The following is a 247,360-nucleotide window of genomic DNA, read 5'->3' as shown; positions in this document are numbered from 1 at the left end:
CTGTGGCCTGACCAGTGTCGCGTAGAGGGGGAGGATCACCTCCTTGGCCTTGCTCGAGATGCATCTGTGGATGCACAACAAGGTGCGGTTGGCCTTCCTGACCGCGTCCCCACACTGTCGGCCCGTGTTCATCTTGAAGTATATAATGACTCCCAGATCCTTTTCTGCCTCTGCGCTGACGAGAAGGGAGTTCCCCAGCCTGTAGGTCTGCTGCTGGGTCTTCCCCCCCAGGTGCAGCACCTTGCACTTGTCAGTATTGAACCCCATCCTGTTCTCATCCGCCCACCCCTGTAACTTGTCTAGGTCCAATTGCAGTCTATTCCTCCCTTCTGGCATGCCCACTTCTCCCCATATCTTAGTGTCATTAGCAAATTTGAACAAGGTGCTTTTCACCCCCTTGTCCAAGTCACTGATGAAGACGTTGAACAGCGTGGGCCCGAGGACCGAGCCCTGGGGGACCCCACTGCCCACATCCCCCCAGGTCGAATAGGACCCGTCCACCACCACCCTCTGGGTGCGGCCCTCCAGCCAGTTAGTGACCCATCTGACTGTGTAGGTGTCGACGCCACAGTGCCCTAGGTTTTTAATGAGAATGGGGTGAGAGACAGTGTCAAAGGCCTTCCTGAAGTCCAGAAAGACTACGTCCACCGCAACACCTGCGTCCAAGGATTGTGTGACCTGGTCGTAGAAGGCCGCCAGGTTGGTCTGACAGGACCTGCCTCGAACGAACCCATGTTGGTTGCCCCTGAGCATCACCTCCTCTGCCGGCCCCTCGCAGATGTGCTCCTGGATAACTCTCTCAAAAAGCTTACCCACGACCAAGGTAAGACTGACTGCTCTGTAGTTTCCTGGGTCCTCCTTCCTCCCTTTTTTGAAAATGGGGACCACACTGGCCCTTTTCCAGTCCTCCGGCACCTCGCCAGAGCACCACGAGTGCTCGTAAAGCCGTGCCAGAGGTCCCGCCATGACCTCTGCTCATTCCCTCAGCACCCTGGGGTGGAGATCGGCAGGACCGGCTGATTTGAACACATCCAGCCCCTCCAGACTGTCCCTGTCCAGATCCTCGCTGACCCTGGGCCTGGCTGCGCCTCCCCCGGGGCCTAAGGGGGGTCCCGGCGGACGGGCTGGTCCGGTCCCTGCTCAGGAAAACGGAGGCAAAGAAATCATTAAATAGGTTAGCCTTGTCATCTAGAGCAAAGACCAGATTTCCTAGAGCGTCTTGCAGAGGCCCCACGTTACCCCGTACCTTCTTTTTGCCCCCTCTGTATTTAAAAAAGGACTTCTTGTCGTCCTTGATGTGGGTCGCTAGTCCCAGTCCCATCTCTGCCTTGGCCCTCCTGACCGCCCCCCGGAAGCCCTGAGCACCCGCGGTGTAGTCCTCCCCGGGGATGGCCCTCCCTGCCATCGGGTGTACACCTCCCTTTTAGCCAGGAGACGTTCCCAGATGCTTTTGGTGAGCCATGGGGGCTTTTGCACCCTCTTGCCCCCTTTGACCCTTGTTGGGATTACCTCCCTTTGGGCTTGGAGGATCGTCTCCTTAAGGAACGACAGCTCTTCTTGGACCCCCGACTCCCCTTCTCTCCAGGACCTCGGTGCCTCCCCGACTATTCTCCTAATCTCATTGAAATCCGCCCTCCTGAAGTCCAGGGCCGCTGCCTTGCTGCAGGCCTTCACCACCTTGCGCTGGCTTCGACTCCCTTTGTCACCTCTCTCGCTGGCGCCCGCGTGCACGTGCCTGATGCCGCGAGGGTGAAATGGGCAACCACCCCGGGGCATTGGGTGCTTGGAAAGGCGAGGATCCTTGCGGCTGCCCTTTGTAGCCCCATGGCGCGGGGGGTGAAGAAGGGTGAGAGGCGTGTTGCCTGTCCCAGGTGGGGCTGCTTGGAAAGGAGCTGCTGTGCAGGAGACCTGGGCTCTGCCTCTGCCCACACTGGTTGCCGGTAGGTCGCTGAACCTTTGCTCCGTCTCTCGAGCAGGGGCGTATCTGCGCAGCGCCGTGGGCTGTGCTGCAAAGCTGCCTTGGGAGCAGCAGCATCATCAGCATGTCCGTTCAGCTGCAGCTCCGCATGAGCCCCGTGCAGCACCGAGCACCCCTGGCTCCGGCGGAGCTCGCTCAGCACCAGTCCCTGCGCTGACCCGCTCGGGGGGGCCCAAAATTCACCCTGCCCTGCTCTTCCTGCAAGCAAGGACTCCTCCCCACCCAGCCCCTTCCCCGCTGGCCTGGCCTCGGGAGACACCGCAGACGGGGTCAGGGCACGCTGCAAAGGGGCTGGAAGCTTTAGGGTCCCTGCCTTCGGCAGCCTGAAACTCAAGCTGAACCAAGTGTCCGCAGGGCCAGGCCTGGCCTGGAGGGGATTCGCAGCGGGCCACGGCCGTAATTCCCCGGCAGCTCGAGCTCCGCTTGCTCTAAGCCCCTCTGGCAGCAGCCATAAACCTGCCAGGCCGTAAATCAGCGCGGAGGATGCTCGGCTTTGTCGGCAATCTCGTTCTCATCAGACCCGGGGTGGCCAGATGCTGCCGGGGCGCGAGCAGAGATCTGGGCCGAGGGCAGCTCTGCTCGAGAGTGGCTCCAGCAGCTGCCGTCCCCAGGGGAGCTGGCCCGCAGCGTGCCCGCGGCCGGCTCGGCTCTCACCACCTGTGCTCAGGGGCAGCTGATGAACCGCGAGTGAGCCCCGCAGCCGGGGGCACCGGCCCCCCCAGGGCTGCCTGGCTGGGTGCCTTGCAGACGCATTCGGACGCCGGCAGAGGGGCAGGTTGCCCCAGGCCACGCACGGGGCAGTGGCACTGCCAGGCAGGGAGGCCTGTGGCCTGTGGCAGTGGCTCCTGCACTTCCTTGGGCGTCGGGCAGGACTCCCCTTCGCACTGCGTCTGCCCCCGCGAGGGCTGGGGATGGAGCCCCGGCCCGTGGCCCTCCCACGGCTGCTCCCGGGCGCCCCGCGCTCCCCCTCCAGCGCCGGGCGTCTATTCTTCTCCTCCTGACGCAGGAGCCTGTTCTTGACTCCGAGCGCAGCAGCGCCAGGAGCCAGATGTGCCGCGCGCCGGTCTCGCAGAAACCGTTCCCTCGGCAACCAGCCACGGGAAAGGCTTTGCCGTGGCAACAGCCCCACCTCGCTCCTCTTCTGGTCCCCGTGTGCCCAGGTGCTTGGGCGGCATCGCCCCGGGCCCGTCCGGCCTGGGGATGGAGAGCGGTGCCGGCTCCTGGGCCGGGCGCCTCGCCCGGGCGCTCTGCTGCAACGCTGGCGGGGTTCCCCCCACCCCACGCCCGTCTCTGGGGCCCGGCATGCACTGCTCTCGTGCCCTGGCAGCCCAGCGGCCCCCGGGCAAGGGCAGTCTTGCAGTGACGGCGCCAGAAGGGGCCTGGCGAGGTCCCTTAGACACATGCAGCACAGAACAGCCTTCGTTGGGCCCAGAGGCTCAAGGGTCCTTCGAGGACGGGGGTATCTGGCACCGGCCAGGCCTCAGGCAAGCTCCACAGCCCCCCGGGAGCCGGCCCGCTCTGCCCAGTACCGCGGCCCGGCTGGCAGGGAGCCGGGGCTGCAGAGCAGGGTGCGGGGAAAGGGTTGTCCAGTCGCTGCCGGTGCCCGAGACGTGCGGGGCCGCGAGCTCCTGCCTGCCGGGGCAGGGCCAAGAAGGGAGACCCCAAATGAGGGCCCGCACCTCCGCTTGCCTGCAGAGCGGCCGCGTTTCTCTGGCTGTTTCTACCGTGTCGATTCCTCTCGTTTGCACGCAGCGTCCTCCTCCATGATGCCTCCCGACCGTCGGCTGGCTGGCACAGGTTTGCTCGAGCCCGCGTGGCTCCGTGGTCAGCGCTTTGGTTGCGCCGCGTGGCCGGCCCTTGCCGTGCCGGGCGGAGGCGCGAGGTGGCCCCGCGGCATCGTTCTGCCGCGCGGGCAGTTTGGAGCGGGGAAAAGTACCGCACGGTTTAATTTCCAGCCCCGGCCCTGCTGCCCGCTGCATTTTGATGCGAGCTCCGCTTCCTTTTCATCTCCCGGCGCTGGCCGGTGACAAGTGCCATTGCCTCGTGTGCGCGGTGCAATAGTTTATCACCGAAGGCCGGCGGTTCTATGAATCCAGAGCCGGCGCAGAACAAATCACGCTGTCACCAACGTCAGACTTGTTAACCTGATCTTTGGTGGATCACCAGTGTCAACATTGCCTGGAACATACATTATCAGGCCCAAGGACTTTGCGAGCTGCGTTTGTCAGGCTGTTCTATCACAGTCCTGCTCTCCTGACCTCTCCGGAGTCGCTTTCAAGGCTGGACTGCCTTCCTCTCTCCAGGGAGAGTCGCCGTCGGGGGCCGGTGTCGTCCCACCGATGCCACCGGCGGGGCTGGGCAGCGAACGGATGCCGGTGGCACAACGTGGCGCCCCGAGAAGACCCAGAGTCTGCCCCGGCGGCGCGGCACCCGGTGTCTGTGCACAGACCTGCTGGGATGGGAGTTTCTCCCGGGTGGTGGATCTCAGGGAAGCGCGGGGTCAGGGGTTTCACGAGCAATTGTCTGAGGGATGCCGGGTGCACCGTGCACCCCTGGGATGGATTCGTGGCACGGACGAGCAGACACGCAGCTCCACTTTGCTTGGACCCGAGGGAAGGACCATGCCCTGCCGGGATGGGATGGGATGGGTGCAGAGGAGCCCTGCGTGGCCGCCGAAGCCCCGGGGCAGGGACGGGCGGTGGAGACCCCGGCACATTGCTGCAGGAGGAGGGCGCTCCAGTTGGGGCCCCGTGGATGTGGCGGGTGACTCCGGGAGGTCCTGCCGCTGTGGGAGCTGGAAAGAGATGCAAACTCGGACCAGCCCGGGCCTGGCACCAGCGGCCCACGAAGACCCAGGGCAGCGTTGACCTCTGCGGGGCGAAGGGGCTGCCCCGTCGGCACCTGCTTGCACGTCTGTGCCCAGAGCACGCGGCTGCTGCTGCCGCCGCCTCTCCCTGGCACTCCTGGTCCCTGAGCGTGCCCAGGATGGAGCCTGCAGCCTCGGTCGCTACCTCCCCACCCGCCCTCTGCCTCCTGACCCCGCTCCTCGGCTGTGAAAGAGGGAAGGAGCGCTGGAGAGACGTGCGGTCCCCCCCTCACCTCCTCACAATGCCGACTCCCATAAAGTGCTCTTATCCTTGAAGAAAATGAGGCACGAAAGCCGGAGCAGGAAACAAAAGGCTGTCATCCTGACCCAGGAGCACGCGCTGTTGGCAGCTGCCAAGAGGATGCAGCACGGGAGGCGGCATCCGAGTCCCAGTTATGCACAACCGCGCGGTGATGTCAACCAGGTCCCCGGGGAGGAGACCACCGGTGCTGCCCCTCTCCGCGTGTGGGGACGCCGCGGGCCCGCTGGGCCCCGGGGGGCGGGAGGCGTGCGCGGCGTCGGAGGAATGCAGGTGCAAGGCCGTGTCAGCTGGAAGGCTCTCGCCGCCGCGATTGCAGCCCGTGCTATCGGCACCGAGCCCCGGAGTCAGGGACTCGGGGGCCTGGCAGCCGCGGCAGAGATAACCGGCAAACAGTAGTGCCGGCCGCACCTGCCGCAGGCACGCTCCGGGCACATGGCGGGGGCCGGATAAGCCGGTGGAGGGAGATAGATAGCGTTCCAGAAGAAGATAGGCTCTGCTTTGCATCAAGGCTCCCGGCCTCTCCCCGCTCGGCCTCCAGCTGCTCGGGCGGGCACGCCGGCCCCATGCCCCCTGCGCTGACCACTGGCTTGCTATGGCCCCGGGACGGGCTGGACCTGGGGGGTCGGAGGTGCTGGCCGGGGTTTCGTGGGACGCTGCGGGACCCGGTCAGGGGTGCAGGGAGGCCGTCAGCCTGGGCATCGCAGCACGGCCAGCCCTGCGGCCCGGGTGGCCAGGCCGTGCCACTGCCCGCTCCATGGAGGGCAGGGCTGGGCTAGTGGCCGCGGCTCCCGAGCACGGGTCATGGTGGTGGGAGGGCAAAGCCAGAACCCCGGCCCGGTCACACGCGGGCATCAATGGGGAGGCGAGTCTGTGTCCAGCCCCTTCCCGCGGGGCTCCGGGTGCAGCTGGCTCATCCCCCACGGGCGAGCGCCCGCGTCTCCGGGCCGAGCTCTCGTACGTCTGCATCCCGGGGGCTGGCGCTGCCCTGGGCCGAGCCCTGCGTGCAGCGGCCAGGCCCGGTTCTCACGGCTCACCGCAGGCCGGGAACTTTTGGTGAGAAAAGAGCCTGTTTGTTGCAGCGGGCATGCTCGGCAAGACCGCGCCATCCGGCAGGGAGCTTCTGTCTCTGGATACGAGAGCCGGTGCCGAGCGCCTTCCCGGAGCAACCCCGTGACTAGTGCCCCAAGGCTGACCCTGGACCCTTTGGGGCATCTCTGGCAGCTTCCCCGGGGAGACGAGTGGGCAGGCGGGACCGGCGGAGGCCCGGTCTCCGCACCGTTGCCTGCGGCCCGTGCTCTGGGGCCGGCGTGCTGCCTTAGCCCGTCTCCTCCGGCGCCCGTGAGAGCGGCACGCGGCTCCCCGTGGCCCGGCGTGGAGGCCTCCCGCTTTTGCAAGACCCGCCCGAGAGTCGGCGCTGACCCTAGGGCTGCTCACCAGCTCCAGAGCTGGGCCAAGGCCTCAGGAAGAAGCCTGCTCGCAGGGAAAGTGCCCAAGGCCAGCGAGGACACGCTTACCCCTGCAAACACCTAGCTGCAAAAATAGCCAGGCAGGGGCGGGGGCTTCCCGGGGGAACAATGCTGGCAGGAGGAAGTGGACACTGCAGAGGATCCTTCCCCGCCGGCCTCTTGGGCCGCGCAGCTGAGCTGCTGCGTCTACCCAGCTCTGCCGAGACCTTGAACCTGCCAGAGATTTATTTGCTATGACATTGGCATCGTATCGGAACATCTGGCATTCGGCTGATAGCGGCTTGGGATCGGGGCGGAAGCTGCCTCTGCAGAGCCTGGCTCCCGGGACACAGCCGTGTTTTCGTGCGCTCGCTCGCTCGCTCTCCTCTTCAGCTGCGCCGCAAGGAAAAAACAACCCGGGGCCGGTCGCTGCCTCTGCCCTTCCCGCCCTGCCGCGGGGCCCGGATGGCCCTGCCGGGGAGCCCCCGGTGCCAGCCGGCACGGGCTGTGCCGGAGGCACCTCGAGAGCCGTCGTGCTCCTTGAGAAAAGCACGTGTGGCAGGGAGCGGCCCTTGCCCTGTCCCCCTGCCCCGCACAGGTCTGTCTGGGCCTCGCTGCTGGGGCTCGGGCCCTGCTCCCCAAGGTCTGATGCTGCGGCAGGTGTTTCCACCCGCTTGGTCTCATCCTTCACCCACTTCCTCCCTCCTGCCCAGACGAGGGACACGATGATGACGGCACCAGCACGGGAAGGTGCGGTGAGCAGCGTGCCGGGCTGCTCGGCCCCGGCGAGGCTCCCTGCAGCCTCCTCGTGGCCAGCGCATCCCTGTCTGCAGCCCTGGCCCCTCGGGGTCCGCGTGGCCCGCCGTGTGCAGCCCTGCTGACTCGGAGGGGCCTGCCTGCGGCACGTCTGCAGGATCGGGGCCTCCCTCAGCTTCGCCGCGTGTCCACCGGTGGCTCCGTGGTGCGATCCTGCGTCAGCCCCTGGAGAAGCCCTTTGCTCCTGCATGTCTGCTCTGGGGTGGTGCGTGTGCACGCGGGTCTGTGCTGGGGGGGCTCTGGCTCCAGTCTTTTTCTCCACCGTGACCTTCCCTGGGGGTGTCGAGCCCGTTCCCCTTTCTGGCTCCCCTGCCGTGTGGGCTCTGGGTGCAGGATCCTGCCATCGGAGTTGGACGCAAACTCCTTCCACTCAGATGCCGTCTGAGCAGACGTGCTACGCGCGTGCTTTGTGCATTACCCCGGGCAGGCGCCGGGGCCTGCACCGCCTGCAACAGGGAACGTGGGGAAAGCACAGACTGGCACTGCTGGGGCATGGGGGGCCGCTGGCTCCTTCCTGGCCCGGTGCTTGCTTGGCCCCCATAGGGCTCCTGGGGCAGCTGCTTTGTGCCGATGGCCCCGCGTGGCTCGGCTGTCTTGCTTTCCTGTTCAGGTCCCCCCACATCCTGCTGCCCAGCGGGGACGCCGCCCCCCGGGGGTACAGCCTCTGGCACCCCAGTCCCCAGCCCAGTCCCGGGGCGCTGCTCTCAGGTCCCCGAGCTGGCCCGCCTTGAACCTCGGTGCAGGGGGGGGCCAGGAACCCCCCAGCCCTGCATGCACGGGACTATAAATCAGCCGTGTCTTGCTCTCTAATGAGCTCCTGCTCCCTTCCTGGGCAAGCCCGTGTCCATCCCATCCCTCCCCTTGGAAGCTCCTGTTGCCCTGTTGCTTTATCTATAGCAAAGGTCCTGCTTATCTCCGCTCTGCCCCGTTCTAAGGCTGGTTTATGAGCAGCGCTTTGTATCTTAATCATTTCTTCCTTTCTTTTTTTAGCGTGGTCACGTGGCCTCGGAAGCCAATGAGGCAACTAACGTGGGCCCATCTTCCCCAAGACTAGCCCCCCGTTGGGAGGAGATTGGCCGGGCATCCGGCACAGGGCTCAGCGCGAGTGTGCATGTGTGTGCATTTCTATAGCAAATACCCATACGCTAGAAAGAGCGCCTATAAATCACCCCCCCCATCCCTTTCCGGGTGGGACGGGGCCGTGAGCGCGGCCGAAGCGAGTTCGTTGGGAGTTTTGCTTTGGAGGCGCTAACGAGAGGTCCCGGGTGCCGCCTGCGTGGCGTGGAGCGAGCGCCTGTTGAGTGAGTACATCCCAGGGGCCATCAAGGTCATGGCCAACCCATCCGGTAAAAGGCCTCCCATGCTGGCCATGCCCCAGGCTGGGTGACAGGCCGGCTGGGACTCTGCCGCACCACGAGACCCTTCTCCCCGGGCCCCGTGTGGGGTCTGCTTGGGGGCACTGGGGTCCCGTGGCAGCCGCCGTGGCGTGCGTGTGCCCTCGGTCAGCGCCCAGGGCTCGTCCTGCACGAGCTGCCGGTGCGAGGCCCGCTCTCCAGCCCTCGCCTCGGCCAGCCCGTGGGAGGGCTGGGGTCCGGGGCCGAGCAGGGCGGCTGGGCTGTGCTGTCGCAGCTCCGCCCTGCTGACGGAGCCGGCTCCCTCCCCGGGGAGCGTCGGGACCCTGACCCGCGCGGCACCGCGGCTCCAGCTGCTTCCCAGCCTCTCGCGGCCGAGGGAGGGACGTGGGGCCAGGCCCACCCGCACTCCTGGCTGCCGCGCGCTGCTGGGAGCCGGCTCTGGGCCTGCGCCCGGGTACCCATGATGGGACGGCTTCCTGGGGCCAAGGGGGTGCTGGCTTGGTGGCAACGCTGGGGCCAACAGGCATGATGGAAAGGCCCCTGGCTCGCCGGGCCCTGCCGTCCCGGGCATTGGCTGCACAAGCAAAACCCTCCGGGTTCACACTCCCGGTTCTCAGTCCTCGTTGGGCTCTTCCCCCATCAGGGCCTAACGGCCGGCCGGTCCCTCGTCTAGTGTTTCATCCCTTCCCCGGGCCCTGGGCCGGACGTGATGGCCCACCGCGGAGCGGCTGCATGGTGAAGGGGAGTTTTCCTTCCTCCAGCAAAAGCCAACGGCTGCTGCCCGCGCCCGGCTATAATTAGAGCCCCGGTGGCGGTGGCGGCGGTGGAGCGGTCCCCCGCACCGGGCTCCGCTTCCTGTTTGCTGCATGTCTCCCGAGCCTGCGGCTTCTGCAGCGATGGCGGCCACGCTGCCCCTTCCCGGCGGGCGCGGGCCCGGGCGCTGCCCACGTGCCAGTGCAAGAGGCCTGGGCCCCGGGGCTGCGCTGGGCCACGAGGCTTTGGGAGGAGCCGTGGGACGTGGCTGGCACAGGGGATGGTTGCAGTTGAGGCTGAGGACGGGCTGAAGCGCAACCCCAGCCTCAGCTCGCTCAGCACCAGGCTGATGTCAGAATGAGGCCTCAGCCCCTTCGCTGCCCTGGGCACCCGAGAGCAGGGTGCTGCCGTCTCCCCGGGGTGCTGTGTTGGAGAACCCGGCACGGCGCCGTCACTTCTGCAGTGGGCTGGGGTCTCTCCTGGGCAAGCTCTTCTGCTTTCGCAGCGGGTCGGGTGTGGGTGCAGGCTGGGTGCTCGGCCCGATGGCACCGGCTGTTCCACCGACGGCTGCGTTGCAGCGTGGCGGGCACGTGCCCAGGGGAAGGAAAGTGCTGAGCTGCCGATGGAGGCGCACGAAGACGCCCCGGGCAGGATTCTCCGCGTGCACCGGGATCGGGTCCCGGCGTTTGCTCCGGGCCCATCGGATGCGCCGTCTCTGCAGGCACCAGAGACGGTGCCCCCATCACGGCTGGTTCAGCTCTAAGGTTACAGTGCTGCCTCTTTTGTGCGCAGGGAGAAGGGGATCTTCGGGGATTGCGCGCAGAGCCTCGTTTCCCATCTTGGCTCCAATAGAACTGGACGAGGTAATTGTGGAGCGAGCTTCCTATTTGCTTTTGCAAGCAGCAAACTCCCATTAACGGAACAAAACCCACTTGATCAGTAAAAAATGTACAGTGCCCATTAGCGTTTCGGTAGCAAACTGTTGCGATCACGAAAGGTTTCATGAAGTGTCTCTAAAAGTGAAGCAATGAATTAAATACTGGCATTGAATAACGGCCATTAATCCGGGGGGTCGAGACTCGATTTGCATTAGTTATGGCACGTGAAGCAAGGTGCCACAGGTAAGTGCCTGTCATTACTTCTGTTGTTAATCGTCCCTGGCTGGAGGTTTCACACGTTACAATGCACGTAGCACTTCCCTGGCCGCTTTCATGGGAGGATCTCAAAGCACGGTGCTGCCAAGGGCTGGCTGCTGGGCCAGGAGCTCAACACCAGTCTCTCCCCCCTGGTATTGATGGGCTAACTGGCCTGCCCCAGGCACCTCACGCGCCGGGCAGCAGCAGAGCTACTGGAGAGCCCAGGGGTCCTGGTGCTCGGCCCCCATCCCCAGCTGCAGTCCTACCCCCTGGTGCAGGGGCTCTACACCTGGAGAGTGAGTTATCCCTCGTGTTTCCAGTTCCTGGTCTCAGAGCGAGCACAGAAGCGGCAGGGAAAGTGCAAAGCACGGGGCATGGGGTGATGTGCATTGGCTCCTGGCAAGTCAGGGGAGGTGGCCAGGGGCAGCTGCATGGCAGTGCCAGGGCCTGGGGAGCCGGTGTGGAGCTGACCGCCGCGGCTGAGCTGGGCAGCGGTGCCGACGGGTTCCCTCTAGGGCCGACGGGCTGCACTGCAGCTCCCAGCCGTGCTCCCCGGCTCCGCTCCTCCAGCGCTGGGGCAGCGGGGTCCTGCTCTTTTCGGTCCCATGCAGCCCCTGAAGCAATGTAGAAACACCGTCCACATGTGACGGCGCGTGTGACCCCGTTCTGCCTGGTCTGCAGGTACCTGGAGGTCCCACTGTGCAAGAGAGAGCGGCGCCATCCAGGTACGTCTCCCCCCGTCTTTTTGCTCCATCCCTCCGAGCTGGGCCCTACCCTGGTCCAGCCCGGGCCCGGGCCCAGGGGGAATCCCAGGTCTCAGCCTCAGTAAGAGGGAGGCCAAGTCTGGGAGTGCGGCTGCTGAGCGGGACCCGCAGGTGAGCCTCTGGCCTGCTCCAGCCGCCCTCTGCCCCCTCCAGGGGGATGCCAGATGTTAGCATCTGCTCCCCCTTGTCCAAAGGGCCCGCCTGGATGCCCTCGGGGCTTGCCCAGCTGTGACCTGCGGCAGCCTGACCCGGGCAGGGCTGAGGGCAGGGAGGCCTGCTCCTTGGCAGGCAGGCAGGCGGTGAAGCTGGGTGCGCGCAGCTTGCCGTAGGGCCGTGAGGGCACACGGCTCCCTGGCACAAGGGCATTCGTGGAGTCGGAGCTGGGGGGGGAAGAGGTTGCGGGCTGAGAACCAGCCCCGGCTCAGGACCCAGTGGCCGCACACGGGAGGTTGGTGGCTAGCGGAGAGGGTGCGATTTGGCAGGCTCCGTTGCTCAGGCTGGGGGCCTGGACCCTGCACGAGCAAACGGGGAGCGTTTGTGCAAGGGACTGAGTTTATGCAAGACGGAGGCAGCCGGGCTGGGTCTGCGGTGTCCGTGTCCGGGGGGCGCGCACAGGCACCTGCCTGGGGGGACGGCGCGTGGCAGGCCCAGAAATGCAGCGGTGCCTGCGTGCGTGCGGGGCTCCCCACCTGGCTCCGAGGTCCTGGGGCGGAGGGGGGCCGCGCTGCCGGGACTTAGACAACCCAGCTCGCAGGGGCAGACGGTGCCAGGCGAGGCTCAAGTCCGGGTGCCCCTGTAGTGTCCTTCCCCTCCATCGTCACCGCGTCTCGTGGCCCTGCCAGGACAGGGCACGGCGGGTCCTGGCCCCTGGCAGCCCTGGGCAGGGCTGTGCGCTCCCCACGGGCCGCCGGGGCAGGGCTGCGGTGTGCCCGGGTCCTGTCCTGTCCTGGTCCTGCCCCTCCTGCGCTCATCGCTGCTCCTGTGCCAGGGCATCGCCCTGCGCTGCGCTGCGCTGCCGGCCGGCGCGCGGAGCCCCGACGGGCGGGCCGGGCCGGGCCGGGCCGGGCCGCCCTCCCTCCCCTCGCTCGGCTCGGCTCGGCTCAGCTCGGCTCCCTCCTCCTCCTCCCCCGGGCGGGGGCCGGGCCGGGCCGGGCGCGGGGCTATAAAGGCCCCTCCGCCACCGGCGTGTGCGGGCGCAGCGCCGGGCTCGCGGCGCGGGGATGGACTACGCCTACGACGACGACCTGGACGAGCTGTGCCCCGTGTGCGGCGACAAGGTGTCGGGCTACCACTATGGGCTGCTCACCTGCGAGAGCTGCAAGGTAACGGTGCGGGGCGGGGAGCGGCGGCGCGGGCGCGGGGCGCGGGCCGGCCGGGCTGACGGTGCCGTGCCCGGCAGGGCTTCTTCAAGCGCACGGTGCAGAACAACAAGCACTACACGTGCACCGAGAGCCAGAGCTGCAAGATCGACAAGACCCAGCGCAAGCGCTGCCCCTACTGCCGCTTCCAGAAGTGCCTCAGCGTGGGCATGCGGCTGGAAGGTAAGAGCCGCCCGGCCCGGCCCGCGCCCCGCGCCCCCCGGCTTCTCCTGCCGCAGCGCTCAGTGTCTCCAGGTCTCCAGCAGCGCAGAGCGCAGCAGCCCCCCAGGTCTGCGCCGCAGGGGAGCGGAGCAGCCCCACGTTTCTCTCACCACGGGGTTGAACAGCCCAAGGGTCTCCCTTGCCGCAGCGCTGAGCGGTCCCTGGGTCTCCCTTGCAGCAGCCCCCGGGGTCTCCACCGCAGCCGTGCGGAGCAGCCCCGGGTTTCTCTCACCACGGGGTTGAACAGCCCAAGGGTCTCCCTTGCCGCAGCGTTGAGCGGTCCTTGGGTCTCCACCAGCACAGCGCTGAGCGGTCCCTGGGTCTCCCTTGCCGCAGCCCCCGGGGTCTCCACCACAGCCGAGCAGCCCCGCGTTTCTCTCACCACGGGTTTCAGCAGCCCAAGGGTCTCCCTTGCCGCAGCGCTGAGCAGTCCCAAGGTCTCCACTGTAGCAGAGCAGCCCCGCGTTTCTCTCACCACGGGGTTGAACCGCCCCAGGTCTCCCTTGCAGCAGGGGGGAGCAGCCCCCGGGGTCTCCACGGGAGCGGAGCAGCCCCACGTTTCTCTCACCACGGGGAGGAACAGCCCAAGGGTCTCCCTTGCCGCAGCACGGAGCAGCCCTCGGGTCTCCCTTGTAGCAGAGCAGAGCAGAGCAGCCCCCGGGTCTCCCCCGGCGCGAGGCTGAGCAGCCCCTTGATTTCACTCCCATTTTTGGAGCAACCGGGGCCTGAGCCGGCTGCAGCCTGCCTGCCAGCGGGGCCGTACCCCGGGCTCCTTCTTGCCCCACCGGTGCCGGGGGAGCAGCTGGGGGACTTGCTGCCTGCCTGTCTCAGCCGGGTGGGCTCGTGCTCTTGCCGCGAGCGGCGGGATGGAGGAAGCCAGCGGTGCTCACCCGCCAGGGATCCCCTGGGGGGACGGTGACATCCCAGCTCGACTGCCTGAAAACGGGAGCTTGCGTCTCCTTAGTTATTAGTATTTACCGGGCAGAAAAATCTGAACCGACGCTTCTAAAAAGCTCCTTCAGCTAGACAGGACAAAAGCAAGCCGGGGATGATTGATTTGGGGGACAAGTGGGATGTTGACATCGGCCTCTCCAAGCTGAAGAAAGAGAAGCGGTAGAGGAGCTGGGACTGCGTGAGCAGCATCGGCTCGGCGCCTCCCTGGCAAATCGGGAGCTCGCGGGGTGCCCTGCGGCGCGGTGACGAGAGAGCCGGGGGCCGGCGCTGCCGCAGCACGGCATGCACTGAGCATGGGGCGATCGCAGTGCGGCTGGCGAGAGCCGCCGGCTTCTCTGGGGGTCCTCCCTTCCCTCCGGATAGTGAACGCGGCACGAAGGGGACCCCAGGCATGTGGCAGGGCTGGCCCCGTAGGCAGCGGGGCCTGGCGGAGGGGAAAGCCGTCTGGCGGGGGAGCACGGCCTGCCACTGCGGCGGGAGGGGAGGAGGACGGTGCTGGGGCAGGGGGAGAGGGCAGAGGTGGTCCAGGGAGACTGGAGGAGGAGGACGAGGAGGGTGATTTTAAAGTAGGTTTGGAGATGCCTGGCGAGCTCGAGGGGGCGACCCGCGGTAGCACAAGTCGCATCCTCCTAGCAGAGATGGCCCTTCCCGCAGCATGGGGACGGGCAAGTGCATTTGTCTTGCCCGGGCGCAGCTCGCTGGGAAGCGTGCGTGCACGCTCGGGCACGCAGGCTGCGCTCCCCGCTCAGCCCAGACCAGAGGAGCAGAGCTGAGAGACGGGGAGAGGGCAGGTATCGGCCCTGCCGCCCCCGCCCCGATCCACCAGCCCCGGGTTAAAACCAAGACTTTCTTGTAGCTGGAAAATGGCTCTGTGGGTTTGTGCGTGTGGGGTGTGATTGTGTGCGTGTCCGTCCCAGGAAGAGCGGATGGGTGGAGCACATTACGTCAAACATGTTTCACCCGCTCGGACTATGTTTGGGAATCCAAGAAACCTCTGGCCCGCCGAGCTTCGCCAGCCCTGTGCGGGCGGCGTCGGCGCTTCCGGCCTCTCGCGTCCCCTTCCCTTCCCTCGCTTTGCTCTGGGGACGCCGGCAGGATCGGGCCCTGCCTCTTCCAGCCGTCTGCACCCACCCTCTGTGAGACCCGAGGCCAGGCCCGGTGACCGTGCACCGGACTCAGCCTCCGGGCCTTGTTTTGGCTGTAATAGCTTTGGCAGAGGTCCCGGCAGTGCCGATTGCTCTGAGGAGGGGGGAAAGGAGACGCGACCCGCTGTGAGCATGCAGAAGTGCCCGAGCACGCCCTCAGCACTGGGCTGCCCGTCCCTGGCCTGTCCTCCCGGGCGCCCGGTGCGGAGGGCTCGGCTCTTGGCGGCTCCTGCAAGCGCGGCGTCTGAAGCAGCCGTCCCCTTGGGGTGGTGGCGGAGGCAAGGAGCTGTCTCATGCTGCAGAGAAGCACCTGCTTCCTCGGCCCGTGACACATTCTTGTGTCCGCTCCGGGCTCGCGGGGAGCCTCTGCCGCTTGCAAGGGAGCGGGGCCGAGCCGAGCAGGCTTCTCAGGCAGAGGATGTAAACCCTGAGCAACCACGGGCCTGCCGTGGGTCCGGGCAGTGCCTCCTGCAGAGCCCGGTCGTGTCTCACCGTGAGGCTGGCCGGGCTTGGCAGGGATGTGCGGACGTGCCGGGTCCCGTTCAGACGGGGCTTCCTTGAGATGCTCGTGCTAGCCCGGGCCAGTCGGGCCCCCGAAAACCCTGCATGTGGGTTAAAACGCATGAGACGCAATTGGGGCTCTTTTTTGGGGGGGTTATTTGCCTTCTGGCTGCACATCCTCCAGCTTTTTCTCTGTAGTCACGAGGTAAAAACCTAATTTCCTTCCTTTCTGGTGGCGTGGGGGTGCAGGGAGTGGGGAGCTGCAGGTCCCCCCAGGTCTCCTAGGGCTGCTGGAGAGCAGCCTGCCTCTTCATCACGGCTGGGGCAAGGGGCTTCTCAGCTGGGGGGATGGGACGTGGACGGGCCCTGGAGCCCCCGCTCTGAGCTGCCTCGCTAGTTTGGACCAGCTGGTTCGAGGCTGCCTATTGCCCCAGGCCCCCGCCCCCGTGTCCAGCAAAAGCCCCTCGCTGCCCCGGCCCCCGCTGACCTGGCAGCAGCCCGGGGAGGGGGGTGTTGTTCCCGGAGACTTCAGGAACCGGGCGGTGGCTTTGCGTGCAGCCCGGTCCGACGACCGTCCTTTCCCTCTGCCCCTCACAGCTGTGCGTGCCGACCGGATGCGAGGAGGAAGAAACAAGTTCGGGCCCATGTACAAGCGAGACCGTGCCTTAAAGCAGCAGAAGAAGGCTCTGATCCGCGCCAACGGCTTCAAGCTGGAGACTGTGCCTCAGATCGTGTCCCCCGTGCAAAGTGACTACAACCTGTCCTCCACCATCCACAGCCTCCACGCCGCGGCCAAGACCTTGCCCCCCAACCCGGCCGCCCTCACGCCCGTCGACTACGACCGCAGCCCCTACGGGACCCCGGCCCTGGGCGTGACTGTGCCGAGCCACGGGGCGCTGTCCGGCTACCACTACCCCTCCTTCCCCAACCGCACCATCAAGTCCGAGTACCCGGACCCCTACACAAATTCCCACGAGTCTGTGGCCGGCTACGTGTACCCTGATGCCTACCCCAACAGCTCCCCGCCCGACATCCCCGAGGTCATCCTCAAGCTGCTGCAGCTGGAGCCCGACGAGCCCCAGGTGAAGGCTCGGATACTAGCCTGCTTGCAGCAGGAGCAGGGCAAGGGCCGGCACGAGAAGCTCAGCACCTTCGGCCTCATGTGCAAGATGGCAGACCAGACCCTCTTCTCCATCGTGGAGTGGGCGCGGAGCTGCATCTTCTTCAAGGAGCTGGAGGTAGGTGGCTTGCTCGGCCCGGGTCCGTGCGGGGCTGCTGGGTGGCAAGGGGGGTCCCGTGCGGCCACGTCCCCGGAGGGTGGGCGGGCAGGCGTGCGGAGTGACTCCTGCCCGCCTGGCCCCCTGCCTGGAGCAGGACCCGCAGGAAACGGGACAGCCGTTCAGCGGCTGAGCTCAGGCCATGGCCGGCCGGGGTGGGGAGCTTGGGGCACAAGAGTCCAACGGCTGTGTGCATCGCCGTTCCTTCGGCACGGTGCAGTCCAGCTCACGAGCTGGCTCTGCTTTGGACGCGGGCAGGCGAGCTGTCATGAGTTTGGAGGGCCTCAGGCCACTCCTGCTATTGGCATCCAGGAACAACAGTCCCGGTGAGCGCCGGGCTTGTGGAGGCACGAGGCAGGTGTTTCTGGCAGGGCGGGCTCCCGGGCTCTCCGGCCACGTCCAGCTCCGCCGGGGCTCGTCCCGGAGCAAGGCCGGAGATGCTGCCGCGCAGCAGAGATGACAAAACAATCCAGCCCGTCTCCCGGGGCTAATGGTTTCAGATTCATCACTGTCAGGGGCCAGGTGTCGAGGCAATAACTAGCAGAGCAAGCGCCGCGTCGGGCCCTAGATATAATTGAAAACTGGAACGTTGAGGAATTATAGCGGAGACAATTCTCTCCTCGGCCTTTGGGAGGAAAATCGATGCCGTCGGGTGGGTTCCTATTAGCGCCCGGCAGCGTGGCCGGGGTCACTGCGGCCACCGAGCCTGGCTGGGGCTGCAACCAGCTGCAGCCGAGGTCCGGAGCGGGCTGGCAGAGCAGGGCTGAGCTGTCCCGGGAGCCTGGGGCCATGCCAAGGGCTTCGGTTAGCTGCCCGCTTGCCGTGCTCAGGATATGTCGGTGTTGTGTGTGTGGTCAAATGAACTCAGAAACGCCCACGGTTGCACCGGGGCTGGGTTTGCTCTTCCCCCTGAAAGTTTTTGGGGTCTCCAGTGGTCTCCTCTGGCATGTCAGGTGGGACCCAAGCCCTTCTGGAGAGAAGGGTGCGAGTCCTGCCCGGGATTTGGCGCTGGTGTGGTTAGAGGCACTGGGCTACACTGCAGAAGCCACCCCGATGACGTCTCCTCAAGCCTTTGTTAGCGCCGCGAGGCCTTGGTTTTAATGTTTCCCCACAAAAAGCCAGGGGTTTGCAATGCTGGACGGTCTGGGGGGTCGTGCCCTCCTGCACTGGGCGCTGCAGGCTGATACTGGGAAAGGGAGGTGGTGACCACTACATAATCCAGCTGTGCTGTGGTGCCAGCGGTGCCCGTGGCTATGGGGCCTCCCCCGGGCCCAGCGTGGCATGCGGCTCGGCTCTTCTCGATGCCGTCTCGGGAGGCGGCACGTTCCTCGCGCCCGCCTTCTCCTCGCCCAGCCCGAAGCGGGGCATGCCCTTCACCACTTAAAATAGCTTCTCCCGGCACAGAACAGTGCCAGGAAGCGGCATTGTGGAGCCAGGTCTTGTGCTTTTCAATCGTATCAGTTTCCCGCGTGAATTTTGGGAACAGGGCGATTGTTGTTTGTCAGGAGATATTGTAAACCGTGGCTGCGTGGCCGGGTAGCCTTGTAGCTCTATTGTCAGCCTGAGTGCGCCATTACAATATGGCTTTCCTCCCCGCGAGAGCAGATCCGCTCTTCCTCCTGGGGCGGTGTGCATGACACAATGGCAGCGAAAGGGCTTCACTTAGCCCGAAGCACGGGCATTGTACTGGGCGCGTAAACAGGAGCCGTGCCCCGTAACAATGCATTCAGGAATGCGGCCCCAGCCTCCCGGAAACCCCAGCCCTGGCGGCACGCGGCCAGCCGCGCCAGCTGTGAGGACGAGGCATGGCTAGGGACACACGTGGTGGGCATCTGCCAGCTTTGCACACGTTTGGGGGTCTGACCAGACCTGCTGGAAGCAATTTGCTCTGCAGAGATGACGGGTAGCGCTTTGCAGTGCCCCAGCCCAGGCGGTAGCCGCGCTGGTGTGGCTCCTGGGGTCGATGTTCACCCCCTTCCTCGAGGAGCTGCAGGAGTTTGGAGACTCCCCGCATTTCCTCGCTGTGCTGGGAACCAAGCCGGAGGCCGGCTGCGAGTCTGCCCGATGGCGTGTGTCTTCCCACGGGCACATCTCCTGTCTGCCGGGGAGGGTCCTACAGCAAACTGGGGATCCAGGGTGACGGGAAAGGATGCTAGGGAGAGGTTGGTAGGTAGCTGCCCACAGCAGTAGCTCGTGGCTGCTTTTCCCCCGCCGCGGGGGGACACGGCCGCGTACGGAGATGCGGCGTGCCCAGAGCGCTTGCTCCGCAGGGCTCGTGACGGTCAGTGGGGCAGCTCTCTCCTCCCCGCCGCACCCGGCACATAAAAGCAAACGGCTCTCCTGTGCGGTAAATGAACTCCTGCCGGCGCTGGCTTTATGGTGTTCCACTAAAGCCGCTCGCAGGGCGTAAAACCGTGGCCTCGGAGATCAATGGCCGTAGTGCAGCCGGCTCCAGCTGTGCGGTGAGAGCTGCCTGGAGCGCGGCTGCCTCCGCCCGGCCTCTCCAGGGCCTGTCCTGGGTCCCGCCGGCCAGCGGCCAGCCTCCTTGCAAGTCCCAACTGGGATGGGTGTCAGGCACAGCTCCCTGGCCAGTCCGGCTGGGTCCCAACCCGGAGAGGAGCTGGGGGGCAGCTGCTGGCCCCACCACTCGCCAGCTGCCTCAGTTGGGATGATGCAGGGGAGATGACCATGGATCCTTTCGACACCTCCCCTCTGCTCCTAGCCGCTTGCCCTGGTGTCGGGCATTGCCCTTCTCCGCTCCCTCGCTGCAAGGCAGAGCGTGCCCGGCTCCACCTTTGCTGAGAGCCCCTCAGGGTGCACACCTGGCCAGCGTGTTGCACGGGGGATGAGCCCTCGCACCACCGCCCGGTGCCCAAGCACCTTCCTCAGGGCCCCGGTGGTAGGAGCGGTCCCAGGGCCTGGGGGTAGGGGCAGGAAGGATGCTGGATGCTGCCGTGGGCTGGACCGGGGACCGTGCACGGCGCTGCATGCAGGGATGGAGCCTGGCGCTGCTCCTGCTCCGCTTTTTGGGGAACAGAGAGTGCTGCAAAGCCTGAGACGGGGCAGCAAGAGAGAGTCGGTGGGTCCAGCGCCTGCTGCCCTCCCCGGCGAGCGTGACATGGCGGGCGGCTTGCTCGCCGGCGGGCTGAGCTCTCCCAGCTGCCGGCTGTCTGGCCAGCTGCGCCGGGAGCAGGATCCTCGCGGGAGCAGCACGGGGAGGGGGCGAGATGCCTGCGTGGCCTCGCAGCTCGGCGAGGCGGGCGGTTCTGGCGCGTCCTCGGGGGCTCGGGGCGGGGCAAGCCGCCATCTTCCCCCTTCGTTAGTAGCTCAAAGGTAGCTCTCGACCGGGGAGCGTGCCCGCAGGTGCTGCTGTGGGTGCAGGCTGGGACCTGCCTCGCCCGGGGGGTGCACAGCGCCGGTGCTCCCCCTTGTTGCACGTCCCCGGGCGAGCGAGAGCAGAGGCAGACCCCGTGCCGCCCATGGACCAGTTATCCCCCGAGCCGTGGGCTGCTCCGGGCATCCGTAGGCATCTTCGCTCCCAGCGCCACGCCGTTCGGGATGGGATGGGGGAGATGGGCAACGCCGGGGGGCTGCCCGGTGTCCCCCAGGCGGTGTTACGGTGAAGGACGTGGGCGGGGGAGCACCAGGGCTAATGGCCTCTTGACATCAGTTCACACGCCACGTCCGCCCGGCGGCCCGGGGCAGTCGGATTGAAAACAGATTTAACCTCCCAGATATATCGTTTCATTTAAGGGCCAGTAATTCTGTCAGTCGGCCACTGACAAACGAGGGCCCGCCTGCCAATCTGCCGGGGAGAGTGATGCCGCCGTGTTCATCTCGTGTCATCAGACGGAGAATTACGGACCGCGCTGGCCTTCGGAGGCCAGACTAATAACGCCGCTCGCCAAGAGGGGATTTGGGGGCCTGCTTGTTTATAGAGGGCCTGCGAGGGAGCCGGCCACGGGGGCGCGGGCGCCGGGGGGAGAGGTCAGCGCTGACGCCCATAAATACCAACTTTAACTGAGGCGAGATGAGATGTGTCAAGACTCGAGAGAAGATTTGCAGCATCTCCCCGGCGGAAGAAAAATATGGGCCGGGGGTGAAATATATTGCGTGGGGTCAGGAGGCTCCGGCAACTCTGTCCTTTCAGATGTGATCTGTATCTCTGCCTCTCTCCCCGCAGCCGGGCGTCCCTTCGTCGGGGAGGAGAGGCTGGCAGGGTCGGCTCGTTGTGCCCGAGGTGCTGTCTCTAGCCCCTGGCCCGCAGGAGAAGGGGGGACCCCGAGAGACGGCGGCACCGCACCCCGCCGATCCCTGCCCCGCGTTATGTCTCGGGCCGTAGGCAGGAGGGGCAGAGTCCGGGTGGGGGTCCGCACCGGACCCCCCATGCAGCCCCGCGCCGGGTGGGGGTCTCGTCCAGATCGGGCTTCGCAGCAGCCCGGGGCAAGCCCAGGGCCGGGGTCTCCGGTCTCCGGAGAGCAGGGGGTCACTATGCCGGTGCCCGGCGCGTCTGCCGGTGCACCGAACTCCCTTCTCCCTTGGTGATTTTTTTGTTTGAAGCCACTAATAAACCCGTTTGTAGCTGGTTACTGCTTTGGCTTTAGCGCGCGCGGGTCAGCTTGACCCCATCTCCTGACGATCCGCCAGAGCATTTTTGGCGGATCTGAACTCTCCTCCTGCTCGGGATGCCCTAGAAATGGCCGGTCTCGTGCGTAAATCCCGTCCCTTTGCATGTTCGCTCCCTGGTCGCCGGCCAGCTCTGCCCTCCCCCTCTGCATGCGTGCCCGTTAGCCGGGTAGGAGCGCGCCAGGGCACCGGGGTCTTGCCAGCAGGGAGATGGCATCTCTGCCCCGCTGACCGGTCTGAGATCTCGGCATTGCAAACATACTGGGATGGAGGTGCTGTCACCTCGTCCGGGAGGCCTACAGAGTGGCGGGGCTGCATGGGTGCAGGGGGCTGGAGACCAAGACCGTGCGGCTGGGACGGGACCTGCTCACTTTGCTGACCCAGTCGTCCTTGTCGGCGTCCCGCTGCTGTTCCGGCCCTGGCAGCTGCCCGAGGAGGCGCGTTCGGTGGTGCGACGGGCATGCTAGCGTTTCATTTGCGGTGCCCGTCATTGTGGTCTCTGACCGGAGGGGGCTGGGAGCTGCCTCTGGCCATTAACACCTTGCACTTGTGCAGGGCTCTGATTGTCAGGCAGGGGCAGACAGCAATCTCCTTTCTCACTTCTCACTTGTCAAGGTGACATGTCCTGCTTTCACCCAATAATTGCCCCTTGTAATGGTTTCCTCTCCCCGACTTCCCAAACGGTCGCTTCTGCAACTTCTCTCCCAGCGGCCGCAGCCTGGGGACCCTGCCGGGCTGCGGTGCTTCCACCCCGGAGGACCGGGGACGTCTTCCCTCCAGGCTGCGCGGGGAGCAGGGATTCGTACCGTGCAGAGAGGCTTACGGGAGTGGAGACTTGGGGCTGGGTTTTGTGGGGAAACTCCTGCCATGCAAGCCGGGGTGTCGGATGCCCCCGTCCCGTCCTGCCCTGGGAGCTTTGGTCGGCTGCGCCCCGTGCAAACAAGCTGCGAGGTTCACAGCAAGTGCCAACGTAGCCCCGCTGGCTAATTCGGCCTGGGCTCATGCCCTGAGTGCTGCCAGCTTCCTGAGAAGCCCTCCTTGAACCTGGGGTTTTGTTTTGCTCAGAAATAACATTTGCTTTAAAAAAGGAAAATCTGAGAACAGGACAAAAACGACGACTTCAGTGTGATAGTTTCATTTTGGGAAGAAAATTTTAATTTGGTGCCAGACAAATATCCATTTTTTCCCCATTTTCTTTTCTTTCCCCCCGTTATATGGTCTGCCCCTAGAAAAGAGAGAACAGGAGAAGAAAGCCAAGGACAAGTATTTTTGTACGACATTTGGAAAGGAGGCCTTGCCATGAGGCACCTGCCATTCTCGTCCTTCGCTGGGCCCATCCGCTACCTGCGCTGCCAGCACTAATTCAGTCCAACGCCCCTTCAGAGTAGACCGTTGTAGCTCAGCTTTGCTGGTGCTGAGGCAGAGGTTAAATGAGCTGCCCAGGGCCGTGCACCGTGGCAGTGGCAGTGCCCTGCAGCAACCCGCTGAGTGCGGGGGCGCAGGGGCTCTCCTTGCCGCGGCCGATGGGTTCGTGCAGGCCCTGCAGTGATCGAGTCCCCTCCCTGCCCCGCTGCTGCAGCTGCTGGCTCCGACCTGCCGCCTGGTCCCCCGGCCCGTGCCTCGGGCCAGCGGGGAGCTGCAGGGATCGGGGGGCACATGAGGGAAGCTGTCTGACGGCCCCGCGTCCCTTGCCAAGGGCGAGCAGTTTCTCCCTCGACGCCCAGGATGAGTTTGGTCCAAGCTGGCTGGGCAAAGGCCCAGGAGATGCAACCTGTACGACTATCTGTGCCGGCTTCGGTGCGTCGAAAGGCGCTGGTATCGTCACCCCCACCCCAGGCAGGCTTGGTGGGCACAGGGACTGTTTCCCACAGGCAGGGGGGAGTTAATGTTTTTGGCCCTTATTCATCCCTTGGCCTGCCCCCAGCAGCAAGAGTGGGTTTGGTGGTGCGGTCATTCGCCCGTGGGAGCCTGGCCTGAGTCCCAGCAGGTCGGACCCGGGTCGCCGTCACCCCACGGCCGTCGCGTTCCCATGGTCAGAACAACGAAAACCGGACAGGGGTTGCCAAGAGCTGGGTCCTGCCCCTGCCTCTCTCCAGCTGTGGGCAAACCGCCTCCCCCCTGCGCCTCGGTCTGCACATCTGGGGGTGGGAGCTGCCCGTTCCTCCCTCCCAGGTGCTTGGCAATGCACAGCGGGGCTGCGCGTGCGCGGGGCCGCGCTGCTCTTTATTTCCTCCCTCGCCGGCATCGCGTCTCTCTCCAACATGGCTTCCCGGCTGCAAGGCACAGCGACGGCCAGCCCCGTGCACCAGCCGGCAAACGCCCTCCAGCCAGAAATGTTGGAAGAGGGTTAGGGTTAGAGACTTCTGCTGCTAGCACGTGCGGCCAGACTCGCCCGCGTCGCTGGCTTTGAACTCAGCTGCCCAATAAGTGACAGCAAAGTTCCCTTGCACTGCCGCACGAGCCAGCTCCACACCCAGCGCCTAGATTTGGGGCTCAGAGCCCCCTTCCTGCTACCCTGCATTGCTGGGAGGGGGGTGAACGTGAGCTTACGAGCTCCTGCTTTCCCGGGGGGTGTCCTCGGTGCTTTTGGCAACGTGCATGGTAGTTGTGCAACAAGGTTGTTTGTGCAGATTTGCATCGTGCGACTAATACCCGTCTAGGGCAGACTCGATGGGGATGGTCCTGCCTTGCTGGTGGGCTAGGTGACCTCTCCAGCCCTCCTTTCCAATGCTCCTATGGTTGCAGCAGTCACAGCTCCCCGGCGCCCAGCTCTCTTGGCAGCACAGGCTGGTCCAGGGACTTCGGGTCCCGTCCCCTGGGCTGGGCTTGCCGGTGCGCGTGCTGCAGTGAGCACCTGCAAAGCGCCGGCTGCTTCAGCGCTGCCGGGAAGGGGGAGCTTGGTCAGGTCTCGCAGCCTGCGCTGAGGATGCCATTGTCTCCTCCGCGTTTTGTGCTGGCTGCAGAGCTTTTCACAGAGACCTTGAGCTCCTGGGAGAAATCAAAAGCGGGGTCAGGGGGCGGCAGGCTGCTGGGGCTGAAATTTAGAGCCGGCGAGTGTCGTTCTTAGACCGGCAGACGGCTCTAATGGTCGAGTGTCTTGTCCGACGTGACCCACGTGCTGCCCACGTGCGAGCGCAGCTGGCAGAGCAGCCCCCACGCGGCCGGATCGGGGCCGGCTGGTGTTCGGGGCAGGGCGGGTGGGTGCCGGGAGCAGTTGCCTCTGCACTTCCAGCTGCAAAGCCCGGCTCTACCAGCACTTGGTGCTTCGGCCCCCACGGCCTCGGTGGAGTGAGGATGGCTGTGAGGAAAGGGCATCCAAGATGAGGCTTCTGGCAGAGGCTCACGGCAAAGCCCCTGCGTGCCCGACCCCGTGGCTAGATCAGTGTTGTCACACAGACCAAGACTGGGCTTGCCCTGGGTCATGCAACACGTCTGCACCGGAGCGAGGGTCAAACCCAGGTGTCCCAACCTCGAGGCTAACCCCGAGTGCTGGACACCTCTTCGGTGTGTCCCCATGCTCTGCAAAGCAAAGTGCGTCCCCAGCGTCAGGTTTTGCTGAGGTTGAAAGTCTCCCCCTGCCTTAACTTCCAAGCCTCGGGGCTTCCCAGCTCTGGGAGGGATTTTGGAAAGGTCAGCCGGCCGCACCGGGAGAGGTGGCCAGACCTGAGCGCGAGGGTCCAGAAGGGCATGAGAGTCCTGGGGGAGGTGTTACCGAGCGAGACGTCTGTGGGAGCCAGGAGAAAGGAATTGGGAGAACAGGAGCATGGCCGGGCTGGGCCGGGAAGGAGGAAGACGGGGCTGCCTGAACGTGAGGGGGGTTATCTGGTGACAGCATTTCTGGATGATGAGTAAGTGAGCAGCAGCCCGTGGCTCGAGCTCCTGGGCCGTGCAGCTCCCGCGGAAAGCAGTGGTTTGTGCAGCTAACACCCGTGACAAGGCTGGGCCGGGCCTTTTGGTGGCACACGTGGGACGTGCGAGGCATCCGAGTCCTGCTCAGTGCCCGCGGGGTGTGCGCGGGCAGCCCTTGCCAGGGCCGATCTGAGGATGGGAGCTGGCGGGGCTGAGCCGTGGAGCCCGGTCTGCTCCGCGGTCATTCAGCGAGTCACGGGGAACAGCAACGAGGCGCAATCCCGCGGTGCCGCAGCTGCTCTCTAATGCATCTTCACTTCAGATTTGTGTGGAAGAAAGCATCTTGCTCGCGACACAAAACTCAGGAATGCACAGATTGCTGATCTCTGCACTTCCCAGGCAACTCTATCCGGCTTTAAGGGAAAGCAAGCAATTGTCAAGCATTGTCATTAAAAACAAACAGCTGAATACTTTTCAAGGTTTTGAAATCCCACCTTGTTTTCTGGAAGGAAGGAGAATTGCAAGGGACTTCCCATTGCCGGGGGGCTTCTTCTTGCCGGGGATGGGAGCTTTGTATGCTTTGAACCCGGGCCTTCGGAGACGAGCGCATTAAGCGGTCACATTACCGAGACCCTTAAAGCATGCGGACTCGGTCCTCGCCGCACCCTGTCCCCTGTCATTTGTTCTGTGGTACCTGCTGAAGGAGCTTCTGCCCTTTCTCCACAGCCCTTTATCTTCCAAACACCATTTATCGCAGGTAAATGGATTTTTCTCTAGAGCTCGCAGCTTGTCAAGGAAAAAAAAACCCTTTATTTAATCATAAAAGCATGTTCTTGTTGATGAACAACAGGCGGGATGATCACCATGCCGTGGAATATCGGTTGTCACTGGGTTTTGTGAACAGGTTACATGTAGCCTTTTAAACTAAAAATATGCCATCCATTAAAAGTCCTCTTCTTGTGAGCAGGCTTCGGTCTACCACAGGCAGGATACTGCCTGGCATGAAGGACTGCGGTGCTCTCCTACCAACAAGTCTTTGAACTAAATCATGCAGAGGAGAGCGCCCGAGCCCAGTTCAGACCCACTCTGCTCCGTTTACACGGCCTGGTGTTTCCGTGCCCACCCCCACACATCGGGGCTGCCAGTCCCGTCCTCGCTTTGCACAGGTGCATTCCCCTCGAGCCGGGCAGAGATGCTTGGGGAAGGAGGGAGTTAACCCCTGGGCTAAGCGACCTGGAGAGGAGCATTGTGTTGTGATCAAGCGAAGGGTTTCTGGTCGATCTGAAAGGGAACGCCGTGTTTGTGCACTCGTCCAACCCCCGGCTCACATCTCTGGGTTTGGTCTGACCAGACCCCGGCTCTTCCGCTGGGGTTTCAGTTCAGTGTCTGAACCGAGCAGCCCATTTTCCTCCAAGCTGGAGTCAGAAACACCGCCCGGCCTGTTGTACAGCATAGATGCAGGTAGGAGCATCCGGGCATGGTCCCACCTTGCCAAGGCCTCTGCAGGTATTTGCAGCCACGCCGGGGACTGCATCGTTTGGAGCGGGTTCCAGGTGCATTGGCGGGGCTGGAAGATGCACGGGTGCAGCCGGGTGCTGTAGGCTGAGTCGGGTGCTGTGGCCAAGCTGAGGATGTGAGAAGCTTGCAGAGACTCAGCCTGCCCCTGTTTCTTCCTCTCTCCGGAGACCTAAATCCGAGCGCAGCCCCCCAGAAGCAAACCCAGGCCATTCCCCCAGCACGCTGGGCCCGGAGACCATAAAGCTCTTTCTCATCTGACTTCTGTTCCCTCCGCGATCGGCAGCTGCTGGTTTATTGCAGCCCTTTCAGCGGAACGACGATATTATCCAGCTCCGTGGCACGGCATTTGTCTTCCCTCTATTAAAAGCGGCAAGCGCAATGGCCTTGCACGTCGCTCCCTGCAACCCGAATATGTTCTCTGTGGAGGTGCTCAGGGTGCACCCTGCCCGCTCCTCGTACCCCGGTGCACGCGTGGTGCTGAGTCCGGTGCACACTGCACATGGTTGCACGGGCTTCGTGTGCTCAAGGTGACTTCTCCAGAGGGGCGGAGAGCCATTCGCTGAGCAGGAGTCGGAGCCCTTCCTGAAAACACGCTGGGGGCCAGCCAGGCAGGTGGTAGGAGCCGGCTCTGCCCAAGACACGGCTGGCCGGAGGCCTGCTGCATGGCTCTGCGGGAGCCGTGGCATGCTCCTGGACCCCCTTTCTGCCAGCCTCAGAGCTTCAACCGCTGTGAGTCAGGCCTGGCTTAAATCAAGTGCACTTGTGGCTCCTTCTTACTTGCCGTCCTGCTCGGAGCCAGTTTGAGTTGCATTTGCCAGCCCGTCTCTGCCGCCCCCAGGGCCAGGGACTTCCTTTTAACCACTGCAAAAGGGACTTGGATCCCAGGAGATCCCAGGAAACTCCATCCTCTCCTGCAGCCCGAGCTGCAAGGTTGCAAGATCTGGCAGCGCTGGCATGGCCATGCAGGAGCTAGGCAATGCTCCCCGATGCCCCCAGGCAGAAGGGGGCTGCCCCCAAATCCTACCCCCTGGCCCACGCTGCTGGAGCCGTCACGGGGAGAACAAAGAAACTGCAAAACCTCGTCTGCTTCTTGCTAACGCTGCTGCTGACTTCCTGGCCCGAGCAGGCCCGTCTGCTTTGCTGCCCTTTCCAGTTGCTTTCACTCCTTGGCTAGAGTGGCTGCAAGCCTTGAATTCAACCCCCGGGGGTGGCCGATGGGGGACCCTTAAATACAAAGAGCTGGTCCGAGTACCGCTGCAGGTCTCTGCCTCTGTATCTGGTGGGAAAGCTTGAGCCAAGCCATCCCCAGGATGTCTGTGGTGCCCCTACCCCCCGACGAGGGAGCATCTGCCCCCTCCACTGCCACCGTGCACCTCCGCTACCGCGCTGCGCTCGTGGCTGGGGTGGCCGCAGCAGCTGGGCCGTGCGACCGGAGCCAGGGAAAGAGGCCGTGGGAGGAAGAGGCCGCTTGGCCAGGAATGGGGAGGCTCTTTGTTCTGCATTGCACGCAGCCGGAAGGAGGGCTGCACGCGTTCCCTCCCGAGCGCCCATCCCCACCTGAGCTCCCCGCTGGGCGCCGGGGGGTTAAAAGGCGCTGGTGCAATGCCCATCTCCAAAGCGGGCTGTCCGCACCCGCATTCCTGCACAGGGGATGGATGGACACTGTCTTCTTCACTGGAAAAAGTATCCAAAGTGCTGCCCCGGGAAACACAGGCCCTTTGTGTGCAACAACAACGCCCCATTCTTCGGGGCATCGTTTTGTTAAACTTTTGTGCCCGGGCTGGGCGAGAGTCTCGCCTGGCGGAGGAAAACCGGCACTGATAAGAAGAACAGAGAGCTTGTGAAAGGAGCTGTCTTGTCTGGGAGCCAGCCCAGGGGCGAGCGTGAAAACGGAGGCTCCCGGCACCACAGTGACTCGCGAGGTTGCCTGTCACGGGTTGGGAACGGAGGCAGGTCTCGTGTTATCAGGCCGGTTGCAGGTTTTCGTGTCAGCGGCTTGTGTTAGCCGTCGGCACTTTCCACCAGTGCATCTCAGTGTTTGCCTGGGCGGTGGACCCGGCTCAGGGTGGGCTGCGTCAAGGCCAGGGGTCGCAGGTTGTACGAGCTGAGCTGTTTGTCTGGGGGGCTGGGGTCAGGGGCTGGTGCCTGTTCCCTGGCCGGAGGAGCGGTGTTACAGGCACCGCGCCGAGAGCCAGCATCTGCACATCCGGGAGCGCCAGGGTGGGCGAGACCCCGTGCGGGCGATCAGCAATAGCGCGCGGCTCTGCCCCTGGCAGCAGTCTGACGGCGCTGAACTAACTCCTATTACAGTCATTCCTAATCCCTGTTCCTATTACACCATTTCCAGCTGGCCATCTGACCAGTCACCCCGCGCTGGGCTGGAACGGGGCAGACAAGGGGGGGTCCCGAGAGATCACGGGCACGTGCGAGTGCAGCAGCATTGAGCTCGGGCCCCGTCACACTCAGGTGCTCTGCCTGTCCTGCACACTTGCTGTCCATGCCAGGGTAGTGAGCCATGGAAATGCAGGAATGGGGGGGAAGCTGGACAGGACAGGGGAGAGGCCTCCAGGACCCAGTTTGGCCCCTCGGCACAGCGTGCGGGCCCGGGGCTCTGACGGCTGCATTGTGCATTGCTCCAGGTGGGCGACCAGATGAAGCTGCTGCAGAACTGCTGGAGCGAGCTGCTGGTGTTCGACCACATCTACAGGCAGGTGCAGCACGGCAAGGAGCACAGCCTGCTGCTCGTCACCGGCCAGGAGGTAACAGCGTGCCGGGAAATGCCCCCTGCCCTGCTCCCCACAGCCCCTGGGCGGCTAGTCCTGTCGTGCTGGGGACTGCCCAGACCTGGGGGACGTGGGGCCAGCCCCATCCCAGCGTGTCTCGCAGTCATCTGACTGCCAGCTTGCTGCCAGGTTTGCAAATGCTCTTTTGCTCTGATTTTTTTTTTATTGCTTTCATATTTTTGGAAGCTGATGGAGATCAGGGCTGCCACTTCCTGCCATGCTAGAGGGATCCGGTCCCCTGCTTTCCCTGTATAGCACCCACTTCTGCCACAGTCAGACCCTGGTCTAGATGGACCGCTGGTCTGACCCGGCTCAGCACTGCTCCTGCCCTCCTGTTCTGCTCCCCTGGCTAGAAAGCCCCGTCTTGGATCACAGGAGGCTAGGTTTGCCCGCAGGCTACCGGCCTGCAATGAAACGTTTCCCATCCCCGGCGTCTCTGAGCACCGGTGTCAGGACGACGGTAGCACAGCCCTGCCTTGCATTTTACAGGCGGGAGCAGGGGTCCGGAGGCTGAGGGGCTGGTGTCCACACTGGGAACCGAACCCGGGGCTGGTAGGCGAGTCCAAGCCCCAGACCTGTCCCACACCTGGCTCTCTGCGAGGGCACTGGGGGCACGGGCAGCCCCTTGGCTTCTCGGGGTGCCAGTCCAGGCACGTCTGAGCTGAGCTCTGCGGGGCAGGAGCCTTTATGGACCCAGCTGCAGCCCCCGGTCCCAGACAAATCCCCGCTCCCAGCTGCGAGCCTGCCTCGCTCGGGGGAAACGGGTGACTTTTGTCTTACTTCTGCCGAGAGCCCCTCCCTCCCGCTGCCCCTCCTTCCCGCCTCCTCCGGATCGGGGCTGACCCGGGCAGGGGACCGCGGCGTTGTTTTTGCTGGGCCCGGGATTGTTTATGCAGCGAGGGAGAAACAACGGCTTGCAGATAGACCCAAACTGGCCGCAAGGCCCCGGCAGCCGGCTCCGTCTCGGCTCCCAGCCGGCAGCCGGGGAGGGTTCCTGGGTTTGCAGCGAGATGTTTCTCAGCAGAAACATCAACAGCCGTGTCTGTATTTACAGAAGCTGGGTGTGAGAACCAGCCAGGCCTGCCCGGGGCGGAGATGCCACGGGCAGCGCCAGCGCACTGCCGCCTGCCCCCACCGCGGCACCTCCTGTTTGCAGCAACGATCGAAGCGTAGCAGGGGGTACCTCCTGTTTGCAGCAACGATCGAAGCATAGCGGGGGGTGGCTCCCGGGGTCCCCACGGCGGGTGGAGGGGGCCGCTTGGGCTGGTGCACCTAGCTCCTCCGTTGTGCACCCCACGTTCGCCCAGCCCTCTGAGCAGACACCCCCGGGGCTGACCGGGGCTGCAATTGAAACCCCCTGAGAATCCAGCCGTAGCAATGGCAGGATCCGGCCCCCGTTCCTCCGGTGTCTGAGGGATGTGGGGAGCACGCCCCGAGCCTGGAGCAGGCCCACTCGTTTGGGTGCCCTGCGTTGGCCCATGGGTGCTGCTGCACCCACTGAGCCCCGCTGCCTCCCTGTGCTCCCAGGTGGACATGTCGACCGTGGCGGTGCAAGCGGGCTCCATCCTGAACAACCTGGTCCTGCGCGCCCAGGAGCTCGTCCTGCATATGCACTCCCTCCAGGTCGACCGGCAGGAGTTCGTCTGCCTCAAGTTCCTGATACTCTTCAGTCTCGGTGAGTGTCTCGGTGCGCGGGGCCGGATGGCGGGTGGGGGGCTGGACGGCACGGGCTTGGGTGGAGAGCCAGGGACCTTCCTCTCTCCAGCCACACTCGCTAGGGCTGCCAGGAGCCAAAGCACCACCAGTCACCGGGCAAAATGCTTTGTAAAGGGAAAAAAAGATTTGTCACTTTGTAAGGAACAAGGAGTAATATGGGCTCCTCTCTCCGGCGGGGCAGCACCTCTGCTTTGGGGGGCTCCAGGTAGGGTTCGGGCCCCCAGGTCCCAAGGGGCTTGATGGTGCGAGACCCTGTGGCTATGGATGACCCGTGTCCTGAAACATGGGACGCCCGGCTCTGGCTCGTGGGTGGGGGCAGCAGCAAGACCCCACGGGGGAGCAGGACTGCGGCGTGGGAGTAGCCGTGTCCATGCACGCCGCGGGGGGATGCCTCGTGCCCCCGAGCTGGCACCGGCACCGGCAGGGGAGCATCGGCATGGGGCGATGGCGTCACCGGGGAAGTGCCACGTGGCCGAGGGAGCGGGCGAGATCCCACCTGGTGCCGAGCGGCCGGAGGGCTATTTTGGTAACGAGGCTGTTGCCCAGGGCAGCAGAACGAGCCGGCTGATAGGGCTCTGCAAAACACCCGTGTTGACAATCCCCGAGGAGGCGCGGGCCCTATCTGGCTGCATTTGCGTCAGAGCCAGGACGGGCAGCCCGGGCATCCGTCTCATGCCCGGTGCCCGCCCCGCGGTCTGCGGTCCGGCAGCGCGGCCCGACCCGCGCAGTCGCTCCTCGCCTAGACACAATATCCGTGGCGGCGGGGAGGGGGGCTGTCCCCACGAGTCCCGGGCTCGCTCGTGCAGCCCGGGTGGTTACCATAGCAATGCGCGTGGACGGGAGCCGGCGCGGGCGGCCGGCGCCGTGGCGGCCCGGCTGAGCAGCTGCTATTGATCTGGGAAGTTTCTTTTTGCAGGTGTCTAATTATCGCCTTGCCACGGGCCCATCACGAGGCGCAGGGAGCGGGCAGGGGCCGGGGCCGCGCTGCCTTCCCCCCGCCAGGACCCGCGCGGTTGGGGGGGTCGAGGCTTTTATGTTCCCGAAGCCACGTTGGGGTCGGCGAGAGGGGGCCGGTCTGGACCTCCGCGTGGCTGGTGCTGCTTTGTGCGTGGGGCACCATTGGGCACCATCAAGGGCTCTTGCAGAGCCAGCATCGTCTGCGTGGCTTGGGGCTCCTTGCCTTCTTCCTCCCCATCATTCCCTCCAGCCCAGGACTTCTCCCCACTCCTTTCTCATCCCCTCCATCCCTTTCTCCTTCCTCCTTGCACCCTGCCCTGTCTTCCCCCTTCCTTGAGCAGCCCGCACCTGGCCGTGTCCGTGCCTCGGGGCCTCCACGTCACGTCCTCTTTGCTGCATGGGCCCCGCGCGTGATGTTGGACGGCTCCGGCGGGCCCCTGGGTGCCCGCCGGAGGGTCTCATGGTGCTCGCTTACGCTGGGACCTCCTGTTGTCACCTGCCCCATCAGGTAAATCAGCATCTTAATGCAAGAGCTGCTGATGGAGAGAGAGCGCACAGGTCTCACGTTGGCCCACGAGGCTGTAGTCCTTCTCCTCTAGGCCTCCGGTGCCTCGTGTGGCCTCCCAGGATATGCGAGGGCCTTCGGGGACAGGTGTGTTTGGGGGGAAAGAAAGGAATGAGTGAAAACTAAGATTTGTAAGAGTCTTGCAGTTTCATGTCCCAAGGGGCTGATTTTCTAGGGAACTGGGGCTTGCACTTTGTGGACATCCAGCCCCTCTGTGGGTCCCAGATTGTCACCCCGGACTTGACCGGCCATTGCGTCCATCAAAGCCTCTTCTCTTTGCAGAGGTCGACCTGGGCCCCTGCCCTCAGGGCACTCTTGGTGTCCAGCCAGAGGCAGCTTTATAGTGCAGTCGGACCCCGGGTGTATTCATCATATCCTAATTGTCTTCCAGCAGCGTCGAGGGCCCTGGCCGTGCGCCAGGATCCCAGGGATGGTTAGGAGCTGCCCACCTGAGCAGGCCACTCGCCTGCCGGAGACGGCAAAGGCAGAGCCCTCCGGTCTGGAGGGAGGGGACGGCTCTTAGAAACGCTCTGCAGGTTTGGCTCGCTTGGCCCCAAACGGCCCGCAGCGCTCCGAGGGGGTGTCCGCGTCCTCCCTCGAACGACGGGGAACCAGCCAGGGCCTGAACACACACCTGGGGGCACCTTGCATCACGTGTGATGTCCAGGGCTTGCCGGCCTCCCTGGCTCTTCCTGGCAGCTCACGCACACGCTTCCCCACGGCTTGCACCGTGCGAGCGCTGGGGCTTGCAGGGCCCATCCTCGGGGCCTGCCGGGCTGCATCTAGGCAGAGGTGTTCGGCGGTACGACTGTTTATAGCGTCTTGTCGTGCCCTGACAGATTCTTCAAATCACTCGTGAAACCTTTAACGTCCCTGTGTGAAGCTGTCTGACCACAGCGGAGCTGGGGACCGGGCTGAGTGTTTTCAGAGAAACCCAAGAGACTTAGACACTCGACTCCAGGGATGTTTTCTAGCTCTCTGAGGCCCCTTGCACAGCCACAGTCACAGCCACAGCCGGTGGACTAATAATTAGTTGTTTTCCGTGGGATATTTTTTACAGAGGTGAGCTTGGCCGGGCTGTTTGGCAGGCCAAGGCTTTTCCAGCGCGGCTGATGAGCATTTGCTCTCTTCTCTCCTCTCTCTGCACACATGAAGCGCCGACGGTCAGGTACACTGCGTACGTACCGCGTGCCTTCACCGGGTGGACGTGGCAGCCCCTGCAAGGCGGTGAGAAGGAGCTGGCCCTGGCACGGAGAGCCCATACCAAACTTTCCCCAGCCGTTGTTTCCTCTTTCAAAAAAAGCTGCTTTAAAGTCCAAGGAAATTAAATAAGATAATCTGCCGGTTAAACAGCGATAAGGCTGAGGCACAAACAGTGCCCGGCTTGCAAAATAGGAGGGCGGGTGGCTGGGGGTGGTAGAGCCACTGCCAGTTTGGGGGAAGAGAGGCGGGAGGTGGTGGCATTTTGGCTCTGCTATTCATAGCCCCTCTGCGGCGAGGTCCCCGCGGCGCGTGGATGCCCTTCGCTGCACGGGCATTCCCACTGAAACCCCTGTCGGCAAAGCGCGGGAGCCGCCCGGAGCTGGCCGCACGTTCAAATCTTGCCTCCGCGGCATGTTTGGAGCGGCAGGGAGGGGCAGAAGATGGGCTGCACGTCCCCGCCTGTCACTCTTCCCCAGCCCGCCCGAGCCTCTCTGTAATGCAGAGCCCCTTGGAATAATTTGCCCTTCGCAGGCTCAGCTGTAGAGGACGGGACTGCGTATTATGTGTGGGATGTAATTGCCTTTAACAAGAGAATTTCCACATTTACCACTCTGCCACAGTACAATCAAAGCCAAGCCATGCACACAAGAGCCTGCCATTTGAGTTCTAAATAGATTTCTCTCCTGAGCAGGTAAAGAGGTTTAATTAAAATTAGGACTTCTCAAAATAGCAATATTTATGAGGATGGCACAGGTTAGCTTTGTTCTACAGAAGGGCTTAATAGAGCCTTAATGGATTGACCTATCATTCGATTTCATGACTTACATTCATGAAGCAGCTACTCTTGGGGAGGGGAGGAAGAGAGGCTTTTATAGCCCACATTCCCTTAAGCGTTTGCAATTTATCAGCAGCTTCTCCCAAACAAAAGGAGCTGTGAATAGGAAGAACACTTGAGGGCATAGAAATAATCCCAGGCATATCTGTATGTGTGATGGGCTGCTTTGTCACAGGACAGAGTCTTTGCAACTGCTGCAGTGTCTCTAAATGAAGTGAGTCAATGTTATTTGGACAACATTCTTTATTCTTTGCAGGAATGAAAAGATTATTCAAATATTCAATTAAACCATGAATAGGGTCTTTCTGAGAACCAGGTGAGTTCATCAAGTAGAACTAGCTATTGTTGAGCCAACTCAGGGTGTAGGTTTGACATTTATCAATATAACTTCATTTTTTTATGACATTCACAATAACCTTATGCAGATAAAGAGATGTCATAACAACGAGCTCGCGCAGAGCAGAGACAGCCACGCTCAGAGCAGATGTGCTGCAGGAGGGGAAGGGCAGGTTGGATCGGGTACGGCGCGTGCACCTCAACTGCTGTGAGCCGTCCAGCTCGGAGGTGGGAAAAGGCCCGGCGGGTCGTGCTGTTGCCCAGCCCTGCGCCGGCCCATCGGTGCTCCCTGTGCCAAGCTCTCCCGGGCTTTGTGCAGAGGCGTTGGGTGATGGGGCTCGCACCGCTCCCTGGCAGGGTTTTTGCAAACGTCTAGTTGGTCTGATAAAAGAGATCACCTCTGCCCCTAGTTCGGATTCCCTCGCAGGGACCCAGCGGGCACCAGGCTTCCCTGCTCGCGCTCGTGCCTGTGCTAAGCAGGCAGCAACGTGAATGGCGTGGCAACACCTGCTTCGCCGAGCCGGGACTCGGTCTGATTGGCGCGCCAGTCCGGTTCCCCCTCTTAGACGGGGAGTAGGTGCCGGTTGAAGCCAAGTCCGTCTGAGCAGGCCCTGGGCGCCCGGCTGGAGCGAGGCAGGGCGGTTGTGGGCAGTCCCTCACCTGGTTTTCCTCCCAGGTGACAGCCCCATGGCGGGTGCTTTGCTACGGTCCAGGGGCACTGTCTGCTGCCCTCCACCTTTCCTCCGCAGACCGTCCAGGCCACGCGCCTGACTCAAATAGCATTGACACAGAGCCCCGCGGACACGCTCTGCCTGATTCAGCCCGGCCCCGGAGTCACGCCGTCCGGTGACTCAGGCCCGCGGCTCCGGGAACGTGCTCATCCCCCGCGCAGGCTGCCGGGTGTCTGTTTGGGTTGGTCAAGTACTCTCTGACCTGCCTCTTATCATCCGGGCTCCACCGCCTCTTCCAAACCTCGCTTTGTTCGGCTTGCTCGAGGGTCCGGGAAGGAGTTTGGCGGGTTGTGCGTTTCACCCCCGCCTCCTTGCTGTCTCTGCTCGAGGCCTCGTCACCGCTGCTTTTCTTTCTGACCTGTGCTTAGCAAGCTGTAATGCATCTGGATGGAGCAAAAACTCTGCTCTTCCATCGTTGTAAGGTCATCTGTAGTCTTTGGGGCAACTCTACCCCCTCCCTGCCCCACTGCAGTGAGCACAGTTATCCTCGGGTGGGATTTGTGCCCGTCTTGCATGGTGTCTCCTTGCTCGGTTTCTTGCCCCGGATGATTTCCGTGAGCAATCCCCTTTCGCACGGAGGTGTGAGCTCTGCAGAGGAGCCTGTCCTCTTCCAGGGACCCCTCAAGCCTTTATGTTTTATCACGAGCAGAGCTATCACCTGTTGGCCCATGCCCTTCAAACCACTGCGCTCAAAGCTCAGGCCCAACCCCAACTCTTCCCAGGGCTCAGATTTGATGACTTTGAGCTGAAATCTCTGACCTGAACTGGGACCCAGAGGGAGGGGTTTGGTGCAGCCGGCAGCTACGTGCACACACAGACAACGGCTTTGTTATCAGGCAAAATGGCGATTGTTGCTGCAACCCTATCTAGTACAGTAAATCTGCTAAAGCCGGTAGCCCCAAATGTTTTCGGCGAGGATGTTTAGAGCAAGGTCTCTTGGAAGTGGGGTCTGAGATACAATCCTTGCGGTGTTTACGTGGTATCCAAAAACAAGCAGGCATATATATATAGTGTCGCTTTACCAAAGCCACGGGAGCAAGGGGCTGGTTTGACCGTGTTACACGGCTCGAAAAGCTGGGATTTATTTAGCCAAAGGAAAATGGAAAATGTGAGCGTTGCTGGCTGGAAGGCACGGCGAGAGCATCCTGCCACCTACTGGGAACTGCAAAGGCGTTCAAGAGCAGCGTGTAAAGGGCAGCAAGCAGGAGGTTGCATGGACACGCGCGTGAACTAAACCGTCCTGCACGCTGGCTCGGGAGCTCAGTGCAGTCACGGCAATAAAGTGCCCCGTGTTGCCCTGGGCTCCTTCAGGGCTCTGACTTGGGATAACCCCCCGAGGGACCGGTGATACTGGGTGGTGGCCGTGCCCCTGGGTCTGCATCTTACCTGGAAGGTGGCTCTCCCACCGGGCACCCTGCACTGGCCCATCAGGCTTCTCAGGGGTGGAGATGGGAAGGAGAGGTCAGCACAGCTCGGCTTTTCAGGTCACAGCCCGGCGGGAGAGTGCAGGGCAGGGAAGCCTGTGGCGGCTGAGACGTCCCTGCCCACTTGGCAATGGCTTGCTCCGCAGACGGGGCTGCCTGTGGCGTGCCCACTGCACCAAAGGGCTGGCTCTGATGGGGGTGAAGCAGAGCCGGTGGGTTGCTTTGTGCTCTCTGCTCTTGCATGCAGGGGATGCTTTGCTGGAGTCTTCCCTCGGTGGCTGCAGCGTGGCCACGTCCATTCAAATCCTTGGGCAGAGTTTAGGGCTAGACTCAGTGCTCCTGCTGCAGGATGCATCCCTCCTGGGAGCAGGGGGCTCTGCCAGGTCCAGGCAATGGCAGGACACAGGGGCATTGTTTAGACCCTGGCACTGTGCGGAGGATTGGGGTTGCCACATCTGCTGAGCTCTGTTCCTACATCAGGAACCCGCGGTGCATGGGGCAGTTAAGCCCTCCTAGATGTCCGGACGTCGGTGGGATCTGGCGTGTCTGAGCTGTTAGAAGCGTGCCAGTTCTCAGCTCTGCAAGCGTCCCGACGAGGCAGCTGCTCTGCTCTGCTTCCCCGACTCTGGCTGTACCCAGACGACCCCCGTGCCCTGCGCGGCTCTGCTCAGAGCGCGCTAGTGGAAATCCCCACCACCCAGGCTCAAAACCCATTATTTCCATTGTAATGGCATCTCGGGGAAGTACAGGGAGGTCCTTCTATCCTGGGCACGAAGCCAGGTCATAAGTCAGGGCTGCCTGTAGGAGGGAACAGGGATTTCCTTGCTGGGGGCACGCTGAGGCCGTTTGGCCAGGCAGGGTCAGGCGTGCGCGCGTCCCGCAGCCGCTGCTCAGTACCTGCGAGCAAAGTCCCCAGGCAGGCCGCGCAGGGACGTCTCTGGGTTTGTCCGGGTATGTCGCTGCTCGGGCTCCCTCCAGCAGTGACCGGGCCCTGTGTTCCCGTTGCAGATGTGAAATACCTGGAGAACCACAGCCTGGCCAAGGACGCGCAGGAGAAGGCCAACGCGGCGCTGCTGGAGTACACGGTGTGCCACTACCCGCACGCCACGGACAAGTTCCGGCAGCTCCTGCTGCGGCTGGCCGAGATCCGGGCCCTGAGCATGCAGGCCGAGGAGTACCTGTACCACAAGCACCTGAGCGGGGAGGTGCCCTGCAACAACCTCCTCATCGAAATGCTCCACGCCAAGCGGACTTGAGCGCAGCCTCCAGGCGACAGACTGCAGCGGTGGCGCCCGCTGCGGGCACCGAGGGCTGGCCGGCCCCGTGCCCCAGCTTTGCTATTGAAACTGGACTCTTGGGAAGTTTCAGAGGATTTATTTTAATATACAGGAACTCTGGTTTCACAGCTCTGCCACCGCCCTGTCCTGTCCTGTGCGGGCTGACCCGCCAAAGACCAGCCTCTCACCCGGCAGCAAGCTCCCCTCCCAGCCACTGGCTTCGCCCGCAGCGGGGAAGGGCTGGGGGCGCCCTTAGCTATGGCTTGTCTCTTATTTATGTTCCTTTCGAGCTGCCTTTTCTTAGGAGGGACCTGCCCCCAGCCCCTCTGCCTGCTAATGTGGAGCGTCTTGGGGATGCCTCCTCCCGTGGCAAGGGAAAGAGGGGAAGGGCTCCATGGCCAGCTTGCCTCCTCGGAGACGGCACCCGGCTCTGCTCGGTGGGGTGGAGCATTTGGGGAGCAAAAAGTCAGGGCTGGGGGTCGGCAGCAGGAGGGCGATGGAGGCAAAGGGTGCTATGCGGGGAGCTGGCCACCCAGCACGAGCATCCTGCTCCTGCCCTGTGTTTGGGAGGGAGCAGACAGCCAGGCTCGCCTCCGCCGGGGGGGTCTGCACTGCAGCTGCCCCCCTCCGCCGGGGCGACCCTGCCCTGCCACCACGGTGCCACGGCAGTGTGGCTGTGCAAGCCTGCCAGCCCACGGGTGCAGCTGGGGGGTGGGCAGGTCTTGCCCCAAAGTAAAGGGGAAAAGGCTGGGGGTGAGGAGGGGTGAGCGAGCAACGGGACGACAGATGGGGCAGTGCCAGCAGTCAGCCAACAGCCAGCGTTAGATAACACACGGGCTCTGCCTCCGGGCATGCTTGGCCTGGTGTGCCAGAGTGGGGGTGCTCTCCTCCCCAAGGAGCTGATCCTGCTTGGGTAGCGCGCCGTGATGCCAGGGTGGCACCTCGGAGCCGCTACCACCCCCAGCGCCGATCCCCGTGGGTCTGTGTGGGCCCCAGGGAGCGAAGCCTTTGGGGAGGGGATGCTCCAGCAGCACGGGTCTCCCCTTAACCCATGCCTTGAATTTCCGTGCAGGGTGCCCGGCTCCTGGGAGGGAGAAGCACTAGGAACCAGACCGGGAGCAGGAGGTACCCTGCAGAGGCCATCTGTCCTCGCCACGTGTCCCGACAGGCTGGCAGCCTGCTGGCACTGCCCCGGGGACGGAGCGGCGATTACCCTCGGCGGCACTGTCCTACCTGACCCGCTGCGGGACCGGGTTGAGCAGCCCCCGGTCCAGCCTCTCCCCGTGCGCCGAGCTCTGCAGAGCACACGGAAACTCCCCGAGGCACAAGCGAAGAAGGCGCTCGCTCTCCCCGTGATGTCCGCGCGGGCGCCGGAACTGGGGGTCCAGACCTCCCTGGCAGACATGCCCCGGGGCTGCTGGAGGGCTGGCTGGCCAGTGCATCCCTGCTCCCCCTGGCCAAGATGGAGCAGTTGGCAGCTGTTAGCACCTCTGGACCGAGCGTGCACCCCTTTGGGGCCAGGCCGCAGGAAGCCCGGATGCTTTTGGCCCCTGGTGCACGAGCCGCCTCTGTGCTCACCAGCACAGCCCTCCCACGCGGCGAGCGAGGCCGGCCGCGGACATCAGACAGCAGAACCCCTCTGACCCGAGCACGGCTCCCTCCCTCCCACCCGTGGCAGCCGCCCAAAGTGCTGCCTTCGGCCCGTCTCCCTTCCAGCACAGGTCCGTCTTCACGGCCGCCGCCACATGCTAGCGCGCCCGCAGCCCTTTCTCAATGCCTTCATGTTAGTGGTGAGTGATGGTCCCTTGTAACCGTTGGTTCCAGTATATCTCCCATCCCAGGCGCTCGCTTCTGGTCTAGGGAGGGCCGGCGGCGCGGTGCGCTCAGGAGCTGGCGCGGCCAGCACGCGCCTCCCTGCAGACCCGGCGGCTAGAAGCAGCTCCTGTCCCGGCCGCTTGTTAGATGCAGAAGAGCATGTTTGTTTCTGCCTTTCAGCCTGTTAGTGCGTGTCCCGCTCCCGGTCCGTGGTTCGGTTTCACTTCGTACTTTGTGCAGTTCAAGAGCTGGGATCTGGTTCGGGCGTGAAAAGCTGTTTTATTTTTCAGACAATGAGAAGTGTCCTTAAGTGTCTCTCTCCCTCCTGCGCTCCGGCCGCTGACCCTCTCTGCCCCTGGCAGGAGCTGGCTGTTCCCTTCCTTGTCAGGATCAAACCACTGTAATAAATTTTGCAGTTCACTTCAGCCGAGCGGCTCGTCTGGCTTCTTTGCAAATACCCGATGAGCTGCCCGCAAGCGGGCGCCTGCGGCTCGCACCCCCTCGGGCAGCACGGCCGCCCCCCAGGCAGGGGAGGGCACGGGCTGGCACAGAGCTGGGACCTGCCGTGGGGCAGGGCTGGCCGCCGCGCATCCTTACAGGCCGCCCAAAGGCATCGTCCAGCCCCGGTGACACGCAGCAGCCCTCTGGCCTGGATGGAGCCTCCCCAGCCCTGTGGCCGGATCCATTCCCGTGCTTAATCCTCCTTGGCTGCGAGCCAGTTTTGTCACAGCCTCGCGTGCACTGGGGACTTGTGCTCAAATACACGCTCCCTTTGCTCTTCTCCAGCCTCGGCAGCCCCCGGGCTTTCGCCCTCCGGGTTGGACTCTCCAGCATCTTTCCTAACGTCATGCACCGGGCGCTGGGGAGGTCTCGCCAGTCATGCCAGGCTCCAGCTCGCCCAGGGGGGAGGCGGGGTGCTAGCAAGGAAATCCCTCTTCCTCCCAAGTCGTAGAAAATGAGGGTGGGAAGGGAGCTCAGGAGGTCGCATCCCTGCTCGGAGCAAAACCAGCCCCAACTACATCCTCCCAGCCAAGGCTTTGTGCAAAGATGGAGTCCTCTGAGCCTGCTCAGCTGAAACCCTGCAGAGGGCACGGGTTGGAAAGCCAGCCCATGGACCAGTCTGGTCTGTGGGGGGATGCTGGGGCACAGCCTGACCCTGGCAATGGGGAGCAGGGGAGGCAGGCACGCAGACAAACCGCAACAGAGACCGGGGGCTTTAAAATCCACATTTATTCTGCCAGGAGACGCAGCAGTCCGGTACATACAGGCTGCGGGCACTACGCCTAGGAGGACAACAGGAGACACGGTCTGGGGCAGAGAGGACAGGCCAGCACGACCCGTTTGTCAGAGCGACGCCATGCGAGGCGGCCGGCGGCACCAAGCCAGCAGCCGTGTGCCCAGCCCGCAGCGCCCTGGGCCCTGTTCTGCAAGGGGGGACGCGGCACAGGTGCAACCTCCTCTGTCCATGCCAGGGAGCTGGCCTGCTGCCCCATGCCGACACCAGGCTGGGGCATCACCGTGGCCGGGGACTGTTGGGGGGTGGCAGGGACCACGGGTCCTTTCCCAGGCAGGGCTTCTGCTGGCTGCCCCCTGCTCCTCTTGCCTTCGCTCGGCGGTCCCCTGCGCATGGCCAGCCCCGAAGGGCGCAGCAAGGCAGGACCGCAGAGGATGGTCTTCCTCTGGGAGCCAGCACGTTGCAGCGGGGTGGCCACTCGGGAGAAGGCAAGGAGGCTTTGCTGCCTCGGGGAAGCTAGGGGAGGAAGCTGGGGGCTCGGGGGCGCTCACAGGGCCCAGGACTAAAATGTCCTGTCAGCGAGAGGTGCTGGGAAGGGCAGGGGAGCAGCTGGGCACCAAGTGAGGAATGGGCTAAAAAGCCCTCCCTTTGCACCTGGGAAAACAGCAGGGTCCTCCCCCAGGGTGTGAGGGGCTGAAGACGTGCCTCCCCCACTGCCCAGGGGCCGCAGCACAGCGTGGAGACCGCTGAAAGCGGGGTGGGGGTGCTTGTCCTGGGGCCAGGCTGTCTCCCTGTGCCTCGCCCCGGTGCTGCCTGGAGGAGAAGCCCCTGCCCTTTACCTGAGGGACACCCCCGGGTGCCAGGAAAGCTTGGGGCATGTGACCCACCAGCACGGGACTGCCCCCCACCCCCTCGCAGTGCCAGACCAGCCCCCACCCCCAGGCCTGCTGCCTGTCCGCTGCACACACTGGAAGGAAGTGGCGCACGTTCGTCAGCGTTGCACGGCATCCGCAGGGCACGGCGTGGAGCCAGGAGCCCCGTGGCCACGGCCCGCTGTCCTGCCTTCTGCCTGCAGAGCGCTGGGGTCCGGGGCAGGGGTGGGGAGGGGTGGGGGGGGGGTCCCCTGTGTGCACGCCTCAGAAACCTGTCACAGGAGAGAGAAAGACATGCCTTAGCCAGGCTCCGGGCAATGGGGGAGTGCACCCTGTGTGTGCACCCCATGCACACGCCTCCCTTTGCCCGGTCTGGAGCGGGGTGTGGGCAGCCCGCGTGCAGGGGACAGGCTGCTGCGCACCGGGGAGTGGGGCATGAGGTTAAAGCATTAGGGTGAAAGCACTGTTAAGGTTAAGGGCGGAGGGGCTGGCTGGCTCAAGGGGGTGGGTGGCCAAGACCACTTGGTTCTTCTACCCTGCAGCAAACAACAAGCCTATGGCTGGGAGTGCAGCAGGGGCCAAGGAGAATTAGGCACTTGATGCACATCGTCATGCTCTAGCACAGAGCCGGCTGCACAAGCTGCTCCCCCCATGGCCAGGGCCCCGGCGCGAGGGTCCTTGCTGGCCTTGCTAAAGCCGGTGCCAAGGAGAGCAGGGACCGGGTAGCCGAGCCCCCCGACAGCCGTGATGCTGCAGCCACGGCTCCGTCCGCGCACAGCCGTCCCGGGCAGCAAAGCGGGGCCCCGTGAGCTCCTGCTACTGCAGATTATTAAATTACGATTTAAAAAAGTGGCCATTTGACGCCTCGTGGTGATCTTCTGGAGTGGCTTAATATTGATCACAGAAGGACCGGGCCCTGGAGACGAGAAGATCCATGTTGCTATGTGCGGCTTAGCAACATATGAAATGTATTCAAAGGGAATAATGAAATTATCATGGGGAAACAATGCAGCCATCACTTGACGAGATGGAGGCTGCGGAGCCCTCTTGTTCGCCAAGACAAGAAAGCCCGTGCTCATTGTCTGCACAAACATGCGCACCCCTGGCCGTGCCCTCCTCCATAGAGGGGTGTTATGAAGCTGTGCCGCACGTTCTGCGTCATGTGCCGCTTTGTACAGCTGGGCAGGAGCTCATTACGGGGGAAGCGCGAGGCCTCTCAGCGTAAATTGAGTCCTTAGCAGGGGAAAGTCTGTTGTGAGGACCCTCAATCTTGTGGGGGTGGAAGCATGGGGGAGGGAAAGCACCTGGCCGCTCCGGCACATCAGGAGATATCGCCTGAGCCCGGCGCAGGGTGGGACCCGGCCTGGGTTAAGGGTGCGAACGCTTGTCTTCGAGACCTGCAATGCACTGGAAAGACAGCCCCAGTGCCAGCAGGAGCCGGCGCGGGAGATGCAGCTGTCACTAGGCCCCTATACCCATCGCTGCCATCCGAGCCGTGCTGCGAGCAAAGACTGCGGCAAAGGTTTCCAACCCCGCAGGGTTAGTTTTTCTCATGGGACCAGCTCCCACAGCAAGCCCCAGGGCTGGGGCGGTGCATAGGGGTCATTTGTGACCATCTTTCGGGTGTGCCAGAGCAGGAGCCGGCCCTGGGAAAGAGCTACGAGGCCGAGGGTGGCAGGGCTGGGTGCTCCCGCGGGGGGGCTTTGCTACACGAGCGTGTGCACACTGGGCCCTGCACGGTGCCAGTGCGACTCCACGCAGCGAGACCACCACAACCCAGCCCAAACAGGAAAGAAAAGGCTGTAGCGAGAGAGTTACCTGAGCATTTGAACGCTGTCAGCTCTACCGCCTGCAAAAGGGGAGAACATGGGTTAACTACCGTGAAGGCACAGCCCCGTCCCCCCGGCCCTGCAGCTTGCTGTGGTCTCTCCCCTCGGGACCCGGCAGCAGACGGTGCTAGACCATCCCCAGCACCCTCCCGGGGCTGCCTAGCACCCGGCACTACGGGACATCCCCCACCCGCCCTTCCACAAAGGCTTGATCTCACCAACAGAGACCAAAAAGCCTTGAGCAGTGGCCGGAGGGACCAACCAGCCCAGAGGAGACACCAAAAGCAGCTCGGCACAGCCGCCGAGGGTCTCCGAAGGGCTTGGCTGCCTGTGCGCACGTTCCTCGGAGGGCAACCCCATCGGCTCTAGATTGCATTGCTCTGACAGCTTAGCACGAGGGACCGTTCGGAAAAATTGGGCTCCCCCCACTCGCCGTCGTGCCTCGTGCCGGAGAGTGGTGACAACCACTGTTCAACAGCACCGGGGAAGTTCAGGGCTTGGAAACCCCGGGGAAGAGGGGCTCGGAGCCAGGGCGGAGGCGGCCGGCAGGGCTGACAGCGCTTTCTTGACCACAATAAACTGCTGAACAGAGCTTGAAAGCAAGATGATGTGCAACGGGCACTGGTGCTGTGCCCCTGTCCCGGCACGGTGCGGCGCTTGGCCACTTTGAGTGTTTTCAGCCTTTTCTAACCGGTGTCTTCTCTTAACCAGCGCGGCGGTACGTTTGCATCTCATTCGTGGTACCGTTTGCAAACGTCTCATGCGCGGCTTGCGAGTCACGCAGCCAGAGAGCGGAGACAATGCCGCTGGCTTATGTAACCAGTCAGCCCGGCACCGTCTACTCAATGGCGAGCCATGCTAGCGCACCCAGCCCGAGCTGCAGCGCCGGCGAGCGTGAACCTAACATGCAGAACAAGCTGTTTCCAACATTTGACCTTTCTAAATTCAGTCATTCGCTCCTGGCGAGCACCGGATCTCGCAGCACTGAACCGCTCGTGACGAGAGAACATGACCGGGCTTGTGCAAAAAGTCCCTTCTGAAGGCAAATGAATATCTGCAGGAGAAAGCCTCCGCTGTCCTTCCTCCCCCACAGAGACGCATTCGCACGGGCAGGCAACGCTCCTATTTTGAATTTATATTACTTAGAAAAGGGAATGAAAACACATTAATGCAGGTGCTTAAGTAACCAAGAAAAGAAGTGCTGGGTCACCGTAGCACAGCATCCAGCTAATTCTGTCTTTGCCTTTAGTCCACCAGCTAGGAAATGCTGTGGCCTTGGCATTTAAGAGATCTACAGTCTCCTGTACTAATGCGCCATGCATTAGACAACTCAAGCCTCCTGGTTAATCTCTTTAGCCCATGTCTCATATTTTGTGCCAAGTAGCTTAGCAATGGGCCTAATTTACACAGCCAACACCTGGCCCATTCAGAAAAGCACCTATTGGAAATCCTGGTGGGTACTTATCACCAGGGAGAGCAGGAACATTAAACAAAAAATAGACCATGAGAGCTTTGCTCCAAAACAATATGCAATATCTAAATGCTCCTCTGTAGTGCTTCACATCGATGTAGGGAGGGCGTGAGAGTAAGGTGAAACTAGTCGCACACAAATGAGTCTCCCTTTCAAGGTGCGAGCTGCTGAGGTTTGCACAAGAGGAGCCGCCACTTGGGGAATGAGCCAGGCCCGGAGCCAGAGCGTGGCCGGCCCGTACCTGACAGAGCTCACCGGACTTAGCCGAGGACTAAGGCAGGCTGGCCACGGCCGAGCGGTGGGTAAAACCGAAGCACAGCACAGTTTCTAGTGCACGCAGGCCAGCCTTGCTCTGCTAGTCCCCATCACGGCTGCGTCGTAGCCTAGCAGACTAAGAGCAAGGCTGCCTTTCCCCTACGGTAAGGTCTGTCACTGCATGTCCTGACCTCATGGGATCATCCGAAAGTCAGGCTGGAAGGGTTTCACAAGGTCATCCCAGCCAGCCCCCTGGTCAAGGCAAGATCACCCCTGCCTAAATCGTCCCGGCCAAGGGTCTGTCCAACCTGCCCCTGACAGTTGCCACGGATGAAGATCCCACAGCTTCTCTAGGTGCTTGCTCCTGTGCCCGACCGCCCTAAGTCCCACCGCTCCTCCTCATCTCCAACCTCAGTTTCCCTTGTTGCAGCCTGAGGCCTTTGCCTTGTCCCCTGCGATTAGCAGCCTCTGTTATCAAATCCCCCTCAGCCTTCTCTTCTCCAGAGGAAATAACCCTTCCCTCCGAAGTCTTGTCTCTCAGGCCCCCGATCATTCTTGTTGCTCTGCGCTGGACTCTTTCCAACCTGTCCACGTCCTTCTTGCAGCAGGGCCCAGACCTGCACGCAGGACCCCAGGTGTGGCCTAGGTGTTCACAGCCTGCAGGTACGTGAGGACCACCCTTCTTCCTCGCAGGGCTGAGTTTACCGGGGTAAATTCACATCTGCTTTTGTTTTCCAGCAGCGGGTCTCCTGCCACGTGCATCACACGGGTTGAACAAGACACAGGCACGTGGCTGCACCTGGCATGGGGCTGCAAGCACCACCCCCCACTGCCGGGGCGGCCGCTCGTTAGTGTAATGGCAATGTAAAGAGCTACGGCACACTAAATTGGCCGGGTGCTGCTGATCAGCACGCACCGACACACTCAAACTCTTCTGCATGCCTGGGTCTTTTAGGCTGTACCACATTCTCCCACATTTTAACCCAAAGAATATTTTCACGGAGGCCTTGAAGGGCAGTGACTCTCCTTCAGGAAAGCCCTGAGAAGAAGGTAACTGCCCCCGTTTTGCACGTGGAATAACTGAAGCACAGACAGATTCAATGACTCCCTCGAGGTAAAAAACAATCCTGTGGCACCGCGGAGTCCCGAGTGCGAGCCTTTTGCTCGCCCCACGTGCGCCCGTGCAAAGAGGAGAAGCACTCGAGGCATTACGTACCGGTTTGTCTGGTGACATGATGGATGAGATCCCCATAGGGATTTTGGCACCGAAGTTTCCTGAAGCGGGAAGGGATACAATGAATGTGGGTGCACGGAGAACAGAAGCGTGCAGTCCTTCCCCAGGAGCCTCCGGTTTCCCCCCGGCCGCGCTGTCTGAGGAGTGGCAAGGGAGCTCGAACCAGAGAGGAAGGTTTAGTTGGAAGATCCAAAACCCCATTTCCCAGGCCAGGACATCAACTGCAAAATGCAACCCTGCTGCTGTGCCTCCGGGGAAGGCCCCGCCGGCGTCATGGGTGGAGGAACCCCTCTCCTGCAATACGTGCAGCCTGGCAGACCCATGCATGGACTGAAGGAAGCCAGCTTCCCCGGGAACACAGCCATGTATTTGGCCACTGGAGAGCCTCTCCCCCTGGGTGGAGCGTGACCCCAACAGCATTGCTGTTACGCTCCGTGGCCGTGGTGTCGGGCTGGGTTCAAACCTTTGCCAGACGAACGTGCATTGAAATCCAAGCCTCTGCAACAGGCGGGTTTGCCGCCACCCCTGCAGTCCTGCGCTCACCCCGTGATGCCCGAGGAGGCTCCTTACCTTTGTGGGTGATGTTCTTCAGCGGCGGGTCTTTCTGCACAGGGGTTGATGCGACGCTCTCGGGTGCAGAGGGGTTCAGCCTGCCCGTCTCCCAGGACGCCGTGTTTCTGGGACTCGACAGATAGTTGATGGGATGGGAGCAATTCTACGACAACAAAGCAGCAACACTGGTGACGCGCTCCGGACCAGCGACACGCGGCCGAATTGCCGTGATGCTGTGGGCCGGCTGCTCCCCGAGCCCTCCGATCCCTGAAGAGCAGGGGGATGCCCCATGCCCCTCCGTGTCCTCTGCTGAAGCGGTGGTTGCCACCCTCCCCGTGCCACGCAGGACAGATGTGAGCAGCCCCGTCCCCCTGACGAGCACCGCACCGCGTACACCCTCCAGGCCAGGCTGCACACAGAAGACCCCGGGCGCTCAGTGTGACCGGCACATGTACAGCTGAAGGGGAATCAGGGCCCACACCTGGATTTAAAGGGAGTCGGAGGAGCAATAGCCAAAGGGGTTAAGCATGAGAGTCTCAGACAAACAAGAGCTGAAACCCAGGCCTTTTGCATGGCCCGGAGGTCAGCCCTGCGATGGAGCCTGTCTATCATAGGAGCGTGGTCCCGCTGGGTCTCCCCAGAGCCCCTCATCTGCTCCATCGGTCCTGCCGCCAAAGCAGGGCCCCCCCCGAGGTCACTCACTGTGAACGAGAGCGCTTTCTTCTTGTCCTTCATCCTCTGTATGGCGTTCCTCACCTGCAAGTGGAGCAGGGCATGAGACAAAGCCAGGGGCAGAGGGCTGCATCCACACCTGCCCCAGCAGCAAAGGCCTGGGTGGTGCGTGCTAAGTCTCCAGTTACTCTTTTTATGGCTAATGCACAACTTTTCCAACCACGGATTCCTCTTACCTCGCTGTTATAGAGGGCATAGACCAGGAATATATACAGGCCCTGGAAGAGAGGGAGACAGCACAAACGGTTACAGGAGCACGTTTCCGCTCTGCAAGGGAAGACATCGGTACAGGTCTGTCTTTGGCTCTGCGTGATGGGAGGAAACGGGTTCAGACTCAGACGCTGAAAACCACATATTACTCTGAAGCTAAAATCCAGGACCCGCTTGGCTCTGCTGGGGCCAGACTTGTAGAAGGAAAGGATAACCCCAGACATGAGGGCCCGTGGGAAATGGGGCAAGATGGGTTTTGCCAATGGTGGATCGTACCAGGCTAGTCTGATACGACCGCTGGTTTTCTAGACCAAGGAGATGTGTTGGAGCTAATCTCTCTGGAGGTGGAAAAAATGACTCAATATGGGGCAGTTGTTGCTTACAGGGGAGAAGACATCTGGGGCTGGCCGAGGGAGGCCCGCGGGCTCCCCGCCGTCCCTGCGCCCAGGTCCAGTACTTCATTCACGGGCGAAGCAGAAATGCCTCAAAGAACACGTCTGATACAGCTGCCTCCCTCCAACCCCAGATGTTTCAGCGCTGGGCGAGGGATTGGGGTGGGAAGGGCTGACATCCAGGAAACTCCCTTTTTGTCGACTGAAGTCGGTACAAGGAGAGCGGAGCAGGGCAGGCGGAGGAGAGCGAGCCTCTTTGGTGAGCGGCGCCCGCCTGCGACACATCCAGCCCTGCCCGCTCCTGGGGCAGTGCAGACATGCAGATAAAGCCGGGCACAGCTGGACGCTGCTGCCTCTGCCAACCGCACGCCCTGACCGCTGAGGCTTTCTGAAGCCCACGTCCACCACCCTGCCCTTCTCCCCCCATCCCAGAGCCGAGGGCCGGTCGCATGCTGTCTGCTCCACCACCTGGAATCACGGCCTGGGCAGAGGGGCAGGAGCTCCATCCCCCCGGTCACCTGTGCAATAGGTCATTTAATTGCAATCAGTAATTGAATGATCTGTGAGAAGACAGAGTGAGATGCTGAGCTGGGGGCCAAAACCAGGCCACGCACCGGGGACCAATTACAGCCTTAAACCCCAGCTTTTGCCCTTAGAAGCAGGCCTATCAGCCCGGCAGATTTATGTTATAGCTGTGGGGTGTTTGTTATCGCAGCGAGATAAAGCGCCTGGACTAAGAACAGTGATACGTCTTGCCTTCAATGAGCTTTGCTCTTGGCAAGCCTTGTAGTAGCAAGAGCTTGGCACGGTGCCGTGACCTGTCCTTCAAACAGCAAAGCCGGTCACTCCTACGGACCAGATTTCTGGTGAGGCTGCCAAGGCAGGTCTTCCTTGAAATAATCACTGTGCAGGGAACCGGGGGGGAGAGGGAGCCGTGGGGTTGGCTCGGGGGAGGGCCGGGGAGAAAGGAGGCCCAGCTGCAGAGAGATGGGAAGGGGCTGAACTCCAGAGCGGAGCTCACCCAGCTCGAAGCACCCCCTGGTCTGTGCTCAGCCCCCGCCGGCTCGCCGCACGCTTCGCCAGCACAGCGGTCATCGCAGGCTCAGGATGTGCACAAAGCAGCAGGGACCCCTGTGACCGCTTCCAGTTGCTCCCGCGATGCAAACCTCCCACAGCAAGGACACGGTCATGTACTTAGCCGCAGGACTCCAGCGGTAGCTTGGCCCCTTGGCAGGGCACCGTGGTGAGGGTCAAAAGCACCAGACTCTATGCCCCTGACTTCATCACTCTGTGCCTAGGTCTCTCCATCTGTAAAATGGGGTGATGCTTCTCCACCTTTACAAGCACTGGGGTTAAATTCTGGCTCCGTGGAAATCAATGGCAAAACTCCCACTGCCTTCAGGGGAGCCAGGCTCTCCTCCAAATGCACTGTAGGGGGGATTTTCAAGGGTTCAGGAGCAGCCAAAGTTTCAGGCGGAAGCTGCTGTGTGCTCTGTCAATGGGCGCCTCAGTGCAGCCTCCAGGGGTGAGTTTAGGAGGAACAATTGCACCAGGATGGGCATAGCTGCAGCTGGCCACGGTGGTAGTAAGTACCATGCTGCCCCAGTGCTGGGTATCAGTGCATTTAGCCCCATCCCTGAGAGAGGGAGGCGGTGGGTAGCACCCCATTGTCGGGATCGAGGAGCTCCATTGCACAACTGGGAGACTTCAGCTGGCAGAGAGAGGAGGAGACAGAGCGGGGAGCGCCGGAGGCCCAGCACGCAGCGCAGGGGAGCTCACACAGCTGACCAGCTCTTCATATGCACCATCGTCACCAAACAGAAGGGACACACGCTGGCATCGCAAAGGGAGCGTGGGACAGAAGGGAAACAACGTCCTGCAGCAGCCTCCAAGCTGTCCTCCCAGCTCGCAGGGCCCAGTAACACCTAGCGAGGCTCCGATGGCATCTCTGAAACCACGAGGAGGGCATGCATCCCTGTCGACGGCCACCCCATCTTCTGAGCAGCAAGGAGTGGGGCACTGATGGGCAGACCCGACCCAGCGCCATGTGAGCACAGGCTGGTGAGAACGATGCAGCCATGTGCGCTGTCGACGCAGGGACTAACCTTGAAGGCCGGCTTCAGTTTCCATAGATAAATGGTGCAGAAAGCGACAAAGCAGCCAACAAGGGTGCAAAGTTTTCTGCCAGCGCATTGTGCCGGGAATCAATGCACTCGCTGCACAGGGGCATCAAAGGTGAGCCGGAGAAGGAAGCGCTTTGAAGAGGCAAAAGGGCCAGAGAGTCATGCTTTTATCTCTGCTTTCTCTTTGCTCTGTGGCATCCATCAGCCTCCCAGCTTCTGCCCTCAGGTCATCTAATTGAAATGACCCCCCCTTGGCAAGGGGGCAAAGACAAAGAGCTCAGCATATGCATGGGCAAACCCCCAGTCTGCTGCACCATACAGCACAGCTCCTTGCCACAGTGTACAGCAAAAGCACCACAAAACCCTGTCTTTAGAAAAAGAGTGGGGTGGGAGGTTGAAGAAATGAAGGAGAAAAGAAAGCAGCGGCTGCTCTGAACATCAGTGAGAGTGACCACACCAGGGCTGAAGAGTCCAGCCCAGGTTCAGGGGCGCACCAGGACTCAGCATGGCACCATAGCATGCGTGGAAAGCCAAGCACCTGCTCACAGGCATTGTTCACGGTGGGGTCTGAACAAACAGAAGGCAGGGTGGATTTGCACCTTATAGACTAAATAAATCAGAGATAGATATAGATGTATAATAGAGATAGATATATAGATATAGCTATATAAAGAATCTCTGAGATATATATATATATATATATACACACTCATATATATATATAGCTGTATATATAGCTATATAATGAATCTCTGATATCTATACACACACACACACACACACTTATCTATCTATCTATCTATCTATCTATCTATCTATCTATCTATCTATCTATCTATAGATATACCTATATATAGATAGGTATATCTATCTATCTATATATCTATCTATCTATCTATAGATAGATATATACACACACACACACACCCCTCTCTATCTATAGATATAGACAGAGAGAGGGATAGGGGGGTGTGTGTGTATATATCTATCTATAGATAGATAGATAGATAGGGGTGTGTGTGTGTGTCTATATATATATCAGAGATTCATTATATATCTATATATATAGATATATAGATATTTAGGTGTGTGTATATATATCTATATCAGAGACCATATATATATGGTCTGATAGATATATGTGTGTATGTGAGTATATATAGCTTCTCTCTCTCTCTCTCTCTCTCTCATATATATAACCTCTCTCTATATATATAGCCTCTCTCTCTCTCTATATATATATATATGTATAGCCTCTATATCTATATCAATATTGATATCGAAATCAAAATAGATATACGTTTCCAACATAGTTAGTCTACCGTGCCTTCTACCTAACTCCAGACTAGCAGAGTGAACTCCTCTGTCTGAACGAACTCCGTGAAGGTCAAGGGGAAGCTTTCCGGTGCCTTCGGCGGGGTTTGGCTCAGGCCGTCCAGCTGCGAGCCCTTCCAGCCAGAGCCCCCGTGCTCCGTCCCGGCAGGAGAGGCATCTCCCCTCCGCTCGCAGCAGTTAGCGGCTGCAGTGCCTTCGTGCAGAATCCTGCTCTTGGCTTTCCCCCACGTCTCAGCAGGGGATTTTGGTGCTTCTCTAGCTCCATCTACAGCTGCTCCCTCTCACCAACGAGACAGCCTTGTGCAAACCAGTGGGCTGAGACTCCGATGAAGCACGTGCGGGGACAGCGAGGTCTGCTCCGCTGCTGGGGTTGTGCAAAACACTGCTCCTCGGGCATCCAGCACCCAGCAGAGAGCTGCTGGCGGTTTTATTTAAGCGGGCTTGGTACCGCTCTCTTCCCCTGGGCTCCAGGCAAGCCTTTACATCCTCTTTAGACAACCGATGCATTGTGTAGCAAAGAGAAAATATTGCTTTAAAATGCACCATTAGAGTCTTTCTCGGGGGATGCAGCGATCATCATTGCTGTTGTTCGCTGAGCATGTTCTGGCAGCGCCTAGGTACTCGAGTCCCACTGCGCCAGGCACTGTGTAGAAAGGAGGACAGACCATGCAGGGGGAGGCCTGCCACGTCCACTGGACCCGAAGGAGATGGCAGCTGCCCTCTGGTCGTTCTCCTTTCGAGGTGGTAGAAGCAGGAGATGCCAGCAAAGACATGGGCCACGACGGGCAGGCCCTGCCCCAGTGCCCCCCTGCCCTGAGGAGCCAACAAAGGGCACAGGGGCACACAGAAGTGACCAGGGGTACCCCGAATTGCAAATTCAGCCAGTGGCAGGGCTGCAATGAGAGCCCAGATCCCCAGGTCAGAGCCCTACCCACTAGTCCACACTGCCTCTTTTTTGCTCCACGTTTTGTGGGAGGGGGAACCACCCCGGTGTTACGGTGTTGCCGGCCGTACCGTGAGTCCCGTGCAGGCTGGCAGCAAGGCTTCATGGGGGCTCTGCTCAGTCCTGAAGGCGCAACACTCAAGCCTGGTTTGGGGGCCTCTGGACCCGGCGGGGTTCGCATCGCCGGCCCCGAGCAGCCCTAGCCTCGGGGGGGCTGGAGCACCGGGCTCCTCCGAGCTCGCGGAGGAGTCAGCTCGTTCCACAATGCAAACTGCAATTAGAGCGTCTGCCTCGGCACTTCGTTAAGACGGGACGCTACCCGGTAGTAAATTCTCTGCTAAACGACCAAAACACAGCCCAGATAAAAGATTTTATGAGCACATAAATTCAAAAGCGTCCTTCCAGAGCTGTGATTAATGCCAGGAAATCTAATTATGAGAGACAAGATTTAAGCGGCAAAACTGCGACAGCGGTGAGACAGCGCGGGGCGCGGGGGCTGCAGGAGCGCTAGATAAACACTGCCCATCAGGACGCATCTCAACCCTCGCTATTATTGATTTAGGCTCCTCATGTCCTAAATGACACTTCTGCAGAGCCGAGCCTGGCTTCAGGCACCAGAAACACTCCTGAGCCTAAGGCCAGCACCATCCTGCAAAGGAGACGGACCGTCCCTGCCCAGGGCAGCTCCCCTGGCCTTTCCCTGAGGATGTCCCAGTCTGGAGGATCAAGCGTGTCCGTGCCCTGGGCACGGCCGTAGCAGGGTGTGGTATGGTACCACGACCGGGGGCTGGCAGGGGTCTACCCACATCTGCTCGTTCTGGGTCCGTCCTGCATGCGACTCTGGGCAAGTCCCTTCGGCTAGGTGCCTGCGCTCCCAGCCGGGAACAGGGGCTACAGCTTGTCCTTCCTAACCGGAGAGCATTCATAGATTCATAGATTCATAGATGTTAGGGTCGGAAGGGACCTCAATAGATCATCGAGTCCGACCCCCTGCATAGGCAGGAAAGAGTGCTGGGTCTAGATGACCCCAGCTAGATACTCGTCTAACCTCCTCTTGAAGACCCCCAGGGTAGGGGAGAGCACCACCTCCCTTGGGAGCCCGTTCCAGACCTTGGCCACTCGGACTGGGAAGAAGTTCTTCCTAATGTCCAGTCTAAATCTGCTCTCTGCTAGCTTGTGGCCATTGTTTCTTGTAACCCCCGGGGGCGCCTTGGTGAATAAATCCTCACCAATTCCCTTCTGTGCCCCCGTGATGAACTTATAGGCAGCCACAAGGTCGCCTCTCAACCTTCTCTTGCGGAGGCTGAAAAGGTCCAGTTTCTCTAGTCTCTCCTCGCAGGGCTTGGTCTGCAGGCCCTTGACCATACGAGTGGCCCTTCTCTGGACCCTCTCCAGGTTATCCGCATCCCTCTTGAAATGCGGCGCCCAGAATTGCATGCAGTACTCCAACTACGGTCTGACCAGCACCCGATAGAGGGGAAGTATCACCTCCCTGGACCTATTCGTCATGCATCTGCTGATGCACGATAAAGTGCCATTGGCTTTTCTGATGGCTTCGTCACACTGCCGGCTCATGTTCATCTTGGAGTCCACTAGGACTCCAAGATCCCTTTCCACCTCTGTGCCACCCAGCAGGTCATTCCCTAGGCTGTAGGTGTGCTGGACATTTTTCCTCCCTAGGTGCAGCACTTTGCATTTCTCCTTGTTGAACTGCATCCTGTTGTTTTCTGCCCACTTGTCCAACCTATCCAGGTCTGCCTGCAGCTGTTCCCTGCCCTCCGGTGTGTCCACTTCTCCCCATAGCTTTGTGTCATCTGCAAACTTGGACAGAGTACACTTCACTCCCTCGTCCAAGTCGCTGATGAGGACATTAAAGAGTATCGGTCCAAGGACCGAGCCCTGCGGGACCCCACTGCCCACACCCTTCCAGGTCGATACCGACCCATCCACCACGACTCTCTGGGTGCGACCCTCCAGCCAATTCGCCACCCACCGGACCGTGTAGTCATCCAAGTCACAGCCTCTTAACTTGTTCACCAGTATGGGGTGGGATACCGTATCGAAGGCCTTCCTGAAGTCTAAGTATACGACATCCACCCCTCCTCCTGTGTCCAGGCATTTCGTAACCTGGTCATAGAAGGAGACTAGATTGGTCAGGCATGATCTGCCCGCCACAAACCCGTTCAGGTTTCCCCTCAGCATAATCTGCCCTGCCGGGCTCTCACAAATGTGAGCCTTGATAATTTTTTCAAATACTTTACCAAGGATGGAGGTGAGACTGACCGGCCTATAGTTGCCCGGGTCCTCCTTCCTCCCCTTTTTGAAAATGGGGACCACGTTAGCCCTTTTCCAGTCCTCCGGGACTTGGCCCATGCGCCACGAGCATTCGAATATTCCCGCCAGTGGCTCTGCAATGATGTCGGCCAGTGCCTTCAGCACCCTCGGATGGAGCCCATCCGGGCCTGCCGACTTAAAGGCATCCAGTTCTTCCAAGTGACTCTGTACCATCTCAGGGTCTACGCATGGCAGTCTGGTGCCTTGCTGCTGCCTCTCTACAACCCCAGTGAGAGACTTGTCGTGCCCCTCGCTTAGGAACACTGAGGCAAAGAACTCGTTGAGGAGTTCAGCCTTGTCCCCCCTATCTGTCACCAATTGTTTCTGCCCATTTAGCAGGGGTCCTATTCCTCCCTGGGCCTTCCTTTTACTCCCAATATATCTAAAAAACAATTTCTTGTTGTCCTTTACTTGGGTTGCCATCCTCAGCTCCATGGTAGCTTTGGCCCGTCTAACTGCCTCCCTACAAGCACGAGCAGAGGAGGTATATTCATCTTTAGTGATCTCACCCTGTTTCCACTTTTTATGTGCTCCCCTTTTGGCCCTTAGGTTGCCCTGGATTTCTCTGGTCAGCCATGGAAGCCTTCTGGCCCCTTTCCCTTTTTTGCCTCGCTCGGGGATCGTCTTGCTTTGTGCCCGAAGGATCGTTTCCTTTAGGCACAGCCACCCTTCTTGGGCTCCCATCCCATCAAAACTCCTACTCTGCAATGCGTCCTTGACTAATCATCTGAGTGCATTGAGATCAGCTTTCCTAAAGTCCTAAAGCTTTCCTAAAGTCTAGCACTTTCACCCTACTAGTTCCCCAAGTAGGCTTTGCCAGGCCACATTATCCAGCGCCTGGCATGGCCAAGCCCGGGGGTTTCTGCCTGTTGTGAGCCCGGGAGGCGACTTACCTGCAGGGAGTTCAGCCCGATGAAGACGTAAGCCCAGATGATGCTGAGGTGGACGAGGACCCCGCACACCCACGTCAGCCCCAGCACGGGGAGGAGCACCAGGACGGGCTTGGCCGTGGCCCTGTTAGGAAAGGAGGCGCAGACATTGGGGTCTGCAGAGAAGGAGGGAGGGCCCTGCCCGGCGTCCCAGCAAGGCTCTTCTCCCACTCCTGCTTTCGACCCATGAGATCCTGGCACCCTGCCGAGCCCTCTCTTGCCTCCCTCTCTGCCCTCAGCCTGCAAAACCCACCGGTTCCCCCCCTTGGCTTGGCCCTGTGCCTCTCCTAGGTTATAGGGAACGTGCAGGAGTGCCACCTGGGAGGAGATGCCTCCGTTTAAGAGGACATGGCCTGTGTTTTGCAACCTAGGCAGAGCTTTAGATGCCTCTGGGCACTCCCCTGGGATGTCAGGCCACCGCTGAGAGCCGGTACCGGGGGTCCATCCCTCCAAGACAGGGCCAGTGGTGCCCTGCCTGGCCGGGGTGAGAGCCCGGGATGATTCAGAAACACATTCCTCTGGAAACAAAGCATAACCCCTGCCCCTAGAGCCAGAGAAATACCGCAGGCGTTATCTCCCGGCCCCCACTCCACCAGTCCCGCTCCTTATTTATGATTGCGAGAGCCATAAGGGAACTCTTTGACATCACTAGGCATGAGAAAGCTGCCAGCCTCCCCCCGCCGCGGCTGCTCGGGGGGCTCCAGGACTGGCTGGATGGGCCTATGCGTGTCATCCTGCCCTCCAACACCACCCTATCTTGGTGGTTCTGTAAATTGAATTAAATTTATTTATGCAACTGGGAGAACAATGTGTGTCTATCAGGGGGCACTGGCGCCAGCTAGCAACAATAATGATTCCCAGGCAGTGATAAAGAAAGGGCTAGGACAGCAGTTTTCGGAAGGTCTCTCGATGGCCTGTTTGCAGAAGCCGTGGAGTATGTCCTTCCTCACATGCATGGGCAAGAAACCTAGCGGCATGTAGCCAACAGCCTCTCACCCTTATAATCCCAGTGGAAGGATCGTCCCGGCACCGCAGCTGTGGAAACTGAGGTGCGGAGAAATGACCGCAGGAAACCTGGGAGCAAGCCTGGATACACCGAATGGCATCCAGCCCCTGACACACAGCACCTCCCCGCCGCGACTGGAGATGCTGGATTTGCACTGGGGTCATGCAGGATTTAACTCCCCCGAAGGACGTGGCGATGCGGCGGTCCAGTCCGTCATTCCCCGGACCGTGCTGCTATCCTTGCTAGCGCTCCCTGAGGTGTGTTTAAATGAATCCCACCTTCAGTGCAAACTGCAGGTGAGCCCCACCTCTCAGGCCTTTGATTGATGACCCTAATTGTGGGCTCAGGAGCCTGATTTGAGACACCCAGGTTTGAAAGGGGGCCATCTCACCTCCTACCTGCCTGCCCATCACAGCATATCCAGCCTCCTAAATGCCTCTTGGGTGAAATTCTCTGGAGATGGAAAATGTGGATGGCGTTTCTGCCTCTAAAAGCGGCTCGCGGCGTATAGTCTTATGCCAGAGGCCACAAGGCCACGATTCTGACCAAGCTACGTGCTGCACAGCTGGACGTCCAAGCCCATTCACATGCAGCCCTTAAGAGCCAAAGGAGCTTCTCCCTGCAAGCCTGGGCGATACTCATCAAAGCAAACCTAAACGTCACCCTCTCCAACACCTCGAGTCCCACAGCCAGCACACACGGTGCAAGAAGCTCCCTGCCACGTGCCCCAGGTAAAAGGCAGACAAGGGCCTGCTACCGCCGGGACAGGTAAGCACGTGGCTAATGCCGTCTCCTGGCTCCAGAAGGCAGTGGCCTCCGTGACGCACCATATTTGGATGCCGATCTGCTTCTCCAGGGTGCTGTTGGGCGTCAGCATCTTGGACCTCCTGCGAGCGGTCGACACAGTCACCATCACCACGCGGAAAAGCACGACGGTGTTTACCTGCAAGCCAGAAAAGAGCCATCAGCCGTCCTGGAACTGAACAGGCTTTTGCATTTGCCCGGGGGTGAGGCAAGGGGAATTCAGCCTGCTAGCAACTCGAAGGCAGCTTAGTCGGCATCCTGCCAAGCGAGTCTTGGTGCCAAATGTCTCCGCCGGTATGACACCCACACCGTACCTCCATTCGGATCTTGTCTGACCGCTCCATCGTTAAGGGCCTGCTAGCTTTGGTGCCTTCGAACAGCTCTGCCTCCCTCCAACACCGCCTTGGACTCCGCTGACAAACTCACCAGCACCCGCCTTAACATCAAACCCAGAAAACCGGCCCCATCAGGAATTAGCAGTGAGGGTCGGTACGCACTATGAGGACGAAGAGCACTGGCCCGACGAAGGCCCAGATGATGTCGGTTTGGACGTTCAGCCAGCAGTGGTCGTCCGCCACGTACTTGCTAAAGGAAGTCGCTAGAGTCACGCCCACGATAAGAACGGGGAGGCCTGAGAAGACAGGACGGGCAAGGACGTGAGATGCACAACGTACCCTTTCCTGGTGGGTTGTGTTCAGTACCTGGGGCCAGATCCCTTGCTGGCATAGGGCAGCATACCCCACACCCAGTGGCACTATGCTGCTGCTCTGTGCTAGCCAGGCATCTGGTCCAGACCCTTTTCCCTTCCCAAAATCAGCGGAAACTATCCCAAACCAGCTCTCTCCCAGCATTGGTTTTAACCACAAACAACCTCACCAGCAAAGGACAACACTATTGCTACCGACTGTCCGGGATCCAGCCCCACTACTGAGCTTGATATGGCCAGTCCAGAACAACCCCCCATAGCAGAACGCATCCCCTGCCCCGGTCCTTTCGTGCAGACCAGCAGGTCTCTCCCAACCCAGAGGCTTCGTTCCCACCGCTCCCCTGCATGTTATCCAGTGGCACTGACTCCCCAGAGCCTTCCTCTGCACACACTTTGCATTTGTAAAACAAAGGGTTCAAAAGAAAAAACAAATAGTTGCAACTAGAACTCCAGCCTCTGCTCTTCCACACGTAAAGGTGAGCAAGTATGCGAGGATACTTCCCAATATGCACCCTGGGTCAAGACCACCTCTAGCACGATTCGGTATTGGTCACAGGGAGGGCCTTTCTATGAGAGACATGGGTCACTTTGTGCCTTCGGCGCCGCGAGGGGGCCGGTTTGTACCCACCCCAGCCAGTTGCGTAGTAGAACTTCATCCTCCTGTCCTCGCTCATGTTGACGGCAACTACCTTGCTCCACAGGAGAAGCCCTTCCACCAGCATCCACGAAAAGGCCGCCATGAAGAAGAGGTGGAGGAGAGCCGTGACAACAAAGCACATAACCTGGGCGGGACGGGAATTACAGGCAGCTTCAGAAGGCAGCAGAGATCTTCTCGGAGGCTCAGCCTGTGGATCTGGGCAGGTGGGACACAGCCCGTACATGCAGCACAGAGTATTTGCATGTTCGTGCACTGCAGACAGGCGCCACGGGATGCCAACAAGGTCAGGACCAGGACCGGAGAATGGGAAGTGCTGGCCATGTTGGTGGCAGCAAAGGACCAAGCCGAGCCCTGGAAGCACAGCCCAGCTCACTGTACCTGCACACCGTGTTCATGTGCTTTTTCACCCTCTCTCACCCAGCGCAGCCCTGCTCAGCTGACGAGGGCACGGCGTGGGGTGCAAGGTAGCAGGGTGCAATTGCAGGCCACTGCCCTTTCCTACAGGCCTCTCTGGGGTAAAACCCACCATCAGACCCAGGGCAGTGCAACACCTTTTATCCCTAATGCCGGGCACCGTGTGATTGTTCAGAAAGGGGCTGCTCTGGCAGCGGCACCAGGCCTGACAGCCTCTGCTCTCTTCCTTTTGGCTTGCTCACCTGGTTGCTCTTGGCCAATTCACTAAACATAAGCAGCGCCTCTGCCGCAGCCAAGGCGAAGATGAGGTTCTTGTGCACCGTCGTGCGCTCGCTCTTGGGAACGCTGCAGGGGACAAGGGAGCAGACCGCGGTCACCCCAGGGCAGGGCCGGAGTCCAAGGAAACCACGTGCAGTTTGGTTGCTGGTGTTCATCAGGACAGGCTCGTCCCCCCCCATGCCACCGCTGACCCCTGGGCTACCCATCGCAGAGGTGTCACTCCAGCAGGGTGGAGGGGGCGCAGACAGAGTCAAGGAAAAGAATATAAGTGCTTGTCATGGCACTGGGGAGAGTCTCCCTGGACAAAGGGACAGAGGGCCATGGGGGAGACCACTCCCCGCAGAGGAGAACAAGCCTGTGCTGTGCTGCGCTGCGCTGCGCTGAGCTGAGCTGACCATCATCAGCTCTTGGCTGTCAGCCCCTGTGCACCCATCTCTGCAAAGGAGACTGGCCTGGGCTCCCTGCGGTAGCAACCTGCAGCAGCAAGCCAGCGCCCACCTCCCTGCTTCCAGCCAGGCGCAGCCCAGCAGCCTGGAGCGCTACTTGGGGGCTTCACACCTGCACGCTCCCTTTCAAGCACACAAACCCCACGCACACACGCAGAGCCTCCTTACCCGACTGCCAGGAATAAAACGAACGTCACGATCAGGGCACAGAAGGACACTCCGCAGCCAATAAACGTCAGGGTCTTCAGCGTCGACTCCTCCTCTGTGCTCCTCTGCTCCAAGCACAGGGAAAAGCACAGGTGCTGCTTGCAGCGCTATGAACAGCTGCACGTTTTCCCTCCCGTGTCTGCGGGGTGCGGCCAGTCCTTTGGCAGGGCCCGGGTTACTTACCTGCACCTCGTACACCTGCAGTAGCACCGCAAAGTTGGTCGTGTGGTTGCAAAAACAGGCTGTTGACTCTGGGTAAGACGTTACGATGGAGCAGCCTACGCTGGACCACGCTCCGCCGGTGTCTGGGCTGGCACAGAGCAAGGGGGAGACAGGGAGACATGCTGGGATACCATCACCCGACCCAAAATCATCCCCCATCCCCACAGGAAGCAGCATTAGGATGAAGAATTAGAGGGCACCGAAGACTTCTTTCAAAACATGGACTTTTCTCTGGCTGGATCCTTGAAACAACAGCCCAGCCGGCGATCCACGGCACAGGCTGAGCCCAGCTGTGGAAAGTGGGTTGTTTGCCTACCACAGTTGTGGTGGTGTTTGCACCGCAGGATTTTTGCTTCTGGTGCGGCCCAACTTTGCCAGAGAGGGTCTCACTGTGGGGAGATGCCGACTGCCACAGCCAGCTAATTTAGCCACAAGGAGCAGGTGCAGATGCCGTCTAATCCCACACCAATTCAATCAGATGAGCGGCCTCTTTTGCCCTGCTTGCCGCACTCCTGATCCATACAGGACCTGGAACAACCCCCTGGCTCACGCTGCTGACTGCTTTGCGAGTCCATCAGCTCAGAGCCACCAGCGGGGCACAGATCTCGCTGTATATGGTGCCCCATGACTGTTTTCTTGCAGAGGCAGCAGCCCGTTCCTGTGAGCCCTTCCCCATCCTCTCCCATCCACGTCAGCAGAGCTGGTTCCCTACAGCAGCCAAAACCCCTCCTGGCCATTGAAAGACGCAGGCTTTGTGGAGCGGTTCTGCGCGTTCAGGGCAAACAGCGACACCCAGAAACCCCGTGGCCCCAGCGCTCTCACTGCCACGATGCACAGCAAGAAAACACCTTCTGATGCCACGCGGAGCTAAGGGGGGGTTGCATGCCTTCCTGCTAGGCTGTAACTCCTGGCCTGACCCTTCTTTGTCACCTGCAGCAGCTACAATTAGCCAGGGCTTTACACCTCAGCCACACACACTCCTTGAAAGCCCATTCACTTGCAAATAATATCTCCAAAGGAAATCTTCCCAGGAGACAGCTTCATTAGATGCCACAGCGAGGCGAGAACAGGGATGTCTGCAGAGGCAGAGGGTAGGAGCAGACCTAGTGAGAGCCCCGTTGCACACACACGGAGGGGGTGTAAAGCCACTGCCCTTCCAAGGAGATGGGGTCTCGTGTCTCAGTGATGCCACACTCCCAAGTGCAACAGCAACATGGGCTTGGGAACCTCCGACGAAGCCCGGGCAAGCTGTTTTGCAGTGCACAGCGCCGAGAGACCCAGTCACGGCAGACCCGCCGACCTGCACACATCGCTCAGACTGCCCGAGCCTCTTTTTTGGCTGCATGGTTCTTTGCACCTTGTTCTCACCCCCTCCCCAGGGACAAACGAATGCACGGGCACATTTTCTTATTATTGCTGCAAGAAAACAAGGAAAGCCGCTAACCTAAGACTCGAAATGGGAAGCGGTACCTGAGGCTGAAGTTCCAGAAAGCGCAGACAGGCTCCACAAGCTTGTCAGGCAGGTCCTGGGGGCAGAGAGGAGCATCATCCCGTGCACACACACAACACAGACCAGACTCAGGTGGGTCCTTGGCTGCACAAACAGCCAGGCCCGAGTTTTGCAACTCCCCTTACAAACTGGGCGGTGTCTGAGAGGTGTCATGAAAGGGCATTCAGGTGAGACGGGGAGGGCTCGTCCTTTCCCTCTCTCCCCAGGTACACGGGGAGCCCTTGGTGGTGCCAGTTTGGTGGCTCTGGGTTTGGCCGGCCCCTTTGGGAGCGTGAGCGCGCCGTGCCGGGGTACCTGGGCGCGGTGCTGGAGGCGGTAGCGCACGGCCGTGCGGATCTCCTGGTAGTCGCTGAGCAGAGCGGAGGAAATGACAGCAGTGCCCACGCGGGTGCTCACGTACCTGTGGGTGGAGAGATGGCGCCACGGCACCGGCAGAGGCAGGGTAAAATCTCTGATGCAGAAACCAGTGAGGATGACCTTAGCTTATCCATTAACCTGAGAGGGTCTCCAAGCTGGAACGGGGGCGCCCCTGGCTGACCCAGCCCGGCCAACAGCTAAACAGTCCAGACGAATTGCTCTTCTGGCTCACAGGGATCAGGCCCCTCGGTCCCACCTCACCGTGCATGGGCTGCATGGGCAGGCTGCAGCTGCCAACCCATGAGCTGGGTGCCAGGGTCCCTTCTGCTTTAGGGGAATCCCTGGGATGCTGCGGGGGAAAGATTTGGGACAGGGAGGTGATGGGACCCCCCCCGGGGCTAGCAGTGAGGAGGCCCTGGCTGCGGAGGAGCAGGCGTTGGTGCAGTGCAGGGCTCACCTCTGGCCCCCGTCGGAGGTGGCCGCATCCTGGAGAGCGTCCTGGCTGCTGCCGCCGGCGAAGAAGCGCTGGAGGACGCAGTAGCCGTACCATGTATTGGTCACGGTGACGCTGCTGAGGCCTGAGCGGAGAGAGCTGAGTGGAGTCAGCGTACACGCATCCGCCCGGGGCATCTGCACGGCCCGCGAGCCACCACGCAGCCGGACGGGCAGCCCCCCGGGACCCCTCGCTGCTGGGAACGCTGGCACGGACAGTCACCCGCTTCCCTCGAGACGGGGCCTTTGCTCCATCAGCTTCACATCACGTGGCCGTGACATTTTATAGAGACAGGACGCTGGCTGCCGTGACTGCCCTGCTTTGCCTGCGGCAGGTTCGGGGGCTTGGTCTGTGTTGTGTCGGGGCTGGCGGTCGTCTTACGTGGAGTTTAGCTTATGGCTGTACGGGATGGTTTGCATAGGACTGATCCTGCCCCAGGCAGGGGGCTGGACTAGATGACCTCTGGAGGTCCCTTCCAGCCCGAAACCACGGGGGTGAGCAGCACCTCACCCCGCAGTAATGCCTCTCTGGTCCCTGCCTGCGCCGCGAGAATAACAGCGTGTCCTCACCCCGTGGGGGTGTAGGGAGGACAGCTACGACGGGACTGGGAGAAGCTCGATTTCCAGAGCACTGCAGGCCAGGAAAGCAGCTGGCATTAGCAGCTCTTGGTCCCTGGTCTGTCCCATCCGGTGCCCACACCCCTATAGACAGCTGCACCAGGAGGAAAGGGGGGTGCTCTTAGGGGTCACTGCAGCCCTATGAGGGGGGCTGGGGGTGTTGAGAAGACCAGGAAGGTACCACCTGACGGGGCAGCCTGATGGCTGTGGGGCAGGAGCTCAGAGGTGTCTCTGTCCTTGTCAATCAGAGCTACAAGAGCCCATCTTCTCCATGGGTCCCCTTGCACATGCCCACATGCCTGCACATGTGCCCTCTCCCATCTCCCTCTCGCCCAGGACCGCTTCCCTCCCGTCTCCACGATTTCACTGGAGCAGCGCGCTCAGGGAGGCCCGGGCAGGATGCAGCCCTCGCCCTACCTCTGGCTTTCAGCCTTGCGACTTCTTCAGCGGGCACCTCGATGAAGTCTGGCCCGCCGCTGCCCTGGCCTGGGACCAGGTACACGTCACTGCTGGGCTCCGGCCCGCTCAGCTCCACGGTCCTGACTTCGACTCCTGGGGGACAGGGGACACTCGGGGTTACCGCACGCCCCGGGGCCACTCCTGCAAAGCGCCCCAGTGCCCCGTGCAACACAGACAGCAACCAGGCCACGCGGACATCTCTAGGCTTGGCCCGCTGTGTCAGCCGTGGTTCCCTGCCGGGATGCAGCCCCTCCATGGAGCAGACGGCGGGGAAGGAAAGCACGTAGCTGGGCTGGTGGCTTCTGCATTTTTCTACCCAGATACCCAATGAAGAAGTCGGGCTGCACCCCAAGAAGTTGGGGGTTTCAAACTGCAGAGGACCTCTCCTCCAGCCGCAGGGGAAAGAGACCCCTGAACATGCCGACACTCGGCAACTCATCCCGAGCACGGCCTGCCAGCTCTGCTAAGGGGTCGGACGGACCCGCATGGGGCTCCATGCGCGGGTGCACAATGCCCTCATGTGGAGGCCGCGGGAACGTCCCCCACTCCCGAACAGCTCCGGGGCCTGGCCGTGCTCGCCCGCCCCGGCTGCAGCTGGAACCGGAGCCGTGGCCTGATACTGCAGACAGATGAGGAAGGAAGGGAACGCAGTCCAGGCCCAGCCCTGAAACAGCCCATCAACTCTCCAAAGCCAGAAATGCCCCCAAGTCCCGGGGGCAGCTGGAGGGGGCTTCTCCGCACCCGACCCTGGGAGTATCAGGGCAACCTGCCCCTGTGCAACGCAGGCTCGATGCACCTCAGGGCCAAGCCCAGCACCACGGGATCCAGAAGCGCCTGTGGCTGGCCACGGCACCTCGCTCTGGGGTGCTAAGTGCCCTCGTGGCCTGTTTCCGGGGCACAGCCCCCAGATGATGGTACAGGCGTGAGCTCAGCAAACACCAGAGCCGTGCCTGGGAGCTCTGGGGTGAAACCGGAGGCTGTCCCTGCTCTGAGAACGGCGGCTCTCAGAGCCACGTGCCACGTGCTGCACGAGAAGCCCACGCACACCACCCTGCACCGGCCCCCCACCGCCCGGCTCCCGCCCGGGGACCCAGCTGGCAGGGCGAACCGTTCCCTCCCGCGAGGATGCCTGTCCTTTCCCTGCTCGAGAGGATGGTGGCCTACGCCCCACCGTTACCCCCAGTCACACTCACCGAGGTTTCTGTGCCGGATGGTGACCTTGGTCCTGTCCACGTGCAGCAGCTGGTGGAGATTTGAAGCCATTCTGTCCACGTTGTCTACGACAGTCATTGGCCCCCCGATAACCTAAGAGACACACAGCTCACCCGTGGGGTTTGCAAGCCGGTGGGTAGGACAAATCAAAGCCCGTTTCACAACACTGGAAGCTTTCCCTAAACTCCAGCTCCTGGAGTCAGGGGATTACAGGAGCGCTCTCTCGGCTTGCCCCAGGCGTTTCTAGACCTCCGGCAGCCAAGGAAACCTGGACGCGTGAAACGTCCTGGCTCCAAACATAGCTGCCCTGTAAAGAAAACTCAGCTTAGAACAGGAGTACTAAGGCTTTAGGACCCAGACTCTGCATTTCTGAATACTTCAAGCCAACAATGCAGCAGGACACGTACACCGGCAGCCCCTAAACCTGAAGCCTGAGCAGAGAGCGGTGCTGGCTGCACAGCAAGGCAGGCGACCGGGTCGTGCAGCCGGCACCAGCCCCCTCCGTACCTGACTGATTTCTGACCACCTCTCGGTGTTTTGTTCTTCCAGGATCAGCCCTGCCACCGCCACGTAATCCCGGCTCAGCTGCTCCAGCATCTCCAGCTGCTCTTGCTCCTGGACTTGGATGTCTGACACGTCTTTCAGGAACCGAACGATGCCGAGGAGGTCGGCTGGCTCCACGGGGGTCTCCTCTGCCCTCAGCACCGTCCTCAGTGCATCCAGGGCGCTGACTGCTGCCGAGACGGTCACGTCTTGGACGTCGCCCAGGAGGACGTGCTCAGGAATCTGCCACGGGAAAGGCACTTTATCCCTGCGGCAGACCTGGGCGACAGGCTACACGCCCCTTTGAGGCACAAGGCAGCTGCCTCGCCTGCCATCTGCAAGCTGGGGACTGGTGCAAAATGCAGCAAGTGCTGGGCCAGCAAGACCTGCCCCGACCTGGGCACCCACATGCTCCCTAGCACAACCAGGTGCGTCCCGGGCATGGGGTGCATTAGAAACCAGATTCTGGAAACCAGGAAGAGCTGGGCTCCCGGGCACTCACCACCGTGGCGTTCGCCAGGGCATTAGCCTGACTGATGAGCGACGGGCTGGACTCCGACTGGGCCTTCTTCAGCTGTAAATATGCCGCTGAGGACAAAACAAAACACGCAGGTTGCCACAGTCCCAGGACAACGATTAATGGGCCACATTCAAGGGCTTGGATGGCCACGCTTTGGGAGCAACCTGAGAGTCAGGAGGACACCCAGGATATGGAGAAAGGAGGTGTGGGCTACGTCCCGGGCTGGTGGGGGAAACACCAAGGTCTGACGTGTTTGATGCTTGGTTCAAATTTGATCTCTGTGCCCCCCTGCCACGTCTCCCAGCCCAGCAAAGATGCTAGGAGTGGGTCTCCCGCAGCGCCAACGGGGAGCGGATGATCCAAGGAATGGCAGATGTTAGTCAACTGCAGATTAAACATCATAAGGGCAGGAGCAAGATCCTTCCGGCTGCAGAATCAGCCAGGACGTGCTCAGCTCTAAGCTGCAGATCCTGCTCCTTTCACTTCGGAGAGGTCGGGAAGGCTTTGGACTAGGACTATAAACTCCCCACGGATGGGGGCAGGGTCTCCCTGAGCATTTGCGCAGCGGCCAGCTCGGGAGGGCCTGACCCCGGACCCCAGCCCCAGGAGCCGTACCTTTCCTGTAGTGACAGACGAAAGGCAAGGCTTGCAAACACGCTGCGTAGCTGAACCCGCCGCGGCCGGCATCAAGCACTCTGCACTGCTCCACGGGCCCTGTGGGAACACGCATGGGCAGCAGGCCTGGGATGCTCTGGGGAGGCACGCACCCCATCATGCCACCCCACTTTCTGCGGCCGCCCCATGAACCAGGTCTAAGAAAGGCTCTGCAAACTACCACCGCATCGCTGGGAGCAACCTTTGGCTCTCTGAATGATCCTTCCCCTTTGCTATCCTTTAAGCCAGCTCTTCTTTTGCACCCTAAAAGACACCCGCACCAGGGCTCCCGCTCTCCATCACAGACACAAACCATCCCCTGCCTCTTGCACGGCCCCAGGGCAGAACAGCTTTGCCTCCTGAGGACATAAGAGCTGCCCTGTCCTGGGTCAGACCCCAGGTCCATCGTGCCAACTATTCCTGTGATACGCAGTGGATGCAGAGAGGGACAGTGAGCTGGGTCTGGCCGGGGGGGTTTCCACTGTTCCTCTCCTCACTTGCACCCTCCAGCATTTAAGATCTAGGAAGTTCTGCTTCAGAGGCCGTGCCCCTCACTCCCATGCTCAATAGCTACCGATGCTCTTGCAGGTCCCCCGGGCCTATGCATGTGGCAAATTCCCCCGGGAACAAAGCCCCACCTGGGCAGAGGAGCTGCACCGTGGCCTCCTGCACCGTGGGCTCAATCTCCAGCGTGTAGCTGCTCCAGCCAAACACCAGCTCCTGCTCCACCGGGTAGCAGGACCGGACCCTCTCCACCTGCCCTTCGCTGAGCACCTGCCGCCACACGTACAGGTCCGTGAGGTTCCCGCTGAAGGACTCCTTCTCCTTGAAGGTGCCCCCGAGCGAGTCCTGGTCCTGTCCGATGATGAAGGTCCCATGGCCGCGGACGGCCTGGGTGGCGGACAGCCCGGTGGCAGAGGCCTTCCTCTTCCCATCGGCATACATGGCCCATGTCCCGTTGCGCTGCTGCCAGGAGACGCAGAAGTGATGCCATTCCCCGTCGCTCCGGAAGACAGGCAGGTACGGGGAGTGGTGCCCATGGACGATGAGGGCGAACCGCACAAAGCCCTCCTCGTCCCGGAAACCACGCAGCTGGAACTCATTGATGAAAGCCGGGACGGCGTATGAGAAGACGGTGGCGATCTCTGGGGTCCGGCCGTCCCACTGGACGTGGGCGCAGGCTGTCACCGCCGGCATCGCCGGGAAGTCAGCCAGCACCTTCACGTACTTGGTGTCTGTCTTGTTTCTGAAGACCAGGATCGGTGCCGCGTGGATTCCTGGCAGGGGAATGTGCAACACGTCAACTGAGCTGGGGCAGGAACGCGGGCCGCATCCTTCCCACCTCTCCCCAGTATTCAAGCTGCACCATCCCCACAGCAGCAAAGGACCCCCGGCCCCTGCCCCTGGATGTGGGAGGGTTAGCAGCTGCTTCTAGAGGGGATGGGGCAGGGGTGCTCGGTCCCCACCTGCAGAGCTGTGTCTTGCAGCCCACTAGGTTCTGGAAACTTGGCAGCGGGAGAGAGGTGGCCGTGTTACATGGCCACCTCTTGCTGCCGGATTTCTGCCCTCCGGAGAGCCATGCAGCTGGCTAATGTGGCCCTGCCTGCCAGCAATGAATAGCTGGATCCAGCAGGTGGGCAGCATGGGGCGAAGGCAAGTGACAGCATGGGACATAAGCAGGTGGCACGTGGCTGGATCAGGCCCACAGACCGGCCCTGCACCTCTCACCTGGCCTTCAGGGCCACAAGGTTGGGTCTGACTGTCCTAGAGGCAAAATTCAGAGCTGCATTGGTTGGAAGGGACCTCAGGAGTCACATCTACTCCATCCCCCTGCTACAAGCAGGACCAGCCCCAACTACATCCTCCCAGCCAGGACTTTGTCTACCCGGGTCCTAAAAACTTCCAAGGATGGAGACTGCACCACCTCCCTGGGGAGCCTTTCCCAGTGAGAAAGACGGCCTCCTAGTGAGAAAACTATTTCATACTCACGTCTCTGCCTCGGCTTGTGCAGCAAGGAGTCCTCATTGACCCAGACAGGGCTTTGCACCCCGTGGGACTGCAGCAGCCCGCTGACAGGAGCCAGCTCACTGTCCTGCGTCTCCAAGAGCAGGCGAGCGAAGCGCTGTTCGCAGTATCTGTCCGCATGCCACCAGTCCAGAGGCACAGCCACGTATTCGTATACAGCTCCCGTGGTCTCCAGCGTGGCTGGAGTGAGACCTGAGAGGGAGGCGTGCAAACTGGAGTGTGCACTTGGGTTTAGCAGCATCACAGCCAGTGGGTCACAGGCGGGGTGGCAGAGAGCACCGAAGAGCACCTCCTGCCCCACTTCCCCCATCTATTTGCAATGCCCTGGTAATACCCACTCCATGCCACACATTCCCTCGTGCCAAGGGAGGTCCACCAGGCATGGCAGCCCCTGGCAGCTGTGCATGTGCATGTGCAGCTCTCAAAGAGCCAAGGCAGAATTGCACGCAGTACAGCTGGTAAATGGGGACGGGCTCCGGCAGAGAGGACACACAACCATCTCTGGCCTAAGACAAGGAACATCTGACTGCTTTGCTGAAGCAGGTGTGTCTCAATGTGCTGCCTTTCTCCAGATCCAGCCCTGGGATATCCCAGACAGTGGTAACATCAGGAGATATATCTATATATCTATCTATATATATCTATATGTATATATACATATCACACCACAGCTGCATTCTTGAGGGGCAAGTTTTAAGACAGCTCACTGCAGCTGTTTCAGGGGATTAGGAACAGAGCAGCAGGTCCATGCTTAGCACCCTCCCAGCGTCTGTATCTGCAGGTGCAAGGTGCAGCAGTGCACAGTGTTTGCACCTACAGGTGCATCATGCGCACAGACAGGAGCAGGTGGATGGCACTTTCCTGACCTTCATCCACTCGGCTGGGAGTCAGCCAAACAGTGCTCGTGTCAACACCTACAACAATTCGGGATGCAAGAGACATGGATGCATGTTGCAGCCACAGAAAAAAAAAGGGACGGGCCTTTAACACAAGCTCTATAGCCCTATTCCTTTTGCATATATTAATCCTCGACACTGAATCTCACTTGTATAAATGGATCTGAGCACTCATTACAACACTAACCTTTTGTTGTGTGATTATCAGCCAGGGCTGTAAAGTCGGAGAGGTTTCTGGACAGGCTGCCAACCTGGAAGAAAGACCGTCACACTGCAGGAGCGATGTTTTAGGTGCCGAACAAGAGGGGCATGTTTCCTATTTTGCTCTCTGTTCACGCTGTGCAGTTCTAGCAAGTTTTCGGCGTTACATGCGTCTTTAGAAAAATAGGCACAACGCCCTGCGGAAAAGCATCTCATACCAAAGCTGTCTCCACCACAGAGACTCACCGGGTATTCAGGACATTTACAAGGCAACACCATCCCAGGCTGAAGTGCAGAAAGCCAAGAGTTACTTATTAAAGCCTTTGAGCCTGCCAGGGAAATACCGTGGAAGATGGAAGTTACCAGAGCATGGCCAGTTCCCCCCGTCTTTGGACAATATCATCACTGCCAAGGCGATGACACAGGACTGCACAAAGCCAACCTGCAGAAGGTTTTATTCATTTTCTTTCAGGAGTGCATTACACCAGCGACACTCACACTGACTCTTTCAGGACCCATGCCCAGAGCTCCAAAATCATGGCTTTTAGCAAAATGCCTTTGAATGTTTGCAACAGCTAATCCTTGGCCAAACTATCCAACTACGTAAAACAATAAACCTGTTGTCAAACTTACCAGAAAGCTGAGGAACAAGCAGTCAGGGCTCAAGTGCCTCCTCATCATGTTGATCGCTTGGAGATCTTTCATTCCCCGCTAGAACAAATGAAACGTCACAGGGTGAAGATGCACCTTTTCAGAGCCGCGTCGGTGCGTTCAGGAAGTCCTGCACCAAGCCAGCGGGGAAAAGGGACTCCATCAAAATGATGCCTCCTTGGCTGGGAGCTCCTTACGAACCCCAAGCTCACAGATCCATGCCCGCTGCCTACAAGATAGCCAAACCCAAAATTCACCTGTAGGAACCGTGAGCAGCTCCAGGCCAGGAGGGCTAGGGAGTGCAGCGAGTGCCCGGTACTTTCCAAACACTCCAGAAAGCTGCTGCTCCCCCAAAGAGCTCACGCTCCAAGGGCTGTTTGCCTGGCGAAGTTGCACCAGGGTAAGGTAGGCGTGAGTTTTAGGTGCTCTAGTGAGACTGTCTACATGAAAACTCCTTGTACTAGGACTGCCTTGTTCCAACTCTGCTCATGTTATGCTGCTTTAGAAGCAGCATATATACACGAGGGCTGTTCAAAAAGTGTTAAGACTGATGCTGTAGGAAACAAAATATTTAATTTACAGGGGTTTCGGCTTAATCTCCTTGGAAGTATGCTCCTTCTGCAGCCACATGCTTTCCCCAATGTTTCGGCCACTGTTGGAAGCACCTCTGGTCAGCAATTTGTGGACTCGCTAAAAGCTGCTCTGTTGCATTTTGTTTTATGGTTTCCACGTCACAAAATCGTCTTCCTTTCAAGGTTTTCTTTAGTTGAGGGTTGCATGGAGCCACATCAGGGGAATATGGAGGCTGTGGCACTTGTGGGATACAGTGCGACTTTTTTCTCTTCCCTCAGCTAAAGACAACCTTGGAAGGAAGAAGATTTTGTGATTGTGGAAACCATAAAACAAAATGCGAACGAGCAGCTTTTAGTGATTCCACAAATTGCTGATCAGAGGTGCTTCCAACGACGGCAGAAACGCTAGGAGAAGTGTGTGGCTGCAGGAGTGTACTGGGAAGGAGATGAAGCTGAAACCCCTGTAAATAAAATACTTTTGTTTCCTACAGCATCAGTCTCAATGCTTTTTGAACAGCCCTCGTGTGTATATATATATATAGAGAGAGAGAGAGAGAGAGAGAGAGATACACCCCCCCATATATACAGTGTATATACACAGGGTGTAAATAAATATATATATATATATATATATATATATATATATATATATACATACACACAGATATACAGATTTCCATAGCTTTCTATAGATAGATAGAGTCTAGAAGGAGAGCAGTCACCCCAGGAGCTATACCAGCACACCAACAACAATTAAACTGCACTACTACAGCGGTGCTGGACACGTCCTCAGGCCCCCTTCTGCAAAGCCCTCGTGCTTGTGCTTGGTTTTAAACAAATGGGTAGTTACGAGCTATTGCATGCTTGAAGTTGAGCTCAGGGTTAAATAAATGCTCAGCGAAGCAGGGGCCCACAGACGCTGGAGCTGCTCCAAGTGACACCAGGCAGAGAGAGATCTGGCCCAAATGGGTTTGTGTTGACATAAAACAGCTCATTGGAGTCCCTGGCAGCTTTGTGGCCGCCCAGCTGGCATTCCAGCACTCCCGGGGCTGGGGGATTGGCACGGTGCTTGTTTTACACGGGTGGGATTATACCGAAGCACAGAAAGGCCAAGTGACTTGCTCACAGTCACACCATGGGGCCGAAAGAGAAAAGACCCCGGGAGCCCTTCCAGCCTCGGTGTTAAGCGCTACCCCCGTGCCCGTCGGGTACACGCGAGACCTCTCCCAGCCAGACACAGTTCCCTGCACACGGCAACACGGGACACGCACACAACCCTCCCTGCACAAACACGAGTGCACTCCTGGGCACTACGATTTGAACACCACCTGAAAAGAGCCCGGCGCCGCTGTGGGCTTCACGCACAGAGCCAAGGGGCCGGCAGCAACTTGGATGTGTCTTTCAAGCGCGCTGTGTTCGGTGCCACACTGGCATCGCCCCCCCATCACCTCCCGCAGGCAACCTGCCCACGGCTACCTTTGGGTCCAAAAAGCAGGGTGCCCACACAGAAAGTGCTCCTGCCCAGATGCCAGTGCTGGGCAGAGGAGAGGAGAGGAGAGGAGAGGAAAGCACGCACCCCCGAGGGCAAGCCAGAACAAAGTCCGGGGCGCGCACGGAGGGGACCGGAGGCAGCGGAGCGACGTGGCTTGCAAAGCGCACAGCAGCCCGGTGCCAGCCGGGGTGCCAGGGGTGCATCTGCCCTCCCCTCCTGCCCTGGCCCCCCCGCCCGTGCCCGGGGGGCTTGCACGGGGCCCCGGCGCGACCCGCTCCTACCGTGCCGCCGCTGCGCTGCCTCCGCTCCAGCCGCGCTCGCCTGCACGCGGGCACGGCGCAGCCGCCCGCCCCGCCCGGGGCCGCCTCCCTCCCCGGGCCAGGTGCGTGCAGTCCCCGCATCCCCTGCCCCCGGGGAGGGCTTCCCCGCCAGGGGTGCCGCGGCAGGCGGTGGGTGCAGGGGCAGCCCGGCTTAGGGGGCGGCTGTGGGGCCGGGGTGGCGAGATGCTCCCTTTGGCCCCATGCCCGGGGCGGCTGTGCCAGCCCCGCGCGCTCGCTCGGATGCTTGAGCCACCCCCCGGGTTCGCAGGCAACTGCCTTTTGTTGCGCAGGGCTTGGGGCCCAGAGCGAAGCGGTCATCGCAGCAATAAATCTCCAGCAGAAGAATGGGTCTGGGAGGCAGCTGCCGCCAGGGGCACGGACGGATCGGGGGAGCCAACGCCGGGCAGGGCTGCAGAGGGTCTCTGCGGGTGCCAAAACCCAGGACGGAGACGCCGAGCTGCAAAACACCACCTGCACCACCCTGCAAGGTCTCGCTTTGAGTTGGGAAGGTATCTCGTATTGGGCCTGCTCTCCTAGTTCAGGATCTGCGCAGAACGTGGGCTCTGGGCAAGCGCTAATCCCTACTGCACCCCGCGTGGGAGGGAAGTGTCCCCTTTGCCCCCGGGGAAGAGCTGCTCCCCCCATACAGCGCAAGAACCTGCATCTCAGCAGCCCCTTCCCAAGCACAGCCGACTACTTGTCGCTGCTTCTCCGCCACCGGGTAGGACTGATACCGCGCTCACTTTGCAAGCAGGGCAAGGCAAGGGGGCAACAATCCTGAGCCCAGCCCTCATTAAGTGTGCACTGCCCCGGCTCTTCTCCCGGGCTGCAGCTCCACAGGCGCCAAAACGTTACTCCAGTTGCCTGCCTCCCGATGGATTCAGACAAGGACCAGGGTTTCCTGGACATACTCGACTCTTCGAGCATCTGGAATCAGTTGAGGCCGAAAAACTCCCAGGTTTCATGCCCAGGTGTTTCACTCTAAACATCTGAACAGTAGTGGGTCCAGCTAAGATCCAATTACTGACATGCCACGTGGTTGTTGCCCCACTGACCTGGCTGCGTTCGCCTGAAGCGCGCTCTCCGTGGCACCTCCTCGCAGGACCACCCCGCAGCGACCAGACCAGTGGCCGACAGGCCATGCAGTCAGTCACAGTCAGCTCCCAGGACACCAGGAGAGCGCTCGAGTCAGAGATGAGAGTCTAGGGGTAGAAGACACGCTCCTGAACGCGCAGGTTCATTTTCTGCCATCAGGACCGAAGCATTCGAATCCCTTCTTGCTCGCTGGACTAGGAAGCCTGCTGCTCCCTCCTGTAAGTGTAGGTCATCCCTGATTCTGGCCCGTTCTGCTCTCTCCGTGCCATGGCCATGGTAGTGACAAGAAACCTTAGCAAATGACGTCTGCGGTGTCTCATGCGGGGTGAAAGCATGCACAGGGGGAGGAAAGGTCTGAGTCCTGCATTAACTATCAGAGGAGCCTTCAGCAGCTGACCAAGCTCATGGCCAACTCGCCTACTTAGCCTGGATCATAAGTTTCCTCAGACGAGACCTTCTGCAGCACTGCCGTCTGTCTAGGGTGCTTTATAACACAGTCTGCATCCTTCCCCAGGTACGCTGTGAAGTACCCCCACCTAACGGGGAAATGCAGGACTGCTTTATAATCCTGACTTACACTCCTGCGTATTGCTCCTCTCGACCTTGACTTGACTTCTGCCAGCCAAAAAAAATTGAGCAAGGGCAGAAAGGGTCTCCCTGGGCACCCTGGATAGCAGGCTAGATCATGGCTCAGAGTCAAGGTCGTTGCTTAGGACGCTGGACACTGTTATAAGGGACATCCATCACCAACAAAGAGATGAGAATAGGAGTAATCTCTCTAACCAGGGAAAGTTCTAGCCTTAATGACCTCTGTCGCTTCACTTCTAGGAGGCAGAGATGGCCATGCAGATCTTTCTCCACCATCCGATAGAGGAGAAAATAGGAAGCCAGGAAGAAGAGACTGCATCATTGGTGTTGTACTCTAACCTGCATTGGCAGTGGTGGCTTGCTACGCCACGGGAGCCACTGGGCAGTGCCAGGTGCACATGGACCCCCCCCCACCGGCATGCAGGGAGCCAGCTCCACGTCCCGGGTACCACCAGTGCGCGGTGCCGGCTCCGGGAGCTATTCCCAAGCACGCACAGAACAGCGCGCTCTCTTTCCCATGCCGAGAACAGCAGCGTCCCTGCCAGCAGCTTGGATGGCACCTGAACAGAGACATTCATCGCTGTGTACACACCAGTCCAGACAAAGCAAATAGTCAAGCCATCAGTCCCTCCTCTCAGGGCAGTTGAATGCATGGGAGTCAGCCTGATCCAAGACAGCCTTCATTGCAGGCAGCAAAAAACAGCTCAAAAGGAAAAGAGCTGAAAGACACCCATTGCCCAGTCCTCCAAGCAGGACGGCGAGACCCCCAAGCCCTTCACGCCTGTAGATGGGGGACAAGCCGTGCCGTGTGATCCTGGGGTCGTTGCTACCCTGGCTTATGCTTGTATCCAAGTATGCTTAATTGAAACCAGTTAAACACTCAATTACTTGGGATCCATTTAAAAGCAGTTAAAATGCTTTTTATGAGGCGTTCTATCGTAACGGGCAAACACCAACACCACCACAATAGCTGGACAGATCTCCTGCAAGTCTCTCACCCAGCTCTTATAAAGAGCTTCCCAGCGCACAGGCTAGTGACATGCCAATCTGTTTGCTCACACTCAGCAAATATTTGCCAAATAAAGTAGAAAGCTGTTTGTCAATGAGACGTATTGAGAGTGGGGACAAAGCAGTGTGTGTCAGAGATCATTAGGTCATTTTACAAGCCAGTTACTCGCAAAGTTATCCTTTAATACAGCATCTTCCCGCACCACAGCAGGTGTTAGCCCGCTCCAGCATTGCTTTCAGACACTTCCTTCTGCATAACCCTGACCTCTCCTCCCACACTCAAGTTTTCTCCCCCAACTTTTGTTTGCAACACAGATTTGTTCTGCAGCAGAGAGCCCCTGCCAAGTCCTAGCTGAGTGGGCATTTCCAGGTGCTGTGGTTAAAGATGCAAAGCCTCCTGCCTCGATGGCAGGGCTGTAACAGCTCTTGGCTCACCCACTTCATTGTCTCAGCAGTTCCTCTACAATATCCTCCACATCTGGCAAGTTATGGTGCCCTGTTTTTTGCAGACAGATGCTGGTGCTGGTGTGGTACTGCCAGGAGCTCTTCCTTGGCCTTCCGAATGCATCAGTCAGGCCATGTGGACGTAACCAGGCCCACACGTTCTGTCCTAGCAAAGCATCATCAGACTGTCATTATCGTTAGGTCTTTCATTAAAGCCTGTTCAGGAAGAGTATTTCACCTAGTGCACTGTGCTCTCGCATTGCTGCTGAAACATGGGTAAGTCCTGAGAGGGCAGTGGGGTGCAGAAGTAGGGATGAAAGCCATCCCGCTTCCCATCAGATTCAGCGGCTTCTCTTTCCTGGGCCAGAGAAGAATGAAGGCAGATCCAGACACCCTTCAGCACCCGACGCCCCGGGCACCCTACCCACCCCGAAACTGCAAACCCCTCTCTCCCATCACAGGTTTCCACTCCCCGCTCCCAGAACCCCCAGTGCCGCCACCGGCAGCGTCGCTGCACTGCAGAAGTGATCTGCTGGCAAACGAGGAGTTGTTGGTCTCTGGCACAGCAGAGGATGGGCACCACCTAAAGCCGTATCCGGTGTGGTGCTCTGAGGATGCAATGCCAGTGTTTGCTGGGCTCACAGCCTGTGTGTCTAACTGCACAGAGGCCAGCGGGCTACACACGCGGGACACTTCAGCTCCGGCTGGTTGCAGAAAACATCAGACCTGGTTTGTCTCCCAGCTGAAGCCGAAGGTCAGAGCAGGCATTTCAATACAGAGCGGCTTTCCAGCACGGGCGTTCATTGGTATTCAGGCAGCACTTAGCGAATGTCTGCAAGGCTATATTTTTTTTAAGGGAGCTGTTTGTCAAGCAGTTCAACTCCCCGCTCCCAGAGAAGTTCCCACCGTCCCAGATGGGCGGAGCGGCATCAGGCCGGAGCAACCTGCACTATCCATCACCCCGTGAAGGAGCTTTCATCCAGTTTGTCTCTGGGAGAAGCAGCTGAGTGTGCAAGCCTGGCAGGGCATGGGGTTTGTGACAGCCTGGGCATCTCGGCGACTCGCCTAAGAGCCCTAGCAGGACTGAGCAGCCGATACGGGGCCCAGCCGGCCCCCGGGTGCCCTGAGGCTGAACGGATCAGCTTTCTGCAGTGGCACCCCTGGCACTGAACAGGACGGTCCAGGGGCAAAGCGGACGGGAGACCCCAGAGAGCAGTGGAGCAGGCCTTTGCTCTCGGACCGGAGGGAGCGTCTAGCCTCTTCCTCAGGGGAGGACAAAGCAAGATCCTTGCCCCATGGCCATGCCAGCCTGCTTCCTCGTCTTCAGAGCAGGCAGCAGGCTCAGCTCATAGCCACTGGCTAGTTACCTCTTTGCAGACAAAACTGCAGAGCCCACCCCCAAGAAAATCAAGCTCAGGACGTTTTTGGCAGGGTGCGCGGTTATGTCTAACACTGCTGCCGGGCGTTTAATTAACCCTGGGCCAGGGAAGCAGAAGTCCAGCCCTGGATGCCTCCTTTCAGGGGGAGCACGGTCCCTCCTCTCCCAGACCTGGGCTGAGGCTGGCTGGGTCTGTGCTGGCACCCTCCGGCTTTCGAGGCGCGTTTGAAGAGTCAGCTCAAACCAGGGGTTTTATTTTTTGTTGTTGTTGCCTAAACAGGCTTTGTGAGGTTTGTTTTAACAAGCTCTTGTGGACATGCCAGACCTAATCTTGCTCTTCCAGGCCCTTCTTATTGTCGGGAATGAAAGCCCAACACAGAGTCTCTTCCATTAATTGCCAGTTTTATGTTTTCCAATGACAGGTGTATTGTGCGGAGGAACAGACTCCATTGTGTCCCTGCGCGGTAGGACATCAGCTGCTGATGTTAGAGCCTTTCAGGGGAGCCTGGGCAGGGCTTGCTATTTAGTGTCACCATCTATAACAAATCTGAGTAACCGGGAAACTTTTAATGGGAAAAATAGGAGCTGTCTCGTTATTCATCTTATTCAGGGATTCTGGAGCGACCGGCAGCTCCTAAATCTCCCCTCCTCCAAGCACCCAAAAGGGGCATTGTGCCTCCTTCGAGACCCCCACTCTCCCCCCTACACCAAATCCCTCCTGTGCCTACTCTTGTTCTTTAGCTTGCCCTCCAGAGCTGGGGGCATTGCAGCTCCTGCCCTTGGGGAAAGGATTTGGGAATCGCTGTTTAAACCTTAATTCTCCCTTGAGCCAGCCCTGCTCTGGGCACCTGGCTGCCCTGCAGGGTGCAGGAACCGGGGGCGCCGGGCACCCCTGTACTCCAAAACGTCCCCCACAAGCCCCTGCCCCCCACTACAGCTCAGGACCCACTCATCTTAGATGCCCCCCTGCAAGAAGCAGCCTGCCCCCACCTGAGCCAGTCTGGGCAGGTGTTTGTAAGACAGACACAGCGAGAACAGAGCCTGGTGAGCAGAGACCTCTGCACAGCAGTCCCTCCCCAGCCTCTTCTACCTGTGTTATTTTTAAGGCTCCTTTCAACAGTTCGAGGCAGTCAACGCCATGCTAGAAGCTGCAGCACAGCCCCTTCCCTCCCACCCTGCACACAGGTGGCCGCCTTGACCGCCTCTTTCCTTCTTTGCCTGAATCAAAGTCAGGAAGCTTTTGCTTTTGGAGAAGCTGCCGGTCCAGTTCGCAAAGGGAGGCTGGGCTGTGAGGTCCTTCTCCGGGTGGCTGGGGCAGTCAGGGCTCCCATCCTTGCTTGGATCAAACTGCTGGGTTAGAAGAGCCTGGGAGAAGAAAAGCCACCCATGCCTTCTGCGTGCCCACAGCCTTGCACATCTAACTGTTTCCCTCGGTGCCGGATTCAAGCTGTCAGCGCCATTTGTTCGTGTCTGTTTGACACGCGAGGAGCCCAGCTGCTCTTACCCCCAAAGTCCGGACGTCTCCGGCAGCCTGCCACGGTACCAAGACAGCAGTGAGCTTCTGCCATGCCACGGTCTGGCTGGTCCCCGAGGCCGGTGGGAGACTCATTTACATGAAGATACACACTGATGAGTTTTAATGAGTGCAAGCGAAGGAACCGCAGTGGGTTGCCATTTGCAAGGCAGCTGTTGGCTTGACAGTAGCTGTGGATGTCAGAAAGGGATATGCACAACTCCCCCTGCGACCAGGTTTCAAAAGGCAGAGCGTGCTGGTTTAAAGGTAAGCTGTCAGCTCACGTGAAGCTCACCCCGAGCCGGCGCACAGGCCAGGCCCAACACACACGGGCTTCTGCCCTGGCTCATCGCCATGAACAGTTACGGGGCAGGCGGAGAAGGGAAGGCTTAGAAGCAAATGCAGAGGTGCAGGGTGAAGGGGCGATCCCTGCCGCAACCCCCGAGCCAGAGGAGAGAGCCGTGTCAAAGTCGGCTCCTTTCTCCTTCATAGCAGCCGCAGCCAGCACGCCGGAGACAGGACGCACACGTGGGTCACACCTTTAAAACAGCACCGAGGGGCTTCTGGTCAGGCTTTCAGTCCTGAAGCAGCTGACTGGAGCCCTCCAGGGCAGTCCCCCACACTCCCCCTTTGTGAATGGGCCTTACCCGTCTACCGTAAGGGCTACGTGAGCACCCGTCATGCTGGCAGGGGGGTTCCTGAAGTGGCTGCTTGTTGCATCCAGGTGGGATTTGCCTCCACCTCCACAGAGGGAACAGAAAGGGGAATTTAAACCTTTTGCTGTGCAAAAACACGTGATTGCTGCTCCGGGTCTGACCTGTCCAAAATCCAATCTGCCTTGAGTTCAGGAGTGTGGAGATCAGCCAGCTCCCACAGGCCTGCTAACAAGCGCAAGGCAAGACATGCCGGTGGCGCGTGATCCTTTGCTCACTGTGGTTAAAAAAAGGCGCTGGGGATTTTCCTTGTTGCTTAACAAAATCTTTCCTTCTGAGTGGGGCCCTGTGCACTTTCTAAGCGTGTGATGCAGTCCTCCTCTTCCATAGAGCTCTGCTCACGGGCCTCGGCTACTGGTATGCTGAAAGAGGCCGAGGAACAAGAACAGCCTTGCACTCAGCCTGCCTCTGCCTTCCTGCTTCCTCCTATGAAATGGGACCATTGCAGCAATAGCTGAAGTGCATGGGACAGGGACCCTGGAAAAGACGGCAGCACGTCGCTGTGGGGACTGGCAAAATCAGCCTCTTGCAAATGCACTGGTCTGATGCTCCCTAGCTTGTTCCAGATCCACAGACCAAGTCCTAGAGGTATCTGCTGCACAGTGGGTGGCGACATTATGCCATCCTTCAGTATCTGACTTCCAGACATGCATTCGGGGGCAAACCTCGGCATGGACATTCCCATGAGTTTCTTTACAGTAAGACGATGGTAGAGAAGGAGGAAGTGCAAACGCATGCTGAGCGTCTAGCTGAGCCCAGGACTCCTTGTGCAACACTGCCCTGTTGAAATGATTCCTTCCCCCCAGCCACAAATAGCCAAGAGCAATCAATGCTGCTGGAGACAGAGCAGAAGCAGTGGTCAGGAGGGCACTGAATGACCACTTCTCGTCAGGTCTGCGATAGCAAGCGAGGGAAAGCAGAGTCGGAGTAACGGAGTCACCCCTACCCCCAAGACCTGTTTAAGGGAACCGCTCCTCAAACAAGGGGGCTTGCTGCTGCCTTTGTTAGTCCAAAAGGTGCTGAGTTGAGCACTGACCACTTATGTCCCTATGCACAGAGCCACGCGGTCTCTGTACCGCAGACATTGGCACCCAGCAAGGAAGGACGGCTGCTTTCCTAGGTGCTGGCCCCACAGACGGAGTTTGGGGTCCACGGGCCGAGCTGGGGTCTTCCCTTCTTGCCCCAGCGGTGCTGCAGGCGAAACCCAGCCGCGGGGGCAATGCAGCTGGACGGTGTTTCAAGGCAGGGGGCTGGCGCTCCACAGGCTACACCCTCACGGCAAGGCAGCCCAAGCTGGCTTCCCAGCAAGTCTCTGCTGTGAACAGCCCTCCCTCGGGCGCTTCCGTTTCTCCCTCCTTAATGAGCTAGAGCAGCATCTCCGAGGGGTGCGGATCTTCCCAGAGGGTTTCCTGGCTCGGCCATCCACTTGCAAGCACCCCTGCCTTCTTTCCCGCGATGGAAAATGCTTTCCTCGGGGCCTGCTAACAGATGACGAAGAGAGGAGCAGCTTAAATAGACAAGGAGCCCTAAAAAACCAGTGCCCCATGCACACAAGAGATATAGGAGCCCAAGGACTTTAGGAAGAGCAGCAATCGTGGGGTCATGCCCCCCAGCTAACAGGACCGTGTTGTTCCTGCAATAACCTCTGTCATGACACTTTTCCAAAGCCAACAACATTAGGTTGCCTTTCACCACACGTGCAGTTTACTTTGTGCATCTCACTCACCTGGGCTGGCTGAAGTGGGCCCTCGGTCCCAAGCACGCACCGCACCGCACTGCTTTACACTACTACAGGATGGATGGAAGCAAACGTCACACATTTTTCTGTCCCTCTCAGTTAAAGATGATTCAAGCCAAGCACTGAGGAGCGGGAGGCCATGCCCAGCGTGGAGCCAGCGAATTGACTTCTGTGGTCACGTAAGAGAATTAGGCAGGCTGGAGAAACAACGGGGGAGAGGGGAAACCGAAAGTTGGATCCTGCAGTTTTCTCATAAAGGCTCTGAACAGGATTGACTTGACAAGGCAATCAGGACTCGTGGTAGACATGATATCTTTTATTAGACCAACAAGATTTTTGCAAAAACAACTCTTTACTAAAGAAAAAGGCTCTGAATAGGATTGACTTGCCGATGCACTTCCTTAGCAAACGGCATGCTTCCTCAACGGGGGTCTCCAAACTTCCCTGCAGCCACTGCCCGTGGGACAGCCGGGCAGCGAATCTCGGGCTCTCTTTGCACTATCGTCTGCTGGTGCTGCGTTCACACCAGCTCAGCTGAGAAGACTCTGCCCGGCTCGATGAGCAGACAGGGCCCCTGCTCTTCAGTTCGTTTGGCCAAGCACCCGTTCTGCAGCCTGGTGGGCACGGCAAGGTCAGCTCTGGCAGGAGTTGCACTGCGGTGGGTGGGAGCACGGGTCTGACAGCTGGCTGTGCAGAACAGCGCCTGATCAAGCACGGCCACGTTGCTCAGTCTGGAGAGGGCCATAAAATGCAGATTATCAGGGCACATCACTGCACGTTACTCAGGATCCTACAAAATGCCCGGATGTCCCCTGCGTAGCTACAGCATCTGAACTGTGGATGCTTCCCCAGGTGACGGTTTCTTTGCCCAGTCATTGAAAATGCCAGGTAAAGAGAAGCAACAGCTAAAGGAAATATCTTGATGCTTTTGGGTATGGTACGTGGAGCTGGGCTCGTGGAAGCAGTCTGCACTTCTGGCCACGGTGGGCAGCCAGGTTCAGCCCCGGTGGGGGAGTTGCTAGGAATCCCTTTGCCTACAGACTCCCCGCAGTCCAGGGAAGGGAGCTTAAGTAGGTGGTCTGAAGACCAGTTTGCTGCTTATCACCAATAAAATATCTGCAGTGACCCAGAATCTCAGCAGTCATTTAACTCAAACTCTTGCCACTTCTTCTTTCCCCCCTGCTCTGGTCACTTCTGATCTGCTCAGCACAAGGAGATCCCAGGGGCACAGCCCCCTGAACTGGAAGGAACTAGGCTTAGGATTTTGCATTTTAACAGAGCCCCCACCCCAGAAGACCCTACTGGGTCCTCCAAACCACAGCCCCGGTAGCACAGACATTGCTACATTGAAGGACTGGATAACAGAGGAGGGAAGGAAGTGTGGGCAAGACCCTACTCTTACGGGAAGGGCCGTGACACATTGAGCTTCAATGCTGAACTGGATGGACACCTACTTCCCATCACAAAGGAGAGGGGAGAAGCTCGATGCTTCTGCTTCAATTCCAGCAGGACACAGGAAAGATGCCGGCAGTAGATGGAGCTAGTGATGCACTGACAGAGCTTTGAACTAGGGCAGACTTACCTGCACATCTGCGAAAGAGCCAGCCACATACCTGGGAGGATAGGAAAGAGGCACTATATTACTAGAAGGTAAAATAATAATTGTAGGACATCTGCTTAGTTGTCGAGGACCAAGAGGGAAATAAAGCTGTTGTCCCCTCTAGCTAAAACCTGCTGTTTCTTTTTCCCTAGACTCCCAACCACCAACTGCTCTACAGTTTGGATGCCAATCCAATTTTGATGCCTGTAATTCACCCCAGAGACTGTTTATTTTAACTTTATCAAGTGTGGAGGAGGGAAAAAAAAACAACAAAAAAACAACCCTTACCACCACACAACTGTGTCAGAATGAAAAAAGGAGCATCTGGCAGCAGGATATACTTTTGTAGGGCTGGGAAATTGTCCGGGTAAGCATACAAAATTAAAGACCAATCTACACCCAAGTCGTCCAAGTGCCTGCTCATGGGAGAGACCTCAAGAGTCAACTGCTCCAGCCCGCTGCATGAATGCAGTGGTGCAGCGCACCGACATACAGCGGGGTCGCTGTCTCTGGTGAGCACAGAGGCATGGGCCGCAGAGGCTGCAGGTCTCCGTAGATGGCGTGCTGTCTCGAACCAGATAGTCCAGCCACACGTGGGACCTGTAGCACCTACAGACCGTGACCCAATCCATTTTATGCCCGTGAGGAGCAGCTTTTATGATCCTACCAACTTGCTGATACAGCCAGCGTGTCTACCAACACAGTGCAGTGGTGGGCAGAGGTACCCGAGTTAGGTCGGTACCCGTAGCAATATTGCCACGTTGGCGCGGTGCTCTGCCCAGCTGTATGCCAGTGTCCAAGCTCCCACTGCACTTTACTGTGACATGTAGGCATACCCTTGGGCCCCTACGCTCACATGGCCTCGTTTGGAAGTTACTAGTTAATGGCAAGCACAATTAGATGCAGATCCTAGAGCAATGGGTTGATGCATCTCAGACTTCCCCATCTCCTCCAGATATACTTCCTCGTGACGATGGCATGTAGTCGTCAATGAGCTGCTGCCACCCACAAGTAGCAACACTTTGGACATCCAGTGTGCCACTGCTAGTGCAAGCTTCACATGGTTTGGCCAGACATAAAGAAGAGGATGTTTCTTTTGCCTTGAAAGTGGCTCTAGCAGGTTTCCTGCCTACAATCAGTCTGCATGCTGCCCACGTGACCGTGCTGCGCGAGGATCGGGCGTGCCTGAAATCAAATGGCAGAACAGGGAAGAGCCCTGAAGAGCCTACCTGCAGTGTGTGAGACAAGTCCCCAATTAAGCTGTGGGGTAGAGGACAGGACCTCCTGAGCTCTAATCACAAGGACACCACCAGCTTGCCGAAGGGTCTCTTGCAAATCATACAACCTGTTTCATTCCTGCACTGTCTGTAATGAGGAATCGTTATCACCTGGCATAGGTGAGGGGGGCGAGGTCCTGACCACACCGTGCTTGGGGACATGAAGGACTAGACAAGCACTCAGCTATTCTGCTAAAACAGAATTAACTTGAAAGTCCAAGAGCAAAAATGCGACAGCAGCATCAGCGCCCGCACTTCGTACTGATGGGACGGTAGCACGGAGACCCGGCGTGCACAGCACTGGGTCAGACCAACCCGGTTTTTCAGTCAGTGCGGGAAAAAGGCTGAATCCTGACAAGACCAGTCCCTTGAAGTTAATGCAGCCTCTGCTTAAACACCAGAGTCGCCAAGTGCGATGCTTACTGCTTAGCGTAGGGAGCTCTTCGTCTCCTGTACAGACACTTGGCTGGAGTCCTTATAATTAGGCCCATCTGTGTCCAGAGAGCGCTACGCCTTTGGGCTAGGCAGCTATAATTTAGTGGACAGCCCGCTGTTAATACCAAGTGTCAGCTTTTCAGGACTGACTAGCTGAGAAGCACTTGTTAACCCGCTCGGCACATTGGAGGACTCCTCTACCGCAGCACTTCACAGGTTAGGCACGACACCTGCCTGCCTGCCCCGCATCCTGCCATGACCCCCTCCCCTTAGCCATGTTATTGCAACCTCTCCTCACGCTCCTCAGCCCTCCATTTCCCTGGAGGGAGGCTGTAGCGTCCTCATGTTTGTACGGTCACAGGGGCCAGATCATAAAGGAGTTCAGCTCCGACCACCATCCAGTGGGAGACCGGCAGCTTCGACCTTCGAGATGAGCTCTGTTTGGGGCGGGATGATGCCAAGGCCATGTCCAAATGAGAGGTCCGAGTCAGGATTAGGCATCAGAGGCAGCTCTGCTCAAGGCTCCCTTGCACTGCTAGCCAGAATTTGGTCCCAGAGGGCAGTAGTCTGGGAGGATCAGTTCTCTTTACCAAGTCGATGAGCATTTGTGGTGTAGAATTAGGTTTGTGGGAACAGACTTCTGTACTCCTACCAGCACCTGTCCCTAGGAGAAACGTCAGAAGGCAAGGGTGTGTTTGGGTTTCTCCTTTATCCACTTTTTAGTTAATGCAAATTTAGAGCCAGGGCCAAGTTTTGCTCACATATACCTGATAGCTTCCCACTGACACCAGTTACACAGCAGCATCGCAGTCTTCACAGTCACTCATCTGCACAAGACTGAGATGCTGCACATTTGCAACCTCTCAGGGAAGTGCTTCTGCCAGACATGTGCATCGGGAACCTTAAAGAGCCCTTTGCGAGACAGGCCTGCACGATGTGACCGTTCAGCGCAGTTTTACTGTGTTGCAAGAAAGCGAGCGGAGGTGTTACCTAGAGTCCAGCAACATAAAGACTTGTACTTTCAGCTGGGAGGGAGGAAAGTTGCTATTGAAGCTGTGCCTACAAGAGATGCCACGGGATTGCATAAAAGGCAAGCACCCACGGAGATTTATAGCTGCAACAAGGCTGAGGAAGTTTCCAGTTCCTTCTTCTTCCACATCAAGGTCTTTCTACCAGCCCCAAGACAGATTCCTCCAGCTCTGACCCTTATTCCTGCGCCTACTGTCACAGCAACACCGTCTCCAGCATAGCTTTCTGGGGCAGAGGAGCTCATTAAGGCTACAGGGGTGAGGAGGGGTAGCAAGCCCCTCCGCACACAGCGCACACCCACTCACAACCCTGTGAACTCTCAGGGAGAATTTGCTTTGTTGCACCCACTGCAGGGTCATCTCATCCGAGTACTGTTCAATGGGAGGCCAACAAAAATCTGGTGATTTCCAAAGTCAAAGATGCTGTTCCTGCTGGATTTCATGGGTAGCTGCTCTGATGTTACTGCGTTCTGGCAGTCACGTACCTTGATCTGTGTCAAGTCACACTGGGAAAGAGCCCGGTGTAGACAGGCAACGCAGCAGCTGCTCCTCGTTTTCTGCTTGTGCTCTACCAGAGGAGCTTTCTGCCCCCCGGCACCTCCTGTTAGGGTATTCAGACCCCATTTAAGAAGTTAGACATCGATAAGTTTAACTGCGGAAACAGGATGAGGCTGACGGAGCAGTTTTCTCATTTGAGGACAGGTGATGGCAGATACAGGCTAGTGAATGCAGGGTGGGGGGCTGGACCCGATGATCTGTAAGGTCCTTTCCAGCCCCTAACATCTATGAAACTATGAAAGACAAGAACGCTGTCCCAGGTGGTGTGCCTCCCCACCAGTAACAGAGCCTGCTCGGTGCTTAACTTGATGTGTCCTCACGTTAAACCCTCGGTGGAAGTCCCACGAGGTGCCTGCTTGCCTTTCAAAGCTTGGCCCTCGACCCAGGGCCTCTACACCCAGCTGACTCGAAGCACACAGGGTGTTGCTGCTGCTCACGGAGCAGCATGCTGGCAGAAGGGAGCAGAGCCCAGAAAAAGTCCATTGCAACATCTCATGCAGACATTCACAACAGCGTCTTTGCTCTCACAAGGTCTCAGAGGAGACAGCCTCGAAACCATCAAATATTAGCTAGAGGAGATAGGGAATGACCTTTTATTGCTATATAGGGGGTGACCACCAACCCAGAAAGTTGCCCTTTGAATACCACCACAAGGCATGACTACACACCGGCTCCTTCGCTGCAAGCAGTACAGCGGTGCCAAAAGGAGCTGCCAAAACCCACATTCTGGATGGTTTCGACAAGGCTTTCGAAACCAAATCAGCTGGCCCTCTGGGCACCCCGCTAAAGCCTCTCTCAATCCCAGGTTTTTGGGGATGGAGTGAGGTAAATGGAAAGTTGGGTTTGGCACAGCAAGAGAGGAGATCTGCACCTAGAATGGATGGTCAACGTTTTGTCCTGGATTTGGGGAGCAGCATTTCCTCTGCAAGAGTCAAACTGGAGACCCACAGCATTGGCTAGTAGGATGTTGGTCGGACTTGATGATCCGTTCAGGTCCCTTCTGACCCTAGAAACGACACAAGTATGATGTGATGATTAGGTTGCATATTCCACGCTGAAAAATGCAGCTGGAGACGAACATTGAAAAGGTGTTTTGTACAGACCAAATCAAGCATTTAATAAAAAAAGACACTCAGCACCCACTTCATTCTGCTTTTGCAGAACGCCTTGAGAAGTCCCACAACCCAACAGCCAAAGCAACGCGACTTCGGTGGTAAATAGGGGAAGCGGAGGCAGAGAGAAAAGCAAAAGCCAACTGAAGTCACACAGCAAGACACTGTCAGAGCTCCAGCTCAGAGCCAAAGTCTGCATTTCCTGCTCTCACCAGTCACCCCTGAAAAAGCAATGGCCCCATTTGGAGGGGGACACTTGCAACATGAGAAGCAGAGTTTGAGAAGTGTGTGTGGGGAGGGAGGAATTAGCTTTGCAGCATGTTTAGAGGCCGGCTTTCAGGGTTTAATATAAATGATGCATAGCTTAACTTGATCCAGGCAGCCTTTTCCAGAGTTAGCTTCAGACCAGAATAATCCCAGCATGCTGCTCCCTAGGGTTCAAACATGCCTCTAGCTTCATAACATGGGCTAATCTGTTGCTGTTCTTTCCTTCCTCTGGTTCCTTTGCCACCTTTAATAGATTTCTAGGGGAACCAGTGATTTGTTCGTAACTTCAGCTTCCCATTAGAAGTTAAATCCCTGTAGGACCAGAAGGTCAGTCAGTAGGTGCTCAAAGTCCATCGCTGGAGGAAACAGTTGGGTTATTCATGCCCACTCAGCAGCGGTCCATTCAGCCAATTATAGGCCAACGCTCTGCTTGCCACAGTCAAGCCTAGGGCCATTTGTTTGAAGAATTTCCTCTGGACACACTCCAAGTAGGCAAACTTCAGCAATGGCCTGGACTGACATGCAAGATTTATACTTAATTTCCTGCCAGAAGAAGGGACTCTGTCACTCAGGCCCAGGCTTTAGGTGCGTGCACCAGCTCATTCAATGCAACATTCAAGCGAGTTGGCTAGACCGAGCTCTGTTAGCGGTCCAGCAGTGCTCAGCACAGACCTCTCTAGGCTGGCTCACACGTGGAAACAAGCCATCCCTCCACATGAGACTGGGTCAGGTGTCTATTTGCATTCTTCCTTAAGAAACCTCTTTGCAAGAGAGCCATGAGTGTGAGAAATGGATTAACATTACAGAAAAGCCAGCACAGTAAGGCAATTTTGTGCTCACAGGGGGACAGGTTTCCCGGCTCCAGTCACTTTTGGAGATGTGCGTCTCCTACAACCTTCCCTTTCCAGGACAGAGGGAAGCGTAGGAGACCGTCCCAACTAGCAGAAGTGAGGATTCCTCCCTATTGCAAGAGCATTACCAACATGCGTGTAAACAGGATCTAAAAGCGTGCACGCAGCAGAAGCTGTTTCCTCCTCACTTCCCTGCAGATGTTATGCTGCTGCTATTTTGAACAGGTGTATACCCTGAAAGAGATTATGTGAAGCGCATCATTAATTGTTAATATTCTGGAGTGCACAGCTGCATTTAGATGAAGATTAATATTTAAACACAGCATAGTGTTTTCTCACTCGCCCAGCTTTAAGGCCATCTCCTTGGTAAACACAATTGAAATGAGAGCAATGACCGGTAAAGGCTAGCCCGGGACAGAGACATGGAGAAAATGACGTGGCAGTGTAGCTAGGACCACAGGGGTATGAGAAGGCAGCTCCACAAGAGACAGCTGGGCTCTCGATCCAGCATCTGCACACAGACACACAACTTGCATATTGGCTTGTAAAGAGATTACTCCCAACCCAAGCCACTGAGAAGTCTGCGTTGGACCGTGTGTTGAGCGTACAGAACAGCGAGGGAACAAACCAGGTTTTGATTCCAGCGTGTTGAGTTTGCAGCCGCTCGGCAGCACGCGTTCTTCAGAAATGTACGTTTACAAAGTACGACGCACGCTGCCCCTTTCGTGTCCGGTTCCTTAGCGCACGGTAAAGCCAGAACAGCAACAGCAGCAGCTATGTGACTATAACATCCGAACGGGATGCACGTGCTCTTTGCTCCAGGCTTCTAGTCATCTCTCTTGGATAGTACAGTTTGCAGCAAAAACTGCACGTTAGTGCTTTGAAGGAATAAAAAATGAATAGCCAGCAGGAGGACAGAATAAGTAGAACCAAGGCATTAGCAGAAACCTCCCCCCCAAGGACAAAACACCCCACGGTACAGCTCCCCGACAGCCTTCTTTGCTATCGACAAGAGGCAGCAGGCTGACACGAACTAACAACTCCGTCCCGGGATGCGCGACAACTATACGCGCTGCAAAGGGAAGAGGAGGAAAGTTTGTTGCCCACCATTACAACGGAGTCACCTGGTCCCCCCACTCCTCTTTGCAAGGCCTCGAGATGCTCTTTTGATTTCCACGGTCCCTCGGAGTTAATGGCTCCGGCGGCTCCCTTCCAAATCAGTGTTAGCAATTCAACAGCTGGTGAGAGATGCAACGACTACTCTTTATTATGCAATAACTACCTGAAGGGCCGACGCCTTATTTAATATGTAGATCTACCGCCTTAATTTGATGCACTAAGGTTAATCCCACCAACTCTGACGTCCGCGTTTTGCAGGATCAGGGGTGCAGATCCATCAAACTTTCTCGGTGCGGTGGTTTTCATGTGGTACCCACGCAGCTTGCGTGTGTGCATGCCGGAGTCTGCAATGACCCCCTCTGCGAGCTCCAGCGCTCTCCGGATCGAACGATCCTCTCCGCTGTCCATAAAGCCTCCAGTTGTCCACGGACCCACGGAGATTTTCTCAAATGTTTTATGTGAAATTATTCAGGAATGATTTCTGTGCGCCATCCTTGGTCTGCATTGGAGCGTTTCTCTGAGCGCATTTGATACTGAAAAGGTGAGACGTTAGGGCAGGACACGTCGCCCGCGATGCCCGCGGGTGTGCTTCGTTCGGGACCGGGCTGCGTGTGCCGGCCCCTGCCCGCTGGGTGTGCCTGGGCACGTGCAGGGGTGCACGCAGCCCCGGGAGCTCACAACCCCGAGCCGCGTCACAAGAGAGTGTGCGTGCCTCGCACCCCCGTCCATGCCCAGGCCGGTTTCCCGCCTCGCTGCTGGAGAGCGCGTGAGTGCTAGTGCAAGCTGGCCTGTTCCCTGCCCAGGCTGTGCATGGGGGCACGCTGTGCAAGCACGTTTGTGTGTGTGGGCACATTGTGTGAGCACATTTGTTCGCACGTGTGGGCATGTTGTGCAAGCACGTTTGTGTGTGCGGGCACATTGAGCATGTTTGTGCACACACACGTGGGCACATTGTGTGAGCACGTTTGTACACACGTGTGGACACATTGTGCAAGCACGTTTGTGTGTGTGGGCACATTGTGTGAGCACGTTTGTACACACGTGTGGGCACGTTGTGCAAGCACGTTTGTGTGTGTGGGCACATTGTGTGAGCACGTTTGTTCGCACGTGTGGGCATGTTGTGCAAGCACGTTTGTGTGTGTGGGCACATTGAGCATGTTTGTGCACACACACGTGGGCACATTGTGTGAGCACGTTTGTACACACGTGTGGACACATTGTGCAAGCACGTTTGTGTGTGTGGGCACATTGTGTGAGCACGTTTGTACACACGTGTGGACACATTGTGCAAGCACGTTTGTGTGTGTGGGCACATTGTGTGAGCACGTTTGTTCGCACGTGTGGGCATGTTGTGCAAGCACGTTTGTGTGTGTGGGCACATTGAGCATGTTTGTGCACACACACGTGGGCACATTGTGTGAGCACATTTGTACACACGTGTGGACACATTGTGCAAGCACGTTTGTGTGTGTGGGCACATTGTGTGAGCACGTTTGTTCGCACGTGTGGGCATGTTGTGCAAGCACGTTTGTGTGTGTGGACACACTGAGCATGTTTGTGCACACACGTGGGCACGCTGTGCAAGCATGTTTGTGTGTGTCGGCACATTGTGCGAGCACGTTTGTGCACATGTGGACACATTGCGAGCACGTTTGTGTGTGTGGGCACATTGTGTTTGTGTGGACACATTGTGCGAGCACGTTTGTGTGTGTGGACACGCTGTGCGAGCACTGCCCATGTAGGCAGGCACGCTGTGTGAGCATGTTTGTGCACGTGCGAGTGCACGCGTCGTGTGTACAACGCAGACCCTGCTCAGACACGTGCGTGCCCCTACGACGCATGCGCGCTGCAGGGTGCGCACGCACCCCCCGCCCCAGGCGAGCACACGCACGGGGCAGGCAGGTGGCGCGCGAGGGTGGGGGCGGCCGTGCCTGTGACTGACTTCCCCCTCCCTTCTCCTCCAGGCCGGAAGCGCAACCCCGTGACCCGGAAGCGCTCGTGAAACAGCGGCGAGGCAAGATGGCGTCCGTATCCGTGCTTCAGGCGCCGGTTGGCGGCTTCCGCTTCGACAACTGCGCGCGGTCGGTCGGGCAGGGCCGGGGTGGACTGGGGTCGGGGTCGGGGTCGGGGCCGGGGCTGGGGCTGGGGCTGGGCGCGGTGTGACGGCCCCGCTCTGCCTCCCCTCAGGAACGCGCTGCTGCAGACGGCGCCGGGGCCGCGCCTGCCCGCGGCCCGCAAGACGGGCACCACCATCGCCGGCATCGTGTACAAGGTGAGCGCGGCCGCCCCTTCCCGGCCCCCCTTCCCCCAGTGCTGCCTCCCGGCCCCCCTCACCGTGCTCTCCCCTAGGACGGCATCGTGCTCGGCGCCGACACGCGGGCCACCGAGGGCATGGTCGTGGCCGACAAGAACTGCTCCAAGATCCACTTCATCTCCCCCAACATCTAGTAAGTACGCGCGCCGGCCGCCGCCTCGGTCCCTGGCTTTCTCGGGGCGAGGACGAGCCGGCGGAGTTGCGTGGTTTGGACGCGGCGAGAAAGGAAGGGCTCGACGGGTGCCGGTTTCGCGGGGTCAGCGTTGCGACGGGACCTCGCGAGGCCGTCGGGTCGCTCGGGCGGGACGGACGGCCCCAGCCGGGCGGTCGTTTCTTTAAAGATCTCCGGGGTTCAGCGATCGCCTGGCCCAGACCCTTGGCGCTCGAGTCTTTTCCTTTGCGCAGTCTCAAGTGACCTTCTAGCGACTTACGACTGTTATTCCTCGCGCAACAGGGACGTGAATGGAAGTAGAAAGAATTAAGCTCCCAGGAGTTTTGGGATGACTGACTTGCCAGTCATGTTTTCCAGTTGCTGCGGTGCCGGGACGGCTGCGGACACGGATATGACAACTCAGCTCATCTCTTCCAACCTGGAGCTGCACTCGCTGTCCACGGGCCGGCTTCCTCGAGTGGCCACCGCTAACAGGATGCTCAAGCAGATGCTTTTCAGGTAACGTCACAAGTCCGTTCCTTTTTATTCTGATCCAGCTGACGGGAGTCTCGCAACCAGGTATCTTGAAAATATACCGCTTATTAGGGGGATTAATTTTTTTTTGATGCAGTGTAGAATTTCCTCCTAGATTAACAAGACTTGATAAGCTACTCCCAGCTGCAGCTGCTTCTAAGAAGTTGAAGGAAAAACAATAAAAAAAACCCTTAAATCTAAGTTGTTCTGAGGGTACAAACTGCTTCTACAGAATAGATACCCACACTGCATGAGGTAGGGAGGGGTCTGGCCTCTGTACGGAGCTGGATCCTGCAAGCTGCCTTACTTTACAGAAGCAGGGGTGTAGGTTGTAGCCGTGTTAGTCTAAGGACAGAGGCAAACAAGGTTCCTTGGGTGAATTTGATATCTTTTATTAGACCAACCCAAATGGTTGGAGAATAGTTGTTAAGCAAGCTTTCGAGTTCAAAAACCCTTCGTCAGGCTAAGGAAGCTGCAGCAGTTGGTGGTTTCGTTCCATCCAGGAAGAGCACGCTTTTGTCATCTTTGCAAAGCAAGACTTTTAGATTGGAGTATAAACAAACATCATTGCATGGCAATCTCGCTGCATCTGTCGTGTGGGGAGTTCAAACTTGTTCCCACGGGAGTCGGGGCGTACCTGTCCTGTTCCTAGGTTGTAGGTGTCGGGTGTGGTTCACAAGAGAACCAACTCCAAAGGACAGACGGATGGATTCAAGAACTTGAAAGTTTGGTAGCTAAGCAATATCGAATCTCTACAAGTGTTGGCAACTGAATTCGGTGCTGTGAGGTCTGTATTAATACAAAGTATTACTTGGGTCCTTATATATGTGTGTTCCAACTTCCATTATGTTCTAAGTGTAGCTACCAGTTGGATTCTTAATTTAAAAGTTACATTCATATTGGCATAACTGTTTTAACTGTTCCGATTTCAGTCTTCTAGTTTTGTCATGTAGCGAAACAAACAAGGTATTACACTTATATATGAATTTATCCTTGGGCTAATAATACTTAACCCCCACCCCTCCCACATCTGTTATGTTTGAGCTTGCTTTGAGCTTAGTCCACATACAACCAAAAAGAGCTTGGTCATTTCCGTGTTGGTTGTATATATAGAACCAGAAAAGCTCCCTCTGTTGGCTAACGCAACTCCTGCAGGGTACAGTAAAATCAAAGCAGACTGCCCAGATGCATATGTCTGCATATAGCATGCTATTAAACTCTACTAGGAATTTAAGTCACAGTCAAATGTAAGTAGAGTTCAAAACATTGGACTAATGGTTAATACTCAGTTATAACCCAAGTGTTTGGCCATAGCCTGCAGTTTAGGAAACTAGTACCTAGAATCTCCTGCATTAGTTACTTACAAAATATTTGCATGGGTGGGGGAGGGAAATCACACATGCGTATATGTAAGCCACCTTAATGACAGAATACCTTCTAAGGTTGTTATTAGACCTGTAGAACTTATTCCTATAACTTAACACTGAATCTCAGAATTTTAAGAGCTTATTTGTCTTGCACAACTACATGGAAGTCTAGGAAATTCTCCTTTAAATGTGTGTGGTGACCTGGAACTATGAAAGACTCCTCTGGTTGTGCTGGTACATCTCCAGTAAAAATGTAAAAACACCCCCCCCCCCCCCCCAAAAAAAAAAAATGACGTGGTGTTTTTTCTGATAACCTTGTTACTTTTTCATGTGATCAGAATAAAATTGTGAACTGAGGGAGTTGCATTTGATATGACCTCAAACAATAACATGACTATTCTAGTTAAAACAAACAAACTTCTATCCTCCCAACTTATATGTGAGCATAAACCCTTACATGGAGTCCCATTAACTGTGTTTGCCTGCTCTTAGTTTATAGAGAAGGACTTGTTGGGTATCTATATCAGCAATATCAAGCATTTTATGATGACAAGGGCATGAAGCCTAATAAGTTTGTTCTCTTTTCTTAAAAAAGAAGGGTTTTCTAGTCTAAAAAATGTGCAGACGCATTCATTTGTTAAATAGCAGACCAGATGCAAGTTCTCAGATGCAAGTGTTATCTAGAGGTAGCCACGTTCCATTTTTTTAAATAGGTAAACCTAAAGACAGTTGAGAGATCCCAGGTACAAGGCTGTGAGTAGCTGGATGCAGATATTTAGGCCCCTACTGAGTCTTGTTTCAAAGTTAACTGAGAGTAACTGAAGATTTTTGCTGTACTAATTTTTTCAGCCATGATGCTAGTAGGAAAGCCAAGATGCATCACACAAACTGCAAAAGGTGATGATTCCATAGATTGCATTTCTGTGGCTAAGAAATTGTCCCAGAAGCCAATCCTTGATACAGAATTGTGCTCTGAAATGTAAGATCCTATTTAAAAATGGGTTCTAACTCTTGGATTCATTAAGAACATCTCTAAATGTAAATGGCAGACAGTAGGGCAGGGTGGCACTTTTCTCTGTTTAAAGTATGCAAAGCAGTACTCTCTCATGGAGTAGATGGAGACTGAAGAGGTAGCTCAGGCAGGAGGTGGGGGACAGGCAAATAGGCGCAGACAAATCAGGGTTAATTGAAGTATTAAAAATGAATACTTTCACTGTTGATAGTTTAGCAGAAACGTCTAATACACAAGCAGTCATATTGGTAAAGGTGCCAAAAATCCCCAGTTAATATCTCCCTAGCTTCCAAAACCTCCAGCAACATCTATGAATTTCCACAGGTTACTTTTTCACAGATGCAAAGTTTGTGGTGTCATATTAGCAGTTTTGAAAATATTAGGGTAATGGGTGATCAAGTGAACAATTGCTGTCATGTTCAGCTTCCTTATACATTTAAATGAAGTGCTGTGGAACTTCTAGTCTTTGGCAAAATTTCTTTCTGCTCGAGACCCTTGCAGCACAATTTGATTCCTATTTATTAGCAAGGACATTGGGACCTAAGTAGCTGGTTGCTTAGCCTGAAGAAAGAACACAGCAAAGTGAAAATGTTAATGTTAAGAAACATTTTCTTTATGTATTTGGGAAATGGATCTCGGGTGTTACTGGAAAGTTCTGGACTGCAGAAATGAAGACGAAGTCTTGACTCAGTCTTCTCTTTCAAGATTCGTACTAGAAGTATGAGTCCCGGCTGTTAGACTCTAAGTTATTCAGCAGCAAATTGCATCTTGTAGGGACAGTGTAAACATGTAATCTGCGTTTCTCTCTCCTTGCAGAGTTGTGTGAGCAGATTGAGACCAGACAGACAAGGAATCTGTTTCTTCCCCTCCAACTTCTTGCCTGCCCTTTGGCTGGCTTAAGCAATCTTCATGAATTAAAGGAGTGTTGGAGCAGGGTCTTGCTATTCAGAGCTAACATTGCATATTCTCAGCCCCGTCACTGGCTCACTCTGTGACTTCAGATCAAACTGTTCAATCTCTGCTGATTTCTAACCCCCACCAAAAAATGAATGCACCACTTAACTACCTCTTTGGGTAGAGGAGGTTTATGTAATGATCATAAAAAGTCCCAAAATTCTGGCAGTGAGCACTACAGAGGTGCCACATGACACTACTGATTGCCTAAAATAGTTGTATTAAATTGCAGTCAGTCCTTTGCTGATGCAGAATGTAGTTTTTACATTCACCACATAGAGCAAAAACAAACCTCTGTAGGAAATGGAGGGGCAGTTTAAATTGTTTTGTTTCTTTGCTTTTGTCTGATATGGCAAAACTGGACAGGAGTGCATTGCAGTTTTATCATAAAATATTTACACGCTTCCTGACTCAGGGTCATTGTCTGCAAGGAATTTGCAGTAAAATAACGGAGAAAGAGAGACCACTGATAACCCACTTAAAGATTTAAATTGTATGAAGCTGACTAGCTGCCCTCAGGTTAAAAGTAAAGCTTTAGGCTTCATTAAAATTCACAAATTGATAGCATTGGCTCCACACTCTAAGTAGTTATGAATCTGAAAGTAAGTGCCATACTTAAACAAATGGGTGAAGAGCATCACTATACTGGGTGAAGCTCATTGCTTTAAAATGCAGAAAATTACTTCTGGTTACTTGGGGGGAGGAGGAAGGGGGGGTGTATGCAGAAATTGCATGTGCCACGTTGAAATAAAATGCAGCCTGTCATTTCCTCACAAGCACTTGAATCCACCTGTCAACTTTGTTCTCTAGGTACCAAGGTTATATTGGAGCTGCCCTTGTTTTAGGAGGAGTGGATATCACTGGGCCCCACCTCTACAGCATCTATCCCCATGGATCAACTGACAAATTGCCCTATGTTACTATGGGTGAGTCACTTTCCTTTATTTCAGAATAATGTTGTAAAACTGCCTGCTAAAATTCTGCTATTCCTGGTAAGTGGTGCCAGGCGCCCAGACTTCAGAATTGTGCCTGCCCTTTGAAGACATCTGAAGGTTCTGCTTTTCCCTTCAAGGTCACTCCTATAGTTGATTGTATCAGTAAAGATTTATAAAGTGGGAAAAGAGCTGGTGCTAGGGGTGTACTCCAAGTAGTCCTAAACAGACGTTGAGTGGCTACTGCGTAGGAAACCTGAAACTTCCTTTGTGTTGTCAGAGTAAAGCATCTATCTATGGCTCTCTTTCTGAGAGATGGATTATGTTGTGCCCTAAGTCCAGGTTGTTGCAACTGCATCCTTAATCAAATTGATTTCCCTGGGGTTTCAGTTGGGTAAGGCACATCACACCTTTTTGAAACAGTTCTGCAGCATTTCTCTACGTTGTATTCTATTCTAGAGAGAGAGCTGTATTTCAGTAAAAGAAAATCAGATTATGTAGCCCTTCACCTAATTGCCAGTCACTGATATTGTGAGTGTCTCCATGTAACAACAACTAGACAGCCCCCCTTGAATTAACACTTAAGCCCTTTACATTCTTGTGTGTCAGAAATCAGCTGTTTCCTGTTTGAAAGGAATGACAGCTTGCATTCATTTCAGAAGAGTTCCAAATAAGGTGTTCTGTTATTGTGAAAATGATGTAGCTCTTCACATGTTGGAAGTCTCTTCATGCTGTTGCTGTTATGCAGCTAACAAGAAATCCCTCTTCCCATACACATAGTATCCTCTTTATCCTTTGAGGCCCCTTTTCCCTACCAGCCCCCATTTCTAAGCTGTCTGTTCCTCCTTCCTACCCAGTAGGTACTTGGATATCAAATTCTAGATGCAGATTGACAACAGTGAGCATTACACTGATGCTTAACAGGATCTTACAATAGGGCACATTACCAGCTAAGTGATGACATCAGGCCTCCACTTCTTGTGGGTTTTGGTCTCCCCAGACTGCTGCACATTGAGGCTCTGAGACTATATTTCTGTAGTGCATACGTTTTCCAGGGCAGCCAGGAGAGGGCCAAAAAATAGTCAGAACTGCTCGTTGTCTTTCCTCAGGCTCCATCCTTTGTCGTTATTTTACTGGCACAAACTTAGTCCTGCATTTTACCTCTCCCAGGTTAAAGCTCTGGCTGCAGAGAAGAGCACTTTCTCCTCCCTTGCTGGAAACCTTAAGGTCTGGGCCCTGAAACAGACAGGTTTCAGCACAGGCCTCCAACCTACACAGTTACTGCACTGCCCCATTTCTTCTTCCTCTGCTTTACCCCTCCTGCAGGCCTTTCTGTTCCCCCATGTCTCTACACAGGCCTTTTCTAGTCTAGTTTCCCAGCTCTCCTGGTGAAAAGAGAGCTTCCAGCACAGTCTCCTGATTTCCTGGCGCCCTCCCTGCATACCCTGTCCTAGTCTGTTATGCCCAGTATTCTTCTGGAGACCCATTTCCCACAAGGTCCTTGGTCTAACCTGAAACAGGACTGGACCGTGTTTGATCAGCAGCCTGCCTTAAATATGACTTCTGAATTGGCAATCACTTGTGGCTGTTAATTTTGGGGAGGCATTTTTTAACTTCCCATAGTCCCCACACCCATTGCAAGCTGCAGGTTTATTGGTTGAACTATTTAAAATATATATTGGATACATACCTTACAGGGCAGTGTGTTCTCTTCAGATCTCTGAGCATTTGCTGCCTTTTTTATTTTTTTTTAAACTTGTCAGCTTTTCTTTGCTAGGCAGGCCTCAGTAATCAGTCATAGCTGGAGGGTTGTTTCCAGCTCCTAGCTTGATGAACTTCTTGCAGGAGTGTTGGTAAAGGTGGATCAAAGTCTGAACCTGCCAACTATCTTGTTTGGGAATTTCCTATAACTGGAATAATATAGAGAAACTAAGGGTTGAATTTCCAAAATTTGACAATCTAGGAGTAACTGTGTAATGAATAAACATTGTCAGAAAAGGTTTTGCATTTCTATCCAAGCCATCTAGATAAATTGATTTTCCTAATTATTTAGGCATGCTTAGATGACCTCTGTTCCAAACTATAGTATTTAACAAGCTCTGTGACTTACACATAAGCGTTAATGGCTAGTACTTTATAGGTTCTCTACAGGAAGGGACGTGGCTTGTTGAAGATAAAGCAGTAGACATTTTATCATTTCATAGCATTTCATCCACTTTTTATCCCTCCAAAATAAACATTTTACATCGATGTTATCACCATGTGTCCTTTAGAACGGACTGCATTTCATTTGTGTTATGGTCACTGGGGTAAAAAACCCAGGCCTTTTATGGATGGCAACAGGAGATGAGCCCATAGTTCAAGTATAAAATAGTCTTTATCTCACAACTATTTTTAGTTCTCCATACTGAAATGACGAGTAATGAAATAGCATGTTACTTGTGTAGGGCCATCACCTGTTTCAAAAGTTAGCACCCCACTGAGAACAATGTAGCTGTGGAAGTTTACACCACCCAAAGTCACCTTTTCAACTGTCTGCAGACTCAGGAAGGCAGCCTTGCCGCATTTAACCTTCAGAACAGAAGGCCAGATGTTAAGATGGCTCCTCTTTTAAATGAAAGCTCAGATTTCACAGATTCTGAATGTAATGTGCAGGCCGCAGAAACAACTCAAGTGGGCTGCTACTGACTACAGCTGTGACTCACTGGATTTATAGCCTGCGAATTTCCTTTTGTCTGATATGGGTGCTGTCATTCTAAGATATGCTTTGGAATAAGAAAATTGAACTAGTATTAAAGTTGTTAGTCATCGTTTTGTACACAGGCTTTGGACTCATACAAAATGGTCCCTTGATTTATTGGTGTATTCTGGAAAGTTTTAAAGGACTATCTTCAACAAAAGCATCCATCTAGCCTCTCTGGAATCTCTGCAAATTGGCTTCCACGGTGTCCGAATGCAAGATGAAGCTTTTTTTTCCCCTTTGCTGAATCAGACCCCAAAGGCCAGAGATTCTACTTCTCCAAAACATTAAAAACCAAAGCAATGGATCACTGTTTCACAGTTTCCTCTAGAGCTTAGGAGTGGTACTAGCGTTATCAGTAATAAATAGCACTTTAGGTCTATTAGATTATTTGCTTAAAACGTCTGTTCATTTGCATATTCAGCAGAAAAAATCTATGTATGTATACATTTGGCAATTATAATTTACGTATTCTGTAGAATGTCACGTGAACGAGTAGGTAGGCAGATAAACTAGATGTTTATTAAAGACTAGTTAATTGAGCTCTTTTTCACCAGTCCATTTGACCTTGCTTATGATCCTTCCTCCCCACTCCCCTCTAATACTATTCCCCACTGGATTTCCAGGAATAATAGGGCTGTTTTTATTGGAGCAGTAGGATTCTGCTTATCTTTTAGAATTGAAAAGTGCAGGTATCAGAATATCTTATATTGACAAGGTCCTGAAACACTGTTGGTCTCCATAAAAGTTCCATGAAAAGGTCTTGGGCAACAACATGATCCTGCCTTGATCGTACAAGTGAAAAAACCTGCATTTTAAAAATAACAGCTTCACTGCTTTTGCATTTCTTCCATAGGAATCCTTGAAAATTAGATACATTCTGAATCCATACATAACTGATTTCAGACACTGTTTAGTAAAGAGTTTCCGATGATGCCCGTTCTCAGTGACTTTTAACAGTTTCTTATTAGTGAGAGAGACAAACGTATCTGTTTATTGCTTGGCACTCTACGGCCTTTCTCAACTGATTTAATATATTGAGAGATAATGCATTAAAAAACATTTAACACATCCCTATTTATATTGAACACACACCCCTTAGCAATTAAAGTTTTAAATGCCTTTTAAGTTGCTAAAATAAAACAGCAAATTAACTGGATTGCGCAGCTTGTTTAATTTACAGGAATTCTGTAAAGGTGGTACTGGACCAATAGATGGTGCCATTACCTTAGAAACGGGTAAAATATTTACTTGGCATAGAAAATCCCTGAAACAGTTGTGTTGTATGTGATGTCATAGTCCAATTTAGGACTGCACAAATCTAAACTAATATAAATCTGATCTGATTTTGTCTCTTGCTTTAAACTCAATACATTAGTAAATTATAAATTACCTCATCCATAAGTAGTGATTGATTAATGAACCTATGCCATAAGGTTACAAGCTTCCTTTATCAACATAGTTACTTAAAAGCTTTTAAAGCAAAAGTGCCAATGAGTGGTATTACTCTAGGTACGGTTTACGGATACTGACTATAGAAAATCCATTAGCAGATTCAGTTCAGGTTGAATGGAAATAACCTTTCACATGTTTACATCAGCTAACACTTTTTCATTTTGTGTTGTGCCATAGTTATTTGTTTAAAAGCATAAGCAAAAGGATTCCCCTTACCCAAGCATACTCAGCACCAGTATGCTGGGTCTGCCCCTCAGACCAATCAGACTTGGCTTTGTGCATGGTTTCAGGCTTAATGAATGTAAATTGGTTAAAGCATGCATAGTAGTAGTGTGTAAATACTGCCTCGGAGATCAAGATGCTGCTGTAACCTGCAAAAGCAAGCTGTGATCTGATACCAGGGAGTTGGCTGGGAGTGGAAGATCTGAGTGGGGCGGCCTGGGCTACCTTTAAAGAGAAGAGAGGAGCGGTAGCAGGACCCAGTGCTCAGAAAACACATGCTGGACCTCCAGTGCTTCATTTCTGTTGAAAGATAATATTTTAGAAATGCTGTAGCATTTGTCTATCTGAACATGCTGCTATATATATATATATATATATATATATATATATATATATATATATATATATATATTAACCTGTGGTTACACTGTACAGATCTCATTCTGTCCCTTTTACAAAGAGATTGTCGTACAGAACTGGTTTACTGAGCCACTGTATTATTCCTCTTGGAGATGGGAACCATGGGACACAACTTACCCTTCATGCGTGCGTATGTAAATTCAGAACAACAGACCCTTAACTGTTATTGTCAGAAATGATTTTTAGGTTACTCTTAATGCACACTTTCATATTCCTATTTATACTGAACTTGCGTGCTGGCAGCCAGCATTTTAAAAGCTAGCATAAAACCAGCTGTAAATTAACTAGATTGTTTGGTCAGTAATTCAAATTTTGATTCTTACAGCAGTTCCTTACTGGACCAAATTTAATTCAGCATTGTATTTAGACAGGGATTTGGAAACAGCATCGGATGGTGAATGTGGTCAGGTAGAGAATGTTTTTAAATAAAGGGGGATTACTTTTTGCCTGTGCTTTTTTTTATAGCCAGGAAACCTAGTGCAGCCAGTATAGAGACACAGTGTTTAAGCTAAAAAGAACTGAAACAGTGGGAATGTATTTCCATCTTACAATTTTACCACAAAGAGATTCGATTTGACTGTCACAAAAAAAATAAAGAGAAATATTTTCCTGTGTGGAAGGTATTGCGAGAAGTGAATTTTCAGAAATTCATCATTAAGTGGGAAGGAGATTTTTATTTTTATCTGGAGCGCGTGATAAAATATCTGAGACCTGACATATGATTGTGGATGAATAGAGTAGTGTCCTCCCTCACAAGGGGTTTAAAAGATACTCAGTGCTTACTCAGGAGTGAAAACATCAAATTAAACTGTTTATGCTGACAAAGGACAAAATTGGATTTCAGCAAACGATGCAAGATTGTCTGATTGCTTGGCTTGTCTAGGAAAGCTTCTGGCCAAGACTTATAATGAAATGCATGCATAAAATTAAACCGCTTGAAGTCTGTAGTTCAGCTTTTGGAAGCAGTAAGATATGTACCAGTGGTCTCTAGTGGCTAAACCTGGTCCCTTGGTACCAGCATTGTTTCATATTCATAAATCAGCTCTTCATGCATTGGCAATGTCGGCCTGCGGAGCAAGCAGTACCACCAAGAGACTAGGCCGCTCAGCCAGAAACCAGAGTGAAAAATGATCCCAATCGATGGGGCTGTGGAGAGCACCGAATTTTTACCTAGAATGAGCAGCAAATTGAATAACAATGAGTGTGTGTGAATAAGTGCCCTGTCAGGAAGCCCTGACACTGATGGATTAGAAAGTTCTAAATGTTACTCTCTTAACGCTGTGTACATCCTCCAGCGTGGCAGGCTGAGGTAGCAAACAGGTCCTTGGATGCTGAAAACGGACGCTGCTTAGCAGGAAGAAGTTCTTGTCAATGAAAGTCCTGGTTAAAAATTCCAGGAAAGTGATCTTAAGAAGCCACTGCAATTAATTATGAACGGGAGGGGAAAAATCACTTCCAACATCTGGATTTTTTTTTTTTTTTTTAGTTTAAATATTAAAGTTTTAAGAAGAAAGTTAACTACTGAGGCAGTTAAAATCACGATTTGTCCCTTACACAACTAAAGGATCAGATGCATTTCATTTTGTATCACCTCTTCCTAACAGTGGGGAGGTCTTCTGGAATGCCAGAAGAGAGGTTTTAAATATCAGTCGTAATGATCTTGAATACATTCCTTTGGTACGTGTCCATATTACTTATCAGATGGAAAATTTTGGTGCAGAATTTAACCCTCCATTTTAGTTAAATATTTATTTGTATGTTTTAACATGTCTCTCTGTCTACAAGACTGTCTATTTAAATGCTAGGTTAATTAGCAGTTCTTTAACAAGCCTCTTACTAAATGGGACTTACTTGAAACTGAAAGAAGAGAGGATTTGGGTGCCTCCAGATAATTGGGAATGTTATACTGTGGTATTTTCTTGATGTTCATTGAGTTTCCATGGTTCTTGCACTGATCAGTCATAGAAATCAAAACTGGCTTTCTAACCGCAGTTGAACTTTTAATGTATTCATATCCGGAGATGTGTAACAGTTTTAAAATCCTATTCTTCAATACTGGCTTATTAATTAAGTATGGTAATGATGCAATGTTCAAATAGTTGTTTTAAAAAGAAATGTTTGTGCCAAGGAAAGAGGAAGGCTGTGGCAGTGCATATCACCGAGGTTCTAGATTATTCAGACATCATAATTAACGTTAATACAAATAGATAGCATTCATTATACTGAGTGTGATTAGTTAGAAATTAAACAAACAAATCACTAAATTACTAAGTATGACAGTGACTTACTAAACCTTTCAGTGGCTTTGAGATATTAATTATTGCAATTGAATGGCTATGTTTGTGATTGATTAGTGACGTTGACTCTTGACTTGCAGTACTTTATATTGGATGCTATCTATGAAGTGGGAGCACGCTCCTACGTAGATTCCACATCTCCAGCTCGCTGGGTGGTTGTGGTTCCAGCCCGAGACTGAATGCCCCGGTGCAGCGCCTGCTTTTGTGGGCTGTAAGGGGAACAGAATGACATGCATTGTTCTTGGTGTGCTCGTCATATCTGTGACTGCGTTAAAGCAATGAACGTCACACTACATAGCTTCAGCCGGCTGTGGAGTCAGCAAGGAATATCTCCCCTTTTCCCACTGCTCCTCTCCCTGTATGCACGCACAGAGCACACTGTTGGCCAGATGTGTGTGGCGGGGGAGAGGGGGTTCCTCACTTGTTTGTGGGCCTTGCTCAGGAACAGTGAGGGGACTGGCACTCTAAGGTAGTACGTGTCTCTTGGATGGCTGAGTTTTGCATCCTGTCCTCTGTGGTCAGGGTCAAGTGAATGGACAAATTTGGGATCAGGGAGGATTTTATTCTGAACCAGATGACTAGGGATGTTGAGTGGGGTCTAAGAAGGGTTGGCTTCTGTAGCATAGGTGCAAGTCATCTAGACGTATCTTTATCTAAACCATTCCATGCCATCACAGAGGCCTCAGCCCTGTCAGGCCTTCCAGCAAACACGGGCTGAACCAGTTACTTGTCACATTTATATGGCTGTATTGTAAACTGAAGATCCTGCGCTTCTGTCCACCATGAATGCATCCCGTATTGTAAAATGCAATTAGTTTCTGCTGAAGGATTTCATCGGATGGGCTGAGAGGACCTGCTCCCTCTCTAGTGTTGTCTGGTATCTTGCTGATACCTTCTCAAGCGGCAAGGGATATTTGTTTTGTTAGAGGAGCTCAGAATAAAAAAAAAAAATGCTTGAACTTCTAAAATTGCAACTCTCTTGTTTATGCATACATCCAGAGACATAAAAAAAATACAGCTTGCACATTTCAGAGAGTTCGGTGCATCTCAGAAAACCACCAAATCCTGCTAAACTGTACAAGCAACATGTACAACATCTTTTCTTCACAATGTTGGCCTGTGCAATAGGCCTCCGATTGGGACACCTTTCATTAAGTGCAAGTCAGAGTGAGCCTGTCTTCATAAAACTTCTGCTTAGGAGAGACGAACAGAAGGGCTGGGGTCTGGATTTACATTACAATCCAATTCTAAGTTCATCGTACTATTTTATTAGGACCCTTATGGACTTTGGTTCTTGGATGTTTATAGGTTGAACACTGGAATAAATTTAACATTAAAAAACACAGGTCCGCAAACTTACCAGGTGTTCCAATGTCTCTTTGAAGGCCTCATCTAAGGGGCTAGTTGTGTTCATCGTTTAAATTTGATTTTTAAATCCGATATCTTGACAGTTAGACCTAGAGAGGTTTATTTAATTTGTGCATTATTTTCTGACTTGGTGCTTTTTATGCTCCTTAGACTTACTTTTCTAAGTTTTTACTTTGTTCTTGTCTGGTGGTTCTGAATCTTTGGGGCTTAAAACTCGCTCAGGTCGTTATTCTTTGGTGTCTCTTTACTGCAAACAATTGGAAGAGTGGTGGAAGGTCACATCCACCCTTTGCTGCTGGGTTTGAGATTTGTTGTTTCTCTGGAAGAGCAATACTGAGGTGTAGGGAATCCCCAAGTGCTAAGTACAATTAGTGGATGCCTGGGCAATCTGTGTTCTTTTTTCTGAGAGGTCCTATTTGCATGTGAAGGTGCCACAGGACTCAGTAGAAAGTTATACAACAATAGGATATGTTACTAGAAGATTTAGAAAATAAAATAATCTTTTATAACATTTTCTACTATATAATAATAGTTAGGAAAAGGGTTTCTTTTAAAAAGCCTTCAAAATATTACCTTTGTTCTTGTAGCTTGGATATTTTGTCTCCTGTGCCGTTGCATTGCTAATCATGTCAAGGGCTCCTGCATCCTAGGATAAACACCCTTTAATATTGGTTTCTAGCTTTTCTTTAGGCTCCCCATCATGCCTACAGAGGGCAGTTTTTTGTGTGAATTAAGGAGGAACTTGTGGGATCTGAAGCAGTCTTTCAGGATTGTCTCTCTAATTCCATTTAGAGCAGCATCGCTCGGAGTTTCATTTACAAACAAAAGTCCATATCTGCTGCAGAACACAACTTACTTTGACCTTGACTAGAGGTTCAGTGCAATTTCTTTTGTTCGGTGTTTTGTCTCGATATAAATGTTTATATAACTCAGGTCTGCTGCCAGTCCCCTCAAAATCCTTTTTATTTCCAGTTTCAGCTTTTAAAAAAATGGAGTCGTACATTGCTCCAAGGTCTAAATGAATAGTCATTGCTTGTAATACAAGTACACACTTAGAGCGTCCTACTGCTTTTAGATGTGATGTATTTGGTACTGTAAAGGTAATGATCCTCAACCACAGCAATATTCTGTAACAGGAATATCTGTCACATTCATTGGGATTACCATGTTCATTGATTTGTGTCTCTAAATCTGCTGTTTCTACCCTTTAAATTTGATCTATAATTGGACCTCCTTAAATGGTTCAGATAAGGTAGTCTGTATTTCCTCAACAGTGTCACTGTCAGCTTCTCCTTTTTCATTATACATTCAGCAGACTTGATAAAATCAGCAGGACACCTCATTTGAAACTGTTTAATCGCTGCCTTTTTCTTCCGCTAAACCATTGAGGTGGTCAAGCGATGTACACAAATCATTTTAAATAGAAAATATGGCTTTCTCTGTGACCCAGCTAAACAGATAGTGGTATGCAAAACAAGTTAAAAAGTAATAAATGCCAAAAAAATCTTCTAATTGGAGTAAAAAATTGTAGGCAACTTTATTCACTCTCCAAAAGTAGAGCGTCTTGAAATATTGTCAGGGCCCTGAATAGACAAGATGATGTCTTCCTAAAGAGTCACTCCTTTCTGAACAAAGCAAGTTTAAATTTTCAAATAGTGCTGAGCTGCTTTTTATGCCCATTTGGAGGAAGCGTATATTTATAATGCCTGCGGTTACCGCGCTTGGGGTAAAGACGGGTTTTGTTGCATTAATACCCTTTCAGTGCAGCCTTTGAGCGGATCAGAGATGGGAGGTTAAACTCTTGTTTCCATATCTGTCATTTTGTCTATTCAGTTGTTACTGTTCAAAGTACAAAGTAAAATAATGGTACAAAATAAATGCCGCATAATAAAGTGTTTTAAAGTGGATGTGGGAAATAGTCTGGTGGCAGCCGCAAGCTATCCTATTACTGTTGCTGGTACACTCATCCCCATGTGTCAAGGTGACTGTGCCAGGGCAGCTCATTAAAACAATCCATTCTTCCTAAGTGTCTTGGTATTTAGTGATATACCCTGCAACTTGGCAAAGCTTGAAAGTGGGCCGGGAGTAGTAGAGGAACAGGAAACACAAACTCTGGCATTCTTTTTGCTCACTTTCTATAACTCGTTGCCATACTTCAGCATTTTACTGTAGATTACTTACGTTAATAAAACTAGGACTATACCAAGTCTATGTGGACTGGCAGGTAAATCGTGGGCTAAAATGAGTGCTGTCCCTTAAGAGAACAGACATTTGAATAGTGTGGGGTGAAATAGGGTCAGTATTTTCATGATCTGAAGTGAGACTGGTGGTGGGTTCCTGTTTTTTATTTGTACTCTTTCTCTCTTAAAAATGTTATGTAGAAATTCAGCAGCCACTTAACTGCATCCAAATTAAAATCATGCCTTTAACTTTGTTGTCTTAGGTTCTGGATCATTAGCGGCCATGGCAGTATTTGAAGATAAATATAAGCCAGATATGGAGGTAAGGAATGTTTTGGTCTTTGAAAATGTGATGTTTTTTCTTTCCGTATTTCTGATGACATTAATGTACATTAAAGGAGATGTGATGGGAAATATGGAATGTCCTTAAGTTTTCTTTTTTTTTTTTAAATCCTTAATATCCTCCATCTTTCAGCTCCCCTGTATTTAGTGTTGGCTCATTAGAGAGCTGTCAAAATAGTCAAAAGGGGACAGTCCATGTAATGAGTATATTTCCTATATCCATACTTTGTCTATCACAAAAAATGTGCGATTAATAGTAGCTGAAAAATCAGAGGGGAGAGAATTCTCTTTAATTTTTTTCTCCTGTTAATCAGTCATTTCTTCTGTTGTTTCTCTTGGTTTTTACAGTCAACTTATTAAAAATATGTGAAACACCACAAAAATAGGCAGAATGTAAAACTGATTTTAACTCATTGTTGGAAACTGATCATTTCAAATTGATTGTCCTCTCAAATAGTAGCTGCACTCCAGAAATCTTTAATTAGACCTCGAAGATATCGGAACGTTTTCAGGTTTTGTGCTGACTGTCTGTCAAACTGAATAACATGTTTAAGGGTTTGTTATCATGCAGCAGAATCATCTGAGTAAATACTGAGAACAGTAGGGTCACAATCCAGTTTTGAATAAATTGTACGTCAGAATAAGCTGTTCCATTCTCATATCTGCGTATTATCCGTAACACAGCCATTGCACTGTTTTTTGTTTACGTATAGTCTTCCTTTACACCTAAAGTACGCTAGGAATTTCTTAAAATCAATTGCTGTTCAGTGCCCATTCAACAAAAAAAAAAGAGAATAAAATCACAGGTACCTGCAGTTACACTACTGATGAAAATAAAACTATAAAAGAATTAAGAGGCTTCTTGTGATTCTGCATGGTAACATGCCTCAGTAGTGTCAGGCTCTTCTTTAAACCACATTAATCTCTTCAGACTTTTCTTGAATGCTCCTTTGAGTTGCAGTTGATTCATAATTCCATGTTAAAGAAAAAAATGAGAATCGAATACAAAATTGAGAGTTTTTGAAGTAAATTAAAAATGACTCGTAACACATTGAATTGCAGTCATTTTTCATAAATACCATTGGAACCTAAAATGTAGCTATAAAATTATTTAAAGATGTTTAGTATCCATGCAGATCGCACTGGTAGTGAAGGAAAAGGTTGATTAACTTCAGTGAAATTTGGAAAACTTTTCTGATCCAGTTAGCATCTCTGCTGCGGACCACTTTTTTAAGTCCTAGTGGACAAGGTATGTGGTTTTAGCAGCATGCTTCTATGGTGCTACTGAATTCCAACCTCAAATTAATAATTTAAAATTATAATTTAAGTAAAATATCTTTATCCTGTTAACTTGTCTTTGGACTAACTTCATGTGCATTAACAACTGATTAAAAACTTGTAATGAATGATTTGTAAAAACAAAAAAATGGTTTAAAGGGTTTGCAATGGATGAGAGACTGCATAAGTAAATAAAAAGTGGAGTTGTATGTCTTCCCTTGTTACTATATATGAAGCAGTTACTGTTCTTTTAATTATGAGACTGCAAAAAGATTTTAATGCTGCTACTATGCTGCAGGGAGCACCCAAGAAAACAGGACATTGTGTCTAGGATGCATAAGCAAGGTTGCCAAAATTTGGAATATTCTTAATTGGAAACGCAGACTCCTTAACCTACAGCATTAAGAGTCAGTAGAAAAATCCATGAAATATGAAAGTTGAATCTCTGCTCCTGGAGCTTGTCACTGAAAGTGGTGTACAATGCTAGTGGGTTTTCCAGTCTTCCGCATACCTGCATTTGCTCTGTGCACTATTCATATGGGCAACTTAAAAACAATAGCTGTAGCATAGTGTGGTCTCAAAACTTAAGTATTGTTTTTTTGCCATTTTAAGGGAAGAACTTCATTTTTCATTTTCTACTGGTTGGCAAATTTCTTTCTTTTTCTTGTTTTTTTTTTTAACCCATTTTTTAGTATAATAGCTTAAAAAGCGCCAAAAGTTGGTAAATTTCCTTTTTTTTTTTCTACCCAAAAAGGTCAACTTAATTAAGTTGTCTTTATAGTCAGCCTTAAATGGCAGGAGTTCGTTGTGCCTCGAGCATGTAGAAATGTGTTCTACCGGGTTGGTGAAATGGACACTGAGGTCTGGAGATGAGCGTACACTATAACCCTCTTTGTTTTCATTGGGTGTTCAACTGGTTAATGTGTGTAATATCCCGTCAGAGTAATTAATATAGCTAAGAGCCATGTGATAACTCAATTTTACTTTTTTAGCAGTGGTTCTTTTTTCTTTTCTTTTTCAAATCTACAGGAAACAGGTTAAAATGTCTAACTTTAACACTACATTTTAACACCCCCCCCCCAAATAGGTTGTTCTACCTGGCGGAAAATTCAACAAAATCAAAAATAAAGAAGGAACGCGCGTTAATCGTAGTTCTGTTAGCTGAGACGTTGTTTGCTCAGTTCAAAATGCAGCACGTTTTTGCATTACGTGATACAAACATAAAAACTGTCAATTGGTGTCACACTGGAATGATACGTTTAAAATTTCCGGAGATTAATTCATTAAAATGGGTGAAGATTAATATTTTTCTGTCAAGATCAATGCTGCTTGCTTTTACACTAATTGTCAGAATATCTTGCTAGGGCTACTGAAGGGTAGTGGTGTGCTGTAAGACCATCACATCACAGAAAAATGATTCAAAGGCAAACTGTCCTGCACCCTCTGGTATCGACTTGCAAATTAGCATCTGGAATGTAATTAAACAAGCTTAATGAAAGTAGCAGCTGAATACTGCTGGAAAAGACAATCAGCTTTTTTCCCTCTGATATATATTCTGTACTATTGAAGCTGATCACCAAACACATCGTGTGAGCACAGTTAAAAAAATTAGCATTTATTTGAAGAATAGGAACTGTTTTTCATTCTGTTATGCTTTTGGCATGCACTGGCGTCCCATGAGAGCCATGCCACAGCAGATAGTGCACAATATTTATAAATCCATGACAGGCAATAATAGCAACTTGAAAAATTCTTTTGCTAGAATTTCAAGTTGAGAGCTGCCAAAAGCTGAGAGGATCAAATCTGCAGTGGCAGCTGCTGTGCCCTACAGTTAGAATTGTAGACTTTGAAGATGCTCAACTTGAAAAAAATGAAGACTGCAGGCTTAGCCAATTTTTGCAGGTTTCTAGAGCCCTGGCTCTCTGCCTTTTGAAGATGAGTTGCTGAAGCTTCTACCACTGCCTGAGGCATGCTAACACCAGCAGGATGTGTTTTTCTCATAGACTTAGTGTGTCTTCAGTTTTAAGTAGCACATGCTTTGTCAATGCCAACTGTGATGGTCCTTCCCCTGGTTGCAGTGCCGAGAGATGATCTCTACCCAACATCCTTCAGAGAAACTGCTAAGATAGATGGTGACGTACTCAAGTGCCACTTCTGCAGTCTGATTTATGGAGGCATGTTTCATTGTGAAGCAAATGCTGGCCTCTAGAGGAACCATTATAGATTGCTGAAGATGTGAACACTTTCAGCCCCGAAGGCCTGTAGATGCTTCAAAAATGTGATGCCAAGCACCTAACTACTGCAGAACAATATTAATTTGTCATGTGGGCAGCTATAGATCCACTTTAAATAACGTAAGTGGAAGAGCAGCACGCCTAATACAGTGTTGCAGGCTTAGATCTTGCAGTGCAGCCAGTTTTTCCTTTCAGTCAAGTAACCACATGGTTTTAAATACAGCATTCATTTTTTTCAGTTTTATTCATGGATGCTCGTGTTAAAAAAACCCCCAAAAAACCAACATCAAGGGATAGCAACCATTGAAACCTGGGATAAATTCTGCCTACACTGTAAGGTGCTGGAACTTGTGACTTATCTATGCGCCGGTTGTTGAGTCCCTAGGGGGAACTGGAACACAGATCTTTAATAATATAAATGTTGGTGGTTGACCCTGTCACTCACAGAGGAGGAGAAGTTTTGTAAGTCTGAAGAAAATTACTTGATAAAGTGCAGCCAGCATGGACTTACATTTTTTTAGGCACCTGACGAAAGCTTCTTGTTCAGCTGAGCAAAGATGCAGGCTGCTCCTTGCCTCTGTTTTTTCTCCCATAGTTCATCAAACCAGCTGAGTTTAATAAGAAGAGAAGCCAAAAGGAAGAGACTCCAGAAGGAAGAGCAGCAGCAATCATAGAAAACAGTGACCTCAGGGAAGCTGAACGGAGGGGTGTGCTATGTTCGGTTGCAGAGGACAAAATAAGAGGAAGAGAAATGCAGAACTGAAATAATTACCTTTGAAATGGGGTGCTGGAAAAGTGGGAGAATGTGCAGCATTTGTGATCGTGTGCCACACAGGTTAATTGCATGTGGCAATACATTCAGACAGGCATTTGATGTACGTTAGCAGAGTTAGACGATGACATGTCTCTCCTTCCTGGCCTAACTCTCCCAACAACATTCCCCCGCTCTGTGGGAGGGTAGCCTGAGGGCTAATCCACAGAACAGGGAGCCCAGGGCACGAGGCTGTGTCTGGCTCTGCTGTCCATTGTGGGGGCACCTGTGACAAATCACTTATCACCTCTGCACAGGTGAGGAAACTGAGGCACAGAGTTGATCGCCTTCGTCTAAGAGAGGTGTGGGGCTTAATGTATGTAGGCCTCTGGTTTCCTAGGAGAAACTTTGCAGTAAATTGGCCTTTCCATAGCATCTATTTAAATAAAAGTACTTATGTCGTAGTTCAGTATTACAGAAACACCGGCATTGTTTTTCTGTTGTTAAACAGCCCAAGCAGAAATAATTCCAAAAAAAATATTTGGAGGGACAGTAGGAAACATGGGTATTGCGCTGTGCGGTTGAGTATTATTTTTGTTTATTAACTACTGACAATAATACTGAGTTATTTTTGTCAACTGTCAAAACTATATAATCTTCAACAATAGTTGTCTCATCAGTCTTATTTAGACTGCATGTGTGTGACTCAGAGCTCAAGAGCAGTGACAAGCTGCATATGAATTCTGTATTCATTAGTGATGTTGATCAAAATGCCTGTGTCCCTGCCATAGGGCTCAGGTGTGGAAGTCTGCAGGCTAATCCCACCAGCTGACATTCAGAGGTTTAATGACTCCATAGGAAGGTGACCACTTGCTGGGAGGTTTGTTGGCTGAACTCAGACAGCAGACAATAGAGATCAAGCAAGACTATCAGAGTTAAGCTGAAGAGCCTGCCTGAGATACTTGAACCCCTGTTGGTCTCAAACACAGAGCTTAAATAAATGAAAAAAAAATTAAAATCTGCCCCCCTGTACAAAAATAAGCGCTTACTATTTATATGCTCTGTAGATGTTTATTCGATTACCCAGTGACAACAGACCAGCATAACTGCACTGCCTTTTATTGATAGCGCTCACGTTGACGCAGTTTGATGCTTCCCTGTGTCTGTAGTCCTTCATCCACTGAAGCCAGGTATTGGTGCATAGAGACTTACGTTAGGATGGAGCTGTATTGTGCCTATTGCTTCCTATTCTAGATTCAGATTATTTTGGGCAGGTGCTGTTTTTACTCATGTCCTGACACAGACATTGATTCCCATTGTGGAATGAATGCAAAACTGGAAATACGAAGTTAATTTTTAAATGCACCTTTCTGCCTTGCAGACTGGACATGCTCTTAAATGGCTGAGGTTTACCAGAGAGGAGTTCTTAAAATATGCTCCTTGCATATATCAAAGCATCGTTTCTAGACGCAAGTCAGATATGAAAGTGCCTAGGGGTGATCTCTTTTGGGAGTGCTGAGCGATACCCCCCAACTCTTCCTTCCAGGATCCTCCATGCTGTCCCCAGGGAGAGCAGTCTTGCCAAAGTTGAGGTCCTGCCATTCAGTTCTTAGTATAAACTGGACTCTTCTGCATGGCCAAGAACAACAGTTTCCTTCTTTGCAGAGGTAGCACTTAAACTTTGTACACGGTACCGTAGACACACTATTCGCAACAATGCTGTGTGCTTGAGATCACTTTACTACACGTAGGATAGATGTCGGACAGGTAATTATTTTTGATGCATTTCTCAGGAGCAGGTGTTCCAGTCTAAATGGTTTCAGTTTTGTGTATTTCTTGTAACTGTGAAACACTGGAAAATATTTCCCAGGGTGTAAAGCTGCAGTGCTGCCCCTGCAGTGAGGATTCGGGAGGCAGAGCGTAATTTCTTTGTGAGCAAATGACACTGAATCCGAATGAGGTCAGCCCAGAACTCAAGCGAGGCTGCCTTCAAGTGAATAGGGCTCGTAAAGTATTTTAGTGTACTCTCCAAGGGGGCCTGGGCTCCCCCCCCACCCGTTTACAATACAGGTTGAACTTTTGCACCCTCTCATTCTTTCCTCAGCACTTTTGATGACAGTGATCCAAGTATGGGCTGCTTTACCTGTCATTCTTACGGCGTAAAAGTACCTTCAAATGCTTCTTGCTTGGTTTGCATTTCTTGTCCCTTCCCCTGTAGCCAGGATGCAAAATATCAGCACGAGGCAGCGTAGTTGTAATATGAAGAAGATTGAGAATTTCAGGTTACAAAGCTAAAGCTTGCGGCATGGTAAAATTTACAGTCCCTTTAGCTGCTGAATTAAGTCCCTCTCGTTCTGACAGTCTGTTTCCTAAAAAGTCTGAACAGTGTCACGACATCACAAGTGATAGTTTATAAATGTTTCCATGTTAATTCGTGGCGGGGACAAATATAAAAATAGTCCAAAGAAAATAAAAAACCCTGAAGATTCAAGAGAGGGCTTGTAATTTAAGATGCCGTACCACTGGAACAATGGATTACGCTAGTCTTCGTGTAAGGAATGAAATATAGGATTCGAAGCTACCATTCGGTAACATTGGTCCCTATAAGTTTTTTGTCTTGGCAGGTAATTCAGCATAAATTGTTAATGTAAATCCAGGTTAGTGGGGAAGACATTATTTTACTAAAAAAGATAAACTGCTGATTAATTCAGTATAGAACTCAATTACAAATTGAAAGTGTCTCTGCGGGACTCCAGTACCCTAAAGACAGCAGATGTTGAATTGATACTCCAGCATATTTCACACTGGTATGAAATATTAACATGGTTTATTATACTTGTGTGGTGTACAATATCAGAAAGGGGGGAGGTGGTGATGAGTCTGGGCTTGCAAGCGTCTGTACCAACGAAACATGAAAATACTTTAATCACAGAGAAGAGTAATTAGGGACTTTGTGAGAGGCGCAGTTTATTTGAAGGAAATATCTCAGTAGAAAACGGTAAGCTCAAAATAATAAAAATATTGACATTGTGTTTTCATACCATATATAGCAGGCACCACAAAAATGTGCGTCACAGCACTGAATTACTGAATTTTTTTAAACAAACAAAAGCAAGGATATTTGATGTTAAAACTTAACATCCTGTGTTTATACACTCGGTAGCCCTAATTCCCAGTCCGATTCCAGTTCGGACACCTGCCTGCGCCATTGCTAAAGGACACGGCCGTCCCCGTTCCTCCTGAAGTACGTCTCCTGCTGGTGGGCTCCCGTGTTCGGCCCGGCAGTGGGTGAATTTCCACAGTAGTTTAGATGACTTTATTTTTACATTGCACAGCAGCATGAATGCTTGAAAGCACATTGTAGAAGCTGGACTTGAAACACTTTTGATTTGGCATGGCTCAAGTGGAAAGGAGCATCCATTTTAAGTGTGATCAGATAGGAGTAAGTAATGGTCAGTGTGCGAAGTGGTGTCTTGGGCACGGACGGTGTATTTTGTTCTGATTGCTTTACGGTGGCGCAGCAAACTCCGTGACTTGCCTCACTTACTTGAGCAGATGAGCAGTGTTAGCTAGGAGGACTACACCGAAATGCAGGAACGCGCGTTTGTAACGTAGGCTTCCTTGTTTTCTTTAAAAAGTAGTCTTAAAACTTGCTCAAAAGCTCGGCCCTAGGGATGCACGCAAGCGATCTTGTAACATGGCTTTTTCCACGTACACAGCACGGCCCAAAGGATTCCCTGGGGACATATTGTGCAGAGACGCATTTTGTAAAATGTCTAGGCAGCGCAAGGGGCTCACGACGCTAGGAGATATCATTTAAATGGAGTGGCACAGTGGTGCGCATGTATAAGAGATGTATGCTAATATGGAGGGCTCCTAGCGCCAGTGGTAACGCGTGTGATTTTGGATGCCTTCGGTGTTTTCCCTAATTAAGGCTTTAAGCAGGATTGGAAAATAAGGCCGTAGTCGCATTAGTGCGGTCCGAGCAGCTCGTACTAACAACAGCAACAAACTGGGATTATTGTGTTCTCTTTGCTTGCCGTTACTTTTCCCGTCAGCCAGAGCATTCCTAGTTTCCTTGGTATTTATTTCTAAAGGTCCGTCTGTAACAGTGTCAACAAAGTCTGAAGGCTTCTTGTAAGGGTTTGCCACGCGACGCACGAGTTCCAGTATTCTGTCCGCGTGGAACAGGGGACTCCGTCTTTATCCCTGCGCAGGCGGATGTGCTGGAAACCCTGCGGCACCGAAGCACTGTTCTGCGCACAAGCAAAATACGTTGCATTTTCACAGGCCATCGCTCTGGCAAACGAACCTGGGCAGCGAAAGATTGTTGGCACTCTTTGCTGATTGCCTTTGTTTCCACGATTGCTGTCCTTGTTTTTACTTTGTGTAACTGTTTCACCTGATCTCCTTAAGCTTTGAGCGTTTCCCACTGAACATGCAGGATAAGATTTTAATAATGCATTGCAATTAAATATACAATCACTCTCTTCAAAGACGCACCGAGCCTCTGCTCTGTCCTGTCAACGCTCCCATCCCTCTTTTATAGTACACGTCTAAAGGTAGTGACAAATGCAGCGACCTCCTGTGTCCCTCTTCTCCTTTATTTACTGTTGATATTGGTGAGATCCATAAAGTCTCGGGGTGTTTCAGCACCTCGCTTGAGCGTGACAGAGGCAGAGAAGAGTAATCACAAAGTTAACAACCTGTTTGCTTTCTCCTCTTGCACACGTCTCCCTCCTGCTGCTGCTTAAGCTGCCCGGGTCTGGTCTGGCAGAGCGTGGACCACGCCAGATGTACAGGAGTCCTAATAGTCTCCTCTTCTGATCACTCATCCTCCTGCTCTGATTTTTTGGCATATATATACAGGCTTGAGAGAGTTTTTTTTTTAGCTGTTCAAAAAAGCCCCAGGTCCTGTCCATCCCCCCCGTATATCCCAAACATACTTATCCAGCCATAGCCCCATCTTGCATTGTTCACAGACTATAAGATTTTTTCTACTCTCTGCCCCTAACTGCTCCTTCATGACCCTTTATAGTACATACAGAAGATGACGGGGGAAGAAAAGGCAACAAAACACAGCGTGAAGACAATGTCAATAACCCCCCCCATCGCACCAGATGCAGTTCAATTAAACTTAACAAATCCCAGGAGAGCCCTCACAAACTCGGTTCACCTGGACAAAGTGAGATGAAAACAAAGTAAAATCTCTTTGTTAGGACATGGGCTATATTCAGTTAATGCCTAGCTGTGTGCTTTATAGCTCAAAAATACCTTTATTGCTCATCTGCCTAGGACATGCACTACCTAAACCCCATACTGCATGAAGTATTGTGAGAGAGATATTTTTACTGGCATTTAAATCCTTTGAGATACTAAAATTAAATACACCAGCTCTTCCTCTCATCACCTGTCCCTCAGTTCAAGTGAAAATGTAGCCAAAACAGATTCATTTTAGACTAAATGGTGGCTTTCAACCTTCCCTTGAAAGAAAAGAAATCCAAATACTTTGCTTCAGAGCTGTCTTCATAGCTCCATTGTCTCCTTGGGCTTTCCCAGAAGATTTTAGCATTGCTTCCAGTTATGTATCGATCTCCAACACAATTTCTCCCAGCAGACAGGCACATCCACATTTTCACATACTGTAGTCTGCTGATTACTCTTCCAAAGTCTAATTATCCTTCTGTAGGCACTTATGTCCTTCAAGAGGTATCGTTTTCCTAACCCCCAGCTCCCAACACTTCTTATAGATTTTTACTACACGTCTGTCCTCGAGTTCTCGCTACTCTTCCTCGCACCTCTGTTTCTGCCTCACAGTAGTGCGTGGGCTTTGCTTTTCTCAGTACAGTTAGGACTTTGAACAAATTTCATCAGAGCGTGGAAGAGCACGCTACGACGACTGTCTGATTTATTTATTTTTTTTGCAAAATGTCTTGCACCCTGTGGCAGCTTTACTGCCTGCGGATGCTTCAAAAAAAAAAAATAAACCCCACTAAACATGCTGGAGAATTTAACTTGTGTAGATAGCGTTGACCCACGATATTGCTGGCCGGGCAACAGACATTCCCAGACATTTCTCCTACATTGCTGGGAATCTAATTTTTAAAAGAAATCTCTGTTCAATCTTTAAATCTGTGCGAAAGACGTCTCCTGCACAACTTCCTTGCCAAGCATCCAGACCATCACAGAAATAGCATCGTCCAAGCAGCTGCAGCTACCGTGTTTCGTCGCGGCGTTAGTAGGCATACGCGATGGGATTCTACTTAAAAGCTTTTAGCAAAGGTGGGATTATTTTGATGTAGAAATCACTGCATCCGCTGTAGCAGAGTCCTTTAAATTTTCACTTGGTTGGAATTTCAAATTTTAAAAAATCACTTGAGCGAGGAGAGAAATTTGATTCTGCCCGTAGACAAGAATCATGTGGAAAAGTTCCTTCGCAGCGCTATTTGGGACTTTCCCTATAGCAGATGCAGAGAGGTAATCTATCAGTTTGTGAGTGTCTACAAAATGCAACTCTCCAGATAACAGGTTTAAAGTAAAGATTTAATACAGTCTCCATCTACTATGATGTTGCAGTGACAGTTTAAAACTCATTCTCTAAATCTCAGCAGACTTTATAGCTAGCAGTGGGCCAATATAAAGTTTAATGGCATTACAACACATAAATCATCTTTTAAAGATGCTACCAGTAGCTCCAATATTAAATGCAGACAATCGTCTACGTTATAAATAATTTATCAAACACCATTTCAGATTAGCCTTCCATGCTGAGTTATTTATTTTAGCCTTTACTGTACTATTCCTAAGGCACGGTTTGAAAGATCCATTACTGGTCAGTTTAATGAACTTGGGGGTCTGTTTTTCCCCCCTCAAGCACTACGGTACAGCTGTGGTGACCATTACATGGCTGATCTGGACCTCTTTGTGCCTTTTACAAGTGCTGCCCATTTGTCATGTAGTGGTAAATGGAGTTGCACATTGGAGTCCTGGGACACATTGTGTGATGTAGTGATGGAGACAAACAGATAGCTCTATAAAGTGCTGCTTGTCACCGCTGACTTGTATTACAGTACATCACTCTTACTGTAATCTCATTTAAGAAGCAGTGTGGACCCGAGAGAATGATATTCCCAGTTAGCTTGGTCTTTGCAACCATAAAGTAGGAAGCGCTCCTTTTATATACTCTGAACTTTTAGGGTTTTTTAGATTAATTATTACAGTGACTCATTCATGCCACTGTAGTTAAGACTGTGTCAGCATTTTCATTATAACCCCCTATTTTCTGCCCATAAAAATCTCCGCTCCTTGCTAGAACTTTGCATGCGGGGTCTCTGCTGCGGAGAGCGGTTTTTCACAAGGCCGTTCTGGTCATCTTTCTAAATCACAAAAATGGGAGGAAAACAATATTTCAGTCGCATTTGGATTCTGATTTAATTAAAATGACTTCATTTTAATGAAACGGGTCCAACTATTGCAGGTTATGGTCCTCTGGCGTTTAGTATTCTGAGACTATCTTAATTATAACAGACATCTACCAGACAGAGATCGCTCGGCTCCGCTGGGTTTTTAAAAAGTATTTTGCTAACAATAGTGTAATGTGTAGGCTGCATTTTAAAAAGAAAAAAGTGCCAAAATGCTTATTTACTTAACACGCCGAGAAGACCGAAGAAAGGTTTTACATTAAAAACCCAAAAAGAACAACCCGCAGCTCTGCTCAGATTGGTAAAGGCCAAGGCCGTTAGGAAAACTGAAGCAGGTCGGTACCGCAGGCTAAGGACAGCGCGGCTGTGTTTCTTGACCCATTTATAATGTTTGCCTTTTGATTTTAAAATTTCATGTTGGCTTATCTTGGAGTTTAAAACGTGTGTGTGTGCACGCGTGTGGTCTTGCCCAGAGAGAACTGAAACGTCCCTGTCGTGCCAGGAATCCAGGCAACGAACCTATTCTTGCGCCAAGCCAATAAACTCCCTTGCTCTGGAAACCGCAGCAGAAAGGCGCAGAAACGAGCGGCTTGTTTGTTCCGAGGGGACGTGCGAGGTGTGCCGAACGCGCTTCGAGATTGCATCGGGGGAAGTAGGAGCGAAGGCAGAACCCGCGTGAGCACAGCTCTCCTGGTCAGTGCCATAATAAAGCTGTGAGAATAGGAACGCTGCTAATAACAAGCTCTTCTTCGGAGGGCCGCTGGAGAACGCGAGGTATGCGCCGGGAACAGACGTGATTGTAGCCGAGCTGCTTTGGGGATCCTCTTGAGCTGCACTTGAGCGCTGGGGCTCGTGCAGCTGCTGCCTGAAGCTGACGGCAGTCCAGGAGTGCAGTGCGTCCCCTGGAACGGTTATCTTCACGTGGCAGAGTAGGAGAGAGGTTTGAGGGCTTCACGTGATGTGAACAGAGCTGCATTTTCCAAAGCCAGCTTTGAAAGCTAGCTTGCCCTTGCACTCGGGATTTCCCGTGGCAGCGAGTCGGCTATTCGGATTAATACATCCGAATAAAAGGGGGAACTGGAACTTGCAAGCGCCCTCGCCCCGTTAGGCCTTGGTGGGACAGCAGGTTAGCTCGAGACCCTCGCGCTGGCACACCGCGTGGCTTGTGGTGCTTATTGCAGATGAGAATAAATCTTTCTGTTCTCTGTTTCTTGCCTTAATTCATACGTAGTGCATGGTCCTAGCAGAAGACTTGTCCTTAATGCCGAAACGAACACGCAACGTGCTAACCGGTAGTACATGAACACTGACAAGGGATTGCTTTGATTTTTCCATCGTCTAAAACCTTAAGAAAACAAACCGTGCGAGATGGAAGTGGTGTGACTTGCTCGCTCCATCGCAAGTCGGTGCACAGCGTGCTCGTCCTACCTTGCACGCAGTCTTTTTGTCCTCGTCTCTGCTCCTCTGCCCAGCTCGTTCTGCCAGGCAGTGATGAATTCACTTCAGAGCTGGTGGTGGGCAAGAGACCGCTCTGTTGCCAACCGAATATCAGTTGCTAGATGAATTTTTGCAAACTGCTCTTTTTCCGGGGAGTTGCTTCTGAAGGTAAGGGGAGCGAATGATCCTTTGAGCTTGGCCAGCGAGCAGAGATTAACAAGCTAGCCATCGGATATTTTCAAACAAAAAGAGGGCCCCCAAATTCTTGTCACCGCAGCATCTGGAGTGGCTTAATCCCTCCTGTCACAGTTTAAAGAGATTAACGAGAACCAGTCCTAGCATGGTGAGATTTTTTTTTTTCCAGGCTAGGAAATCAATTAAAAAACACATTTCTTGTAAATCTCATAGCAGCCAAAGTAGCTGAAGAGTTTTTAACCCTGACTTCTCAGTACCGTTTGTTTGCTAACATAATGCTGTCGGTCTTTGAATAGGCTTTTCGCATGGTGCGTGGCTTGCTTTCTGACCTCCGGGAAACGATGGCAAATGGATAGGCAAAGCACGTGGACTCGGGGCGCAGCAGGTTGTTGCTGTCCTCCCGGCGGTCTGTGCCTGTAAAGTATTCGTATCCCACCCCGTTTCTGCAGTATGTGTTGCTGCTTTAAAGCGGTGGCTCTGACCCAGGGATCTGAAGAAGGGTTGGGTGGCTCTTCCCTGTCTTCCAGCCCCGCTTACTCGCATCTTTTGAAGTTTAGGAATAAATGTCTTGTTCTCTGTGAAAGCAATTGCTGGTTGCTTCGGGGAAGCTGACCTGAGCGGGAGGGAAGGCAGGGGCCCTGCCTGCGGTCGCTGGCGGCAGAAGGTGAGTCACGAGAGGCTCCCGACGTGCGGTCCACACTGAACCCCTTTTCCAGGGCTGTGCGCTGGTGGACCGCTCCCCAGCTCTGAGCCACGTGTTCAGCTCCAGCGTGTAATTGAGGAGGAGTTGTTTCCACAAGTTTGAGAGAGTTTGAAAAGTGAATTGCAATGCTCCGGGTCTGGGCAGTGGTTCTCAGTCAGGTGTTAGGTTTTACTTCCGATACGGCTCTCTCTGGCTGGGTCTGTAGAGGGAGCTAATGTAGCTGTAATAGCCTTCCCTTTTTTCTGCTGCAGGCTACGGACAAGCTACTGTAATGGGGATGTGATGCACCTGGCTTCAAAAATATGATTTCTGTAGAGCAAGTTATGCCCTGAACAAAGTAATTTTGTGAAGGGTTTTGTTGTAGGTGTGTATAGACTTAGAGGTCTATTGTCATCTGCTCTTTAGTGGGGGGGTTGACAGGTTTTCTTATAGAAGACGCTTATTTGAAGATCCCTGTGCAGCCACTGGTCCGATTCTCAGAACTTACTGCGGTCTCTGCCTGGTCTCCTGCATACCTAGCGTGCAGCGGTGAGCAATTCAGATTTCTGAGAAACGGGGCAAGTCAGACGCTTGCACTGTGCACATTTAAGGAAATGCGCATCCTTGCTGTAGAGAACAAACTCTTTGTATTAGCAGCGCTAATGAACCAGATTGCTGTGCCCGTGTGACAGATAGCAGCCTTTGAACTTATGCAGGACTCGGCACTGCACAGCTTCAGCCACGCTAAGACTTGTTGTCTTGGGTGTACTAGGAAACGGCAGGGCTAATTCGGAGTCTAAACTTCCTTCTTCACATGGTGTGCTACGTCTGTACCTTATTTTTAAGTGGGCTCTGGACATTACCGCCACTCCTGGGAGCCTGTCTAACTAACGTATGTGCTGTACTTTGGTTGCCATGTCTACTGCGTGTATGGTCTGTGGAATCCGCGACTTGCGGACTATCCGCAGTTCCAAATATTTGATTTTACAGTTCTGAATTAGTAAATATATATGCTCTTCTCTGCTGGTTTCTCTAAGGCTTGCCATGCTCCCAGTTCTTGCTCTGTTGCCAAATTGAGTACGCAACAAGACTTAAAAATCCAAAAAGCAGCCAGCCCAGAATGCAGCGTTCTGACTAATGTCTACTCTTCAGCTTGCGCTGGCTGTTCGCTAGGCCCCCTCGTAGCTCCCTGCTTCTGTACTAGATTGGAATAAGAAAATACTAGCCAGCTAACTACCGTTCAGTCCGGATCCAGACTCTGCTGTAAGACGGCTGCCGTTCAGATGAGCAGAATACATTTTGCAACCCAAGTTGGCTATGTTACGAAATCATACAAATCATTTTAGTGCCATAGAGGATGTTTAAATAGTCTCTACCCAGGGAAGGCTTGTAACTAAAGTAGTATGGATCTTTGAATTAATTTGTATGCAAGTGTTACACAGGACACTACAGGGAAACCTGGATTGCAGACTACCATGCACACATGTATTTAAGGCTTGAAAGAAGACGGCTTTAATGAACACCAGGTTTTTTCCTCCCCTTACAGCTTCAGGTCTTGCCTTTAAGGATTTTCCTCTGCCATCTTCATCCGAACGGGTCCGATACCGAACCCTTAGGAGCAGACTCATGAACAGATGACCGTGACTCAGTAAACTGATTTTCAGGCTCCACAGTACTTTGCTTGTAGGCGGGAGGCAGAGACGGAGATCCTCTGCAAGATGACTTAAAGATTTGCACAGCAATGCATGCTTCCACGTGATGGTGCCAGCGATCCAGCTGAATCCACCCCAGGGCAACCGCCTCTAGGCGGTACCCCCCTCTCGTGATGATTCATTCTGTTCTTCTGCGCACGTCTCTGTTAGTTTTCCCTTTTATTTAACTAACGAAATGACACTGACGGCAGCTTTGCCATCTAGTGCACTTTGCAGCACAACTTGCACATTTACCGGAAGGACTAAACAATGGTCTCTTTTTTTTTCTTTCCAGGAAGAGGAAGCCAAGCAGCTTGTGCGAGATGCCATTGCAGCTGGCATATACAATGATCTGGGCTCTGGCAGCAACATTGATCTCTGTGTTATAAGCAAGAGCAAGTTGGATTTTCTCCGTCCTTATGATGTAGCCAACAAAAAGGGGGAAAGGTTAGTACTGCTGAGGCCTTGTCTTGTCCCTGCTCTCCTAGACTTGCACACCATTCATATGATGCTTTCAGGCATTTTACTACTGCATTCCTAATTTGCAACACATTGATGATAGCTCAGATTTCTAGACGACGATTGAGTTCTGCCTGCATCGCTGAGCAGTCTGTGTCCTGCCGCACACTAAGTACCTGCTGCCTGTGGATGCGTCGGTTGCCCGAATTGCGGTGACACGGAGCACGAATCTGGAAGTCACCATCAACAGGCTTCACACTTGAGTCGACCGGGACAGGGGGAGGGGACGGGCTGCTGCAGAAATTTGAAAGCAAAACCAACCACACAGGCGAAGCGAGTTGAAGGGTGATGCAAGAACTCTCGAGAAGGAATTTTATTTGCAAGCTGTAGACGCTAGCACTTGAGCTGTGGGAACCCTGGACCTTTTGGCTAATCGGAGACTGGACTGGGGTTCCCGGCGCTCCTTTCCTGAGCCCCCAGGCTTGTGAACACAAGCGCAGCATGGTCCTCCTTCCACCCGGGGCTGGGAATCTGTCGAGTCCGAGTGGGGTCAGACTCTCGGTGCACATTACTGCGAGTCTCACAGGTCAGCCTAAGTCTCGCCTAGGGAGTCAGAAACGTAGTGCAGTGCAGCACAGCTCGTCGTTAGCCATTGCACAACACCTCGTTGTGGGCACAGAAAAATGACAGCGTAGCTCTGATTTGCTGGTACTGTGCTGTGATTCAGTCTGTCGCTGGCCATGCTCTTTCTTGCACAGTGTGGTCTGACCAGGGTGTGGGGGAACATCTGTGCACAAGATGATGTGCACGTGCTCAGCAGTCTTGCTCACTAGTTTTCCCTATAGCAGAGAAACTCCCAGAAGCGATCAGAAATGGTTGCAGGGAGCGTCCGTACGGTTCACGGTTACATTTGGTCCAACCAGAACATCTTGCATTTGCCAAATGTAATTCACATTTAGCATTTAAATAATAAATACCTTCCCGGCCATAAATGTTGCGGGTTGTCAGTAATTCATTCTTTTCCCATGGAACATCCCTCTCTTGACCTTTTCATCATGTAGAAACTTGTGCTATTTATGTTCTCCAGCTCTTTAATTTGGCAGGCCACAGCGAGAGACAGATTCCTGCACAGCCCCTTCTCACTACACAGTTCTTGCTGTTCAGTTCTGCAGACAACAAGGAAAGGTTGCCGGCAGAACTTGCAGATGTTACAAAAGATGTCATTTTTACTGCAGCACTTCCTTCCTTTAAAAGGCAAAGCACATTCATCCCAAATGCAGAAACCTCCAAGAAGAAAAGGAGCGAGGTGGTGGTTGTGCTTACTAGCAGTGCGGCTGCATAGTGCCATCAGGAAATACTGGGAATGTTCAAGTCACAGAAGTGTTGAAATGTCAACATGAGCAAGTCAGTGTGTTGGCTTCGCTGGGCAAGGGAAAACCTGAAAGGTCAAACTGCTAAGCATGTGGAGAAGTCTCCAGCAAGCGGTTGCCTAATCGGTGAATCAGAGCCCTGGCAGGCAGCTACAGGATTTTGCAATCCGTACTTCTGCATGGCGCAAGGCTACAACGCTGCCATGAACTAGCATGGCTTTGCCTTAAAGAGAGGTGCTCCCACGTCTGTCAGACTCTGCCCACTACAGACCTGCACGGGCTCGAGCGAGACGCATTTCCATGAAGTCCCTCTAAGCTGGAGCCTGTTGGTGTAAATTCAGTCTGGGGGACACGTCTGTAACTGAATAGTGGTGAAAACGATTGTTTCGTGTGCGTGTGATGTGTGGCCATGTCCGCACGCGGATCCTAGCTGCAGAGAGTCACCAGATTCACCGTTTCAGGTTTGCTTAGTTTTTAGAAATCCAAAGCTACAGCATCTAAAGGAAATAAGGTGTCATAAATGGCTTTGCTTATGGACTATGAAGGAGATGGTGATCTGAGCACAGGCCACACACTGAACTAGCAGAAATTGCAGCTCTTCTGAAAAGCACAGCACTAGATTTATTGTTAAAGATCGCTTTCTGGCTGGGCTGGTGGTTTCTCTCCATTTAAATATCAAGGTGTTTTTCTGGACACAGTTGCTGAAGAGGGATGTTCTCTTTAGTCTAGTAAGGCTGACTCGTGACAGGGAAGTTTAGGGTGTAACCAGAGGAAGTTCCCCTGTATTGGACAGTCTTGCAAATTAACGTCTTACTTTTCTTCAACAGGTTTGGGAGATACAAGTGCGAAAAAGGGACTACAGCTGTTCTCTCAGAAAACGTCGCTCTCTTGGAAATTGAAGTGGTGGATGAAACCGTGCAAACAATGGACACTTCCTGAGCGCTCGTATGTGGTATTTCTGTAACACTAGGCTCTAGTATTAGGCATGCTTTGGTTTGTATTAGAAACCTTTCTGCATGACAAGGAAACACAAATTGATATCAAATAAATGAGTGCTGACCGGTTCACTCACTCCCTGTTTTCCATGCTGTTGATGTTTGCTGCTTTTCTGTTTCTTACCTGGTGAAAGAGTAAGGCTCACACAGAACTGGAGCATGTGTACGTTGAATTGCGATGCCCTCTCATGGCCCACAGCACCGTGTAGCACCACGTACAGCTAGCTGGGCACTCCCCTCGTGGTTATAGCAACAATTTGTCTTGCTCTGAACTTCTGCATTGAGAAGACCTGGGGAAATACTGCGTGTGGCTGATTCCTTCTCTGTTTAAAGTGCTGTTGCTTCTCTATTAGTTCTGTTATTCGGCTGAGATGCTTCCTCTAGGCTTGGGTGGTACTTTGCATAGGGCTAACACCGGGGCTTTTTCACTACCTATTACAGGCCTTTGTTTTCCAGAAAGGCATTAAAATGTGTGAAATTGTAGAGGCTCGGCCATGTGGGGAGAGGGTGTAACAGGTGCCTTATCGAGCGTGCTGTGACAAGCTGGTCTAAAAGTGATCAGGCTGCTTCAGGTGTTGGTCTGCACTGCTCAGAGGTGATAAGCAGGCAAGCTACTCACTGCAGCCTGGACAGGCTGTTGGTACAACGTGGGTGGATCAGCCGCCTGGGTCCAGACTCCCAGGCCTGGGTAAACTGACTTGGTTCTGGTGTTTGATGTGAAAACGCACAGGGAGCCGTTGTGGTGACAGCGGGTGAACGGCTGCCTGGAGTTTTCATAAGCCAGCCAGCCTCGCTGCTAAGCCAAGGGTTTGGCCGTGCTCGGCCAGGAGGTGCTGAAGGGCTAAACTGAGCTGAACCCACACTTCCCAACCCGGGAAACTAGCTGCTGCTGGTCTCTGGGAGCTCTGTTGGGCTCTCCTTCCGGAGGGGTGAATTTACACCGCATGACACTGCCTTCAAAAATGCCTCCCCTGTGTCCTGCTCAGCTGACCTACCTTTGTTAACTAGCCCATTTCAGGGTAAGTTGAGCCTGATGTGTAAAGTATGGGCATCTAATAGCTAAGGTCACCAGTTGGAAACCAGTTTTGTGCGTGCAAGAAAATGTTACTAGCCGGACTTTTTGCAACACTCCCGTAACAAGCGTGTTGTGTAGCGCTGGGCTCCTTGTCCCACGCACAAAGAAAGTCGGTGATTTTGTAAATCATTGTTTTATTTATCTAAAAATGCACAGTTGCAAAAAGTTACCTGTTGAAATACATTTACTTATAAGCACTAATAGATTTTATGTAGCAAGAAAGTGACCAGACTGATGGAGACACTCAAACGCCGTGAGAACTCCGGTTCTATGCGACACCCACAGGGGCGTTGGCACAACCATGTCTACGACTGTAGTTGGTTTAAAGGAAACCTGCAGTGTAAAGGCAGCGATTCATAGCCTGAAATACAAGAATAATGAACCAGAACCTGGGTCGTGGTAGTTTCTCAAGAGCTTCGCATGGGAACGTCCTAGCGTCTCTCCTGCCAGTCTGCATTTCCCGGCTCTCAAACGAGCGCCACGGGCTGGGCTTCCTGCTAGGAAGCGTCAAGAAAAAATGGCATCTTTCATTAAGTGACACCAGCATCATTCACAGCAATTAATACCTTTTCTGTTAAAGCACGTTCACTTTCAATCAAATTTCTAAATGTTGATCTGAGGTGTTAAATTGGCACTGCAGTTTTCCTTTAAGTAGTGAAAAAAATCCATTAGGAACATGTTGCAGGTACGGTACCCTTTTACCCCAATTTGATTTCCAAAAGACTAATGGTTGTGTGGTTTTCTTAAAGAACAAGGGTGCCCTGGCACCCGCGTCGCCACGGTGGCAGTAAGGCACGTGCCGCACGGACGGAGCCGGGGAGCAGGACGGGGCCTGTTCCCCCGCTGGCGTCCCTCCAAATAGGAACTGCAGCACTGTGTCCCTGAAGAGGCAGGTGAGACAGAAACACTTGAACGTGAATCCGTACGTTCTGGTTTTAAAGCAGTGAGTACTTTTCCTTGACAGTAATCATTGATTCAATGAATGAATTTAGTTGACTGAAAATTTTCATCTATTAAAAAAAAAGAAAAATTAGTCTTTTTAAACAAGCTGTGTCCTTCAAATCAGGTTGCGTTTTCCAAAGAAATTCACATTTTATAACTTAGCTTTCACAGTTAGATAGGTATGGACTGATTCTCGGTTAGAATTTCACTTGCGCAAAGAATCTGACTTCTTTCAGGCTAAATCTAATATCCCTATGTTTCAGAGAGGTCTAAAACACTGCTTTGCTTTCAGTTTTACTGAAGTGCCGTTGGATTTGGTAAAAGTCTCTTCCCCAAAATAAAACTGGCTTAGAGTAACACTGATTCATAATAAGGACTTTGAGTCTAACTAGATCAATGCCAAAGGGGAAACAGCTTAAAAAGATAAATTGCTTATGGAAGCAATGTTTTTCAGGTATGTGCTAAAGCCACCGCGTCGGCTATAGCCAAGTTAACAGATAAATGCATCAGCAAAACGTTCACTCTACATTTTCAATTACAAAAAAAAATCTTCAAACAAATGCTCCCTCCTCCCCACTTCCTGTTTGCAAAGGAGGGAATTTAAAAAACACATAACTGGATGCTTTAAAAATATATGAACTAAAAACTGAATTTGCTATTAACCAGGTACAGAAGAGGCAAAGTAGCAGTTATACAAATTACACAAAAATCTACTGCAGTTCTTACATTAGTATAAAGTGATTTCACTGAAGGAATTGTTTCAATATTTCACATTACAGTTAAGATAGAGGGGGTGCCGCAAATGCTCACTGAGACACCCTTGTTAATATAATCTATCCTAGATTACACACAACAGTTAAGAAAGGACCCTTAAATGATCTACATCTGTAACATTATTGGCTTAAAAAACAACAACAACAAAACACTTGCAATACCTCACAGAATCGTCACTTTAAAGCATGACCACCGTGTAAGAGTCCTTGTCAAATAACCTGCAGAAATAATGGAGCATCTTGCTATGAGTGCTCAACTCTCTCACTTGAGTGTGACTAGGCACCAGTCGGTTTCGTCTGAGAAATAAAATTCAAGTAAGACTAAGCTGTGATGGCTTTTCTTAGAGAGTGTTTGCAGATGCTTCAAGTGCTGGAGGTCCAAACATGCATCTGTTTTGCTATTTGGTGCACGTAACCGATGTCAGGCCTCTGACCCGGATCAGGGTATATGCACATGCTGACCAGTTCCCGGAGCTGGAAGGAAAGAAAGAGTCGTGAAAGTGTGATCCTTGCCGGTGCCTTTTGGACACGGAAGGGACAGCTGCCGCTGCGCTCTCCCCCCACGCCCCACCAGAACGATTCTGGAGAAATCGTGATCTATGTGCTGGCTTTTCCTTCCTGTCTAGCTTAGTCATTGCCCTTACAATCGGGCCGCGTCACCCTGCTCTTTAAAATGTTCCAGTCCCCTATAGCAAACTTCACTGAGGGTGTTTCGAGTATGCTACCGACTCGCGTGGTTCCCAACACAGCTATGCCCCGTATAGCAACCGAGCGGTTTGACAGCTACACCGGACATTTTCTTAGCCAAAGAGCCAGAAAGCTCTTATAGAAATAGCATTAAAAAGACTTGAAATCAAGGGCTGAATGAGTCAGAGCAGGGGGTGGCCAGTCGGAGGCAGATGGCTGACTGCGAGAAGTGTACCCGAAGGATGAGCTGCACTGAGTCATGAGTGGGAGGAGGTGACGGTGAGTTCAGCAGAGCGAGCGGAGCTGCGACGGGGTCCTGCGTGAGCAGGAGCCGGGGCATTGAGCACAAGGAGCCTCACACGGGATGCAGACTCCAGGCAGAGGGCAAGGGGCATTTGGGCACAAGGAAAAACGCCACCGCTCCAGGTTGCGTGTTAGGCACGTGCTTGCAGCCTTGCCAGAGAAGATGGCTGAGGAGGAAAGCAAAACACGTGATGTGAGAAAATCCTGGTCCCAGCACACTTCCCTGCAGCACCCCTGCCTCGAGTCCTCGCAGCAAATCCGTGGCAATTAGCCAGCTCAGGATTGAATGGAGTTTGAAAAGCAGGCTAAGATCCTCGGATACGAGACGGCAGAGCGGTAGCTGCGTGAGACGCGGCAGCGACAATGCTGCACTTGTATACGGGACCGGAGCGGAGGAAAGGATGGGTCACTGATTATAAGTAATAAATAAGACGCAGAAGGACGGGAGTCTTCCCACCTCCCAACCCCCTTTATTGTGCACATGAAAGATTGTAGCTTTTAATTATACAGACACTGAAAGCTGCTCGTACCCCCGAGGCATGGGGAGAAAGAGCCCTGAGCCTCTGATCTTTCTCACATCCTCCCAGTAGCCACAGTGCCAATTATTTTAATGGTAATTAAAAGCGTGACCGTGCAGCTCTCAAGCACACAGCTTTAGCTGCATTGCTGGGTTTACTCAAGTGAGCTTCTCACTTCTGCATGGAGCGAGGTCCTGTATTTCAAAGAGAGAAGTGGAAGTTGTGTCTGGGCCGAAAGGTGATTTCCGCAGGACGAACGTGAGGCCGGGGCTGCAGCCCGAGCAGAGATCGTGACACCAGGGAAAAGCCCACCAGAAGAGTGCAGTCAGCCTGCTAGGTGCTGCTTGAGCCTTATCACACGGATAACTGAGGCGTTCCTTGCAGCAACGTCTTGAAACCCTTCCCCAGGTCAGCTGAACACTCGGTTGCAAAAAGGCAGCGGTGAACTCCACAGGTCCTTTGACCTGCTGCTTTCTGGGGGTAAATAAACTGCCTGGGCTTATTCATTAGGTTTACAACCACCGACAGCTAATCAAAGACTTGAGGGGCACCCCAGTCTTGAATGAGCAACCTGATGGGATCGTACGGATCTCGGGCGCTGCAGTAACAGCAAAGGCCTTGGCCTCGTCTGGGCAGCCAGCGCACCATCGTGTGGGAACGCAAGCTGCTGGCTGGGTACGTTAACCTGCTCACATCCAGACTGATGGAGAAGCAGATTTCCCCAATGACCTTCACGGCATTAACGCAGAGTACGGGCATGCCTTTCGCCCCTGCACAGGTCACAGATCCAGCCTTGCGACGCACTGCAAATCAGGGTCTGAAATGATCCCGTTCTTTCCAGCAGAGAAAGCTAGCAGCGAGCGCAGTCCGGCCGGCACTCCCTTTCTACCGGGGCAAGAGAAACTGCCCGTCACCAGCAAGGAGACGAGCCCCCTGCACTGCTTTCGCTCTCGCGCCTGGCCATTGGCTCCAGCAGCGCTGCCGCTTGGGTGTCCGATAGGAACACGTTAGTGCTAAAACAGACACGGCTCCCGCTGCACAAGGAGGCTCTGGGTCTGCAGTGGAGCCGGTTGACACGGTGAAATAAGCCCGCATCCTTCCTGAGCCTGCGCGGAGCGCTCTGAATAGTGCATGAACACCATCTGGAGTCTAGTTCTCTGGGACCTGGTGCTTCTGAGCTTTAAACCATCCTTCTCACCCCGGATTGGATCGCTATGCTACACACACTCTTTAGCACTGCCAGAGGGAAGCAAACAGACAGTAATTGTAAAGACAGGAAACACATCTGTCAACTTACACTAATTCCTGCTGCCAGCAGGCATATCCTGAAGTGCATGCTACAGCAGCATGGCAAATGCAAACATAAGACCCCTGCCTCCTCGCAAAGGCTGTCTGGAAGCGCACACTTCCTGGAACAGTTTGCAAATCGTTTTTAAGTTGGTTGCTGAGCAAAGAAGTAAAACTGCTTGGAAACCAGGAGCTCCTCTGCCTCGTCGCAAATACGGCGCCTGTTACAGCCAAGACCTGGCCGCTGGTGCGCGCAGCACTGCCAGCACCCAGGCTACTGTTGTCTGAAAATGATAGCTGGGCTTCTCACCCAGACAGGACAACGGAGAAAGGAGCCTGTCATTTGTCACACGCGTGCCGAGTGACCGCTTGGAGGGCGGGGAGGCAGAACGGCCTAATCCCACCTGTATACGCCGGCCTCGGGGAGCTCTGCCAGCCGCGAGGAGCTGGCTTTCAGCAGCCTGGCTATCGCTGGTCTCTGAAGTCAGTGACGAGGGGGGGGATTTTCAGCCTTGGCAGGGAGGGAGGATTCCCACGGTCCCTCGGGCCGAGTCTACACTGCAGAAATGGACCGCGGAGTCACCCGGTGGTTCGAACACGCTCGCGGGACTGGCACTACCACATGCCAAAACGCTCCCACTGGACGGGCGGCGGGTTCTGGATCAGACCAGGGTCCCACCGGGAAAGTTCCCTCTGCCCTGGGACTGCTCCATTTCAGGGGCAAGGCAGAGGGCAGCCACCACCTGGTCCAACAGCCCTGCCCCTTTCACAGCCCCCAGAAGCTGCAGCTGACAGTGCGAGAGGTGTGCCGCTTGCGTGAATCCTGGTCTTATCCCAGCAATGGCTCCTCTGCCCAGCACAGAGCGCGCCAGGGATGGGCACCTCACTGCGAGACTTCCTGCTGCAGCACGCCGAAGGGCAAGGCCGGTTCTGGAACGGGAAACCCTCGGCAGTCTCCCATCAGCGATCTCACACGCTTCCCCTGTTGCTATCAGCACCGCTCTGCCGCGTGCAGGTTTATGGGTCTGTCCCCCTTTCAGGAGCCCAACCGGCATCCAACCCAGGGGAGCAGGGGCCCTGCAGCCACGCTGGATGTTTCCAGCAACGCTCGCCATTTCGCAGAGGCTGCTGCGTGTCCCGGAGCCAGCACCCAGCTGCTCGGTTTTGTCTAGGGCTATTTCACACCATCTTGTGCAGACCTGGCATGGTACCTTTCCCTGGAAGCCAAGCGTCTGCAGTTTGGAGGATGTGCAAGTTCACTGGTTGCCAATTAAAGTGCTCCCAACCCGGTTCAATTTGTTGTGTCTGTTTTTTGCAGCAAGACTGGCACATGGAGGGAGCCCAGGGAAGGTGAGGACTACAGTGCTAGTCGCTTGCTGTAGAGACGCCTCATGGGTTGAAGCTGCAAAGCTGATTTCCAACACCATTTGTTTTGCAAGTCTCCCAGTTCCTTCCTTCCCTTCCTGTTGCATCCAAATAGGAAAAGTCCTCGTTTCCCCCACCCCTCGCTTTTTTATGCGCCTTAAATGCCAGCAGAGGCACACAGGCTGTGCTCTCGATTTACCGATGTGTGTCTGCAGTTTGCTTCCCTGTTTCCACTACACGCTGTAGCTGCCATTAGACAACTCAACAGCCAAGGTGTTCTGAGCATCACTGCAGCATCCTCGCAGCGACGTACCCTGGAAGCATTGCTCGCCGTCGGGATTTCACTGCTCCGTGCGCACTGACAAAACCCGGCATGCTGCGCTCGCCACTTCCTTTCTGGATGAGGTGGTACGGAAAGAGCCGGCTGTCCCAGGGCCGTGCGTCCCGTCTCGAGAGACGGGCTCCCCTGCGAGGCAGATCCTAGCAGAAGGTGTTCTGCGGGCTTCGAGTCGGACTGAGCTTTGGCCGCTCCCGTGAACGGCCCGGGACACGGAGAGCGCGGGGCTGCAGCTGGGTTTCAGCCTACCGCAGAGCCGGGGGAGCAGGCACGCACAGCCGTGGCGCGCGACAGCCAGGCCAGCGACTGCTTCCATCGCTCGCTTTCATGGGCCATAAAATTAACCAGACTTTAAAAAGCCCCCATATGGCTCCTGCATGAATGCTTATTGTACTCGGCTAATCACTTCCCTGCCTTCCTTTAGTATCATTTTCCCCTGTTGTCCATTTAAACAACCGAGGACTTTACAGACAAAATTTTAAACACTCTTTTATGGGATGTTATTGTGGGGGGGGGGCGGTTTCCCCCACGTGTCACTGCTGTGCTCTGCTGGCGCACGTGAGCTCCGGTGTCAGAAAGCTCCCGGCCATCCCAGGCCTCCGTGGGCTCATCTGGGGCCGGGACCTGTGGCGAGGCACCTGGGGCAGACACAGGCTGTGCAGAAAAGCCCGCGTCCTGCTCCGGTGTCAGGCAGGGGCCTCACTGCAGCCACAGCCGCAGCCCAGGCAGCCTCCCCCTCCTGCCCCAGCACCCACGTTTCCCCACGGACGTTTCTCCCGCCTTACCTTTTCAGAATAATGTTCAGCTGGGAGAGGAGGGTAGTCACATTGCTCTATCTTTTGGCAGAGAGAAAACAGATTCATTTTATCCCCGTAGAAAGGGCTCTGCAGAGCTGCCATCTGTGGAGGAAAAGTGGGAGAGAGTTTGAAACGGTGAAGGATGTAATAGCTCCCCTCCCTGCGGATCTGCAATCGCGAGCCTTGCTCCTTGGCAGCACGCGAGCGACTGATACGACTGCTCTGCAGGCCGTGGCGCTGCCCTCGGAGAACGCCTCGGTTCGTACGCTGCCACACCTATTACCAGGCCTGTCGCGGGCTGGCGGCCGCGGCCCCAGCCCTGCGTGCAGCAGACGTAAGCAAACAGGCAGCCCCGGCTGCACAAAGCATCTCGTGCTGCACAGCGCCCCGTCCAAATTAAAGGAATGAGGTTCAGCACATGCACGGTGCCGGCAGACCCCTGCTGTCCCCGATTCAGCAGCGCGGCACTGTAGGCACGTGCACACCCGTCTCCAAGAGCAAAATCAGCTTCCTGGCCTCCCCCAAGGGGTAACTGATAATTCATCCAGCCAAAGAAAGCCCCCCTGCCTGGCAGAGCGGAGATCTGCAGACCAGATACCTCCCACCACTTTTTTCACATGATCAATGAACACTCATTACACTTCCCTTGCCCTCATTATACAGGAGCGGTTTCTACATGTTCCCATCACTGTAATTATTTTCCCCCAAAACGTCTCAGATGTGGGACTCTATGGATGCGCAGAGGCAGCGCTTTTTGATGTACACAGAATAAATAATAAATACAGGTTTATGTTAAACCAAGAAATCAGGATCTCTGTGCACTGAGAATCTCCTGCAAACCCACTGCCTGTGAGTGGGATGTGGTAAGCTCCCATAAAAATGATAATCTGTTAAAAAGTAAAGACCCTCCTGCCTTTGATGCGGATTATGGTTTCAATCTACTTCGGTAACGATCGTGTTCAGAACAGACAGCTCGTTTGCTCTCTGCGCCTGGTAAATTTTTAGTGGTTGTAAAGAGTAAAATTGACACTTTCTGGACAACAAGCCGCTTCCTAAAATTCAAAGTATCTTATAAATATGAATGACTCGCTCTTTTAATAGAGCAAAGCCATGTGTTGTTTCAGGGAGAAGATCCTGGACAGCTTCTGGAGCCAGGCTACTGACTCTGACTTTTCCTAATCGGTTTATTTTTCACGTTGGTTGCTTAGCCTGAATTCAAACCCGTGGGTTTTTCTGAGGATCCCTGGAAGATTGCAGCAGCTTGGAAAATGCAGGGGCAGGCCAGGTGCATGGGGCGTTCGGAGAGGCTTTTACAAAAATATATGAAATAATGAGGTCTCCAAAAGGAAACGGCATTTTTGCACGAGGAAGTCCGCTGGCACCGCGGGTCCTGAACGGGGATCTCCGAGCGAACACCACAGTGACGAGCCTCAGAAAACAACAGCTATGGAGGGACGTGCGTTTCTGCACTCACAAAGCAAAGCATGAATAAATAATGTCCTTAAAAGTGAGCGTTTTGGAATGAAGTCCTTCATCTCCCTCTTCCACATATCGTGATTCACATCCCGCCCCCCACCCCGGAGCGCGTTCTGGCAACGCCGGGCACGGGCCCGGGGCGGCAGGTTATAACCGTCTCCAGGAATAACAGCAAATGCAGCTCGCCATTTACATACTAAGGAACCCGCAGCACTAATAAGGACCATCTTCAAAGGGAAAGCCAGGAGCTACGGAGCGGCTCAGTAAGCAAGAGGCATGTCACCTCAGCATGCGGCCTGCGCAGTGCCCCATCTGCTTATTAATCCATAATGTTATTCAAGTGCTTCTTGTCACTCTCGCTAACTGTCACACGCAGCACCGCACAATGGAGTAATACCTCCTCCTAATGAAGCGCTATTGGATAATTGTTGATATTATCTACTCTGTTTAGAAGATCTTTTAAAACCATTTTGCCGCGAGCTGCATCAGATCGGCAAGCTTTTCAGAGTCACGCCGGCTGAAGCTGATGCTTCTTACTGTGGTTTTAATAAGGGGCTATTTGATAATTGTTAGTCCTTTGCTCATTATCATGCGCTGTGAAAGCTACCCGAAGAATACCGTCATGTTGCCGACGCACACGGCAAGCTCCCAGCAGTATTTTTTTTTTTAAGTCAACACAAGACCCTCTGCTCTGTTAGTCTATAGTTCAGAGCCATATATTTGGCAGAGGAGCAGCTGGAGGAGAGCTGTGCGGTTTCTGAGAACGCTGGATCCGGGTTTGCTCCGCGTAGATAAATGCAGGCCGATCTCGGCCCTACGCACACTTGATCACGCTCACAACACTGGCAGCCTCTCCCTGCTGCTCAACCAAGTTTTAGTAGAGCAAGGCTCTGCAGCAGGGCTTCATTTCAGTGATACCGCCCCCGTGCATTAGTGAAGCACAATAAAGAAGTAAAACCCAACGGTCGGTTCTCATTCAACTGAAAGGACTCGGTAAATTCTGCTGGGCTCTTCCTTAATTTTATTTTGTTTGTCCCTTGCTGATTTGCAGCAGAAAGTCGTGCAAATTAGTTTCCTGGTCAGTTCAGCGAAGGCGTTCCTCCGTCTTTGTGGCGAGACGTTGCTGGAAGTGAAATCCAGTGTTAGCAGCAACCGTGTATTTGCAATGCATCACGAGCCATTCTAGACACAGCCAGGCACGCACGCAGAGGTGTGACTGCTCCGTTAGCTGGGCCACCTCCCACGTACCTGCCAGTCGAGCACTTTTCAGGAAGCCCTTCCTGGCATCCTTTGTCTGGTGGCGAGTGTTTAAAACTGGCAAATCAGAGGGGCGTTCACGGGGATTCACAATTCCAGCGACATCCAGTTAGAGCGGGGGCCCAGTTCCACGGGACACCTTAGAAAAGGCTAGCTTCACCTGTTTTGTGCATGCTCGCTGCGTGGGACGTGCCGTTCAGACGGTCTGTGCTACTGAATTTCATCACTGCGACAAAAACTAACGTGATCTACCCCTGTGGCAGGTCGCAGGGAGAGAGCAGCCAGTGATCGTACCCAGGGATCAGCAGAGCTAAGTCTGAAAGCAAATCTGCCTCTACAACATGCAGTGTGCACACAAAGAGCACGAGTTTGGGATCCTCTTGTGATGTGGATGTTGTTAGAACTACATGCAGCATACTGCCGGTCTGTGCAGTGCCGACGAAGGCCAGTAATCATTTCTGTACTGAGCAGAGCTGAAATTAAATGACCATAGTGCAGCCCTCTAAAAGGGCTACTGATTGTGACAAAAAAGTCTGGGGGGAGGAGGGGCATGGAGACTTTTAGTACACTCAGCCTAATCTTCTGCCTCCAAAATATGAACTAATTCCTACTACTTAGACTAAACAGTTAATATTACATATAGCCCTTCCATTACACACACACACACAAAGCTAGGATCTTGTGCATGAAACCTTTCTTTTGACGGTAGGAATTTGGCATCTCTCATGATGGGGCCCTACCTCTTAGATCTGGAAAGAGCTGCACACTGGTATTGTTAATCTAAACCACGAATAAGGAGCACAAACCCCAGGGCTGTTTGAGAGGCAGCAGTAATGCGTGTGTTACAAAAGGTACAAAAGCAGACTCAGGAAAATGTTAACCAAAGGCCAAAAAAGGGTCTCCTAGACTTCCACAAGAAGTCAGATTTTCCCATCGATCTGAAAAGTGTCTCCATGCCAATTCGAATCCTGTCCAGAGCTAGTTACACGGTCATATACAAAGCAAATAAATTAATGAAAAGGGGGGAAAAACCTGTGCGACATTTCTTTTTTGGGGCTAGCAAATACAGCAAGTTAACAGTGAAAAAAGGTTTGCAGGGATGCTTTATAAATTCTGATTAAGACAGCCAAGAACGTGCGCCGGAGGACTGTGACTGCAGGCATTCCCAACGTATTACTGCCAGGCTGTGACGCGACGCTGGGGCTTGCTTCTGACACCGGGATTAGAACAATTACAACACGGCGGCCAAGTCTCCGCTGAAAACAGACCACCACACCGTGGGACTGGTATAAGTATATACAGAACTTCATATAGAGAAATGCTGTTGGTGTTGTGTTGTCAGAACGGCTACAGCCATCACTTGTAGCTGCACTCTGCCGAGTAAGAGCTTGTTTTTATCCTCTCAAAGTGATCCTGATGACAGATTTCCAAAAAATGAAGGCTTTTGCCATTATTTTGACAAGATTTAGTGAAAACCAATGTGTGACTTAACGTCAGAAGGCGGCACCATCTGACATCACGCTAAAACCCCCAAACGCCCTTCCCATGCACGTCTCTAAAAGCAATTTGTATGTTAAAACGCCCCAGTTTTTCTGCACAATGGCACCTGCAGAGAACGATCGGGAGTCGCTCTGAACCAAGCAAACGCAGTTATTCCCTCTCTTGCCCCCTTTTCTGCTTAATTAAGCAGGACCTATATGTCCTGCATTTGCACAACTGTTCCGGAAATTATATTATACGAGTTGATACGGATCAAACACAGCTTCCTCAAAGCAGTGCATGGGTTTCATTTTTCTCTTTTCCAAATCATCTAATGAAAGTTTAAAGCATCCAGTAGCTGTTTATTTCCTGAAACCAGAGCTGGTAACTGGCCAGTATTTCTTGGAACGTACAAAATATCACAGCCCTTGTCCGCACCGGAAAGGCTTCCTTGCACAGACTGCAAGTGCCCACGTGGTTTCCCTGCCAGCCCTGTACCCAGACCAGGGTGCTGCTGCTCTTCAGTGCACAAACCAGCCGGCACGATGGGGTGTGGGAAGCGTTGGACTTCCGTGCCAAAGGGGACGATGCCGCCTGCAACAACACGGTGCCCCGGCAAAATGCTAGACACTTCTCTGCAGAAACCCCGAGCTCTTCTCTCCTTAGCAGCTTGCTGGAGAACGCACCCCGCACACAGCAGCCTCCCCCCGGGTTACTGGGACCACTGCTCTTGGCAACGGCAGGGCTAACAGGTACACGGGGGCCAAAAAGCTCCCCCGACAAACCTTTCAACTGAGAATTACCCTTAAGGTCAAACCTGCACAATCCCAGCTCCGTTGAACACAAAGAGTCTTAAGAGCCCGCGCCCCTTTCCCAACGATCCTGTAAAAAGGAGTCTCCGAGCTGCGTTTGAAGTGGCACAAGGACCACACCCCCCTTTTGGATTCAGCCACGCTTTACAGCTCCATTGTGCACACTGCCTGAAGCACCGTGCGTCTGAAGCGCCGGGCGGTTTTAATTGGTTTGTTGCTGCTGTGGTCGTTACAGGACTTTGTACAGAGTCCTTCTTATTCCTCCACTAAAAGCCACCAGGGTTTTAATGCTCGGCCTCGGGACGCTGCGATCACCTTGAGCGCATTTGCACAATTGCTTACGATACAATACTCAGCAAGCGCCCACCTCGGTCCTAGCTGCTGTTTCGCTCCTTGTCCGGCCGAGGGCTGTTAAACGCAGATGTTAGCGCAGCCCTGATTATTAAGCTAATAGCTCTCTCCCCTTCACGGCCAAGCTGCGTGATTGCTCGTGGCATTCTTTAAAACGTCTTAAACAGTGTTGACACGTGCCCCTGCTGCATGATGAGAACAGGACTGCACTGGTGCGATTCTCCCAGCTGCAGGATGGGCCAGCTCAGACACAAGCCTCGTGCCTTTTAATGAGCTTCTGTTGGGAAGCCTTTTTTTCCGCCCAGCACACATTTTCCTCTCTGCACGAGGTTTTGAGCTGCCTTTCTGGCACGGGGGTCTCAGTCCTGGGAGAAATCAAGGCCCTTGTACCTCGGGGACAGGCCCGCAGCCTGCAAGCTCCACCAGGCAGAACTCAGGTCCACACTGGCTCTGCCCGTACCTGCCTCTTGTGGAAGTGCCCACCTGACCCAACGCCCTCCAAGGCCCCTTTGCCACGATGGCTCCTGCATGAGAGAGGATTTCACCCTCTGTATCATCTTCTTCCTAGCTCTAAACATTCAGTGTCCCGGCCCCAGTGATTTTCCCACCTGCTGTGATTTGGCAAATATGCAGCTATTCACTGCTCTCCTCGCCCTCCCTAACAGCCAGGGTGACTGTACTTCTCAGCAGATCGGGTAGCTGTTCGCACCGAGACCCCTGAGCCCAGTTTCTGGGCCTGTGATCATCCACCTGGTGTTCACGCTGCGCTCAGCACAGCTCTTTTTCCACGACCTAACCCCTGCGGTAAGTCACAGGCCTGGGGCAGGAGGTAGGTGGACACCGCCACGTTCCTCGGTGCAGATGCACGCGTAGTGGGTGGACCAAAGCATCAGGTGCCCAGGTATCGATGCACGCATAGATTTTTGTCGGGAACATTTTTAGGAACAAACACCAAATCCATAACTGCACGGAGGCTGGCTGCAAGGAGTTCTCACGTGCAAGGGCTGTTAGACTCAAGCAGTGCTACACTGCTCCCAAAGGCTGCTTAATCCCTCTAGCAGGATTTTATTGATTTATTTCATTGACTTCCCAGCACCAATATTTCTCTCTCTAGATGCACACCACACGGCACTTTCACACTCCGCCAACAAATAAATCAGCACCTATTGAACTGTATGACTCAGGCTTGGTAATGCACTAACGACAGTACATTGCCTTGTTGAACAAGCATTTAGTTACACAAGAGGAGTGAGCTTCCCAGCAGCACACAACCAGTAATGGGCATGTTTAACTCTTGTTGGGAAGGGCAGAAAAATGATCTGTAAGCAAACCCCGTCGTAAAAGGCTCCTGTCATCACCTAGTTCAAGCAGAAGCCCATCGGTGGCTGTGTTTGTGTTACGATTTGACAAGCACTAACTGCAGTTGTGCGTTTTCTCTTCCCACGCGATTGTGAAAAGTTGCAACAATCAACCTCCTTTTGTTATGCCACGCCTTAATTTAAACTGGGAACATGCAGCTCTCACACTCGGGCCTAAAAAGCCAAAGGTTTCAAGTGGTTCTGGATAATACTTTGCAAATTTAGTATTGTTAAATACCGTTTTGGGGGGGAAAAAGCACGAGAATATGCTTTTTAAATATTGGCCACACACCTTCACTTGGACTCAAAACAATTTGATGCATTCTGACAGCAACCTTAATTTTTTTTTAAGCAAACGCAAGGTTTTACACGAGTCTCGTGCTATTAAAATTATTTTTCTGAACATAAGAGTCTACAGGGGCTTTATTCCTTCACAAATTGCAGCATTTGAATTTTGAGAGAATCGTTTTCTTCTTAAACCTAACCTACCCAATATCGAGTACACAGTCCAACGTTAAATATGTAAGTTATCACAGCTTACACCGAGTCCTTCTACCTTGAAAAAACCCTACATCGTTACATGACTTTGTAGGGCTCAGCACAGTTGAAAAAATAACTAAACAGTCTAAGAAATAAATATGTTCATATCTTTAAAAAATATTGCGAAAATCCCCGTCTTACTTTTCACCGAGAGCTCTGGGAGGTCAAAAAGTGTCAACACTTCACAGCTTTGTTTTACACTAACTACTATTCAAATGACGTTTTCTGCCTTTAAAACAAGTCTCGCGTTTAAGGAGTGAGCTCTGAATGCCGTGCCAGGAGCTGCCCAGCTTACAGGAGGGAAGAACGAAACAAACTGGTGGGCTGCCGTCTTCCCGCAATGCTTACTGGGATGCACCGAGCCAGCTTCGTATCAGTGCTCTGGGGTGCAATGAAAATGGGCTTTGTGTGTCTCTCTCTCTCTCTCTCTCTCCTTCATTTAAAGCACCCCAAAAACCAGGTATGATAGTTAATATTCCTCATGGGATGACCAGGAATCAGATGCAAGCAAGTCTGAGTTAGGCCGTTTCCTCCAAATGGATCTGTTTCATTATGGCATGGCCTTGTTCATGAAAAACCAACAGAAATGAAGTTAGAAATGCTTACCTCATACAGTAAACAGCCCAAAGACCAGATATCCGATTTAAAGTTATAGCCATTTTCATGTATTCTTTCTGGGGACATATAGTATGGCGTTCCCACTGCAACAAAGCAAGCAAAAGAGAGGAGTTATCTCCCTGAGAGTGACAGAAATCTGCGCTGAGTACAGGAGCGTCTCTGTGAAGAGCCCCGGCTCTGGCCAAGCTGGCAAAAGCACATCTCAGAAGCGATTTGTACAGTAACCTGGGAACATGCCATGGCTTCAGCGGACCCTGAATGAAATATTCTTATTTAGAGCTGAAATATAACAAAGGTAAAAGGAATAAGTCAGACAAGGGACGTTCAGGCATCACTGAGATAATTTTCTGTATTTTTGAACTTGGAGGGCCATCATCTTCCTTTCCACCCTTCTGAGCGCCCTCGGAACAGATCACTTGAACACGACAAGGGGAAATGATCGCTCTCCTCTTGGTTCATTCAACAGCACGCGAAGCTGCAAGTCAGATGTCATGTACATTCACTACTGCAGCCCGAGCCTTGTGACAGCACGTCAGCCGAACGTGCGCTTGACACGCGCCGGGCTAGCTGCGTGACAGACCGGCTCCAACTATGAGGGGATGCCCCTTTCCGAGCATCTCGGGAGACCGTTTGCTGCGGTGGGGAAACGGTAGTAATGAACTCAACCTCGGAGAGACACGCGAGGCTTCCCGGAAGGGCCGGGCGATCAGTGAAATTCCAGGACTTCAAACTTCTCCATCTCTCAGTCAGATGAAGAGCTCTGGGCTGTTCTACGTTACTTTAAAAGCTTGCGCTGTCTAAAAAGGAATTGGCTAGGACATTTCTGGGCAGGAGCTAGAGAATATTATCAAACACCTTTCCCCCCCTTGTCCCAAAGAGAAGTCTTCTTCTTTCGCAGCGCTTTCATGTGGGGGATTTGTGGTACCAGGCACCCCTGTATTCTTCACTGACTCACCCCTCAGATGCCTCACGTATTTAAAAAACCCAAGGCTTAGACACTTTCTTTTTTCTCTCTCTACTTGCCCAGTCTTCTGTTAATAGCTGCTTTTCTGATCTCGGCATCCCAATCTCACCTTCCCTAACAAAGGCCTTTCCAAAGAGAGGGCAAAAGTTAAATCCAAAACTTTTATTCAAAACTGTGGCTACAGATATGTTAGACTCTCTAGCATGTGTCTGATGACAATGGGCCTTTCATCAGGCGGTAGAGAATTACCTGGACCAGCGGAAGCCAACCTTTTTGGCAGATATGCAACTAATTGATGGCAGATCAGCCCCGAGTGCCACTCTGAGCCCCTTTCCCTGCCTGACCTGCTGCTCTGTTTTCTGCTCCCTGCCCCGTGCTCCCTATGGGATCTGCTGCTCTACTTTCTGCTCTCTGCCCTATTTGCCACTGTACTGCTGCCTGTCCCCTCCCCAATCCACTGCATGCCATGCACAGAGGTGGCCTGTGCTGCTTGTGGCACCCCTGCCCAGGTTGGCTGCCCCAGACCTAGGCCACATAGGATTAAAACAGCAATAAATTCTGTACGTGAGTTCATGCGTTATCGTATGGCTGTAGCCCCAAGGAGCCCTAAAGCAAGCCACTGGGGACACAATGAACAGGAAGGAGGAGGAAAAAAAGGTGCTGTTTACAATCGCAGTGCAAGACAAGGAACAAAAGATGGATAAAAACAGAGTGGGGAGAGCAAACAAGCTGTGATGCTGTATTGGCCAGGGTGACTGGTCAGGCCAGTGGTTCTGAAATGCCAGCTGCCTAACAAAAAATGAGGAATTAGATAGGTGGAGGTGTGATAAAAGTACTCCTGCGCCGGCTGCATTCCTCCCCAATCTGCAGGCATACCTGAAACAAGCCAGGACACACAAGTAGTTATTCAGCTACAGGTTTGTGCTGCATCTACAACCACTTATAGGCTCCCAGGATTTTTAGTTTGATGGAATCAGCCAAGCTTGTCACCCCTGGCTCGCATCTTACTACTTTCACAGCTCACCTGAGGTGACCTCCGTCTAATCAAGTTTTCCTGTCGACTTGTGTTTTGTAGTGGCAAAAACCTTCCCTGAGTGAGTCAAGCCAAGGGAATGCCACTGCTTGCGACTGGGGCATGTTAGCACAGACGCCTCCCGTAATCCATTTCATCCACATTCACAAACCTTGCCAACTCCCACGTGAACCAAGAGGTCACTTGCTGGTCTTTCTGTTGGTGAAAAGGATCCCATCTTTATCCTCCCACCTGTGCTAAGGGTTCTGGGGTAAATGCCAGCTCCGGCTTTCGTGTACCCTCCCCATCACAGAAGCATGGATGGAGCATCTGCCTCCACCAGCATTCCCAGCCGGTCCCAGGACGCAGTGCTTGTCCCTTTGCCATGCCCAGTCTGCCTATCAGCCATGCAGTGCAGGACAACTCGCACAAGACGAGTGCATTAAGATACAAAAACCACTGTGATAGCAAGAGCTGTCAGATGTGTGCGACTTCTGTAAAATGAAATAAAAGTTGCAGTGCAAGCACAATGTGTAGGCGGCTGCAGGGCTGGATTCTTCCTGGAGCTGGCAAAGTGCACGCCGAGGAGGACTGTGGTACCCACTGACTCGTGCATTCGGTCCATTCTGCCCCATCGCAATACCTCAGCCCACGTTTACAGCTCATCTGCTCTAACTTGAGATGCGCTTCCTTGTGTCAGGAACTTAATTCACACAAATTCAGCACAGGCACGGACTGCGGATGAGGGGAAGAGACTTTCGGAGCTTGCTGTGTTTATGTGCCTGTCTGCAAGTCTCTCCCTCTCTCTCCTCCCCTTATTAATAGCGTCTTATCAACCCCATTCACAATACCCAGTCAGGGAGTAGCCCAACACAGATGCCGCTCCAGCTCTCGTCTGGATTTAGCTTCCTGTAAATGGCCTCTGCACATGTAGTAGACTCCAGTTCTCCCCCCGGTCAGCACCCCTTGTACCAAGCCACAGACTCAGTGGAGGACAAGAGGATACCATGGAGCATGAACAGGGCAAAGACTAGACCTCCTATGGCTCTCCTCTCCCGCTGGCCTGCAAAAAGCCCACCGTGGGACAGCAGGGCCCTTTAGATCATTTCTGTAGAGATGCCTTGAACCAGTTTTTGCAAGTCTGCACTGAACACTGAAGTTGCAGACACTTCCCCACCTCTCCCTTCTCAAATCCACCAGAAAGTCCCAGTCCTGCTGCCAGTCCCTGGCTGACCGGGCTAACAGTGGGGAGCTGGCAGGAATACACGTGGGCAGCGCTTAGGCCCTCGTTCCATAAGACTCGGTGTCGCTGCTCGGGCGCCAGTGGCAGCCTCCGGCCGTAAGCGTTCTTGAGAGCGGTTGTTCCGGGTCACTGCGTGACAAGCTCACGGCAAATAACAATGCGTGGGTTTGAAAGTTGAGGCCTTGCTTCCCGTGTTAGTGCGGGTCTGCTTTGTAAGGCTTTCTTCAATTTAGAATTGTCGTTTCAAATAATGCCTGAAAATGACCTTCGATCAAAGCAGAATGACAGGGTTTGTGATACGGATGAGTGCGTCATATTCCTTATTTGATTTTTGTGCATTAGGCTGTTCCATTATATTAAATGGGTTTGTGGAGCAGCCCACGCCTGAGCTGATTCTATCAAGTCTACCTTGCACATTTACCTATCATTACTGCAGTGTTGTCGGCAAATGTATGAACAAGCAAGTCTCTGCGTTTCAAAAATGATACATTAATTTTTAAATAAGTGTCATGATAAAAGACTGACAAGCCCAATTCGCTTTGCGGCCTGTCCAACATTATGTGGGAATCTCCTGTAATGAGCATCTTCTAGAAAACTGCACAAGACTTCCAATTTAATCAGCCACAGCTCACCAATGCATTACATTAGTCAATTTGACAAGAACAGTCTAATCGGAGACTATTAATCAGAAACTTTCTTTGGCATTTGCCCTGCAAAATACAAAATATTGTTCAGATTCAATATTAATCACCAGCTGGTAGAGTATTGCTGCCAAAGTTATAAAGGTCACAGAATGGTACAGAGGATTGTGACAAAGGAAGCATCTTCTGAAAGTCTCCACGCTCCTTTTCAGTAGTGTACGCTTGGAGAGAGCAGACCAGCACTTGTTCCTACCGCCTGGCCACCGCATTTGCTCTACACCAGATCATACCTGGATTAGTCCCAGTGTCTGAGCAAAAGGGGAGACTCAGCAGTCAGTTTATAAGCAGCCGGCTCATCTTCTTTCCCCATTGAGAGTATATCCAGACAGCCAAGCTAGGGTGAAGTGAAGACTCACAATTTTATTCCTCTTAATAAGGTCCGAGTCGAAAAGGGAGCCTCTAGACAATTGTCACGTGGAGTGGCGATGCTTTAGGTCTATACCTAAATGTGCTGAAAAGTCATGGGGCAAGTATGTTGTTTCTGTGCCCCAGTTTCCCTGGCATTAAAATGGGATGGCTACGTGCATGCCTCCTCATAAAGCGCTGTGAAGCAGAACTAGGAATTTGTTCTATCAACACATTAAAACAATAGTTGCTTGTTGTTTTTTAATATACATTTTTTATGTTTTAATTTTTCCTACGCTGGCTTCTATCCAAGTTCCTTCCTGAGCAAATACAGTCTATTCAGGGATCAGAGTTCACCGAGACTCGCAACTGCCTCCCTGCGAATGGAGCCAAGGACAAATCTAATTCACACTTTCAGGGCTCGCGCTCTCTCTATGCAGTCCTTTCTTGCTCACCGAGTTTAAAACTAAGGTAGTGGAAGCTCTCCTGTAGCTGTGTTCTCGCACAAAGCCCTCCTGTTGCCTTCAGGCAGATCATCATTAGACTGAAGTTAGTGCAGAGGGTTTCAAAATATTACAGAAGGCTTATGTGGTTTTTAGAAATGCCGTAAAATAAAGTATCTGCTTGAAATTGGTCAATCAAACCCCAGCCTCACAATTGGCTGTGATATAAAATAAAAGACGATTTGATGGGGAAAGCTCCTCTTGTCTCCCGTTCGACAGCACCTTCCAGCTAATCTTTAATACTGAGCTGAACAGAGTTTCTGAATCTATCACTTTTCTCTCTCACAGCAGGGAACAGAGTTCTGAATATGAAAGAACCTAACAAATTCTGACCTTTATTGTATCTTTGCAGAGTATTCCCAGTTTCAAACCAAGAAATATCAGAGCACAACATGGGCCTCAAAGGGGTAATGCTGATTAAAGCATTCCTTCATCCCAGAGATGTTCCTCTCCTGTCAAAACAAACTTTGCAGTGTTTTGAAATACTTGTGGTTTTTGAAACATGTTCATTACATAGGAGAACGGCAAAGAACTGGGCTCAGAAAGCTCCAAGTTGTCATCCGCGTCTCGCTGATTTTCAGAAACCAATAATTAAAATACTCAGGACTATTATCTTTATATTAATAAGCAGGACGTGTTACTGTAAGCAGCAGAGCTGGTACATCCACTGTGCAGAAATAAAACAGAGGAAGGGTAAAATTCGGCGAGGAAACGGGCTCCCGCAACTCGCAGCTGAGTCATCTCTCAGGAGCAGCTGGCAGGTTGTCATTCAGGAGAGTTTACAGCATTATTAAAAGGTTTTAAATACTTAATAAGTCTTTGGCAAGAGATGCACCTTTACTTAAGAGAATCTCATTCTTCCTGTTGGAGGTACTTCTGTAGGCCACACTTCAGATGGTGCCCTATTTTTCTACTCATATCCGCAGTAATGTATTTATACCTTAAGAAAATACAGCCATTTCCTCCTATTTGCAAGCATCCAGGATAAGTCTGGAGAGCGATAACAAAACACGAGATAGCGGAGATGGGATGTGAATCGGCTCCTGTTACAAGAAAAAAAGAATCCCCCCAGAAGTTTAAGATAGTCAAGGCAAAAGGAAACGGGGTCTCACACTAGGCTGCGCTCGTTTTAGTCTCTTACTAGCTGCAGAACTGCTGTAGGATTGCCAGCGCTCCTGAGAGAAGGCAAGCGTGCTGCTCGCTAGCACGGGCTATGCAGGCTCTTAAAAGCAAGATAAAAGGTGAACACCGGTCAAAGCATTAAGATTTACTCTAGAGTCTTTCAAGTCTGAGCCTGAAGTACCCAGACTAATGGCTTGTGGCAGAAGGGTCTGGCTGGTTTCTACTTGTTCCTGTAGCCCGAAGATTACATGCAAGTAAGAAAAGAAATGAATACAAGTATATGGGAAGAAGTCGTGATTCCACAAGCGTAGTATTGCATTACAGACAGCATCTAGCTTCAAAACGCTGTCTTTTACTGATAGGGACCGGAATGATATCTATTAGCCACAAGGAGAAATGAGACAGCAATCCTTCGACCGGACGTCTGCATACAGCAGGCGCCAGCGTAAGCACAGTCTCACACCATCGAGATGGTGGGCAGTTAGAAGAGCACAGGTCCCCTCCGCAGCCACTGCTTTCTCATCAATGCAACTGCAAAAGTGCTCCGAGTCCTGCGTGGGATGGCAGGCGGGTGCAGTGTTCGCACGCAACTGCTTCTCCAAGCAAGACAGGAGGCCTGCTGCGTGCCTGCTGGGAGAGAAGTGGCAGGGATGCGCGGGGTGGCCAAAGCACATCCTGCTCTGTGGGGACAGGCCTGGGAGGACTGTGGGATCCCCCTGGAAAGGAAAACCTACCCCCAACGAGGCTTATTTTTACTGACAACACTGTCCAAACTTGCAGCTTTGGGGATTACGTCTCAGGCATAAGAGTCTCCTTAATAAACAAGCCTCCAGCAATCAGTTTTAGAAGCAAGCCATCCATTTTACATGCTAATGGACATTGTCTCCAAGCCAATTACTACTGCTCCAAGTGAACAGTTTGGTGCAAGTAAGGAGGAGCCACAGCGACCTCACCTAGCGTTCAGATTTTATAAAGATTAGTCAACATTTCAGCCCGTTCTGCTGTTTACAACGTCTTAACTGCGCTAAGTGGGTCTCATGGCACGGGTTAGCAGTTTAAAATCCTTTTCTATGGAGTATCTGAGAATATCGTGAACTGACAATTTCTCTGGTTACTCATCTCGTGGAGAAGTTTGCAAGATGAATGATGCAATGTAAACCATGCACTTTACAAAGGATTATTTTTTTTATTATTATTTAAAGAGCAACTTATGGAATAGCTAGGACAAGAAAACAGAAACTCCCGGTCCTGTTACTTCCTGGAAGAAAGCCACCCTAACTTAGGGGCTGCCGTGGCCTGTGGGTGGGAAACAACACAAACCCCCTTGATACACTACAGAATACTCTGCTTGGTGCTGAACGGGAAGCTCTGGTTAAACTCATTACCTGCTTGTGCCTGGCAGTGAAATGGGGAGTCAAAACAGGTGCTGCGTGGCACCTCAAGAGCAAACAGCCAAACAACCAGAAAGGTTTTAAATGCAGCAAATGCCTGAAACGTCATCTGCAGAGGAAGTGTGGGGGGGGTTCTGCTTTCCATAAAAGTGGGTAAAGCGATGTCTTCTCCAAGGATTTCCAGAAACAATTCAGTTCAGAAAAAGGACATTCATCAGAAGCCCGAGTGTGCTTGTTTCTAGTCGCAAAAGTTTTAGTGATACACAAAACAGATCCAACTAACACCCTGGGGGCATCCAGGACAGGAGCCATTTCCTCAACTGGGGAGAGGCTGCCAGCGGCCAGCGAGGACGGCAAGTAAAACACGCGCAATCCCACTCTTTTGCTTGCGTCAGACTATGGGAACTTTCCCGGGAACACTCTGGGGACAGGAGTGCTCCCCACGAAGACACCACACTTGGGACTAGGGCATCTCCCAGGTCTCAGCAGGTGTGTACAGTGGCAGCAGCAGGACGTGTGCTACTCCACACGTGTGCACAGGTCCTTCCTCTCACCAAGCAGGGAGAGGCAACTGGACCACGTTAGTCGTGGGGTTTACCCTTTACCCAGCCATTTTTTTCCTTCCTTACTGATCTGGGTTGGGGTTTTTTTTTTCTTTTTCCTTTTACCACAATAATGGCTAGTGGGGACCAGCCTACATCTGAGTTTATTCCTCTTGCCAGCCTGCCTGTCTATCAGGTATGTATTTAAGTGGGCCTCACTTTCTCTTGTTTTATGAATGCAGACTGTTGTGGTATAACGAGAGCCTCAAAACCCAGCCACGTAATTTGTCGCGCAGCCTGCTGTTGCTCCAAGCAAGACACTCGCTTGTATCTTGTGAGCTGTGTATGGGCAAATCTTTCATTTTTCTTTCATTACCCCGGCGTGTACTGTCACTTAATTGTTATGTATGCAATCCTTCCTGACAAATATGATCTGCTGCCTGGTAATTCGTTTGACGTTCATTCTGTTCCTTGCTCTAATTATGGCTTCCATTTCTGACACTGAAGCGGCCGCGCTGCCACAGCCAGATAGTACACCTGTCAGACGGGTTGTGGTACTGCCTAATGCCCTTTTATGCCAGTCTGATGTTAGCAAATACAAAGAAAGAAAAAAATTAGATGAATATATTTGCATAAGCCCTGTGTTCAATTCATGGGTCAGCAGCCTTAGAAATTATAGTTCGGGGTGGTTGCTAGGGCAACATGGCTGCAGAAAGTATCCGGTATCACTGGCTAGGCCTGCATTGGAAATTTTTTATATAAAATTTACACTTGCTAAAACGTACAGGTCCAAAATTAACAAACCCTCTGCGGACCACCACAGCCTGTTTCCTTCTTCTACAAAACCGTAAATCTGACAAACGACAGAAAACAGCTATTAGCTTACATTGTTCTATAATCAACGTATTTTCTAAATATAAAAGGGTGCTTTGTGTTTGGCTCCAGGCATCCCTCTAAACAGCACTTTCCCCCCTCGGAAACTTGGACTGCTTTAGCTTTTTAAATGCAATTTTCATTTTGCTTTCAGGATCCCATTGATTTGGAGGAAGGGCAGGGTGTGTAGAGAGGAGGTACGACTCTTACTACATGCGCTCTCTCAATTAAGAGAAACGAACTCTGATAAAGGTCACAAGCTCGGTTTACATGTACGGCCGGCTTCCAAGCCCCAATTTATCCTTATTAATATAATAAGCGCAGCAGTCAAACCAGATAAAATCATGTTATTGGACACAATCATATTTTTGCTCATTCCTGATGATGTGATTTTAACTTGCTTTGATGGGGACTTTTTAGCATAGTACAAACATCCTAGCCTGAAAAGCTGACAGTAAAATAGCCATCTCCTCATATTTTACCAAGGTCATTTCTGGAAGAGCCTCACTTTCTTTCTATATATTTTTACAACAAAGAGCATGTGCTTTCTCTGGCTGTTGTATGCTTAAAAGCCCGGCTGCCACATGTGACAATATTAACAAATATATGTCCGTTCAGAACATGAAGTAGCAGCGACTTAAGCTTGATTGTTGCTGAATGAGAGAGACCTGCGCCAAGAGAGATAAAGAGAGGGCAAAAGCACCGCGTCTGGGCAGAATCTGACCGTGGGAACGAAAGGTAAAGGAACTGGGAGCTACTTGCCCTTAATTAACGAGAGGAAGACAAGACTACATTTGCACCATGTTAATCCAGTCCCATCAGTGAAAAGGAAATGAGGCCACCTCTCTTTGGTGATCACAAATTCCTACATAGGAAGAGCTGACAGGGTTAAAAAACCACGCTCTGCTCTGGAATAACAAACACTTCATGGTCTCACGAATTAATAAATCTTATATCCTGTATGATGCAAACCATATAGCCGTCGAGGTCTTTATGAATAATTCACGGCCACAAAGTTTACATGAAGAAATCTGATTTTATACACAGTCCCTTAATATGAAGACAGGCACACACCACTTATTTAAGTCATCGCAGAGAATAATACACCTCCCTAACATACAAAACAAAGTCTGAAACACACTACCCCTGAACTGGGGAGAGGGGAATAATTAAAAACGTGCAACTAAGAGGGCTGAAGACTGTGTGCTGCACAACGACAGCAAATGCACACGTCTTATGGATTTTGAAGATCCCCGCTATCTGCTATTGTCTAATTGTTAACAGGGTCGCTTTTTATAACATAACTCAGTTACAGTTTATTTTGCAAAACTTCACATCTGCACATGTAATACTTTAATTTCTAATATCTTTGTAATAACATGGATAATTACTTTTCCACACTGGATACCATGAAGATATCACCCTTACAAACCAGCATCATATGTGATAAGGTGTTGGTGTGACTGCTATGTATTAACTGTAACATGGCATCCATGCAACGATTTGTATTTTAGAGCACAGGCTATTTTTCTGATATGATACAACACTTCTGAATTTCCAATGGCCTCTCAGTGCAAAGACAACAGAAACAGCCTATTCTTTAGCCACCTAGCACTGAAATGGCCATAACCTCTGCCCATGCCTCAGCACTCTCCAACAGGGTCACAAATAAAGTTGCCAAAAAACCCTTCATAGAACAACGTGACAGCCGTACTGTGCAGCCCTGCACTCCTTTGGCAGCCTTAAATGCAGTAAAATGCCATGACCATACTAAACAACTCTCCCACTTATCTTTTCCATGGTGGATTAGCACTACTAGGTGAAGTGTGCAACATTACTAAACAAAAGGCATCTGCATTACTGTGGGACTTTGCTTTCTAGCCTTTGAATGTACTGCATGCTGGGTGCGTGTTGCCCAACTTGCGCAGCAAGCTGCTTGAGGCAGGCGATTTTCCCCTTAGGATGAGTACCGCCCGTGGATCTCCGACAGTAATAAATAGGTGTGTGCTGTCGAGTAAGGTAGGCGTACACGGGTCAGGCATCTATCCATGAACCACAGCATGTAAGCTTTATCCTAATACCGGGTCTGTTAACAAGGGGTGTGAGAGATGGATTTAGTCTTAGCCTTTGTCTCTGTCACCCCTGATTGTTTTGGGCTTGGTTTTCATGCTGTTGCAGCGAACGCTTAATTGCATGTTAAATCAGGTCATTAGAAAGATGTCTGAAAGAACCCTGCCGAGGGAGGATCCTCAAGAATCGGTGTGCTGCAAGGGTGAAGTGGAAAGGAGAGGTTTGGAGTGCTCTCCAGTGAAGTAATGCAACTCTCAGAAGCAGGAAGCACTGCTAGGCAGCAGGGGCTTGTGCAATGCTCCAGCCCAAGTTTTCAAGAGGAAGAGAGGTGCGAATGAGCGCAGCTCCATTGGTAGCTCCAGCTTTTCACTGACCTGGCTGCTGAGCTCTAAGCATGCTGACCCTCTTGTCTGCTCCTTGCCAGTGAGAAGGTGGGACCCCAAACTGCTGTTCCTCTGTAGCAAGGACCGACTTAATTGAAGTCTCCCCTGCAGGGTCTTTGGGAGTCTGAACCCTCCCACGCTGCTCTCCAGAGGTTTCTGAACACAGATGAAGTCATTCCCTTTGTTGGGGCTAATAGGAACCCCCTTATATAATACTAGCCACTATTAGCTACAATCCTGACTACTGCCAAAGAACATGAACCCTGCAGTCCTATCAATGTCCAATTTAGCCAAACCTTTAGCTGAATCAATACCAGTATCTTGTCCATAGAGCACTACCTATTTATCAGGCAAGCCAGATCCCCTGAGCCTCGATAATGCAGTAAAAGGTCCCCTCTATCCTCCCCCTTATGACTACGAACACAGCGAATCACTGCCAGTGGAAGGAAAAGACAATTAATCCTCCCTCCTCATGGAAGCCAGTGCTGCTCCCTAAGTTACCTAACTGGGATAAGGAGCAATGTTGCCACAGAGACTGCAAATATACATCTCTGGAAAGCCAACAAAACAATCTGCCAGAGAATTAGCTCCATATTGATTCCACATCCTTTCCGGATATCTGATTATTCAGCACTGTAGGTTCTGTGGGGCAAAAAGCATGCGACTTCACATATGGCAAGTAGCTGGCCTCTTTCAGATCACCAGTGGAAACAACAGCAGATATGCAGACACTAACAGTGTTGTGTCCCAAAACCAGGAGTTTTAGTGTGGAAGGTATGGGTGTATCCCTCCTGCAACACAACCATATGAAAGGAGGATCCTGCAGAGGCTTCTTAAGGCTCAGCCCTTGCCCATGACGTGAACTGGAGGCCGATGAGAAGTGCCCAGCTGACAGCCCGGGAGCCAGAGTGCCTATTTATTCCTCGGGACGGACGTAAAAGATTTGCCAGGTGACATACCCTGCAGCTTTCCATTTGGTTCTTCTCCATCTCTGCCCGAGCATTACCCTGTCTCAGTGCTGTTAAAACCTGTCCAGCTGATAGGTACTTTTCCCCTTGAACTTCTGTGCTGTACACTTCAGAGACTGCAGGTTTGCTGGTGACCAGGTTTATGGTGGCATCCTTCCTTCTGAAGACAGGAAGGTCAGCGGTACTTTTGCAGACATGCGAGCGTTATGAAAGACAGCCGTCACCACCCAAGGGTGGGAGGCTGCTATCGGCAGATGGAGAATAGCGGTATGCAATACTTCAGTCGCTTGGGGCTATTTTCCCCAGCCTGTTATGAAAACGTTATATCACCTTGACACCAAAATGTTGCCAACTTTCTTACGTATGTAGAAAACACAAATCTTCACTTGAAACTCAGCTCAGGCCTTGGAGTTGTATGGGACTTCAAGCACTCATGTGGCCACTGGAAAAAGTTCCTGCTTGAAAGAAGTAAAGGGCAAGGGTTTCCTATTCTCACACAGGAGCTACAAGCTCAGCTCACAGGCAGCTACCTGGTCAACATCAGCAAACAAGCTGGTGCTGCAACTGGTGGTATCAGCGTGAGAACCAGGTTAGGGAAGGAGAGGGGATAATTTTTTTGGTTCTTATATTTGTTTCCAGATCCCCGAGACACAATGCAGACACCCCATTGTGTTACCTAGGTAGAGGAAGGTGCAAACAACCGCCCAGGCAGTTTACTGTAAAGACACTATGCTTACCATTTTTCAGAATATACATTTTCCAGTACATTTTTCAGAATATAAGTGTCAAGGGGAGTTTAACTAACAAAAAGAGACCTATTTAAAAGTTGCATGAAGGAACTCAGCATATATCAACAGCACCGAAAGCGCACATCACAGACAACACAGCAGCAATGCCTGCTGAACCAACCTTTTGTTGTATGAAGAGGGTAGATACTGCTATTTGAACGTCATGATAATATATTGTGCAAGGACTGTTAAGGTCTGTAAATGCTGTCTTACCTAAGGAATGTGCTGCAGTGGTTTTAGAACTAAAAAAGCGGCCTAATCCAAGATCTCCCAGCTTCACCACACCTGTGGCTGTTATAAACACATTGGCTGGTTTTATGTCTGCAAGAAGGGAAAAGAAGAAGGTCAAAGCCACAAAAGGTTATCTGGTTCTAATACTGCAATAGAAACATAGCCTGGAGCCTCCTCTGCACAAGAGAGACACTCAATCAGAACCATGTTTCCTCGCAGCTTTGATGGGCTGATTCTTCCAAGACTTCAAGTTACATAAAAAACCCGAGTATACTTCTCAGTGCATTAGAAATACCAACGAGGGAAAAGTTGTAGGGAAACAGCATAACAAGAAGAGGTAACCTCTTTCACTCATGGAAATCAAAGAAATATTTAAGTCCACCTTCCCTTTGGAAATGCCACGTTCACAGGGAGAACTATTATGCTTGACTTTCCCTTCAGATCAAAGCTGAATCTTCCTTTCCCTAACCAATTCATTTTTTTGTGAATGGGAAAGCACTTTATAGAGAAGTTCAATATTCTGGAGGACATTTAACATGCATATTTGCAAAGGAAAATGCTACCGGGATCTGCTGAGTTGGAGGCATGGTCTCGTGGTCAAGCTAGACAGGCCATCAGCAGATGTGGACTCTACTGTCAGTGCTGAGCTCTCTCTTAAATAGCCTTGAGGGCCAGCACGCTGGGGGTGTCCTTCATAAAAGAACAGCCAGATTATTTTCGGTATGTCTAGGGCCATTCTGGGAAGAGTATTTCACAAGGCTGGGCTCCTACGCAGTTCATTCTCCCATTCCTTCCCTTTCCTTATCAACCTGTTGCCTGAGCAGCAGTCCCTCAAAGAATCACTATACATGTTTAACACAAATCTTTTGTGCCACCCGCACTGAAAATGCACTGCCATGGGCTGAAGCTGCTTGTTAACAGAACCTGTGGTTATAACCAAATGCCTGCTAGCGAAGGCTAAATTTAGTAAGTCTAAAAGAAAGGAGAAGAGCCCAGTGTTCAAGTGTGGGGTCTCCCATTCTAAAGTGATGGGGGCTCCTAACAGCCCCGTTCTTAGATGTCGAAGTGCACCCTGATCCACAAGCAAGAGGAGTAGGTGGGACCCTCTCTCATGGGCTGTGATGTAAGGCAACTAAAACTTAGGCATGTGGTAGGTACCCCGGCCAGCAGCGCACACAACTGACCTCACAAGGCCAGGCATTCCTTGTGCCAAATGCACCAGCTTGACCAGTCACTCGTTCCACCACCAAGAGCTCCACACAAAAGGTTTTGTCCTTTATTGGACTAGACGAGCAACTGGAGCCCAGCTAGCCTTCGCCAAGCTCCAAATTATGCCGTGCATGCTAGATCATCCTCATGAGCCCTCTTCCTCCCTGAACTATAGCTGACTGAAGACGCTACACTCCAGGTCTGAGCTGCCAATTGTAGACTTAAATTAGGCATAAGTGGAAAGCTGTGGGAGGAGACTCCTATGTAGGAGCAAACGCTGCCTCTGTCTTTGCTGGTGAATCTAGTCAGGCATTTGCCACTCATAAAGGGAAAGAATTAATGAGCAGCAGAGACTGGTATTAGTGCCTTTGCGGGGCACCGCACTTCCTGGGGCAAGTCCTTCAGGAAACATTTCATTTCTACTGAAAGCAGCAATGCTAATTTTTGGATAGAGCCTGAAGTGAGGAGAAGGTTTAAGACAAGTGCTATAGGAGTAATTAATGACAATTTTAGAATGGGGTTAAAAAGAGGAGAGAAGGGGAGAGCCTGGAACATTTTTATATCGGTATTTCAGAAAAGCCTGCAAGACAAAACTCCCCTAAACTCTCCACGGTCACACTTAATATAATGAAGATTATTTCTTAGAGTTCACTGCATCCACTGGTCTCAGCATTTTACTTCTGATACTTTTCTAATGGCAAGTTTGGCACTTCTGTTTAATATCAGTGTCTGGAATACAAAACAGCTCATCTTCATAATGCCGTGCTCACTTCGGACTGAATCCTTTAACAATGAAGCATAAGACACAGGGAGAAATCCATCTTGCAAACACCAGTCTCTCTCTAAACATGCATTGGCTGAACATCAGCATAATTGTTTTTGAATGTAGGCGCTTACTAATTGGAACATTATATTATTATTCAGTGAAAAGAGACTGAATTAATGTTACCTCTGTGCATCACCCTGCGGGAGTGCATGTGTTCAACGGCACTGCACAACTGCACAAAATATTTCCACACCGTCCTTTCCGGGATTAACCGTTTCTGCTTTTTAAAATACTGTGGGAGGAAATAAATAAAAAAAATATATCAGTGAAGAAGCAGCATCTCTGTCGCGCTCCGGGACTCGTGTTAGTCAACTGCCGATTGCTCACGTCCTCTAGATCCACAGCAGCATGACTTGTCTCCTGATTAGCATTTAACTCCTTCCCCATGTATGTAAACTTCAATGCAATTCACTAATTAACAACCATTATGAAAAATATGCTTAAATAGGTTTGACATTTTTGAATGGACACCAATTATAATTAGCATTAATCTCCTTAATTACCTTGCAAAACATATTTAATGCCTCAAAACAACAAATGTCTGAAGTATTTTGCCTTAAGTAACAACGATTGGGTTTTTTTTTCATTAAAAAAAAATCCCATGTAGATGTTCATTATTCCTGTACAGTCCATTAAGAAAAAAATAACGTATCCCTTTTTAAAAAGTGATCATGGAATTATTATCTATGATTCTGCTGTGACCAGATACATCAGATATGGGCATAACCCTTAGGAAAGCTGTTTCTAAAGCAAACAGAATTCAGAGGTTGTCCAGAAGAAGAAATGTGTATTAAAAGCACTGTCAGACAAACTCCCATATTACACACTTATAAACTGCCAAGAACAGTGGACTCCCACCCCTTGGTGCCCCGGGCACTATCAGACCACAACCAGATCACGATCACCCCCAATATCTTGGCTATAAAAAGCTTGTGTCTACTTGTGTGGAACACACTATACTATGTGTGTGACTGTATTCTGGGGGACTAGATGTATAACCCACTTAAACAACTAAATCAAGGCCAGATATTGTTGAACACGTGAAACCACTTTTTTTTCTTCCTTTCTCTGCCTCCAACTCCTTTCTTTTGATGGATGGGCCTTCTTTCCTAGTCCTCGCACCATGTACTGAGCCAGTTCTTTGCAGGTGCAGTAAAACACAAGCATGCACATAGTAGACCTCCACTTGTTTAATGCTTATGGTCATCCCTTGCCACTTTTGCTATAACGTAAGTGGCACTCTTCCCTGGCCAGGGGCCTGCGGTTTGATTTATTCAGAAAGTGCTGCACATCCTCACGGCACGGCAATCGAAAACTGCATTTGTTTTGCACTATTCCGTTCTAAGGCTCTTACTGGTGGGGTGGGGGAGAGGGAGAAAGAGAGAGAGAAGAGGCATAAGGGAGAAAATTGGTTGAAAGAGGACTGTTTCCTACATCTGGTACTTGTCCCTCTTGATACACACATCTGATGCCTGTTGTGACATTTTACATTTTATGTGAAATACTGTTACTGGGTCTCGTTTGACTCAACTAATGGCAAAAATTTATCTTCCAGATCAGCTGTGAAAGGGGGTGACTGTGCAATTCACCAAGAGGCAAATCTGACAGCTTGCAACAGATTCAAACCCAAAGCCGAGTGTGGAGTGCAGCAGAACTGCAGAGGGTGATGGATAAAGTGTTATTTACACGATAATATTAGCTTAATTCTCATTAAAGTATTTAAGAGAGGATATGCTAGACCACAAGTGGTAATTTTCTAAATGTCATGTCCAATAAGATTCGCCTGACATTTACCAGAAAGCCAAAATTCTCCAGTGGGTTATACAGCAACACTCTGTTACATCAGCTTTATAATACCTCATAAATAATGCAGGCGACAGGGGCATGACAAAGACAGTCCCTGTTTTTATCACTCTCGCACCTTCAGAGTGTTGTTATTGCTGTTCCTGCCGCCTCCCTGAAGCTGAAGATTCGAACATACGTCTTAACAGGGGAGGCAAACCAAACAACCTGATCCACTAATATCTGGATTTTATTTAAGTGCTACAAAACCCAGTCCCTCTTGTTTCAGCGTCAGGCGCTGGCTGAGAAACTGTATTCTTCAAGCAAGAATTTCTTAATAGGATTATTAAGCTGAACTGGTTCTAGCTTTTTGCTCCTGACTGGCATTTCACGCCAACGAATTGAGACAAAGGAGACGGATACAAAACCTCACCTATCCTGCCACAGTACAGGCTGAAAATTGCAGGATCCCTAAAGCAACCAATGCTATAATTCATATGGAGTCTCGCTTGCTTTTTCTATTCTTGTTTGTATTTTTAAAATTTTTTCATGACTATAATTCAATCAGTATTTTTGTCACAAATAAAAATACACTGTTTTTAGTATTTTGAGAAAGAAAAGCGTGCCTTTCTGTTTCGGTTCATAATGATTTGGGGGGGAAAAAAAAAAACAAGGCCACAGAGGATTCAGGAGCGGCTGCCTCATGGTCTTGTCCAAGTTCTCAAACTAATATCACCAACATTAGAGTAAAAGGGATAAGCAGGAAGTGGAGACATTAAAAAGTAAAGTAATTAATACTGAAAGACAAGTAGTCATATTTATTATTCTTGGGAAACATTTTAAGCCAGGACCTCAAGATGGCAAAATAACCTGGTTTTTATTGTGACCAGACAGCGGTGTAGAAAGCTGAGGCTACGAGGACAAACAGCATTTTTTTAAGCAAAGCAGATTCCAGTTCAAGATTTGCACAGCAGGATGGTCGCTGCCAGCCCTGCCTTTCAGGATGGTCATTTTTTATCTCCTAGGCTTTAGACACAAGTACTGGAAAGCCTCTGACAAACCTGGCTGTGTTCTGGGGTCTGCCGGGAAAAGGTGCAATGCAGTATGCAGGAAGAAAGGCAATGTTAAGGGCATATGCAAGGGAGATATATTGATGACCTTCCCTGCCATCTCCCACAAGGGTCTAGTCTCCTCTTTCCTCTCCCTACCACATTCAAGAACGAATCTCTCAAATGTCTCTTTAACGCAGGCCATTGTACGAAGCTGCCTGCAGCGTGAATGTACGACACATTTGAGACATAATGGTGTTAGCATCCACATATACCTTTTTGAGTCACTCTCACCCGTTAAGTCAGCTGGGAGGCAGATATGGTTACGTGACTCTTCACAGCGCTAGCGGATTGTGGCTAAGGGCAGTGGCTGCAGTGTCTGGCAGAGAAGGGTTTGAGGGCTAGCCCAAATTTCTATTTCCAGCTCCCAGCCCCTTCAGGGAATTCCTTCTCAGAAAGAGAGGAGATTTTCACTGGTACTGTAAATTTAGCCACCAACCATGGGCTAAATGGGTAACTTGTTTGACAGCCTTTGGCCTGGTGCCTCTTAGCTGTGCTGGCAAAGAAAACAAATCTGTTAATAAGATATTTTAACTGCAACAACAAGGAGGAGGTGAACTTTCCAAAATGTTCATTTATGATAATTACAGAATAATGATGGCAAAACCAGGTAAAACATGGAGAGAAGGTTGAGAGTGCTAACAAACATGATATACCACATCTGTTCTCACAGGGGATGTCTGTCTAAAGATTAACATGTCAAAGAAAATATAAGAGCAGGTGATAACAGCTTAACTAAAGCTGGTTTCCAACAGTACATGTATTCCTAAGAGCAACATAAGAGAAGAGCAAGCACTTGAAAATTTTCTCAATCCCAACTCCCTGTTGTGAAGGAAAGTCAATACACTTTCTGAAATGTCTTCGGTATAGCAGACAGGCTACAGGGGTAGTTACCCGACAATAATTAAATGTGCCCATCAATCACAGATGGGTAAACCAGCCTTGCAAAATTACACAAGCTCACTTCCTGGACTGAGCAACATTTTTTGACAGATTGTTCTTTTTCTTGGTTAATCCTCAAGGCAAAGGACAAGCAGGCAGGTTTTGTGATTGGGGACAGAACATTTTTAAGACGTTTTGCAAGGCCAGCCAAAGGGTACATGAATGTTTCTTGCAATTCAACAGTCGAGGAGAGACCTACAGTGTGAAGCATTCGGATTCCCCAGGGTCTTGTAAGAGTCCGATGTTCCCAGGGGAGTGGGCAAGTTCACCTCCCTGCACAGAAGACGGAAGGGAAAGCAACTATACAAACACAGGGAAACAAGGGACAGCTCACGAAGGCCAGAGAAAGAAAATGCAAAACGCTGGAAGAACAAAAGAAGAAAAAAAAAAAAGTAGAGAAAAACGATGGAGAAGAAAGCAGCCAATTTAAGGGGAAAAACGCACGAATTGTGCAAATACATGGAACTGGAATCAACTTTAACAGCAGGGCAGAAAAGAGCAAAACTGCTATTGCTGGAGGAAAAATTGTCTAATGAAATTCCTGCAAGTTCAAAATGTATATGTGCACTGGTCCCACAGGGCACCAGAGGACTGCACCGCAGGAGCGGGAAGAGGAGAAGTGAGGGATGCAGGACAAGGCAGGCCTGGAGATTCTGCCGATCAGAAGAACCCAAAGATTATAAAGCAGCTCCAAGCCGTCCACTCAGAAAGCACATGAGGAGCGATACTAAGAGCAGGACAAACTTCACACATGCTAATAGGTTACCTATTACTCCAGAAAATCGAGCACTTTGATTTAATGAAGTGGCAGTAAGAGAGAGACTTAAAACCCAGTTCAGTCCACAACTGCCGGGGACGGCTGCAGTAAGAGAGCGCACTGTCACCCCTAGGTCTGGAGCTAGCTTCCATACTCCAACTAAAAGCCTAAGTACAAATGGTACAAAGCATGAATTCCCTGCTTTCTAATCCAGTGAAAGCTGGATGAGGTCCTGGGGGTCCCGGACCAAGTTTCCTGGTAGGAAACCTTTAGAAGAATGCTTGATACAAAAAGGAATCTCCTCCCCCACCACCTGTTTGTTTTTTTAAACCAAACACATTTAGTCCTATTCCCCCTTCCATCTTTTCCTGTGCTTCTACAGCAGGAGCCAGAGAAGGAAAGCTGTGTCAGATAAGGGAGCTTTGTGTTTTGTTCTGCAGGCAGCTGAGGCTTGTGCTAATTGTTCCAGGACCAAATTCTACAGACAGGGGTAAAGCCAGGAACAGCACTGCCTCCATGCTCAAAAGTTTCATAAAATGAAGGGGAAGGAACTTGTGGTTGCTTCCCAACTCCTGAAGTTGCTTCAACGAGGATAAAAGCTGCAAGTGTCTCAATCCTTAGGCTTAGGTTCTGAAATAAAACCAGATGTCTGCCATATCACCTTCTCCTGTCTGCAGTAGTTTCATTTTTGATCCATAAAGAGATGATCACATTAAAAAGGCACATTAAAAAAGTGTCCGTTAGATTTTTCGAGCTTCCTCGCATTTTTAAACAAGCATTAAAACGAATCAATTTTGATTACCTACCTTTGAAACCCTAGTGAAGATCCTTCCCCACACTATTCAGTCACAACGCTTTTTGATAGTTTTTCTATCCTTCCCTGGATCATGTCACTTTGTTACTAACAAGGGATGAGGGGACTTATTCTTTGGCTTGTTTTCTGTTTTCCTTTCAATTAGGAAGAGTTCTTGTTTTGTGCCTCTTGAAATCTTGGCTGGAGTGACCTTGTGCAAGGTAGATGCACGCACATCCAGGAGGCAACAGTACACGAAGGGCAAAGACACTGAACTGGGGGTCTCAAATGAACACTGGTTTTATTTTGGGGGTGATCTCAGAAATACTTCTTCTGCTGCTTTTCTTCACCACATGCTGAATTAAGCACTGGCATGGATACCCAGTGGGGAGACGACTGAAAACAAGTTAAACAACCACCCTACATACTTATGCAATCAGGGAACTGTATCATATAATCATATAAATGCACACATTTTAACTTGGGGAAGAGGGGAGAGATTCCCTACCACCAATATTTTTATACCACAGGACTTCACCGACTCTAATGAAATAGCTCCCCATGTTCAAGTCAGTAAACAAGAGGGAATCAGGCTCCCAGCCTGCAGCAGAGATCTGCCTGCATCCATCCCCTGAACCTTCACCATAATATGATACACCTATTCAGCCTCAAGAATTGACACGTCCTTACCTTAATCATCTGAGAGAGATCACCTGCATCTGCCAGTTCCAAAACAATGTTCAATTCATTGTCTTCAATAAAAGAATCCAAATACTTAATTATATTGGGGTGGTTCAATTGCTGCCGACAGAAAGAGAGAGAGAGAGAGAGAACACAAAGTGAATGTACGCTATAAAGGTGTTTCAGTAACGACTCAAAGAAAAGATATATTACCCATCACTTTTCATTCCCATAACTGTCCGGCAAAAGCATCCGTAACAAAAGACAAGTCTACCATATTATTCTCTGTGCATCAGTACAGACACAAGGATACTTGGGAAAAAATAATTCACATTATCTCATGAGTGAACCTGGCAAACAAACAAAATAGAAGACAACAGTCTTTTGCAAAGGGCATTTAGTGCCACAGCTAAGGTCAAACTGCATTTCAGGTGCCAGACTCAGATACTCTGGGTTTAATATCATGAGTCTGTGAGAAGCTTGGTGAGATCTACAATTAGTATGTTTTTTCCTTAAGTTTAATATCAAGCTCCAATACCCTAATTACAGTAGTTCTGAAAGCCTCTATTAAAAGATCACTGCTTATCTTGACCCTCACTTCTCTCCTATTTATTTATAAATTAAATTGCCTTAATCTAATATCTTGCTATTTAACCTTGCTTCTTTTCTGTTTTCAATGTTTTCAGCCTTGCTTTATTTTCAACTTTTTACAGTACCACTTAACAGGCAGTCAGACCAGTCTTTTCAAATATTTTAAAACTGGAATCTCTTCAGCAACCTTCACCCATTTAATATATATTTATTCCTAGTTTTACTTTTGAATTTCTAAAAAAAAATTGCCATTTTATTGTTGTATTCCTTGATTCAAACTTCATTATTTACTCTAAACCTTTATCTACTTAATTACTCCAACACTTGTTTTGTAAATATATATATTTTAAACATGATTGCTTAAATCTGCCATTTTTAATATTTTTTATTTTTTTTTAAACCCTCTGAAAGGCAAAGATCAGTTTGGATCCCTGAAGAGACCTCTATCTGTACTAGGTCTTGAATCGGCCTAACGACTCCTTATTTCACCACAATTAGTTAAAGGTTTGCTATGCACGTTGCAACGAAGGCTCCGAAGCAGCCAACACGGGTGCTCGTACTTGTATTCTGCATGCGAGGCCGCTGACGGGAGTGATGGTCATTACCACCACGTTTTGTGTTGGACAGGTGACAAGAGAGAGCTGTTTTTAGGTAAGTTATGCTGCCATATTTAATGTTTTCACCACTGCTGATTTTTAAGAAACAAAAGTACAGAAGAGAAGGCAGGCGGTTCTTTCAGGAATGGTCTCTGTCCTTTGCATTTTACAAAAATCTAGATCTGGGATGCACAGGTTTCACAGACATTAGGGCTGGAAGGGGCCTCGGAAGATCGAGTCCAGCCCCCAAAGGTGTGATAAGCGGCAGGAAAGCTGACTGTTTGAAGTCCCTGCACACCTGGAACTAAAGGGTGCATGTATAAGTGCATTAATGTGCTTTAGTTAATGTGCATTAAATCTAGTGCCTCCACTGTGAAAAAAACAATTTAGTACCTCTAAAAACAACTTCCAACTACAGAAAAGCTTCTCTATGGCTTTCTGAAAGCCGACACCTGCAAGGAGTCCTGATATTCTGAAGAGAGCTGCAGAAGCCTGCTGCACAGGTCTGGGAGGACAGGAGGCCTCTCCCAGTTACCGTCTGAAGTTCACAATATGAAGAAATCCTCAAGTTAGGAAGTAGCCCTTGCTTCTGAAATGCAACAGAAGCTGCATGACCCTAGTGTGACTTTGGAGGCTAAGGTACGAGGAAGCCACTGTACCGGTCTCAGGCTAACCTCAATATTCTCCACAAGGAAAGCTTATACGTTTGGAGACACGAATCCTGTTCAACTGGAAATGACTCTTCATGAACAAGAGACATTACCTGAAATGTATTGCAACAGAGACCTGACTTGCTTGATTTCATTTCTGAAACCACAGGACAATGATGCATTTAAGGTATACTCCCATCCTGGGCCACCTTTCCACATATTCACTCCCTGCCCATGTTAAACACTTGTGTGCTCAGTCTGGCCTTTTCTTTGTTAATTCAGATTTCACTCCTTTCAATGGCTTTTGTTCCTTTGCATGAGAATCTGCTCACACGGCGCTTTCTGAAATATGCCATACATTTTTTTTCCTCCTGATTTTGTTAGACTTTATTTCCAGAACTAATTTAAGAAACAGGCCTAATATATTAACATTTCTATTTTAATGTCAGAATGTCTTAAAATTAGGAACTGCAATTGCTTGGAAGATGCATGCGATATCTCGATTATTGTGTTATTATTCCCCTTCCCTTGCCTCTTTTTGAATTGCAGATCTCTCACTTGCACACCTAAAATCCAATAAAAATAAATTTAAAATATAAAAAAGCGGGCATTTCATCTACTTGACAGTAGTGACTCCTGTGTGTCTATTTCGTGGGTTACCGAGCCAACAGAAACGCTGTTATGATCCATCATGTTAATCGCTCTGCTCTGCATGCGCATTAGGGGATAGATTCTGCTTTGCGATGCCTGGACACTAGCTCACATTAGTGTTAATAGGATCCATGTGTAGGCATCAAGAGGAGAATATTCCCACAAGACTGAGCTTAAAAAAAATGGAAATAACCAGTCGCAGCATTTTTGCTGAATATTTTAAACGACCTCTTCCCTCGAACCTGCTGATCCAAAGCACCTTCTAGCCAGGAATGACCTGATGTTCCCAAGAAATGTGGTCAACAGAAAAATGTTCTCCAGCCCACGCAGGAACTACAGGCACTCTTTCTGGGGCCTCAGGGCTTGCCCATCTGGCCTACCAGCCCCACTCCCACTAGTCACTGATGGCCCAGTCAGCTTGCCGTGTGAGCCTCCTCCAACCAGTCCATGTGTTGGCCTTTGGATCAACAGTACCACCTCATTCTTGCATAGCATTTTTCACTGGAGGCTCTCAAAGCACCTTACAAAGGATAGTCTCATTCTCCTTAGGGAAACTAGAGACAGAAAGGGGTAGAGCTCTAGCACAGTGCTTTAGCAGTCTCTAGCCCCCACTGCCTCTCCAGACTCAACGTATCCTACTGTGGTGCATCCACGCCAAGGGCCGTGAATACAGCTCTTGCAGACAGAGGGAGTCCACGCTCTGATCGGACCTCATCTCTCATGTTACGACACCAGGGAGCTTCTTTCCACTGGGAAAATTCAGGCAGCAGAATTCACCTTTGCCTACAGTTTAGTGTGATGCGTTACCCCTGAATAACCAGGTTCAAACCAGCAACTTTGAAAATGGAAAGTGAAGACTGCAGGCCTATGGAGATATACAGCAAATATTTTTCACTATCTGAAATACAACAGTCTCGTTCTCTGCTTAATGCCCAGGGCATCAGTATCATGATATGCGTGCCTAGAATATAAACACGGCAGAGGAGAGATTCTCCTTTTTTTTCCCCCCACCGATATACTCACCCATCAACTTTTGCAGATTTTATAAAAGGGTCTAAAAACAAAATTTACAGCTTATTCCCTGCACTTCTGAACCCACCAGCCCAGAAGTCACGCTGGTTTTATAAAAGCCTTAGTGTAAATTGAGCTTCTACAGTCCGCTATGTCCCTTTGTTAGCCTTTCCTTTAAATAAACCTATCGAAGGCTTGCCATTTCTGTAAGGCTCGTGTATGCATGTGACAGGGAGGACAGGCGGGGGGAGGGGGGCTCACTTGAAATTTCTAATCTTTTGACAGAAGGAAACTGCATAACCTTAATTTTCACAAATCCTTAAATGCGCCAAATGCCCTAGCTCGGGTTATTGACTTTTCCTCATTCCTTTAATGCATCCTAAAAGTTTGATGGAAGTTAATGCCTGATGTGTATGCACAGCAATGCTGTCAGCAAGAGGCATGCAGAAGAGCAAGCCAGTCCTAAATGAGCGAGAGTGGGTGCTGGCAGCCCGGCTGCTGATTATACAGCCATATTACTGAGCGGTTTTACCCTCAGACTTTGACCAGAATTATTCTGAAGGGGATGCTCTATTTTTTGTAGTTCGTGTGAAGTTCTGAATAACTTCCAGACGCAGAGAGTTTTCCAATTAATTTACTAGGTTCAAAAAGCAAACAAAAAAAGGAAGAAAACAAAACAAAACAGATTTAGAGAACACAATACGTTTCATCTGTATTTGGATAGGAATTTGATTTAAGAAATATAGCAGAGAAGTATCACTTACTATAGATTCACGATAGCAAATCTGTATAATTTCTTCAAAACAAATTAGAGCTGCAGAGTCTAAGTACATTTGTCAAAAGAAAGGTAGAATGATGTAGTAGGCTGCTCACAACTAAGTTTGGGACTTAAACTTTTTATTCAAGCCAAAAGGAACAAGCATCCCTGCAATAACTAACAATTAAGGGAGAAAAATATTCATTTCTGCATAATATTGTTATACTGGAAGTTGAGGTGCTGAAATGACAGTAGAGGGTTCATTTCTCACTTGAGAAAATATTATTGCCATTCTTTGCTAACATCAATTACAGGCTCATCTGGTAGAAGCAATTATTGACAGTTTTTGTCAAAAAACAGAAAGTTTAAGGAAAAAAAATTCTAAACCCTTCAGAGCCAATGCCTGGGGGGAAACCCTGCATCTGCAATGCAAACTCAAATCAGACTGTTAAAAACATGCTCCTCTCTCAGAACATGGGCCTGGTCTGCCCAATGCTGTATGTCTGGAAACACTGCTGCCGAGTCCTCAAAATGAATCCTAAATTGTACGGGGAGGCACAGCACCCCCAAGTCAGCTTGTGAAATGTGGAACATAACTACCATAGGACCACCTTTGTACAGCGGTAAAATGTCCTTCAGTTATTTATATACCGAGCAGTCAGAACAGCCAGCATGGGAGCTATCAATTAACCAGAGATGAGTTGCAGATATTGATTTGACAAGTTATTAGCTTTGCAGCACTGAGTGAAGTGCGTTCCGGGTGCTGACATTGACAGACGTACTGAAGCTGGCCTCTTAAAACCCTCCCTTGTCTCTAAACAAAACCTTGAACAACTCTGCCTTCCAGCCCCTTGGGAATAGAGCTTGCACCTGCACCAAATTATCAAAACATGCTGACCTGTACAATGTCATTAAAAACTGCTTCTCAAGTTGACATTCAGAACTTTGATTACTCTTAGTTGCGATTTGTTCAGTTTCTTGGAAGCTGACTTGTGTATATCTTGGGTAAAATCTGTCATATTTTGTGGGATCTTTCATTCGAAAGCTAATATACATTTGAAAGAAATGCCCTATAAGCAGTATTAACTAAAATATCCCACGTGCATTTGCAATACAATTTATCAAACTGACTTTTCACCATACTTTGAGCACTAGCTTACTTTAGGGTGCTATGCAAGTGTTCAACCTGCAAGAACTGTTCACACTGAGCAATTCTTTATTGCCTTTTTTAACCAGGATGTTGTCATCTGGAAAGGGGAATGAGAAGTATGACAACAGTAGCAGAACACCCAATCATATCTAACAGTGCGCTGTCAAAGGAAAAGATGCAAAACCCGTGGGAGATGATAGGTCTCTGATCAGTATTAATGGGCTTGCTAGCCATAAAACTGACAAACAAACTCGGAATTGTACTTGTCACCATTTATGCCATTTGTCATCATTTTGCATTTCCTGCACGTGCAAAAAGAGGTCAGACCTCCACCCAAGTCTGGGAGCCCATTTGGCAAGTTTCAGGCACACCGGTTTCTACGATGCGAGTGATATTGCTGCTTGCTGGGTGACAGCTGTCAGTCTTCAGAGCACACCCAGCTTTGCCAGGTCTTGAGCCAGCAGAGCTCTTGAACTCAAGTGTGCTGGACCAGGTAGGGTTTGAGAGGGTCCTAACACTGTTCCTCACCATCCCAAAACGATGCCTCCAGCCTCTTCTTGAAAGCCTTCTGTGAAAAAAAACCAACAACCTTCCCTGGGCAGCCTATTCTAGTGCCCTCCCTGTTCTAGCAGAGAGGAACAATGACTCGATCCAATTTCCAGGACTGGACCAGGCCCTTTCTCTGCCACTTAGGTTATTAGGAGAAACACGTGGGGAAGGAGTTAGAGTTAATAGTGCAGAAATAAAAAAAAAATTCTTAAAGGGAAAAAAACAGTAGTAAAGTGAATGGGGGAGTGCTAATTATCCCTCCATCATACCACCTTTCACTTCTCTTTTGGCAACCCAGATACTACAGTATTAACAGCTTGACATCTGGCTACTTGGTGAGCTTTACACAGGAAGATTTGGAGTTGCCTCTGGTCATTGCATACAGCGAGGATGATAATTGACCATCTAGGTTTTTCTGTCATCTTATATATTTTATTTTCACTCACCTTTGATTCTGATCTATTTGCACACATTGCTCTGAACGCATCCAGTGCAAGCATATGACAGTCTCCCACAACCACCCTCCCCTTGTGTAAAGCCATATCCACTGCCAGGATCCCAAATGTACCATCATTTTTATTCATTCATTTTTGTAGATTATTTTCCGTCTCCTTAGTGTTTAGCAGCTGGTCTTTGATCTCATAAACAGTTAAATATAGATTCATTCCCTCTATCTTTGCTCAGGCTGGCCACATCTTTACCTAAATTACCATTTTGTATCTATCTTGATGTAACCTGTTTTTTTATTCAAATCCTTTTTAAAAATAAACCCATTAAAATTTATTGTGACATTGGCATCTCATGGTACAGGGAGGACTTTTGTCATGTCAGTTCATTCAGTTTTGTTAAGATAATTAACTCGTTCAGATCTGAGAAATTTCTGGAAGCTAGAAAACCAAGAAAGCTTGTTTTTCTCTTCTGAAAAAGGGCGACTAGTTGTGATGTAGTAATGCAAAATCTTCAGCATAATTAATTAACTTTGTCTCTGATCCTCACTGTTGTGGCTGTAATGGAGCTACAACCTGGGTAAGTAAAGTACCTCTGAACTCCAGGAGCTTCTACTGTCATGAATGAAGAAGGTATTTTCCCCCATCACATGATCCCACACAGAAAGGTACCACCCATCCCTGCTTGTAGGTTCTTTGGAAAGTTTGACCCTTGTGTGTAAAAAGACAAACCAAACCTGAAGCACATACTTGTCATGAAAGAACAGCTACAACAATTTGATCCAATTGTTGAAGCTGGTTTTTTCCTACTCCATCTTTCAGTGCAATCTTCTGGGTTTGAACTAGCTGATTAACTACCTACCAACTTTGCCACCACCAGTTTTCTAAGCTTTTAGTTTGCTCCTTGGAACGTGACAGTTCCTGCCACTGTGGGTCAGAACAGCAGAGAAACATCTCTGTGCAATATTTAAGCATATACTTGTTGTGTCCTCTATATCAGTAAAAAAAATAAAAATAAAAATAAATGGATGAGTAGGAACATCATACATGTTACTGGCATCAATTCACTCACATCAAGCATGGACACAGATGCATCAAAATGCTCAATGCCCTCTGGCCAAATCCTGGCCAGTGGGCAATGCATAATCACCGTTTTAATCAAAAGAAAATACCTTGTTGCTAAAGCACTTGCCATGCTGTGAGCAAGAAAAATAGGGAAACGGGTGGGAGGGTAGAAAGAGATATTCAATACATAAGGCAGAAAACCAGATAAAATTAAGGGGCAGAGAGTAAAAGAGAAGTGTTGCACAAAGCTGCAATAGGAACTATCTAGGTACTGCCCTGCCTAAAGTGAGGTCCTGCTCCAAGCTCCTAATAGGAACTGAAACTTGAAATCATCTGCCTGGATTTGTCATGCAAGACTTGCCCAAAGGACCATAAAACAAAACTTTCTCAAATGGAAAATACTAAGTCACCAGAGAAATCCTTACCTTTAAAAGATCAATTTCTTTAATGCAATCCTGTCTGGCCTTGGCATCCATCATTTCAAAAATCTTCAAAGACAGAATGAGTAGTAGATTAGAAACAAGCAAGAAATGCAAGAGATGCTAGATGCTAAACTTATCATATCTTAAAAAGGAATCTGTTTTTTCACTCCCCTTTGATTTAAATGATACGAATTGCGGTTAGAATCACGAGGTTGACTTTTTAAGCCACTACTATAAAACAGCAAAATTAACATCAGCACCTACTGGTGATATGCTAAGCAGTGAGAAAAATGAGGTTTTAGTTTGTGGACTTGTTGCCAATTTGGTTATTGTAAAAAGAGAGTTATTTAATTTAACACTGTTTTCACATTGTGTATGAAATATGAAATCATATCTTTTCCTCTCCTTAAACAATCCAGAACTGTGCTTCCTTTCACAGACTCCCCTGCATTAATTAACAAGAGTAATGAGCATTAATATTCATTCTTTAATAATCAGAGTTCAAGTCATTGGTACCAAGAATTTAAAAGATCTGTTCAAGAATTAGAGGCACATTTCTTTTAGCAAAATGATGTTCAAAAAACTGCATGGTACTTTAATCCTAGATATAAACTTGCAGCGTGTTTGTGTGAAATATCTTCAGATTTGTTTTTAACAACATATCATTTAATGAGTACAGGAAGAAGAAAAAAAACCTCTTTCTATAATTTTATTCCACCAGTGAAAAGTCTGGCCACTGAAACCTTTAATCGAGCATGTCAGCTGCTCCCCTGTTCCCAAAAATCAATGGTGTTCTTTCGAGAAGAGCAGCGAGCCAGGGTTTCCATCCCTGAGTTTATGTCCTCAACCATCTGCCCCTTTTCTGTCAACCTTTCATGACATGACGCTCCATATTCCCATACTCTAGTCCTGTGTCAAGAAGTTAGTTTCCTAATTTTATGTCTATGCCAATCAACACCTTGGGGTTTTTTGTTAGGGGTTTGTTTGTTTTTTTTACGTGTTATCCAAAAGTAAACAAGACAAATCCTTTTGAAAAAATGAATGAAAAGTGGCATGAAAATACAATAGCTCCACATCAGTGTTGTTAGAGAGATCTACCCAATTCTAGACCCAAAGGGCAAAGATTGGGTGGCACAAACACATTGGCTCTGATCCAGTCAAGACAGGAGCCGAGCTGGATTTGTCTGCTGGGAGCGAAGTAATTCCTAGACATTAGGGACTAGAAGGGACCTCACGGGATCATCGGGTCCAGCCCCCCTGCATCTGGGCAGGAAAGACAGCTGGGGTCAAATGACCCCAGCATGGTGCGTGTCAAGACGTTTTTTCAGGGGACAGGTTAAAAAAAATTACTGGACACCAAGCCTTGGGATCTGCTCCCAGGTATGGCACTGACTCACTGTGAGCCTAAGACAAATCAGTTTATCTCCGTGCCTCCACAAATCCCATAGAAGACAACCACAACACTAACACTGCTCCTGTCTATGAGAGTCAACGGTGACCACCATCCACTGCAGCAATTCAGACGGAAAAAAAAAAGAGACCGCCAAACACCAACAAATTCAAATGACAAATTAGGCACAATTTTTTTTTTTTAAATACAATGGGGGCAATTAACCAGTGGAATACCCCACCAACAGATTCAGATCTTCTGATGTTTTCAAATCAAGACTTAATGCCTCTCTAGAAGATATGCTTTAGCCATACACAAGTTAAATTCGTGGCCTGTGATCTGCAGCTCATATCAGATGATCTAATCGTCCCTTCAGGGCTTGACTCTATGAACTGTCCCTTTCCATCCTTTCCACTGGCGGGAGAATTCTGACGGGGAGCAGGCACTTCGCCTACAAAAATCTGTGAAAAATCAAGCAGAAGTCTGAGAATGGTCTCTTTCACCCATAAAACCATCAGCTCTTCCATTTGAATGCCCACCTGAACTTTCTTTAATGCCACAGGTTTTCTGTCCAGAAGGCAAGTTGCTTTGTAGACTTCGCTGAATTGCCCTCGGCCGATCTTTTTCTCTATCTGAAAATCTGCCAAGGTGCAGCGGTATGGGTAGGACGTCAGATGCCTCTGCTTATTCAAAAGAAATAAAACAGTCAGTGAATGAGAGAAACTCAATTGGAACACGACGAGTTGAGATTTCTCCAACTCTCTTGCTCCATGCTCACAATGCTGCAACTTCTATCGTTACTGATAACACAAGGTTGAAAATGTTGCGTAGTTAAGAGTGTGACGGCATGGGTCTGCCGCAAAAATCTCCTCTCGTGGAAGCAGGCTGGATTCCTTTGCCTGACAGCAACCTTCCTTGTCTACGCTAGGCCGCACCGTGCAGGGGCACCGAATGGGGAAAGTTCAGGACCTCACTGAAAAGTTCCTTTGCTACCCACAAAAATTAGCCTACAGGAAGCAAACAGGCCTTGTTCAACAGGTATAAACCGTATGATTTCCAAGTTCATCACAATTGCTTTTTTACTTCCTCATTTTATACCTACAGATTTCAGTTCTTTTGTAGTAATTACAGCAGCAAAATTTATGCCCCAGCGTAAAGCAGACAATTTCTGACACATTTTTATTCCTCACTTTAAAATATTGCAAGTTAACAAAAACCCCAAATCTAAATATAAAACAGAAGATACTAGTTAACAGCAATGATTATGAAAATGTATACAAGGAAATTTAGATTGGTAAACATCTTAATACTTTTGCTTTTACTTCTGAGGTGCAAGAGCTGGATCTAGGCTGACTTACACTTGTCTGTAAATATAGTCATTATTGGTCTTAATGCAATTGATGCTACTAATGCATCTAGGTTAGTGCCTTAGAAAAGAAAAGAAAAAGTCCCGGTCTCCTGTGTAAATAACTAATTAGGCCCAAACTGCTCTGTCCCCAGCTACTCACCTGCAAATCAACTTTGTGCATTATTTTCACAAGGGACAGATTGACTACCACTTTCGAGCAGTCTCAGGTAAATATGTAGTTAGGCAGGTATATGCAGCATAACAAGCATTATGTACTCTATAGACCAGGAACTGCTCCCTCGAGCCATTCTGGTCTCTTCTATAATTAACAGGAGTGCTAACCAACATTTAAAAAAGAAATTATGAAAATTAATGACTTAAAGTTGCTGTGCATGCCAAGTAGACCATTTTAAGCTTTTAAGAGTTCTCATCACAAAATAAAAATGTAATTAGACCAGCTTGTAGATTAATCCCTCAAAAAATTCACTCTTTTAATATAAGTCATTATTAACAATTGAATCTGCAGTTGGCAATCCTAGCAGAGGTGCCCTGGACTAAATAGGCTGTGGAGACTGTACATTTGAAGAAAAGAAGCTTCTGCTGCTGTTGCTGTTACCTAACCTGCTCCACGGACAACACAGGCTTTAGGATTTAGGAGACATCATCCCAGACACTTCCAATTATGCTGCATTTGTGACAATGAAACAGAATCTCTCTCTTACCAGGCCTTAAAATTGGTGATAGTTTAATGAGCAAAAAAAATCAGCAGAAATAGGTTATTAAGGTATACAACATAATAAAAAAAAGTGTCTCTCTCACATTTACAAATAAAATATACATCTGGGTTTACAGCTGGGTGCCTAATTCTGACCCATAACCAAAAATAATTGCTGGAGGTTTTGTAACCAAGATTATATACATTTCATACAAGCTGTTACAAAATGCCATGTTCTGCAGAAGACTTCCAAATCTTCTCCATTGGATTTTTTTTTTTTTTTTAAATCTACCCAACTCAAAAACTAGCATACCGACTATAATGCGCAGCCAGCTAAAACCAACTTCAAGAGCCATTTTCAAAACACCTCCAATGCAAAAAACATAGAAAACAATGAAAAGCCAGGTTCTTGCACGCTTATGGAAGGTGAAAGTTTCAGTTTTATTACTTAAAGATGCCCTGATATACAAAATGCAGCTCTACACCACAAATGACAGCGCAAAGTCCTTTCATCCCGTGTCCCCTTCACCTCTTTGTGTTGTTCGTAGCCACAAGCTTTTTCGTTCCTACATGTCTGCAGAACGCCCTGTTCACAGATGTTCCCGGCTGGCTACGCAAGCATTAAAACTCAGAAGATTTCCGTCAAGAACATACCATTGCTATAACGCGCACGTAGAGGTGCCTACCAATTCCAGCTGAGACCAAAAAAAATAGCGCAGAGCCATCAGGTTTGCGCCAAATTTCACAATGCAAGTAGCAGACAGTGGCAAATTTAACTCGAGGCCATCATCATCTTCATCATCTCCCTCAGTTTAAATGCCCTAAAAGAGCAAAAACACTCCCCTCGCCAGAGTGACACCCAGAGTAATCGCTTCAGAAACAAAGCCCTGGGTAAGAACATTTCCAGCCCCAGAGCCCATAAACAGTCTTGCAGTACTGTTTGGAAAGGATTTGATTACTCTGGGCTGAAAAAAAACAATCAGAAGTCTACAGCAAGGGCAACAGCCTGGGCAAACAATTAGGTTAATTTACAACTGGCCTTTCATTCAGCGAGGTCAGTCATATGGAAAGAGGAAGCTAATTACAGGGAGCATTTCCCTTGAACTATTATTGCCTCAGACTTTGTTACTTCCTCTTTCCAAAAAGTGGCGCACGCAGGAACATGCACTGCTTTTCTCCCCACCTTCACAATCCAATCCAGTATAGGGGTTATAATCTACATTTTGTCCCATTTATAAAAAGGGATGCGACTGTCGTGAGGTTTGCTGGGTTTGAAGCTTCGTCACGTTCAGAAGTTATCATGCGCCACTAGTTCAGTTACAATAAGAATTCAGGACAAGTTTCTCTTCTCTTAGTCTCTCTCTTCCACATTGCACGCTGATACTACAACGTATTGTCGCTGATACTGTTTGGAGAAAAGAATTTGAGCTTAAGGATTGTCAACTATGCGCCAGACTGTTAATGCAACAGCTGCTTTAGCATCCATGGAGTGTCGTTTCAGTTATTCACCGTCAGCCCCCCAAAACCTCCCGTTAATATTAGCAATGTGAGGTTACGTACAGCGAACCATACTTGTCAACATTCGGACTTCACAGCTTTGGCAGCTCTTGAAAATTTACTTTTAGAAAAGTTCCCCTTGACAAGAGCCTGGCGTACAGTCTGGCAATTTTCATTCCACTCCAACAAGTCCTGATCCAATTCAGGACAGATGCACCGTTCTTCATCAGTGAATTCAGAAGAAGGACCAAGGATGTGGTCAGACATATTTGCACCAACTGATGGGCAAATATCATCTCCTATTCTGATCTTATACAAATGCTTTCCCAATAAGGATAAATTAATTCAGCTATTTGTTATACAGTCAAATCATCGTGCTAAGTCTGGATTACAATATTCAGCCAAAAAAGGTGTCTCACTGTTTAAACATGCAAAACGTGCCTATTTAGTCTTTAAAAAAAACCTCATCAAAAGACGTTCCTTAGCTGTGACGGTGAATTGGTGCCTCTTCTCCCGAGGGGCTTACTGATTAGGACTGGGAGGTTATACAAAAACTTTTCCTATATTTCCAAAGCACCAGAATGACCAAGAGAGATCATTATAACCGTGTGGGAGGGCCTGCCCACCCCACACCTCTCCTGTTCAGATGTCATCATTTAAAGGAAGCTATTCCAAGAAACATTCAAACCAAACGAATTCAACACGTCTCAGTCCAAAAAAGGGGCCTTTGCTTATGGCAACGATGGGATAGAGTACACCTAGAAGCATGACTTCTCTGCTGTTCTGGGTTCAGTCTACTAAGACAACAAGCTGTTGAAAATATAGCCATTTGTTAGGGATTACCTAAGCTTATCAATAGCAGAAGTGATCCTTGCACAGCATTAAAGGAATGTTTGCACAAACCCATGGTTTGTATTTTAGATGGACCCAAGCAGGAAGCTGAACACAGCCGACACGTTACATATCTTAGTAACCTTTCAAATCATCATGCACCCAATATCTGGCCAAAGGAGTAAACGCTCATCCAAATGCAAGCAAAAGATCTGTGTTGGAAACAGGGACCCCATTCGTTTGTTTTTCATACATTGTAAAAATATAAATGTGTGTTTAAAATGCAAATTAATATTCTGTGCACGTGTCAAGAAATATCTAGTGACTTAACTGAAAAAATAAATAATGCTAGTAGACTGACAAGGTAGATGCAGGTGTCCTAACCACTTCTAGCCTAGTTGGCATACAAAGTCTGCTTGCCATGCTGGAGTTAATGCTGGGTGATGACTGGACACCTCAGCTGATATGTTCTGGCATCCTCCAGGACTACAGCTGCACATTTACATATGCAATGACCTAGATTTGCATTTGCTATCACAACCTATCAGACCTAATTAAAGTAATGGAGCTTTCATAAAGCCTAGGAGAGGATGTGAGATTACAACACGAACCAAAGAGCATGCTTGGGTCAGACCAGACCCTACCGAAAAACTGCCTATTGTCTAGGACGGGCCATTTGTCATGCGCCTTTTTGTTCCTGCACTTAACGCCAGCATGTAGTTCTTCCGAGTTCTGTTACAAAGGAACAGACTTAACGCTTGGTAAACATCTCGCAAGGAAAATTTCGCTCCTATTCTGACCTTCTGCAAATATATTTCACCACTTTAATAAGGGGAACTCTGTTTTTTTGCAGATCCTTCTCAGTTTAATCCTTGATAATACTTTTCAGGGAAGCTGTCAAAGAACAGACACATACAAATCATGTCTCACAAATGGAGAGCTAGAGCCGTTCCCCTGGAGCGATACCTCTACCGATCTAAAATGCCAGGTCGGTGAAACCTTTCCACCCACTTACCTTTCAGGAGATCTTCACCTCTCCAGGCACCAAGGTCTGCACAGAGGCAGAGCCCAGCATCAGTATCTCCCAAACACATTTGGGATACATTAACTGGGAAGTTTTGTACATAACCATGATTTGAACTTCATCCCGGAGTATGAAAATGCAGTGATTTGACTCATCCTATTCCCAGGCCAGCTGTAAGATTGGGAAGAACTGATTTTTGAGACAAAGGCTTTTCTCTCCATATCTACACAACAGAGTCTCATTTTTCTGCTGATCTGTAAAAGAACTAGACAAAAATTTAGGTCGCCCATGTCCCTCATTCGGATAAAGCTGCTATTTGTTTTCAAAGCACCACGCAGAGATCGTCCCAACAACCAGCTATTCTGGACAAAGTCCCTGGCACACCCAGGGCTGACATGAGCCCGGTCGTGGGGACAGGCCACCTTCCTCAAAATGCTTCTAAAGGAAACGATTGCCAGATCTTTCAGCACCAAATTCTGGTGGTTAATGGGATTTCCTGCCAAAACAGGAGAATTAATGAGGTTTCACATTCTAAAACCACCAAACAGAGAAACTCCTCAGAGACGCGTGTGATAAGATGACTAATTATATCAGCTGCTCTGAGGCAAACTTTAATTATAAAGGAATATCGTCCGACATTTCCTACAACACAATCTAGGCAGACAGAGGGTTAAAACAATTCCTCACTATATATTTACTCCTTCGGAGTAGGCTTGGGAACCTCCTGATGCATCATCCGTTATAATGGTACCCAGGCACACAGACTAGATTGCCTTCTGCTCAGCAGCTAGCTTCCCAGTTTACAATACTCTAAGGAGAGCGCACAAGCATGACCTGAGACTTCTCTGGTCTTACCAAAATGGGCTATTCTTCTGCTTGGCCATACTCCCAATATGACATGGGTCTGATTCCCAATCAAGCCAGCGTGGCCACGAAAGGCTAACACAGAGACGAGGTCAGAGCACTGCATACTTCAGTTCCAGGGGTAAACAGGTTGCTTTCCTGCACATCTCTTAACATTTAGTTGCACCTGATGCCCTTCCGTTTTCTGACAATGACTTTTCATCAATTATTAAACCTATTCCACCTCTTCTGGAGGGAACCAGCTACAAGCAAGCAGAAACAGGGGAACAAGGAACTCTCTCTTAAAGAACTCTGAAATGGGAATGTGTGTCCAGTTTTAATACAGAATTCAAATATGGTACCTGCTGGAAGATGCAGTATTTCTTCTGCAGGCTTTCAGTCTCTGGGACAGTTGATATAATGCATTTCAACACCACTAAATTAAGTAATTATTAAAAATCTAATAGTTTGCAACTGCTGAACAGTGCTAAGATGGTTGTGGCTAGAATCAGGCAATGCTGTTGTCGACCCATGATACCAGAAAGAGACTAAGACATTGAGCAAAATCTCAGCAGAATATTAACACCATGTGGAAGTGGGTGCATGGCAGCTTTACCCAGAAGCATGGAGAAAACTAGGTTTTGGTAGGGCTAGAAAATGGAAATGCCTCTACTAACTGCCCACAGTCTAAACAGTAAATAATTAATCATAAATTCAGTTGTTTTTTCCTGCTTGATTGGCATATAGGGAAGCCAGAGCTAGTTGTAAGTGTACACTCATGACCACCAGGTCACAGAAAGTTCTGTGCATCTCTGATGTACCTGAAAACAACTATATGTGGGTAACCAACAGTTCAAAAGAAAAAGCTATACATTACAGGCCTTAGTTATCAAACAAAAAAATCATCCCCCACCCCCTCATTGGAGCATGAAACAAATATTTTTAAAAACAAAACAAAACAACAAAAACATTGGCCCAATTAATTTTCTGAAATCTCATTAAAAAATTTAGTCCAAGTAAGTCATAGACTTCTGACCTGAATTTTAATTATCTTTACGCTGGATGTAAGCTTTTTTCTGATATTTGCAATGCATCATTAATTTTAAAGCAACTGTTTCTATGCTTTTAAAGTGCATACTTCATCTGAATGACATTTACCGTAAACTAATTTCACCTTTAAAAGACATCTGTGATAGTACATAGGGAAGCTTTAACACATACAGTATAATGTATATGTATTCAAAGGACTGATTTAATATCAACATCAATTATTCAAATCTCTTTATGACCTGTCAAATGGTACATCCATCTCCTAAGAGTAAAAGTCTTCCTGAAAAATGTTCTGTATGTTTTGAGAAGGAAATGTTGCTTCTGACATGGATTTGTGAAAATACATTAGGAAGATAAACTGGAAAATGTAAAGATTCCCACCTCCACCAACCGGAACAGGAAAACGATGGGCTCTAAAATAGGAAATATTGCTCAGATATCACACACAATTATTTCACTAATACCTGAGCCTTAAGAACATACAAGGTCTCAAACGTCTGGACTTCACAGCTTTGGAAACCTAATTGTACAGTCACCCTGAACTATCAGCTAGAATTTAAGCTGGCTGAACAACTGGGCTTGAGTTTCAAAATGTTATCATCTCTATCAAAATACACGTATACTGGCTAATGAAAAGTTGATAGTAGAAAAGAGACACCACCGCTGGTTAATAACCCATGTCGATATTCACTTGAGAAGCAAGCTGGGTGCTCCAGGGAATTGTAAGTGGAACAGACTTATTCCAGACTGGAATACATAGTATGGAACATGGTGCCAAGTAGTGGAATAGAATAGTAGGTAATAAATTCAAACCTGCATCCAAGACGGAGTGACCAATATCTGTACCAGAAGCAGACCTAGCACCTGAGAACTGTAGTAAGTGGCAAAGAGAAGATGTTGAAATGTGTCATAAGGCTTGTAAAACTAATTTTTTTTAATTAAAATAAAAATCCCACATTTTTTAAATGTCATTTTATATACCCCTTCCATAATCTTTATTACTTACTGCTACGCACAGCAAGCAATCTGCAAATGTGAATTATCACCCACTCGCAATCAGGAACATTACTAGGAAAACAGTGCTGGGCTGATAAGGAGCCAGAAGCCTGGCCAAGATTTTATTGGGTCCTCTCTATATTTATATATTCACTTACTCTAATTAGAAAACTTCTAAATATGAAGTTCTATAGCGAGTCATAAGGAAAAGGTTAACTAAAACACTAAATATAAATACTGCAGATGAGCAGCAAGGGATGGCTCTAAACTAGCACTGCAGGTCTTCTGGGGCAAGTTTGCAAGAAACTGTGACATGTAGTCAATTTATCTCTCTTAAAGTCAAAATTATATGCCTTTTATTATATCTGCAACTTATAACAAAATAAATATCAAGCCACCAGAGTACCATGGCTGTATCCCCAAATTCGATGAAGCAGGAAAATCCTCCAGAATGAGAGCTATACATAGGGCAGGAAGCAGAAGAGACCTGGGTGCAACTCGAAAGCTGTGCCTGCACTAGCACTTTATATAACTTGAAAAGAAAAGAAAACACTTTTCCCCAACTTGCCTAAGGGACTTGAAAGGTGGCAGTAGCTGTAAAGCAGTACTGGATAAAACCACAGCCTCATTACTGAAGTGTGGTCCAGTAGAGGAAGGCAGGGCATCACAAACTCTGGATCCCAAGTCTACTTTTTATGTGGCAATAAGCAAGTTGTTGCCTCCACTTTGCTATCTCTCAAACAGAAATAATGCACTTCTGGGAAGGACTGAAAGCATCTTCCTTTTTATTTTCTTTAAAAATGAAAAGAGTGAAAATGACTGTAAGAAAATAACTGATCTAAAAAATGGAAACAACAGAAAAGAATTAATCTTGTTCTGGTCCTTCTGCAGATGAAAAGAGTAATCATTTAGTTTCTCCTGCAGGTAAGACCTTAGAAGCCCTATCTGCTCAACAAAAACATCTCACATGTGACACTTCCATAGGAGATGCTGGGCTAAAACTGTCTTCCTTCCCAAATCCCTCTCACCTGTAAACTACTGCATGACATGCCAGCATAACTAGCGGCAACAACTGCTGCATTCCCACTGCACAGACACTATGACACTTGGGAGCCTTCCAGGTAAGAAGTACCGAAAAATATATTATTCTCATTTTGTTTCTACCAAATAGAAAATCAGAGATGCTTCCATGCATATTCATGATGATATGCCAAGAAGCTGATATAGTAATTTCCAGTGCCAAGATAATCCTGCATTAGTCCTCAAACTGGGAGTTTGCAGAAAGGAGACATTTCAGCTTTCCCATAATGCTATATATATTGGCTTACTCAGCATTAGTGCTTTAAAAGCAATAGCAAAAAAATGAACGATCTTTTTTTCCAGCCCATATCCGTAACCTGGATCATCTTCAGAAAAGCTAACACACTTAGAGACCCCTATTAACATAACTTAGGTACTAACAGGGTTGGGGGAAATCATCACTGAACAGTGACCATACAGCCAAATGAGGCTGATCAGCATCAGGGTAACAGCAGTAAATAGAGTATTAGCTACTAATTACACTTAACTATGTCATTACAAATTCTAACATGTGCTCCAAGATGCCATGAATGTATCTGCTGCATAAGAACACTTCCTCATCTTGTTCATGAAATAATTACAGGGGCTCCATCCTGCCAAATGAGGCAGTAATTAACCCTAATTGCTCAAAATGCAACTGGCTAATTCTAGAAGATTAATCAAGGGGATTCAATTATTATTAAATGACTTAATATGACAAATTGCTACATTAGGGGGAAGGAGGGGGCTGTGTTCCATCCTATGTATTTTCAAGGCAGTGCAGCACAAGATACACTCATCACTGTACTGTATATGCAGGCAACTTGGCTTTTGGAAAGCTTATACTGTGTTTTGCTGCAGCTTTTCAATGAATTATCCCTGCTCAAGAAACCCCAAATATTACTGGATCCAGTATTTAAAATGACAAACTGACACCCACGCTTCCTTCTACAGTCTGGAATCCAGTTACACTTACACCAGTCCTCTCAAGTATATATTTTTTTCATTGCACAGTCTTTTTGGTTACTACTCACATGGTGCACAGGTAAAACTTAGCTGTTCTGATAATGCTGACCACTTGAAACAATTGCGGAAGGGGGAGGCAGCCAGAAGCCACAACAATCAGAATAATTTCTTGACTACATTGAAAATCTGAAGCTATTTTAAGCATAAAACCCAACAATATCTCTTCTCCGTTTTTGTGGAATGCCATGTACAAGAAAGCACCGCTGCAAGGAAATGTGTTTGTGCACACAAAAAACAACTGAGGAAGCAAGATCCCAGAGGCTCCAAAGACTTCGGAGCATGGCATAACATTTCATCTAGACCAAACTGTTTCTTCTATTTGGTAATTATCACTTGAATATGCACTATTAAAATATGCAAGCAGATAAAAATTATATTTATTCATTTAAATTCAAATGACTTCTTTGGCCTCTGTCTGAAGAACTGCAGCAGCAGACAGTCAGCGTGGCATGAGCTTTTTATATCTGACTTCAAAAACACTTGCTTTAAGTGCAACAACTGAAAATGTTAATGATCCTAGGAAGATGGGAAACAAAGGATTTGAGGCAACACTCTCAGGCTGTCTCCGCCAAAGTCCTGATATGCCCCACATGTGTTATGATATTATTTCTTACCAGAAAAACCACAAAGGACCGTGGCATCTTTTGGTAAAAGGTGATTTATGTTCTTAGGATTTAAAGGACAAAGTGTGCTTACTTGAGGATCATGCTGATATTCCTGTCCTGGCAGTTTGCAAAGAGGGTTGTTCTGGTCCCCTAGATGATGTGGATGGTTATGTTGTCCTTCCATCATAACATGCCAAATTCTGCCCTAAGAAGTGTGCTGAAATTAAAAAGAAAAGAAAAAAAAGACAGTCATATCACTGTTGCCAGTCCAACACATTGAAAGCAAGAAGCTTGTGTGTCTGGGGAAACGCATGTACAAGTTTGGACATAAACAGAGGAAGAGATGCTGATCTTTTCCTCCCTCCGCTCCAGTGGTTGCATCTGTCTAGGAAATGCCTGAAGTAAGAATCCTTCCTCTTTCGCTACGCTTAACTTCCATAGAAACCCCAAAGTCCTTCCAGCTTCGGTACAAAGACAGCAACCGGCCGAGCACATTCTGACTCTCCATAGTGGTAGGTAAGCAGGAGCTTTGACACAAGTATGAATACAAAGCAGAATTGCCTGGATGTTATTGTTTTACATCACTTGTATGTTACTCGTGTAAACCAGTGCTGCACCGGTTGAAATCGCAAATTAATTTTGGAGCAATTGTTATCATTGCTTTCAATGCCCTAAGTTCCTAATGTAAGATGCAATCTGGGAAAGTTAGCACATTTACCAGTCATTTAAAAAACCTTTACCAATATCCAGTAATTCTCAACAATTCCCAAGCAAGTCACATTTCCAGTCTTCCTCTGAAGCATCAGGAATTCCCCTAAGTTAGCAGACAGAAGGACAAGCTGCTGTCTTGGATCAACCTTTGGTTTCTGAATTCAGAGACCTGGGTTAATGAAACGGCACTGGAACACGGCTCTGGCCCAACTAACCACGCCCCCTTGCGATAATGCATAAGCTGCAAAACCACTTTACTGGAAAATGCAGGCCACCTACTTCAGCTCACGCCACGTTTCATAAGGGAGCAAAACCTTCCCTAGTTCAAGGAGTCGAATGGCCTACTTTTACCCTTTGGGCCCAGCGAAAGGAAGCTGTGCGAGACGCTGGAAATAGCTTCGCTAGCGATGCAACCTGATAGAGCCTAGATCATCTCTGGCATTCATCAGCAACTAGACAAACGATGAAGTCTGGGGAAGGAATACGCAATGGAGGAAGAAGAAATACACACGGGTCTGAAAGAATTTTTAGAAGTGCCTACCCTCGTTTCAAGCAGCACAACGATGAAAACAGGAGTGGTGTAATAAAGCACAATGGAAGCTGACAGCAACTTACTGTTATTTTAGATTGCATTCACTTTCATTAAATTCTAGTTTGGGATCTGCATCTTCTAATTTTCCACACTCTTTCGTACATGAAACTTGAATCCAATTTTCCTTGGATTCTTCCAGAGAGAGCAATAAATAATCCAAGCACAAACTATGATTGAAACTTCCAATACGACTTGTCTTCGAAAGGACTCTAATGCACTTGTTAAACTCAGAATAACCCTTATTCATCTGTTTTGTTACATACTCAGCTGTGCTGTGAAAGCTAAAAATTTGGGTTTGGCAGGCTGATACATAGCAGCACTGAAATTTAGTGATATTTTGCACTTGCAGTATATAAGAGGTATGAGGCAATTATGATCCCTACATAATAAACTGAAGGATGCAAGTGACTTGTCCAATTCATTTGCAAAAACAAGAATTAAATCCAAAATTCTCTTGAAAGCCAAATCATGCCAAGCCAGAAGATCATGTCTTGTAAACCAACCCTGCATTTTGTAAGCCATTTGAAACAGTAAAAAGGTCATTGACTGTTATGCACAGAGTTATGGATTGGCACTCTGCATCCCAGTATTTTGAACATTTGGGACAATCCAAACACCTGGACACGTTTCAACTGAGGGATTTTCACAATTATCCTGTTAGCAACTCAAAATGCCACAGCTACCATTACTGTATAGCTTATGCTAACCCCAAGTTAAGAATCAACCACCCAAAACAAAAAGGTCTTATACAATTCAGTGTGTTTGGAGAAGGCAAACAGCTAGAGGACTCATTAGAATAAAGCCAGATCAAAGTATTGACCAAGGAACAAGCAGAGAATAATTGTGCATCTTTTCTCCTACTGCAATTACTAAACCAATGTGTTCTATAACAAGTACAGAATTAAAAAAAAGTGGTGGCAGGGAGGAAGAGAGTGCGTGACAAATGCCAAAAAAAAAAAGTACAATTTCTGATAATGTAACACCAGATTTCCTGACACCGCTCTCATTTTATTCATTCTGTTGGGACCCAATCCTCCATTTTCAATCTAAAATTTCCCTTCAACCCACACAGATCTCTTCCGTTACATTTTTTAGCACTGAAAATGTTTCACCATTGCAACTGTGACATTCTGAGTCAAAATGCAAAAGGAAATCTAACTGGCCTGTAAGATGCCAGTAATGCGGTTTCCACAAACCAGCAGTGAAATCCAGAGTATCAAACACAGCCCCGAGATGACAAAGCCTCAAGACAGTCGTGTCTGGGTTTACTTGCATCTGCCGTGAAGGGTAGAGAATTAGCAAATGGTTTCATGGTATGACTAGATTGCTTTTATATATACAGATCAAAATAAAACCAAGTAAAAGTTTGTGGATGATGGAAAGAAAAGACCCACCACATGAATGAATGTTACAAGCAAACCTCATTTACAAGTAGACTGTGAGGAATCCAGTCAATGAAATCACCGAAAAGAGAGTTCGATCAAGGAAACCCTGCCTGGAGAAGTGAAATGCACAGGCAGGCTGTACAACCTGGAGCGATCTGCTGCCCTTCGCTGGGTCCCACCAACCTCTTTCTTCCTTACACACGCTGGAAGGCACAGCTGAAAGCACGGCCAGGGCCAGTGCGAAACGAGCTGGATGTCCCACTCCTGCTCCAACTCCCTGTCCAGTAACACACCAGTTGAGGTCTGGGGTTTCTGCACAGTGGCATGTACGGCATGACAGGAGCTCAGCTTCTTCAGTCTCAGCCAATGAAGTTCCAGACAAGACAAGTTACTCTTTTATTGCAAGAACCAACATGCGCCAACACTCACCTTTTTGTTTGTTTGGTTCCTTTAGGAGAAGGAACAAAATGTATCCAGACCACATGAATACAAAGCATCCCATTTAGAAATCAGGAAGTCTAAGAGAATGACTGGGGAGGCCAGATTCTGCTCTCCTCTCTCGCATGGAAAAGGTTCCCCGAATAGTCAACAGGACTATCCACGGACTCAAGTACTGCTCACGAGGCAAAAGTGGACCCTACTTTAGCCCAAAAAGCAAGCATGTGCTTCAGAAATACATTCCTAGTTTACGCAGCAAATCCTCAGTCCCTCAGGAAACGCAAGGAGGTTCTGAACAAAGAATCTGGAGCCAATACAGGAACTTGCCTATTTATTCACTGTTCACGTGCACTTTCTGAACAGTGCCAGGACTGGATCGTGTCTTGGTTGCTGGTCTGATTACTGCTCCAAGAGAAACGTGACCAGATAAGAGCTAGTGCCCAGCACAAACATTTTCAGAACTTCTCTTCCAGCAATTTTGGCCAATATCGGCTTTGATTAGGGACTGACTTTGATTTCATCAAGCGTCAATAGTGACTCTACCCACAGGACTTGGATACTGACCTTTTATTAGTCTGAACTAAGATTGTGGGGTGGAAGAGAGAAAGAGGGTCACCTGCAGTGCATGGCATGCCAAAGATATTTCTGCATGAAGCTGTGCTTGGTCCTAGCAGTGGTGATAGCTGCACAGCTTGGACAGCAGACAGATCTTTGCCAGCTGGAATTAACACAACCTACCATAATGCAGAGGTGTGCAGTGACATTTTAAAAACCTCCACTGCGGTCTCAGCAATGTTACTAAATATTAAAGAAACACTTTAAAATTTCCAATAGCAAGGTCCAAAACTGGCACTATGTTTATCACATGAATGGCTTTTTTTTTTTTTAGATGATTCCTCCTACCTCCTCAAACTATGCTTGCTCCATTCAGTACTCTAATAACACATGCATAATATTTTGATTCTGCACATGACAGCACAAGCAATAGCTCCACTCCAAGACCTAGCATCAAACTACACGTTTATTTGGTGCTGGTCATTTAATTATGAAGAAGGGCTGGCTTCCTATTAGGCATGCATCAAGGCTGCTGCTTTGTTGACCTACCAGCCAAAGAAGCTCTAAAAGCAAGGGGCACCTATGCACTCACACACCTGGACAATCATTTGGTTCAGACTGACTCTAAAACTTGGAGCAAACATTTCCAGTGCCAAAGAACTGCACGGGATCTCTTGTACTTGCTGAAAACAAAAGGCTAATCGTATTTTAGACCGGTCTAAATATAGAAAACATTTAAAAAGCATTCGCTGTAAACCTCCGTTTATTCTCATGGTCCAAAATGAGAGTAATGAAAAGAATCAGAAGTGCTAAGAACAAGAACACTGATTCATTTTTGCTTTTAATCTGCAGGTTTACTACTTACATGATTATGGAAAAGGAAGAAAGAAAAAAAGAAAGAAAAGCATTCCTTTGATAACTACTCAAGATGAAGAATCACAGTCCCCAAGTAATTTATACCATACACACTGCTGTCAGAACCTTCTTACTTATTAGCTTTCTCTATAAATCCCAATTAGTTTAATGTCACCTGGTATTAAAGTGTTATTTACTTTAACAATACAAAACAGAACGCACAAGAAAATTTCTGCACAGACAAGCAACAAGGGAACACATCGGCAAGCTCCCCTATTTACCTCTTATCAAAGAAAAACTGGAAGGACTTACAACCTGGAGGTAGTGCCGAGAGCAAAAATGGCAGGTTCCTGTTGCCAGGTGAAATATCCATAGTCTAACACCAATCCTGCATCACATTTACTGCCGCCTGCCTTCAAGAAGGAGTAAAACTCAAAACAGAAACCAAGCTATTTCTGAATTCGAGGAGCCCAGCCATTCAGCAGAGCACACATGAAGCCGGGACACTCCTAGGAGAACTGTAACTCTCTGGTGCCATAGGAAGCAGAAGGTATGCTCGCTTACCATGAGATATTAGACGAGGGGAAAGCAATTAACAGCTCAGAATAGCATAGCTGCCGCAAGCATGTCGAAGAGTTTATTAGGCAGAGTATTTGGGTTTGGCTACTGTTTGTTTTAAGTACCGTCACTGAAAGCAAAGGAAGGAGCAAGAGCAAAATATCAGCTTTGAAAAGAGATATGGCTCGGCTCACATGACACCAGCTCTGATCCCCGCTGACACCTAAGGGACAGCGTGTCCTGCTCAAAACCGGCAGCTCTGCTATTCTGGGCTCCGACTGGCAAACGCTCGTATTATAGGTAGACTGGCAGGGCTATCCGCAGAGAGAGCTCCCGCAGAGGCTTTCGGATGGCTGCTAACAGGAAGGCACTATGTGAGCACGGACCTGTGGCTTGTATACACAGTATCTTACCTACCGGCACTGCTGAGTATTTTCCAAGTTTTATTATCCGTTCACTACAAACAAAAGAGGAACAGAAACCACTGTTCTGGCTGCACTTTAAAATGTGTCTGCAATGCAGCAGAGGACCCTGGAAATGCCCAGTTTACTGTATCATCACTTATAACCTCCCAAATTCCCATTCCCTCCTCTACAACATGTATGCATCTCTGAAACAAAATCTCATTTTGAGCTGCAGTTTCTTTGCCTGATCCTGAAGTGGCACTGCGTTTATGATCCTGAAGACAGTTATCACAATCAGTAATTCAGCCTTTCATGCCTATATTAGATACCGAAGTCATTCCAGCCTAGTGGTGACAACTTTGCCACAGGTCTTAAACATTTTAGACTGTTCCCCCCCATGGAAAATATGGGGTAGATTATCCCATCGAGGTCCAGCAGATGATTACTATGAAACCCTACACACCTCAGTATAAGATCTCTCGCTATTCAAAACAATGGGTCTCTTTGCCTTGGAGTGTGCTGGAGTCGCACAAGTCTGTGGAACACTTGTGTCTCCTTTTAACTGCAGAGAAAAGGATGGAAGGGCTGTATCCAGAGACTTGTACTTTCTGCAGGCAGCATCCTGTGTGTGCTCACCAGCTAAAGGCTGAGATGGCACAACGGAACTTGCCAACCAAGCTCAACTACCCTACGACACCCGAGTCACAAAGCTGCAAAGACATCACTACTAATTAAGACAGTGCAATATTTTAAGTGTCTTTTTATGTAAAACTTTAATAAACTGATATTGCTAGTGAACATTTAACAATAAGGAACTTCTGTCAGACTTGCACTCTTTTCATGATGCAGAAGAGATGGAGCACTAGATGAGCAGCACTCAAATATGGTGAAACTCAATATCAAGGAATAATTATGTTGATTTTATGGAATATGTACTTCATCTTCTACTATGCATTTAATGGAACTATCTTAAAAAGGAATGCTTAAGTTGTTGACATACAAAATGTGAAATGCACATTAAAGTTTTCACATTTCCATAGTAAATGTGTTCCTTCTGCCAAAATGAATGTTTTTAAAATTAATCCTTGCAAAGATAAATAGCCCAGAACACGGTCTCTGCTCTGTCTCCTGCATTCAAAGCACTTCAGCAGTTTCTAACTGAGCCATGAAAGAAACATATGCTGAATTATCCATTATGAAGATTAAAACTTCCCCACTTATCTAGGCCCCCACAATAAGAAGCAAAGAGTCCCCAAGGCTCACAAATTCCAACTATGCGCTTCAGCCCTGACCTGTGGGACCCAAGGTCCAAACTTAAGAGGAGAATTTTGCTTTTATGGATTCTCTTGCCTTTGACTTCTGCGAGACCGAACAAACCGCAAAAAAAACCCAACGCACTTAGATGGTGCATTTTGAGATGCGACTGGTAACTGAACCAGTGAACTTATATTACATATGCTTTCTAGGAAGCTTAATACTAAGCCTCAGCACAACCCACTATTAAAGAAGTCAGATGGAAAAAAAAATCTAGTCAAGCCAAAGTTAAGCAAGAACTACTCAATATACTGAAACGCAAAACCAGGCAAGGGTAAAGGACATCAATAAAAGGAACAGAATTCAAAACAGGTTAATCAGGCCCCCTATTCCAGCTCCCTTCTTTTTCCCCCACTTGCAATAAGACACGGCTCTAGAAGAATCGTTGAAGAATTCTTTCATCTGTTTAACAGCCAAAGACAACAGTAGGAAACAACTCAAGAGGTCCTGGAAGGAGCTCTCCCTAGCACGCTGGCAGGTTTCCACTCTGCTCCATCCTAGCTCTGCATTTTCATTTCTCAAGTGACTGAAAATACTTAGGAGGCTCAGGGTTGAGCAGGCTGTTCTAGGATTGGCCCGCATCTGGGGGAAACGTGCAAAGTGTACATGCATTTTTAAATTGCAGAGGGGCAAGCATAGCACTCTGGGACAGTCTCAGTCACCTTTGAGAGGAGTAATGAAAACACCCCCAGCCTGAATCCCTTTTACGTGCATTTTAAATATTTAACTTCAGCATTTTTAACGGAGCAGGACCCAGGAGGTCTTATCCCACAGAAATTAATATATGTAGAAGAAGCAGCATTCTCCAAAAGAATTCATGTTATTCATGGGATCTTTCAAATGAAGTCCCTGTCAGCTGTTGAAAATCAGGCTCTCAAGCAATTTCAAAATTGATTAAAATAAGGAAATGTTTTTGCCTCTGGACAACTACAGAAAAAAAATCCTGTTTGGACACATGTTCCTTGTCACTTTGGAGATATAAATTGTTGTAGTGGGGTTTCCTTCCTGGAAAGTAGGACAAGTGTAGAAAGTATGGTAATCTTCTGAGCTTCTAGGAAATGCACTGTAGGGAAGAAAAGCATTTGTCACTGTTTTTAAAGGGTGGTATTTTCTGACAATTCTGGGTGAAGACCACGAAGAATTTCTGACGGTTGTTTTAGTATCTGGAGTCAATTCTAACATTTTTGTAATGATTTTGGCAATCCATCAATCCAAGCGATACCAAATGCTCCTGGGATTGGTAAAAGGAGCCAAGTTTTTCTTTACCAACTCTGGCCAGTTGCAAACAGCAATGAAGCCTAAAGGTCTCACTCACTGATGAGCAGAAGACACCAAGGGATCCAGCAGCTGCACATGCCAGAGGTATACCATGTTACATTTATACTCTTCTCCACACATATACAAAAGTAAAGCTGGCTGCACTGTTCAAATGCCAATTCTGCCTACTCATAATTGCAGGTTTCTATCTATCTATAGCTCACAAAAATAGACAGAGGCTAGTAATTTAGACTTGTTCCTTTCCATAGCTACCAAATCCACAAAAGAAAGATACAACATTATCTCATTTGAAATCAATGATAACTCATATGAAAACAGAACGCAAGCTAGCGACAGGTTCCAGTTATTAAAATCCGGATGCAGAGTTGCACAGTATAAAGAAAGAGATAGCACATTTTGCCTCAATTTTTGCACTAGCTTTGTAAGATCGGCAGGCAGCAGGAGCGCACAGAACCACACAAGAACTGTCAACTGTTGTACGAGTATGCTGCCTACCCAAATAGTACAGGGCCGTTTGCCTGTACCTGAACCAATAAGAAAAAAAAATTTGAAAACAAGGGAAGGAAATAAAGGATGCCCTGAACCACACTTGAAAATAAACATTTTGCAAGAAGGTCAGTTAACCAATCTTCCAGCTAATTTCCATTAGCTAAATATCTCAACCACACAGTCTACAAATACAGTCTAAATACAGCTATCCAGTCTACAAGGTAAAATGAAAATTGTACCCATGCAGTAGAGACAAAGCAGCTTCTACCAAGGTGGACCCTTGAACTGTTTCATCACTTACAGCATGATAGTTCACCTAATATTTGCCCCTGTATCTGACGGAGCGGCACGACACAAAAGGAAAACGTATGCCAATGAGTATGCAAAACACTCGCCCAAGAAGGAAATTCCCCCAGCAAGCAATTATGCAAACGACTGTTTCTAAACATCCTGCCACCCACTGTCACCAGTCTGAAGTACAGTCGTTACTACCACAGTATATTCATTTATACACTGGGGCACCACTCACGTACAACACAGAGTTTTAAAAAACACAGTACACAAGCATATCCTAATAAAGGCTTTGATGTAAACGGGGATCTATCGACTACTTCAGCTGCTGCCTTACTAACACGTGTGTACGAAAAGTGAAGTCTATAACAGTTAAAATTGAGCCAAAAAAAAAAAAAAAGAGCAAAGACTAATCATTGCATGTAACCCTGAAGTTCCAGGAGCAAAGGGTCCTCAGATCTAAACCCGGCTTTTGGCCTGACTTGCACTTCATGCAATCATATTGAAGACTCAGCTTTAGCGCACAACTTCAGTCAATCCCTCTATAACATACAAGCCACAGCAACCCAGGAATCAAAATCCCCTATGCCCCCTCTCATCTCTTAAACACACCACTGACTTGAGGATGCCCTGCATTTCACAAGCCTACAGCAGCTCATGTTCTCCTAGGAATGTCTCCCAAGGTCTTTAAAAACAAATCAGCTCTAGCCCCTCCTCTCTCGACTCCAATAGTCCATGAAATAAGAAATAGAAAAAGCTTCTCTGGTCCCTGCACGTATCTGACAGGTGCACTTCACAGGGCTGGACAGCCCAGGGCACTTGGTACTGAAGCCCAAGATCATTAGTTACACAATACCCATTAAGGAACAGAACCTCATCAGCATCCCCTGCTTATATTCATATACACCCTAATGCCTAGGGTGCAGCTCCTCTCCAAACCAGCCTTGGCAACAGCTGTGCCCAGCTTAATCAGGTATTAGCATGTGTCTTTGGATGCCTCAAACTCAACTATAGGCCAAATTATTCTTTCCCAGATGAATGATCAGCATGACTGGTGCCGAACACCTTCAAAAGTAGATATCAAAGCAGCAGTAGTCATGCCTAGCACATGGCTGATTTCTGTGCCAAAACACCTCCATCTTATTGCTGGGCATACCCAGCTGTTTTCCATATGTCTGGCACTCTACCTTTTTTGCTGCCCGCAATGCTACTGAGCATCAGCAAACCAAAATGTCCATGGATTCAGCAATTGGTAGCTGACCTAGAAAGATAAGAAGAGACACAGGAAAAATTTGTATTGCACAGAATAACAGCTGTGCCTAGTGGCCCACCTGCTCCTCAGAAAGAAAGCATCTTCATTTGGCCTTGGGTCATTTGCTAGCATCTTCGGGAGAGGCTCCTGTGCAAAGCAAGAGCCACACTGTCGAGAGGTTTCCTTGGCACTGCCACAGATACCACTTTCTGTGGAGGACGACAGCACTTCGCCCTCTTGCAGACACCTTCTAGCTGCAGTGACAGGAAAAGTAAAGAACAGTGCTCGGGCAACATGCCTAAGGTCCCTGGGCCTCGGCTTTCCCACCTAGAAAACAAGAAGTGCCAGGCAGCTGAGTTGGACGGGGCAGAGCAATGGCAATGCTGTTCCTCCGCACTGTCACATCCCCTCTTACTTCCACATGCTCCCCATCTCTTGCGGGGGGAAGAAAGGAATCTTTATTTGGATGAAATGAAATAAAATAAGACGCACATCCCTTCAGACCCGTGGGACCATTCATCTGCACTGAACAGGCCTGAACAAATCCCCGCTCCATCACCCCGTGGGACACCCAGGAGGATGTGCGCTTGATGACCAGGCTCTTTGCTCACCTGCTGATGCACAAACCACACGTCACAGGTAGCAAGAGTCCCCATCGCCATGAGCCACGTGTACAGACACATGAAGAGATGCCAACTATTTTACAAAGTAACCTCGACCACAGTAACACTTTCTTCTTCTCTGCTGCCCAATAATATTCTCTCTTGCTTCCTCGTAAAATAAATCTGTCAAGATGCTATATGAGATTACCTATATATTTAAATGATGATCTTGGCTTATGATTACATTATCTCCCTGGCTTGCTGTGGACGTGTTGCAAAGAAGGCAGTCCAATCCTAGGAGAGTATTATTTTCAAGTGACTTTTATTGTCCATTATCTTACAGCATTTATGCCGCAGCCATGATGTCTGGTAGGAATATTTCACAACAGAAATATCTTTGTCGTTAGTATTCTCATTGCAATTTAGTCAGATCAACCTTTAAATCTCATCCATCATACTGAAGAGCTTTGGCAAAGCAAGCACGGTAATATATGCCTCCATGTAGAACCTAATTACGGGCTAGGTTAAACAGCATACCCCCTCCCCCCTTCCTTCTGCATTACAAGGTGATAGGAAATCTTGAGAAACCAAAGGCTGCTCACTCTCGCTTTGCTGGTGGAAGTACATAACCAGTTCATTACAGCAGACTGATTCTGTCTGGCACATGACAAACTTACTTGAACCTAACAATTAAACTTCTGACAGTATTTCCAAAAGCAGAGTGTATTTACTGTAAATCCTTGACAAATTTTCCCTCTCTGCTCTTCTCTTTCGACAGTCACCTTAAAATGATTGGAAATTACCATAAGCAAATAGCAGTTTAACATCCAAAAAAACAGTGTTAACGTGCAATGCACACCTGCCAAAATTGTAGAGCTATAAATACGGATGTTGAAGGAAAAACTTGAGATGTGCCACTGAAATAGGAGAGATTTCTGCAGGAACTGAGCAAGACAACATCGCTTACTAAAAACATTTTGCTTAAGGAGAGAGTCGGTCTTGCCTGCGACTGTGCAGGGCAGGGGGCTTGTATACCGGCAATGGAAATCGGATTAGAAAGGGCACAGGCACAGAGCAAGGACTACATAATCTAAAAGCTGAAGATGAGACACAGAAGTTCAGGGCAAAAGTTGTCAAACAGGAGGTCTGCACACATCATTAGTCAAAAGGTTCGAAAATCTTAGAACATTAGAGGAAATTGTACGTCCTCTTTCAAACAGCTCCATGTGAATGACTTAAACCCGAAAAGCCCAATGACATAGTATAGTCACCAGCGTTAGGAGATAAAGACACTTAAGTTCCTCTTATAATATAGTCCGTTTGCTTCAGGAATCCTATCCATGACTTGAACTAATATACTGTCTAATTCAATTCTATTTTCCCCCAAAATCTCAAATCTCTGAAGATCAATTAAAATGGCAGATTTCAGCTGTCCCACTACTGAAAGGTTCAAAAAAAATCTTCATGGGGGGATCCTGCACCAGCCATTAGTCCGCAATGCAAACATGGATGGTGACAAGGTTGACAAGCAGATGTCTCATCTGATAGCTCCAATGTAACAAATGTATTCATACAGTCAATCTTTAAAAAGCACATTGGTCTGGTAGCAAAATGCCTCGTGAAGCACAGCCTGCAACTGTAAGCAATAATGGCTTTTTTAAAGTGAAATTTTCTTTATCCAAATACTTAAATTCCAGGAAAACCAATTTATTGCTTCAAAAATATCTTTAGATCTTGGATAATGAGAAGTGTTCTTGGAGTCGTTCCTGTTCAAAAGTGTACTCTCACCGAACTTGGCAAGGATCTCTCTATAATGGGAGGTATGTCCACGCACTGCAACATGGACGAGGTCCCTAAGTATTTAATGCACAAATTGTATTGCTTTCATTCTTTTATCTGTAAAATAACCTACAGATATCTGCTGCCAGACTGAAGCAAAGCAGCCAAGTCACAGCCCTCAGCAAAATTTTTACATGCAACTTATAAACTCCTAAAAGAAAAGGCGGAGAACAAAAACGCTGGCAGAACATTAACTAGCAGCATAGAACGAGGTCTTTTTTTAGCATTTTATTTTAGCACTCATAAAAAGTGGAATGTGTTGACTAATGTGACCTGCAAGCAGGTAGGGAGGAGGTTGCATTAGGACTCTGTGTAGACTTTACCGGGGTCTCAAGACCTAGTAACAGAGCGTGCTGAGCAGTGTGTTCTTGAACATACCAAAATCCATTAACCAGGAATGTTTCAGTAAAAGGACTGAAACCCCTAGAGCTTTTTTCATATTATGTCAACAGCCGATATTCATTAAACAAATGGTGTGACAGCCATTGTAATTCACTGCTCCCGTACCTAGAAGCAAAACGACATGAAGTCAACACATTTACAACTATTCAGGACCAGCTCTCACTGTAGACTTCTAAAAAACAAATGTTACCTGCCAATAATTAAGTATTGGTGTCAAACTTCCTACTCCGTTTCAAATCATTCTCTACACCCTGTTTAGTTTAATGTTCCCATCTTTAATCAATCAATCCACCAGAAGAATTCAACAGTACCTGTCTACCACTATACTACAGGAGCTGGAAAACCCACAAACAGGTTTCTGAAAAGCAAAATAGCTTGTCATAGTTTTTCCCATTACTTGGTCATTATCTCTCAAAAATACCATGTTCAATTTTTTTTTTAAAGTTACTAACATGTATTGGATATAAATTACTCCCATCAGTTCTCACCACCATCCTTTGGGTAGAGTACTTTAAGTACACCTTCATTTTCCCAATGGAGAAAATGAGGTAGAGATCTGCAGGCTAGCTTCACACCACATGAATATCCATGAACTAACACCCCCCCCCCCAAGATATCCATTTCATAATGCTTTGATAAATGCTTCGGTTTCGGCAAAGAGATTCTCTCTGACCCAAGAGTCTCCCCTGTCCCTTCCAGGGGACGTCAGCTGAAAAACATTTGCTAGCCATCCCTAGACTTGACTGCATGTGGCCTGCACGTAGAAAACCGTCCTTGGCCAGCTCTCCACTTTGGAAACCTTCCCTCTCATCGGCCCAAACTCCAGGAAACTCATCGCTACAGCAATGTAAGTCTCATTGTTTCTCTAATATTTTCTACAGGAAGGAAGATTTGGATGTTACATGCCTACTAAGGTGAGAGCGTTTACTAGTCAATAGCATCAGCCAGTGAATCTAAATTTGTATTAGCAGCTGTAGAAAGACCAAAGCCTGCTTTAAAAAGAGAAAAAATAAATAGATTGGGTATCAGTTCCCACTTCATGTTTTTGTTGCTCACTGACAAACAGGAAGGAAGTGGGAGTTATCTTTTTAGCAATTAAGTGCCAATAAAAAAACAAACTGCATTTGCAGTGGCAGAGCCCTTGAAAGAAGAACTATTAGCACTCATCTCCAGCAAAATGCTTTGGGATACAGTCCACATAGGACCAATCTGCAAACGCACATCTGTTTAGGAGTCCATCATCATTCTTTGTTGCATCAAGACTTCACAGTCCATTCAATACCTACCCCTGATCTTCAGACACATTAGTTTGCAGTTTTCCCAAAGCAAAACCTCAACACTGATCCTTGTAGTACTCCACTCTGCTCAACCACAGTTAAGTCCTTATTATTTACCACCGCTTGATTACCAATGAAAAGATTTTCTCTATCAAAAACTCATCCCCCCCTAAGATTTTGGAAGCTCCTATGTCTCTCCTCCCTATGACAATATTAATGCAAATTCATTCAAGCTGATCTTCAGGTAGGAAAGGTCTGTACAGCTCCAAGCATGCTGTCAGCCCTCAAACACGTTTCATTCTGATCTTATTTCCTCCCTCCAATAAACCTTTGCAGTCACAGCACTTTCTTGGGTCCCACCTATTCCGTCATTTGCTACATGGATTTGGGGAGAAAGATTTTTGGCTTGGAAGCATTTGTATGTGTCTTTTGAAATTGAGTAACTTGTAAAATTGGTTCCTCAGAACTTGGCCCCAACTCAAAATGTATAATTGTTTTAAAAAGTCTCCTGAATATGTTTTAAATGCCCTGTAGCTCACACCATTCATTACAAGATGGTTTCACGTGGCTCCCATTAAACAGTCCTAGGACTGGTGCCAAGAGTACTTGGTGATTTATAGTTATGACTGCGTAATCAATGTGACAATGAGATAAATGCGCCTTTTCACTGGGCTAACTGTACTCGTCTTACATCTTATTCCACTTCATTGAATTTCTATGTGAAATGAGACCCACCCACTACTGGTATATGTATATTAAAGACATGTAAATAAATAATATATACATATGCACATGTAAATTCATTCATCACGGATAGGCTTAGAGTGCATTAAAATGACAGCAGCTCCTCCAACAGAGATTTAATACTTTAAACATAAGACATCAGCACCCAGCCAGCTTCGCCAAGTACTTTTCTTTTTCCTCAAAGAGCTATGTCACAAATAAATTGTGATACTGTGGCCTTTGATTTTCAAGTTATGTGAAATCCTTGAACGCTGTAAAGAAATCCATTATATTTATTTTTATTTTTTTACTTTCCTTTAAATCACCACACCAGCAAGCATCTCCTGCCACCACCAAGTTAGTTTTAATGTGTGTGTATTTTTATCTGCAGTCTTTCTGTCTTGGTTGCTAAGCATGCAACAACATGCTTACCTTTAAATGTATAATGTAATAAAGTGTTCAAGCCTGAAGCCAAATTATATAAGAACACTTCTGTTACCCTTCTCAGAATATGCACATTTCTGATTAGCAGAAAGATTAAATCTACACTAGAAATACATGATTTATGTAACGTGCCGCCTATCGTGATGGTTGTCAGATGCATTCATATATATTAACAAAACCATAATCGCTATTAGCCACATGCTGCCACTGAAATAGCTGTGCTGGGACCAACCCCGAGAATCTAGCCACCAGAAAGAACGCAAGTCAAATCCCCGACAGGTTACCCAACCCACTTGGGTAAACAAACCGCTTGTGTTAACCAGGGATCGGCAAAAGCCTGAGCAAACAGGCAGGCCTTCCACACCGTCCTGTAGGTCAGCCTGGGGCCCTGGGGGACCACCCAGCGAGATCCCCTCCAAAGGACAGCACCCTTGTGCTTCTGCTTCTGCTCAACTCACATTTAGGAAGAACATCTCAGCCAATCTCCACAAAAGCGAAGCACAATGGTCCGATGACTAAAGCCTGAAAACATCACCCTGCAAACATCTTGTGACAGAACCAGCACTACCAAGAAACCCGCCTTGGAAACCAAAGCGTTTTGGAGGTCTTTACCAGCTTTCAGCAAGCCTCACAACACACTCCTGAAGTACTGCTGCCATGTCTCAGATGCGTTCAAGGCGCACAGGGTACCTGCATGCCCATGTCAAACTGTGAGTCAAGTGTCAGGCAGGCGCGCAAGGCCCAGGAGTCCGGCTCGAAGCACCGCACCCAGGAAGCCAGCCTCTGGGGCCAGTTCACTTGATCATGCCAAGAGAAAGAAAACCAGGAGCCTACATACCTGTCCTGCTGCACGGAGTCTGCCAAGGGGGAAGACATGCATGCACTTAACTTCAAAAATTCAGGACTGCAGCTTGAAGTATTTACATTTCTCATAATCAAAAGTAAGAGGAAGTGATGCTGAAAATTATGCAACTCAGCCAATCTCAGGAATCATGTGATTCAAATCCAAAGGCAACTTCAAAGCCACCTCATAAAATTCTATGCAAAGCTTGCAAAGCAGCCAGATGCTAACATTTCAAAAATAGCTTTCAGAGCATCTGGATCCTGCAAGTAATATCCAAACAGAAGTCGAAACCTTTGCCTGTGTAACATCTTTTCCCTCCTTACAAACATAGGTCAATTAGAAGCATGCTTTTGTTTTCCCGAGTATACGTGCTCATAAATATCTATTATTTTATATCGTTATCAAAAAGTTTGATCTGATGAGTTAAAAAAAAAAAATTGCTAATCATTTTTCCAACGTATCGGGTAGAAGAATCCATCTACATCTGGAAAGAACAGCCCCCAGTTTTTAACTACTGATTCTTACTAACTTTATATGAACAGTTACGTTCCACAGTGCATGAAACACTTCCTTGCCCACGTGGGCAAGAATAACAATTCGTGCACCAGAGCTCTCCAGACTGACCCTCCGGGCGGACCAAAAGAGCCCGGGTCCCTTCTGCAATCTGCTCAGCTGCTTTTATTCCTCGCTCCGCAGGCAGAGGGTTAACAGAGCTCTTGCAGAGAATGGAACTCTCCCTTTCCTGGGCTAAATGCCCAGATTCCTTCAGGATTCACAAGACTGTCTTTTTCAATCGAGTCCAATTTTTCTGCAGAAAGGCCTGCACATAATGTTCTGCAGAGAGACTGGGAATCAACCTTTAAGGCTGATTATAAATAAATGTGCAAGCTTTGTATACAAGACAAATGCCACACTGTTGTGTTCTGCCCTAGATGCAGCAATCTTGTATTAGTCTAATGCAAGCATTCTTCATGTAGCACAAAGTCCATGGCAGCAGCACAGTTGGTCAGTAATGCCCTTAAACTGACTTTCCTCCCCCCCACCGAACAAAAACTTCAGCTCTCCTGTCTATTCCCTGAATTGTCTTCCCAGCATTCTTCAACTGGCAAGGTATTTATGCCTAAACACAGATCCGAAATCTTAAAAGTCACTGCTTAAAAGTTCCTTTCTCTACAGCTCTGCTGGCTCAGGAACTGAACTACTTTCTTATGCTGAGACAAGACACATTGGCAGGGCAGGGTAGACACAATTTGTCCCCTCCTTGTTTATTTCATATCTGTTGTATGGTTGTGCTGACACATGCGGCACATCTACTTGTGCACTTTAATGCGCATTAGCCTATTTTAATGTGTATTAAAGTGTCACTGAAAAAACTGTGCTATTTAGTTAATATGCATTAAAACAGGTTAATGTGCATTAAGTGTCACTTCAAAACCAATGGGCGTTTATACATGTGCTCGGGGGGGGGGGGGAGGGGAGGGGGCGCTTTAATTAGTGCAGCTCCAAGAGCCGTGCTAATTAAAAGCACCCAGAGCATCACGTGCATCAGCATCCCCATGCTGAAAGATGGCAGGGGAGGGGGGGAACGGACACGACACTTTGAACTAAAGCTTGTTGAAAGCTTTAAATTAAAGTGCCCCACCACCATTTTTCAGTGTGGGGATGCTGATACACATGACACTGGAGGCTGCTGGCATGCGTTAATGTCCACAAAATTACAGCACGTTGGAGTAGGCCCCTTGCATGTGTATAAGAGCCAAATGCTCTTTACTTAATGCACATTAAGACAGGCTAATGCACATTTTCCTAGTACCTCACAATAGAGGTACTAGATTTAACATGCATTAAATAAAGTGCATTAATGCACCTGTAGACGCACCTTCAGTCCTCAAGACCGTTAGTCCAGCATATGTCTCAAGGACCAAGTGAGTTTAAAAATGAATTAAGCTGCCACAGCTTAAGTGTATGCAGAACATAAAAGCAACAGCCAAGAAACTACTGTACACTTTTCAAGATTCCTTTTATTACAAAATTATTTTATTACATTATAATTTTTCCCATCTGTCAGTGACATCTATAAAACAAAGTAATGCAGATGAATTGTGAGAGATATTAAAATGAAAAAGGTATCATTAGCTACGTAATGTTATTTGTATTGAACAACCCACTGGCCATTGCATAATTTGTCGCAGAGTGATTTTCCAATAACCTTCTCAACATGATCTACGTCTACTGGTAAAGAACCCTGAAAGCCTGTGAAAAGTTTAACTGCGGGCCTGTCCACCAACATTTACAAGCAACTGCCTACCACCAGGGATTTTCACAATAAAACATCCAGTTTGTTTCAAAAGGGGCTATAAATATTTACAGTATTTTTAAAACTAATGATACTCTTATGCAAATCATGCTGAAAGTTGGGCAACACTCGACAGTAAGGACTACCACTGACAAGTGAAAGAATTTAATAAACAGATTCAGATTAATGTCAGAATCTCTTTTTCTTCAAAAAGAGAAGAGTCTATGCATCCATCTCTCATTTCCGTGAACACAAAATACATGTGAAGATAACTTACAAAACACTGGGAGAACTGACCCGGTAACGTTTCAAATGGAGAATGAGTCCAACTTGTATCAGGCTCAGCAGATAATAGCCAAAGTGCCAGGCAAAAAAGCAAATGCTGAACGGAGAAAGATAACATTAAAAGAGTCAAGACAGCTGGGAAACAAATCAAACCCATTTAAAATAAAATGGATGGAAACAACTTAAGAGTTACTAGAAAAAATATAAATCAATGACAAAATGTAACAAAGTATTTGGAAAGGCAACACAAAGCAAACAGTAAAGCAGTCTCAGGGCTCTTTGATTTTGAACTGAGATCCCTATCACAGCATCCCAGTAAATCAACTTTGTTGCCAGAAACTCGAGAAATATTAGTGCATCCTGCAGGTAAAAAACGACTTTAACCAAAGGAAAAACTAGAGACGCAGCTACCTTATTTTTAGACACATGTGACCTTAATATTTATCAACTTGCTAGTGTTCAAGCATGAATAAAAGGATTTTAATAAATGCAGAAACAAATAGTTACAACCACTGGCTCTTTATTGGCTACTTTGGTAAATAATGACCAATTAAAGCATTTGGAGAAGAATCAGGTAGAGGAACTGACAAGAGGCACACCGTAGCTACCAGACTTCCTGTGCAGGGACAGATGAAATCGAACCCTTCAAACTTATAGGAACGAATTAGGCAACATCAGACATCTTGCTTGGTTCAGCTCAGGATGCCCACAAAATACGGGGTTATCCCCTCAAGCAGACACCTGAACAACAACGAAAACCACCGTCCCCACCCATATTTACAATACCGTGCTCTGAAAGTGCTTTATAGACGCATCGTACTTCCTGCCATTCTTACGTGGTCAGCGTTACAACACATATAAAGACAGGAGATAAAGTGAAGTACAGTACTATTGAACAACCCTGGCCAAGATAACAGAGGGAGTCAGAGCTGGGAATAAAATGCATCTGTCCTGACTCCATGCCTGCTCTAACCACTAGCCTGTGTCACAAAGTAAATATGTGGATTACCGCAGTGATGTCAGCAGAATCCAACAGGGATTTAGAGATGTTTGGAAGGCAAAGTGGGGTGTGGGTAAGGTTTCTATAAAAACAGCCAGGATGTTTTTGCTAGTGCAAGTTCCCGCAAATTGAAAAAGTTCCCAGACTACAATCAGCCGCCTCAACTATTTTCAAGAAACAGTAATGTATAACAGAGGGGAATGCACAGCTGAAAGAAAGAGGTATTTGGAGCAGAGAATGTGTATTAGTAAAGTCACAATATTTACAACTTGGTTCAAGTGCAGCATAAACTACTGCCATGTTTATTCAAGATTTCCCCGAGTCTCATTATCAGTACAAACAAGTACTGTTCTATATGGATTTTCCCCCCTTGGATTAATATATAGTTTGTCAGTCAAAACAAAACTACAGCAAACCGCTCCACTGAAAACCTACCATGTAACAAGATAAAATAGCAGAGGTATTCATACAGTGTGCAAGTATTCGCACCTGGCCCTTTCCATCCACCGAAAGACTGGGCTTACCGAGGTGACAGACCTACTTCTCAGATAATCGATCATTTTAGTATGCTAGTCCCTACTAAAAATGGAGGTTTCACCTGCTGATCTTACTTCACACTTCTTCCATTAGTCCCACTTCAACTCAACCGGATCTCTTTCTATATCATGCCCAAAACCCTTATGAACTTCCATGCACCCTTATTCAGCTTATTGCATATGACAGATGTATTTCATATGAAGCTCAAGTACTGAATTCTTACATTTCCAGTAATAAAACGGAAGACTGCAACAATTTCAAAGTGCAGAAATTCCAATCAACCCTCACAGTACTCATCCCACAGGCTTCCTGCTGGATCTGATGTACTCACACAACACTCAGACTTGTAAAGTCTATCTTGATGAGCCACTTGTTTGGTATTGTAAGATCTCCTAAGGAGCCAATCTTCCCACTGCATGGAGCTAGTTTTATGTGGTGGGTAGGTCCATACCAGCCTGAAATTCTGAGACTTCCTATATTCACCGAACGTTTCCCAATTGTGGCATGGGCTCTCCAGCATTTTAAGCTGAAATGCTGAACAAAGACAAAGCAGTCTTTCAGCAGCGCTGGGAATCCAGGCTGGCACATTCTGCTGACTGTCTCCAAAAGTCACGCATTCCCCTATCAAGCACAAGTTGAAGCTTTGTTCTTCCTCATTACTGCAATGCTCGCAAGCATGTGAAATACAAACAATGCTTCCCAAGATGTGAACTCACCACGTTCGTATAAACCAAAATAGTCTTAATAAACCAAATAAGATCAAGGTCTGACATATTCCAAGTTCTGCTACAGACTTCCTACGAGGCTTCAGGGAAGTCACTTGTACTGAGAGAGCTGCATCATTCTGAACACTGGAGACTTCATCTCCCCGTTTCATTTCATATCACTGATACCTTCAACTCAGAAGGCCAAGACAGCCCCATTCTGGGGATCTGGCCTAGGCAGGAAATGAAACAAGGAGAAACTGATAGGAAAGTTCAAATAGTCTTCCTTGTAAGCAGCCAAAAGACCAGCTGGATCATTGCTGGGAGATGCCGCTTCTAGGTCCCAAGGAAGATGACAGGTTCCGTTTTGTCCAAGACTAAACTTGTAGAATCAACAAGACCATGACTCCAAAATAGGTACCCTGGGAGAAAGCATGGTGGAGGAATGATCACCGTGCCAGGAGCCGATTTATTTGATAGGAGAGAGGCAGAAGCTACATGAAAGCTGACTCTTTAGGCTGTGCCTAAGTATCTAAGACCTGGAGCAGCAAAAAGCGTGATTAAGATCCGTGTGCTTAAGGCTCTTGCATCATTTTAACCTATGGCTCTGCATGCAGTGTGCCTCCTGTCACTAAATAATACCCTGAGATGCCTGTGCACATCCCAAATATTAACTATGAGTCACAGCTGCCAGACAGATGTCAACAGCAGAGTCCAAACACCAGTTGGATTTGCTGAGGCATTCATGGCTGGACCCAGGAGAACATAACCAAGGCCTCGGTCTCAGGGTGGGTGTACCAGGGAAGGCACAGGAAAAGACCCAGAGTGGGGGACAGCTATTACCATCCGAAGGGGCGTCCATTAAGTCAAACCCAACCCAAAGCTGGACACTTCCAGTAGACCAAGAAAAGGACAGGGGAGTCAAGAGCCTGTTAACAATGACAGCTTTCTCTTTTGGAGCTTCAGTTCCCCTCTGTTAGTGGGGGTAATGCTCCCCAAGCTCACAGGGGCATGGCACGGTCAATTAGTCACACTGATAAAGCATTCAAGACACAAAGCTGACTGGATGTAAAAAACCAGAATCGCTTACTTAAGGAAAAAAGTGAGGAGAACAGGGATGGAGTTCCATAGCAAAATACTCACTTTCTAGCATTCCTTTAATTGCCTCCCCTCATTTAGTGAGGAGTCCAGTTTAGTTTAAAAAAAAAAAAAGAAAAAAAAAAGAGAACCGTGATTCAAATGCTAATAGTTCGTAAGTGCAACATTAGAGACTGTACATGTAGCCAATACATCGTCATCTGCAATTAATCACCGCTGTCCATGGCTGGGACTTGATCGCTGTGAGCTACAAATGAAATGACTGAGCTAATAACCTTACGAACAGTAGCTTTACAGAGTGGTACACTGTGCTAAGGGAAATCCAGAAAGAGAGATATTATAAAAGCACATTTTCCACAGAGACTGGTGTTGGAAACCTGAAGGTCTATGTGAACTCTAGGAGGCCGTTAGAGTGGCTAGGAAAACAAGCTCATCTACTAGCCTACATATATTGCTCCTAGCTGTACTGTTTTAAATCTTTTTGCATGAATCCTCCTTGCACACTGGTTATGCACACACTCAAGACAGCCCCCCCACGGACTGCATTTAACAGACCTGTATTTGCCACAGAACTCGACTCACTAACTTACAAAGTTCAGTCCCAAATGACGCGTTCGTGGCCACATAGTACGCTGCTTGACAAGAGCAGCGGGGCATCCAATAGATACTTCAGGAAGAGGAGTGACTACTAAAAGCAGAGTGGGGACTTTTTTTTCTTTTAAAAACACAGACGTGGTTTCTGAAAGTCAGAGCCACAAGTCAGATTTATGACCAAAGTGCAGAAAGGGAGAACCGAGTCTGAAGTCAAGGGGACCTCAGAGAGTACAATGTGCCGCCAGCAACTATCTCGTTGTTCCCCGCGGGAGGTTCCGATTTGAGCACTTCTGCTGACCTCAGAGACAAGAACCTGGCATGGAAAAAATAAAGTAGGAGACCAGGCCACTCATGGGCTCAGCCGGTCAAACCCAACTTGTAAAAGTGTCGCTTATTTTACAACTGCACCTAGCAATCCCAGCCCCAGTGTGGCATGATATACAACACCATACCAAAGCAACAGCAAATATCCCTGGGAGTTTACAATCCTAAGCAAGTCTAGAGCCTACCTGGGGACTGACACATGGCCTGTGCCCGAACATGTCTGCAACATGCTTGTTCAGCAGTGTCTTGCTGCAAGCACGTTTCCCCTCCTGTCTCACTTTAAGAAAAGAAGACATGTGGCCCCATGCAGACGGGGCTGCTCTAACGAAGTCACTGTGACAAAAGCATGGACAACAGCAATAAGGATTATGTTCAAAAGAAACTAATGCAATTTCCTGGCGACACCCGCACACAAAGGAACACCGTCTTGGTGGGAGCTGCTTACTTGACTCTCTAATAGCAGCCATGAATTTAAGCCGCCTGCTATGATGTGATCTTGAGGAACAGACCCGGTGGACACACACACTCAAAGTGCAGAAATCCTCACATCTGCTCAACCACCACTGCTTCAGCCTTGTTCAGACACAGCAACAGCCAGCCAGCTGGCCCTCATCTGTGCCCCAATTCCAAATGCACCAGGAAAAGCAAAGGATCCTCTCACCCGATCAGACAAGATGGATCCCATCAGCAGGCTGACCAACAGTTTCTAATGTGCTGCCTGTTTTACAGCACATAGCTGCATGCAGACACATGCACAGAGGGTTTGCTGCTTAAAAAATAAAGCAAACGACACAACACTTGCCTTCCACCTCGCTTTCGAGTTCCGCCTCGAGTTACAGGGACAGAGGGCTCCCGTCTCCAGTGCTGTCAATCGCGCATGCGTCACCAGCCCCAAATTCACACACAACCTTGCTGCTGCTGTTGTCTTAAGAGGATGTACAATCCTGCAGACCTCCAAAGTTTGACAGGTTGGCTGGGAGGGGTGGCATGCTTTTCTATGGCAGCTGCTACCGATGGCAGGGAAATAAGTTACCTGGACTTGCTTGACCTGAAGATAAAATCCTTATTGCTCTGATTACCATTTGAAGTTTGTTTTTTTTAATGCCTAAGCAAACACAAATAAAAGGGTTTGAGGTTGGTTTTTTTGCAGAGAAAGTAACACGCTAAAGGTAATGCTGCAGCGTAACTTGCTTACAAGACAGCTATTTCCAAAGGACTGGCTCTGTCTTTGAAAAAAGTTATGCACCCAGTTCCATTAACAACCAAGATCTATGGTGCGTTGTACCTAAACTGCTACAAAAGCTGCTTTTCTCCATGAGAAAGAATCGTGGTTTCCCTGTGGGAAGAAAAAAAAAGGTGTAACTAGAACACTAGCTCCTTAGGGGACTTATTAGATCCTCAAAGAGCCATTGCAGTTGCTGAAACCTGCTTTTGCCAGCAGAAGCTTCATCTTACAAATATACAACAGAAAAGCACAAGAGAGAAAAACCCAGAAGACTTCACTTCAACATTCCCAGATAACTGAAGAAATACAGCTCAATACTGGAGCATTTAGCCTCTCTGGCCTTGTCTACACACTATGCTTTTTCTGAAAATCTCCAACCACTCCACATCCAGAGCTAAAAATAGCAGATCCCGCACAGACAGGATGCGGGTTGTCACTGGGATTTCCACGCCACAACATTGAGGTACCTACACACCCTTATTTCTGTCCAAAAAATTACTTGAAGAAGGATAGGATGATAAAAAAAAAAAATGGTGATAAGAAGGGATTTTATGAAAAAGTTCCATGCAGATACGATTTCTAACTCTCTGCCTTTACATGACTGTACCAAAACCCTGTCGAGCTGGAAACGGGATTTCACCGTACTTTACAATGGGAACAATAATCAAACAGGATACCTGTAGAAAGACGCAGAGGCAGGCCCTTCCATTACAGAAGTTAAAATCCAGGCCCTCCCACAGACGGATCATATTTCTGCAAGATAACCTTAAGTGCTGTGACTCAGAGATTTTTTTTAATTGGAGCTAAAAATGACTCAGAAGCACTGAAAGATTTAAACATGTAAAAAGGAGTAAAGGGGAAGAGTTTTCTGTAATTTAAAGACTCATCCATCCATTTTCTACTTTGATGCTTAGCAATCAATTAACAGGTGACAAAAGTGAAGTAGCATTTGCTGCAGGTGTGGGTCCACTGGTCGTGACAAGTTTTTCAGAGACTCTATAAAATTGCTGTGGTTTTTCTCCTTTCCCTACATTTGTGAGCGCAAAAGGCAAAAGCCACTATGCAAAGTAGTCATAAGACCCTCTTAAAGAACAAATCAGAGAACAGAAGGAATCTTAAATCAAGGAGCTCCAGAGAAAGAAAGCGAACACAGGTAGATGGCTGGGACAGCCATCTCTACGCTCACGGTAAAGCTCTGAAAACTGACAAAACGTTATAAATTGAGTAACTGACCTGCGAAGGAAGCAAGGAGCTCAAGCAAGTTAAAAATTACCCTATAAATACCATAAAGATTAACAGATTTGTAATACCCACCCAAGAAGCATTTACTCTAAGTACAATGATTATGAAAACAGAGAGAGTATTTACTACATAGCACTGGCTTTTGTATATACAGCCTGCCACAAAAGGCAGCGCTGGCTCTTAATATAGCAAGAGCCGAAAGCCACCATTTAGATTTTCAAATTGATTAAAGGTGACCTTCTTCTTGGTGAAAGGTTGTTAAAAATACCATTTCTATTTCCTTCCTGTATTTGAAACGTAGGTCTTGCCTACCTCGGAAAGAACCTGCGGTGGCTAGAAAACCTAGCGAAATGCTGACCGCCCACAAAGAGCAAAGCAGAGCTACTAGAAGATGGAGGCACTTCCAGTCAGCCCATCTGAAATCCTGTTTTCGTACCTGTTTTGACACCTGCTTCAGTCCAATGCCTAATACACACCTCTTGTAGTGCTTACAGCTTCATCCCCGCAAGAGTGCAACCCAGCCCTACCGCCACATATACCCACAGCCCCGAGCACCCATGAACTCCTTAACAGACCTGATGTTCCCGATACTACTAATGGTGGCAAAAGTAGGACTCTTCTGGTCGAGAAGAACTTCCTTTCAGAAGTTGAAAGAGGACAAAAACCCGTTCTTTAAAACAACCCCTGCTGGTTAGCTCTTGCTGGGAGGAACTGTGCCAAAGTTTACATGATGGTGCAACACATTTTTTCCTTAAAATTCCCCAAAATGAGTCACAAGTTGCAGAGTCTAATCAGAGCAGCACAGGGCACAAGTGCACACATGCTTTGCTAGCTGGCCCTCTAATTTCAAGGTTTCAAATTCACTAGGTGAACAGTTATTCTCTGGTATTAAGGAGGACAGTTGGCTCCAAGGAAAGGGGAAAAATTGGAACTTGAGTCATCCCACGCCACTTGAGCCAGGAGCGGACTGCTGACTCAGAGGCAGGCACCGACAGGCAGCAGCGACGGAGGAACTCGCTGGGGTTCCTATCCCCCAGCGTGCCATTTTACACATCTCCTCTGTAGGGAAACCATCCCAGCTATCCAGCACCCATTTTTCTTGTCAACATGGATCTGAGGGTTCGTTTCATGTACACAGCACGCTTTCAAGCAGCCTGACGGACACTTCTCCCCTTGTAACAAGTGGGTTTCTTGGGGCTCGAGGACTGAGCACCAAAAGCAGCGGGAGAATGGGTCAGCGCCACTGGGCTCGACTACAGAGAAGGCTAGAAGTCCTGCCCAGGGTGTGGAACAGATGCCACCTGTTCAGTCCACATTCTAGGCTTGTCCCCAGGGCCGCTGCTCTTATCTGCCTCTTTTTTGACCCCTGTGATGCCAGTGCACTAAGCATAAATGCTGGTTACAGTTCGTTTCAGAAATAGCCCACAACAGGAAGGGGAAAGAACCTTCCCAAATGGGACTCTTCACCTATATAACCACACACCAGTATTAGGGGATTCCTTCCCCAAGTCAGATACTAACTACTGCATCAGTGCTGCCCAGGGGGATGCCAACGTGAAGTACTAGATGCAGAGAGTGTGTGCATGTGCTCGGACACCTCAGGACTCAGTAAGCTCTCACCTCTCTCCTAGCAGTCCTAGGGTCTACACTCTGGGAATGTACTGGAGGATTTAAGGAGCAGGAGAGAAGCACCTGGGCATAAAACTCCAATGAATCTCTTCCTCCTCTTAGCTAAGAAACTTGGCTCTGGAAAGGATTTCCAACAAAGCTTCCTTGCCTGGAAAAAATAAAGTTCCAGAGAACATTTTAAATGATCTACTTTGCCAAGAAATAATCTGCCCATCAAATTAGGAAAGCAGAAATGCATAACAAATTTGGACAGGTCAGTCCTTTCACAGCAGCCCTCATTCAGTCAGTCCCATGGCTGATGGTCTGGGAAACAAGTGTGAACGCATATATACCAGCCTCCAACACATGCCAAAATAGCCTTGGAATTAAAATATTTTAAATTAGTGACAAAAAAGCCAAATGAATGAAATAGTACCTTACTCACTGCAATCCCAGCACCTGAATGGAAAAGGTGTACTTCTTTTGGCCAGTCTTTCAAGGTCAATGACCCACAGTTGCACACTAGGACTGGCTTGTTTTAATTTTTGTATTTAAAAATATATTTGAATTACTGGTAATAACTAACTGGATTTTAAGACTAAAGCTCTTACTCAAGCCAATAATGATATTGGGTGGAAAAGAATATCTAGCTGCTTTAAGGTACATATTAATAAATCAGGCAAAGTTTCTGAACAGTAAAAGTAGCAAATTTCACAGGGACACAAAGTTGCTTAAATCACTCAATTTAACCATTAAAAATAAATGCTTGCATTTTCTGCACTGATTATTTTAATTCAAGCGTTATTTTTACGTGTCTTCCGCTGTCGAGTAGCATTAGTTGATATAGAAACAACACCACAGATTGTTATAGAATATGATCTGAAAGCTCAGTAAAATGCAGTTCTGCTTGAAGTTTATGTTCAAAATACAATATATAAAGTAAGTTATCCTTTCCCCCCCCCAAATTGTGAGATTTTAAACAAAAGCCCTGCATGTACCTGTAGTTTTCCATCAGTTCCCTTCTGGGGCCTTATTAATGAAGAAAAATATAACATACTGCCCCAAGAATTCCCCAGGTTATCTGATTTTACTGTTCTTGGTGTATAAAATAAGGACCAAACGTGGGATAGCGGATCCTCTTATTTTGACAAAATACAGCTAAATAGGAAGAAATACTTGAAGAAGCACTGCAAAATGATGGAGGGGAAAACAAACACATGCAGTCCACACCACCGTGGCAGGAACATGAGGTGCATTCTGGGTGAGGACGACGACTTCTTCTGAGCCACTCTGAGCAACGTGTCAAAAATCAATACCAATTGATTCTTCTTGATTTCTAAATCTCGCTCAGATGCAATTCGACAAATTTACGTGAAGTATTACAGGCTGCTCTTTAAAAAACAGAATTTGTAGAGACATTAAGGTTCATGAAAATAATAGCAGCTCTCCAGAGAAATGGGGTGGGTTCTTTTCTTTTGGTTAGCACTAGTTTCCTTTGAACAAACATGGTGTGTTGCCCGCCTGCCTGCCTCACCTACATGCATAAAAAAATTGAAACCAACTGAGATGCTTTTGTTACATTACTGTTGGTTTTGCATGAAAACCTATTTGGAAGCAAGCAGCAAAGGGGATTTTGTTCCTCTCCCATCTGTGACAGACAGCTGCTCACTAGCTGGAATCTATGAAGCTACCAGACACTTAAAGTAGCACCAAACTAAAGTAAACATTATGCTTAAAAAAAAAAAAAAGTTTTTTGAAAACCATCTGCCCTATTTCACAAAATACAATTTCTAACATAGTTTTGCAATGTGATATCATAGCCCCCTCTATACAATTAGGACGTTCTTAAATGTTGCCTGTTCCTAGAAATTAAATGGTTGATCTTTACCTTGAAAAAAATGTAAAATAGTTTATTTCTGACACCTTCAAAATGGTATTCGAAAACCACAACTTAACCCCAGAGATTTCTCAGGCATGTGAAACTGCGGCACTTACAGTAGGGCCAGATGTTTAACTACTCAGCACAGGTTAGACTTTAAAGTAAAGTAATCTCAATCCAATCCAAAACAATTCATATGTAAAATTTAAGCCAAGACAGAAAAAAAAAGCAGATCAACCACATAAAAAAAACTGGTATCTATACAAACCGCTATATTTGAACCACTTAAAAAAACCTCAGGGTGGTTATTTGTTTTGATTTGTTTTGTTTTAATAAAGCTTACAAACGTTTCAAGCTGCCTGGTTTATCCTGCATTCAAACAGGAACTCTACTGCCTGTGCCCCGCGTTATGAGCAGAAGTAAGACAGCAGCTTTCTGCCTGGCTACTTATGCTTTAAAAAGTTAAGATTTATTTAAGATGCTTGTAAACTGGGAGTTTCAGGGGTTTACTCCCTTTGTAATATAGATCACCGGTTGCAAGGTGCGGACCTCGATTGCAATCCCGCCTCGGACAAGACGCGTGCAAGAGAACAGCGCGGACCTGGACCTTCCTGACCACCAGCAACTCTCCACGTCACGCATCGCAGCTCCTCCATCCTCTAATCGGTTTCCTTTTACGCTTCTTTCTCCCTGAGAGAGAGGTCAATCCAACCTGCATCCTACAAGTTAATAATGGGCCGCACCTGTTCGATCACCGCCAACCCATGCCTCAAGCCAACAGGCGACTGCCCCCAAAAAAGGATCCTGTATCATTTTGTCCAGCCCAGGTCTGAACCCCACAACTTCCTCTGCTCAACCATTTCACCGATTACTGCCTGGCACGTTAGTTAGTCCTTGCTGATGTCCAACCTAACCATACCCTTGTGCTTACTCCTCTGTGCATTATCTTGATGTCACACGAGCCCCCAAGAGCTAACTCACAAAAACTTTCCAAAACTCTGCCAACGTTTGCCCGAGCGGCACGCGGTATCTGTGTCCGAGCGGCACGCGGTATCTGTGTCCGAGCGGCACCGTGCTGCTTTCACAGGTTGAGCATTTCTTGAAAGCTAGCGGCTTCTCAAGACAACAGCTACGAGACACATGTATAAAGTTTGAGAAATTAAAATCCAATTCTCATTTTTATAACAAGGGACTGCAACGTGACCGCGAAGGGGCCTCCGAAAACTTATCCTAGAACTCGTATGAACGAGAAGATCAAACATTGACTTCCGTTCCCTGCACGGCCTGGTCCGAGATGGGTCCTTCCTCCAGGGTTTTTTAATCTGCAAATTAAGGCAATGCTGCTTCAAAAACTACATGAAGATCTCCTGATGAAACCTACTGGATAAAGTATTATCATCCGCCGGCACTACCTGCCAACAGAAAGGCTAAATGAAAAGACCCCGTCAAGGGTTTCGTTTTCACTTTTCGGTAGGTCTCAACCTTTCACGGGCAATTTTAGCCTCCGGTGTCGCGTCACAGATTTCGGGCTGGAGGGAACCTCGCGAGACCCTCGGGTCCAGGCGCAAGGTGAGTGTGCAAGCGTTTCTTTTGCACGTCCGCACCGCTCCGGTCCCAGTCGGCCACGTACCTACGCCCGTGACGCCTGCGGCAGCACCCCAGGGTGCCGCAGCGTGGCGGGTCGCCGGGCCCAGCCCCGTCCTTGCGAGGGTGCCACGGGCGGCCACGCGGCATCGGCGCCGTTCAGCGCGCAAACACGACCGGCGGTACGTTGCGCTGCCCCGCCGCGACGGCGGGATCGCTCCGTTCGGTTGCTACCGTCGAGCTTTCCGGAAGCGCCCCGGACTCCGGCACGCCGCAGAAAGAGTGGAGAGCCGCGCGTCCACGTCGCGTGTCCACGTCCAAGCCGCCCCCGTCCCCACGGCCCCAGAACCACGGAGGAACCTGAGGTAATTTTCAGCAGCGGGGGTCCCCCGAGCCCCCTCGGCGCAGCCCGGCCGCGCTCGTGACAGGAAGGACGGCGCGACGCGACGCGACGCGGCGGGGACGGCACGCGGCTCCTTCCCCACGACCGCCAGCGGAGTGGGGTGGGGTGGGGTGGGGTGGGGGGCTCCCCCCCCGCCGTGCCCCCCGGGGCAGGTCGGTGCCAACCCCCCCCTCCCGCGCGCCCCCGTTACCTGCCGAGCGCCCGCGCCGCCTCCCGCCGCCTGCGCGCGCCCCCGCGCCCGGCCCGGCCCGGCCCCCGGCGGCGCGAGCGCGAGCGCCAGCCCCGCCCCCGCCGGCGCGCCGCCGCAGCCGCCACGCAGGCCTGCGCCGGGAGCGCGCGCGCTGCACCGCGCCGCGCCGCGCCGCGCCGGGGGGCGGGGCCGGGGGCGGGGCTCCGCGCACTCGCCCCGCCCACCGCCCGCGGCTTGGCGCGGCTTGGCGCGGCTCGGGGGAGGCATGCGGCCGTCACCTGCATGGCGGGGAGGGGGGTTACCACACGGGGCGCCATAAATGCTCTGGGCTCGCGGAGGCGCAATAAATGTTGGCGGGCCGCCCCTGCGAAGGAGCCGCCCGGCCGTGAGCGGGGGAATCGCGCCATAAACGTCGACGAGCGGCCTGTGCCAAGGCCGGGTCACGCAACAATGGCGCGATAAATGTAGACCCGGCCCCATGCAAAGTGGTGATCGTATAATGACCCGGGGGATCGCCCAATAAATGTACACCCGCCGCCTGTGCAAAGTGGTGCTCGTGCAGAAGGAGGGATGCGCAATAAATGGAGACCGGCCACCCCCGCACAGTGTTTATCACGTGGAAATGGGGGGGCCACGCAATAAATGTTGACGGGTTGCCCTTGCGGAGTAACCGCCAGGCTGTGAATGGGGGAATCGCGCTATAAATGCAGGCAGGCTGCTTGTGCAACGTCAGGATCATACAGAAATGGGGAGGCACGCAATAAATGTTGATGGGTTGCCCCTGCAAAGTAGCTGCCAGGCTGTGAATGGGGGAATCGCGCCATAAATGCAGGCAGCCGCCTGTGCAAAGTCTGGATCGCACAGAAATGAGGGGGATGTGCAATAAATGTTGACGGGCCGCCCCTGCGAACTAGCCGCCGGGCAGTGAATGGGGGAATCGCGCCATAAACGCAGGCAGCCGCCTGTGCGAGGTCCGGATCACTCAGCAACATGGGGGGGGATGTGCAATAAATGTTGACGGGCCGCCCCCGCGAAGTAGCCGCCAGGTTGTGAACGGGGGAATCGCGCCATAAATGCAGGCAGCCGCCTGTGCGAGGTCCGGATGACGCAGCAACGTGGGGAACGGCGCGATAGCCGCGTGGGAAGGGTGAAGTAGCGCGCAGCAGCGATCGGTGTCACACAGAGAGGTGGACGGTGCCCGGACGCACGGCCCCTTCGGCGAAGGCCGCTCGGCGTCCCGCGCTGTTCAGATACGCGTCCCCTCTCCGCCGGCGCGGCGTGTCCACGAGAGCTGCGTGGAACCCCCGATCACCTGAGACGTTTCGGGTCGCAGCGCCCTGTTTTTCCAGCAGGCTCAAGCTCGCGTGGTTTCAGCTTCGAAATAAGTTTGTTTCGCAGGAACCTGAGAAACTGCGGCAAGCGCTGGATTAAATGACTGAGTTCATCCTACAAACCTCCTCGTTTCAGGCACGCTTTTTTTTTTTGTTGCCAAACCAAGGAGACGTCTGGAATGAGTCTGAGCTCCACGTGAATTGAACGCAGTTTCATCCACGAGAAACTCCTGAAACGCCCTGCCCTGGCTGGCTTTGGGCTTTGTTGTTCGATTTTGTCGTGTGAGGTCAGCGGTGCAGGCGGCGTGGGTACGTGCAGACATCGTCTGTCCGGCACGCGAGTCTCTCCTGTGTATTAGCACTCGAGACGCTGCGCGAGTATAAGCTGTACCTCCTTGCATTACTGTGATAATGCGAGGCATTTTCTCTCATGGGTGCAGATGCCTGCGCAGCTATGCCATGCTTCTCGCTAGAGACAGAGCAGTAGACATAACAGATGGAAACGAAGAGGCCACCTGGTTTTGAAGCAGATCGTATCGTCAATCCATCAGTACCAAATCTGCAACACCGGGTAGGGCTTCGATAAACAACATTAAGTCATTTTTTTCCCTCTACATCTCAGGCATCCCGGGAGCTGTAGACTTCCCCACCTCCTTTCTCTGAAAGATAACGCTCTCTAGAGTTGAGGCACGAGGATGTCGTGAGCGTACAGCGCCAAGAGGAGCACGAGAGGTTTGTTCTGCCATCCTCCGTCAATACCTCCTAGGCGAGATGTCTTTAAACGTGTGCTGGGCTCCTGCGCACAGCTACCAGACCCGGGCTTTTCACTGCTCGATTACACAGACCATACAGCTCTACCCGTACTTCGAGTTAGCAGAATTCAATAAGGAAAGAAAAAAATTAAATTTCCTGAATTACATCGTGATGGAGATGAATTTAGCCTGACATGGTGCATTATTATTCCACGGGAAATTCCTTCCTGGAAAAATCAGAGAGGAAAAATTCAAAGGACAATTTCTCCTGGAAGCTTCTTGTAAAATCATGAATTCATCTTGCACCCCTGGCTCCGCATGGCCGTGCTAAAAACATTGCATTAACAAACACGGAGCCACTTGCAACTGTCCAAGGATTGTAGGATTAGACTGCATAACTCCAAATCAAATTAGATAGATAGATAGATAGATAGATAGATAGATAGATAGATAGATAGATAGATAGATAGATAGATAGATAGATAGATAGATAGATAGATGTGTATTTATATATGTTTATTTATATTTCAGCATCCCTTCTAATGAAGTTATTGCCATTAAGAGCCATCAGACTGCTGTTGGCTTCACTTAACTGGTTTAATTTTTTAGAGCAATGATTTTATGATCTGGGTCTTAATTTACAGTCTTTATAGGGTCAGTATGATCACAGTCATATCAGATAGTCCATGATTGATAACATCTTGGCTCTACAGGTTTAAATAAGGCAGGATTTCACCAAGTATATCAATACATGCATCCTGCCTCGTTGGTTAGTTTTCTGGTCATTGTGCACTGTATCTACTTCCTGCAAGAAGTTGTTTTCAATAAAAAAAAATCCCCCCTACCAAATAAAAAACAGAATGAGCTGAAAGAGACTTTTGTCAGCAGTAGCCAAAGAAGAAAGGCTGTGAATTTTCCTCTCCAGTTATAAAGCTGCAGCACGTCTTCTCCACATACATACAGTACATGCAAGCTACTTCCATACTATGTCTGCTACATGCATGCTCCGTTCTCATATTTCTGTAAGGTTCGAATCCCAAAGGAAGAATTAATGCTAAAGGAATGCATACCAGTATGCAACTAGTCGAAAACTCAGTACAGAAAATCTCCACCAGCTTGCCTAGAGAAACACCTCTATTATTTTTACCATATTAAGATCTGCGAGTTGTTCTCATGAACATTCGTGCAACAGTTTAGTCGCAAAACTGATAAAAGTGATGCAAAGAAAGAAAAAAATTGGAATCAAAAAGGGGATTCAGAAAGAATTGGTGTTCGGGAAGATAATGCAACCTAGACAGGTCACGTGCCCCAGAAAACAACTCCAGCCCAGCTGCCTGTGGATCTCATCAGGGAACCAGATGTGACCAGTGGCAGAATATCCTTCACAGCATGGGATCTGGAGTATGCGATTGCCATCCAGGAAAGGGGAGATGGGAAAGTATGATGGAGAAAAGGTTTTGTTGCTTAAAAGAAGTTTTCTTTTTCAGAAAAGATGCTAGGTTTGGGAAAGTGTTTGGGGTAAAGAACAGAAGGATTTTTCATACAGACACAGAAGGTTTTGTGTTTTTTGCCTCCACTTTGTTAACTCTAAAGGACTTTAAAGGATGAAGCGACGTAAAGAAAAAGCTCGTATTCAACCATTTTCTTTTGCTCAGAAAAAAACCTAGGAGGGAAAATTAATAATACTAAGGGCCCCGTTGTCCTCTGCCCAGCAGGGCTGGAAACTGTGAGCTCCTGCTCATGGAATTTCCTCATTCTTTCATCGAGCAGCGGGTGAAAGGGGAAAGGCGCCTTCCCCTCAGCAGAAGCTGCAGGAGATTCAACCTGCAAGGCATGGGTACAACCGCTGGAGGCAGGAAAGGGGCCGTTTCACCTCCAGCTGCTTGTTGTGCTGGTCGCATTAGCTCGTAGTGGAAAGGCGGGTTGAAGACGAGGGTTTGCAGGCAGAGGACTCTACACGCTCATCGCTTTGTGGGCCGAGTTTCAGTCTTGTGGCGCAGCCACAGGGAAAGCCCGGTCTCCCATCTGCGCAGCATTCCCTCCGGAGGCTACAGTCGAAGAGCGAGGGAGTCTCCAATCCAGCTGCCAAGGGAGGCTGAAATCTTGCATTTGACCTGCTATCCAATGAACCAGTGAAGAGGGCAGAGCACAGGGGGTGAGCTCCCAGCAGCCCATGTTGCCGAGCGGGGGCCTAGATAACGACCGTTATGCTAGTCAGGCCTAGAGACTGTTCGTAGGGACGTAGGCTCATGCCCTCCCTTCCCATCGCCGACTTGACTTGACTTCCTCTCCGCTCCAAGCCCAGCACATTCCCTGTATGCTGTCCACCAAGGCCAGCTTCACCAGGCGTGCTTGGCTGCCTTCGCCAGTGCAGCATCTTCTCACGGGAGAAGGTCATCTCAAGAGAGCCAGGAATATGTAGGCATTAACATTCACCGAAGCGATCTCCTAGAAAAGGGCAATTCCAAGAGAACAGGATGATCCCAAGTCCAAGGCAATATGCACCCACGGTTTTTGTTTAGCTCAGACCTGTTCACAAGGCAAAGCATGGCCAACTTTGGTTCTTGCCCTTGATCAGAAGGGGTTACGCCATCTGAAAACTCCTGAGCTTTGCATTCACTTGGATCCAGAGCATTTTGACTGGTCTTTTGAAATCCATGCATGTTACTGTGAAGGTGCCCGAGACCCAGGGTGTGAGCCAGGGGTAGCGACACTAGCAAGTCATCCCATCCTGAATTCCTGTGCTGTGCTTAGATGCATGGAGGGGGTTTGCAGAGTCTAATGTGGGGCATTGCACACAGCTAGACATAGCTGGAAGCTCTCCCCTGCAAGCCGAACTGCTCAGGTTCATCCAGGCCCCTTTCTAAACTATGCCACAAATCTCTGGTGAGAGGCTCTAAAATGCGAGCCCCTTCGTTAGCCCCTTTCGATCCGTTCCAACCAGCCAATCACGGGATTTGTAAGGACACTCAATCCACCGTAAGGGTCCATTGTTTTTTGCATACGAATTGCCTTCAGATGGCACGTGATTGTTTCGGACAGTTAGGGATGTTCATACACCTCCCTTTGCCCAGTTTTCAAAAGCACAGGTTTGATTTCTCACAGCTCCATGCGTATTTCTCTCTCTCTCCTCTTTTTCTTTCTTTTTTTTTTTAATTTAAATTGAAGCCAGATTGAGCAGTACTGGCTTCGACAACCCCAAGCCCTTCCCCTATTTTCCCTGACATTCTTCCTTGCGATCGCGTCCAAGTGTTCTGGGCGAGTTTTGCTGGAATGCAGTTACTCTGAGCATGGCCTGCTATCCAAAAGGAGCTGGCGGAGGTCTCCAGCTTTCACAGCCAGATGTTACAAATGTGACCCTGCCAGAAGCTGCAATGCATGCACCTTCCCTTTCCCAGTCCCCCTTCCCCAGGGGACTTTTCTGCACCAGCCAGTCCCCAGAACAGTTTTGTCGTCTCTCCTTCACATGTATTATTGTTTCATTTTCACATGGCACCTTTTTCTTAATACTGCGCTGTCCTTTTCACCTGTATTCCTCTGCTTTGGTCTCTAACGTGTCAGGGGAAATCAGGGATTTCATAGCATCAATGGTCAGTCACTTCCCAGTGAGGGAAAGGTGAGAATTGCACCAGCAGCATCGGGCAGAGCAGGACTTTATTGTTTGCATTTCAGGACTCAGGACCTCTGGGGCTAGGTGCCACAGAACAAAAGCTGCAGCCTCTGCCCCAAAACACCTCGCATCTGAGACAAGAGATGACAGACAGATGCAAACAGAACAGGAAGCAAAAGGCAAAACCACGAGATGACACTGGTCATTTACCAGGCAGCAGTCACGATGCTGCTGCAGCCAAGCTGTTGGCTGGGTATTTGCAGGCGTTGCAGTGAAGGAGAGAGGCTTGAGGAGGACCTGTATTTTTCCTCTTCCCTTCCTATACTCCTGTGGTTTGTTAAACACGTTTCGACGTGTTTACCAGGATCCACAGCCTCAGGCCAGACACCAGGGCCTTCCTGTGCTATGAGACACGCACCGAGCACTTGCTGCGCTCCCGGACGGATAACACAACCGCTTCCTGGCCATGCAGGACACGGGATCCCCAAGCTGTGCACACAGATCTAAAGAAGCGCGTGACCCTGCCGCCTTCCCCTTTCTGTCCAGGAACCTCCCTCCAGCATGCGAAGGGTGATAATATCTGCCTCCGAGGCGGCTTGTAAACCTTCATTTAGGACTGTTTTGTGAGCTGGCATTCGTGGACGCTGGCGCCGAGTCCTGCTAACCAACTGAGCACAATCCTGCAGCAGGTCTCCGTGCTTGCGCCCCTCCCGGGGAGGGTGCTGTAGGAGGATGGTAGGTTTATTAGCAGCCCTGCAATGAATTTGCGTGAGCGCCACTGGAGACAGCCTGACAGGTGACACAGGCAACCTCCTGACATGAGTGACATCTCCCCCGACAATTTACATTCTCTGCATGATTTGGCATCAGGTTACCTAAAGCACCAGATTCATGTCTCCCCTCAGCTCTTCACGCACGCAGCACCGCGCTCAACCGCTCGTTCCACAAACCCAGGCAAAAATATGGCAGGGCGACGTCTGCTCCCAGGCTCTTCCATCCTGGGAAAAGCCCCGAGCCCAGGAATTGGATCCCTACACTCACTGCATCAGGCATCAAGGACCGCATCAGACGGAGACGCAGGTCACTGGCTTGAAATCAGCACTGCTGAGCTCCTGTTTCGATTGTGCAGCCAGATTGACAAACCAAGCGCTCCAATTAGATGGAGAAAATCAGAGGTTTGTTTGCGTGGGGACCGAAAGGACCAGGAAGCAAACAGATTTTAAATAGTCAAAAGACAAGCCCCAGGCGTTTCATAGACACTCTGGAGACTGCGAACTCCAATGGCAGAGAAGTGGTTAAGAGAATATATTAGAAGTGGAAAAGGCTCTTCTGACCTCTGCCACTGTCAGTCCTGTCAATGGGCCTAGAGACACTAATGGAATAATTATGGCCCCATTTTAGATTGTGGAGGCATCGGGCAAGGTGAAGGTTGAACATGAGGAACATGTTTGTTTGCGATTCATTAGCGATAGGAGCAGCCCAGGGTGGGAGCGGGCACCAAACTGGATTTGTCCCACCCAGAGTGCCTGCGCAAGCTGCATAATGTCAGGGAAAGATTTGATTATGTGGAAACAAAAGCAAGAAGCTGAGCTTGGCCTGTCACTTACAGCAAGCAGGAAGGGAGGAAGGAAGAGAAGTTCCTCGTTGAAACCCCGCTGTTCGTGTAACAAGTGAGCGGAGAGGTCGCCAGCAAAGCTGGCAAGACAGAAAGACAAGGAAGAGTCTTGTGCGTGGTGTGAGCAGTGCAGAAGGTGGAGCGTGGCAGTGTGTGAACGCAGCGCTGTGCTTGGGGGTGGCACGCTGTGTGCTACGGGCAAGCATGCGTGGTCATGCAGAGGGCTGTTGCTGGGTAAAAACATGCGAGGATGAGCGTGCTGTAAATGCAGATGAATGAGTAGTGCACAAGCATGTCTGAGCGGCTGTGGGAATGCAGCACAAGCGTGTCTCCATGTGCTGGATAGGAGAGAGTAGGCTATGGTGCGTGCCGTGCTGCAGCATGTGTGGGTACCGGGGCTAAGGGGGACCGGGCCTGGGAGGAAGGAGTTTAAGAGGAAAATGCTGCGCTGTTTGAACTGGGAAATGGGAAGACGCCAAGACATAACTCGGTCACCAGACCTGAGACTCGCATACCGGTTCCTGGTGCTAGAACACGGAGCCCCAGCAAATAAAGACCGAGGAAGACGTGCAATAGCCAAGAGATGGGGAGAAGCACAGCTCTTCACACAGACACGTCACGGTGCAACTCTCTCTGAGTCTGGTTGCTAATCCTGGATGCAAGAGCGCAGATCACCATCACGGTTCAGTGCTACATGCGCCGTCTCCTTCGTTTCTATTTTACTCAGCAATTAAACCTGCTCATGAGGAAGATAATCCAAAGGAACAGGAACAGGACTTGAACTAGAAGAGTTTGCTCCTTTTGCTAATCGCTTGAAAAGCTGTGCTTGACCATCTAGGAAGCTGTGTGCAGAATGGGGGTGCCTCACGCACACTTTAATTAAAGCTCAGTCAGGCCCTTTCTCTGAACGCCCACTGCTGTTTAATTAGCAAAGGAGAGCCGAAGTGGTTCCAGTACTCATTCTGCATCCCCAGATCCTTGCGATGCCTTCGTGTCCTGCTATTTAACGTGTGTTGTTGCAAACCAGCTTCTCCACAGGTAGGCAGAAAATATTATTCCCCCTCTTACCAAAGTCCACAATATTAGGGCTGTTCCTCCCAGCCCCATGTCTTAAACCACATGTCTAGGATCAATGAGTTCCTTTAGGAAGACAATTGGCAGGAGCTGATGTTTCCCCTAGAAAACCTCACTGGAGCAGTGATCAAAAGGAAAAAGAGGGTTGTACTACGGGCTTCTGCAGCATAGCAGGCCCAGTTCCCTTTTCAGCTGCTTCCCAATAAATCTTTTTTCTTATCTGGGTTTCCTTTCCTTTCAGCTCTTGGCTGTGCCCCAAGAAATAACAGCTCTGGCGCTCCAGGTCAGAGGCTCCCTCCCCTCCCTCTCTTCTCTCCATTTTGCAGATGGGGGAACAGAGGCCTGAAGAGGTGGGATTATTTGCCTGAGGTCACACGGCAAGGCCCAAAGAGGCCAGACTCCTGTTCCAAGTCCTCTGCCTACAAGATCCAAAACGCAGCCCAGATCAAAAGCCTTGATGGGAAGGGAAGAGGGATAAGCAGAGACCAAACCGGTTTTGTGGCGATAGCTAGAAGGGAGCACACGACTGCATGGGGCCAAATCAACCCTGAAGCCCTCCAAGTGGTCTAATCCTACTGATCTGTGGTGTGGACCCGAGTCAAGAAGGGAAGGCAGAGAAAAACAAGAATGGAAACAGATGCCATAGGTTATCCTTCAAAACACAAACAGTCGCTCCCATCAAATTGCCTACCCTGGGCCCCAGTCAAATGATCGGCAGTGCTCCTCCACTCCAAGCACCAGGGATAATGAATTCAGGAGTATTTTGAACAGCTGCTTTTCACGGATCATTTAGAATTTGCGAAGCAAATATGAAAAATCCATGTTAAATGCCCTCAACTAATTGAGTCAAGTTCAGTGAACGCAAAGGCTAGATCACTGACCTTGGTTAAAAAAAAAAACCAAACCAAAATGCCGTACAGATGCCTTCGCCTGCCCAGAGAGACTGAGAAAGCATCGGAGGAGGGAAGAGCTGAACTCTTTCCATCCCAATACGGGTCGGCGTTCTGCTCGCAGGAAATGCGTGCTAGGTCCTGAGGGAGACTCAGGCTCTCCGATGCCCTCTTCTCTCCTGCCGACGTACGGCTAGGGATTGCAGGGCAGGAGCAAGCGTGGAACTGTGCCAGCTTTGTAGGCTCTGCCATTCAAAGCAAAAAACTCTGCTCTTGCAGAGGCGTGGGGATATTTCTGCTTCGGTTTACAAGCATAAGATGCAGAGGAAGTGGATTGCAGCAGAAGGGGCAGAGAAGCCAAGCTGGGGCGCATGCGGTCACACCAGGACCGTCGGGGTTAGGAAGGCAGATGCTCGCACATTTGTCTGCTTCGAACGAGGCAGATGGGAGGCACGGTGGCGGCAGAACACCCAGGGGAAGATCTCCGCGCCTGCCCGAGAAGATACAGCAGAGCTGTTCCCCCTGGATAACGCTGTGTTGCTCAAGCTGGTTGGTGTCGGTTCACACAGCGTTGTCTAGAAGAGGAGCTGCTTCTCGCGCCGGGGCTGATAAACCTACCCGCTCCCCCAAGGCCACAGGTCTGCACACGGCGTGCACGGGAAACGGCGGCAGCCGCTGCGTCCCCCCAGTTGTAGTTTGCTAAAATTGGAACGTGCACGTCTGTTATGCTGCATACCAGCCTCTGGGCCCGGGCCCGTCAGCTGTTCCTCACTTTATCATCCGACTCCTCCAAGACAGCCTGCGTGGCCACTTTCCTGGTGGCTGCCACACCTTTCGCAGCACCTCTGCCAGCGAGGAGCTGCAGAATGGGAACGCCGAAAACAATACAAGCCGATCTATTATTTATAGCCGGTTTCTCCCTTTGGGCCTGAACAAGCAGAAATGCTTGCTTTAAAAGCCTGTAATTGTTGGTCGGATTCCAAGAGAGAGACAAAGGCGTGTTGTAATAATAGCTGCTACGAGCTTGATATGAATGCCTGTCCAGGGAGGACGAGGCGAGTTCACTCTCAATAGGCATATGCCTGCGTGGCTGATTCTTTGAGACTCGCTCCCGTGATGATTTAGCTTGAGGATTTCACTCAGATCTCAGTCTCTTTGGCAGTGTCCTTCGTTCCTATGAACATGGCCTGCTGCAGGAACAGCATTACTGCATGCCCTCTCCATCCCGTATCGCATAGGAAGCTGTAGGTGCTGACTCAGCCTTCTTCAGACACTAAAGCGTCTGTCCCCCCTGCTTGTAGTTCCTAATTATGAATAACCACAAACCAAATGATTTTGTGTCACTGGTTCAAAGGCTGGACAGATGCAAGGCTTTATTTCGAGCAGGAAGGAAATGGGAAGTACCAGAGTGATGCCATAGTTGTCAAAAAGAAGAGCTAAGAAACGCGCCGGCAAAGAAAGCAGAATCCTAGTCAAACCTTGGGCAGGAAATGGGGGGAAAGGGGAGGATTGGGGGCAGACGCACGTGCACATCCGGCAGGCCCAGAGCACATCGGGAATGTTGCAACGTAACAGCATTTCCAAAATGTTTTCCATCCAGTCTAAGTCGTAAAAGAAAGTCCATATATGTCAAATAGTATCTGCGTGTGCGCTTCCTGGCTGGCATTGCAGCGGCACGTGCTGATGCCGTGTGCCTTTGAACAGGGCTCTGCCGCAAGGATCAGGTCCTGGGTCCGAACCCTGCGTTCCTTGGGCCTGTCCACGCAAGCTCACAAAACCCGTTTCTAAATGGCAGCAGGATGATTCAGTAACCCGAGCGCTATCTGAAGCCTTCCTGGTCTAGGAGAAGCTGCAGCTAGATTTGAGCCAGGGAGTTATATAGTTGGGCAATACTATCATAAACCTGAGAGTTTAGAGCAGTGGTTCTCAACCTTTTTAGACTCGAGGCACCCCTGGGAAAGTGCCAGCTCTGTTGCCACTCTTGTTTTGCCCAAAGAAAAGTAATAGAGCAGCTTTTCTGTTGCAAAGAACTTAGCCAAACCACAACTATGGATTTCTACTTGAAATCTCTGGGTTTATTTTGTGAATCATGTTTGCCCATTAACAGTGCTAACATTGTGTGGCACTCCAACACACCCCTGAAAGGACCTCCAGGCATCCTAGGGTGCCATGGCATCATGACTACCATTGAATGAAAGCTTCAGAGCATCAAGAAACACTGGGGGTGTTTCAACAAGAGGCACTGGCCCATTTGTTCAGCCCCAGCGCAAACAGTGTGTTTTGAAAAGCAGTGTTTTATGACACTCTGTGAATAGCTGATTGCATGAAAAATGTCTGGAACCAAATGAAATCTCACCTCCTTAACCCCACGGCAAGTGTGTAAGCACCAACTCTAGGATGCCCAGGGACAAGACCTGACTGCCTTAGGAGGGGAAATGGGCAGGGTGCTCGTCACTACCGAATGCAACGACGGGCAAGCACTTGGCATGGCAGACAGCAATCTGCTCGCTGCCATTTAAACATTTACCATTTTGTTTCCAGCTCCACCGGTAAGAGGTGAGGATTTCTGGGATGTAGGATTTTGATGCTTTCTCTAGCAATAGGGCCAAGGTCAGGACGGCTAGGTCCCTGCAGGTATCAGAGATGACTCGCTCATCTGGCCAAAACGCATATGCTCATGCACAGCCAGGGAACCAGCCCCTTTCTTCATCTGGCTGTACTGGTGTTTTAGACCAGATCTGCAGCGGAGCGCAGAACTTCCCTGCAGTCGCACGCGTATGTGTAGTGTATATGGCGTCTCATCTAGGTACCTGGCTGCATTATGACATGAGGATCTGATTTGGTAAGTAGCCCGCCGTGAGCACGGCTGCACAACTGCTGCTTAGTTCTTCTTGTCGTTGGTAGACCGCTCACTTTCAGGATTAGGCATTTAGGAGACCAGACCCTGCTCACTAGCCGGCCAGGGATAAAACCCAGGGCTCCCAAGCCCTGGCCACACATGCAGTTCACTATCTGACTGCTCCCACCCTGGAAGTACATTCATGCTACCTGAACCTGTGTCAGCAACCCCTCCCATGTGTGCGTGGGTGTAGGACTCTGTGACCTCCTTCCACAGTTACCGTTTTAACTTGTTAAGTGCAAGACCTTGGCTATTCCTGCTGAGAAAATCTGCAACGCAAGCAAGGGCTGCTCGGCTGCGACAGAAATTCAGATGATGTTTGCACGATGAAAGTACACGGAACTGGCGTGCCACGTACAAGCAGAGACCAGTGTCCCAGAAAGGATTGGTTTATGAGGGGCTGACTTTAAAATGACTCATTTAGCACAGAGCCGTGATTGTTAATTTATTAACAATCGCTGTGCTCTGGAGTGAACTTTCTAGCTTGACGACACGTCCTGCCAACTCCCACTCAATCAGAAAATATGTTTGCCTAAATCCTGCTGGGAAAGTTTGGTAGCAAACCCTGGCCCTCCAGCCCCGAGCCACGGCTGGCACCGCGGTATGCCTGTGCGTTTCCTGTGTGCTTAGCAGGAGCCTAAAAAAAGGTTTCTTCCATGGCTCAGAGAACATTTTTGCTGCTTCTGTAACAACTTCCTGTTTGTTATTTTTGTTTCTCCAGCATTTGTTAGGTACATTTTGTGAAGGGCTCAGAAGCTGCAAAGTGCTGGTAAGCTAAAAACAGGAACATCTGTATGAGCAAAACAGGTGGAAAGAAGACTTCTGAAAGTCTGCAGCAACTTGCTACCTCTGCTGCCCTGAGAGTAGACTGTAATAGCTCATTAGCACATTTGGGGAGACGCTGCCACCCCTCCCATCAGCTTGTGCAGCTAAGCGCATAAAAAAATAAGCTCATAGGAAAATAAAGTGTCTTGCATCTAACTTTGCCAAAGCTTTTAAAAACAGGATCCAACAACCTTCAGTCTGCTCTGGGCTGTGATCTGTAGAAGACTGAGTTTTATATGGCCAGTTGATAGCCCTGCACAACTGCTGAACAAAACTGGGTTTTGAGACAGGAATAGTAACCCACCCATAATCCCAGAGGGTTGACAAGTCCTCCGTAGAGCTGCGCTGGAGCGGGCAGAAGACTGGGATGTCACAAGAAACAGCCGGCGTTGTACAACGGGGGGGGAAGACGGCCAGGTTGCCTGCCGGTCGTGCTAGCTAGAGAGAGGATCCTTCTGTCTTGGAGGGGCTGGAGTAAGATCTGCCAAACGAATGCCTCAAGCCAGGAAGCAGAAGACTAGAGATGGAGCGTGGCTGCGGAGGGAAGGGGGTGTTCGCAGAGGACACGGTCTGGGTGAAGGTACGTTAACTGGGGGGAAGCACGGCCAGAGACTCAGCCCCGCGGCCATCATTCTCGCATTCCCCCCCTCGAGTAATGTCTGTGTGGTCAAAGAAGCCTCCGCTCAGCAGCTAGCACAGGTATTTCAGTCACGTCCCCTGGTTGCTCTCTTTAGCAACCTCTGAGATCCTCCTTGCTGCCCCTGCTGTGAAGCATATGGCCCGGGACACAGCCGGGGCTCTTGCTACCACTTGTCATTTTCCCCTGGATTTTTTTAAGGCCGTTTCCCCCCCCGAACAGGCTGCTGGCAGAAGCGAGATGTGCCGCCTGCACCGAGGGAACGCGTCACATCCCAGCTCCCTGCACCTCCGCAGAGGCAGCGTTTTGAGACAGGAAAACGGAGCCTGGTGGAGCAGGGCCATCCCCCGGCCTAGCCCGGTGCGGCCGAGGGATGATTCCAGGGACGCAGCATCTCTGTCGGTGATACCCTGCCCTGCCGCAGGGCCTGTGATGCACATCAGGCACAGCCCTCAACACTCCCACGAAGCTAGCAATCGCTACCGTGATTGTACAGATGGGGAAACTGAGGCAGCAGATGGGTGAGAGGGAGTCCCTGTGCCCCAGGTAACACAACGATTGAGGATGGGGGCAAACAGAAGACAGCCCTGTCCTCTGGTCTGCAGGGCAAGAGCAGGGCACGCTCTCCTCCGCAGGAGCAGAGGCTTCAGCACCTGCAGCCCAAACGCAGGACCCACGCGATGAAGGCAGCAAGTGACCACAGCGGGAAGTCACAGCTAGGGTCTGGCTGCCATGGGGCAGGGGAACGGCTGGCTTAACCCCTCCTCAGGCCAGCCGCAAACAGGCAGCTCAGAACCAGGTCAGGGCCTAGGCGCTGCACCATCCGCCCACCTACTCGCTGCCTGGCTCAGCTCCCAGGGACTTTCCCAGCCAAACCCACAATGTACAGCTTTCCTTCAAAACAGAGCGAGAGCAGGGCCACACGCCCGCGCAGAGAGGGGCCACGTGAAGCAGTCTTGCTAGAGGTACAATCACTGCCCACTGCCGTGCCAGGAAACCACCCAGCCACAGCTCCTATCCCCGGGCTAGGTGCATGGAGGCAGCTGGGGGGCTGCAGAAGGGAACCCAGCAGAGCTCAGTCTTCCACCCGAGCCTCCTGCCGGGCTGCGATCAAGAGCCCACACAGCCCTTCCTGGGCTCCCTGCGCCCAGACAGGGGCAGATCTGGTGTGGGGGGATGCACTCGAACCTCACTTTGATTCTTGCTCCACTCGGAGCTCAAACCTACTTCCTGACCGCAGGAGCAGCATTTCTAGTCAGGCAGCTGCGGCAGTCACTTGACTTTATGGTTCATCATCATCTGCCCATTCCCTTCTAAACTCTTCATCCCACAGGTGTTAACAACCCTCTCTCCTTTTTAATGGTCTTTATGTTCCGCCCGCCAAGCTGAACTTTGCTCTGCCACTCTGCTGCGTGGTCACTGCTCCCAGTAACGAAGCTCCCATTTCACAGCCCTGCAGATTGGCTTTAACTCATTTGCATAGATGCTAGGGTCAGAAGGGACCTCGACGCCTCGAGTCCAACCCCCCTGCCTAAGCTGGATGAAGCTGTGTTTGTTTTTGCTTCAATCTTAAACTGAATCGTACAGTCCCAACCCTGTGCACATTATTAAAGACCCTAATTTCTCCCCTAACTGGAGAAAAACGTGTGCTGTTTCATATGCAGTGATGCACCTTGCCACGTGCACCCCCCTTCTCAACAGTCCAGTTGCACTCGTACCCCTGGAGCAGGGGCTCTGCACCTTCTTCGACTGGACGAACCCCTCACTCCGCTCAAGCCCCTCCTCAGAAAAGGTCATCTCTTAATTTTCACTCTTTAATGAGCCATAAAAAAAGCAACTCTAGAGGAATGCTGCTGTTGCGAAGAACTCAGAAAGCCCACAGCCGGGCAGGGTGTTTTTGACACTGGATTCCTATGTGCAAACTCTGGGTTTCTCGTGATCCTGTTTGCACACCTCATACTGCTAACGTTGCAGCCATGGCACCCTTGAGAGGATCTCATGCACCCTAGCTAGGAATTGCTGCCCTAGATGATCTCAGCACCGTGCTCTGTGTCCTCTGCCCTGCAGCGCTACGCAAAGGAACCGAGACCCTCCCTGTGCCCGGGCTCCAGCTCAGGAGCCCAGTTGCCCATTTCAGCCCTTCCCAGCATGGCTCTTCCCACCCAACCGCACCCACATATCCACCCCCTGCCCGGTCTAAGTGTGCAAACCTAACTGCTACCCAAAACCCCTCTTATATAGTGCCCCATGGCAATCACATGACCCTTCCTGGTCATGTGACCCACCAGAGTCCTTTCCAGGAAACTACATTTCCCAGAATGCTTGCTCTTAAAGGGCCACAGGCAGTGACAAGTGTGCCCTTCGGGAGCTTCTCTGCTCCCCTGCTCACTGTCGTGAAGGAGGGAGGGCACGCAGGGGCTGCAGAGGCTGTCTGCCCTCCACGCGGGCATCTCGGCTGCATGGGTGCTGGGAGGAAGGTGGGCGGGTGGGGCTGGCTGCCCTCGGGGGTGCTGGGGGGCCAGCGCTCCTAGCCAGGTGGGCACCTGGAGAGCAGGTGGGTGGAGAAGCAGCCCCGTCCCGTTCCACAGAAACTGCACGCCCACGAACCGAACTGCCCTGGCAAGAGAGTTGGTTCTGCCAGCTGGGGCAGGTGTCCATGCCCAGAGGGTAGGACGCTGCTCCGTGCTCCGTCTTGCCAGCCCTTGGGGCTCCCGGCAGCTGCACGCAACCCAAAACCAACCTGGGAGCAACTGCCTGGGCAGGGGGTGCTCCGGCCGGGGTGCTGGCTCTCAGGTTGGCAGGCCCTGCGGGGCGGGCTGGCCGGTGAAGCCTGTTCCCCAGGGCATTAGCTGTGGGGCTGTCTGGACTCTGGCACAGACTCTGCTGCTTACTAACCAGGGGATGCTCCAGCTACGTGGGGGCAGCAGCGCACCTGCGGCCCCCAGTTATTCTCTGCCGGCCTGGCCATCAGGAGAGACTGAGCTCTGGGCAGGAGGGGGAAAGGCAGCGCCCGGGCCGTGCAGTCCCACCGTCGTTCCCCACGCAGCATGCCAGGATTAGCGTGACTCCCGCTGGCTTCGCTGTGCGCCGGGGCTGGATCAGCTCCAGGGGCGAGCAGCACACAAAGGTGCAAAGCCCCAGCTGCGACCAGCTGCTTCCTCTGGGACCTGACTTGAGCCATAGCTCCAGCCAGGGGCGTGATCCTCCTCCCATTCATCCGAGCTTTGCAGCAGAGCATGCCCCACGTCCACGGCATCCCCCCATCCTGCACTGAGAGCCCTGGCTGCGCTCCCTGAGATTTCGCACTTGCAAAAAAAGAATCACAGGGCCATTTTTTCCCGGTTAAATCATCTGATTGTGTTGGCTCCTGCACTCATTGGACGAGCTCTTCTTCTTCTTCTTCTTCTTCTTCCTTTTTTTTTCTCTTTTGCATTCATTTTGCACAGATCCAACAGTGACCCCTGTTTATGAAAGGGGCTTATGAGCTGTAATGTTAACCAGCCTCCGTTTGCTGATTCAGCAACAGAATAAATAGGTAATTACACTCTGCCATATGTGTCTCTAATTCCGAATAGACGGTGTCCAAAAGGCGCAGTGCGTTACCAGCGGATGACTGGAGTTGGGACTGTAAAAAGGAGTAAATTGGTCCCCAAGGCCAGAAATAGCTCTGTCAAATCCCGCTGTTGATATCATACTGAGTGGCTGACTTGTGGTTATTTTGTAATTTAATACTGCTAAATGTCAACGGGAAATCCTTTCAACCACAGTTTGATACCTAGTGACAGAAAATCATTCAGGACTCAGACAAAGCCGCCTGCTCGGACACGGGTGTTTTTTCTTTTAATCTTTGTGTAAACAGGGATACGGCAGAGGCCGCGGGCTGGCTGAGAGGGGCACAGGGCACCACGCAAGACCCCGTCCCCGTCCCCTGCCCCTCATCGGCCAGCTGAAAGCCCTTGCCTCTCTCGAGCGACTCGCTGGGCTGTGCCCCTCGCCGGCTTCCTGGGGAAGATGATTCATGCGCTCGCGTCTCCCACTGGCTTCCCTAGCCACCGCTCGCCAGTCTGCATTTCCTCCTTGTGTGCTGCGCTCTTGGCATGGCCCGAGCTATGAGCTGCTCTCTGTTTGCCGGGTCCCTCCGCTTAGGGCAAAACAAGAACATCAGAGAGGCCGCGCTGTGCGGAAGCATGAGCTGAACAGGTCTCAAGGATGATTCGACGAGGACCATTTGCTCCAGGTGGTGAACGGGCTTGTGACAGAGTGCAGGACCTCTGTATCCGTCCTGGATCCGAATGCGTACCGACACCTACAAAAGCAGCCGACTGTTCGGCGTTCCAGGCTGCAGCCCTGCCCGGGAAAGATGCTCAACCCCTCGCTGAAGGACCGGCACTGGGCAGCCGTGCAGGCTGCAGTCTGGATCCACCAGTTTTAGTGACCACTCAAACGCAGGCCGAGTCCCAGGGAACAGGGGCCTGCAGGCAGGGACAGCGGGAGGAGGGCAGGGGTTGCAGCATGTTGCTGGAAGGAGTGGGCTCCTGCTCATGCTCTGTGCAGAACATCCGATGTCTTGGAGAAAGGATACAGCCTTTGCTTGACCCCGGCTGCCTCGTCCACTGCTTTATGCATGCAGGAATGAGTGCAGGCAGCCAAGGCTGGGGCCTTGCCCTGGCCTTTGCCGTGTAGCTCTCAGCTCACACTGCCTGAGAGATGCCCACACGCCATCCTAGGGAGACCCTCAGCCTCGGGGGGATGGACCACTCTGGGACGACGGGCTCTGCGCAACCTCAGCGCGGCCGTTCTGCATTTCTGCTGCAAGCTGTTCCCTGCCCTGCCGTGGGAGCAGGACACGGGGCTGGGGCCCCAAGCTGCTGCTCAGCCGTGTGGGGAGGGCACCGTCCATCTCCCCCAGAGCTGTGCTGGGCCGGGCTCTCCGCAGCGGTGCACGGCTCAGGCAGCGTGCCGGCAGCGGTTCAGGCCTGCGGTCCAGAAAGGGGCCGGCTCTGATGGCCCTTGCTCACTTTCAGCCTCCAGCAGATCTGTCCTCTCCAGGGGCTGGGCACTGCAATTATTGGCGGCAGAGCCGAGCACTGCCCGTCTGGCTCGTGGGGTAATTGAGAAATGCCCAGGCTGCCCGTGCTCCCGAGCCAAATAGCAAGTCTAATTACAGCCACGGGGGAGACTCATTTGGGAAGAAATGAGGACAGCAAGAATCCCCGCTCTCCCCCAGCACAGCCAGGGAGAGATGAGAGAAACCGCAGCCCCAGGAGCAGTCTGCCGCGGCCACCGGCTGGCACGCAGGGTGCACAGGGAGAGCTGCCTGTGCCAGGGCACCAGGCACTGGGGAGAAAGCCTCTGTGGTGAAGAGCAAAAAGGAAGATGCCAGCCCAGTTCTCTCCTCTCTGTGCCTCCCGTGCTGGAGCCAGAGCCACGGACGCTCCCCTCCCTCCTGAGCTGAAATGCTCCGAGTTAACGCTCCTTGCAAGTGCTAGCGTCACCCCCAGGGCATCGCGGTCCTTCCGCAGGGTCTCCCATGATCAGGGACCACTTGCCCTCTCGCTGCCGTGCGGTCTGCAGAGCAGCGGTGGTGCAGGTGGCTTTCCCGTGAGAGGTATTAGCTGCAAAGCACAGGGGTGGGGGCAGCTCAGCCCACCTGCACTTGGGTGCTGATCCTCAGGGATCCCCCAGGATCCCGTCTACCTGCTTGTGTGTCGGATGAAGCAGGCTGGGGCATGTCGCCCGCACCACTTGCCCCTTCATTTAACAAGGGTAGAGGGGGGACTCGCCCTGCAAAAGCCCCATGGTTGCAAAAGTGCCACGAGTCCCAGCATCACCCTACCTTGCTGCCCCCACCCCAGAGCCCTGGGAGCTGCAAGAGGCTAATGTCACAAGGAGCATGGAGGCAGCACCCACCGTAATGGTCTGCAAAGGCAGATTCCCTGTGGACTGGCCAGGAATGGTGCAAAGTGGAGCCAAGTCCCCGGGGACGGCATTGCTTTTGGCCTCAGAGTGTCCCGTCCTGCCTGGGAGAGTTGGAAAGCGCGGGGTGGGGAGTGAAAGGTGGAGCACAGGGCGCCGTGTCTTGTATTTCCAGCTGTGCCGGCATGTTGCTGTGTGACCCTGGCCAGGCCTCTGGTCTTTCTGACCTACATCCTCAGAGGCAGTGAAGCACCCAGAGTCCATGGGAGCTGGGCACCTACACACCTCTGAGGATCTGGGCCTCTGCGCCTTACTTTCTCCATTTGCAAAGTGGGGTTAATTACACGTAACTACCTTCCAGGGTGTTGTTACGCCTCATTAGAGGCTCTCAGAGATCTTCAGATGAAAGGAGATATGGAAATGCAGACTATTATTACCACACTGTGTGATTATCTATTGCACAGGACAATGCACCGGCAGCCTCCTCACCAGACACTTGCTCCGTATTATCTACTCGATGGCTCCTTGCAGTCCCAGAAATATTGCTTAAACAGCCTGAGCACTCTGGGGAGAGTCAGCAACATCCAAACTATCCCCGCGAAGAAGGCGGGCAGCTGTCATCTGAGACAGAATTATTAAGAGCGTGAAGCATTCAGGTTTATTTGTGACTGCCAGAACCCCGGTTCCTGCTACCCTGGGCAAAGGCATCTGAACTCATTCCCTAATTCTCCAGCAAACGTGCTTAAGATCAGAAAATCCATCGTTATGCAGCCTGCTCATTGGGAACCGGTCCCCCACTTAGCACTGAGAGCGACGGCGCTGAGCTCCCATCATCCTCCTGAACAGACGTAGCCCTTTGGACTAGCAACCCGGGCCGGAGCGGTCACCCTTATCTGGCTGCTCACGTGCAGGGTCCAAGCTGGACCGAGCCCTGCCAGGGCCCCGAATGCCTCCCACGGGCATGCACACAGGGATCTCAGCCAGCAAAAGGAAAGAAGTCCCTGGAGCGCGGGAGCAGAGATAGGTGCTTTGCTAGCACGACGTGCCACAGAGACGGGCCCACCGCAGCGCTGCCTACCAGGAGCTGGGCGCTGCGGCAGCGGAGAAAGGGGCATTGTCCGTCACGGGCACCTGCAGCCTCCGATGGATCGCAGTCGTCCCGTGATGGTCACTGCTGCGGTGCGAGGCGAGGGGTGGGGTTGGGATGCCGGCCCCAAAGGGCCAGGATCAGCCCTCAGGGCCTGCTACCGCCCAGCCCGTGATCAGGAGGCCAAACCACATCCAGCTGTGGCACCTTCGCAAGTGCATTGGTAGGCGAGGAGGGAGCCCGAAAGGGGAAGGCTCCCGCTTTGAAGGAGGAACAGGGTTGCTGTGGGGCTCTCACTTCCTAACCTGCCCAGTTCCCTTTTCAGCTGCTTCTAAATACATTCGCGAAGGAGAAGTACTCTGTTTCCAGCTGCAGCTGTGAACAGGGACTGCCCTGTGCTGTGGGAGCAGGGGCCAGGCACGCTGCCATTCTGGTCTGCACCTCGTGCGGAAGAGCCAGGCCCTGCCCTGCCCTGCCGTCGCGCGGAGCGGCGCTGGGTTCCCACGTCAGAGACACCCTACCAGCCCTCCGCGTTTCTGACGGCCCTGCAGATGGGGACCTGCCGCGGGTACCAGGTGCCGGGGGCAGGTTGAAGCAGGAACGCAGGGGTCTTCCATTTCGGTGGCTGCCTCTATCGAACTGCCTTGCAGACCCCGTGTCCTGAGGACCAGGAAGCACAGCTGCTCCTGGGCGGCAGAAATAAAGGACCAGCACGAGAGACGGCGGGATACAGCAGGGCAAGCTTCCCAGCCGGTTGTGCCCCGGAGCTAGAGGTCCTGTTCGCAGGGCTGGGCCATCAGCACGTGCCCAGACCCAGGCTCCAGGCACAGCCCACGCTGTCCGAAGACCAGGCTGCGCTCACTTCTGCCAACTCCTCCTTGGTCCGCGAGCCGCGGCTCCGCAGGGACGGCCTGGATGCTCAGGCAGGGGCGGGATGCACGTGCGTGGAGGCTGAGGGCTGTGATGGATGGCAGCCGGCAAGCAGCGCCTGGGTGGGAGGCCAGCTTCCAGGGGCTCGGCCGGGGCTGCCACGAGCGCTGGAACAACAGGCTGCAGGAAGGGCAGGGGAAGCGGGGCCTTGCTCAGCAGCAGGATGCTCGATGCTCGTGCTGGGGGAGGAGGGGCTGGGCGGGCTCCAGAGCACCTGGGAACGTGGCTGGAAAGGTGGGTCACGCTGCAAAGATCGTGCTGGGAAAACCAGCCCCTCGGAGAGGCGTGAGGCCCAGGGACAGTTCTGTGCCCTCCCCTCTTGCACCCAGAGGAGCAGGTTTGCAGGGACAAGTGCTGAGCTGAAGCCGCGCCAGTCCATCCCCGCGGGAGAAGGTGGATCTTGCGCAGGGGTTAATGGTCCTGGATGTCGCCGAGTGCTGCCATGTGTGCCTGGGACCAGAGTGACACCTGTCAGGCTCTTCCACCCGGCGAGGGGCGAGATCAAAGGGCACGGGGGTTGGCAGCGATGGCTGAGTTCATTAGACAGAGCTCTATTAATTGGGTATTAGCCGGGCTCGGCTGGGGATCAGGGACACATGGGCTGGGAATACAGAGGCTGCTGTGTGACGCTTGTCAGATACTTGAACTCTGGCAGCCTGGAGCTCCTGCGGCTGGCACGGGGAGGGCAGGCCCAGCCCTCAGCTGGCATGTCAGGCCGTGCCCCTCAGAGATTCGCTGATGCTATTGTCTTGGCCAGACTAATCCTTGTCCCGGGGGCTCCGGTCTGGCTCCCCTTCCAGCCCCAGACTGCATGCCATGCCTCCAGAGCGCCGCTCAGCTTACAAATGCATAGCTGGGCTTTAATCCGCGCTGCCCCGGGGCACAGTGGGCAGTCTGGTCCTGAGACCACCTGACACTAAGCCCCGAAACAAGCCCCCCAGGGCCAAGTCCTCCAACCCTGGCATATACGGTCTCAATCCCTGTCGCCTGGAAACATAACAGGATTGTCTGTGTTTAGCGGGATTATGGCCGAGGAAGCCTTTTGTTACTGCCGCCCACTGCTCCTGGGGCGACAGCTGAGTTGGCGCAGGGGAGGCTAGAGGCTGGATCCGGGGGACGGGGGACCGGCAGGACGTCCTGCCGGGGATTGGCTGTGCCACCCCAGGAAGACCTGGCAGTGGCACTGTCCTGTGCCCTGCTGTCCCCCTCCGGCCAGCACGCCAGGCCAACCCCACGCCGGCTCTGGGACGGTGGCGTGAGGCCCTGCGGCCCCAGGGCCAGCTCAGGGAAGCGCTGGGGCTCAGAGACAGGCTGCAAGGAGGCCAGCTCAGTGGCAGGGCGCATGGGACACTCCTCCCCACTTCCCCAACGGAGAGGGGAAGTGCCATTTCCTTCCTGCAGCGAAGATTATGGACGAGAGCAAGGCAGCCACGCAGCACGCCGGCTAAAGCACGACGGGACGGGGTCTCTGCCGTGTTCCCCCTCCCTGTAAAAGAAGCATGGGGGGGTCACCCCGAATGCTATCCCCAGCTCCCACCTGAGTGCAGGGCTGGAGCGACTGTTGCCGCCTCTGCCTTGCTCTGCAGGGTGGCAGGCAGCCCACTTCCACCGCCGCGCACGAAGCTGCAGTCATGACTGAAGCCTCTCTACCTTTAAGGCATGAGGTACGGTACACACAGCGAGAGGGTTTGCCTAATTAACTCCGATTGTATATGACATTGTCATGTTGATTTACTAAATATACGCAGGAAATCTCTTTATTTCACCAGCTGATTGGTGACATAATACGGGGCTGCAAGGAGCAGGCTTGACACCAATTCCCTCTGGTTATGTTACCTGTCTTTTCCACCTGCAATCGCATCAATGAAGCCCACAAGGAACTTCAATAACTAATTTATTCATTTTGCCTCTGATTTATAGTAAAAAGGGAAGGATGTCAGGATACACTTGTCTGGAATGACAATCAAGCTCAGAATCCTTCAAAAGCTGACGCCTTCTCAACAAGTAGAAGGCTTCACCCCATCGGTCTGTACATTGTATGGATTGCAATTACCAAGCATCTTTTCACTACGAGGTAGGTTCAGATAGGCCATAAGAAGGTTTCCAGCCACCAGTAGCCTGGAAAAATCAATTACCTGGTCCCCCGCCTTCACTAAAGATCCCGAAAACCCTGACTGACACATGACATGTTCAATCACATTGCTCCTTCTCCTACCTGCCCTTGGATAATTATTTAGTGTCTACCGAGCTACAGATAGGAGCCGATTTTGCAACGCTTCCATCTGCAAAGGGCACCATGAAGCCCGTGGGAGTAGCTGCAAGAGCAGGAGGCTAGAGGATTGAGCCCAAAGTTAATAAAAACGAAGCCAGCACCGATAGCAGCCAACTTCTCACCGTGCTAAATGTGCCTTTAAGATCTCATTTATTATTCAATTTATTCAAAGGCTGAGATTTCCAACTGTGTCTCTGGTACCTGGCTGCCAAAAGTAATTGGACACCCAAGGCAGGTTGGAAGATCCCAGTCTAAATGTTCACCCTTTCCATGCAACTCAGAGAGCGGCTCCAACAAGTTTGCCCCCAACAGGCGCCTGCTCTCTGCACCCAACCCATCTTCCAGGAAACTGCAGATGTGCCAATGCACAGGGCGAGTCAGCTCTGCAGCAAGAAGGTGTGGAAACGGCTCCTGATGCTGACGGTAACCTCCGTCAGGGTGCCCTCCTGCTCTTTCCAATACGACACGCAGGCTGGGCGATTCCTTCCAAGCATCCGAAGGCCAAACAAGCTTGCAGACTGCCATTGCAGCTGGGCATTTGGGTCTCATTTCTGACCGTCGGGGTTTTAGTGGCTGTGCAGGGTCGTGGGCGCGTAGCTCTTGAGCAGACCCTGGGAGGAATATTAGCAGCCAAGGCCTTTGCATGAGTGCTCCACGTATGCAGCATGTGGTGGATGTTGCACTGTACACCCAGGGAAGACAGGCAGGCCCAGAGCCCATTTGAAAGCCCGCCCATTAAATGCTGTGAATCTGCAACCCGCAACCCTCTCGGTTCCCAGAGGTGCTCCCCTGCCCCGGGGCTGTGCACCTGGGGAACGGACCGAAAGCATGTCCCCTTGCACGAGGCCCACGCTCGTCACCACCGGGTTCTGCAAAGCCCAGTGAGATAAGATGGCAGAGCAGGTTGGACAAACATCTGTCCGGCAGGGCTGCGGCACAGCTGGCCCTGCACTGGGGCAGGGAGTCGCCGGGGTGGCCTCTCGCGGCCCGGCTCAGGTTTGGTCTGCATTTCCCTCGAAGAATGACCTGCGTGTGCTCCCACAGGCTCGAGCAGCCCTCCTCGGAGCAGCTCTCTGGCTCCCAGCCCCTTTCCCTCTATTACGTCCTTGCTCTCAGCCTCGTTTCCTCCTTGTCCAGCCGAAGCGGAGGGACTGCTTCGGTACGCAGCATCGTTCACGCCGGCCCCAAAGGCTCACCAGCTCGCTGGTCTCTGCGTGTGACAGACAGCGAGGGACTCCTGCGTCGTGAACAAGATGCCGGTGTGACCTCCCTGAGCAAAGAGGGGGCCAAGCAGGAGCCAGGACATGTGGTGCCTCCCCGTCCCGAGAGCTGCTGAGCTACGGCTCTCCCTCTCCGCTGGAGCAGGGCCAGCCAGGCCAATGCCAGATGTGACCCATGCTCGGGGACACCTTGCGCCTGGGGTTGGATAAAGACTTTGTGGCCGTTCAGCAATTTGGGGCCTGCAGTAGCTAGGCCAAGTGAAGTGGGGAATTGCCTGTGCTTTGCATTTGCAGCTCTGTTTGGGTGGAAGCAAGGTGAGAAGAAGGGTTGGAAAACTGACCCCTTCCTCCGCCCCGTTCCCGCTTCTGTTAGAAAAACCCGTCTCAGGAAAGGCTCCTGCTTTCACTCCCTCTCCCTTTCTAACAGCATCTCTGTGGCTGACGCACGGCGCTGAGACCCCGTCGGGCTGGGAGATTAGATATTGTTCAACCCAGGACAGGAAACAGCGCGGTGTGTCTGCAGTCACAGGGCCGCATTGTGCAATGTGCGTATTCGACTCAAGACAGCATGATGAAAGCCAGGGATTACCGTGATCCGCAGACGTTTGCCAGCTGCCCGGGCTCAAAGAACCTCACCTGGCTCTGTGGAGGGGACTGCAGGTATGTCTGAGATGCCTATCGCCTGCTGTCGAAACCTTGCAGTCGCTATTTATGTGCATCTTCAAAAGGCAGCTGCCTAGAGCTAAGGATCCGGTAAAGGATCTTGTAAATAATGAAGCACATGATTGCCGCGTCTCTCTTTCTAGTCAGTCCCTCATCCACGCGATGCTAGGGAGCAGGTGGCCCTAGCGCTGCTCTGCTGTGCTGGTCTGAGCTCTGCGAGGCGTTCGCAGCACCGGGGGAGCCCGGCACGGCAGCCCGGCAGAAGGGCCGTGTCTTGTTTCTCCCTCTGAACCGGAGGTGGGAGAATCCCCACGGGTTCCTTTTGTCTGGAGATTGGCAGGTCCCAACCTGCCGGGGCTCAGGACAGGAAGGCAAGGCTTGGGGAAACCAGCTCTCCGGAGGTTTTCAAAGAGCCAGAGCCCCCCGGGTGCAACCCCGGTTGAGGCTCCGCGGCACGTCCGGGTATAGCACAGAGCATTCGTAGAGAAAGCGAGGGATGGGTCGAGCAGCGGGAAGAGCCACGAGCTCCAGATCAGCCTCCGGCACCTGTTCCCGTGGGCCTGTAACCCTCACTTGTGTCATCAGTCGTTCAGAGCCAGATCTCACCACCAACAGTGTGAACGTGGATTGGCTTCGGTGGGGTTTCCAGGCGGATGCCCAGATTGCAGTGGGGCCCTCGACATCAGCAGGCTGCGGTGCAGCGAGGACCTTCAGCATCAGTAACTACAAAACCGCCGCGAAGGCTCGGTTTGGGCTTGGTCAGGGCCGCCGGGAATGGGTCCCGATGATGAGGGAGGCTCTCTTATCTCGGCTGCCAGGGAACGCGCTGAGCTATCAGCGGCGCTGCAGAGAGGATGCTCGCCGTGTTAGGGGTTGCCACGAAATCTGTCCGTGGCCTGTGGAGCACAGAGCGAGGGGCAGACACAGCGTTGCGCTCTTCTACCCTGTATTGGTTTGCTTTGCCTGTGTTTGATGGCCGAGACTCAGTTTTTATGCGGGCCAAAGGCGGCCCAAATCCTCAACATGTGTAAGGCCATTTAGAGCCCCCGAGGGCAAAGGATCCCTGCTGATTTACATCCTGTGGACAATCGCAGCTATCAATACTAGTCTGAAACCGTCCTGTTCATGGTAATGTTCCCCCTGGAGTCTGATTTGCATGGGAGAACGAAACTGCGCAAGCCTCTCGGCAGCTCCGCTTCGAGCTGTGCAATCTCTGTACCAGTCACTAAAACACAAATAACACGATGCTTGAAATAGGTCATGCGAGTGAGTCAGAGGGACGGAGGGAGTGCACTGTGTGGGCAGTGCAAAGACAGCCTTGCCCTCTACAGCTGCAGGAAAGAGCACAGGCTCGTTAGGGTTGATAACAAGCTTGTCGTTTTAATTTTATTTGTCTGGTTTTAGTTGAGCAAAGGAAGTTTCACTAAATACAAACAGGTGCTGGAAACTATTTGCAGCGTTCGAGGGTTTTTGTGGCGAGTCAAAAACACAACAGCAGACTCCACCTGCCTTAAATCGGAAAGGCGAAGTGCCGTGAGCTGGGGCCTTAGAGGTCGGAGCCTGCTGGGCACATCTGCCCGGGGTCCACTTCAGGAGAGGGGGAACTGGCCGGGAGAACCGAGACCTCAGCCCAGAGCAGCACAAGCCCAGCCCAGGATCTGACCAGACTCACAGAGCGCTCCCTCCACTTGCACTGCTAATATCCATGGCGGCTCTGAGCTGGGGGGCAGTTACGGGTAGGATGTGGGTGCAGTCCACTGGCTTTGTGTGTGTGTGCACGTGTGTGAGTGTGCATGTGTGTGTGTGAGCACACCCCCAGGCTAGTCACCCCATCATGAGGAGTCACAGCTCCTCCACCCCCAGCTTTTCCACTGCCTCTGCAGAGCTTTTTCCATGTCTAGGTGGAGCCAACCTCACCCCCTTAGTAGTCCAAGTCTTTGGGTAGAGGCGATATCTTATTAGACCGACTAAACAGTTGCAAAAAAAGTTGTTATAAAGATCCCCTTTAGTAGTGACACTTATCTCCTGCTTCCATCCTGGCCTCACCTCACAAGCCCAGCAGGCACCCACATCCGGACCGCCTGCCTCCCTCTCTGCAGGTGGGCATCCCGACGCCAGGGCTGCATTAAACACCCAGGCTTTCGAGCGTGATGCTGTGAACAGCACTTACAGCTCAAGTGGGGGAGGCAGGGAGAGAAGACGCGTGCGTTTCTCGAAAGCCAGCGTACAAAGGCTAGAATTAAGCTAGCAAAAAGTACAGCTGGAGCCCTTGAGCCATGCTGAATAGCTGACTAGCCGAGTCCTTGTCCTAGGGGGGCCGGGGGTGGCATGTTTTTCACGCAGCTATTTACCACCAACATGCCCAGGGTGAGTTGAAAGTCCCAGGCAGGTTTCAGAACAGCAGCTTCCCGCCCCCCAACAAGAAGGAAAAAGTTGCTGGAAAGACGGCTCCTACCACTGGGGAGAATGCCGCACAACCCAACCCGGCGCTGGAAGAAAGCGCAAAGGACGTCAGTCCTTTGTATGAAGGGCTTTTGAGAAAGCCAAGCTGATTCCAATTTGCCGGAGGCGTTAAGACAGCATATGTCACAGTGGCTGGGAACTCGGAGGCTCTGAGTCAGCTGCAGCGTGTCAGATCCGGGAGCTGCTGTTACAAGCCCCCAGAGCCCAGGCTGCTGCCCCGCTTGCATCCTTCGGGCAGTGGGTGCCTGGGGCAGATGCTCAGGACAGGGCCTGTAGGCCCTTGCTGGCCCATCAGAGGAAACGGGGGTTTATTTAGTGGCCCAGCCACAGCTCAGCTCATCTGCAAGAGGCACGGTGCCACGTCAGCAACTCGTCTGAGCAGAGCCAGCCTGCTACCCCCGAGCACGGGATGGGTTGGGGGGGGCATGTGCCCCGTGTGTGAACACAAGAGCCAGAGGGGAGAGCCGCAGAAGGGGAGGAAGAACCAGAGCGTCCTGCCCCGTCCGCACCCAGTCCCCTCTGCTGCGGAGGAAGGAGCTCTGGCAATGCCAGGCTGAATGACCCTGCTCTCCAGGCACCGACTCCCAAATCCCCGAGCATCGCTGGGACCAGCCCCATCTCCAAGTGAGGAGCTCCTTTGGGTCTGGGTCCTAGGACACAGGGGTCCCCTCCACCTGCCTCCCCATTTCAGTCCTCCCCACTCCCAGGGATCTTGCCCCCTGACTGCCCGTGACGTCCCCAGCTGCAACAGCACCCGGGTCCTGATGCACGGTGTTGCAGAGCCAGGCAGAGGACTCGGTCTTTGGTGCAGAGGGTCTGCACTGGCCAAGTGAGCCTGCTGCTCTGGGCGGTGCAGGAGGTTGTTGGGAAACCGCCCAGCATCCTGAGGCTAAAGGAGCAGCAATAGCGCGGAGCCAGTGCACCAAAGCAGGGGGGAGCTGAACAGCGCAGAGCCCAGCAGGGACACCCACGCGAGCGCCACTCTGCCCCGTGCACAGACCCATGGAGCCTGCTGCGCGGGACGGCCGTGGTGGCCAGGTCCCAGACTTGCATCGATGCCAGTGCATGGCAGCATGAGGCTTCCCTGCCTTCGCGATGGCTAGCGCTGGTCTAGAGAAACCTGCAGAGCCTGTGATGTGGTGGCCCTCCGCAGAGAGCAGCTGGGGCCGGGAAGATGCGTTCGCTGCCAAATCTTCAGCAGCCAGGCCTGTGCTGCCAGGCTGCAACCAGCAGCCTCCCCCTGGGCTGGCTATACGGCTCTTCCTTGGGCACGGGCATCGTTTAATCAGCTGTACGGCTGAGCAGAAGCTTGGTCTGCACCAGCTCCCCTGGCAAGCGGCCAGCGAAACGGGACTGAGTGGGCACATGGCTCGCAGAGACCTGGAGGGAAGCAAGCCGCAGTGGCAGCTTCTAAGGCAGTGCCGGGGGAGGAGTGGATGAGCCAGGCCAGAGCAGGGCAATGAGCTCTTGCCAGGTTTTTCCCAGGCCTGGCTTTTATCAGAAGCTTCTTCCTTTTCTTGAGTCATCTATTGCTGTTCTTCTGCCAGTACATAATCTGCCCTAGCAGCCAGAGACATCTGAGATGGCTTTGTTCCCACACCCCCGCACGCTCCCGCGCCTCCTTCCTCGCCGTGGCTGCAAAGTTCGGGTGCTGGAGAAGGAAAGTGCAGAGTGCTCCGTCTGCGGCTGACCTGCACGGCCTGTCTCCTCCCCTCAGCCCCGGGCGCTAGGGCCACGGGGGAAGCACGTTGCGCTCAGCTCCGTGGGTCTTTACAGCCCTCCAAACTATAAGGCCCTGATTCAGATGCTCACAGCAGCTGAGAGAGCCGTCGCAGGGCATCCGTTCAGGGTGCACTTGCCAGCATCACAGAGCATCTCCCACACGTGCCGGGGGGCACAGCCCTGGAGACTGGGATGTTTCACCGCCCGTGGGCCCCCAGCTGGGAAAGGTGCAAGGTTAGCACCCGAAAAGCACAGCTCAGAAGGCAGCAGGGCTCGCTCAGCCCGTTTCATGGCCCGCCGTGTCGGTGTCTGGAGGAGGAGGAGGAGTGCGAGGGGGCACAGAGCAAGTGCACGCCGAAGGGGCTTGTGAAAGGAAAGTTTGGCTTGTTTTTTTTGGCGAGCCTGCAAAGGTGGCCATTGCAATGTGTGTGACAGGGTCAGAAACCCTTACTCGGGAGCACCGTTTCTGGAGCTCGTCGTTCTGATACCCACCCTGATCCCACGTGGTGGGGGGAGCCCACGCCACCCCGCATTCCCTTCGCCCTGGAGATACCCACGCGGGAGGGCCCACCGAGTTCCCGCAGCCGGGTGTATGGGTGGGCTGAGCCACTAGATGTGCCAGCCCACGGAGACACCTCTGCTCCACGGCCCTCCAAGCTGCCAAGTTGGGGAAATTCTCCCCGTCCCCTCCGTGACCTTCTCCATTGTGAAGGGCTCCATGTCAGCTACAGCGAACCTGAACAAAGCGGGGTTTGTTTCTCTGCACACACGCCACACGTCCTCACAACTTCCGCCTGCGCCTGGCAAAGAGGATGGGGGCACCACGAAAGGCTGGCTTATCAGCCGTATGCTTTTACAGGTAGGCTGAAAGAAAACGACATTTCTTCCAGGCAAAGCCTCTATTGTCTCTTGGCTTGAAAGCAGACTTTTTCGAGGGGGCCTGAGAAAGCGGCTGTGCACAACCTTGGCGCTGCTTGTTCAGGGGTGGCCGCAGTCAGTGCAAAGCAATGGCTGCAGAGGAGCGAGGCAAAGCTATGACAGGAGTCTCC

The 247,360-nt window shown here is 51.2% G+C and overlaps 4 protein-coding genes across 10 annotated transcripts; 2 read left to right on the top strand and 2 right to left on the bottom strand.

Moving 5' to 3' along the window:
* The first annotated feature begins 12,502 nt into the window (after window positions 1-12,502).
* Window positions 12,503-40,892, top strand: NR5A1 (nuclear receptor subfamily 5 group A member 1). Its single transcript, XM_006271311.4, has 6 exons — window positions 12,503-12,697; window positions 12,775-12,916; window positions 16,153-16,793; window positions 29,465-29,584; window positions 31,136-31,283; window positions 38,384-40,892. Exons 1-6 carry the CDS (start codon window positions 12,596-12,598, stop codon window positions 38,629-38,631), a joined length of 1,401 nt encoding a protein of 466 aa, XP_006271373.3. The 5' UTR covers window positions 12,503-12,595; the 3' UTR covers window positions 38,632-40,892.
* Window positions 40,893-41,679: 787 nt separating this feature from the next.
* On the bottom strand, window positions 41,680-72,095 carry ADGRD2 (adhesion G protein-coupled receptor D2). Of its 3 annotated transcripts, none has more exons than XM_019500980.2 (25): window positions 71,775-72,092; window positions 71,128-71,191; window positions 70,009-70,236; window positions 68,658-69,296; window positions 67,981-68,079; window positions 67,348-67,433; window positions 66,810-67,088; window positions 66,284-66,395; window positions 65,049-65,183; window positions 63,979-64,099; window positions 63,459-63,564; window positions 63,125-63,180; window positions 61,616-61,742; window positions 61,394-61,497; window positions 60,743-60,845; window positions 60,057-60,210; window positions 59,220-59,353; window positions 58,746-58,861; window positions 56,877-56,997; window positions 48,823-48,864; window positions 48,617-48,670; window positions 47,933-48,077; window positions 47,345-47,403; window positions 44,392-44,422; window positions 41,680-42,845 (listed from the first exon to the last, which is right to left on the bottom strand). In XM_019500980.2, the coding sequence occupies exons 1-25, from the start codon at window positions 71,844-71,846 to the stop codon at window positions 42,838-42,840; spliced, it is 3,195 nt and encodes a 1,064-aa protein (XP_019356525.2). In that variant the 5' UTR covers window positions 71,847-72,092; the 3' UTR covers window positions 41,680-42,837. The 3 variants fall into 3 exon arrangements, with proteins under 3 accessions (XP_019356525.2, XP_019356524.2, XP_019356522.2); XM_019500979.2 differs by lacking the exon at window positions 41,680-42,845 and adding an exon at window positions 42,858-43,489 and having other exon boundaries at window positions 71,775-72,095; XM_019500977.2 differs by lacking the exons at window positions 41,680-42,845; window positions 44,392-44,422 and having other exon boundaries at window positions 44,431-47,403; window positions 71,775-72,094.
* Window positions 72,096-92,874: 20,779 nt separating this feature from the next.
* Window positions 92,875-127,786, top strand: PSMB7 (proteasome 20S subunit beta 7). The gene is made up of 8 exons (XM_006271312.4): window positions 92,875-92,981; window positions 93,088-93,172; window positions 93,250-93,347; window positions 93,744-93,884; window positions 98,043-98,158; window positions 109,110-109,168; window positions 125,173-125,324; window positions 127,534-127,786. Exons 1-8 carry the CDS (start codon window positions 92,920-92,922, stop codon window positions 127,643-127,645), a joined length of 825 nt encoding a protein of 274 aa, XP_006271374.1. The 5' UTR covers window positions 92,875-92,919; the 3' UTR covers window positions 127,646-127,786.
* Window positions 127,787-128,893: 1,107 nt separating this feature from the next.
* NEK6 (NIMA related kinase 6) lies at window positions 128,894-216,496 on the bottom strand. Of its 5 annotated transcripts, none has more exons than XM_059715748.1 (11): window positions 216,406-216,496; window positions 185,275-185,400; window positions 174,729-174,872; window positions 174,504-174,650; window positions 172,803-172,865; window positions 164,921-165,031; window positions 158,971-159,079; window positions 156,795-156,902; window positions 143,665-143,759; window positions 135,774-135,887; window positions 128,894-130,965 (listed from the first exon to the last, which is right to left on the bottom strand). In XM_059715748.1, the coding sequence occupies exons 2-11, from the start codon at window positions 185,368-185,370 to the stop codon at window positions 130,855-130,857; spliced, it is 1,098 nt and encodes a 365-aa protein (XP_059571731.1). In that variant the 5' UTR covers window positions 185,371-185,400; window positions 216,406-216,496; the 3' UTR covers window positions 128,894-130,854. The 5 variants fall into 5 exon arrangements, with proteins under 5 accessions (XP_059571731.1, XP_059571732.1, XP_014459259.1 ...); XM_059715749.1 differs by having other exon boundaries at window positions 174,729-174,869; XM_014603773.3 differs by lacking the exon at window positions 216,406-216,496 and adding an exon at window positions 201,431-201,454.
* Between the last annotated feature and the right edge of the window lie 30,864 nt (window positions 216,497-247,360).

Source organism: Alligator mississippiensis, chromosome 12 (assembly GCF_030867095.1).
Source record: "Alligator mississippiensis isolate rAllMis1 chromosome 12, rAllMis1, whole genome shotgun sequence".
Lineage (NCBI taxonomy): Eukaryota > Metazoa > Chordata > Crocodylia > Alligatoridae > Alligator > Alligator mississippiensis.
This window is presented reverse-complemented; position numbering and strand designations above follow the sequence as displayed.

Coding starts and splice junctions, on each gene's coding strand:
- NEK6 (XM_059715748.1), bottom strand. CDS start 185,370: ATGATGGAAGGACAACATAACCATCCACATCATCTAGGGGACCAGAAC. Junction 159,080..164,920: donor ATCTCTCTCAGATGATTAAG/GTAAGGACGTGT, acceptor TTCCTCCCACAG/TATTTTAAAAAGCAGAAACG. Junction 156,903..158,970: donor CCGCAGGGTGATGCACAGAG/GTAACATTAATT, acceptor CCCTTCTTGCAG/ACATAAAACCAGCCAATGTG.
- ADGRD2 (XM_019500977.2), bottom strand. CDS start 71,846: ATGAAAGATCTCCAAGCGATCAACATGATGAGGAGGCACTTGAGCCCT. Junction 63,565..63,978: donor ACCTCCGACGGGGGCCAGAG/GTGAGCCCTGCA, acceptor CTCCACCCACAG/GTACGTGAGCACCCGCGTGG. Junction 61,498..61,615: donor TGCAGGTGTACGAGGTGCAG/GTAAGTAACCCG, acceptor TGCTTGGAGCAG/AGGAGCACAGAGGAGGAGTC.
- NR5A1 (XM_006271311.4), top strand. CDS start 12,596: ATGGACTACGCCTACGACGACGACCTGGACGAGCTGTGCCCCGTGTGC. Junction 12,698..12,774: donor TCACCTGCGAGAGCTGCAAG/GTAACGGTGCGG, acceptor CGTGCCCGGCAG/GGCTTCTTCAAGCGCACGGT. Junction 12,917..16,152: donor CGTGGGCATGCGGCTGGAAG/GTAAGAGCCGCC, acceptor TGCCCCTCACAG/CTGTGCGTGCCGACCGGATG.
- PSMB7 (XM_006271312.4), top strand. CDS start 92,920: ATGGCGTCCGTATCCGTGCTTCAGGCGCCGGTTGGCGGCTTCCGCTTC. Junction 93,885..98,042: donor CTCAAGCAGATGCTTTTCAG/GTAACGTCACAA, acceptor TTTGTTCTCTAG/GTACCAAGGTTATATTGGAG. Junction 109,169..125,172: donor AATATAAGCCAGATATGGAG/GTAAGGAATGTT, acceptor TTTTCTTTCCAG/GAAGAGGAAGCCAAGCAGCT.